The 232,230-nt window shown below is 42.0% G+C and overlaps 6 protein-coding genes and 1 long non-coding RNA gene across 16 annotated transcripts; 3 read left to right on the plus strand and 4 right to left on the minus strand.

Annotated features, from left to right (window-relative positions):
* Positions 1 to 2,491: 2,491 nt before the first annotated feature.
* Positions 2,492 to 86,643, minus strand: LOC139418740 (pleckstrin homology-like domain, family B, member 1a). Of its 8 annotated transcripts, none has more exons than XM_071168408.1 (24): positions 86,394 to 86,643; positions 71,016 to 71,126; positions 69,512 to 69,635; positions 67,536 to 67,706; positions 59,309 to 59,434; positions 44,713 to 45,938; positions 34,870 to 35,121; positions 33,333 to 33,515; positions 32,639 to 32,776; positions 32,092 to 32,220; positions 22,935 to 23,090; positions 20,040 to 20,240; positions 19,328 to 19,462; positions 18,047 to 18,172; positions 17,712 to 17,870; positions 17,127 to 17,273; positions 16,798 to 16,920; positions 16,519 to 16,609; positions 11,130 to 11,277; positions 10,502 to 10,592; positions 10,035 to 10,181; positions 9,062 to 9,281; positions 5,380 to 5,465; positions 2,492 to 4,872 (listed from the first exon to the last, which is right to left on the minus strand). In XM_071168408.1, the coding sequence occupies exons 2-24, from the start codon at positions 71,082 to 71,084 to the stop codon at positions 4,732 to 4,734; spliced, it is 4,389 nt and encodes a 1,462-aa protein (XP_071024509.1). In that variant the 5' UTR covers positions 71,085 to 71,126; positions 86,394 to 86,643; the 3' UTR covers positions 2,492 to 4,731. The 8 variants fall into 8 exon arrangements, with proteins under 8 accessions (XP_071024509.1, XP_071024508.1, XP_071024510.1 ...); XM_071168407.1 differs by lacking the exon at positions 86,394 to 86,643 and adding an exon at positions 80,043 to 80,156; XM_071168409.1 differs by lacking the exons at positions 32,092 to 32,220; positions 86,394 to 86,643 and adding an exon at positions 80,043 to 80,175.
* An 8,768-nt stretch (positions 86,644 to 95,411) lies between these two features.
* LOC139418742 (archain 1a) lies at positions 95,412 to 111,018 on the minus strand. The gene is made up of 10 exons (XM_071168415.1): positions 110,840 to 111,018; positions 106,287 to 106,550; positions 105,801 to 105,980; positions 105,373 to 105,575; positions 105,009 to 105,170; positions 104,600 to 104,765; positions 103,764 to 103,911; positions 97,485 to 97,593; positions 97,121 to 97,325; positions 95,412 to 96,932 (listed from the first exon to the last, which is right to left on the minus strand). The coding sequence occupies exons 1-10, from the start codon at positions 110,840 to 110,842 to the stop codon at positions 96,843 to 96,845; spliced, it is 1,530 nt and encodes a 509-aa protein (XP_071024516.1). The 5' UTR covers positions 110,843 to 111,018; the 3' UTR covers positions 95,412 to 96,842.
* Positions 111,019 to 123,974: 12,956 nt separating this feature from the next.
* Positions 123,975 to 147,669, plus strand: LOC139418743 (hydroxymethylbilane synthase a). Of its 2 annotated transcripts, none has more exons than XM_071168417.1 (14): positions 123,975 to 124,162; positions 136,689 to 136,742; positions 140,648 to 140,720; positions 141,058 to 141,107; positions 141,271 to 141,326; positions 142,134 to 142,211; positions 142,517 to 142,594; positions 142,951 to 143,026; positions 144,174 to 144,287; positions 144,548 to 144,586; positions 145,556 to 145,675; positions 145,924 to 145,977; positions 146,217 to 146,303; positions 146,545 to 147,669. In XM_071168417.1, exons 1-14 carry the CDS (start codon positions 124,136 to 124,138, stop codon positions 146,710 to 146,712), a joined length of 1,074 nt encoding a protein of 357 aa, XP_071024518.1. In that variant the 5' UTR covers positions 123,975 to 124,135; the 3' UTR covers positions 146,713 to 147,669. The 2 variants fall into 2 exon arrangements, with proteins under 2 accessions (XP_071024518.1, XP_071024517.1); XM_071168416.1 differs by lacking the exon at positions 123,975 to 124,162 and adding an exon at positions 136,392 to 136,586.
* Positions 147,670 to 148,154: 485 nt separating this feature from the next.
* On the minus strand, positions 148,155 to 148,809 carry LOC139418745 (H2A.X variant histone). Its single transcript, XM_071168418.1, has one exon. It carries the CDS (start codon positions 148,751 to 148,753, stop codon positions 148,325 to 148,327), a length of 429 nt encoding a protein of 142 aa, XP_071024519.1. The 5' UTR covers positions 148,754 to 148,809; the 3' UTR covers positions 148,155 to 148,324.
* A 2,838-nt stretch (positions 148,810 to 151,647) lies between these two features.
* LOC139419636 (uncharacterized) lies at positions 151,648 to 158,616 on the plus strand. The gene is made up of 3 exons (XR_011635423.1): positions 151,648 to 151,878; positions 152,195 to 152,291; positions 157,964 to 158,616. It is a non-coding gene; the product is annotated as an uncharacterized lncRNA (long non-coding RNA).
* Positions 158,617 to 163,615: 4,999 nt separating this feature from the next.
* LOC139418754 (c2cd2 like) lies at positions 163,616 to 210,745 on the minus strand. 2 transcript variants are annotated; one of them, XM_071168429.1, is made up of 15 exons: positions 210,435 to 210,745; positions 209,532 to 209,963; positions 180,349 to 180,444; positions 180,073 to 180,192; positions 179,229 to 179,336; positions 178,239 to 178,352; positions 177,760 to 177,871; positions 177,448 to 177,580; positions 177,153 to 177,217; positions 174,550 to 174,671; positions 174,132 to 174,300; positions 172,548 to 172,655; positions 168,218 to 168,351; positions 167,727 to 167,952; positions 163,616 to 167,408 (listed from the first exon to the last, which is right to left on the minus strand). In XM_071168429.1, the coding sequence occupies exons 2-15, from the start codon at positions 209,904 to 209,906 to the stop codon at positions 167,158 to 167,160; spliced, it is 2,133 nt and encodes a 710-aa protein (XP_071024530.1). In that variant the 5' UTR covers positions 209,907 to 209,963; positions 210,435 to 210,745; the 3' UTR covers positions 163,616 to 167,157. The 2 variants fall into 2 exon arrangements, with proteins under 2 accessions (XP_071024530.1, XP_071024529.1); XM_071168428.1 differs by having other exon boundaries at positions 174,117 to 174,300; positions 210,435 to 210,699.
* A 3,370-nt stretch (positions 210,746 to 214,115) lies between these two features.
* On the plus strand, positions 214,116 to 227,300 carry LOC139418746 (dolichyl-phosphate (UDP-N-acetylglucosamine) N-acetylglucosaminephosphotransferase 1 (GlcNAc-1-P transferase)). The gene is made up of 9 exons (XM_071168419.1): positions 214,116 to 215,055; positions 215,183 to 215,303; positions 217,857 to 218,070; positions 218,423 to 218,569; positions 218,735 to 218,819; positions 221,398 to 221,586; positions 221,763 to 221,850; positions 222,040 to 222,195; positions 225,914 to 227,300. The coding sequence occupies exons 1-9, from the start codon at positions 214,901 to 214,903 to the stop codon at positions 225,977 to 225,979; spliced, it is 1,221 nt and encodes a 406-aa protein (XP_071024520.1). The 5' UTR covers positions 214,116 to 214,900; the 3' UTR covers positions 225,980 to 227,300.
* Positions 227,301 to 232,230: the final 4,930 nt, after the last annotated feature.

The following is a 232,230-nucleotide window of genomic DNA, read 5'->3' on the forward strand; positions in this document are numbered from 1 at the left end:
GGCCTCTGTACGTCTATGTAGATATTCCATTTTAAAAAATCTGCCGTTTCCAGCTACAATAGTTATTTACAACATTAACAATGTCTTCGCTGTATTTCTGATCAATTTGATGTCATTTTATTGAACAAAAAATGTGCTTTTGAACAGTAGTGTATATACAGTGCCTTGCGAAAGTATTCGGCCCCCTTGAACTTTGCGACCTTTTGCCACATTTCAGGCTTCAAACATAAAGATATAAAACTGTATTTTTTTGTGAAGAATCAACAACAAGTGGGACACAATCATGAAGTGGAACAACATTTATTGGATATTTAAAACTTTTTTAACAAATCAAAAACTGAAAAATTGGGCGTGCAAAATTATTCAGCCCCCTTAAGTTAATACTTTGTAGCGCCACCTTTTGCTGCGATTACAGCTGTAAGTCGCTTGGGGTATGTCTCTATCCGTTTTGCACATCGAGAGACTGACATTTTTTCCCATTCCTCCTTGCAAAACAGCTCGAGCTCAGTGAGATTGGATGGAGAGCATTTGTGAACAGCAGTTTTCAGTTCTTTCCACAGATTCTCGATTGGATTCAGGTCTGGACTTTGACTTGGCCATTCTAACACCTGGATATGTTTATTTTTGAACCATTCCATTGTAGATTTTGCTTTATGTTTTGGATCATTGTCTTGTTGGAAGACAAATCTCCATCCCAGTCTCAGGTCTTTTGCAGACTCCATCAGGTTTTCTTCTAGAATGGTCCTGTATTTGGCTCCATCCATCTTCCCATCAATTTTAACCATCTTCCCTGTCTTCCCTGATGCTGCCACCACCATGGTTGACAGTGGGGATGGTGTGTTCAGCTGTGTTGCTTTTACGCCAAACATAACGTTTTGCATTGTTGCCAAAAAGTTCAATTTTGGTTTCATCTGACCAGAGCACCTTCTTTCACATGTTTGGTGTGTCTCCCAGGTGGCTTGTGGCAAACTTTAAACGACACTTTTTATGGATGTCTTTAAGAAATGGCTTTCTTCTTGCCACTCTTCCATAAAGGCCAGATTTGTGCAATATACGACTGATTGTTGTCCTATGGACAGAGTCTCCCACCTCAGCTGTAGATATCTGCAGTTCATCCAGAGTGATCATGGGCCTCTTGGCTGCATTTCTGATCAGTCTTCTCCTTGTATGAGCTGAAAGTTTAGAGGGACGGCCAGGTCTTGGTAGATTTGCAGTGGTCTGATACTCCTTCCATTTCAATATTATCGCTTGCACAGTGCTCCTTGGGATGTTTAAAGCTTGGGAAATCTTTTTGTATCCAAATCCGGCTTTAAACTTCTTCACAACAGTATCTCGGACCTGCCTGGTGTGTTCCTTGTTCTTCATGATGCTCTCTGCGCTTTTAACGGACCTCTGAGACTATCACAGTGCAGGTGCATTTATACGGAGACTTGATTACACACAGGTGGATTGTATTTATCATCATTAGTCATTTAGGTCAACATTGTATCATTCAGAGATCCTCACTGAACTTCTGGAGAGAGTTTGCTGCACTGAAAGTAAAGGGGCTGAATAATTTTGCATAATTTTGTGGAGCCCTCTGCCCAGACAAACTCAGACTGGTTGGGGGCTGTGCACCCGTGGCCCCGCGGGGGTCCTCCCTGACCCAGCCATTGACCCCTAGCCCACCCTCGTTAGCCTCAGGTCACTCCGCAGGACACTGTCTGTTGGCACTGGCATGCTGTCAGTCGACACCGGCCGGCTGACTGTCGACATTGGCTGGCTGTTGTTTGACAATAGCCATAGGGGGATCTCAGCCCCTGTTGAAAGAGGGTGCCAGCACAAAATCTAATATTTGGAAAAGCCAAGGACTGCAATAGCAGGAGTGGGAATGGGAGAATCCAATGGCCATTTTATTCAGACCATCCCATCACCCGCCCACCACTCATTCTGGTTAGTGCTGTGGCAATATTGAGGGAAAGCTGCTGAACGCTTTGTGTGTGTGTGGGTGTGTGTTGTGCATATGCATGTGTTTGAACTGTTGTTGTTGTATTACAAGGGATGAAACAAATAAAGTATAACATTGCAGGTAGAGAAAATCACTCTAATCCCATAGGTCCTGTGAAGGGAAGTGGGAGGGAGATAGATAGTTACATCCCTCTCTCTTGTCCTAGATTTATTGCATATGAATGATATTCTTAAAATGCACCTTCACCTATAAATGCCATCCAGAATAGTTGTCATGTTAATTTTTTTTAAATGTTGAACATGTTTTTTATTAAAATTATTTTAAAATAAATAAACCGTAAATTCACTGTTGTAGTTTCTTTTCATAAAAAATACAAAAAGGAAAGAAATAAGCTTTTCTTTGGAGAACTGCCTGGAATAAGCTATGTCTGCTTAAACAACAAGGCAAGTAACTATTGAACTTTGTTGTATCTATTTAGTACACATTGATTTACTGTTCTAGCTGCCTGAGTTGTCAGTGACAAAATTAAGATTACACAATTGGTAATTATGCATTTGCAAATTTTATTTAAAAGTGTTTATGTGGAGAAAGTGTCAACACTGTCAGTACCGCCCTGTTTGCGGTGTAGAAGACTGGTTTTAAATGTTGGTGTGCTTGTGTTATGTTATTTTCCATATGAAAAGTCTTTAAAATAATATAAAAAACTAATACAATTTTTCTGACAGTCTGACCAAACATACATAAAGCATACAATAGCTGGCACAAAGATTTAGATTTCATCAGAATGAGTGAAATCTAAATAATATGCCATTAATATGATGACTTATAGTTAATCAAATATTAGTCAAATTCAATAAAATAGGAATTATTTTCAGAGGCAATATAGTAGCACATACACTCTGTTAAAAACATTTGGCAACAAAAGGGAAACGATCCTTTACAAATGTTCATATTGTCTTTATAAAGTTCACTTTATAGATCCAGAGACAGTCAGGTAGTATAAACTCTCATTTAGCTAGTCTGGCTAAAATTCTACAATATAAATACAGCGCTTAGGGGCTCTATTCAATCTGTGTCGCTGAAGCGTTAGAAATATAAAAGTAATTTCAGACTGAGCCGACATACCATGAATGTAGTCTCCGCTAATGCAGGAACATTGCCTTTACATTTCAATCACCCTGTAATGCTGACCTTCTGCGATACGGATTGAATAGAGCCCTTAAACTGACTATTATATTAAACAGAGTGAGTAAAAACACATCCCTTTAAGTATCGTATGTAAAAACCTTTCTTCCTTTATGATCTTTACTGGTCTGAGACCCAGGGCTACCTCTGGAAAGCTACAGGTAACTGCCAAAATAAAGGAGACGCCAACATAAAGAGTCTTAATAGGGCATTGGGTCACCACGAGCCGCCAGAACAGCTTTAATGCACCTTGGCATATATTCTACAAGTGTCTGGAACTCTATTGGAGGGATGCAACACCATTCTTCCACGAGAAATTCCATCACTTGGTGTTTTGTTTATGGTGGTGGAAAACGCTGTCTCAGGCGCCGCTCCAGAATCTCCCATAAGTGTTCAATTGGGTTGAGATCTGGTGACTGAGATATATATATACATTTACATTTTAGTCATTGAGCAGACGCTCTTATCCAGAGCGACTTACACACACACACACCCTCTAAACCCCATATGCATCTTTATTTTCCCCCCCCTTTTTCTCCCCAATTTCATGGTATCCAATTGGTAGTTACAGTCTTGTCCCATCGCTGCAACTCCCGTACGGACTCGGGAGAGGCGAAAGTCGAGAGCTGTGCATCCTCCAAAACACGACCCCGCCAAGTCGCACTGCATGCGCCCAGCCCACCACAGGAGTTGCTAGAGAGCGAAGGGACAAGGACATCCCGGCCAGCCCAACCCTCCCCTAACCCAGACAACACTGAACCATGACGCTGGGTCATCCGGTCGCAGCCGGCTGCGACACAGCCTGGAATCAAACCAGGATCTGTAGTGACACAGCTAGTGCCTTAGACTGCTGTGCCCCTCGGGAGGCAGTGCTCCTTTGAGAGCCCTCTTTCAAAGTCACTGAGATCTCCTATTCTAGCCAACATAGCCAAAATTATCTGCAACCAGGCATTTTTATACTGTACATGACCCTAAGCATGATGGGATGTTAATTGCTTAATTATCCCTAATTTTCTCAAGTGTTTCCTTTAATTTATGCAGTTACCTGTATATTGGATAACTTCGCATCCTATCCATGTGAGTCCTATCCATGTGAGTTACAGAGATCTATACGTCTGAAAGGTACAGGGGTGGCAAGTAGGCCTAGTGGTGGGAGCGTTGGACTAGTAACCGAAAGGCTGCAAGATCGAATCCCCGAGCTGACAAAGTAAAAATCTGTCGTTCTTCCCTTGAACAAGGCAGTTAACCCACTGTTCCTAGGCCGTCACATTGAAAAAATAATTTGTTCTTATTAACTGACTTGCACAGTTAAATAAAGGCCAAATAAAAAAGGACTCAAAGAACAGCAGTAGTGGAGTGCAGCGCTGCAGACAGAAATCTGGGAGCAGCAAGCCCATGGTCTCTCTCTCTCCTGGGTCATGTTCATTAGGCACCAAACGGAAGAAGAAGGACTGAAACATAGAGGAACTACTAGGACTTGTCCAAAAATAAACTAACATTTTTGTTTTCTGTTGTAAATGGTTTAAAAATGTTTTCCATTACATGCCCTAACAAACACAACCCTGTCGGAAGGTCTGTCTCCCGGAGAGCTCAGTCCCTCAGGTCATGAACTGTGTGTATCCCTCCGCCCCGGTTACTATGACGTCCATCCAGATCCTCATGGCCTCTGGAGATGGGGCCACCATAAAGTAGAGCCGGTCGTGAGTCTTCACACAGAAGGTCAGCGACGGGTTAGGGCTCTGGAGAGAGAGCATGGGAGAGGGAGAGGGGAAGGAAAATAAAATAAAGTATTATCAAGGTGAAAAATACTTTGTGGAAAAGAGTATATTGTGAACACTCACTTCAACTTTATTTGACAGTGTGTTAATTATCACAAAATTACTAAGAATATAATTGGTAACTTGTCTTTGAATACATTTAGTTGACAAATAAGTTAATTACTGCAGCTCTCTCTTTGTCGAGAGCTCTTACACACACTCTTCTGTGATTTGAAAATTCACATATATCTCCAGTAAATAACATCTAGTAAGAGCATTCTTTGCAAAAATTCTTGTTAATTACCTTTAAAGTATTTATAATCAATTTCAAACCAAATATTAATATTGCAATAAAACAAAACAAAATATGTACATTAACTAGTAAAAAAGTGATCATACATTCAAAATAAATTCAAAAAGATGACTGAAGAATGTAATGACAATGTATTGAGTATTGAGCTGTAGCGGATAGAGTGAAGGGTTCTGTACCTTAGTGGCACTGCGCAGGTGATCGTAGTACACTTCCTCTATAGCCTGAAAGTAGATCAGTCCTTTCAGCTTGGACTCATGCTTATCTGAGAGAATAAGAGAAAAAAACAGTGTTTTAAGTTGTCTCAGAGGAGAGAAGGGAGAATCACAGTATTTCATAGTCTTATACTGATGCAATAACAGGCCTTTCGGTTTCAGTATGAACTCAGACAAAATAACACGGAATTTAATTGTGTCAAGCTTTCTTGCTGCTTCAAGGAAAAAACAAACATAAGAAATCGTGAAATTAAGATATTGTAGCCGGCTACTTTGTGAATCTACCCTATTTTTCATTGTACTGTATTGAATTGAATTGGAATTCAACAAGAATTTCTAAATGTTATTTTTTTCCTACATACTCAATGGTCAAGTGCAGTCCAAAATATAAACTGCAAATGAATTAATAAATATACTTAAAATAAGTCTTAGGATGGATGTGGAACTGTCTACAAATGCCCTTAATTAAGATAACTGAGTTTAATAGAGCCAACCTGATATTGGAGTTAATAATTAATTCTCCCTCCTGTGTGGCAAAATAAGGATTTTTATATACAGTACCAGTCAAAAGTTTACACACACTCTTTATTTTGACTATTTTCTACATTGTAGAATAATAGTGAAGACATCAAAACTATGAAATTACATATATCGAATCATGTAGTAACCAAAAAAGTGTTAACCTCTTTGAAGCTAATTTTTATGTTTGGAAAAATAACGTTCCCAAAGTAAATGGCCTATTTCTCAGGACCAGATGCTAGAATATGCATACATTTGACAGATTAGGAAACACTCTAAAGTTTCCAAAACTGTCAAAATATTGTCTGTGAGTATAACAGAACTGATATTGCAGGCGAAACCCTGAGAAAAATCAAACCAGGAAGTGGCTTCTATTTTGAAAACTCCATGTTCCATAGCCTCCCATTGCTCCATTTAAAGGGATATCAACCAGATTCCTTTTCCTATCGCTTCCTCAAGGTGTCAACAGTCTTCAGACATAGTTTCAGGCTTTTATTTTGAAAAATGAGCCAGAAAGATAACATCGCGTCAGGTGGTCATATGAGTTTTGCTCGCGCAACAGAGTATGGACAGCCATTTCCTTTCCCTCTCCTACTGAACAAGACCGTTGCGGTTGATATATTATCGATTATATATTTTAAAAAGAACCTGAGGATTGATTATAAAAAACGTTTGACACGTTTCTGTGGACATTACGGATATTATTTGGAATTTTCATCTGCTTGGTCATGACCGCTCTTTCCTGTGGATTTCTGAACATAACCCGACAAACAAACGGATGTGTTTTGGATGTAAAAATAATCTTTATGGAACAAAATGAACATTTGTTGTGTAACTGGGAGTCTCGTGAGTGAAAACATCCGAAGATCATCAAAGGTAAACGATTAATTTGATTGCTTTTATGATTTTCGTGACCAAGCTACCTGATGCTAAGTGTACTTAATGTTTTGTCATGCTATCGATAAACTTACACAAACGCTTGGATTGCTTTTGCTTCAAATCATAATTTCCAAATCTGAGATGACAGGTGGATTAACAAAAGGCTAAACTGTGTTTTGCAATATTGCACTTGTGATTTCATGAATATCAATATTTTTAGTAATATTATTTGACTGTATATTATATTTTTTGACTAATATTATTTGACAGCGGTTGCTGATGACAATTGTCCTGCTTAAGGGATGGGTAGCGTCAAGAAGTTAAACAAATCAAAATATAATTGAATATAATCAAAGTAGCCACCCTTTGCCTTGATGACCGCTTTGCACACTCTTGGCATTCTCTCAACCAGCTTCACCTGGAATACTTTTACAACATTCTTGAAGGGGTTCCCACATATGCTGAGCACTTGTTAGCTGCGTTTCCTTCACTCTGCGGTCCAACTCATCCCAAACCATCTCAATTGGGTTGAGGCCGGGTGATTGTGGAGGCCAGGTCATTTGATGCAGCACTCCATCACTCTCCTTCTTGGTCAAATAGCCCCTACACAACCTGGAGGTGTGTGGGGTCATTGAAAAACAAATGATAGTCCCACTAAGTGCAAACAAGATGGGATGGCGTATAGCTGCAGAATGCTGTGGTAGCCATGCTGGTTAAGTGTGCCTTGAATTCTAAATAAATCACTGACAGTGTCACCAGCAAAGCAACCCACACCATCACACCTCCTCCTCCATGCTTCCCGGTTGGAATCACACATGCGGAGATCATCCATTCACCTACTCTGCCTCTCACAAAGACACAGCGGTTGGAACCAAAAATCTTAAATTTGACTCAAATGAAACCAAAGGACAGATTTCCACTGGTCTAATGTCCATTGCTCGTGTTTCTTGGTCCAAGCAAGTCTCCTCTTCTTATTGGTGCCCTTGAGTAGTTGCTACTTTGCAGCAAGTCGACCATGAAGGCCTGATTCACACAATCTCCTCTGAACAGTCATGTTGAGATGTGTCTGTTACTTGAACTCTGTGAAGCATTTATTTGGGCTGCAATTTCTGAAGCTGGTAACTCTAATGAACTTATCCTCTGCAGCAGAGGTAACTGGGTCTTCCTTTCCTGTGTCAGTCCTCATGAGAGACAGTTTCTTCATAGTGCTGGATGGTTTTTGCGACTGCACTTGAATAAACTTTCAAAGTTCTTGAACATTTCAGGATTAACTGACCTTCATGTCTTAAAGTAATAATAGACTGTTTGCTTATTTGAGCTGTTCTTGCCACAATATGGACTTGGTCTTTTACCAAAAAGGGCTATCTTCTGTGTACCACCCCTACCTTGTCACATCACACCTGATTGGCTCAAATGCATTAAGAAGTAAAGAAATTCCACAAATTAACTTTTAACAAGGCACACTGCAAAGCTGTCCTCAATGCAAAGGGTGGCTACTTTGAAGAATCTCAAATATAAACTGTATATATTTGTTTAAAACTTTTTTGGTTAATACATGATTCAATTTCATAGTTTTGATGCCTTCACTATTATTCTACAATGTAGAAAATAGTAAAAATAAAGAAAAACCCTTGAATTAGTGGGTGTGTCCAAACTTTTGACAGTCCCACTGTGTATATATATATTTATTTATTTATCCATATTCAGCCAGCGAGGCGCTTTAGTGTACATGGAAAACAAAGAAAGCAGACCAATAGCTGACAACAATTAAAAAGCAAATCCTTTGAAACCCATCCCACTTTCTCTCTTGCCTTTTTTGATTAGCCAAATCTGCTTCGTAATGAGATAAATGTTTTTGAAGATGTTGTGAGTTTGGTTCTGTTAGTCACGACCAAGCCAGCCAGGAGCTAGCCTAGCCTCTTTGCCTCCCTTAGAAACGCACAGCACCAGAAAGTATTGCAGCTTATTTCATCACCATCATCATCGTCAGGAGTGAGGGGGTGAAAAGGCTAGGCGGAAGTGATCCGAGAGAGGGAGAAAGAGAGAGAGGAGTGGAGATTCGGAGAATAGGGCAGAAGTGGGCAAACCACACCATAGGGAATAGGGTGCCATATCTTATCTTCGGGGCTACATAACAGAAATATGTCATTAACCCACTAATAGAGTGGTTAGGCCATTGCCTCTTTCCTATGTGGTTCATAGAAATAAATGTTGTGATTACTAATTAAGGAATGGCTTCCTTCCTCACCAGCATAGTAGGAGAAGTTCCTCTTGAGGCGGTCGAAGACAAACCAGCGTTTCTTCCACGACTTGATCTTGCCACCCATCTTGACCAGGTGTCCCTTGCACATCTTCTCTGAGAGGATGACGTAGGGACAGGTGTCTACGTTGTGACCCGATGACTCCACGTGCGAACGCAAGTCAAACTCCTCCTTCCTGATGGGTAGGTAGCGTGTCATGGGGCGGGCCTGGGAAGAGGACAGACAGGGAGGTGAAGAACATTACTTTATTATCATAGAGACACTTACATGTGTCTGTTTCCTTAATCCAAACCCCCCCAGACACACTAAAACACACCCCACAAAGAGGCTTCACCATAAAATTAGAATGACTAGTATGGATATCCCGTTCAAATAAATGGTTTGTGATGGGTGGACTGACGGCCATGTTGAGTGTGCCCATGAGTATTCTATTTCAACTGTAGTGGTCTGAGGCTCGGCTATGTCCCTTTTAGTAATTCTATTTTTATGTCTATCACCGTGTGAATGAAAGTTCCATCCATATACTGCACAAGCTGAGGCAGCAGTGTAGTGGGGAGACTTAATATGTATGATAATATAAGTATTACTTAACTAGGCACACCAGGTGCACCGTCATCATCCCAGAGGATGTTTGTTTAGTTTCATTGTTCATGGCAGAAAATATAGACAATTAAACCCAATCAACTAAAAGCACGCGTGATATATATCATACTTCAGCGTGAACCCTCTCTCTCTCTCTCTCTTGCACTCTCTCCCTTCTCTCCCTCTGTCTTTCTCTCGCTCTTCTTCCTTCAAACTCTCCATTCCCCTCCCTCTCTTTTTATTTTCTCTCTTCACTCACCGTTTGATCTTTCCACCCTCACTCCCCATTTCTTGTCTTTCCTTCTCTCCACCCCCCTCTTTCTCCATCCTCCCTCCCCTCCATCCTGTCCTCCTCTCCTGCTGCGTTGTTACACTAACCTGAGAGAAGTGCTTCTCTCTCATCTTCACCTCCTCCTCCACCAGTCTCTGCCTGTGGGTCGTCTCGTCCTGCAACCTCCTCTCGGCCTCCTCGCGCCTCCTCCGCTCCTCCTCCAACATCTGCCTCCGCGCCTGCACCTCCCTCTCCTGGGGACAGGCGGGAGGAAAAGAGAGGAGAACAGATGGAGAGAAGAATGGAGGAAGGGAGAGTGGAGTAATAGAGATGAAAGAGACAGGAAGTATAGACATGTTAGTAGAGTGCAGGACGTAAACAATAACAAGGTTACAAGGTAGGGTCAGGGGAAATAAGGGTTAATGATTGAGAGTGAGACACATAGAAGAGAATAAGGGTGTTGAGACAACTAAAATTCAGTTGCACTGTAGTAGAAGGAATCTCCATTTGCCATAATTATCTGTAGGTTATATGCTCCATTGGTGTTGGTGGGAGACACGTTGTTTGTACACACTCTGCTCTCCACCAGCCTGGCTTTCTCCTGCTGAGCCTCCTTCAACATCTTCTCCATCTCCTCGATCCTCAGGGCCTCAAGCCCACTGCCACTACATGGAGAAAGAAATATGTTATGTTACTACTACACAAGGAGTGGGGGGGTGAATCTCAAATTAGATGTTTACTACAGTACTGCACTGGGAATGAGAAGTAAATAAAAACATGACTCCAAATCCAACATTCTACAAACAACAAAGCTCCAAAGCAGAACCAGTTACCAGAGTAGCACTCCTCTGTGGATAACATTCAAGAAGCTTTTGTACAACACTATGGAACTGCTATTATATCTGCCTCAGTTATATATGAAACAGTTTCTACTGTAGTATCTTCCCCGGGGGAACTCCATAAACAACTCAAACAGGTGAGGTTCTCCTTGCCTACCGCTTGAGTGGGTTGGCATAGCAACAAGCTAGAGTAAAACTTGTTGTCAAGGGAACAGACGTGTAACAAAACATGTTGTCAGGGGAACAAAAGTGAACACAGTGACCCCTTATCGTCAGGGACACAGAGAGGGCAGATTTGAGTGTTCCCATGGAAACAGACTGAGTTGCCGTGGTATCCCCGTCTCTCCCCTTCTCGTCTCTCACCTTTCTGGAGAACAGGCAGAGTTGTTGCCGGTGGAGACGGAGGTCTCGACGCTGTCAGAGCTCTCCAGGCTGAGGGTGTCGTACTGCGGGTCCCCTGAGGGGGGTGTCTGGTGGTGCAGGATGGAGTGGTGGACCATGGGAGAAGGGCCTATGGGTGGAGGTGAAAACAGGACAGTGAAATGGTTATCTAATGTCTGCAGCGCAAGCACCACCCAGTGGTACTGAGATGTCATAGCAGGACATTGTTTAGACCTGACAGAGGCCAGGATATTTGTAAAAATGTCAACAGTGAAGAGGCTACTCTAGGATGCTGGCCTTCAAGGCAGAGTTCCTCTGTCCAGTGTTTGTGTTATTTTGCCCAACTTAATATTTGATTTTTATTGGCCAGTCTCTTTGCAACTCTGCCTAGAAGGCCAGCATCCTGGAGTCGCCTCTTCACTGTTGACGTTGAGACTGTTGTTTTGCGGGAACTATTTAATGAAGCTGACAGTTGAGGACTTGTGAGGTGTCTGTTTCTCAAACTAGACACTATAATGTACTTGTCCTCTTGCTCAGTTGTGCACCGGGGCCTCCCACTCCTCTTTCTATTCTGATTAGAGAGAGTTTGCGCTGTTCTGTGAAGGGAGTAGTACACAGCATTGTACGAGAGCTTCAGTTTCTTGGCAGTTCCTCATATGGAATAGCCTTCATTTCTCAGAACAAGAATAAACTGATGAGTTTCAGAAAAAAGTTAGTTATTTCTCGCCATTTTGAGCCTGTAATCGAACCCACAAATACTGATGCTCCAGATACTCAACTAGTCTAAAGAAGGACAGTTTTATTGCTTCTTTAATCAGAACAACAGTTTTCAGCTCTGCTAACATAATTCCAAAAGGGTTTCTAATGATCAATTACCCTTTTAAAATAATAACTTGGATTAGCTAACACAACATGCCATTGTAACACAGGAGTGATGGATGCTGATAATGGGCCTCTGTACGCCTATGTAGATATTCCATAACAAATCAGCCGTTTCCAGCTACAGTAGTTATTTACAACATTAACAATGTCTACACTGTATTTCTGATCAATTTGATGTTATTTTAATGGACTAAAATGTGCTCTTCTTTCAAAAACAAGGACATTTCTAAGTGAACACAAACTTTTGAACGGTAGTGTATATATAATAATAATAATAATAATAATAAAAAATTAAATAATATATAATAGTAAAAACATGACATTTCACAACACATTAAGTGTGTTCCCTCAGACCACTACTCGATTACCACAAATCTACAACACAAAATCCATGTGGACGTGTTTGTATAATGCATATGTTATCGTGTGTGCATGCGTGTGTCTGTGACTGTCTCTTCACAGTCCCCGTTATTCCATAAGGTGTATTTTTACTTGTTTAAAAAAAAATCTTATTCTACTGCTTACATCAATTACCTGATGTGGAATAGAGTTCCATGTAGTCTTGGCTCTATGTAGTACTGTGCACCTCCCATAGTCTGTTCTGGACTTGGGGACTGTGAATAGACCTTTGGTGGCATGTCTTGTGGGTTATGCATGGGTGTCTGAGCTGTGTGCTAGTGTTTTAAACAGACAGCTTGGTGCATTCAACATGTCAATACTTCTCACAGATACAAGTAGTGATGAAGTCAATCTCTCCTCTACTTTGAGCCAGGAGAGATTGACAATTGTAATTTTCCTAAATCCCTCTTTGTGGCACCTGACCACATGACTGGACAGTAGTCCAGGTGCGACAAAACTACGGTGTGTAGGACCTGCCTTGTTGATAGCATTGTTAAGAAGGCAGAGCAGTCCTTTATTATGGACAAACTTCTCCACATCTTAGCTACAGTTGCATCAATATGTTTTGACCATGACAATGTACAATCCAGGGTTACACTCAACTTGCAAAATTTCCACATTATTAATTACAAGTTTTAGTTGAGGTTTAGGGTTTAGTGAATGATTTGTCCCAAATACTATGATTTTCAGTTTTTTTTATATTTAAGACTAACTTATTTCTAGCCACCCATTCTGAAACTGACTGCAGCTTTTTGTTAAGTGTTGCAGTTATTTCACTTGCTGTGGTAACTGATATGTATTGTGTTGAATCAGATGGAGTACAATAAATAATCTGCTTCTTTTTCAGATTTGCAACAGTGCATTAAGCTATTACTTAGATTTTTCCAGACCTTTAACTAAGGTCTGGAACATTGTCAAGAGCACCTACACATGCCAAACATCTGGGCAACTCTGAAACAACTATCTGTAAAGGACATATTAACAGCAGCGTCAGCTGAGAAAGCATGAAATACTCAGCAGAGGAAATATTTACATCTATATCATTCTTCTATCTACAGTGCATTGGATGCAGCAGTTAGCTAGAATGCTAACGCTCAATGATATACAGTGCATTCGGAATGTATTCAGACCCCTTGACTTTCTCTAAATTTTGTTACGTTATAGCCTTATTCTAAAATGTATTAAATTGTTGTTTTTCCTCATCAATCGACACACAATACCACATAATGACAAAGCAAAATGTGCCTTTTACTGAGGAGTGGCTTCCGTCTGGCCACTCTACCATAAAGGCCTGATTGGTGGAGTGCTGCAGAGATGGGAGAACCTTCCAGAAGGACAATCATCTCCACAGAGGAACTCTGGAGCTCTGTCAGAGTGATCATCAGGTTCTTGGTCACCTCCCTGACCAAGGGTCTTCTCTCCGATTGTTCAGTTTGGCCGGTCGGCCAGCTCAAGGAAGAGTATTGGTGGTTCCAAACTTCTTAAATTTTAGAATGATGAAGGCCACTCTGTTCTTGGGGACCTTCAATGCTGCAGAAATGTTTTGGTACCCGTCCCCAGACCTGTGCCTGGATGTACAATCCTGTCTCGGAACTCTACAGACAATTCCTTCGACCTCATGGCTTGGTTTTTGTCCTGACATGCACTGTCAACTGTGGGACCTTATAGAGACAGATGTGTGCCTTTCCAAATCATCTCCAACCAATTGAATTTATCACAGGTGGACTCCAATCCAGTTGTAGAAACATTGCAAGGATGATCAATGGAAACAGGATGCACCTGAGCTCAATTTTGAGTCTCATAGCAAAGGGTGTAAATAAGGTATTTCTGTTTTTTATTGTTATTACATTTGCAAGAATTTCTAAAATCCTGTTTTCGCTTTGTCGTTATGTGGTATTGTGTGTAGATTAATGAGGGAAAAAATGTATTTAATAGATTTTATAATAAGTCTGTAAGGTAACAAAATGTGGAAAAAGTAAAGTGGTCTGAATACTTTCTGAATGCACTGTATGGCTCTGTTGATGCCATATCATTGATCCAGACATTTTGGAGGGCTATATTTTTGCATCATAGCCATAGCTGGTCTGAATTCTGTGTTATAGGCTCGAATACAAAAAAAAACATACATTTTTTTCTAGAGCATAGGGGCCACGAGGAAGAAAATACCCACTACCTGTTGGACCGTCTACAACTGGGGAAGGTTCAGAGTTAGGTGGGAGGGACTCTGTGAAACCACAATGTAAGAACAATTTAAGTGAAGAACAACGGCACCCTTTTAAGTGCAGCATTCTACTATATGAGGCATTTTATCTGGTTTTGCATTTATTTTACTTAAACTTTATTTCAACAGTATTGAACAATATTGAGACCCAGGTCTCTTACAAATTAATCCTGCTGTATACATGCAATTCATCAAACAATTTCCCAACAGTTTCCCCCTACAGTTGATCTTTTCTCCAACAACATCATAGTTTTGGTTCTAGTCTCAGAGGTACGGTAACGTCCATGGTCTTTTGGCTATGATGGAATTATACTGTAGAAGTGGGAGAAGCAGTGATGTGTACTAGTAAACTCAACAAAAAAAGAAACGTCCTCTCACAGTCAACTGCGTTTATTTTCAGCAAACGTAACATGTGTAAATATTTGTATGAACATAACAAGATTCAAGACAACTGAATAAGTTCCACAGACATGTGACTAACAGAAATTGAATAATGTGTGCCTGTACAAAGTGCCGGGTCAAAATCAAAAGTAACAGTCAGTATCTGGTGTGGCCATCAGCTGCATTAAGTACTGCAGTGCATTTCCTCCTCATGGACTGCACCAGATTTGCCACTTCTTGCTGTGAGATGTTACTCCACTTTTCCACCAAGGCACCTGCAAGTTCCAGGACATTTCTGGGGGAATGGCCCTAGCCCTCAACCTCCGATCTAACAGGTCCCAGACGTGCTCAATGGGATTGAGATCCGGGCTCTTCGCTGGCCATGGCTGAACACTGACATTCCTGTCTTGCGGGAAATCCCGTACAGAACGAGCAGTATGGCTGGTGGCATTGTCATGCTGGAGGGTCATGTTAGGATGAGCCTGCCGGAAGGGTACCACATGAGGGAGAAGGATGTATTCCCTGTAACGCACAACGTTGAGATTGCCTGCAATGACAACAAGCTCAGTCCGATGATGCTGTGACACACCGCCCCAGACCATGACGGACCCTCCACCTCCAAATCGATCCCGCTCCAGAGTACAGGCCTCGGTGTAACGCTCATTCCTTTAACGATAAACGGGATTCCAACCATCACCCCTGGTGAGACAAAACCGTGACTTGTCAGTGAAGAGCACTTTTTGCCAGTCCTGTCTGGTCCAGCAACGGTGGGTTTGTGCCCATAGGCAACATTGCTGCCGATGATGTCTGGTGAGGACCTGCCTTACAACAGGCCTACAGCCCTCAGTCCAGCCTCTCTCAACCTATTGCGGACAGTCTGAGCACTGATGGAGGGATTGTGTGTTCCTGATGTAACTCGGCAGTTGTTGTTGCCATCCTGAACCTGTCCCGCAGATGTGATGTTCAGACGTACCGATCTTGTGCAGGTATTGTTACACGTGGTCTGCCACTGCGAGGACGATCAGCTGTCCGTCCTGTCTCCCTGTAGCACTGTCTTAGGCGTCTCACAGTACGGACATTGCAATTTATTAGCCTGGCCACATCTGCAGTCCTCATGTCTCCTTGCAGCATGCCTAAGGCACGTTCACGCAAATGAGCAGGAACCCTGGGCATCTTTCTTTTGGTGTTTTTCAGAGTCAGTAGAAAGGCCTCTTTAGTGTCCTAAGTTTTCACAACTGTGACCTTAATTGCCTACCGTCTGTAAGCTGTTAGTGTCTTAACGACCGTTCCACAGGTGCATGTTCATTAATTGTTTATGGTTCATTGAACAAGCATGGGAAACAGTGTTTAAACCCTTTACAATAAAGATATTTGAAGTTATTTAGATTTTACAAATTATCTTTGAAAGACAGGTCCTGAAAAAGGGATGTTTATTTTTTTGCTGAGTTTAGATGGAACCAGACAGGGGAAAGGGAGGGGCTCTGTTACCTTTGCTCTGCAGTGACAGCTGTCTCCTGGTATCCATCACCATGTCTGGAGGGCCTGATGCCGACAGCTCCCTGGACACCAGCTGGAGACCCTGGGAGGGGACAGAGAGAGTTGGGAGTTATGAAGAGGTATTACGTATACATGTAGAATATAATAGAGAATATCAGAATATAATATGGAATAGAATATAATAAAAGAGAAGGGAAGAGCATAGAGTATAATAAAATAGTTCCTACCACCATGATCTATGGGTAGAGGATGTATACGAGAGTCCGTTACCTTGATGGGTGTGCTTCGGCCCAGTGTAACCCCATTGGACTGTGGAGGGCTGGCAGTACCATTGACACTACTAGAGCGTGATGCTGTCTGACCTACATCACCATCTGGTTTTGACCGGTACACCTGAAGACAAGACCAGAGGAGTCAGACAGGTGACCAGAAAAGGTCTCAATGACACAACCGGAGACCAAGATGACTGATGTCAACAATCACCAACACTGGCCAGCAACCCAACCCTGATCAAAATGCCAAACATAATATCAGGAAATGAAATAAAGAATAGAACAAATAGCGTAGTAGATTAAAGCAAAGAGAGGCGAGAGGTTTACCTGGCTAGGTCTGCGTGAGGAGTGAGACTTAGCAGGGAGAGGGGGAGGGCATGACTGGTGGTGGGGCTCCCCTGCTGACATTATGTCCTGGTACCAGCGCTCTAAGTTAAGGGCCGGGTTGTGAGGTCTAATCCACTCAGGCTGGCTCTGAGAGGGGTGGGGTGGTGCAGAGAGTCCAGGCAGAGGAGAGCAAAGAAGGAGAGCAACAGAGACAGGATGAGAAGCATAAAAGAGGTAGGAGGCAGGAGAAATAAGAAGTAATAGAACAGAAATTACTTGATATGAGTAATATAAAGCTGATGGCGAATACTTTCTTTTACCCAGACAGTAATAGAAACCATTCATAACATAGTGAATAAAGTAAAGTAATTTCAGAATGCGCAAAAAGGTTGGTCCATTCACCAAAAACGACATTCTAACCACACTACATGAAAAAGGAGAAAGCTCAGTTTATCTATAGCAAATCCCAAGATAACTTCATCCACAATACATTTTATTCCATATCTCCATAAACCATATAAACATGGTCTACGTGTGACAGTCTGAAAGGTAAGAGGGGTTTAAAGCCAGGAGGGAGGCACACACCTCAACTGAGATAGTGGGGGAGGTGTCACATGGAGTTGTGTGGCAGGAGAAGGCAGCGTCAGCGAGCGCAAGCTGGAATGACTGGATAGAAAGTGCGGGGGAGGGGCCAAGTTTCTGCATCCCCAACATCTGGCTTAACTGACTAACTGTGACGTATTCCTTTACAAAGATAATCAACACACAAATGCGCACAGACACAAACACACACACACACAAGGCAAAGGTTGTAGATATTGGGAGAGAGCAGAGAGAGGTAGGAATGTTAACCAAGGGTATATGTCCAAGAAAGCCAACAGAAACAGAGGGAATAATAGAAAGTAGGTGGTATATTCTACCTCGCCGGGCAGAGCTGCTGCAGCAACAGTGAGAGAGAGGCAGTGAGGAGCAGGGGAGGTAGAGTAGGTCGGGAGAGGACCACCGCTCCCATACATCTTATAGACATCAGCGAGCCTGAGGTACTCCTGCATCAACACCAACACCCACAACACAAGCACACACAAGTTGAAATAAGGGATATATTGTATACCTAAAGACAAAATACCCTTACATTCCCATACATGTTTTTTTTTTTTTTACATTTTAGTTATTTAGCAGACGCTCTTACCCAGAGCTACTAACAGTAGAGAATGCATACATGTTTGTACTTTTTCGTACACCCCCCCCCCCACCCCCCCCACACACACACACACACACACTTTTCTATTGCTATCCTTGTAGGGACCAAATAATTGATCTAACCTTAACCTTTAACCTAACCATAACCCAAACTCTAACCCCTAACCCTAACCTTAATTCTAACCCTAACCCTAATTGTAACCCTAACCCCTAAGCCTAAAATTGCATTTTTCCTTGTGGGACTGGCAAAATGTCCACCCTGAATAATATCCCTTGTTTTACAATCCTTGTGAGGACTTATGGTACCCACAAGGATAGTTAAACAAACACACACACACACACACACACACACATACTCAGAGATTCCCACACACATGCACGAGTTCCTAAAATTAATTTTGTATTTGATCATTATCACACAAAAAATAACTCACCTCAAACTACAGTACAGGTACTCATCACAAAGGGTAAAGGTAAGCCAGCCAAGCCACAAAAAACAAACACACTGGATCCAACGTCACAAATTGAGACAACCCCAACACAAACGATACAAATGTAGATGCAGAAACATTCAGGCACAGGCCACCTTGTCATAAGACACACCTACAGACTAATACAAACAAGGGATTATTTTTCAAGCTTCTCAAAAACACATATTGGGGCGGCAGGTAGCCTAGTGGTTAGAGCGTTGGACTAGTAACCGAAAGGTTGCAAGATCAAATCCCCAAGCTGACAAGGTAAAAATCTGTCGTTATGCCCCTGAACAAGACAGTTAACCCACTGTTCCTAGGCCGTCATTGAAAATAAGAATTTGTTCTTAATTGACTTGCCTTGTTAATAAAGGTGAAATATTCCTCTCATGTCCATTTATATTAGTGGACACAAGACAAATGCAGAGCAAGCCAGGTAGGATACATCCCCAAAGGAAGGGGGATTGTGGGTAGTGTAGTCAGGCTGCATTATGGGTAGTTTAGTCAGTCCACATGCGTCAGTGTGTTTACCTCCTGTGGCCTGGTGGGACAGAGGTCAGGGGAGGAAGAAGAGAAGGAGGCAGGAGGAGGGCAGGGAGGATGTGGAGGAGGGACAACCTCCCCCTGTACCAGGTCAGGTTCGCTGATATGCAGCACTGGTACTTCCTGTTTTCAGTAAAAGTTTTCAGTCAAACGTGTACTCAAAAGTCTATGGTTTAACCTGTTCTATTGTAAATACACTGTAAACAATGACTATCCTCTATTCATTACAGCAACACAGCAGTAGAAAAGCCTTCACCTATATAATTTAGACTAAAGTCCAGCTTGACAAACATAGCTGATCTCCTCTCAGTAAGAGAGGCCAGCTCAGTGATGTCAGCAATTTACACTAACAAGAGTCCTCAGCATCTCTGAGGTACTGCGGCCTCACTTGTTAGTTGTCAGGCTTGTGGGTTGTTTTTTATAGATCCCATGACTCTCTAGGAAACAGTGACGGTTGCTGCTGAGTGGACTATTTATTATTATTATCAATATAAAGAGAGGTTTAAAGGCAAACAAAAAGAGCATGTGCCGAAGAGGTAAAACAAAAACTGAGGCTTGTAAAGGCACCTCCCCCTTTCAAATAATTCTAAAACAAAAACAAACAAAAAAGTATCTAGATTTTTAAGCCTAAGAAACAAATAATTAAATAGTATTTAAATACTATCTGGACAAATCAAGATGAATTCAATTCAATTCTCACCTCTTTCATGGTGCTGCAGAGCTTGGGGAAGCTCCGTCCTCCTGTCAGAGTGTGGTATCTCTTCTCCAGAGTAGACAGCCTGTCCTTTTCTTTATGAAGCAGCTGTAGGGCCAGGGTCCTGTCTTTAGCCATCCTCTCACAGTCCTGAGCTGCCTGCAGCCCTAACTGGTTGGCCTGCACCTCCAGAGCAGCCATCTTCTCCTAAAGAACAAGGTGCACTTCGCTTTACATCCCATCTTACAATGCAAGCTCAAAGGATTTTTTAATTCCATACTTTTTCCATGATGGTATGACTATTATCGCTCTCACACTATTGTCCCAACCTGAACCATACTGAACTAGTTTTGATATTTTATTTTCTCATTGTCCTTTTCAGTACGGTATTAGCAACTGTGGTGGATGCTTAAAAACCTCTTAAGAATCGTACCCTTTTTAAAAACAAATTGCCTAAAATGACACCCAAATCTAACTGCCTGTAGCTCAGGACCTGAAGCAAAGGATATGCATATTCTTGGTACCATTTGAAAGGAAACACGTTGAAGTTTGTGGAAATGTGAAATTAATGTAGGAGAATATACAGTGCCTTGCGAAAGTATTCGGCCCCCTTGAACTTTGCGACCTTTTGCCACATTTCAGGCTTCAAACATAAAGATATAAAACTGTATTTTTTTGTGAAGAATCAACAACAAGTGGGACACAATCATGAAGTGGAACGACATTTATTGGATATTTAAAACTTTTTTAACAAATCAAAAACTGAAAAATTGGGCGTGCAAAATTATTCAGCCCCCCCTAAGTTAATACTTTGTAGCGCCACCTTTTGCTGAGATTACAGCTGTAAGTCGCTTGGGGTATGTCTCTATCAGTTTTGCACATCGAGAGACTGAAATTTTTTCCCATTCCTCCTTGCAAAACAGCTCGAGCTCAGTGAGGTTGGATGGAGAGCATTTGTGAACAGCAGTTTTCAGTTCTTTCCACAGATTCTCGATTGGATTCAGGTCTGGACTTTGACTTGGCCATTCTAACACCTGGATATGATTATTTTTGAACCATTCCATTGTAGATTTTGCTTTATGTTTTGGATCATTGTCTTGTTGGAAGACAAATCTCTGTCCCAGTCTCAGGTCTTTTGCAGACTCCATCAGGTTTTCTTCCAGAATGGTCCTGTATTTGGCTCCATCCATCTTCCCATCAATTTTAACCATCTTCCCTGTCCCTGCTGAAGAAAAGCAGGCCCAAACCATGATGCTGCCACCACCATGTTTGATAGTGGGGATGGTGTGTTGTCCTATGGACAGAGTCTCCCACCTCAGCTGTAGATCTCTGCAGTTCATCCAGAGTGATCATGGGCCTCTTGGCTGCATTTCTGATCAGTCTTCTCCTTGTATGAGCTGAAAGTTTAGAGGGACGGCCAGGTCTTGGTAGATTTGCAGTGGTCTGATACTCCTTCCATTTCATTATTATCGCTTGCACAGTGCTCCTTGGGATGTTTAAAGCTTGGGAAATCTTTTTGTATCCAAATCCGGCTTTAAACTTCTTCACAACAGTATCTCGGACCTGCCTGGTGTGTTCCTTGTTCTTCATGATGCTCTCTGCGCTTTTAACGGACCTCTGAGACTATCACAGTGCAGGTGCATTTATACGGAGACTTGATTACACACAGGTGGATTGTATTTATCCTCATTAGTCATGTAGGTCAACGTTGGATCATTCAGAGATCCTCACTGAACTTCTGGAGAGAGTTTGCTGCACTGAAAGTAAAGGGGCTGAATAATTTTGCACGCCCAATTTTTCAGTTTTTGATTTGTTAAAAAAGTTTGAAATATCCAATAAATGTCGTTCCACTTCACTTCACTTCAAGTGTCCCACTTGTTGTTGATTCTTCACAAAAAAATACAGTTTTATATCTTTATGTTTGAAGCCTGAAATGTGGCAAAAGGTTGCAAAGTTCAAGGGGGCCGAATACTTTCGCAAGGCACTGTAACACATTAGATCTAGTAAAAGAAAATACAAACAAAAAAATGCGTTTTCTATATATTTTTTGTTCCATCATCTTTGAAATGCAAGAGAAATGCCATAATATAATATTGCTGTTTAGCCGCAATTTAGATGTTGGCCAACATCTAAATTGTGTGCAGTTTCAGATTGATCCAGTGAAGCATTGCAATACTGGACAATATTATGTCTGCCCAATGTGCCGAATTGGTCAATTGATACATTTTCAAGTACATAACTATAGAGAACATACAAAAATGATATGGTATGCTATGGTAATAAAGTATTTAAGTTTACACACTCCCAGGAATGTCATACATGATGGATCATTAGCTTAAACACTAACTTTCACACATCTAGATGGCCAGGCGGGGTGGGTGTGGAGCCAGAGAAAGCAGGGGTTCAAACTGTGGAACCCAGTTCCTACATTTTAATATAAAAATGTATTTAATATAAAAAAACATGCTACATTTTATCTCTGGGACCTTCGGATGACAAATCAGAGCAAGATTACTGAATATAAGTACATTATTTACCTTCAGAGGTGAATGTATCATGCCAGTTGCCATGATAAAAGTTTGTTGTTGTTGTGCACTCTCTTCAAACAATAGCATGGTATTTTTTCACTGTAATAGCTACTGAAATTGGACAGTGCCGTTAGATTAACAGGAATTTAAGCGTTCTGCCCATATAAGACATGTCTGTATCCTGGAAAGTTTGTTGTTACTTACAATGTCATGCTAATCACATTAGCGCAACTATCCCAGTATAGGGACACCAATCCCGTAGAGGCTAACAACTAACCAGGCCAGCGTATTACAGTTCAGCTCAGTAGTGTGAAAAGGGTTCATCATGACCAATATGGTGTAGACTACTGTGTAGCAGTGTGTCCTGTTCTACCTTTCTCTTGGCCACGCTGCGGTGGTACTCGGCCCTTTCCAGGAGTAGCTGTCTGCTGAGCGTCTCCTTCTCTTCCTCCAGACCGCTCTCTCTCTCCAGCTGACGGAACTCCAAGTCCTCAAACTGCTTGGTCCCCACCTCAAGCGCATCTGTCTCCTACAGGTAGACAGATAGACCAACAGACAGATCAAATCAAATGTTATTTGTCACATACACATATTTAGCAGATGTTATTGCGGGTGTAGCGAAATGCTTGTGTTCCTAGCTCCAACAGCGCAGTATCTAACAAAAAGAGCTGCGATGTCTGTCGGTGCCATCTTGCATCTTGCCAGAGACACAGACACAAACAGACGGACAGACAAGAGGCAAGACAGACACACAGACAGGTCACACCAATTCAAAATGGGGAGGTCTTATTCACTGACAAACAGAAGTAATAACAGCATGAAAACATGTTCTCGGATTTAAAAAAAATCCTATAGCATGCAGCTAGTTATTTCATTAGTAAAGTACATTTTTATATGGTATTGCAACATACATAGCAGAAAGGGCACAGTATACTTCTAGGCTACTTCACAATAATTTTTAAAAATACAACAAGCACATGCAAAGCGATACAACTTCCAAAGTCCTGAATGAAGTCCAGTGTCCAAATGTCCTTTCATTCACAGCTTTGATATGCTTGCTCTTTTCCAAGGCAATACATTTAAGCAGTTGCTGGGTACTTTCTGGGTCCCTTTGATATTTTAAGTAGCAATTGAGCACCAATATTGCATTTAAAAGCCTGTTATGTTCAATGAAGTGCCATTTAATATAGACCACATATACAATTATATAAACTTGTTCCAAGATTCAACATTTTGGCATGTCCCTCTGTGTACTCTGTGACTTCTAGGAAATTGATTGATTTAATGAATTGATTTAATGTTTCAATATGGTGAAATATTCATTTTAAAAAATCTAAAGAAACATTAAACATCTAATAGTAAAATCATAGTGGTTTTGGTTCTGCTCTTTTTGGCCATTTTCTGGTGTTTTTTGGTGGAAAACTGAAATGGGTCAATGTAAAAAATAGTTTTTTATTAAGTTGAACACATGCCCTTTCTGACAGAATGTTAAAGTTATGTGAATTAAAACGCCTTCTTTTCATGAAGTTACACTACCCAAAATGGACTCATTTCGTGGAAAGGCCCAGCTCTATTTGTTGAGGATGGGTGATGTTTTGTAAGGGGTTCTGACAGCATGACTGTATGATGTGTTATGATTGTATCTGCTGTACTTCAGGTGTTGCTGTCTGATTGTAGCCCATGGTTTGTTATGACTCTGGAGTCTGTTCTGTTTTGGGGCATCTAGTTCTAGTATTCAAGTTCTAGTGTTCTACAGTTTTCTAGTTGTAGTATTCTAATTCTAGTGGTCAAGTTCTAGTGTTAAATTTCTAGTGTTAAAGTTCTAGGGCTCTATTTTAACAAACCTATCCCAATGGTAAATCTTAGCGCTGGAGGTAGTGTTAGAGGTTCAGGGGGCTGTCAGAAATATTTTAGATATCTTCAGAACCGGAAATATGGGAGTGGTAGCTGGCAGTGGCGCGAAAGGGCTGGGTATTTTATGAATAAACAAGTTGTGGGTGAGTTGAGGCTTGGCCCCTCAACGGCCAATCAAAACGTGCTCCATGGCTAAATAAGTAGCTGCTTCAAGTTGTGTATTTACTGTATTTTATGTATTGCTTTGTCATCAACTCCAATTAAAATGTTAGTCCCATTATAGCCTAGTGGGTTAAATAGCCTGCCCATATTTGCAAAATATGTTGAACATGTTTTCAGTCCACATTGTTCTAATTGCATTTCTTCAATATGGAAATACATTGTTAAACATAGATTATAACATTTGCACTGATATAGTGGCTAGGTCTACTGTACATTGCAGTCTGACATGCCAAACATACTCAATAAGCAAGATTAAATTCACTAGGCTATTGATAAAGCCTAAAAAGACAACGTATAATTCAAAAAAACAAAACAATAACTTGTTTTAAATAGGCTAGGTCTAAATACAGTTACAGGCACCATAACTGCTCCCCATGGGTGTATAATACAGACAAGGCAACTGGATAAAGAGAAAGGCAAATATAGTGTTTTATAGCTATCATGGAACCATCTTACAGATCATATTTGCTCTTCTCCAGAAATAGCAGATGAAATTGCATTGTATTTCAGCCATAAACCCATAGACAGTGAATCGTTCTAATAAGTTTGGTTGTTAAAATCTCTTAGAGCGGAGATCCCGCTAGCGGGATAAAGTTCGACAGCATCCGGTGAAATCGGAGCGCGCCAAATTCAAAATACAAAATCGTAATATTAAACATTCATGACAATAAAAGTGTCATACATGATTCTTTAGCTTAGAATCTTGGTAATCTAACTGCGTTGTCAGATTTCAAAAAGGCTTCACGGCGAAAGCATAGCATTCGATTGACTGAGGACAGCGCCCCACAACAACATCCTTTTCACACCAGCACAGGTGACAAAAAAATCACAAAATAGCGATAAAATAAATCACTTACTTTGACTTACTTACTTTTCCTCTGTTTGCAATCCCAAGGGTCCCAGCTACACAATGAATGGTCGTTTTGTTCGATAAAGTCCTTCTTTATATCCCAAAAACGCTGTTTAGTTGGCGCCATTGAATTCAATAATCCAGTCCTTCAACATGCATACAAAAGATTCCAAAAAGATACCAGCAATTTTTGTCCAAAGTAGTCAAACAATGTTTTTTATTATTCCTCAGGTTGTCTAATATCTAAATTAACGATAATATTTCAGACGGAGATTACTATGTTCAATAGCAAAGGAAAATGTGTGCCCACGTTCACGCGCGCAAAAGACTACATTTGCCCTGGTGCTCAACTTGGAACGACTACAAACACTTCTTCATTTAAAAAAAACAAGCCTAAAACCTTGTATAAAGACTGTTGACATCTAGTGGAAGCCATAGTAACTGCAATCTGGGAGGTGGAAATTAGAATCTTTCAATAGCATTGCATTGGAAGTCATTGTGAGCTCCAAAACAAACAATTCCGGATCAATTCCTCTGGTTTTCGCCTGCTATATCAGTATTGTTATACTCACTGACATTATTGTAACAGTTTTGAAAACTTCAGAGTGTCTGCTATCCAATTCTACAAATTATATGCATATCCTAGCTTCTGGGCTTGAGTAACAGGCAGTTTACTTTGGGCACGTCAGACAGGCGGAAATTCAGGAAACTAGCCTTACTCGCAGAGAGGTTAATGAAATTAAACAAAAAACAATCAATCTGTTTTTAAAACCAACAACAATATTTCTAAATAGGGTAGGGTCAGAAGCATGGTATCATAAATTGCTTCTCTTGTTACATGGCACTGTGTGCACACGTAGGCCTAATGTCTTTATGCATTCATTCGCACAAAATACTAGGCTCCAGTTGTATCCTTGCCGATATGCAAGGCAGATTGTCACAGAAAACTGTCGTTGATATAACATTGTAGGATGACTGAATAGGGGCGTGTCTTTGGTAATCGGACGAGGGGCACTCTTTGAAAACACTAATTTGGCGTGTGCTAACATTTGTCCTATTTCACACATGTACAAGTGTGTATGTAAAGTATACGCATGTGTATGTTGGAAATGTTGTTTGCGTATCCAACATTCCCTGAGATACTCTCGGAGAATGGGGTCACGGCAAGAGTCTGCCATTATCAACGGCTGTCCTGGAACAATAAGGGTTAAGTGACTTACTCACGGTCACAGGGTCAAATTTTCCACAATGTCAGCTCTGGGATTCAAACTAGTGACGTTTCTGTTGCTGGCCGAATGCTCTAACCGCTAGGCTACCTGCTGCCCTAAATGGGGATGGATAGCCTACTTGAACAAGCAAATGCAGGTATGTGAATTGTGAATAATGAGGGCAAAAACTTTTCAAGGCACTCTAAGTACAGTCGTGGCCAAAAGTTTTGAGAATGACACAAATATTAATTTTCACAAAGTCTGCTGCCTCAGTTTGTATGATGGCAATTTGCATATCCTCCAGAATGTTATGAAGAGTGATCAGATGAATTGCAATTAATTGCAAAGTCCCTCTTTGTCATGCAAATGAACTGAATCCAAAAAAACATTTCCACATTTCTACATTTCAGCCTTGCCATAAAAGGACTAGCTGACATCATGTCAGTGATTCGCTCGTTAACACAGGTGTGAGTGTTGTCATGACGTTGGCCTGGGGGTAGGTTTATGACAGTCTAAATACCTCTTCACCCCTTTTTCCCCTCTCTACCCTACTGATGTTACATTTGCAAAACCCTTGGTTAACATAGAGATTCAGAAGGTGGGGGGAAATGAACTATATTCTGGTAATCTGACCAATTGAACATATGCCGTGGTACTTAAAACCTCTTAAGTCTACCCCCTCCTTTTTCGAACATTCTGTTAAAAATCGCGCAACTTTTCAGCGTCCTGCTACTCATGCCAGGAATATAGTATATGCATATGATTAGTATGTGTGGATAGAAAACACTCTGAAGTTTCTAAAACTGGTTAAATCACGGCTGTGACTATAACAGATTGTGTGTTTCATCGAAAAGCGCAAGAAAAACTGCTCTCTGAAAGCTAAAAATAATTTCCATGCGTCACTTTCATGGGTTGTTAAAAGGGCACAAAATTAATTATGGACCTGCATGCAAACCTGCATCCTACAGATTCCACACGATGTCGCCATTGTCGTCATTTTCCAGGGACTTTTTTGTTGGTAAATCCAACTAACTGGATTCAATTTCTTCTGGTCTCAGCCAGGATGTTGTGAGGTGCACATTTTCAGCCATTGATTTGAAGACGAGGAGCTATTGAATACACATCGCACTGTAATCATTTTGATAGATTATAAACGTTTACTAATACCTAAAGTTGGATTAGAAAAGTATTTCGAAGTGTTTTGTGAAAGTTTATCGTCGACTTTTTTAATTTTAAAAAATGACGCTGCGTTTTAAAACAATGTTTTTTTCTGAATCACACAGCTTCCATAGAAAGCTATTTTGGGTATATATGGACCGATTTAAACGAAAAAAAGACCCAATAGTGATGTTTATGGGGCATATAGGAGTGCCAAGAAAGAAGCTCGTCAAAGGTAATGAATGTTTTATATTTTATTTCTGCGTTTTGTGTAGCGCCGGCTTAGCTAAATCTTTGTTTACGTCGCATTCAGGCATTTTGGGGTGTTGCATGCTATCAGATAATAGCTTCTCATGCTTTCGCCGAAAAGCATTTTAAAAATCTGACTTGTTGGCTAGGTTCACAACGAGTGTAGCTTTAATTCAATACCCTGCATGTGCATTTTGATGAACGTTTGAGTTTTAACGAGTACATTTAGCATTTAGCGTAGCGCATTTGCATTTCCAGGTGTCTACTTGAGACATCTGCGTCTCAAGTAGGAGCAAGAAGTTAATGAATATGGTGTCAGTTCGGTGGTCATCGGAGACATTCTCATCAATGATAAGATAACAAACTCTACAGTGGAAAGTCTACACATCAGAGTTATCGGATTCACATGGAATTGTTGTTCAATTTAAATGTTTGAATATGAAATTATTCGTGATGGGATGAATTGTGATTTTAGCTTCTAAAATGTGAGATTTGGGTTTTCATATGGTAGGGCTCTGCTCAATCAGTGGCCCGCCCCTGTGAAGGGACATGGGCTATAAAACTTTTCAAACACGCCCTCCTCTCCCTTCCTATATAAAGCCTTGACGACAATATAACCTACTGTTCTGAGGATGTGAGGACGACGGTCCGATGTCAGAATGGTTCAGATAATAACTACAGAACGAAGCCAACATCAGCGTGAGCTTTGGTTGCAAATAGTATGAACTTTGAACTCTTATTCACTACAGAAGTGATACCTCCTAGCCGTTGAGTTAGCAACAGCAGATGCAAACGAGGGTTAGGAAGGAACAGACAGAGTATCCCGTCTACCACACAACGAAGTTACTACAACGTATACAATTGACCAGCAGAGACATTCTTCAAAGGACAAAGGACTCGGTTGGGCAACACGGCCTTCCATCTACCACCAACATACCGAAGCGCAGCTCAGAGTAAATATTTATTGCATTTTCCTTTTCCAAATGGGCGGTAATTTCGAATGCATAAGATACTGTATTTACGATAGCACAGCTTCTCCCTGTGTCCCTCAGTCTTCCCGCTCTTTCACTCAAACCCAGCCACTTTTCTTTTGTGTAACAAGCTGTCATATCTGTTCTGCCCGCTAGGGACGTTTTCCTTTATGACGTCATTTGTAATCAAGTTATGATTTAATTATGTGTATGTGTGATTAGTTATGTATTTAGTACATAAATAATTAAACGCTATTTTGTATCGCTGATTCAACTTGTTAGCCAGGGTTCGTGCAGATTACCAAGAATTTACAATTTTCAGATGAGACGGAATTAAGATGACGATAAATATTGACTGCTATTGATGTAAAATATTACTAGGTCTTTAAGAGTTTATTCGGAAGATAACAGCTCTATAAATGTTATTTTGTGGTTCCCCGACTATCTAGTTAATTACATTTACATGATTAGCTCAATCAGGTAAAATTTATTACGGATAAATTATTTTATAGAATAGCATGTCATATCACTTAATCTGGCATAGCCAAAGACACGACAGTGTTGACGAGGACAAGGCTGGAGATCACTCTGTCATGCTGATTGAGTTCGAATAACAGACTGGAAGCTTCAAAAGGAGGATGGTGCTTGAAATCATTGTTCTTCCTCTGTCAACCATGGTTACATGCAAGGAAACTATCATCATTGCTTTGCACAAAAAGGGCTTCACAGGCAAGGATATTGCTGCCAGTAAGATTGCACCTAAATCAACCATTTATCGGATCAACAAGAACTTCAAGGAGAGCAGTTCAATTGTTGTAAAGGTATGTAAAGAAGGCTTCAGGGCGCCCAAGAAAGTCCAGCAAGCGCCAGAACCGTCTCCTAAAGTTGATTCAGCTGCAGGATCGGGGCACCACCAGTACAGAGCTTGCTCAGGAATGGCAGCAGGCAGGTGTGAGTGCATCTGCATGCACAGTGAGGTGAAGACTTTTGGAGGATGGCCTGGTGTCAAGAAGGGCAGCAAAGAAGCCACTTCTCTCCAGGAAAAACATCAGGGACAGACTGATATTCTGCAAAAGGTACAGGGATTGGACTGCTGAGGACTGGGGTAAAGTCATTTTCTCTGATGAATCCCCTTTCCGATTGTTTGGGGCATCCAGAAAAAAGCTTGTCCGGAGAAGACAAGGTGAGCGCTACCATCATTCCTGTATCATGCCAACAGTAAAGCATCCTGAGACCATTCATGTGTGGGGTTGCTTCTCAGCCAAGGGAGTGGGCTCACTCACAATTTGGCCTAAGAACACAGGCATGAATAAAAAATGGTACCAACACATCCTTCGAGAGCAACTTATCCCAACCATCCAGGAACAGTTTGGTGACAAACAATGCTTTTTCCAGCATGATGGAGCACCTTGCCATAAGGCAAAAGTGATAACTAAGTGGCTTGGGGAACAAAACATCAATATTTTGGGTCCATGGCCAGGAAACTCCCCAGACCTTAATCCCATTGAGAACTTGTGGTCAATCCTCAAGAGGCGGTGGGCAAACAAAAACCCACAAATTCTGAACTCCAAACATTGATTATGCAAGAATGGGCTGCCATCAGTCAGGATGTGGCCCAGAAGTTAATTGACAGCATACCATGGCAGATTGCAGAGGTCTTGAAAACGAAGGGTCAACACTGCAAATATTGACTCTTTGCATCAACTTCATGTAATTGTCAATAAAAGCCTTTGACACTTATGAAATGCTTGTAATTATACTTCAGTATTCCATAGTAATCTGACAAACATATCTAAAGACACTGAAGCGGCAAACTTTGTGGAAATTAATATTTGTGTCATTCTCAAAACTTTTGGCCACGACAGTAGACCATTTAAAACCCCTTTATTCATAAGCTACTTTTGGCTAATGGCAAGGATAAAAATATGCACCTATGTGATGCTGCTAAACCGGCCTTGATTAAGGGTAGGCTTGGTTTTTAATCAAATTAAACAAAATGGTGGGAAACAAAAAAAAAATGTTTTATGTTTCTAAATACGAGATTCACTGGCGCAAAAAGGTACATCTCTCCTTCCATGGGCACTGTGCGTCATGGCTGGATATGCTGCGCTTCAGCTCTCAAAATCCATGCCATTATACACTGCGTAACCGTTAACAGCTGCTTTTTGTGGGTCTTAAAACTTACAATTAGCACTGCATGAAATGTACACTGTTGTGCTTGGACACACCTCAAAGAACACACCTCAAATATTGCCACCCCTCCCACCTCAGTGCAAGTGAGCTTATGTTAGACAGATAAATTGCCGAACCTGGCATTGTGCTGGAAAATGCCAGTGCGCCAATTTTTAAATGTGAAATTGCAAACTAACGTGCGTTTGACACAGCCAAAAATACAGCCCCTAGTCTTCTAATTCTAGCATTCTAGTTCTAGTGTTCAATTTCTAATGTTCAAGTTCCACTGTTCAAGTTCCACTGTTCAAGTTCCACTGTTCAAGTTCCACTGTTCAAGTTCCACTGTTCAAGTTCCTAGTGTTTTAGTTCCTAGTGTTCTAGTTCCTAGTGATCTATTTCTAGTGTTCTAGTTCTAGTGTTCTAATTCTAGTGGTCTAGTTCTAGTGATCTATTTCTAGTGTTCTAGTTCTAGTGTTCTAGTTCTAGTGTTCTAGTTCTAGTGTTCTAGTTCCAGTGATCTAGTTCCCAGTTTCTAGTTCCAGTGTTCTAGTTCTAGTGTTCTAATTCTAGTGTTCTAGTGATCTATTTCTAGTGTTCTAGTTCTAGTGTTCTAGTTCTAGTGTTCTAGTTCCAGTGATCTAGTTCCCAGTTTCTAGTTCTAGTGTTCTAGTTCTAGTGTTCTAATTCTAGTGTTCTAATTCTAGTGTTCTAATTCTAGTGTTCTAATTCTAGTGTTCAAGTTCTAGTGTTCTAGTTCTAGTGTTCTAGTTCTAGTGTTCTATTTCCTAGTGTTCTATTTCCTAGTGTTCTAGTTCTAGTGGACTAGGGTGTGTGAAGAGCACTGACCCTCCGTAGCTGCTCCTGTAACTGTTCCCTCAGAGATTCAGGACAGTTATGAACCTGGCTCTTCAGCTCACTGTACCCCTCATGAAGTCTCTCCAGCAGCTGCCGCTCAGTAGACACATTAGCCCTCCCCTAGAACACAAACCACATACACACACCATACACACACACCGTACACACACACGCACACACCGTACACACACACGCTCACACATCGTCCCAGGGAGAAACAAAACACACGGCTCAAAACCACGCCATGCAGCCAAGCAGCTTTAAAGAGAGGTCAAAGGCAGTAGGTGAGTGATGGGGTAGGAGGATTAGGGTGCCGGGGGTTAAGGTTGCTAGGCTTCAAGCATCTTTTTGTGTCAAAAGGAAAAAAATAAGCTGAAAAGTGTATAGCTATCAGTACTCAACACACTTGGCCATATAAATTAAGGTTGATCATTGATACTTTGATGTACAACTACTAGTACAAATTCTATGCACACTTGCATGCGTGCACGTGTAGGTAGCTGTGTAGCTGTGTGATCTGTTACTAGACCGGTCCTACCTTGTCTTTCTCCCTCTGGGTGGCCCTGTCCAGCTGGCTGAGTTTAGACTGGAGCTGAGAGATGATCTCTGTCTCTGCCTCGACCTGCTCCTGCTCAGCCTGCCTCTCCCCCTGCAGCAGAGCCCTCTCCATCTCCGCCTAGGAGGGACAGACAGGCAAACAAGACAACAGTGCTTAGTTTACAGTAACTCGGCCTAGACTCACAAAGAGCAAGTAGAAGCACAGCGGCAAGAAACCTGGAGAGGAACCAGACTCTAAAGTCCATCCTTAGCTGGCTGTATCAGGTAGAAGTTACTTCTCTTTTTCCTGTTACACACAAGTGACTTGCCTAATTAAATAAAGTAAAATATATATATATAAAGTTTGTAATAAAAAAGTGGGGTCACGGCCAGGGTCGTCATTGTATTGCACCCCTGAAGCAATTAAGGTTCAGCGCCTTGCTCAAAGGGCACAGCAAAATTATTATTTTTAAATGTTTGTTAGCTCCGGAATTCGAATCAGCCAACTTTTGGTTACCGACTCACAACGCTCTAACCTCCCGCAAAGTTAAGATTTAGTTTTGATTAAGTTGGTGGCAGCTCAGTTGCCACTAGTTTAAGTGTTACAAATCACTTTATTTTAACAGTGCACTTACAACTGGAGAGTAGTGCAGTGCTTACGGGAAATGGACAAGGGTTGCTGTTTGTTAACCTACCTCCTGTCTGGACTCCTGTAGCTGCTGCTCCAGCTCTGTGACTCTGTGTTTCAGCTTATCCACCCTGGACAGAACCCTGGTCCTCTCCTCCTCCAGGTACTGCTGCTCCTGACGCCCAGACACACCTGATCCTGATCCTAACCTTGACACACCCAGACCTAACCCTGACCCTGAGTCTTCCTGCTGGATAAAGCACACATGCACCAATGTGAGTACTTACATAATAAAAGAGAACATTCAGAGAACACTGAGCCGCCGACATGGGCCCATGCCACTCACGAGGAATCACGAGGACTCCTGATCGCTGTGGCCGACGTGAGTAAAACATTTAAGTGTGTTAATAACCCCTCGCAAGACTGCATCCCAAGCCACACCCTTAGAGCATATGCCAACCAGCTGGCTATATTGTTTACGGACATGTTCAATCTCTCCCTACCCCAGTCTGTTATCCCCACTTACTTCAAAATGTCCACCATTGTTCCTGTACCCAAGTTAACTGAGTGAGTGAGTATCCCCTCATAGCAGTCACTTATGTCATCATAAAGTGCTTTGATAGGCTAGTTAAGGATAATATCACCTCCACCTTACCCGACACCCTAAACCCACTACAATTTCCATACCGCCCAATTGTTAAACAGATTATGTAATCGCCATTGCACTGCACACTGCAATATCCCACCTGGAAGAAGGATTACCAATGTAAGAATGCTGTTCATCAACTACAGCTCACCCTTCAACACCATAGTGCCCTCCAAGCTCATCACCAAGCCTTGGGCCCTGGGTCTGAAACTCTTTCTGTGCAACTGGGTCTTAGACTTTCTGATGGGCCAACCCCAGGTGGTGAAGTTAGGCAACAACACCCCTGCCACACTGATCCTCAACACGGGGGTCCCACACGGGTGTGTGCTCAGCCCCCTCCTGTACTCCCTGTTCACCCATGACTGTGTGGCCACGCACGTCTTCAACTCAATCATCAAGTTTGCTGACGACACCACAGCCTTATTACCAACAACGACAAGACAGCCTACAGGAAGGAGGTGAGAGTCCTGGCAGCGTGGTACCATGAATATGACCTCTCCCTCAACGTCAACAAAATGAAGGTGCTGATCGTGGACTACAGGACACAGTAGAGAGAGCACGTTGGTGTGAAGGGATCCACAACGACAGGGCCGTAGTGGAGAGGGTCAAAAGCTTCAAGTCCATCGGCGTGCACATCACTGAGGACCTGAAATGGTCCCTTCACACCGACAGTGTGGTGAAGAAGGCGCAACAATGCCTCTTCAACTTCAGGAGGCTGAAGAAATTCTACTTGGCCCCTAAGACCTTCACAAACGTCTACAGATGCACCGTCAGGAGCATCCTGTCGGTCTGTATTACCACATGGTACGGCAATTGCACCGTCTGAGAATGAGTGTGTGCGTGTGTTTGTCTGCTTGAGCATGCATGTGTGCTTGTGTGTGTGAGTGCCTGCGTTGTGTGTGTGAGTGCCTGCGTCGCGTGTGTGTGTTTGTTTGTGCGTGCGTGTATTTTTTCTCACCTCCTGGTGAGTGCTCTCTGTGCTGCTGGACTCCTCTCTCTGGTTCTCCTCGTCACTCTCTCTCTGCCTCTGAGTCACTCCTCCTCGCTGAGTCGCCCCACCACCTGTCTCTGTACAGGGTCTCTCTCTAGAGCCCCCCTCCCCTGGTCCAGGGAAGTGCCCTGTTGTACTCCCTGTCTCACCACCCAGACACTGGGGAGAGTTGGTGTACTCCGCACACAGGCTAAGGATGGTCTCCAACCTCTGTCGCTCCTACACACACATCCACACGCACATGCGCGCACACACACACACACAGAGCAAAGTGGTAAGAAGGCCTATAAACCACACAATGACACAGCTCAGATTGCCTCTAAAATTGTCCTTGTGTGACATTGTCCCGTCCAGGCAGCTGTCTCAGAGCCATCGGCTGTTCCTATTGGCTGACTGTAACCAGACACCAGAAGTGACGGAACAGGCATGAGCATAACTGTCCCTTTACAGGGGTCCTCTAGCCATCATGCCAGACTCATACTGTATAGGCTAGGTCTGTATTTTGATATAGAACAGGGAAAGTGTTCAACTTTCTCTCTGGCCCCAACCAGGCTAGAGCTTTCTTCTTCTAAATCACATATATTTTAGACTTCCATAGAGCACTATTCTAGCTGCTTGACCACCTCTTAGGAAACAGATATGTTGAGAGCACCTAAGCTAAACCTAACTAACATTAACTCACATATACACCAACCAAATAAAGGTGTAAACCAATGCACCTACTTCCAGTACAAATATACAGATACGCACACACTCAATATAGACACATTAAGTAACACAAACAAAAACACAGCTATCACACACACACACACACACACACACACACACACACACACACACACACACACACACACACACGATGCTACCATCATTCCCTTAGTACCCCCTGCTGCTACCCATTTTGTGACCCCATCAGTGTCTTCAGCCGACCTTTCACCTCTGACCTCACCATCTGCTGCAGTCATTTACCCTCACATGTATCTCCACTCTGCCCCACTACACTGTGTACCACACACAGTACATATAGTCTGTATAGTTAAACAAACATCACTTGTTAGGGGGTGCTGAGCTTGCTGAAGAAAACTTTGATTCAAATGTTGTGTATTTACTAGACTGATTAAAGGTATCTAGTGAAGTAATCGTGTATGTAGGTCCTACTTCATTTCTACCATATACATATGGCCTCTAGTCTGCCTGTAGAGCAGCCAGGTTGGCAGTACCATTGGAAGGACATGCCACCCATGCCTCCCATTACTCCACACCATTCAGGCCAGAGAAGCTAGGCTAAATGATAATAGTGGAATGAGATGACAGACACCACAGCTCACCATGACCTGCAAACAGGTTGATGGAGTCATGCAATGTATTCACACGTACTGCTATGTATTGTCACTCTGCATATAACAAATTGAATCATACTGCACCTACAAAGTACAACTCGGTATAGGTACATTTGTAGATATTATGATTATTACGGTATATTATTTTGTCAAAACTCTTGGCAAACAGCTAAAATCATATGAACCCATGACCACTGTTGCCCAGACTGAAAAGGGATTTCAAATCAATACAGGCATATTGTAAAAGGCCAACTCTTGTGAAAAGAGGTGTCAGAATCAGCATTTAGAGCCATATACATAGCTGTGTCTTAAGTCTACAACATGAGGGTCAGAATAGGGTACTTAACGCTGTGTGTGTGTGTGTGTATGTGTGTGTGTGTGTGTGTGTGTGTGTGTGTGTGTGTGTGTGTGTGTGTGTGTGTAAACAACACTGTGACTGAAACAAAAGAACAAATGTCTCATGCCACCCACCCACTAATGACCCGTGTAACATGTTTGTGAAACCACCAGGGAGGAAATGCACAAGAGAGTGAGAGAAAAGCCTGTGAATGCCCAACTATAATATACTTTCTAAGTATCTACAAACATTCAGACATTCCTTATGGCTTAGCGTGGAACACTCAGCCTTTTTGTCAGGATATTACATATTTTGATTGCATTTACATAGGGTCCTACAGTCAAATTCCTTAAGACTGGATTCAGAGTTTAACAACAGCAACAAGACGCCCAAATGTTGTTCAGTGGAACAGTGAGAAAGGTAACTGCCAGTTTGTTCTTTGTGTCATTCATTCCAGTCTTGGAAGAAGGATCTGTTAATCCCAAAGTGAATATGATAAAAATTTAAAAAGGAGATGTCGGCAGTCAGTCTACCAAAGCACCACAGCATGACACAAAGAGAGCAGGCTGAACTGACATCACTATATCTAGTAACAGGTACAATTAATAACCTTCCTAGCACAAGTTAATCCTACTCTAAAAAATCCTCCACGTTTGTAGGTTCAAGGATATGGTACTTGGTTGCCCCCTGATGGTGAGTAGCCTAAACTACAAACAGTTCCAAAGGCAACAACAGTCAAACAGCCAGGGTAGGCCGGGGTAAACCAGGAACAGATACAGATACAGTACAAAGGTATGGGCCTCTGATAATGACCTAAATCTACAACGGAAACCAATCTCTATCTATGGCTCTGCTGGAAACTGGATATCTTTGAGTTAGTTAAAACTGTTGAGTGAGCGGACTTGTCTTTCAGACTGGCTCTATTTTCAGTCAGCGCTGTGACTGTACAGTCAAATTGCTGTGGTCTGAGGGTCTTTTTCCATTTTAGCAATTCAATTTCTATGGGCTGCTCTGCCCCTACTCTTTCTGGGAATTAGACCACAGATACACCATGACCCACATTACCTCACTGACAGCACATGACAGGAGAGAGGACAACATAAAAGCTCTCTCTCTCTCTCTCGCTCTGATCCTTTTAGCTTTGTTATCTTATCCTTCTCCCCGCATTTTTCTTTATCTCTCTTACTCATAAAATAACATTATGAGGATAAGTGTAATCCTGTGTAAAGAATTTGGATATCTGATCAACTCGCGATTACATACACATGCATGTACACACAGACACACACACAGACACAGAAACACAGATAGACAGTCCATCAGCACCGTAGCAGATGGGTATTGGCTAGCATGCTAGCAGAAACCTGTAAACTTCCAGTCATTGCGCTAACACTAGTTAGCAATTGCGCTAGTGCTAGTTAGCAACTCCCTTCACACAGCACGTAGAGACATACAAATGGCATTCCCGAGTTTATCTGACTCATTGCCAAAATCCGGAAGTATTCCTTTAAGATCTCCTGTTGCCTATTTTTTTTTATCATGCTCCGGATCGCATAGAGCAAAATACTTGAAATAGCTTATCTACTGTGAAGTAGTTCCAATTAAATGAGAGATGGGACGAATAGTATCCTTGTTGTATCAAATCAAACTTTATTTGTCACATGCGACGAATACAACAGGTGTAGTAGACCTTAGAGTGAAATGCTTACTTACAAGCCCTTAACCAACACTGCAAACAACACTGTTTAAAGAAAATATAGATAAGAAAATATTTACTAAATAAAGTAAAAAATGTAATTACATTTTTAAAAAGAACAATAGAATAACAATAATGAAGCTAAACTAAGCAAAAAAAGAAACGTCCTCTCCCTGTCCACTGCGTTTATTTTCAGCAAACTTGTGTAAATATTTGTATGAACATAACAAGATTCAAAAACTGAGACATAAACTGAACAAGATCCACAGACAATGTGACTAACAGAAATGGAATAATGTGTCCAATGGGGGAGTCAAAATCAAAAGTAACAGTCAGTATCTGGTGTGGCAACCGGCTGCATTATGTACTGCAGTGCATCTCCTCCTCATGGACTGTACCAGATTTGCCACTTCTTGCTGTGAGATGTTACCCCACTCTTCCACCAAGGCACCTGCAAGTTTCCAGACATTTCTGGGGGAATGGCCCTAGCCCTCACCCTCCGATCCAACAGGTCCCAGATGTGCTCAATGGGATTGAGATCTGGGCTCTTTGCTGGCAATGGCAGAACATTGACATTCCTGTCTTGCAGGAAATCACGCACAGAACGAGCAGTATGGCTGGTGGCATTGTCATGCTGGAGGGTCATGTTAGGATGAGCCTGCAGGAAGGGTACCACATGAGGAAGGAGGATGTCTTCCCTGTAACACACAGCATTGAGATTGCTTGCAATAACAACAAGCTCAGTCCGATGATGCTGTGACACACCGCCGCAGACCATGACGGACCCTCTACCTCCAAATCGATCCTGCTCCAGAGTACAGGCCTCGTTATAACACTCTTATAACATTCCTTTAATGATAAATGCGAATCCGACAATCACCCCTGGTGAGACAAAACCGCGACTCATCAGCACTTTTTGCCAGTCCTGTCTGGTCCAGCGACGGTAGGTTTGTGCCCATAGGCGACATTGTTGCCGGTGATGTCTGGTGAGGACCTGCCTTACAACAGGCCTACAAGCCCTCAGTCCAGCCTCTCTCAGCCTATTGCGGACAGTCTGAGCACTGATGGAGGGACGGTGCGTTCCTGATGTACCTCGGTCAGTTGTTGTTGCCATCCTGTACCTGTCCCGCAGGTGTGATATTCGGAAGTACCGATCCTGTGCAGGTATTGTTACACGTGGTCTGCCACTGCGAGGACGATCAGCTGTCCGTCCAGTCTCCCTGTACGGACATTGCAATTTATTGCCCTGGCCATATCTGCTGTCCTCATGCCTCCTTGCAGCATGCCTAAAGCACGTTCACGCAGATGAGCAGGGACCCTGGGCATCTTTCTTTTGGTGTTTTTCAGAGTCAGTAGAAAGGCCTCTTTATAGTGTCCTAAGTTTTCACAACTGTGACCTTAATTGCCTACCGTCTGTAAGCTGTTCGTGTCTTATCGACCGTTCCACAGATGCATGTTCATTAATTGTTTATGGTTCATTGAACAAGCATGGGAAACAGTGTTTAAACCCTTTACAATGAAGATCTGTGAAGTAATTTGGATTTTAAGAATTATCTTTGAAAGACAGGGCCGTTTCCTTTTCTGCTGAGTTTATATACATAGGGTACCGTTACCGAGTCAATTTGCGAGGGTACAGGTTAGTTGAGGTAATTTGTACATGTAGGTAGGGGTAAAGTGACTATGCATAGAGAGTAAACAGCTTGTAAATCTGAAAAAGCTGGCATTAACATTTCAGCCACAATATATTCAAATCAATAGCTGTTCGATTTTATATTTAATGTTTAATATCATTTATTTATATTTTTTTCCGCTCCTGGGAATGAATAAACAAAGGGGGAAAATGACCCAATTACGCCATTAAATCAAATGATTATTTTTTCATTCTTTCTCTCAGTGTAAAAAGAAGTGGGGGGGTGTCAGTGCAAATAGTCTGGGTGGCCATTTGATTAATTGTTCAGCAGTCTTACGGCTTGTGGTTAGAAGCTGTTAAGGAGCCTTTTGGACATAGACTTGGCGCTCCAGTACCGCTTGCCTTGCGGTAGCAAAGAACAGTCTATGACTTGGGTGACTGGAATCTTTGACAATTTTTTGTGCCTTCCTCTGACACCGCCTAATATATGCAGTAGGTCCTGGATAGCAGGAAGCTTGGCCCCAGTGATGTACTAGGCTGTACGCACTACCCTCTGTAGCGTCTTAAGGTCGGATGCCGAACAGTTTCTCTCAATGGTGCAGCTGTATAACTTTTTGAGGATCTGGGGACCCATGCCAAATATTTTCTGTCTCCTGAGGGGGAAAAGGCGACCCGCTCCACTACAACCCTGTCAATGTGAATTGGGTGTGTTCGGCCCTCCTTTTCCTGTAGTCCAAGATCATCTCCTTTGTCTTACTCACGTTGAGGGAGAGGTTGTTGTCCTGGCACCACACTGCCAGGTCTCTGACCTAATACCTATAGGCTATCTCATTGTTGTCAGTGATCAGGCTTACCACCTTTGTGTCTTCAGCAACTTAATGATGGTGTTGGAGTCATGCTTGGCCACACAGTCGTGGGTGAACAGGGAGTACAGGAGGGGACTAAGCACGCACCCCGGAGGGGACCCCGTGTTGAGGTTCACACTTCCCTCTGCAACTGGATCGTGGACTTCCTGAAAGCAGGTGGTGAGGATAGGCAACAACACCTCCGCCACGCTGACCATCAACACGGGGGTCCCTCAGGGGCGTGTGCTTAATCCCCTCATGAACTCCCTGTTCACCTACGACTGTGTGGCCACGCACGACTCCAACACCATCTTCAAGTTTGCTGACAACACAATATTGGTAGGACTGATAACCAATGGCAATGAGACAGCCTACAGGGTTGTAGAACAGATTTTTTTTTGCTGATTTATTAAAGTCTCTAACACCATTTTTACAACATTGTATGATGCAAGGATGCCACATTACAAAATAAAAAGCATTACTATCTTTTTTTACCATAGAGAACCAGACAAAAATTAGTATACACTCTGCCTATTGGCTTTTTTGCATATCTGAAAATACAACACTCCCCTTTTAAGGCTCTCCTGGAGGATTGTTGGCCACCCTTAGTAGCCTATAAAATATTGCAATATAACAATTAAAACCACATGCTTTTTATGTCTTTATAAAATAATTCCCTCCAGGGCTCGAAATTTTAAGAGCATCCTACTTCCCTGGGAAGATGAAAAATATGTCTACGGTACAAAACAGACTCGAACAGATCTGGGATGGCATACAACCACTGCACATAAACTATGAGCTATGAGGCTGACCATTTAGCTTACAATGTTGATAAAGTTGTATTTCCTTATATTATAAGCTCAACAATACGCACATTAAAAATCCTACAATGTGATTTCCTGGATTTTTTTTCTCATTTTGTCTGTCATAGTTGAAGTGTACCTATGATGAAAATTACAGGCCTCTCTCATCTTTTTAAGTGGGAGAACTTGCACAATTGGTGGCTGACTAAATACTTTTTTGCCCCACTGTATTATTTTATTTGAAACCATCACAGTCAGAAAAGGTGAGGAATTTATTCTGTAAATGTTAATGGAAATTAATATGGAATATATTCCTATTTGTAATTATTTTCGATTGCAAAGAAAAAAGAAAAAGATTTTAGCTCATTTCGCTAACGGCAAATGTTTGCATCTTGTTACTATATTTTCCTTTTTTATGCATAAGGGTGTCATCATATAACCTATTTTCACAAAATACATGCTTGTAATGCAAAACTTCAACCACTAGATATTGTGTGTAGGCATTGTCTAAAGTTTGTGGTAAGATAAGCACTTTCTCATGTCAAATTCCGTTTTTTATAAACGCCAACTTTTGCGTGAAAATTGACACACAAGTTTTGGGGTATATTTTGTACGTATGCAAAGTTTATAAATGAGGCCCCTGACACATTCCCTCCCAACTCACAGCTCTGACCAGACTGACCTTTCTTCCATACATGCTAACACTCTGCCCCCTCTCTGGCTCTCTCCCATGCTTATTGCAAAATGCTGTCAATAACTGTCCTGTTTGTTCCCAGAGACTTCTTGGCTCCAGAAATAGCCCCCCCCCCCCATGGTCTCATCAGCTGCTATCTGCCAGGAGCATGAACCCAGAGCTACTGGAGTGGTGTGTGTGTGTGTGTGTGTGTGTGGTGTGTGGTGTGTGGTGTGTGGTGTGTGTGTGTGTGTGTGTGTGTGTGTGTGTGTGTGTGTGTGTGTGTGTGTGTGTGTGTGTGTGTGTGTGGTGTGTGTGTGTGTGTGTGTGTGTGTGTGTGCGCGCGCATGTGTGCGTGTGTTTGCATGGTGACTGAGCCACCATGCCCCTGGGCTCAGTCAGAGGTGTGTGCCCCAAATGGCACCCTATTCCCTGAAAGTGAGCTACCTTTGACCAGGGCCCATAGAGCTCTGGTCCAAAGTAGTGCACTATATACAGTGGGCTCCAAAATTACTGGCACCCCTGACTGGCAATGCACAAACAATACTTCAAAAATATAAACAATATAATTATAGAGACTCAAAACTCAAAATATCAACATGTGAGAAATACTGTACTTTATACTGTACTTCATACATTTTTCAATGGAACCAACCAAAATCACACAATTATTTAATACAAAATCAATTTCACCAAAATCAAGGATTCATAATTATTGGCACTCCTCATTTAGTACTCAGTGCAACCACCTCTGGCAAGGATAAAGGTCTTTCCTGTAATGTTTGACAAGGTTAAGGAACACATTTGGAGGGGTTTTGGACCCTTTCTCTATTCAGATCCTTTCAAGATCCTTCCCATTTTGGGGTTTGCGCTTATTAACTGCCCTCTTCAAACCAGCCCACAGGTTTTCGATTGGATTGAGGTCCAGCGACTGAGATGGCCATGGCAGAACATAAATTTTGTTGACACAGAACCATTTCTGTGTGGATCTTGAGGTATGTTCGGGGTCATTGTCTTGTTGGAAAATCCACCTACGGCCAAGTCACAGCCTTCTGGCAGAGGCAACCTGACTGTCAGCCAAAATTGACTGGTACTTGGTGGTATTCATTATGCCATCAATCTTAATCAGTGCCCCTGGAGATCTGGAATTAAAACAGCCCCAAAACATATTTGATCCACCACCATATTTTATCGTGGGTATGAGGTGCCTCTCCTGGAATGCATCTCTGTTTCGATGCCAAACATGCCGATGCTGTATCTGACCAAAACGTTCAATTGTGGTCTCATCTGACCAGATCACCTTCTTCCAGTCATAATTTAAATGACGTTTAGGAAACTCCAAGCACTTGCATCTGTCTGTGTCTTGGGGTCAGAAAGGGCTTTCTTCTGGCAACCCTTCCAAAGAGCCTATCTGATGGTGCTTTTTTAAACCTGGTGACCCCAAGACGCCACCAAGGCCTGCAATTCTTTCACAGTGATTCTTGGGGATTTTGTTGCTTCTCTCACCATCCTCCTCCCTATCCTTGCGTCTTCTACCCGTGAGGTTCTCAACTGTTCCTTATCTTTTGATTTTTTTAAATAATTGCCCTGACAGTGCTCAGTGGTATATTCAATTGTTTGTGGATCTTCTTGTAGCCACTACCAGATTTATGAAGGTCTACGACCATCTGTCTCTTTTGAACTGCCAGTTCTTTTGTTTTCTTCATGGTGTTGGATGTTGAAGGGATATTGCATGCATGTTACCTCATTTGTATACCCTAGTGAAACAGGAAGGGATGTAATGGCTCAATATAGTTCCTTAAGACTAAGATAAACATAAATAAGTGGAATTTAATTCCTGGTGTAATTTTGGTAGATGTTTACAATTTACAATAATGTTGATAGATGTTTACAATAATCTTTAAGAGTGCCATTAATTGTGAAACCTTGATGTAGAGGATATAGATGTTTAATTAAATCAATAAATTATTTTGGTGGATTCCATTGAAACATCAATAAAGTACACTATTTCTCACATGTTGGTATTTTGAGTTTCTCTCTGTAATTATATTATTTATATTTTTTTTAAGTATTGTTTGTGCATTGCCAGTCAGGGGTGCCAGTAATTTTGGAGCCCACTGTAGGGAATAGGGTGTCATTTGGGATGCAATCAGAGTGACATGCTTGTGTAAATTCCTTAGGGAGTCTGAAAGTCCATGTGCTGAGGGCGTGGGTGTCTCCCTGACTGCTATATATATCCAACACAGGAGCGGGGGTGCAGCAGTCAATTTCAAGGCAAGCTTCCTCTAGACTGTAACACCCACCCAGCACATATAGACACCACCTCCTCTTTATAGAACTAGACTCCTCTGAGCACATATAGCCGCCCACCTCCACACACACACACACACACACACACACACACACACACACACACACACACACACACACACACACACACACACACACACACACACACACACACACACACACACCTGAATACTCACCAGCTTCTCCATCTCCTGCTCGCGGAGTCTCTCCTCTCTCTGCCAGCGGTGGTACTCCAGCAGCTCATCCTCGTTGTCACTGATCTCTGAGATGCTGTTCTTGCGTTCCCGGGTCCGGGGCCGTAAAGGCCCCTTGGGGTCCCTAGATGCTCCAGCTGGGTCCCTGGTGGCCCCAGCACTACCAGACTTCTTCCTCTGTCCCTGGGGGCTCGTGAGAGGAGAGGGCCCAGTTCCTGTCCCAGAACCAGACAGAGAGCCCAAGGCTGGGGTAATGGCGATACCCGGGCTGCCCTTCTGCTGCCTGCCTCCCCCGGAGGTGGGAGAGGGACTCCTGGCTCGCAGCCCCCTATCCTGGAGGGAGCCCTGTGCTGGAGAAGCCCCTCTACGAGACATGGAGGGGCTGGGAGGGGGTAGCTCCCTCAGGCTGGAGGGTCCAGAGGGCTCTGGGGTCCTACGTGTCTGCTGAGGGCTGTCTGTGTGGGACTGGGCCTGGAAGAGGTGCTGGGGGCTGGGAGGACGAGAGCCTAAGCCACCCACCCTCACCCTAGGGCTGGAGGGGGCCGTGGATGCCTGACATCCAGAGAACTTAGAGTTTAGTCTGGCGCTGGAGACTGGGATATGGGATGGTCCATGTACTGCTCTAGGAGTCTCTGAACTGCCTACTGGGCTGTCTTGACCCACACCTCTACGGGAAGCAGTGGGGCTTGGCAAGGACTCCGCTAGGGCCCTCCTCAGAGGCCTGGGGCTCTCCGGGACCCTCTGCACATCAGCAGGTCCACTGTAGCCCCCAGGAGGGGTGGTACGTGGCTGGGTGACAGGGGTCTGGGTGGTGAGGGTGTAGCTGGAGGAGCGGGCAGGCACTGGAGGAGTATCAGGCCCTGGAAAAGCATCACTACTGGCAGCCGACAGAGGAGAGGAGAGCGGGGAGAAGGGGCCGGGTGGGGAGGCGTTCTCATAGCTGGAGCCCATGGACATGGCCCCAGGGCTGGTGGGAGGGTAGAGCAGGTAACGTCCTCCCCCATTCAGCATGGGGGAGAGGGGGGACTGAGGGATGGGGTGGTGGGCCAGCTTCCCGGAGGACTGGGGGTCATCCATCACCAGAGAGTCCATGATGTCCTGGAGGTCCCTCTCTATGGTGCTGGTCAGGGGGCCTGGGTGTGGGCCAGAGCCGGAACGGGTCCTCTCATCCTCAGGCTGGTGGTTCCCATTCAGCACCATGTGGGAGTCTATGGTAAGACAGGAAAAGGAACCTGTCAGTGTTTTAAAGGTATATACTGTATGTTTCTAAAGTAGTCTACACACATCAACAATGACTGAGAGACAGACAGACGGACACACCCAAAAGTATTTTATAGCCTACTAAAACATCCAGTACTGTATATAGGCTACTGTGGCAACACCCTGTGTGTGTTGTAAGTTTTGTTTCTCAGCTGTGTGTGCTGTAATCCTATAGGGATCTGGGGCTGCTAAATTTAAACACTCTCTACTTCAATCTCACTGGGCCCAGACAGGAAAGTGTGGTTCTCACTCACACTCTCACACACACACACACACATACACACACACACGATCGGGTGTGGCTCTCAGACCAGCTGCAGCACTAAGGTCAGAGGAGAATGGACTCTCAGTCAGCACCACCCACAGCACAGGCCAAGAGACATCATCAGCACAGGGCCAGAATTAAGACACAATAAAGTGTATAGAGGCTACAAAAAGTCCCTATAGTATAAGTAAGGCATAAATGCCGACATTCTGTACATTACCTTAGGAATAATGGACAACACAGTGGGACAATTCGGAGTGGAGTCCCTCCGCAGAGTTCATTATTTCCAAGGTAATGTACAGTGTGGAGGGATTTATCCCGCTTATACGATTGCAAGGAGTCGCCAACAGAGATGGTCGCCTTGCTTCAGGTCCTTAGGAAACTATGCAGTGATTGTTTTTTTTATATATTATTTCTTACATTGTTAGCACCAGAAATCACCAGGAAATCTCAAGTGTTATTCCATACAGCCGAGAATAACTATTGGATATAAAAGTAATGACAACTTACCAACATTACAACCAAGAATATGTCTTTCCTGAAGCGGATCCTTTGTTAGGACCTCCACACTGGACATGAGATCTTATCCCGGAGGCCGACCCAAAACAGGAGAGGCAGCCGGAGCGGTGTACTGGTCACACTCAGAAGGAGAGCACACCATCCACCGCTCCCGAGCATGTCCAATCTCTAGATAACAAGGTGGACGAAATTAGGGCACGAGTTGCCTTCCAGAGAGACATGGCTCACTCGGGATATGTTGTCAGAGTTGTTACAGGCACCCGGTTTCTTCATGTATCAAGCCGACAGAAACAAATATCTCTCTGGTAAGAAGAAGGGAATCGGGTGTATGATTAACGACTCATGGTGTAATCACACCAACATACAGGAACTTAAGTCCGTTTGTTCACCTGACCTAGAACTCCTTACAATCAATGCCGACTGCATTATCTTCCAAGAGAATTATCTTCGATTATAGTCACAGCCGTATATATCCACCCCCCAAGCAGACACCTCGTCGGCCCTGAAAGAACTTCACTGGACTCTATGTAAACTGGAAACCATACATCCTGAGGCTGCATTTATTGTAGCCGGGATTTTAACAAAGCTAACCTGAGAACGAGACTTCCTAAATTCTATCACCATATCGAATGCGTGACACGTACTGCTAGCATTCTGGATCATTAATACTCTAACTTCCGCGATGCATACAAAGTCCTGCCCTGCCTTCGGCAAATCTGACCATGACTCCATTTTGTTGCTCCCAGCCTATAGACAGAAACTAAAACAGGAAACGCCCGTGCTCAGGTCCGTCCAACGCTGGTCTGACCAATCGGATTCCTTCGATCGCGTGGACTGGGATATGTTCTGGATAACCTCAGACAAAAACATTGATGCATACGCTGACTCGGTGCCCGAGTTTATTAGCAAGTGCATCGGAGATGTCGTACCCACTGTGACTTTTTAAAACATTTCCTAACCAGAAACCATGGATTGATGGCAGCATTCACGCAAAACTGAAAGAGCAAACCACCGCTTTCAAACATGGCAAGGCGACTAGAAACATGACCGAATACAAAGAGTGCAGCTATTCCTTCCGCAAGGCAATGAAACAAGCAAAGCGTTAGCATAGAGACAAAGTAGAGTCGCAATTCAATAGCTCAAACAGTGTATGTGGCAGGGTCTACAGTCAATCACGGATTACAAAAAGAAAACCAGCCCCGTCGCAGACATCGATGTCTTGCTTCCAGACAAATTAAACAACTTCTTTGCTCGCTTTGAGGACAATACAGTGCCACTGACATGGCCCGCTACCAAAGCCCATGGGATCTCCTTCTCCGTGGCCAACGTGAGTAAAACATTTCAAATGTGTTAACCCTCGCAAGGCTGCCGGCCCAGACAGCATCAATAGCCGCGTCCTCAGAGCATGCGCAGACCAGCTGCCTGGTGTGTTTACGGACATATTCAATCAATCCCTATCCAAGTCTGTTGTCCCCACATGCCTCAAGATGGCCACCATTGTTCCTGTTCCCAAGAAAGCTAAGGTAACTGAACTAAATGACTACTGCCCCGTTGCACTCACTTCTGTCATCATGAAGTGCTTTGAGAGACTAGTCAAGGAGCATATCACCTCCACCCTACCTGAGACACAGGCGTTTTAAAACAGAAAAGTCAAAGTTGGTACTTTTTACCTAGACACACTCCAATTTGCTTACCGCCCCAATAGGTCCACAGACGGCGAGGTCAGTACAGGTGCATCAAAGCTGGGACCGAGAGACTGAAAAACAGCTTCTCTCTCAAGGCCATCAGACTGTTAAACAGCCATCACTAACATAGAGAGGCTGCTGTCAACATACAGACTCAAATCTCTGGCCACTTTAATAAATGGACTTAATGAAGGTATCACTAGTCACCTTAAATATCCTACATTACTCATCTCATATGTATATACTGTTCTAAACCATCTACTGCATCTTGCCTATGCCTATCATTAGTCACATCATAACACCACTTTAATAATGTTTACATATCCGACATCACTCATCTCATATTTATATACTGCACTATACCATCTACTGCATCTTGCCTATGCCGCACAGCCATCGCTCATCCATATATTTATATGTACATATTCTTATTCATCCCTTACACTCGTTAGATATTACTGCCTTGTCGGAACTCGAAGCACAAGCATTTCGCTACACTCGCATTAACATCTGCCACCAATAAAATGTTATTTGATTATACCACAGCTGCCAAAGAAACAATACTAAAGCACACATTTACTGGAATAGAAATTACATATTTTCATTGATATTTTCATTTTGATAAGTAAATTCATACATGCCAGAGACGTGACCCAGTCTTTCATTATTTTTGTTCTATATCTATGGATCCAGTCGTTTGTTTCGAACACTATGCATGCTTGCTAAGGTTCTTCACTCATCAAAGTAGCACATCCCTTGATTGCACAAGTGGGACTATTTGACAGCACTAGCGCCAGCTAGTTTGTAGGCTTATAAGGCTTAGCTATTTACAGTGTAGATGATGGCATACAAAATGTATTGCATTAATATAACAAGAGCAGTGTGTTTGTTTCTCTTTTCTTTTAAGTTATTGCATTGTGTCCAACACACCTGCAACAAGATAACTCAGATCTGTGATAGTTTTTTTAAGACTAAGCCTATAATAATGGCATAAAAAATATGTTCCATCAATGTAAAACATTTGTTTTGTTTTTACAAAAACACAAGTAAAAAAAAGATGACAATAATTGAATTAGTTGTTAGTGATGTTAGTGAGTTAGCGCTTAACCAGTTTAGCTTGCTAGGTTCTTCAGAACTAGCTGTATTGCCAGCTACTTTTTGAAATTAAATTTGACGCTGCTGGTGAAGTAGGACATCCTCAAGCCGCTGAACGACTCATCTCTTGTCATGATGGTCCTGGCACTATTTCCATCCTTTTGTTATTGTTGGTTGTTGTTACTGCTGTTGCTGCTGCTATTGCTTCCGGCAGGAGCACTCCGTTCTGCCACCTCTAGTCTCTTGGCCCCCCCAACCCTACAGGAGGGCAGCTCCCCTCAGCCCAGTCCAAGCTCTTCTCTGTCCTGGCACCCCAATGGTTGAACCAGCTTCCCCTAAAGCTAGGACAGCAGCCCCCCCCTTCCCCACACTTTCCTGAACCAACACTTGCACTTGACTCCCCCCTTCCCCCTTTTCCTACTCTGATTTTGCTGATAGCTACTTTATTGAGGAAAAGTATACTTACTATGCCTGTGATATGTGGTTGTCCCACCGAGCTGTGCATTCATCTTCAGATGAATGCACAAACTAAGTTGCTCTGGGTAAGTGTGTCTGCTAAATTTGGGGAATTTCTTTCCTTCTTAACTTCTCTAGGGTAGGGGGCAGCATTTGGAATTTTGGATGAAAAGCGTGCCCAAATTAAAGAAAACACTCTAAAGTTTCCAAAAATGTTAAAATAATGTCTGTGAGTATAACAGAACTGATTTGGCAGGCGAAAACCTCCATTCAGGAAGTTAGATTTTTTTTCTATTCAATGCCATTGCAGTATCCATTGATTTAGGACTCAAATTGCAGTTCCTGTGCCTTCCACTAGATGCCAACAGTCTTTAGAAATTGTTTCAGGCTTGTACTCTGAAAAATGAGGGAGTAAGAGCAGTCTGAATGAGTGGACCCTGCCGTGTCACAGAGCTTTTTCATGCGCGCGACCGAGAGAGTGCCTTTCTTGTTTACCTTTTATATTGACTACGTTATTGTCCGGTTGAAATATTATCGATTATTTAGGCTAAAAAACACCTGAGGATTGAATATAAACATCGTTTGACATGCTTCTATGAACTTTACGGATACAATTTTTGTCTGCCTGTTGTGACTGCGTTTGAGCCTGTGGATTACTGAAGAAAACACGCAAACAAAACAGAGGTTTTCGGATATAAAGAGAGACTTTATCGAACAAAAGGAAAATTTATTGAATAAATGAATGTCTTCTGAGTGCAATCATATGAAGATCATCAAAGGTAAGTGATTCATTTTATCTCTATTTCTGACTTGTGTATAACTCTTCTACTTAGCTGGTTACTGTTTGTAATGATTTGTCTGCTGGGCTATGTTCTCAAATAATTGTAAGGTATGCTTTCGCCGTAAAGCATTTTTGAAATCTGACACCGTGGTTGGATTCACAAGAAGTTCATCTTTAAACGTATGTAAAATAGTTGTATCTTTTCTGAATTTTTATGATGAGTATTTCTGTATTTGAATTTGGCGCTCTGCAATCTCACTGGATGTTGGCCAGGTGTTGGCCACATACCCTAGAGAGGTTAATGCGTTTCAGCCAATCAGTTGTGTTGTGACAAGGTATTGGTGGTATACAGAAGATAGCCCTATTTGGTAAAATACCAAGTCCATATTATGGCAAGAACAGCTCTAATAATCAAGAGAAACGACAGTCCATCATTACTTTAAGACATGAAGGTCAGTCAATCCAGAAAATGTCAAGAACTTCAAAAGTTTCTTCAACTGATTTTTGGTTCCAACTACCTTGTCTTTGTGAGACGCAGAGTAGGTGAACGGATGATCTTCCCATGTGTGGTTCCCACCGTGAAGCATGGAGGAGGTGTGATGGTGTGAGGTGCTTTGCTGGTGACACTGTCAGTGATTTATTTAGAATTCAAGGCGCACTTAACCAGCATGGCTACCACAGCATTCTGCAGTGATACGTCATCCCATCTGCTTTAGGCTTAGTGGGACTATCATTTGTTTTTCAAGACAATGACAAAAAACACACCTCCAGGCTGTGTAAGGGCTATTTGACCAAGAAGGAGAGTGACAGAGTGCTGCATCAGATGACCTGGCCTCCACAATCACCCAACCTCAACCCAATTGAGATGGTTTGGGATGAGTTGGACCGCAGAGTGAAGAAAACGCAGCCAACAAGGGCTCAGCATATGTGGGAACTCCCTCAAGACTGTTGGAAAAGGATTCCTCATGAAGCTGGTTGAAAGAATGCCAAGAATGTGCAAAGCTGTCATCAAGGCGAAGGGTGGCTATTTGAAGAATCTCAAATATAAAATATATTTTGATTTGATGAACACTTTTTTGGTTACTACATGATTCCATATGTGTTATTTCATTGTTTTGATGTTTTTACTATTATTCTATAATGTAGAAATTGTAAAAATAAAGAAAAACCCTTCAATGAGTAGGTATTCTAAAACTTTTAACAGGTAGTCTATATACAGTGGGGCAAAAAATGATTTAGTCAGCCACCAATTGTGCAAGTTCTCCCTTCTTAAAAAGATGAGAGAGGCCTGTAATTTCATCATAGGTACACTTCAACTATGAAAGACAAAATTAGAAAAAATAATCCAGAAAATCACATTGTAGGATTTTTTATGAATTTATTTGCAAATTATGGTGGAAAATAAGTATTTGGTCAATAACAAAAGTTTATCTCAATACTTTGTTATATACCCTTTGTTGGCAATGACAGAAGTCAAACATTTTCTGTAAGTCTTCACAAGGTTTTCACACGCTGTTGCTGGTATTTTGGCCCATTCCTCCATGCAGATCTCCTCTAGAGCAATGATGTTTTGGGGCTGTTGCTGGGCAACACGGACTTTCAACTCCCTCCAAAGATTTTCTATGGGGTTGAGATCTGGAGACTGGCTAGGCCACTCCAGGACCTTGAAATGCTTCTTACGAAGCCACTCCTTCATTGCCCGGGCGGTGTGTTTGGGATCATTGTCATGCTGAAAGATCCAGCCACGTTTTATCTTCAATGCCCTTGCTGATGGAAGGAGGTTTTCACTCATAATCTCACGATACATGGCCCCATTCATTCTTTCCTTTACACGGATCAGTCGTCCTGGTCCCTTTGCAGAAAAACAGCCCCAATGTCATGTACTGTCATGTTGTGTCTTGTCTCTGTCCTTTCCCTTCACCCTGTCTCCCTCTGCTGGTCGTTGTTAGGTTACCTTTTCTCCCCCGCTTTCCCCCAGCTGTTCCTTGTCTCCTCTGACTACCCATTCACCCCGTTTCCCACCTGTTCCCTTTTTCCCTCTGATTAGGTCCCTATATCTCTCTCTGTTTCTGTTCCTGTCCTTGTCGGATTCTTGTTTGTTGTGTTTCATGCCTGAGCCAGACTATCGTCATGTTTGCTGTAACCTTGTCCTGTCCTGTCGGAATCTGCCGGTCTATCTGAGCCTACCTATGTTTGGTTATTAAAGAAGCTCTGTTTAAGTTAGTTCGCTTTTGGGTCCTCATTCACTCACCACAACAGAAGAATCCGACCAAGAATGGACCCAGCGACTTCGGATCCTCTCCACTCAGCCGTCGGGATCCAGGGAGCGATGCTAGGCAGACACGAGCAGGAAGTGTCTGCTGCTCGACATGCCGTTGAGACCCTGGCCACCCAAGTCTCCAACCTCACAGAACAGGTTCACCATCTCCGCCTCGATCCACCGGCCACTTCCAGGGCTTTCGAATCTCCGGAGCCCAGAATCAATAACCCGCCGTGTTACTCTGGGGAGCCCACTGAATGCCGCTCGTTCCTCACCCAGTGTGATATTGTGTTTTCTCTCCAGCCCAACACTTACTCCAGGAGCACTGCTCGTGTCGCCTACGTCATATCTCTCCTTATTGGACGGGCTCGTGAGTGGGGCACGGCAATCTGGGAGGCAAGGGCTGAGTGTACTAACCAGTATCAGGACTTTAAGGAGGAGATGATACGGGTTTTTGATCGATCTGTTTTTGGGGAGGAGGCTTCCAGGGCCCTGTCTTCCCTATGTCAAGGCAATCGATCCATAACAGACTACTCTATTGAGTTTCGCACTCTTGCTGTCTCCAGTGGCTGGAACGAGCCGGCCTTGCTCGCTCGTCTTCTGGAGGGTTTCCGCGCAGAGGTAAAGGATGAGATTCTCTCCCGGGAGGTTCCTTCCAGCGTGGATTCCTTGATTGAACTCGCTATTCGCATTGAGCGACGGGTTGATCTTCGTCACCGAGCTCGTGGAAAGGAGCTCGCGCTCTCCGTCGCCTCCCTCTCCGCATCACTACCATCTTCCTCTGCCGGCTCGGGTGCTGAGCCCATGCAGCTGGGAGGTATCCGCATCTCGACTAAGGAGAGGGAACGGAGAATCACCAACCGCCTCTGTCTCTATTGCGGTTCCGCTGGTCATTTTGTCACTTCATGTCCAGTAAAAGGCCAGAGCTCGTCAGTAAGCGGAGGGCTACTGGTGAGCGCTACTACTCCTGTCTCTCCTTCAAGATCCTGCACTACCTTGTCGGTCCATCTACGCTGGACCGGTTCGTCAGCTTCCTGCAGTGCCTTAATAGACTCTGGGGCGGAGGGCTGTTTTATGGATGAGACCTGGGCTCGAGAACATGACATTCCTCTCAGACAGTTAAAGGAGCCCACGGCCTTGTTCGCTCTGGATGGTAGTCCTCTCCCCAGGATTCAGCGTGAGACGCTACCTTTAACCCTCACTGTTTCTGGTAATCATAGTGAAACCATTTCTTTTTTAATTTTTCGTTCACCTTTTACACCTGTTGTTTTGGGCCATCCCTGGCTAGTTTGTCATAATCCTTCCATTAATTGGTCTAGTAATTCTATCCTCTCCTGGAACGTCTCTTGTCATGTGAAATGTTTAATGTCTGCTATCCCTCCTGTTTCCTCTGTCTCTTCTTCACAGGAGGAGCCTGGTGATTTGACAGGGGTGCCGGAGGAATATCACGATCTGCGCACGGTGTTCAGTCGGTCCAGGGCCACCTCTCTTCCTCCACACCGGTCGTATGATTGTAGTATTGATCTCCTTCCGGGAACCACCCCCCCCCGGGGTAGACTATACTCTCTGTCGGCTCCCGAACGTAAGGCTCTCGAAGATTATTTGTCTGTAGCTCTTGACGCCGGTACCATAGTCCCCTCCTCCTCTCCCGCCGGAGCGGGGGTTTTTTTTGTCAAGAAGAAGGACGGGTCTCTGCGCCCCTGCATAGATTATCGAGGGCTGAATGACATAACAGTGAAGAATCGTTATCCGCTTCCTCTTATGTCTTCAGCCTTCGAGATCCTGCAGGGAGCCAGGTTTTTCACTAAGTTGGACCTTCGTAACGCTTACCATCTCGTGCGCATCAGGGAGGGGGACGAGTGGAAGACGGCGTTTAACACTCCGTTAGGGCACTTTGAATACCGGGTTCTTCCTTTCGGCCTCGCTAACGCTCCAGCTGTCTTTCAGGCATTAGTCAATGATGTCCTGAGAGACATGCTGAACATCTTTGTTTTCGTTTACCTTGACGATATCCTGATTTTTTCACCGTCACTCCAGATTCATGTTCAGCACGTTCGACGTGTCCTCCAGCGCCTTTTAGAGAATTGTCTTTTTGTGAAGGCTGAGAAGTGCACTTTTCATGCCTCCTCCGTCACATTTCTCGGTTCTGTTATTTCCGCTGAAGGCATTAAGATGGATCCCGCTAAGGTCCAAGCTGTCATTGATTGGCCCGTCCCTAAGTCACGCGTCGAGCTGCAGCGCTTTCTCGGCTTCGCGAACTTCTATCGTCGTTTCATCCGTAATTTCGGTCAGGTGGCAGCTCCTCTCACAGCCCTTACTTCTGTCAAGACGTGCTTTAAGTGGTCCGTTTCCGCCCAGGGAGCTTTTGATCTCCTCAAGAATCGTTTTACATCCGCTCCTATCCTTGTTACACCTGACGTCTCTAGACAGTTCGTTGTCGAGGTTGACGCGTCAGAGGTGGGCGTGGGAGCCATCCTTTCTCAGCGCTCCCTCTCTGACGACAAGGTCCACCCATGCGCGTATTTTTCTCATCGCCTGTCGCCGTCGGAACGTAACTATGATGTGGGTAACCGCGAACTGCTCGCCATCCGGTTAGCCCTAGGCGAATGGCGACAGTGGTTGGAGGGGGCGACCGTTCCTTTTGTCGTTTGGACTGACCATAGGAACCTTGAGTACATCCGTTCTGCCAAACGACTTAATGCGCGTCAGGCGCGTTGGGCGCTGTTTTTCGCTCGTTTCGAGTTCGTGATTTCTTATCGTCCGGGCTCTAAGAACACCAAGCCTGATGCTTTGTCTCGTCTCTTCAGTTCTTCAGTAGCCTCCACTGACCCCGAGGGGATTCTCCCTGAGGGGCGTGTTGTCGGGTTGACTGTCTGGGGAATTGAGAGGCAGGTAAAACAAGCGCTCACTCACACTCCGTCGCCGCGCGCTTGTCCTAGGAACCTTCTTTTCGTTCCCGTTCCTACTCGTCTGGCCGTTCTTCAGTGGGCTCACTCTGCCAAGTTAGCCGGCCACCCTGGCGTTCGGGGTACGCTTGCTTCCATTCGCCAGCGTTTTTGGTGGCCCACCCGGGAGCATGACACGCGTCGTTTCGTGGCTGCTTGTTCGGTCTGCGCGCAGACTAAGTCCGGTAACTCTCCTCCTGCCGGCCGTCTCAGGCCGCTTCCTATTCCCTCTCGACCGTGGTCTCACATCGCCTTAGATTTTGTCACCGGACTGCCTTCGTCAGCGGGGAAGACTGTTATTCTTACGGTTGTCGATAGGTTCTCTAAGGCGGCTCATTTCATTCCCCTTGCTAAGCTTCCTTCTGCTAAAGAGACGGCACAAATCATCATCGAGAATGTTTTCAGAATTCATGGCCTTCCGTCAGACGTCGTTTCGGACAGAGGTCCGCAATTCACGTCTCAATTTTGGAGGGAGTTTTGCCGTTTGATTGGGGCTTCCGTCAGTCTCTCTTCCGGCTTTCACCCCCAGTCTAACGGTCAAGCAGAACGGGCCAATCAGACTATTGGTCGCATCTTACGCAGTCTTTCTTTTCGTAACCCTGCGTCTTGGTCAGAACAGCTCCCCTGGGCAGAATACGCCCACAACTCGCTTCCTTCGTCTGCGACCGGGCTATCTCCTTTTCAGAGTAGCCTCGGGTACCAGCCTCCGCTGTTCTCATCTCAGTTCGCCGAGTCCAGCGTCCCCTCCGCTCAGGCTTTTGTCCAACGTTGCGAGCGCACCTGGAAGAGGGTCAGGTCTGCACTTTGCCGTTATAGGACGCAGACTGTGAGGGCTGCTAATAAGCGTAGAACTAAGAGTCCTAGATATTGTCGCGGTCAGAGAGTTTGGCTCTCCACTCAGAACCTTCCCCTTAAGACGGCTTCTCGCAAGTTGACCCCGCGGTTCATTGGTCCGTTCCGTATTTCTCGGGTCATTAATCCTGTCGCAGTTCGACTTCTTCTTCCGCGATACCTTCGTCGCGTCCACCCGGTCTTCCATGTCTCCTGCATCAAGCCCGTCCTTCGCGCCCCCGCTCGTCTTCCCCCCCCCCCCCCCCCATCCTTGTCGAGGGCGCACCCATCTACAGGGTCCGTAGAATTTTGGACATGCGTCCTCGGGGCCGTGGTCACCAGTACCTCGTAGATTGGGAGGGGTACGGTCCTGAGGAGAGGAGTTGGGTTCCCTCTCGGGACGTGCTGGACCGTGCGCTGATCGAGGATTTCCTCCGTTGCCGCCAGGTTTCCTCCTCGAGTGCGCCAGGAGGCGCTCGGTGAGTGGGGGGGTACTGTCATGTACTGTCATGTTGTGTCTTGTCTCTGTCCTTTCCCTTCACCCTGTCTCCCTCTGCTGGTCGTTGTTAGGTTACCTTTTCTCCCCCGCTTTCCCCCAGCTGTTCCTTGTCTCCTCTGACTACCCATTCACCCCGTTTCCCACCTGTTCCCTTTTTCCCTCTGATTAGGTCCCTATATCTCTCTCTGTTTCTGTTCCTGTCCTTGTCGGATTCTTGTTTGTTGTGTTTCATGCCTGAGCCAGACTATCGTCATGTTTGCTGTAACCTTGTCCTGTCCTGTCGGAATCTGCCGGTCTATCTGAGCCTACCTATGTTTGGTTATTAAAGAAGCTCTGTTTAAGTTAGTTCGCTTTTGGGTCCTCATTCACTCACCACAACACCCAAAGCATGATGTTTCCACCCCCATGCTTCACAGTAGGTTTGGTGTTCTTTGGATGCAACTCAGCATTCTTTGTCCTCCAAACACGACGAGTTGAGTTTTTACCAAAAAGTTATATTTTGGTTTCATCTGACCATATGACATTCTCCCAATCTTCTTCTGGATCATCCAAATGCTCTCTAGCAAACTTCAAACGGGCCTGGACATGTACTGGCTTAAGCAGGGGGACACGTCTGGCACTGCAGGATTTGAGTCCCTGGCGGCGTAGTGTGTTTCTGATGGTAGGCTTTGTTACTTTGGTCCCAGCTCTCTGCAGGTCATTCACTAGGTCCCCCCGTGAGGTTCTGGGATTTTTGCTCACCGTTCTTGTGATCATTTTGACCCCACAGGGTGAGATCTTGCGTGGAGCCCTAGATCGAGGGAGATTATCAGTGGTCTTGTATGTCTTCCATTTCCTAATAATTGCTCCCACAGTTGATTTCTTCAAACCAAGCTGCTTACCTATTGCAGATTCAGTCTTCCCAGCCTGGTGCAGGTCTACAATTGTCTTTCTGGTGTCCTTTGACAGCTCTTTGGTCTTGGCCATAGTTGAGTTTGGAGTGTGACTGTTTGAGGTTGTGGACAGGTGTCTTTCATACTGATAACAAGTTCAAACAAGTGCCATTAATACAGGTAACGAATGGAGGACAGAGGAGCCTCTTAAAGAAGAAGTTACAGGTCTGTGAGAGCCAGAAATCTTGCTTGTTTGTAGGTGACCAAATACTTATTTACTTGTACTTATCCACCATAATTTGCAAATAAATTCATAAAAAATCCTACAATGTGATTTTCTGGATTTGTTTTCTCATTTTGTCTGTCATAGTTGAAGTGTACCTATGATGAAAATTACAGGCCTCTCTCATCTTTTTAAGTGGGAGAACTTGCACAATTGGTGGCTGACTAAATACTTTTTTGTCCCACTGAATGGCAATACCTCCTCCTCTACCCACTCTATCTGCTCTGTAGATATTGTAACCAGCTAACAGAACATCTGAGTCTGGTACAGTGACACTTGTTAGATAGCTTGTTAGCTTAATTTACCAATCTAAATCTTGTAGTTATCATGAACAGAATACGTGCCCAGGGGCCTCAACCCCCAGGGGACCACCATTTGATTTTGTTGAGTCACTCAGGTATCATATGAACACACATAAGCCATTGTATAATGTGTAGAATTGCAGCAAATTAGCTTAGAAAACTGAACAAAACTGTTCTTTCTGCTCCATGGCAAAATGTGTAGAATTGCAGGAACTGAGATTTAAAATGTCCAACAAGAGGGGTGTGAGCAGTTTGAACAGTTTGGGGTTGCATGGATTGCGAGTCGTTTTTTGTTACTATGCCAATAAATGAAAACATCCATCCGGATCTTTGCCACCTACTAAATGTGTTTTTACCGGACCTTCTCAAATAAGAGTTGAGTACACCTGCTCTATCATTACCTGTGTGGTTCCTATGTGATGGTTACCTGTGTGGTAGGTCTTGTAGGCACTGGGCCCCTGGCTCCCTCCAGGCAGCATACTGTGTAGTATAGTGTGATGTGAGTTGGTGTGGTGTGATGGTTACCTGTGTGATGGCTCTTGTAGGGGCTGGGCCCCTGGCTTCCTCCAGGCAGCATGCTCTTCATTCTGAGGGCCTCTTCTGGGTGGTTGAAGCGGAAAAAGGCTGACTGACCAAAACACAGCATGCACCCTGGAGGGACAAGAGAAGGACTACTGTAGGAGATGGAAGGTTAGGCTTCCAAGACTGTGTTAACATGCATTCCCAATGGTGGTGGAACCATAGAATTATGAATTTAATAGGATTTCTATGCGTGAAATGGAAATTTGTCACCTTTGAAACGCGTTTGCCAAAACGACAATGATCCGATCTATGCTTGCTTGCTAGGTATGTAAGTTTGATAGGGTCGCCCTACATGAAACATAGGCCCGACACCACAGTGGGTCAGGAGCACTCTGGAAACAAAGACTGCTGAAGGCAGATAAGAACATAAGATTGGGGGAGAAAATAATGAATAATTTTACATGAAAACTTGACAGCGGTGTTGTGAAAACAGCTATATTATGTCCCTTTGTTCACCTCTGCAGTCACTGGCCAGAGTGCCTGATACTTTCCCTGTTACCACAAACAGGAGCCTATCCTATACCACCTCTATTACATGTACTGTAAACAAAGTAACACCATGTTCTTCAGGGCAGGAGGGCATATTTCAGTGCTGTGCTTTTCAAACCACTTAGCACTGGACAAACTCCACAGCACCCAACATCAGCGTTGTAGCTTGATTGATATTTATAGGCCATTTTTCCCGCAATTGCAGAGACTTAATTCACGGTAAACGCTGCATAATAACACTGCATCATTTTCGGCTCAATCTAAAATTACTTTTACATTTCAACAGCGCAACACCGCTAAAGAGCTACGGATTTAATCCAGTCCTTAGTCTACAACTTCTCCTGGCTCTATACATCTGAGAGTCAAACTAGTACTTCCAGGTGTGGTTCACATCCATCATGATAGATATAGATAGCCAGCGCTGCATTTTTAAGCTTTCCACACATCTCACACACAAACCTATATCAAAACAGAATGACGAAGCTTAGTCCTTGTTTCTATTCATATTCTTCTCGTCATCTCCGACTCCTTCATACACAGTCATTGTCTCTGACTCACACCACTCAGACCACTCAGACCTCGGGGCTGGCTGGTGACATTGTAGTGAGTAAAGAGCTGATTAATCAATCTCAGCCAGGTGTGTTTCAGTGGAGGATAGACACCTCGTGGTGAGTTATGACTTCTAAAGGCCATTTAATTATGAAAATGTCCCTGGCTGTGTGAGCAGAACAATCAGTGAAAGAGAGAGTGAGAAAGAGAGAGTGAGAAAGAGAGAGAGAGAGAGAGAGAGAGAGAGAGAGAGAGAGAGAGAAAACAGAGAGAGAGAAACAGAGAGAGAGAAACAGAGAGCGAGAGAGTCGTAAATCTATAGACTGTCTGAGGTAACAAGTTAGGAGATGCTGTGTAGGACAAGTCTCAGCCAACACAAAATCACAGAGAGAGAAATGACATAATGTCATGTAGACCTAAGGGACTGTGCTTTATTTATAATAAGTGGTACATGGAGAAAATTGTACCACTAAAAAATGAAAATGGATGACTCCCCTAAGCAAAATATATTTTAGAAACAGAGCCTTAGATATGCCGTTTGAGAAACTCTTCCTCGTCTCAAAAGCATTACATGCAACGTAGCAATTTTGATGTTAAGAGCCTATCATATTTAGGAAATTGTCTTATAAATATAACTTTCCCATGTGCTTCTCCACTAATGCACTTCGTATACCCTATGGCTTACTTGATTGAGACCACACTAAATTATTAGGCGCACACACACTTGATATTGCGCACCCAGCAAAGGATCAGAAATGATGGGAGGCATTGAGCACACATTCAAGCAATTAATTCAGAAACACTGAGAAAAAAATACAATACTATAAAAAAAATACTAAACCCTTCCCGGGAAGGGTAGTATAGTATTGTACTGAAATTGAAAAAGTATAACTCTCCCACAAATTCATCTTAGTACCACGTCCTGTAAATTCTGAAAGGTCCCTAATCAATGTATTGGTTGAATGGTTAGGATTCCCTGTTACACTGCTCTTAGATTTACAAAAATAAATAAAAATACCTGAAAATACAATATGGCACAATAAATTTTTGTTAGCCAACATTTGGTTGGTCAGAGGATCCCGGCCAAAATGTTCCTTAGCGCTAGTGACAATCTACTGTATTGACACAACAACAGTGGAATGTGAACCACATTCCACTCTAGGACAGGTGTGAAGGGAGGGAGCTAGGGTGACAGCACGTGGTGGTCCAGATCCAGGGTGAAAGGGTCAGGAGGAGATGTTTTAACGGTAACAAGAACAGCACATACATTCTAGGAACAAGCCAGATGAATAGCAGGCAGAGAGAGAGCGATGAACAACAGGTGAGTAGCCTAAAGTATATTGTTAAATTTCACCCTTAGAATAGTTCACTCCCACACACATATAGAGTCTACCTCTGCAGAGCACATGTCCCTTTGCCTTCCCACTTGCCAAGTGCCCTTTTTAGGTGGTGGTATACAGTATATATATATACATTTGTTGTTATACAGTTTTTATGTTGTTTTTTTGAACCCACTGCCCGCAAGTTGTCTTGATGTCATCAAGATGTGGTGAAATGGCAAAACGGCAGCACACCCTGCAGAAGAGGTGTCAGAATTTGTGTTGTTGCACCAAAACATTTTTTTTACAAAAATGTCCATTGCATTATTGATATAAATTATAATGGGATTGGGGTAGGGGAGAGAAATATATATTTTTAATCAAATCTTTATACTGTAAGCTACAACCAATCACTGACAATGCACTACCGTGATGTTGAAGTTTTCCGGTTCATTCCTTCCTGTAGGCTAGCAGTTAGCATTTACAAGATCAAGGTCAATCAAAAATGTATCAGAAATAATTTCAGATTTCTTCAATCCTGGTACTAGCCAACCAAAAAAAACTGCCATCACAGCAGCCCTAACAGATGAAATCCCTGGGTCTGCTGCATCTAGTACCTGCAGCAGTAAGCCACCAGTAACGTGACTGGCACCAAAACCATAGCCTCCATGGAGCAAGATGCTAACTCCACCAACTGCAACAGCTCCACGTTAGCCCAACCCCAGGCAGAGGAGCATGCTAGGCCTACTGCATTCCGGCACCCAAGGCTAAGCTAGCTAATCAGCCATAACAGCTGAAGGATGACTGCCTTCCCCAGGGAGGCAATTTGGAACAGAAAACTTCTCCTGTGCTTTTAAGTCAGGTTGATTGGCAAAATGTCAGTGGCTGCATTATGTTTAGGAAGATGAATGAGTGCTTTGCTTCACATGCATTAAAACAGTGAAGAAAAATGTTATCAATGAGGAAAATGTTTGAGCGGATTACAGGTTTCAGATATGGCTGTTACAGAACAGTGCATTGCCAGGAACGAAGCTGTTGTTCCTTTCAGGGGTGACAAAACTCGTGACGGTGTGCTTTACAAGTTGATAATAGAGCCCATTTACAATCTACCAAAGGAACAGGAATGGGTTCTCAGGAGAGACAACTGAATGTGGGACACGATGCAGAATGAGATTATTCAACAACTGGCTCACGCCGTACAGAGGGTGATTGTGTCTTGCGTATCAGTGTCTCTTCTATGACCTGACTGATGGTGGCACCACTGACGCGTGCACTATGGAACAATCTCCAGTACGTCAACCAGAACCTGGTGTCAAACTGAGTTTTGGGGGTTTTACAAAGCCCCCGACTCCACGGCTGAAAATCTGTTCTTGTGTGTGAAGGGCATCTTTTTGCGTTGTTAAACATTCCCATGGAACGGTTCCAGGGATGTTGCTTTGATGGAGCAAGCATGTCAAACCAGTTTTCAGGTGTGCAGACTCGACTGAAAGTGGCATGTCCAGGGTCCATGTGCAGTATGTGCACTGTAGTAACCATTCACTGGATCTGGTTTTGCAAGACGTTTTGCGCAAGGTAAGCCTTGTGTCTGACACACTGAACTTTGTGCAGGGCGTGGCAGTCGTCATAAGGGAATCACACAAGCGTAAACAGTTGTGCAAGTCTCTTTTTGGTGTGGAAGAAGTAGTGACCAATATCCTAGGTCTGTGTCCAACCAGGAGGTGCATGCGCACAAAAGCCATCTCGCTTGTCTGCAGCACTCTCCTCTCCACACTCAACATACTGAAGGATGACAAGAGCGTCAAGGGGAAACGAGAGCAAAAATCGAGTGACTACACAAACAGGCGCTCAGCTGTGTAGTGAAGCACTGTTCGGGCCCTGTGAAGCAGTCGCCAGGACCCTACAGAGCACCAAGGCAAGTGCACTCGGCGCCCTCGAATGTGCCAATGTGCTGAGGGAACGAGTCAAGGCACAAAGATGATCGCGTCATGTAGGAGATGACAGCCAAGGTTTGTATTAAAATACAATTTAATTAAATGAATGACACACATAGACAACACAAGGTTAAAACATATGCAAGACATACTGTAAATAACAATGCACTAATATGACTTAATACATTGATAAAATGCTTGGCAACTTGCCTGCCGACCCCATCCCCTCCTCCCTTCTCCAGACCATCTCTTGAGACCTTCTCTCATTCCTCACTTCCCTCATCAACTCATCCCTGACCACTGGCTGCATCCCCTCTGACTTCAAAATGGACCGAGTCACTCCCCTCCTCAAAAAAACAACATTCGACTCCTCTGACGTAAAAAAAACTACAGACCAGTATCCTTTCTTTCTTTTCTTTCCAAAACTGTCTCTGACCAACTGTGGAGGGTGCTGTCTCTGACCAACTCTCTCACTATCTCTGAGAACGATTTTCTTTACCCTAAACAGTCAGGCTTCAAGATGAGTCACTCAACCGAGACTGCTATTCTCTGTGTCACGGATGCTCTCCGCACTGCCAAAGCTCTCTCCTCTGTTCTCATCCTCCCAGATCTATACACTGCCTTTGACACTGTGAACCATCAGATCCTACCCCTCTCAGAGATGGGCGTCTCAGGCTCAACACACTTACCAGGTGACGTGGCAAGGATCTGTGTCTTCACTATGTACTCTCACTACCGGTGTCCCCCAGGGCTCAGCTCTAGGCCCTCTCTTCTTCTCTCTGCACACCAAGTCACTCGGCTCTGTCATATCTTTACATGGTCTCTCCTATCATTGCTATGTAGATGACACTTAACTATTTTTAGCATTCCTCCCTTCTGACACCCAGGTGGTGACACACATCTCTGCGTGCCTGGCAGATATCTCATCTTAGATGTCTGGCAACCACATCAAACTCAACAAGACGGAGCTGCTCTTCCTCCCAGGGATGGCTGCCCGCTCCAAGACCTCTCCATCATGGTTGACAACTCCACGGTGTCCCCCTCCCAGAGTGCAAAGAACCTTGGTGTGACAACACCCTGTCGTTCTCTGCAACTGCAGGTTCATGCACTACAACACCCGTAGAGTATGGCCCTACCTCACAAAGGAAGCAGCACAGGTCATAATGCAAGCACTTGTCATCCACACTCGTCTGGAATACTGCAACTCGCTATAGGCTGTTTCCCCACTTGTGCCATCAAACCCCTGCAACTTATCCAGAACGCTGCAGCCTGTCTGGTGTTCAACCTTCCCAAGTTCTCCCATGTCATTCCGCTCCTCCGCACTAGCTTCCAGTCAAAGTTGGCATCCACTACAAGACCATGGTACTTGCTTGTGGAGCAGCAAGAGGAACTGCCCCTCCCTACCTTCAGGCTACACTCAAACCCTACACCCCATCCCGAGCACCCCGTTCTGCCACCTCTGGTCTATTGGCCAGTCCAAACTATTCTCTGTCCTTGCACCCCAATGGCAGGACCACCTTCCCCTTGAAGCTAGGACAGCAGAGTCCCTGCCCATCTTCCGAAAACATCTGAAACTCTTCCTTTCTAAGAGTATTTTAAATAATCCCTGTCACTACAATAACAGCTCATAAACTGTTTGAAAATAGTGTCTGTGTAATAAAGCATTGGTATTTTTGTATCAACAAAGCAATGACCACACACCCCAACATATCCAATCTTGGTGCTCAGCACACTTTATGAAAATGACTCTCACACAATTAGGAATCTGACAGACCTTTCGAAAAATAATGATTAACAGTCAATAGGGCAATTCCACCACTTTCCAACCTAATTTTAATTATCTCCAGCACAATACCAGTGTCTACATATGTGAAAACGGTGCATTTCTACTTTGCATAGAAAAAAAAACGTTAAAAAGTTAAAACATTTTAAAAACACTATGAGAATCACTGTTTTTCTTACTTTTAATCCTACGATGTGATGTCACAAAGAAGCATTTTTTAGGACCTTTCATATATTTTTAACCACAGATCATATAAACGCGTTTTTTATTTTTATGGAGATAATGAATATGAGGTTGAAAAGTGGAGGAATTGCTCTCTAATAATCAAATAGGTATATGCACTTACGTGTATCTGCAATTAATTTGATACATTCACTGGCATAATTGTCATTTAAAAGCAAGAGCTCAATTTCCTTTGAAATGTAATTTTAACGTGCATGTAGCGCGTGCGTCTGCAGCGTCTTTGTACGAATAAATACAATTCCGTGCGCTCCTTGACGTCCTGCTTCTTCAGCACAAAAATCGCTGATGTCCAGCGTCCGATTAAAGTGAATTAGAAGACCCTTTAGACTAAGCAGGCTTTTGTGATATGCTTCATCAATAGCATTTTGCTGGCCAATGATCCAAGTTCCAAAAATAACGCAGATAGCCAACAACGCTGAATCCGGAGTACCAATGCCTTATTGTCGGTGTCGTCCTAAGAGCTGTCTGTTGGCTCCGTGTCCCACACACCGGTTGTCCAGTCCACAAATGATATTATTGTCAAACTGCCTGCCCAACCCTGTCTGCATAACGCCGGAGGGGGGCGTGGAGTTTATTTATTATGCGACCATGTCCCAGTGAGCTGCGAGTTTTACAAATGGAATGCATAACCCGGGGCAGGATAAGAGATTGGTTTAGTTTTCTATTGTGTTATAACCTGCGCCTTACTCTTACTCACCACTTCTCTCATCAATACTGCAGCCCACCCAATTCCTAGCACTTTACACTACAACAAGTAATTAAGTGTTAAGGCTATGATATGCAAATAATGTTGGAAAAGGTAGACTAGAGTTAGGCCTATGTATATATTTGGTGGTTCAAAGACATTCAAAGATACACCCCTACTCCACTTAGCTATTTTATCTGAAAATATATTCATGATTCAGTAATAGCCGGCCCTTAAACATTTAGAGATTTTTTTAAATGCAAGTCTAATTGGGGTCATTTTAACAGTTTACATGGCATCTCTTTTGGTTGGAATGAAAGTCCACACGTTACTGAAGAGAGTATAGAGATTTTCTGTCTTACTCGTTGAGAGAAATCAGAATTAATATGCAGCACACCTAACTAAATCAATTGTGGAACTGCAGGGGAGGGAGGGAGGGAGGGAGGGACCCAGAAAGTTGTCATAAACAAATATGAGGTTGATAAACTCCCATATCTATTGGGTGAAATACCACAGTGTGCCATCACAGCAGCACGATTTGTGACCTGTTGCCACAAGAAAAGGGCAACCAGTGAAGAACAAACACCATTGTAAATATACAACCTATATTTATGTTTATTTATTTTCCCTTTTGTATATAGACATAATATGACATTTGAAATGTCTTTATTATTTTGGAACTTTTGTGAGTGCAATGTTTAACTGTACATTTTTTATTGTTTATTTCACTTTTGTTTATTATCTATTATTTCACTGGCTTTGGCAATGTAAACATGTGTTTCCCATGCCAATAAAGTCCTTTAAATTGACATTGAAATGTAATTGAAAATTGAGAGAGAGAGGCTGACTGTGTGAAGCAATTATTACAGCCTGTTTAATCAAGTTTCCCTTCCATCTAGGTCAAGGTCATGCATGAGCCATAAAGCATGGGCGGTTCTCTATGTCTTGCCTGTGTTTCTTATTAAAGGAGAAAAAGCTAGCTAGGTATTCAATTAATGAGCATGGTGATTTAGTGAAATGGAAACCTGGTTTCATTTTGAGATGACCAACTGGAGATATTAGGCTACATACAGGTACAGATATATGAAGACACTATGGCATGAAATGTCAGATAATAATCAAAATCACTCTTATAACATTGTACAAAATGTGTTATTAAACAGTTTAGTACCTTGTGAAAGGTGTACAGGCTTGGAGATGGGGATACCATCCATGGAGCAATGGTTCCCACAGGGGTTGAGGGTGATATTGCCTGCCCTATTGTCGATATAGCAGTGTTGATCAGTGATGCCTGGACCCTGCAGAGGGATGTCTGTGTTCCCACTGCCCAGGGTCGTCCTCCCTGCAACAACACAATGATGAGTTAGACATACATGTCAACATGAATCCTTTAAACATATCATCAGACATCATCAGAAAGAATATCCCATTGGGATATTAAACTATTCTATTCAATTGTATTATCTTCTGTTCTATTATTTCATGCCCACGTTTGGTAGTAAATTATTTTCGAGAAGGACTGGACTGTAGTTCAAAGCCACAGTCAGTCAGTGGAACACTGAACCCTCTGATGTCACAGTAAATGAATAGAGCCTGGGGTCAAGGCCATCACGGGTCCAAGCCACTTGTAGAGTGTAGATTCAAGCTCACAGCAGGTGCTAGCCCTGAGAGAGACAGACCACTGGCAGATGACAGACGAATGATGGTTAGAGCGAATGTATTAGAATAACCACTGTCTTCCTATTTTGAATACTTCAAATAGATAAATTGTCTGTCTGTCTGTCTGTCTGTCTTGTCTGTCTTGTCTGTCTTGTCTGTCTTGTCTGTCTGTCTGTCTGTCTGTCTGTCTTTCTTGTCTGTCTTGTCTGTCTTGTCTGTCTTGTCTGTCTGTCTGTCTGTCTGTCTGTCTGTCTGTCTGTCTGTCGGGATGAGACACAAGACAAGAAACAAGGAGTGGAGCACATTACTCCACCAGCCCAAGGGGGTGAAAAACTTTACCCCAAAAGCCCCCTCCCTCTCTTCATCTAACAAGCCCCTTGCCTTTCCCCTGGCCTCACCACACTGTTAAAATAGCCCTGGAACATAGGGGAGAGACACCACTGAGAATACCCCAGCAGGCTGCCTTAGATTCCTATTCTCTATCTCCATGTCCAGTGGGCTATTCCACTTCACCTCCTTCCAGCCTCCCAGCACTGCTCCTTTTGTTTTGGTGTCTGGGCCCTCCAGACGGACAGATGTGGATAAAGGAATAACAAGACGTTGGAGGAACTAACACACTGGCACTGGCAGAGTTACAATGCTGAGGGTGAGAAGGGCAGAGGGGGAGTGTGTGCAGAGAGAGAGAGCGAGAGAGCGAGAGAGAGAGAGAGAGAGAGAGAGAGAGAGAGAGAGAGAGAGAGAGAGAGAGAGAGAGAGAGAGAGAGAGAGAGAGAGAGCTTCAACTGTGTTTTTTTCAGGGGGTGAAGACAAGGTCAGGCTATGGTCCTATTTTTCCCTCTCAGTGTTATATGGTGTATCTCAAACCTTTAGAATGAATCCCTGTTTTCAGTTTCAGCTTCTCCATCCCCTCCGTATCACAAAGTCCTCTAGTTGTCATTCTTAGGATGATTAGATATGGCAGGGCTCTGAATACACTGGCTCCACTGTTCAGCTACAGCACGTCACTTTTATTTCATCCCTCTCTCCCTCCCTCTTTCCTCTTCCTCCTCCCCGATGCCTATGATATCATCCACCAGCTGGCTCTATGCCAGGGAATAAGTGAGTGCATGGATGGATGGATATTGCCATAAATAAATCAGTAGGGGATTTTTCTCTTCAGAAGTACCAGCTTTGGTCATTACTGTGTAAGAGTGTCCGGTATCATTCTCAATCAGCGTCTTATGGAAAGACTTGAATGCTTCTAGGAAACCAGTCTGGGATGATGTGTTTAATAGTTTTAATGGACATTTTGTCAGCTCATTTCCTGTAATGGACCTTTTGTCACTTATGGTCATAATATTTATTGGTGTAACCCTGTTAGGAGTTCTCTCTATTTATCAATATTTCTTCAAGCTTTCAGCACAAGGTCTTTTTTCAAGACCAGTCTGCATGAACAAAGCACTGAATAGAAGACCCCTTTTAATGTTTCTGAGATGCAGAAGTGCTTACCTTCCTGCAGGGGTAACAGGGTGACGGCTGTGCTGAGACGGCCACTACCCAGACTGACCAGGTGGGGGTGCTCTGCTTGGAACCTCAGTGACTTGCCCATCTCGATCAGGTCCAATGGAGTACTCTGGTAATGACACAAACAAGACAGAAGAAAACTGTCATGAGAACTCTTTTAGATGAGACCTCATTTTAGATGAGACTTATTTTAGAGGATACACCACTTATGATTGCTCAGTCCTAGCATTCCCTCATCTTTGCATTTCAGTGACTGCATACCCATGTCCACATTGCGATCTTCCTGAGAGCAGAGTCCCAGTGATCCCCCTTCTTCTTTACTCCTTGAAGCGTTACTGGAACAATAGGGCAGACTGGTCTGTGTGTGTCTGCCCAATCTAAGCTGTGTTATGTCTGCCCACGGCCCACACCCCACTGCTCCCCTTACAGGATTAATAAGAGGCTTTAGCTAGACAGGATAAGTGGGTTCACCCCCCCCCCCCCCCCCCCCACCCCCTCCAGGCAAGCGGGGAGAGACCAATCTGTTCAGCATTGAAGACAAAAGCACAAGACTGTCCATGCGTGTCAGTCAAATATGGACTGGTCTTACAGTACACTATCAGGACACTAAATCATGACATATGAAAGCATATTTAATAACTTCAAATGTAGGCCTATTTGACATGTTTTCTTGCATTTGATCCAAGTCTATGTACTCCATATGTAGCCTATAAAGCATAGAAAGAAAACAGAGTAGCTTTATGGCATCTAGATGACTCACCTTACATTAAATTAAGGTCTTGGCATCATGCCTTTGGAGTCGGTCTTTAAATAGTTACAATTTTCCCTGCTCTTTGAAGAAGGTATGAAGATAAAACTAGTGTTGCCCAGATCAAGCAGCCAATATGCCAGAAGGCACTGTTTCAGCCTTTCACCTGCAGTTTAACAAGCTAGGTAAGTATTTCCTGTGCGTGTGTGCGTGTGTGTGTAAATTACACAGACACTACTACTTTTATTGTAAGTACTTGATAAAGCAATTTTAGAAGCTTTACTTGTTACATTTTACATGATGAAATGCTTTTGCTATACCTTCATTTGCTCCCCCTGGATTTATTCATTAACCACTGATTTCACCTCTTGAGCCCAGACCTTTCGGGTTCTCCTGTCTGTCTAAAGTTAACCAACATTTCTCTCCTAGAATTCATAATGTCACAGAAGTTTATTTAAGCCATTTCTCCTCCCTGGCCACCTCCTGACCTTCGCTGTAAGCGCTGGTTTTATTGTTTGCTGACCTTTACTACGCTTTACCACACTGAACTACACTTTACTGTGCCTTACACATTGTTCCTTATGGGTCAGTCACTCTTCAATAGTTTTCTTTTGATTTCTCATGACAGCTAAGTTGAATAGATCTGCACTGCTTTCTGCATGTGAAAAATGACTCACACCCATGGCACCTGAGTTACCTGTAAGGCACGTGCACACACACACACACACACACAGGACTCACCTGTAAGACCTGGTGTTGGTGAGTCTGTCGTCCATTATGTTCCAATACGTTCCTTTTCAGGCTGTCCATGTTGTCTGGATTGTCAATCACACCTACTGGCACATGAAGATCCTGTCGGAAACACACACAGAGGAGAGGACACACATGAAGACATCCTGTTGTAACACACACACACACACACACACACACACACACACACACACACACACACACACACACACACACACACTCATTATAGAAACACTGCTCTCCTTAGAGATCCCTGCTGTCCCAGATAACAGTTCAACTAGAGAAATTAAGATCCTAAAATATATAGTAATCTCATTGATTTGTAACTTTGTAGGCTGTCTATTAGTGATATGAATGGATCCTATAGGCTCTATCGCCATCTCCTGACCATAAGACAGAAGCTGTATATATTTGTCCAGCTGATCATTTGTTAACGTAGGAAATATGCTGTCAGCTTTTTTGATGTTCAATATTAATGAACGTTGCCTACATGGACAACAGTAGAAGATTACACTAGCGCCATCCAAAATGTCACCCTATTCCCTTTATAGTGCTCTGGTCAAAAGGGAACATGGTGCCATATGGCACACACACATGATAACATACGTGGATCTAAATCCACATGGATACTGTAGATACAGTGGGGCAAAAAAGTATTTAGTCAGCCACCAATTGTGCAAGTTCTCCCACTTAAAAAGATGAGAGAGGTCTGTAATTTTCATCATAGGTATACTTCAACTATGACAGACAAAATGGAGAAAAAAAATTCAGAAAATCACATTGTAGGATTATTTATGAATTTATTTGCAAATTATGGTGGAAAATAGGTATTTGGTCACCTACAAACAAGCAAGATTTCTGACTCTCACAGACCTGTAACTTCTTCTTTAAGAGGCTCCTCTGTCCTCCACTCGTTACCTGTATTAATGGCACTTGTTTGAACTTGTTATCAGTATAAAAGACACCTGTCCACAACCTCAAACAGTCACACTCCAAACTCCACTATGGCCAAGACCAAAGAGCTGTCAAAGGACACCAGAAAGAAAATTGTAGACCTGCACCAGGCTGGGAAGACTGAATCTGCAATAGGTAAGCAGCTTGGTTTGAAGAAATCAACTGTGGGAGCAATTATTAGGAAATGGAAGACATACAAGACCACTGATAATCTCCCTCGATCTAGGGCTCCACGCAAGATCTCACCCTGTGGGGTCAAAATGATCACAAGAACGGTGAGCAAAAATCCCGGAACCACACAGGGGGACCTAGTGAATGACCTGCAGAGAGCTGGGACCAATGTAACAAAGCCTACCATCAGTAACACACTACGCCACCAGGGACTCAAATCCTGCAGTGCCAGACGTGTCCCCCTGCTTAAGCCAGTACATGTCCAGGCCCGTTTGAAGTTTGCTAGAGAGCATTTGGATTATCCAGAAGAAGATTGGGAGAATGTCATATGGTCAGATGAAACCAAAATATAACTTTTTGGTAAAAACTCAACTCGTCGTGTTTGGAGGACAAAGAATGCTGAGTTGCATCCAAAGAACACCATACCTACTGTGAAGCATGGGGGTGGAAACATCATGCTTTGGGGCTGTTTTTCTGCAAAGGGACCAGGACGACTGATCCGTGTAAAGGAAAGAATGAATGGGGCCATGTATCGTGAGATTTTGAGTGAAAACCTCCTTCCATCAGCAAGGGCATTGAAGATGAAACGTGGCTGGGTCTTTCAGCATGACAATGATCCCAAACACACCACCCGGGCAACGAAGGAGTGGCTTTGTAAGAACCATTTCAAGGTCCTGGAGTGGCCTAGCCAGTCTCCAGATCTCAACCCCATAGAAAATCTTTGGAGGGAGTTGAAAGTCTGTGTTGCCCAGCAACAGCCCCAAAACCACTGCTCTAGAGGAGATCTGCATGGAGGAATGGGCCAAAATACCAGCAACAGTGTGTGAAAACCTTGTGAAGACTTACAGAAAACGTTTGACCTCTGTCATTGCCAACAAAGGGTATATAAAAAGTATTGAGAAACTTTTGTTATTGACCAAATACTTATTTTCCATCATAATTTGCAAATAAATTCATTAAAAATCCTACAATGCGATTTTCTGGATTTTTTTTCTCATTTTGTCTGTCATGGTTGAAGTGTACCTATGATGAAAATTACAGGCCTCTCTCATCTTTTTAAGTGGGAGAACTTGCACAATTAGTGGCTAACTAAATACTTTTTTGCCCCACTGTATGTGGTAGTGGTGAAGTAGGGGCCTGAGGACACACATTGTGTTGTGAAATCTGTGAATGTATTGTAACGTTTTAAAATTGTATAACCTGCCTTAATTTTGCTGGACCCCAGGAAGAGTAGCTGCTGCTTTGGCAGCAACTAATGGGGATCCATAATAAATACAAATATGGGATCCACATACTGTCTATCAGGCATATGGCGAAAGGCAATTTCAGCAGGACAGGAAAATTGCCAAATTCACACATTTATCAAGAGAACACGCGGTCACGCCTACTGCCTCTGGCCTGGCGGACTCACTAAACACATATGCATCTTTCGTAAATGTCTACTGGCTTCCAGTCTAAGCTCGCATCCACCACAAGACCATCGTGCTTACATAAGGAACAGCATGAGGAACTGCCCCTACCTACCTTCAGGCTATGCTCAAACCCTACACCCCAACCCGAGCACTCCGTTCTGTTCTGCCACCTTAGGTCTCTTGGCCCTGCCACCCCAACAGGAGGGTAGCTCTCGCTCAGCCCAGTCCAACTTCTTCTCTGTCCTGGCACCCCAGCACATGCAGCACTTGACCCCCGCCCCCCTCCTAGCTCTGACTACTGACATCTATGTTATTGAGGAAAAATTACTTTGTGATGCCTGTGATATGTGGTTGTCCAACTTAGCTATCTTAAGATGAATGCACTAACTGTAAGTCACTCTGGATAAGAGCGTCTGCTAAATGACTCAAATGTAAATGTAAAAAATTATATATTTACCCTGGCTGCTTCCCCTCACCATGGGTCACTGTCTTTGACTCAGCCTCGCACAACACAGACACACACACACACAGACACACACACACACACACACACACACACACACAGAGATACTGTAGATAAGGCCCAGCTGTGGACACGTTCTCACCTCAGTGAAGAGGAAAAGCCTCTGAGGATCAGACGTCTACTGCAGTATACACAAACCATAGACGTTGTAGACACACAAATACAAACAATAGTCAACTCTGAAGAGTCATGTCTGTCTGGTCTGCTCTAGCTCAATAATCCTCCAACCATTCACTCACTCACTTTTAGTCTCACCAACATTCCATACCTCTGAGTTGATCTGAGCCCAAACAAAACTTAAATAAATATTGTTCCCTGAAGGAGGGAAACAAGGTACAACACAACTATGGGGAGTTGCACTGTCACCCACTTGGACTGAAAAACTTAAGAAAAAACTCAACTAATCCAGCTCGCCCTGCCGCAAGCTGGATAAGCAAAACAGACAAAAAGCTGGTCACATAAACTAATATCTTGGGTCTGCTCAATGTACTTATGCAAAGCTCGTATTGGACACAGGGCATGCAGCCTATGTTGCTCTTCAGAAGCAAAAGGAGAAGGCTCAAAGGGAATAGCTCAACGCCAAAGACTTTTCAGGGCGAAGGCCGCATTCGGAAGCAAAGTCACCTTAAGAGTCGCCAGAGACGGACTGAATAGTAGCAATCATGTTCAAAGGTAAACATCTAGCCATCAGACAGGGGCATTCTCAGGGGCCAGACCAACAGGAACCAAATCTCTGGCTTTGCATGTCAAAACTGCCCGTGCTCCTGGGACAACAGGTCCCTGCGCAACAGGAGTTGCCACGGGACCCAGCCCAACAGGCGAAACAAAGCTGCTTGGGTCAACGGGGAGCCACGTAAATCAACTATAAGTTGGTTAGCAGATCCACCACCAAGTTGAGGCAACTGGGGACATGCGTCGCCTGAAGAGAGAGCATGTGTGCACTGCTCCCCAGCAATAGGGAGAGAGACAAGGTAAGGAGGGGGAGAGACCTAGTCTCCTCCTGTTGGTTGATGTACGCCACCACTGACACACTGACATACACCCCCCCCCCCCCCCCTAGAGACTGAATACGGGACATTAGCATGGCTGTAGCAATCGGCTGTATTAGCTGGTGGCTTGTGAGCATTCTGAATTTGTCGACTCTGAAGTGCCTGTTGAAGGCACGTAGGTCTAGAATGGGACACAAAGTCCCTTTTCAGGACCAGAAAACACTGACTATACCAGCCGTCCTGGATCGCCGACATAGGAACCACTCGGATTGCCTGCTTCTGGAGAAGGGAGGATATTTCCTCCCCCAAAACGGCCGCTGAGAACTTGGAAACAGTCAAAGTTCCATGATCCAGTGCGACACATTGGTCGTGGCAGACAGTGAGCCTCGCGTGAAGTGCCATCTGAAGGGGCAAGATGCCACCTTGTGGACAGGGAGAGTGATTATTTTTTCAATTTCCACCACTCTTGACAACCGTCTGTCTGAATGTGGAGAAGGGACACCTTTCATTGAACTCACAACCCTTTTGACACCCATGAACACTTTGGAACTTGGGGTTGAAAATGTTTTGTTTATGTGCCAAGGTTTGCCTAAAGCCCCGGGCCACTCTGGGTACAAGGGCTCCTACGATCTGTGATGTACCCCGATTGGCAGTGCCCAGTGCTGAACACACACACACACACACATACAATTTCATTATCATGGAGGTTACCCTACTGGCCAGTCATAGGTACTGGTGACAAAGCGCCTAGTAACCTAGCTGGGAATGGGACAGACAGCTTCTGTGGTAACAGATAGGGGAGATTTGTAATTTAATCAATTTCCCAGGAATTAAAAGTATTGAGCTGGAGACAGACAGCTCATTACAGAGTTCATATGAACTACAGAGACTGTGTGTGGAATAATAGCAGAGTCATGTCCAACCTGCACGTTCCCTCGACTCCGCTACCAACATCCAATTGCCTATAGAGCCCATTACATGTATCACTAGACACCGCATAGGGACTAATGAGCCACAGGCACGAATCAGCAATGAATCTCAGTAATAACCCAACTATTGGGGAGGGGTACCTCCTTGTGGATAGAAAATGATTTGCCCAACTTATTACTCTCACCCAGGGGAGATTGATATACCCCTTGGACCCTGTAAACACCATGGAACACAGGGTAACAATGGGGGGCATTAAACTTGGACAAGCTTCCAACATACAGTACGTTGTGCTTCCATGAGACTGTATAGCCTAAATAAAGGCTGTCTCCCTTACAAGCATACAGGGCTCCAGTAATGGCTGACGTAGTACCCTGTTTGGCCGTAACCAAATATGGGGGCACTGTTGTCACAGTAATGCTTTTGTGGAGGGGCGCACCGGTCGCTCAGACCTGTGCTCAGTCCCGTGCCCCTTGCTCCGGAGGTTCACTTGGTGGCTGCTTCCTCACCTGAGGTGCACGCAAGCACCGCTTCCTCCACGCCCTCCAACTCCAGGATTTGGAAATAGGAATGGGGTTCCCATAACATCGTGGGAAAGTTAGTAAGTCAGGCATGTTAGCCGACATAAACCAGTAGACTTTTTAGTCTAAGCTAGGCTACCTAGTCTCGTTGACCGCAGTCTCAAAGAGCATAACAGTGCTTGCTTAGCTAACCTGGTCTCGAAAGTCTACGTAGGACTGGATCATGAATGTGGGACCGGACCCTTCATCAACAAGTCTGGGAAGAGAGGCAAGCGGTGCTTGTCCAAGGCAGACACAGGTTGCGGGTGTGTGCCCACTGAACCTGGCCGCCCTCTCTCTTCGAGTAGCCTCCCACAACCGGAGACAGAATGCACAGGAGCTGGGTTGAGCGAGGGCACCTACCAGCATAGCCCTCTCTAGAATGTTACAGGCTTGTCAAGAGAACCTGAGCCGTGGACTAGGGGAACAGAGCCAGCTGCGGACAAGTCACTGTTACTGGCACCATCTCCTAGTCTCTCACACAAACTGATTCAAGCGAGAGCAGCCAGAGCACGCACCGAGCCGAGACATACAAGACAACACACTTGAGTATCTTTTTATTCATTTGGGCATGGTCGCCAACCCAAACCCGGCTTGTTAGCCTTCATCGTTTCAGTCGCGTTAGCCATCTTACTCATTGCTACAGCCAGGCCGAACGATCAAAAAAATTATACATTGGTTTGTGGTTGGGAAACTAAGAGAACAAATACAAACTCCAGCACACAATGTCCAGGGGGTGAGCACGCGCTTCCACAAAGGGACAGTTTAGTTGGTGCAAAGTCAGATAGTCTCACGGAATGTTTGTTTTTAGTAGTGTGAATCATTCCTGCTCATATCGAGGTGAAGAGCGGAAGAATTGATGGAATTAATCCAAATCTCAGGCTTATCACCTGTGGAAGGCGGGACTTTCAGTCTAAGTCGCGAGAGTACAACTACCCACAGTTATGTTTTACCGAGAGTACTGACTGAAAGGGAACTACTGTATCTACAGAAAGACAGTTGATATGATCAGTTGATAGCTGATGTTGCACACACTGTTTTTAACTCTAAACCTTTTATGGCTACCTGGTCTACCATACACATAAAATGCTCTGTGTCACAGCAGTGACTGTGTGGACTGCTATGTAGACTCCACCTGCTCATCTCTACTCCACTCTAGTCTCTACACTTGAATTTAAGTAATTGTCTCCCATTACAAACATATCCAGTGAGCTGTCTCAACCACAAACGGAAGCAGACAAACATTTAGCATAACCCTCCATTACCACCTACTTCATCCATCTAGGATGTTGTTTTAGAAACCTAAACCATATCCTATGGTAAAGTTAAACAAGGCAACAGTAAACATGTCGTCCCCCACGAAGGATGCAGCATCCTTGGGCCAATCAGTGTAATCTTGTAAATGACAGATCTCTATGGCAAGATGCATCATTCACCCATGTTTCATCAGAATTGGTTTAATGGTGTCTGAGATATCACCTGGGTTAGCTAGATTCATATCCCTGAGCATGTGTGCCAAATTCCATCACTCAATCGAACAGATCAGGAGATATAAACATGTGCCTGTTATAGCACGACCGTGTGATCAATATGAATGTTCTTCAAAATATTGAGTCTTGGAGGTTTGATGTGTACCAAATTTTGTTACAATACCAATATCATTGGCTGATTTATAAGCACTTGTGTGCCAGACCTTGCCCATGTAAATGTTTATTGGTCAATAGCAGCCATGTTTTAGATTGTAGTCTGTAAAATATTGTATTAAGAGGCTAATTTGTTCCGCGTGAGGAGAGGGACCTATATAACGAATTGCATGACTTTAGGTTATATAGGGTGAGGGGTGTGACCTTTCAAATGACCTTTCATTTTCAATGATGTTATATAGCGCCACCATTTTTCCAGTCAGTCAGTGTAATTTTGTAAATGCGGATCTCTATCCAAGACGCATCATTCACCGAAGTTTAGTCTAAATCGAGCCAGTGCTGTCTGAGATATCGCGTGAGACTAACTTACGAACGCAGTAAAGTACTAACAGACAGAGACAGATCCACATTGTGGGGAACAACTCCTAAAGCAAACAATAAATGATGATTACTTTGTTCTGGTTATCTGGCAGTTTTATGGTTTCTATGGCTAAAGAGTAGATAAGGAACACACCTTAAAACGCCTTCTCTCCTTCCCCCTCAAAAATGCTATCTGAGGACAACAACTTTTCTAAAGCCTCTGTCTCTTTCTCTCCCTCTCATGCATGTTCTGCATTTTATCAGGGAGATTGCAAGAAAAGACAGAGCTAGTGTGAATTTCAGGAATCATTTCTCACAATACGATAGTTATTGGAGATAGTATGACAGAATCCTTGGTTATGCTCAGTTGATGAAAATAGTTGTTTTATCTTTACTTCATAATTTTTTTCTTTATTTAACTAGGGAACTCAGTTAAGAACAAATTCTTATTTACAATGACGGCCTAGGAAGAGTGGGTTAACTGCCTTGTTCAGGGGCAGAACAACAGTTTTTTCCTTGGCAGCTCAGGGATTCGATCTAGCAACCTTTCAGTTACTGGCTCTAACCACTAGGCTACCTGCCGCCCCGGTGATATTACTGTAGTAATACAGTGGTACTACCTGTTGCTTTCCCCCTTATAATCGTGTCCATAGAACTTTAGAGTAATTAAGCAAAATAGGCTAAAAGCATTTTTCTCCCACTGTGTCTCCCTCGGTCTCTCTGTGATGTCATATCAGCCTAGGCAGCTGGGTAATGCCACATGGGCATCTCTGACAATCCTCTCCAGTGTTGGATTCTCAGAGAGCCAATAGCATGGAGAACAGAGTATCCTCCTGTCCTGTTCACCACTGGCTCTGGCCACTGGCTCCTTAACCCTGTCTTACCCTGCCTTACCACCCAGCACACAACACAGTAACAGTAGTCAACAGACCCATCCACACAGAGGAATGGACTGAAGAACTCAGACACAGAGGGACAGGGAGCATTGGACAGTGTAATGTGTCACACAGATAGTCTCATACACACAGACACAGAAACACACACACACACTCCTACACAACACAGGCCACTCTGATCTCATACAGTGCACACACCCATGTGGGAGAGATGTCTCATGCTTGTAAACGCTGGGCCTTCCTCTGTAACGTGTGATTACGGGGGCAATTATGCCACGGGCTGCTAGAAATAGACCTAGCCAGCCACACAGTCTGGGCTCTGCTCTGGGCTGATCCCTGCTCAACCTTTCACAGTAAAGAGAAATGAAATTAAGAAAGAGAGAGACAAGGGGACATTGGAAAACGGAGAAAAACTTGGATACTGCACATCTAAAAAGCACATGTATGGAGTGGTGCTGTAATAGAAAATGTACAGGATTTAAATGAATTAACTGCTGAGTTATATCAATGATCCCCGATGTATAAAAGGCCAATACTGTTAACATGTCAAAAACTTCAGCGGGTATAGCACACAATCACTCACCATCTCCACTCGTAGGGAAGACAAGTTGCAGTAAAGTTTGTGTAATTTCTGTAATATATTCCACAGAGCAGTCGCAGCAGCGAAGCGGACACATGGTTGTTTACGTCTAACCTCTCGTTCACTTCAGTCACTCACTAAGCTGAACTCTAGGGGGCCCCAGGGTGCAACGTTACACCCTCGTCATTAATGACTGGGGGGCAACAACATCAGAGGTGTCCTCCGAAGTAGATATGCCGTCAGGTCAAAGGTTGTACCTCCCAGGACTTCCCTAAACTTCCTACTCAGACACCCTGAGTAACCCTCGGGTGTAATTTAAAGTTCAGTGCCAACATCTGTGGTCTAAACACACACAGAACAAATAGCCATGAGGTCAAGTCTAAAGGAGAGAGAGAGAGAGAGTGAACTTGACCTAACCCAATCTGTTCCTCATCCAGACAGTCCTACCATTGATCGGGGAGAGTTGAGGCAGGACAGATGAGCCCAGCTGGAGAGCCCAACAGCCCAACTCTGCTTTGCTATGGATACGAACCACTAATAACACTGAACGTTCAGTGTTTCCAGTGTTTTTATAAAAGCAGACATTGACAGTCACAGGAGGTCGGGGACCCACAGTGGAAATACGTGGAGTTGTAGCGTAGGCGCAGGAAGAGGAGGAGACAGAAAAGAGGGAAAAGACCTTGAGTCATAAGTGGAATTCCACCAGGCAGCTTCCTGCTGTTGGTCTCTGTATTGTTGGCAAAACAAAGGGGGGGGGGGTCCAAACTGGAAATGTGGTAATATTTGCAAATTTTCAGGACCATTTGGGAATTGTTTTATATGACATAGATGATCATTGTAGCTTTGATAATGACATACGTATAGAGATACAACTATCTTTCCATAGGATGTGAGAGAATGTATGAGCCTGTTGTTGTGATGTCCCTCAGGAACAATCAGAGAGAGAGAGAGAGTCCACTATCTCTGATCTCTCATGTCTTTTCCCATGGTCAAGCCCAAAGGAGTGATGTAACAAATGGAGTACAGATGATGGATCATAAAAACATAAACAAATAAAGGCAGACAACCAAGTAACCAGATGGAATGGATTCCTCCAGGATCCGGCCTAGAGAGCAGGGCTGTTTCCTGTGAGCCAACCCAGGGACGTGGAAGTCTCTTGGGAATGGTGAAGTGGATGCTCCAGCTGGACCTCGAGAAACATTTCACTAAACATCCACCTTCAGTCTGCAATTAACATCTATGGGGATTTTAATAGATATGTCTAGTATGTTAAATAGTGGGAGTACAGCTTAGCTATTAAAGAGGTGGAACTTAGAGATAGATATACAGTGGGGAGAACCAGTATTTGATACACTGCCGATTTTGCAGGTTTTCCTACTTACAAAGCATGAGAGTGGACAGTTATGATTTTCTGGATTTTTGTTTTAGATTCCGTCTCTCACAGTTGAAGTGTACCTATGATAAAAATGACAGACCTCTACATGCTTTGGAAGTAGGAAAACCTGCAAAATCGGCAGTGTATCAAATACGTGTTCTCCCCACTGTAAGTACTGTAGTAGGAGTACTATGTTAATTTGATACGGAACTTTCATAAGAGGTTCAAAGTCCCAAAAGAAGAATTCAAAGACATGTTATCAGGGCCAGATTACCGAACGGGCATGCAGGGCATGTGACCCATTCCCTCAGATTAGGGCTAGCACAATTATTGTCAAATAACTTTACAAATGCATTTTTATTACATTTTATTTGTTTGGTACTTTTAAACCCTTTTTCTCCACAATTTTGTGATATCCAAATTGGTAGTTACAGTCTTGTCCCATCGCTGCAACTCCCGTACGGACTCGGGAGAGGTGAAGGTTGGGAGCCATACATCCTCTGGAACACAACCCCGCCAAGCCACACTACTTCTTGACACACTGCTTGCTTAAACCGAAAACCAGCCGTTCCAATGTGTCGATGGAAACACCGTACAGCTGGTGACCGAAGTCAGCGCACATGCACCCGGCCGCCACAAGGATTCGCTAGAGAGCGAAGGGACAAGGAGATCCCAGCCTGCCAAATCCTCCCTTAACCTGGACGATGCTGGGCCTCCTCATGGGTCTCCCAGTCGCGGCCGGCGGCGATACGGGATCGAATCCGGATCTGTAGTGACGCCTCTAGCACTACGATGCAGTGCCTTATAGACCACTGCGCCACTCGGGAGATCATAAAATAATTTAACCAGCAATTATGGACAATAACTGTGAACCCCCCAAAAATCTACATAATCATCTTAATACATTCATTTTAGGAGAAGGGGGGATTCAATGTTATATTCAAGTAGATATACAGTAGTTTATCCAATAGCCAGGAAGTGGGAAATTGGTAATCATTTTAAGAGCAGAACGGCGCGGTTGGGAAGAAAGGTTTAATTTCCAAAAGTTCCAAGTGTTCAAAATCATTTGTTTTGGAGACAGGGGTGTCACCGAAGCAGTGTTGTATTCATTAAGTATGTCATAGCTCATTTTCAAAAGATGCATTATGATGCATTACAATCTTAAAATGTTTTTCAACAAAAATGTAAAAAATGACAAGAACCGAGGCCATTTGCATGACAATTAATCGTTACCCAAAATTCCATAATCGTCACAGCCCTACCCCAGACAGCATATGATAGCAAAATGTGTAGAATTGCAGGAAATTATTCTTGAAACTGCACATTTTTCTGTCAGCCTCATGGTATGTGTAGAATAGTAGGACATTATATTTTAAACTGCAAAATCTTATTTTAGCCTCTTAACAAAATAGGATTATAAAACTGCACATTTTTCCTCTCTGCAACGTTGCAAAAGTTGTTGAAATGCAGTAAATTAGCTGAGTCCCAAATGCGGTAGTCCAGCCCTATATTTTATAGTTCAAAGTTACCAATCAAAAATTCCAATCTATTATTACTGACTCCTTGGAGACCTCTGGATCTTAATTCAAAGTGTTGGGTATAAGATCAGTCTCTGAGATTCCAGCTTTTCCCACCACAAATGCTCACCATAAAGTCTGGGTCTGGGGCACATTATCAGTAGAGGATATAGCATGTCCTCGCGTGACCACACTTCTCCTCAGTTCAGACCTGGGTTCAAACACTATTTGAAACAATTCCCAACACTTGTTCGAGCTTGCCTGACTTAGTTGACCAATACAAGAGATCCAAAACTGTAAACCCAGACCATCTGCAGGCATTCCAGACCCGCTAGAGCAAACGCTCAAAGTATTTGAACGATTTCAAATAGAATTTGAACCCAGGTCTGCTTCCGTGAAAAAGTATGGTTGCCCCACTGCATGGTGGGCCAGTGTGTCTGAATACCATAGCCTCATAGCCTCGGGTCTGGAAGCTACACTTATACTGGGGATGAGTCAGTCTTTCTCTGGCAACACAACATGTTCTTCTCGGCCAGTGTGTGTGTGTCCATGTTTATGTGCAAGTATGTGAGAAGGCCAGTTGCCTCCCTGGCAATGGCGCATGATGGAATGTGTGTTTGTTCAAAGGAAGGCTTGGACAGGGGGAAATGGGATGGTAGAACATTGGGAACACATTATTCTACTGTTGCACATTTTTCGGTTCCAAATGTTTCGTTGTGTATTATGTTGTCACGCTTCGCTTTTCCTATCCACAGATTCAGAGGGCTCCACATGTTCCAGTCACTTTCCTTTGGCAGTGAGAGCTCTTTTCACTTTGGAGATTGTGAGGCATACTGTGAATAGAGTCAGCATTAAAGCACTTAAGCATGCACACTCTCACTGAGTCTGGGAAGGTAGGGGTCCGGGGAACACAGGTGGGATGGGAGTTGTGGTTGGATCAAGCGTAAACAGGGAACACATTCATGAACATTAACTCAGCTGTCTCCAGATAGCCATTGAGAAACAATGAAAAGAAAACCATTTAGAATCAATAAAAAAATATGCTGTTCACCGAGTATACCAAACATTAGGAACACCTTCCTAATAATGAGTTGCCCATTCACCCTCTGAATGACACACATACATTTCTCAATTGTCTCAAGACTTAAAATCCTTCTTTAACTTGTTTCCTCCACTTCATCTACACCATTTGAAGTGGATTTAAGAATTGACATCAATATGGGATCATTCACCTGATCAGTCTGTCATGGAAAGAGCATGTGTTCTTAATGTTTAGTATACTCAGTGTATTTTATATTCCCAACCCAACACAGCTACTATAAGGATTGCACACCTGGTTATATTTCTAGACAGCGGTGAGCAGTGACTTAGTGAGTACTAAATGGAGACAGACTTGGCCAAGAGAAGTTGTTATTTCCACCTAAACTGGAGCACATTCAGATGACTACAGTTCTCCTGCTTCGCCACTGAAACCCATAATCCAGCTGCTTCAATTCAATTAGCTTCAGGCAAGTTTCTATTCAGTGAATAAACAAGAAGTTGTGAGAAGTGGAAAAAATGTGTGAAAATGTATTTGTTTAAATTTCACCATCGCAACCACTGTGCCATCACTGAATAGGCAACATCATCTTACGAACTCGCTAGATGTCTTTACACTCTGCCAATTTATACCCAAGTTCAATGATCTACTACTACATGCAAAATAGCTCTCACAAAACAAGACACATCACATCACATTCACCCGGGTAAAGTAGGTGTAATGTTTCCAACAGTGACTCCAGCCCTCATCTCTCCTTCTCTTATGCTGTTTCTCTCTGGTGGAACTCATGAACACACACACAAAAAAATGAACAAACACACACTTCAACTTTTTACAATACATATGGCTTCTAATCCACACGTAGTGATTCTGTCCCAATGGTGGGAGCACAGCAGTTCAGAAAGACAAGTTCTTCTTTTTCAGCATTTTACTAAAATAACATTGCACACTCACTACACACTCAAATTTGCACTCTTCTACTGCAGTCTGAGAAACAATTGATTCAAGAATTTAAAGCTGCAGCAAATTACCGAAGTGCCAATGAAGCAGCTTGATCTCCCACACATGAAAGCCTCCATTCACTGAGCCTGCTGGGTTTGGCCCAGAATCACATTGGCTTACTTACACATACACGGAGGCACGCACACACACACACACCTGTGCTCTCTAGTCCTCCACCAATATCCGGCCATGAGAGTTCAACAGCTGTGTTTCTTGGCTATTATAGTGCACATGTGTAACTTGGACTAGCACAAACATGGCACTCATACTATAATCGCACCATACATCTGATCTGAGCATTCAGAGTTTCAGAAATGTCAATGCCACCAGACATTCCTGGTTGATCTTCCACAATTATAAATATGAGCGCTCAATTGGTGGAGCTCTGTGGTCTACTCCTACTGTGATGGTCAGCACACACACACACACACAGTGCAGGAATAAGTGGGCCATGTGAGACTAGGACCCCTGACACACACTGGTACAATAGATCCATTATCCTTCTGCTTGAGGTAAGACAAAGCCACCACTCTATCCCAGCTCTGCTCCCTCTGCATTACACACTGCAATATTAGTATAGCGTGCTGTCTAGTATCGCCATTTCTACCCTTTCCTCCATGTGTGACTAACCAAAAGTATGCATGATCTACTGCTTGTATCCAGTGATAAGTAAATATGACATTTCTCTCCTAAGTTTTTCCATTTCCCGACACTTTCTCTCTTTACATTTTTCCTAATTTTTTCCCCTCAATCTCAATCTCACTCATAAACTCATTCTGCTGTAGGATAGCAAACTAAGGGGAAAAATACCCTTTTGATGCTTACAAGCACTGAAAGACAGGTTGCACGGAGTGTACAAAACATTAGGACACCTGTTCTTTCCATTACATAGACTGACCAGGTGAAAGTGATGATCCCTTATTGGTGTCACCTGTTAAATCCACTTCAATCAGTGTAGATGAAGGGGAGGTGACAGGCTAAATAAGGATTGAGGCAATTGAGATATGGAATGTGTGTGTGCCATTCAGAGGGTGAATGGGCAAGACAAAGGATGCAAGTGCCTTTGAACAGGGTATGGTAGTAGGTGCATGCGCATCAGTTTGAGTGTGTCAAGAACTGCAACGCTAATGGGTTTTTCACGCTTGACAGTTTCCCGTGTCTATCAAGAATGGTCCACCACCCAAAGGTCATCCAGCCAACTTGACACAACTGTGGGAAGCATTGGAGTCAACATGGGCCAGCATCCCTGAGGAATGCTTTCGACACCTTGAAAAGTCCATGCCCTAACGAATGGAGGCTGTTCTGAGGGCAAAAGGGGGTGCAATACAATATTAGGAAGGTGTTCCTAATGTGCTGTACATTCAGTGTGCATTTAATACCTCCTTACACAAACACAGCAAATAGAATGAAAATATAATTACCTGGTCTCAGAAGAGTTTTGTCATAGAAATGGTCAAATCCAATAGTTTTCAGAGACAAGGCATGATTCCAACATTGCATGAGAGAGAGAGAGAGAAAGAGAGAGAGAAGATAAATGTCCTAGCTGGTGATATCCTTAGGAAGACGTATCCTGATTGTTTTTGTTATGCTGTCTCTCCAGTGAAGAGTTCACTTTAGTTTACACATTCTAAAAGTGGTTAGAGATTAACACATTGTACAGACTGTCAGACAGAGGATGGGAAAGAGACAGCCAGCCTCTTTACATATCTCTCCCTCCCTGCTCCCACCCTCTATCCCTCCCTTTTCTTACAACCACTCTTTCCCTCCCTCCCATCCCTCTTTTCTTTTTTTTACCATTTGCATCCACCCACCCTTTCTTTCTACTCCTTTTCTTGCTCTCTCTCTCTCTCTACCTTCTCTCTCTTTCCCACCTCCCTTCTCTCTCTCGCTCCCTCTCTGAGCTAACACAAGGCTGTTATTTATTCTCTAGCTGAGCGGTAGCCAACTTGTTCGGACCCCTGGACCAGAGAGAGAGAGAGAGAGAGAGACATTTAACTGAGGATGAGACAACACATTGACACACTCAGATAAGACAGTTTGATTTGTGCCGTCACAGGGTTCCAGAGTCATAAAGTCATGGGTTTCTCCTAATGACTATAACAATATAGCAATGTGCACCTCTTGTTTGACATAATCTGGGTTAATTTGAGCTGTTTGACAGATTCTCTCTCCTTCTGTCAGGAGAGTTCTCCATCCCTCTTTGTAATATCTAATTTAGGAAGGAATGTATATGGTAATATCGGAAAAGGAAACGTAATTTACAAAACACACCAACCATAACTAGCCTCGCGAGCCGCCTGATGCGGCAAGCTTACATTAATGGTTCGATATCCGTGTTGCGAACCATTAATGTAAGGTCGCGAGACCAGGCGGCTCCTGAGACTAAACCATGACCACAACACAACCAGAATAACCCCAAAAGATTATGAAAACAATTTTGGAATGGTTAACAAAGTAACTTTGTGACATATGTGAATGAGAAACGGTGTGCTCTTAAATGTAGACAGCCTTGGAGAGAACGACAGTACGGAAATAATAGTTAACGCAGCAGTGGAGATTTTCACATTTTTTCCCTCAGAGATGGAAATTGTAGACTCCTGTTTCTCTTGGACATGTTGCCTAGGACGCCGTAATTGGTTCCTGCTGTCCTGGGTTTGGTTCAGTTCTCTGTGGTGCGTCATGCTGGTTTTGCCACAAATAAAACACAAACATTCCCTCTACCCCTTCTACTGGGTTATGGGCCTTTCTCCCTCCTATGTCTGTAATGTGCGTGGAGTATACTACATTACTAAATCTGGGGGTGAATTGTAAATAAATTAACTTTATAAACATCTTCCACTCACAGACAGCAATTAATTACCCCAAATTATTGTTATTGGTGGCAGGGAAATGTACAGTGAATTCGGAAAGTATTCAGACCCATTCCCTTTTTCCACATTTTATTACGTTACAGCCTTATTCTGAAATGGATTAAATAAATAAAAATCCCTCATTAATCAAAACACAATACCCCATAATAACAAAGTGAAAACCGTTTAAACATTTTTGCAAATGTATTAAATATATAAAAAACAGAAATACCTTATTTACATAAGTATTCAGACCTTTTGCTATGAGACTTGAAATTGAGCTCAGTTGCATCCAGTTTCTATTGATCATCCTTGAGATGTTTCTACAACTTGATTGGAGTCCACCTGTGGAAAATTCAATTGACTGGACATGGTTTGGAAAGGCACGTCTTTATATGGTCCCACAGTCGATAGTGCATGTCAGAGAAAAAGCCAAGCCATGAGGTCGAAGGAATTGTCAGTAGAGCTCAGAGACAGGATTGTGTCGAGGCACAGATCTGGGAAAGGGTACCAAAACATTTCTGCAGTATTGAAGGTCCCCAAGAACACAGTGGCCTCCATCATTCTTAAATAGAAGAAGTTTGGAACCAACCAAGACTATTCCTAGACCTGGCCGCCCGGCCAAACTGAGCAACGGAGGAGAAGGGCCTTGGTCAGGGAGGTGACCAAGAACCCGATGGTCCCTCTAACAGAGCTCCAGAGTTCCTCTGTGGAGATGGGAGAACCTTCCCGTACGACAACCATCTCTGCAGCACTCAACCAAATCAGGCATTTATGATATTGGCCAGATGGAAGCCACTCCTCAGAAAAAGGCACATGATGCCCAATATTCTCTGGTCTGATGAAACCAAGATTGAACTATTTGGCTTGAATGCCAAACGTCACGTCTGGAGGAAACTTTGCACCATCCTTAAAGGTGAAGCATGGTTGAGGCAGCATCATGCCGTGGGGATATTTTTCAGTGGCAGGGACTGGGAGACAAGTCAGGATCGGGGGAAAGATGAACGGCGCAAAGTACAGAGAGATCCTTGATGAAAACCTGCTCCAGAGCACTCAGGACCTCAGACTGGGGCGAAGGTTAGCCTTCCAACAGGACAACAACCCTAAGCACACAGCCAAGACAACGCAGAAGTGGCTTCGGGACAAATCTCTGAATGTCCTTCAGTGGCCCAGCCAGAGCCTGGACTTGCTCCCGACAAAACATCTCTGGAGAGACCTGAAAATAGCTGTGCAGCAATGCTCCCCATCCAACCTGACAGAACTTGAGAGGATCTGCAGAGAAGAATGGGAGAAACTCCCTAAATACAGGTGTGCCAAGCTTTTAGCGTCATACCCAAGAAGACTCAGGGCAGTAATCGCTGCCGAAGGTGCTTCAACAAAGTACTAAGTTACGAGTCTAAATACTTATGTAAATGTGATGTTTAATTTTTTTTTATTTTTATAAATCCGCAAAAATAAATATAGGTTTTTGCTTTGTCATTTTCAGTTATTATGTGTAGCTTGATGGGAAAAAATCATTTTATCAATTTTATAATTAGGCTGTAACGTAACAGAATGTGGAAAAAGTCAAGGGGTCTGAATATTTTTATGAATGCACCGTAACTGACCATCAACACTCAATAACTATGTGGTTTATAACCCAGACAGACATGAGAGAAGTGCAACTTCGGATGTGTTACAACAAGTATCCCAGCACGTAGTCTGAAGTGTTTTTGAAATTGTCTGCATAGTTTATGTGAACGAGCTGTAGACAGTAGCAGTTAATCTAGTAGCCAGTAGTTCTAACAATATGTGGTCACTACTGCGTACCCAGCATGACACCCTGCATCCTAAATGGATACATAGCCCACCGGTTAACATCCAAAAACAAGGAATGGGAGAAAGTGTCTCAAAATGCACCATAGGAACTTCATTGTCTGTCTGATACCAAAACAATCACCATAACTAGCCACACATTACAATACTGCATTTCCCAGGAAACACTGCAGTCTCACCATGTCTTAACGGATGGGGTAAGGTCACAAATTGACAATAAAGTTCTACTGTATTATAAGAGCAGGAAGCCCTTTACCTCCTTTCCCATGCAGTCAAAGTTAAGCTCCCTAACTTCCAATGTACGGCCACAGGGAAGAATTAGATGAAAGCTCTCATTAAGAACATGAAAGGTAGGCAGGCTAATGGAGGGGGTAGTTGTTCTAAGATGATTGGAATTTTTTTATCAATTCACAAAGAGAGCTAATTAGCACTACATTGGGGGAGTGGGGTGGGGAGGGGATGAGGTCCAGTCCGTTCAGAGGAGTGGAATTTACCAACAGCATATGACCGGTATGAACCAACACACAAGGATTTATCAAAGATGTTACCCTTGGCGCCATTGTTCAGTGACTGAAGGAGCACACTCATTAATTCATCGATTTTAAAGCATAGGACTTATAAAAACCATCAATGCATCACAATATTTGTGTGACTGACATCTGACTGATTTCTTGATGGCCTTCAGAACGACACACAGGAGCGAGGGTATGCCTGGGAGGAATGTTATACTAGTGCCCCCTTGCGGCTAAAACAATGAAGTGCAGTCCCTCTGCCAATCCTGCTTCAAACGGAGAACAGGTTCAAGTTCACTAAGGATGCATTTACACAGGCAGCCCAATTCTGATCTATTGTTTAATTATTGGCAAAATATATGATCTATCAATCAATCAAATTTATTTATAAAGCCCTTTTAACATCAGCTGATGTCACAAAGTTCTGTACAGAAACCCAGCCTAAAATCCCAAACAGCAAGCAATGCAGATGTAGAAGCACGGTGGCTAGGAAAAACTCAGTAGAAAGTCCAGAACCTAGGAAGAAACCTAGAGAGGAACCAGGCTCTGAGGGGTGGCCAGTCCTCTGCTGGCTGTGCCGGGTGGAGATTATAAAAGAACATGGCCAAGATGTTCAAAATGTTCACAGATGACCAGCAGGGTCAAATAATCACCACAGTGGTTGTAGAGGGTGCAACAGGTCAGCATCTAATTGGTCAAAATACCAAATAGTAGCAGAAGATTAGAATTGGGCTGCCTGTGAAAACACACCCTAATATCCAAACTGCTCAAAATATACTCTCCCCCTTGCTGAACCATTGTGTAGCTATGCCTTATATATTGTATGCTTATTTCTCATCCCTGTGCCAATCTGCCAGAGTCTGTTATGTAGACTAGAGGGAGTGAGGGATGAACCCAGAGCCAGTGAAGGGGAAGAAAATACTTTATAAATGAGCTCTTTATGGACCTCTTGAACTTAATGGACTTTGCTCGCTCAAGAGAAGAACGTCACATCCGTGCCAGGAAAAATATCTCCCCTGTAAAACTAATTCATTCCTTATGGCTGGCTAAGGTTTCTAAGAAAGGCATTGTACATACCTGAGCTGAGAGGACTTGAGTACATGCTGGAAAGTACACCGTACAGGGCAGTGAAGGCAATGACAACAAAGACCTGTTATGGAGGGGACCCAGCTGATGCTGAACAGACTTATAATTATAATGCAACTCCTCATCATTACGGATGAAGACCAAGAGACTCAGGCAATGACGTTTGTAGCAGAACTTCGAGTTCTTCTGCCGCATCATTGGCACTCCCTACAACTCACTCCCATCTCTGTAGAGCAGACCACACAAGTCCAATGCACAAGTTTCCAACCCTTACACAGAGACAGTATGATCTGAGGAGTTCAAGGCAATCATCATATATTGTAACAAGCCACATCACACCAGAGGTATTTCTGGCTAGGGCTGTCAAACTATGCAAATTACACTCTCTATGACCTAAGACATTTGAAATGCATATTTAGGGGAAGGGGGATACCTAGTCCGTTGTTCAACAATGTATTCAACTGAAATGTGTCTTCCGCATTTAACTCAACCTATTGATTTACTGGTATGCTAATTTGTTGTTTATGACTTACTGATGATGCACTACCCTTAAAGTTAGGCTGAACATTTCTTTTTACTTGTGTTTTATATTTATGACATTGCATTTTATGTACAGTGCCTTCAGAATGTATTCATACCGCTTGACTTATTCGACATGTTTTACAGCTTGAATTCAAAACTGATAAATAAAAATAAAACATCTTACCCATCGACACACAACACCCCATAATGAATAAGTGAAAACATGTTCAGAGAAATGTTTGAAAATGTATTGGAAATGAAATACAGAAATATATCATTTATATAAGTACACCCTTGAGTCAATACTTTGTATAATAACTTTTGGCAGCAATTACAGCTGTGAGTCTCTCTCGGTAAGTCTAAGCGCTTAACACACCTGGATTGTGCAACATTTGCCCATTCTATTTTCAAAATTCTTCAAGCTCTCAAATTGGTTGTTTATCATTGCTAGACAACTATTTCCAGGTCTTGCCATAGATTTTCAAATAGATTTAAGTCAAAACTGTAGTCAAAACTACAACATTTACTGTCTTCTTGGTAAGCAACTCCAGAGTAGATTTGGCTTTGTGTTTAGGTGATTGTCCTGCTGAAAGGTGAATTCATTTCCCAGTGTCTGGTGGACAGCAGACTGATCCAGGTATTTCCATAGGATTTTGGCTGTGCTTAGCTCCATTCTGTTTCTTTCTTATCCTGAAAAACTCCCCAGTCCTTAACGATTACAAGCATACCCATAACATGATGCAGCCACCACTGTGCTTGAACATATGGAGAGCGGTACTCAGTAATGTGTTGTATTGAATTTGCCCTAAACATAACACTTTATATTCAGGACAAAAAGTTACATTTTGGGGGGCAGTATTACTTTAGTGCCTTGCTGCCAACAGAATGCATCTTTTGGAATATTTTAATTATGTACAAGCTTCCTGCTTTTCACTCTGTTAATTAAGTTAGTATTGTGGAGTAACTCATTCTATCACAGCCATTAAACTCTATAACTGTTTTAAAGTCACCATTGGCCTCATGGTGAAATCCCTGTATCTTTGTAGTGACTGGGTGTATTAATACAACATCCACCATGCTCAAAGGATATTCAATGTCCGCTTATTTAGTTTTACCCCTGTACCAATAGGTGCCCTTTGCGAGGTATTGGAAAACCTCCCTGGTCTTTGTGAATGAATCTGTTTGAAATTCACTGTTCGACTGAGGGACCTTACAGATAATTGTATGTTTGGGATACAAAGATCAGGTAGTCATTCAAAAATCACGAACACTATTATTGCACACAGAGTGAGTCCATACAACTTTAATGTGAATTGTGAAGCACATTTTTACTACTGAACTTATTTAGGCTTGCCATAACAAAGGGGTTGAATAATTATTGATACAAGACATGAGCTTTACATTTTTAAATTTGTAAAAGATGTTGAAAAACATAATTCCACTTTGACATCATGGGGTATTATGTGTAGGCCAATGACCATCAAATTATCCAATATAATCCATATGTTTTAAATTCAGTCTGTACCAGAAAAATGTGAAAAAAGTCAACGGGTGGGAATACTGTTAATGGCACTGTGTTTCTGCATATGTACCAAGATGTTGAAATAAACCTAAGCTAAATGAATAAAAATAAACTCAGGGAGAAATTATCAATGTGTTTTTAATTTTAAAGTATGCCTACTAGTACAGCTGCATCTGCACATCAGTGTATCTAGCATACAGAGGATCATATCTAAATTAAATATTTTACTGTATATACCCAATAAAACACAATATTTGTGTGATCAGTAACAAAATAAACTTGCATTGCGTAATGTGATGCCAAATAAAAAACAAATAACTTACCTTGAATCTGACCCTCTTGAGCTTTAGTCTGGGTGCTGGGTGTGAGGAGAAAGCCTCTCCTCTGTCACTGCAGTATCCTGGGATAATCATCATCCCTGTCTTTGTGCCATCATCCAACTGAGAATCACAATACATCCCCAGGTGTCTCCCCTTTAATTTTCCTTACAGGTTTACTCCACGACTGTCACATCCACAATAAGAAATACAGAGGAAGAACGCCAATAGTCCAAAAGAAAGAGCTTCTTCCTCAGAACTAATAACAGAGAACACTTTATTCCAGGAGAGCCCTAAGGTTGTGGCTACCATCCGACATACCTCTCTCTCTGAGACACTGTCCGTCACACACCAAACACTGAACTGTAGGTCCATTAATTTCCAAAAGGCGACACACCCGCTCTCTCGTCCCACGCACTCAAAGAAGGAAGTTGCTGCCTCTCTAACCTTCTCCAGATACTAATTCCATGCATTAGTGTGTGTGTGTGAGGCGCATGGAAAACACTCCCTAGCTATAAGAAGTCTGCCTTTCTCTCATTAGAGTTGTAATATCCTGCTTTGTTTTAGCTATATGCATTCAACTCAACTCACCCTCCAATCCTCCTGACTGTTTTCAGCTCTCTACGTATTCCTGATCGTGTGTCTCCATCACACACGCTACGAAAGCTGGTCAGGGAAGCCAAATCATTAATCCCTTACTTTCTCTCTCTCGAACACACACTCTCTCAAGTACAGAGCAGTAAACAGATCATTTCGACATTCATTCTCTGCCACTGAAATCCCTTTATAAAATGCACTTACGACAGAAAAGGGATGGAATAAAAGCAAAATAATGTATTTCCCCCCCAGATTCAATCAGAACTTGCCCTGTCCCTGTGGAGGGATCATCCTGTTGCTCTAGTGACCCGAATATCCTCTGTGGAGGCGGGTTGAGCTCATGGGACCGCCTGTTCAGTAGGGAGAAAATGTTTAGAAATTGAGTGAAACCGGGAGGTACTACCTGAACTTGCCCAATAGAATCACTTTCTTTTTCTTTTTGCAAAGCGTTCTGCTACGGTGTTGCCCTAGTGAACAGTAGACAGGGACAGGACAACTCCCTCCAAGCTTCACCTCAAAAAGGTTCAACACATACACCATGACTGGGATTATTTGAATCATTGTGTGTACTAACTCAATTGGCCTGACCAACCAGCCCGGTTAACCAATGGGCGGGGCACTATCTGCATTGTGTCCCGCCACCCACCACTCTTTTACGCTACAGCTACTCTGTTTATCATATATGCATAGTCACTTTAACCATATCTACATACTCCCACAATCGGCCAGACTAACCGGTGCTTGTACGTAGCCTCGCTACTGTTATTTTTCCACTGTCTTTTTATTTCTTTACTTACCCATTGTTCACCTAATACCTTTTTTGCACTGTTGGTTAGAGCCTGTAAGTAAGCATTTCACTGTAAGGTCTACCTACACCTGTTGTATTCGGCGCACGTGACAAATAAACTTTGATTTGAATGGAAGAAATCAGAACATCAGACATTTGGATCAAACCAACAGATTACGTTAAACTCTGGTCTTGAAGTTCACTTGCGCATCCATTCCATATCAAATCATGTAAAACTTTCCCCCCCGCGTGCTGTCACTACTCTAGTAGTCACAGAACATAGTACCACATCTATCACTACTCAAAACACACTTTGATTGTGGAAACCATTTTTTATATGCAGTCACTAGATAAGACTGATTATTGAAATGACGACAAGTAACCTTGGTAAAGCGCATGATTCTGAAAATACTTCATTATAAAAAGACCCTCTTCAGAGTTTATAATACACTTTAATCTTTTTCATGTTTACATTGGAATGTTAATTACCCATGATCATTATTCTATAGGGTTACAAAAGTATGATTCACTTATTTACCGCCAATCTGAATCCCATACAATTCAGAATTTCAAAAGAAAAAAAATCCAACAAAGACAAATATTATTTAACTTCTCCCTCTCTCAATTGTATTTCATAAGCAAAGTCAAGGTGAATATGGCCATCTATATAGATACACTCTGAAACAAGAAGAGCCCTGACATTCATTCATACATATATAATAACCATGGGGGCTTATTGTAACGGGGCTGGTTTGAGGTTGGACCGTGGGTGGTGTTGATGGACAGGGTTCTCCTGTGGCACAGTTGATAAGAGCATGTGTTGTGGGTTCGATTCCCATTGGGGTTACGTATGTTATAATATGTAAGCACTCACTGTACTCCAAGACGCTTAGGATAAAAGCATCTGATAATTGACATATAAAAAGGTTTGATGTTTGGAGTGTTAGAAGGTCATGGTTCTTGGATAGATCATTTCCATTTGATAAGTAGACTCAAAACAGATGAAATCTCAGACAGGACTTTTTCTTTGAATGACCTCCCGCCATTGCAAAAAGTACATACAACTACTGTGCTTGAGTTGTACTGGTCTGGTACAAAAACTTATTTCAGCATTGAATTACTCCATGCATTTGATTTGATAGCATATCACAAACAAAATATGCCATTACATTAACTAGCCTGTAGACAGATCAGTGTAATGAAAAATACATTATTTAATAATGAGGTCTTTCAATCTCGAGCGAAGCTAAACTATAAAACATGCAATCTTAATAATTTTAGCTAAGATTTAGCCTTGTGAGACAGGCAGTTCAGATCAGTTCAGTACCAATCACAAAATATGGTACTTCTTGCCAAAGCAAAGAGTGGTTGTAGTGTTATACCATGGACCGCAAGCCTGTTTGTATTGGAGTATGTGTAATGAAAGAGTATTTCCGTACATGATTACGACATATCTGTAAATCTATTAGCCAATAGTTCACAGAATCTGTCTGTCAATGGATTTGATACAAACTGGGCCAATGAGAGGGTCATTCACAAAGCCTACCCTAGATGTCATCACCCCCCAGGTCCACCCAACCTAACCCGGATACAGTTATCTAACGTTGTCCTGTTTGACTTTACCATTCCTTCTTGCAGGTGCATTGAGCGGTTCTTTATACATACAGCTATAGGCCGATCAGTTGATAGATTTCTGGTAAAAATGTACAAAGACACTAAATGCTGGCAAGCCAAGCCATGGTGGGAAGGGTTTTTCTTTTTGAAAAGGGTTTCAAGTCCACTTCTCACTTTCATTTTGTTTCATTTTTTCATATGTCAATCCACTGATCTTGATGTTTGTTGGTAATACTGTATGTGAATATATTACAGTATTTCATACTTGTCGACCAGGAACGATGTCTCTGAGGAGAACCTCACTGGAACCTCTCCATCTACCTGGGACACTTTGGCCACCTGGAGGCGGAACAGGAGTCATTACACATCGTCACAATGGAAATAAAACACAATAAATGGAGATGTACATGGTCTCGCAAACTGCTAAACAGACTTACAGGCTTGTCATTGTAAATAAGAATTTGTTTTTAATTGACTCACCTTGTGAAATAAAAGTGAAATATAATAAATAAATAAAAAACACTGACCGTTATGTCACAGTAGTTTCCTTTGGAGACGAAGGAGACGTTGACAGGGAAGAAATCATTGGGCTGGCCTGCCACGCTGAACTCCAGACTTCCTGTCTTGTTGTTGACGTCCACCACGGGTAAACACCACTCTAGAACGTTCCGCCGGCTGTCATGGCGATACTCTCCGTCCAGGTCACCAATCACAGGTGCACCCACACCTGACCTGCAGGGACAGATAAACATATGAAATTAAACTCCAATGACAGACTGCAACAGTGTCTAAGACCCTAGTACTGGAAATTAATACGGAATCCATTGTATAGAATGGAAAAGATAAAACGAGAAATGGGATCTCAGAGGTGCTTCAGAGCGATTTACTTACGGGATGGGAATAGAGATGACTACATCATTCAGTTCAAGTGCTTCTTCCTGAAGCTCGTACTCTATGTTGACATCACAGCCAGTGGCACTCTCAGAGGGCCAGCAGTTTACTGGGGAGAAGAACACAACAGATAGAATACTTAAAGCGGAACTGACAGCATTTTAGCTACATTCAATCTTATTAAAATCTATTCATATACACCCCTAGGAAGATATCATATTTATTTTTTTGACATTTTCTGACAAGTGAGCACTTAGAAATGGTCATTTTCACAAAATCATAGAATGTTTGGGAATGACATATAGTAAGGCATTTTGGAAAAGACATCAGTCAGGAAGTTAAAGCTTGGTCGCAAATGGGTCTTCCAAGTGGACAATGACCCCAAGCATAATTCCAAAGTTGTCGCAAAATGGCTTAAGGACAACAAAGTCAAGGTATTGGAGAGGCCATCACAAAGCCCCGACCTCAATCCTATAGAACATTTGTGGGCAGAACTGAAAAAGTGTGTGCAAGCAAGGAAGCCTACAAACCTGACTCAGTTACACCAGCTCTGTCAGGAAGAATGGGCCAAAATTCACCCAACTAATTTTGGGAAGCTTGTGGAAGGCTACCCGAAACATTTGACCAAAGTTAAACAATTTAAAGACAATGCTACCAAATACTAATTGAGTGTATGTAAACTTCTGGCCTACTGGGAATGTGATGAAAGAAATAAAAGCTGAAATATTATTCTGACATTTCACATTCTTAAAATAAAGTGGTGATCCTAACTGATCTAAGACAGGGAATTTTTTTCCAGGATTAAGTGTCAGGAATAGTGAAAAACTAGGTTTAAATGTATTTGGCTAAGGTGTATGTAAACTTCTGACTTCACAAGCCAGACATAGCCTATTTGATAAAAAAAAAAAAAAAAACATGCAACTGCGACCCAAACTGGCCATGGTTTTATTAGATAAAATATGGCCTTTTATAATGTCCACTAATGTACATAGGATGCCGTATGTAGCATTTTAACATTCAAACAAGAGATAAATAATATTTGTCCAGCCTTTGCTGCTATGCTTGCAGATGTGCATTATATGCTGTGATCCTAATCAAAAAGTAGTTAACTCCAGATAACAAAAACATAGCTGTAGGTTGTTGTTACATTTAAACTAGAGGTCGACCGATTTCAAGTTTTCCTAAAAATTGGTAATCGGCATTTTTGGACACCTATCATGGCCGATTACATTGCACTCCACGAGGAGACTCCGTGGCTAGCTGACTACCTGTTATGCGAGTGCAGCAAGGAGCCAAGGTAAGGTGCTAGCTAACATTAAACATATCTTATAAAAAAAATCTTAACATAAATCACTAGTTAACTACACATGGATGATGATATTACTAGTTTATCTAGCTTGTCCTGCGTTGCATATAATCGATTTATCATTGAGTCATAGCCTACTTCGCCAAACGGGTGATTTAACAAGCGCATTCGCGAAAAAAGCACTGTCGTTGCACCAATGTGTACCTAAACATCAACACCTTTTTAAAAATCAATAGAGAAGCATATCAATATAAACCTGCATATTTAGTTCATATTGCCTGCTAACATGAATTTATTTTAACTAGGGAAATTGTGTCACTTCTCTTGCGTTCTGTGCAACAGAGTCAGGGTATATGCAGCAGTTTGGGCTGCCTGGCTCGTTGCGAACTGTGTGAAGACTATTCCTTCCTAACAAAGACAGCCAACTTTGCCAAACTGGGGATGATTCAACAAAAGCGCATTCGTTGCACGAATGTACCTAACCATAAACATCAATGCCTTTCTTAAAATCAATACACAGAAGTATATTTTTTTAAGCCTGCATATTTAGTTAAAATAAATCCAGGTTAGAAGGCAATATTAAACTAGGGAAATTATGTCACTTCTCTTGCGTTCATTGCACGCAGAGTCAGGGTATATGCAGCAAATTTGCCAGAATTTTACGTAATTATGACATAACATTGAAGGTTGTACAATGTAACAGGAATATTTAGACTTATGGATGCCACCCGTTAGATAAAATACGGAAAGGTTCCGTATTTCACTGAAAGAATAAACATTTTGTTTTCGAAATGATAGTTTCCAGATTTGACCATATTAATGACCTAAGGCTCATATTTCTGTGTGTTATGTTATAATTAAGTCTATGATTTGATATTTGATAGAGCAGTCTGACTGAGCAGTGGAAGGCAGTAGCAGGCTCGTAAGCATTCATTCAAACAGCACTTACGTGCATTTGCCAGCCGCTTTTCGCTGTGATTCAAGCATTGAGCTGTTTATGACTTCAAGCCTATCAAGTCCCGAGATTAGGCTGGTGTAACCGATGTGAAATGGCTAGCTAGTTAGCGGGGTGCGCGCTAATAGCGTTTCGATCGGTGACGTCACTCGCTCTGAGGAAGTGAAGTAGTTGTTCCCCTTGCTCTGCAAGGGCCTAGGCTTTTGTGGAGCGATGGGTAACGATGCTTCGAGGGTGGCTGTTGTTGATGTGTTCCTGGTTCGAGCCCAGGTAGGGGCGAGGAGAGGGACGGAAGCTATACTGTTACACTGGCAATACTAAAGTGCCTATAAGAATATCCAATAGTCAAAGGTATATGAAATACAAATGGTAGAGAGAAATAGTCCTGTAATTTCCTATAACGTCTTACCATGAAATATTGAAGACTCATGTTAAAAGGAACCACCATCTTTCATATGTTCTCATGTTCTGAGCAAGGAACTTAAACGTAGCTTTTTTACATGGCACATATTGCACTTTTACTTTCTTCTCCAACACTTTGTTTTTGCATTATTTAAACCAAATTGAACATGCTTCATTATTTATTTTAGGCTAAATTGATTTCATTGATAAGTTCAAATAAAAGTGTTCATTCAGTATTGTTGTAATTGTCATTGTTACAAATAATAATTTTAAAAAAACGTTTTATTTTTTTTTATTTGTTTAAATCGTCCGATTAATCGGTATCGGCTTTTTTTAGTCCTCCAATAAATCGGTATCGGCGTTAAAATCTTAATCGGCCAACCTCTAATTTAAACTTAAAACATGTTTTTCCTTTTTTGCACTGCATGGATCACCAGTGCAGCTGAATGCAGCATTGCTGTACGGTGCACTCAAAATGTAGCCAGACTGCAACATTTTAGTAGCCTAGCTAGGACAGTGGCATGTGTCTGTACACTTTCCCTCGGGGGGTGCGCTGTAAATGGAACACAGGAAAGCAGCACAAGTGAAGCTGAATTCACATTCAAACTCAACTGTTGACTGATTAATACTTATTTGTGCGTCCCATTTGGCCAGCGGTCCTTGAGTTTGACACGTTGCCTAGCCTATTAGCCACATTATGATTGACTTGTGATCATTGCCCTTGCTAGTTTGATTGTATTGACATGCCCATACTTAGTTACAGTTGTACGTCTTTGTTCAAAATAGTGAATCATTGAAACTGAAACAGTGCATCCCGAATGGGTGGCAGCAGCAAACAATTTACCAGGCCAGCTGTGATTTACAACCTGAGAGCAGTATTTTTTTGACTACCACGAAATGTATTGATGAATTATATTAATTATGCATTAAACTGTATCCATCTATTCTGCCAGTAATGCCTTTCTGTACATCATGGATTTGAGTCAAATAGAACCTATTTTTTTTGTTAAACGTCTTATAAAGTTGGTTTTGAAGCATAAACTTGGAATTTCATATTTGTGACTCAAATGATTGTCTGTTTGTTTCATGTCTGTTTGTTTCATATCTGCAAAGTAGTTAACATGCTGTCATTTCCAATTTAAAAATAGAATGCTGACAATGCCTAGAACATAAGATTTAGAATGTTTTGAACACAAGAGGCCTTTATCAATAAACCGTCACAATACGGTGCAGACCCCCAGCTCCGCTAAACCCATTGACAACTAAGTGCCGTTTTCACAAGATTGTGAAATAAAATGTCATAACAATTTGGTTAACATAACCTCTTGAAGAGCATAGTCAGAACTACACATTTAACTATCAGAGTTTTATACAGCAAGAACTGCATGATTTTCATGATCAGTAAACATCAATTGATCATGTATTTTCATGATACACGAGGGTTGCCTATCCATTTGGCATGTAGTTATCTAGCTAGCTAAGCACACAACATGCGTCAGCTTGCTTCACCAGAGGTTAGGACTTTGAAAAGAGCTTCACTTCGGCAAGTCATTGTCCTAGTAAAGTTGGCAGTCGAACTACTGTCCTCACCACTATATATGGCAAGCAAATCACGCAATATTTGGATATAGCCATCTAGTTAATCCCCTGAAAGGTAACTTGTTAACTAGCCATATTGATGTGGTCCATGGTCTGTCAGCAGAACTCTTGATTAAACAACATTAAAAACAATGTTGAAAAGGGGATAATGTTAGCAAACTTCGCTAGGCCTATGTTAAGTTGGAGAAAAAAAGTACATCAGGTCTACTTACCACTATGTTTAGCCAACGGTACAAAGTTTCTACCGGTAACTGGCAAAGTACACATTATGAGATCGGCAAATGCTCCCTTCTGCTGCTTGACAGGCAGAGCCCACAAAGATTGGAAATTAACCGACACCACTCATACTCGTCAAGTACAGTTCTTTTTAAAATGTTCTATCACTCAAATATCCAGCTAATGGTGGAGAGCTGTCATGACTATACCCTCACGTATCTGAAATACATTATCAATTTGTATGTATTATGGATCCCCATTAGCTGCTGCCAAGGCAGGAAGCTACTCTTCCTGGGGTCCAGCAAAATGAAGGCAGTTCTTATAATTTTAAAAACATTACAATACATTCACAACACACCGTGTGCCCTCAGGCCCCTACTCCACCACTAAATCCATGTGTATGTATAGTGGGTATGTTATTTTGTGTGTGTATGCGCGCATGTGTCCATAAGGTGTTTTTTAAAATCTAATTGTATTGCTTGTGTCAGTTACTTGATGTGGAATAGAGTTCCATGTAGTCATGGCTCTGTAGTACTGTGTGCCTCCCATAGTCTGTTCTGGACTTGGGGACTGTGAAAAGACCTCTTGTGGCATGTCTTGTGGGATATGCATGGGTGTCTGAGCCGTGTGCCAGTAGTTTAGACAGACAGCTCGGTGCATTCAACTTGCCAATACCTCTCATAAATAAAAGTAGTGATGAAGTCAATCTATCCTCCACTTTGAGCCATGAGAGATTGACATGCATATTATTAATATTAGCTTTCTGTGTACATCCAGGGGCCAGCCGTGCTGCCCTGTTCTGAGCCATTTTCAATTTTCCTAAGTCCTTTTTTGTGGCACCTGACCACACGACTGATAGTGTTGTTAAGGCAGAGCATCACTTCACTATAGACAGACTTCTCCCCATTTTAGCTACTACTGCATCAATATGTTTCGACCATGACAGTTTACAATCTAGTGTTACTCCAAGCAGTTCAGTCATCTCAATTTCCACATGATTTATTACAAGATTTAGTTGAGGTTTAGGGTTTAGTGAGTGTTTTGTTCTAAATACAATGCTTTTAGTTTTAGAAATATTTAGGGCTAACATTCCTTGCCACCCACTCTGAATCTAACTGCAAGCTCTTTGTTGAGTGCTGCAGTCATTTCAGTCGCTGTCGTGTATATATAGAATACATAGAATCTCTGGCTTTACTCAAAGTCAGTGGCATGCCGTTAGTAAACATTTTTAAAACAAGGGGCCTAAACAGCTACCCTGGGGAATTCCTGATTCTTACTGGATTATATTTGATAGGCTTCCATTAAAGAACACCCTCTGTGTTCTGTTAGACAAGTAACTCTTTATCCACATTACAGCAGGGGGTGTAAAGCCAAAACACATACGTATTTCCAACAGCAGACTTTGATCAATAATGTAAAAAGCTGCACTGAAGTCTAATTGATGTTTACTGATCATGAAAAGCATGCAATTACTTGCTGTATAACTCTGATGACAGAGCTAAATGTGCATAATTGTTTCGCATGGAATAATCAGAAATCTGTAGTTGTGACTATGCTCCTCAAGAGGTGATGTTACAACCAAATAGTTAACATTTACATTTACTCCTTGCCCCCCAGCAGGCCAATTTAACGCACTACACCTTGTGATGCTATATTGATAACAACCTATTAGAATGCTTGGAACACAATAGTTGGAATGCTTGGAACATAATGGGTTCCAGCTCTCCAGAGAGAGAAACACTAAGGAAAAACAGTATACACTAGTATAGAAATACTTAAAACTCTAGTAAAGTGTACTGACTCGTTAGTGGTATGAGGGTCTCATCTGTGGTCTGTAGCCTCCACTTGAGCACGCCCACATCATTGTTCAGAGGGAAGGACTTGTCTGGGTTCTTCAGGCCCAGCACAGAGTCTGTGGTGAACAGCTTCTTATCCACGTTAGGGTGGGTCTGGACAGGGCAGGGAGGAAAAAATTGATAGAAACACATTGTTAATGGCTTGCAGTGCTAGCTGTGTCACCAGAGACTCTGGGTTCGAGCCCAGGTTCTGTCGCAGCCGGCCGAGACCGGGAGGTCCATGGGGCGACACACAATTGGCCTAGCGTCGCCCGGGTTAGGGAGAGTTTGGCCGGTAGGGATATCCTTGTCTCATCGCGCACTAGCGACTCCTGTGGCGGGCCGGGCGCAGTGCACGCTGACCAGGTCGCTAGGTGCACGGTGTTTCCTCCGACACATTGGTGCGGCTGGCTTCCGGGTTGGATGCGCGCTGTGTTAAGAAGCAGTGCGGCTTGGTTGGGTTGTGTTTCGGAGGACGCATGACTCTCGACCTTCGTCTCTCCCGAGCCTGTACGGGAGTTGTAGCGATGAGACAAGACAGTAACTACTAACAATTGGATACTACAAAATTGGGGAGAAAAGGGGGTAAAAAAATATATATAAAAAATATTTTCAAAACACATTGTTAAAATTCCCATGGCATCATGCTGCACCAAAAGCAAATACAACTGTGGTTGTGTGCCATTTTGAATCTTGATTTACACAGGCCAAATCCATGAATGCCTTGACATATATATCTGTTGTGTTGAGGTAGTGAACCTTTCCCCCTTTGGAATGAATGATGTATTTGTTTGGAACCTACCTGCAGCTGGACTCCCTTCTTGTCACCGTTGTTGATGGTGAGGCGAATGCGTCCGTTCTTGTCGTCGGCCACTCGGAGGGTGATCATACCCAGGACCTCCAGGTTCTGTAGCCCTCCATCTCTCCCACAGGTCAGGCTGATTTTCTCCTCACAACGCAGGTGCACACTGGGAACCAGGGGGCAGAGGTAAGATACAATTGAACATATCAACCTGCAGGTGTTTGAGTCCAACTACATTGCAGTCTGGACTGTGTAGAATCACTGATCTACAATCACTTTGCATCCCAAATAACTCTGCATTATGGGATCAAGATGAGCGATTCTGTGCCTCGCCTTGTGCAAACTGATTCCTCAAACACACTGCCTGTAATCAGTGGGATATATAAAATATAAAACCTGGTAAACCTACCTCTCTGTGTTAACTGGTGGAGGCAGGGCTTTGGATGCCTCGGAGGGCCTCTTCCCTGAGCTGGGCATGATGACTTGTCCCTCAGACTTGAGCTTGTCCACAAAGTCATCTACCTCCTTCCCTCTGGCACTCAGCTTCAGGGCCTTACTGGGACCACTAGCCCTACGGAGGAATACATAGCTCATGAGGCATAGGCCTAACTTTCTGCAATATTAAAAATACATGACAAAACAAGTTTCACAAATTCCATTGAGCATAACCAACCAAGAAATATACTAACAAATACGTCTTACACATAGAACACAGGATACATTTATCATAACAATCAAAACACCTCAAAATCCTAATATACCGAGGGTAGTACCTGGCAGGGACAGGTGAGGCCTTGGGTTTCTCTGGCTCCATGAGGGTGTCTGTGATGATGGTAGCGTTGCTGCTGCTGGACATGCTGCCGAACCCGCCGGAGAACCCTGGAGACTTCTTCCCTGAACGGTCCGCGTCCCGCCTGGCCTGTTGCAGCTCCTTCGCCTTTCTCCTCATTTCTGCCTTAGCCTCTCGCTCCTGGGTCTAAGATGGAGAGAGAACAAAGGAGACTTTCGGAATAAAACATGAATGTCTTTTGAACCAAAACCCCTTCATTCAGACTAGTGTTGGATTTAGCAATTCAACTACATTACAATAATAATGTAATGATGTTCAGTTCTGCTGCTCCCCTTCATTCAGACTGTTGTTAGAATCAGTAATAACGTAATGTAAATCTGTTCATTAGTTCTGCTGCTGCTCTCTTTTCACCTCTCGGACGGCGCGGAACACCTTCTCCTCGTGAGAGTCCATCTCTGTGAATGTTCTGATCTGGGCCAGGTTGACATTCTCCCTGTAGCCCAGCGCCACAATCTCATCAAAGGCAAAGATCAGGTCAAAACAGTGTTCCGAGACCTCCCCTTCCTCCAGCACCCGACAGTACTCTGGGATCTAAGGAAGAAATATATTTGGTCATTTAGTCATCCATGCTCAACTCATCACAAATTCCTACTGATACTTTTACTCAGCGGCAAACTTTGTATTGGCTCTACCAAACTGGGGGAAAAAAACTGTTTAGGCTACTTTAAACTTAGAAACAGTTTGTTTGGGCTACGCGTAACAAACACTGTTTACATAATGTGTGTCCTCTGCCCCTTCTAGAAGTGTGTGTGGGTGAGACCATGTGTGAGTCGGCGACTGAGGATATTTGTGAAGGTGCGTGCGTGTGAACAGGGCATCTGTGAGAGTATGTCATACCACGCGTGAGAAGAGGCGTAGTGTCTCCAGGTCCTCTAGGATGTTGCTGTTCTTGGTGGTGACCAGCACCATGTAGAGCTTCTCCAGGGGCTGGTAAACGTAGCGCACGCTCTCAGTCTCCACAAACGTGTGCTGCTTGCCTGTGTTCATCAGCTTGGGGAAGGCGGCCAGCAGGCCCTCCACGCGAGTCCGGGTCATCTCCACAAACTGCCGCGACACGATGGCCTTGCCCGCCTTGGTGCACACCGCTGCTGCCAACAGCACCTGGGACAAGAGGAAGAGGCCATAGTTACAGAATAGCAATGATTGAGTCCATGCATGGATAAGATTCAAGACGTGTAGACAAAATATTCAAGTGTTGCTCCTATTCAGCTAATATTACAATATACACTGAGTGTACAAAACATTAGGCACACCATATTGAGTTGTTCCCCCTTTTGCACGAGAACAGCCTCCATTCGTCAGGGCATGACTACAAGTTCCGCTAGTGTCCCACAGGGATGCTGGCCCATGTTGACTCCAATGCTTTCCACAGTTGTGTCAAGTTGGCTGGATGTCCTTTGGGTGGTGGACCATTCTTGATAGACACGGGAAACTGTTGAGCATGAAAACCCAGCAGCGTTGCAGTTCTTGACACAAACCGGTGCACCTGGCACCTACTACCTTATCCCGTTCAAAGGCACTTCAATATTTTGTCTTGCCCATTCACCCTCTGAATGGCACACATACATAATCCTCAATGTCACAAGTCTTCAAAATAATTTTTTTAACCTGTCTCCTTCCCTTAATCTACACTGATTGAAGTAGATTTCACAGGTGACATCAATAAGAGATCATAGCTTTCACCTTGTCAGTGTCATATTCCTAATGTTTAGTACACTCGGTGTACGGCTTTTGAAGTCAGCTATCACAGTGGTCACTTCTAACAAGACACATGAGATGTCTTGAATTAATGAACATCAACACCATAAGGGGCAAAAATATCCTGGTTAGGTAACATAGCAGTAGCTGCTCTTTAAGTCCTGAGAGAAAAACAAATGTTATTTTCATTCAACCTCAAAGGTTCAGTTAAATGAGCACATTGTGTTACCTTGGTTTTATGTTTTCAGTCATCTTTTTCAGAGGTAGGCTAATACTAACACAATGAACCACACGCGCAAATACAGTTGACCACACGCACAAACATCGTCTCAGTTTCCTTTAGTGTGACTGGAAACAGAACACCAAGAAGTTGACTTCAGGTTTTTGTTACTTGTAAAATAGCCTAAATTAATTCTGACAGTAAGTGTTTGTCTGTTGCCTGAATTTGATTTAATGTATTTAAATACATTTGGGAAAGTTCAGCCACACTACCAATTACTAGGCCTAATCTAAAAATCAACCAACCTGTCTCTCTCTTGTTATATAAGGAAGTCTATGACTCCATAACTGTTTGATCATGGAAAAGGTGTCAATGAGTGTCAACTCAAGTCTATTGCTCAATTCCAAACAGCCCCTACTAGACACTTCAGTTGGCCTGAAATGTTTGGATGTACAGTGCCTTCAGGAGGTATTCACAGCCCTTGACTTTTTCCACATTTTATTGTGTTACAAGGTGAATTTAAAAAATGGATAACATTGAGGTTTTTTGGTCAACAGCCACACACAATACACCCCATAATGTCAAAGTGGAATTCCGGGTTTTCAATTTTTTTGAGTCAATAAGTATTCAAACCCTTTGTAATAGCAAGCCTAAATAAGGAGTACAAATGTGCTTAACAAGTCACATAAGTTGCATGGACCTTGCATAATATTAGTGTTTAACATGATTTTTTAGGACTACCTCATCTCTGTACCCAACATTCAATTATCTATAAAAATGGTCCCTCAGTTGAGCAGTGAATTTCAAAACAGAGATTCAACCACAAAGACCAGGGAGGTTTTCCTTTGCCTCACAAATGTAGATGGCTACAAATTTTAAAAAAGCAGACATTGAAGTTATTAATTACACTTTGGATGGTGCATCAATACATCCAATCACTACAAAGATACAGGTGTCCTTCCTAATTCGGTTTCCGGAGAGGGAAAAAAATATGCTCAATGATTTCCCCATGAGGCTAATGGTGACTTTAAAACAGTTACAGGAGAAAACTCAAATGTACCAAATACTTACAAACCCTTAAGGCCTGATTCACACAGTCTCCTCTGAACAGCTGATGTTGAGATAGATGTGTCTGTTACTTTAACTCTGAAGCATTTATTTGGGTAAAAACTTCTGACGCTGGTAACTAATGAACTTATCCTCTGCAGCAGAGGTTATTCTGGGTCTTCCTTTCCTGTGGCGGTCCTCATGAGAGCCCGTTTCATCACAGTTCTTGACCGTTTTTGCGACTGCACTTGAAGAAATTTTCAAAGTTCTTGCAACTTTCCAGATTGACTGACCTTCATGTCTTAAAGTAATGATGACCGTCATTTCTCTTTGCATATTTGAGCGGTTCTTGCCATGATATGGACTATCTTCTATATACAACCCCTACCTTGTCAACACAACTGATTGTCTAAAAGCATTAAGAAATTCAACAAATTAACAAGGCACTCCTGTTAACTGAAATGCATTCCAAGTGAGTACCACATGAGAGAATTGAGAGAATGCCAAGAGTGTACAAAGCTGTCATCAAGGCAAAAGGTGGCTACTTTGTTGAATTGCAAATATATTTTGATTTGTTTAACATGTTTTTGGTTACTACATGATTCCATGTGTTATTTCATAGTTTTAATGTCTTCACTGTTATTCTACAATGTTGAAAATTGTAAAAAATAAAAACTCTGGAATAAGTATGTACACACATGCATACATACATACACAGTACCAGTCAAAAGTTAAAATATAAATAAATAAATATCTGCTACTGCTCGACTTTTAAAAAACCCGGTCGACCAACAGCCTATCGACCAAACAATAGACCAGTCAACTAATTGGGGTCAAGAGATTAATGATTTAAATAAAATTACCACCGACATTATGTAGTTAAGACTGGTAAATGTTGGTAAAAAAATTTTTATTAAAAATGTTCAAATTTAATGACAAAATATCATCCATCAACCTCCTTGGCGCCCAAATATCGGTAGCGGCCCTAAAACAATCTATATTGGTCGTTCTCTAGCTGATATCCTGTATCATGGGTGCACACTCCGTAGCAAACGCTGTACATTGAATATATGTACACCCCCAATGCAATTATGCAGTCTAATAAATCCAGCGGGACACGTTTTTTTAAATTGTTTGCGAAATTAATTAATTATTGTAATCCTTGTAAATGATCTAACATTCCAACCTTTTTTAGCATTATTTATTTTTTTTTAATGGGGGGGGGGGGGTGCTCCTGAGAGGTGCAGCGGTATAAGGCACTGCATCTCAGCGCTAGAGGCGTCACTACAGACCCTGGGTCGATTCCAGGCTGTATCACAACCGACCATGATGATTGGGAGTCCCATAGGGAGGCGCAAAATTGGCCCAGGGTCATCCGGGTTAGGCCGTCACTGTAAATAAGAATGTATTCTTAACTGACTTGCCTGGTTAAATAAAATAGCTTTAACCACCTTCGGCAGCGCTACAGTATCCCGAAAAATCATTGATTTTTATTTAGACCTTTTTTTGTACATACCGTTCATAACGGCAATAATTCGGGGCTGTGGGTAGTTTAGTAGTTAGAGGGTTGGGCCAGGTTGCTATAATCGAATCCCCGAGCCGACAAGGTAAAAATCTGTCGTTCTGCCACTGCACAAGGCAGCTAACCTACTGTTCCCAGGCCGTCATTGTAAATAAGAATGTGTTCTTAACTGACTTGTCTAGTTAAATAAAGGTTCAATTAAATATGTATAGTAAAGTACCGTTCGGTTTTTGACAACATTTGCAGAGCTGGCTAATGTTGGGAAGGACTTTGAATTTAAGGATCCTTGGCGTCAGAGATCGTCATTCATCGTCTCCTCAAGCTCAGGTACTGGTTACACATAACCCTTACCATTTTAACATGTCAACTTCAACGGGGTAGGCGTCCCAAGGATCCAGGATAGCATGGACTATTCCAATATTGTGGCTAGCTTCACACAGCTATCAACTTGGCAAGCTTGGTATAGAAGCTGGGATCCTCAATTTAAACTCGAGACATACTAGGGAATCTAGACTTTTCACCAGTCATTTACAGAGTGGCTATTTTGTAAACTCTGCCATCTAACCAATATCAGTTAAATGACTTACAATTAACAGCCAATATAACATTAGCTACCTAGGCCTGCTGATACAAAACAGACGCAAAGGCTAACTAGCTGACGTTAGCTGAGCTGGCGTTAATCGACGAGATGGCGCTTGAAAGCGCTATTGATAGCTTGCTAATGATATAAAGCCCAATATATATACACTAAAGGGGAGTATATTTGCCTGCATACGCAGCAAAATTAGCTATGTTAATTTGCTAGATTGTTAGCTATCAGCAAATGCAATGTTCACAGTCAAGCGGAACAAGACAGATAGCTAGAAGCTAAATACAGTAGATCAATTACATTTCATAGCTCACCATTTTGTTGTTATCCCTTGTGCTACAAATCCGTGTGCCGTTTCTGTAATGTAATACCACGTATTAGTGTCTAAACTATAATATTTATGCAGAGTGAAACTTGCGTCTGTTTGATTTACTGTCTCAATATGGAAGGACCTCTAGCCACGTCTCCACCGGAAAGAGCTCGTCAGCAAGGTAAAAGGGTTATCACTTAGTTACCACAGCCACAAAGACAAATGGGCTATGTCGTAAAGATTCATGATAACACTAAATCGCTTTTTGGTCTTACTTTAAGGTTAGACACGTGTAGCAGTGTGATTATGATCAAAGTTAGGTTTCAAATCGGATTTTAAGAATAGAAAGTGTATAAATGGGCCGGGTTTATGACTTTATGGCTGTGGTAACTAATGACGACCAGAAAAGGCAGCGACGAGAAAAGGAACATGTGGAAGATAGGGTCAATGATGGTGGATAAATGAAGATAGTCCTCTCAAGACGTTTACCATTGAAAAAAATGATCAGTTCCGGTCTACTTAACGGGGTGGGTCTCCCATAGACACCAATGTAGCTGGGTCTGGTCCACTGACGTATAATAGAGTTCGCCAGCATGTAGTCAAAAAACCCGGAAATTAGTTCTCTCTTAGTTCAGCCATGGCAATGGGGAAATAATAAAGTTTTGGGATTAACGCCGAAAATAAGATCTGAGGTTAACACAGATTTAAGGGATCCAATACGTTTAATTCTATGATTTATCAGTTAACATGACCTTCATACATTATACGCTTTTTATGATTACACAAATGCTTCAATATTCACAATAAGTGATGTTAGCTGAAGGTAATCTTTCATTGTAATTTTTTTGAACATTTATTTTTTATTAACAACAAATCAATACAGAAAGGGAATACAAATATATATATATAGATCATATACAATGGACAATTGAGCTAGGGGGTACAATATCACATTACACAAGGACCTTAAGGGACATACATATACTTATAATTCTAACAGCTTTTTTGTTAGTAGAGTATTTAATTGTCTTAAAATACAGTTCAATTTATTTTTGTAGGGTAAGAAAATGTTTCTTTTGTTTGTAAATTGACATTTGTGACTATGAAATTTGGCCAAAAGAATAATGAAATTAATTACATTATTCCTATCGTAGGTAAAGAATCCAAGCAGTACATCTCTCCACAATAGTGTTAAACCTTCATAAAATTGTTCAATTATAAATCTACTGATGTCTTGCCACAGTTTTCTTACATGAATACAATGCCAAAGAATATGCAACACTGTTTCTGGGTGGTCATTACAAAAAAAGCAATTTGAGTTGATGTTTTCCTTAAACTTCTTCATATCTTGGTTGGCAGGATAACATCCTGCTGAAACAAGGTTTGTATCTGTTGTTGAATGGGCCAAAAGAGAAACAAATCTTTCCTACTGATGAGTCAACAAGGTCTTGACACGTTCCTGAATAACAGAGCAACACCTGAGGGAATGGCATCTAAAACAATTGCAAAATCTTTAGGTGTTACAGGGACCTTGTAAAGTGATAAGAATTCCTTATAACTGAGTAAAAGACCCTCTGCATTTACAAGTTGGCTCACCAATAGGATATTATTTCGGAACCAATATTCTAAAAACAAATAAGTATTTTTATACAATATATCCCAATTATTCCATACATAATATCTGTGTGGAGAAAAATTGTGTTTATAAATTAAGGACCATGACAAGAAAACCTGCCGATGAAAAGCAGAAAGTTTCACTGGAACTTTGTCAATATTATAATTTCAAAACAACATGAAGTTAAGGCCACCAAAAGTAGAGAAGACTTGATGAGGAATACAATTCCAGATAGAAGTGGGTCTTCTTCGGAATTGTTTTATCCAATTGATCTTAAAAGTATTATTTAAGGTAGTAAAGTCCAGAAAATTCAGCCCACCATTTTCATCAGTGTTCATTACAGTTTTCATTTCATTACAGTTTTCCTAATGTAATGGGTACGGTTTCTCCACAGAAAGTTGAAAAGCATCTGGTCTATCTCCTTGCTTATTTTACAGTCAAGATATAAAGATAGAGCGCCATATGTTAGTCTAGAGATACCTTCAGCCTTGGTTATAAGGACTCTTCCTTTTAAAGATAAGTCCTTCTGTAGCCATTGATTTAGCTTCTTCTGGGGTTTTTTAATAAGAGGGTTAAAATTTAGTAAGCCTCGAGACTTCTGATCCTTAGTAATGGTTATGCCTAAATATGTAAGTTCTTCTTTTACTGGAATACCATAATATGAAGGTGTCACACAATCTTTGACAGCCATGAGATCACATTTATTAATATTAAGATATAGACCAGACGCTTTGGAAAAGGATTGTATTACATTGATCGATATGGGAATTTGGTTAGCATCTTTCTGAAAACGTGTAGTATCGTTAGCCAGCTGGCTTATAATAATTTCTTTACCAGCTATGGAAATACCTTGTACAGGACTATTATTTAAAGAATTTGCAAGAAGTTGGGTGATTAATAAAAACAGTTATGGAGAGATAGGACAACCTTGCCTAATTCCTCTCTTTAACTCAAATATAGGTGAGGTGCCATATTTCAATTTGATAGAGCTGTTACCATTTGCATAGACAGTCTTAATAGCATTACAGAAAAAAAACCAAAGCCAAGTCTCTCAAGGGAGTGGAAGAGGAACTGATGCTCCACTGTGTCAAATGCTTTATAAAAATCTAAAAATAATATGAAGCTATCCTCAGTTATTAGGTCTGAGTAGTCAAGTATGTCTAATACTAGTCTGACATTGTAAGAAAAATGTCTGTTCCTCATGAAGCCAGACTGTGTTTCATCAATGATTGCATCCAGGACTTCTTTAATTATTTTTGCAAGTAGTAAGGCTAATATCTTATAGTCATTATTAAGAAGACAAATTGGACGCCAGTTATCGATGAGCAGCACTTCTTTTTTAGGCTTAGGTATCAGTGTTATTAACCCCTTACTCACTTGTAGGAGGGCGAACATTGTTTTTAATTCTCTCTAAAAAAGACTTAAAATAGGAAGGGAGCTACTTGTTCAGAAAATAATTTGTAAAATTCTGATGTAATTCCATCAACACCTGGTGATTAATTGTTCCTTAGATGTTTGATAGACTCTATAATCTCTTCAAGTTTTATGAGTTCATCACACTGTTTAGATTCTATATCACTGATAGAGTGAACATTATTCAGTGAGTCAAAAAAACATATCTGTGGATTCCTGACAGTACGTAGAGCTTTACAATTTTCTGTATAAAATGCTACAGTATTTAGCGATTAATTTTTGGTCATCTGTAATAACACCATCAATGTTTAACTTATGGATAGTGTTATTTTCAGAGTGAATTTTTTTAAGTCTAAAGAAACAGGATGAATTATGTTCTCCCTCCTCAATCAATTTTTTCCTAGATCTAATAAAGGCTCCTTCTGCTTTTAATCTATATATATATATATATATATATATTATCCAGTTTATTTTGTAACTCAATTAGTTCCATCTTCTCCTCCCCCGAGAGGCCGGCTGGGGACCTCTGAGAAAGGGAAGTTATCTTAAAGATCACCTTTTCCTCCTCAGCTCTTCTGGTCTTAGCAAGATTACTACCATATTTTCTAAGGTATTTGGACACCTCAAATTTAAAGAGCTCCCAGTTCTTGCAATAAGATTTTTCTTCACAAGCCCTTTCCCAAACGTGTGAAAGCAGATCTTTAACCTCAAACTTAACTATATAATTTAATAATGAGCTATTTAGCTTCCAGTAAGATGCTCTACCAAGGTTAGTATCAGGGGTAAATATTTTGATATCAATGTAAATAACCCTATGGTCTGTGAGGGGAGCAGTACAAATATTTGTAGTAACACACTATCAATACATTTTGATATAAGCCAAAAATCTATTCTGGGTTGTCTGGAACCTGTTTTGTTACTCAAAGTGAATGATCTGTCAGCCAGAACCCTCTCTCTCTATATATCAGTAAGATCAAACTTTTTCCATAAAAAGTATAAAACCCCAATTCTATTTTTCATTGTAGTGACACCAGCGGAGCGTTCAGATCCATGGGAAAGCCAAATATCGTTGCCCCACTGTGACCTGAGGCCGAAATGGAGTGAGACTCTTGAAAAAAGAAAAAAGCTGTTCTAAATTATTTAGCAAATAAAAATAAGGCCTTGCGCTTCACATTATTTCGTAACCCCCTAGCATTAAGAGAAACTATAGACAAAGACAAAACAAAGATTATATAAAAATATTAACTGTAGTAGGATGAGTCAAAAACGTAGGAGCAGTGAACATAAATTACAAGGAACCGAGATCTGCACCATTTAAGTCAATTAAGGTGAAAATAGCTTATTCCATAAACTTTGAGGTAGACGTTATCCGGCTTTGAAATTCAAGTCAACTGAAAATTATGTTCAAGACCAAACCAAGGGTTATTGTAGTAAGAGAGACTAAAAAGTGTAATCAGGAACTATTCTGAAAAATAAAATACAAAATAATAACTTAAATAAAAGGGTATCTACTATTTTAAGTGCATATGAAAACTAATCATAAAAAAATATTTTACATATACATGTTCCTAAGACCTATTTCACTTGGAAATAAGTATTAATAACTAAATAGAACAATAACCGTGTAAAGTCAGAGCAGACCTGTATGCCCTTTAAAACAGTATCTTAGTTACTGTATACATAAAAAAATAAATGCAGCTTTCAGTCTTCTTCGTAAATTTGTAAACAAAATAGGTTTTCTGGTCATACAAGAACAAACGAATAAATTGAAGTACCTGAGTATTCCGAAAAATAGTAACTTGATGCTTGTTAGGTAAAGTTAAACAATAAAGGAAAATGAGAATACCATGGCTGAAACCATCAATCTGTTCCTTCTGGTGAGATTTTAGGGAGGAATATGAATTTCTTAAACGTTGATGAAGCCTCGTCCTCCGACGAAGTAAGTAGCCTTTCCCTCATTTCAAGGTAATCTACTATAACTTGTTTTCTCAATGCATGTTAGTTAGCAATTTTATGAATACAACTCCCATCTTTTTTCGACATCAGGATTTGAGAGCACTAGTTAGCTCCAAAAGTGGTTTTAGCTTTGACTGCATGCTGACAGTGAATTCAGAGCCATTCATGGCTAGCTATACTACAAACATAATTTTACCAGGTTCCTATGAAGCAATTGTATTGACAGTCCAGCACAACATACCCAAGAGTTTCCTGATTGTCAAGGGGTAGTTTGTATTTAATTATTTTTAATTGTGTATTAGAAACACAGTTTGAGATCATTGTGAGGGGATTTCGCCAGTGGTTGAATTGGGCTTCCCGGGAAAATGTTATCCGAGGTTGCAAGAGTAACCAAGGGTGACGGGGCTTAGCGAAGAGTACATTTTCTTCTTCACGATTGGCTGTTCCCTCCTGATGACCCAAATGGACATGACTTCAACAGGAGGGTTCAGCCAATGAAGTTGGAAGTCCCACCCATTTGACAACATTAAAAAGCCCTCAATGGCGCTGCCCATGCTAATGGCCTTTTGGCTACTAGAAGACTCTTATTCTCCATGATCTGGTCTACTTACTGTAGTTCATTGGGCTTGTTTTGAGTGGTAAGGCTGAAGCAACCGAGTGCAGACGAAAGTTGAGGAGTGAAGTCGGGGGAGGTGCATCTACAACAACCGAAAGTCAGACCATAACCACATTTCCCTCCACAGTTTTTATGCGAGTAAAGTCACACCGTATTTAAAAAATCACGACAGCTGTGATGGAAATGGGTAGTGTCAGTACAATTTTATATTTGCAGACAGATCATTTGTTCGTTTGACATGGTGGGCTCTTTTTGTCAGTAAAATGAATTAGGCTATGTGAGAAATGGTGGAGATGCCTTTATGCGCAAATATTGATATAAAGACCATACTATCGAAGTAAACTTTGTGAATTGCTATGGTATGGTGTGTGGTCCTCCCACTACGACTCGGTAAAGCATGCAGTTTATTAGGCTACAGATGAAATAAGTTATGATGACCTTCACAGGGTGGTGAAAGTGCACAGTGATTTTGATGCCTTTTTCCAATAGATATTGAGGGTCTTATTCTGGGGATGATGATCGATGCTTGACTGCCGTTTGACCCAGTCTTTTTGACGTCATGAAAAATGTCTTGTATTGGTTGTGATCTGGTTTTTGGTTGAAATCTGATTAAACTGCTGACCAGTTATCTGAATGTTACTCAATTAATAGACACCAATTTATTGTGCATACTCTTTGTGGGCACTAGAACCATTACAATTATTAAAATTGGGTAATGTTCTTTTTCAGCAGGGTTTGTATGCATGGTTCAGTTTAGCACAGTTGGCAAACAGCTGGCCAGGGCCAACGTTATGGGCGGGCCTTAGGGGGCCTGGCCCGCCCTACCATACCCCCTTGCCCATCCAGATAAAATATAAAAATATTGATCATTTATTTGACAGAGACGCACACCGACAGAAAGAAGCATCAATATCAGATAAAACATCCGATCGAGCGAAACAGCGCCCCTCTATCTCAGTATGTGTAGACCATGTATCTGATGCAGTCTGGACAAAAATAGTATGGCTGCTGCCCTATGTACATAAACATGGAATCACTGGTCACTTTAATAATGGAACACTGGTCACTTTAATAATGTTTACATACTATTTTACTCATTTCATATGTATATACTGTATTCTTGTCAATGCCATCCTATTCAGCTATTGCTGTGTATATATATATATATATATATATATATATATATATATATATATACATACACATGCTATTGTATCCTACATATTCTACAGATATACTAAATATTCTATCCACATACTGTCCATAATGTCTATACATCCCATGACACACATACATTCAGTGCCTTAGGAAAGTATTCAGAACCCTCGACTTTACACATTTTATGTTACAGCCTTCTTCTAAAATTGATTACATCATTTTTTCTCCCTCAATCTACATGCAATACCCCATAATGACACTGAAAAAACAGGTATTTAGAAAGTCTGTCATTTGGAAAGGAACACACCTGCCTATATAAGGTCCCACACTTGACAGTGCATGTCACCTAATTTACAATTGGCTCATTCATCCCCAGGTCGTTGCTGTAAATGAGAATGTGTTCTCTGTCAACTTACCTGGTAAAATAACAGAAAAAAATAATAATAATAATGTCAGAGCAAAAACCAAGTCGAAAGATTTATGTGTAGAGCTCAGAGACAGGATTGTGTCGAGGCACAGATCTGGGGAAGGGTACCTACAGTGCCTTGCGAAAGTATTCGGCCCCCTTGAACTTTGCGACCTTTTGCCAAATTTCAGGCTTCAAACAAAGATATAAAACTGTATTTTTTTGTGAAGAATCAACAACAAGTGGGACACAATCATGAAGTGGAACGACATTTATTGGATATTTCAAACTTTTAACAAATCAAAAACTGAAAAATTGGGCGTGCAAAATTATTCAGCCCCTTTACTTTCAGTGCAGCAAACTCTCTCCAGAAGTTCAGTGAGGATCTCTGAATGATCCAATGTTGACCTAAATGACTAATGATGATAAATACAATCCACCTGTGTGTAATCAAGACTCCGTATAAATGCACCTGCACTGTGATAGTCTCAGAGGTCCGTTAAAAGCGCAGAGAGCATCATGAAGAACAAGGAACACACCAGGCAGGTCCGAGATACTGTTGTGAAGAAGTTTAAAGCCGGATTTGGATACAAAAATATTTCCCAAGCTTTAAACATCCCAAGGAGCACTGTGCAAGCGATAATATTGAAAGGGAAGGAGTATCAGACCACTGCAAATCTACCAAGACCTGGCCGTCCCTCTAAACTTTCAGCTCATACAAGGAGAATACTGATCAGAGATGCAGCCAAGAGGCCCATGATCCCTCTGGATGAACTGCAGAGATCTACAGCTGAGGTGGGAGACTCTGTCCATAGGACAACAATCAGTGGTATATTGCACAAATCTGGCCTTTATGGAAGAGTGGCAAGAAGAAAGCCATTTCTTAAAGATATCCATAAAAAGTGTTGTTTAAAGTTTGCCACAAGCCACCTGGGAGACACACCAAACATGTGGAAGAAGGTGCTCTGGTCAGATGAAACCAAAATTGAACTTTTTGGCAACAATGCAAAACGTTATGCTTGGCGTAAAAGCAACACAGCTCATCACCCTGAACACACCATCCCCACTGTCAAACATGGTGGTGGCAGCATCATGGTTTGGGCCTGCTTTTCTTCAGCAGGGACAGGGAAGATGGTTAAAATTGATGGGAAGATGGATGGAGCCAAATACAGGACCATTCTGGAAGAACCTGATGGAGTCTGCAAAAGACCTGAGACTGGGACGGAGATTTGTCTTCCAACAAGACAATGATCCAAAACATAAAGCAAAATCTACAATGGAATGGTTAAAAAATAAACATATCCAGGTGTTAGAATGGCCAAGTCAAAGTCCAGACCTGAATCCAATCGAGAATCTGTGGAAAGAACTGAAAACTGCTGTTCACAAATGCTCTCCATCCAACCTCACTGAGCTCGAGCTGTTTTGCAAGTAGGAATGGGAAAAAATGTCAGTCTCTCGATGTGCAAAACTGATAGAGACATATACCAAGCGACTTACAGCTGTAATCGCAGCAAAAGGTGGCGCTACAAAGTATTAACTTAAGGGGGCTGAATAATTTTGCACGCCCAATTTTTCAGTTTTTGATTTGTTAAAAAAGTTTGAAAAATCCAATAAATGTCGTTCCACTTCATGATTGTATCCCACTTGTTGTTGATTCTTCACAAAAAAATACAGTTTTATATCTTTATGTTTGAAGCCTGAAATGTGGCAAAAGGTCGCAAAGTTCAAGGGGGCCGAATACTTTCGCAAGGCACTGTATATACATAGATATTTCTGCAGCATTGGAGGTCCCCAAGAACAGTGGCCTCCATCATTCTTAAATGGAAGAAGTTTGGAACCACGAAGACTCTTCCTAGAACTGTCCACCCGGCCAAACTGAGCATTCGGGGGAGAAGGGCTCTGGAACTCTGACAGAGTTCCAGAGTTCCTCTAAGGAGATGGGAGAACCTTCCAGAAGGACAACCATCTCTGCAGCACTCCAACAAATCAGGCCTTTATGGTAGAGTGGCAAGACCGAAGCCATTCGTCAGTAAATGACAGCCCGCTTGGAGTTTGCTCAAATCAAATGTTATTAGTCACATGCACTGAATACAACAGGTTTACAGTAAGTAAATGCGTACTTACAAGCCCCAACAATGCAGTCTAAATATGAATTATAAAAGGAAATAAAATAAGTAGTTAAAGAGCAGCAGTAAAATAACAATAGTGAGAATCCACTTCCGGAACCCCTCGTTGGAGCCCTATTCACCATCAACAGCAAGCAACACTCATTCAAAAGAATGCATTGAATCAAATATATTTACAACTAACCCAAGATGGTTAATCTGTGTCGTTTACAGTGGGAGCAAATTAAACATAGTGGGCAGAACATGCAAGGAGGTGGTTAAATCAAGAGCTAGCGAGATCCTATTGGCTCATTGTAGCTTGTATTTGCATATTTCCGTTAGGGAACGTCTCCTCTGTGAAGTCTGTGTGTGCACAAACTCAATTCGACCTTGCACTCCTTCTAAACAAATTTTTTTTTTTACACTTTGGCAAAGTGTCAAGTCTATAAGGCTTAGTGCAGTGTGTTTGTAACAGATTGTAGTTTTGGGAATAGAAAAATGTATTGAGATCAGATGTTTCATTGTTGACAAAATCTCCCACTACCTACGACTGAACTTCCTGCCACTACCATATTTGGTGGTAAGAAAACGTTATTCTTCTGCAGTGGGCTTTAATGGTGGTGGGCATCCAATATGGTGCATTATCGTCCGCAACTGGACAATAGTATAAATCCGTTACACTTTGTGATACAAAATGGAAGAAAAAAAATGTATAGAAAAAATATAAACACCCTTCCAACTAACCCTACAGTCATTAAAAAACCCACTACCCCATCCCACTACTTTGACCCTATCTGCTCCTGCACCACGCCAAAGGCCTGGGTGGACAGGACACCACCTCTCAACACACTCTGTAACTCTTCTGAAGTCAAATCTCGTACACCCAAGTACAGTTTGGTCTATCCCTCTGTGCTGGCACAGATCTACTACTCACAGGGTCCCTCTCAGGATCTCACCCTTGAGCCATCTTCCTCTACTTTCTTGACTGCCTCAGCATAAAACACCTTCTTCACTTCTGACCATGGCCATTTCAACCTGCCTCTCTCCTACCAGACACTTCCGATCCCTAGCAACATGGTTACCCCTTCAGATGACAACTTTTCCCACAGAAACTATGCAATCCTCTCTCCAATGCCCTCCTGCACACTTCCCACATTTTGGAATCTCTCTCCTACACACAATCGTGGCACCTGAAACACCGCAGTGGGATTTGGCACAAAAGCCAAAAGGTAAAGAATCAAAACTCAAAAGGACAGACTGACACCTCCGTTTCACCACGCTCCCCACCGAGTCTGTGTCGCACCAAATGATGGGCATTACAAATACCAGGAATCTTCAACTTCAGTTGCTCCACCTTCACACTTAACACTACCCCAGAAATCACTCCTTTCAATGACCTTTAGTCAAGTTGCTTGGCACAGAGTGAACCATCTCCCTTATTTGACACATCATCTCCCAAATTCAGATTCAACCGCTGCTTTCCTCATTCTCTTCTACCTCTTCTTCCTCTTTTTCCTCCTCCGAAATCAACCTTTCCGTCTCCCTGTTCCAATATTCCTCTTCTCCGGGCTTTGCTAGCAGTGACATACCGATGTAACTCCATCTTCAGCTCTGTGCTGAGAAAACATTCTAAACAGATGCATCAGCTTTATAGCCCCTGTGACGTTTCTGGGTTTCCCCTTCTGTATTTGATTGAATCTTCTTTGTTGGGGTTTTGCAGCGGACTACGTCCAAAAAGTTGTATTGCCGCCACCTACTGTGCAGCAAAAAAACATAATAAAATAAAATATTAAGAAAGAAAAAAAACTCATTAACTACCCCAAAATCACTCATCAAAATGCTCCCTCCATCTGTTAAAATTAATTATCCAGGAGCCTGGGAGGGCCATCACATTTTCCGTCGCCAATAACCCTTGCAGATTTGAATTCCTGAAGCCCGAGATATTTTTCCTCCGCATCCACAAAGATTTTGCTTCGTCTTCCTTTTTATTTGACCTGTGCAGTTTATCATAGTTGCAATGAATGCCACAAATCCACTTTCTTCACATGTAGCATATCCGGTGCTCTTGATTGATGGATATTCACTGTGGGCTCTGGTACAGCCACTACCATATCTTCAACACTAGTGTCACTAGCTCCCACAATTATTTTGATTGCCTACACATAGCAAATCTGATGGACCACCCTAACTTTTGTCACCTCAACCTCCTACTTTCTTTAGCCTGTCACATGCTTCCCAGTCTAAACAGTTTGCGCATATATTATGCCAATATTTTTTGAAGTTATTGTCCAAATTTTTGTCTATTCCCTGCACACACACTTTTTTCTTGACACAAGTTGAAGCTCGGTTGCCAAAGTCTACGCCCCTTCGGTCGGTGATTGGTCAACAGTACTACTCCTTGTAGGAATGAACTATGGAAGGGGATTCTTCAGTGAAGTGTTTGTTGTCATTCAACAAGAGACTACTAGTTTTCATGCAGATTTTTTCACTTGAGAAAAACTGCTCCAAACATCTTTGTTAGATTGAAAAATTCCTTGATTAAGACCTCTTTGGCAAAAATATACATTTATTACAGATAAGAAATCTGTAATAAATGTATGTTTTTGCCAAAGAGGTCTTAATCAAGGAATTTTTCAATTTATCTTAGATAAATTCAGATTATTTTGAGGAAGTGTTATGGCTATGTTGTTGCTACAGTAGCTCAAACAACAGTAATGTTGCTGTTTTTTTTTTTCATTTTTCAAGCGAAGGTCTTTAGGGAGATATTCGCTTCACTTAGCCAAGTTCTGCTAGAAGTAAACCAACCCTATGTATGAAGAAGCCTTTACAGGGCATTCCATGAACTCTGAGTCATGATCCCCACCACAATTTCATCACGGCCATGGGGGTTAGGCCCCCCAGATAGCATATAAACACGTCATAAGCCATGATAAAACATTTGTTTATTGGAAATTTGCTTTAAAACTGCAAAATGTTCACAATGTGTAAAATAGGGGGGGGGGGTGCCACACTAACCACACTGGGGATTCTTGTCGCAAGGGTACACGGGTTGAATCAACATTGTTTCCATGTCATTTCAATGAAATGGTGTTGAACCAATGTGGAATAGATGTTGAATTGATGTCTGTGCCCAGTGGTCACTGCCTTCTTCCTCTGTTCCTCAGACACACTATTAATCAGTCCACTCGTGGTCACACTGACTGATCCCACTTTTACCAGCACAAGATTCACCTTCTTCGAAACCCCCAAACTGATATCCCAGATAAACATTGTTATCCAAAAATCGCATCCAAACAAGAAACAACAACTTGTCTGACACACATTCATCATCCCCTTCAGTTTTCAACACTTTCTTATTTTCATTCCATTCTTCAACACTACTGTTTTCCATTCATCTTCTCCAACTCCACTCGACTCGCTTTTCGTTTCATTATCGACATCCAATTCCGCCATGATTCTCCGAAAGTGCATTGGATCCAAATGACAGACTTATTAACTAAGTGCACTGCAACCCATCAGCCATCATCTTATTTCCCAGGTTTACCCATTACAATAAACAAACAAAACAGTCATTATACAAATAAATGTGTTTACACAAGACTGTCAATTGAAATAAGTAGCTAATGTTCAATACAATATATTACTATTAGCAGAGAAACCATTGTCCGTGTATAAATATTATGGGAAAGATGCCTTTTATATAGCTACACTAGTTATGAACTACATGCCATGCTATCAGTAAGAAAAGTAGGCCTATGCCTTGGGTCTCTCAACTATGGTGAGCAAAGAATCACACGGACAGACAGGACAGCGCTGCCTACATAGTCAAACTCCCTTGAACGCGCCACATAACTACACTCGCCACGCCTCATTTTTACTCTGACGGAAATGACATAGTCGTCGAGGTCACTGATCCAAGGTGGATTGGAATTTGACATTCATTTACTATTTCGTTACGATAACAGCATATATATTTTAATGATTTTGAACACCATTTTGATAACATCTCTGGGCAGTTTGTTTGCGAGGAGATGTCTGGTGAAGTTCTAAACGCACAGGTAAGAATCTGAGAGTACGGTGCACGAGGAGTTTAGTTTTTGGGACAGCCTTCATTGAACATCGATTGGTGGAAAATTACATAACACGCGCTGCTATTGGCTAAACAAGTGAATGGGTATTTGTTATTGGCTCCTCGGGGAGGAAACGTTCAAGAAATACTCTAGCATGCGATTACGTACTGCCGAAAGATTTCAGAGTTATAAAAACATGTATTCCTCTGAAGTGGTTAGTTCTCGTTCAATTAATCACTCCAGATATATATCGCACATAGACTTGTTTCTGTGTAGCTAGCCAGTTAATATCCATATAAAAGACGCCGCCCATTGGCGTCCTGGGTGGTTAATATGCAGCGTCCGACAAATAACTGCCGAAATGTTTTTGGGGAGGGGTACTTGTTTATGAAAATCTAGTTATTTAAAGAATCCGTGATCCTATAATTGTATAATTTGTGGATACCTGTATAGAAACAGTCTGACCCGCATTTTTCTCCAAAACGTCACCTATAACTCTGATGTGGTAGAATACGCGTTTTTCGCTCCGTCTAGCACAGCAGCTAATTTGGAGAAGGATGCTATTCGGGGCGTTCCTGTATGTGGACGTTGCCGCATTTGCAGGAACCCTCCCTTTATACCTGTTATATATTGGTAAATGTTAAATTAGCGGGAGGCGTGGACGCTCCAATATACGTTAATGCAGAAATAATGTTTGATTCCAGCTGCGACAACGGTAGTAGGCTGGACACATTACATTTTTAACAACGCTTTTTTTCTGATAACTGATCATTTTTCTGATAAATGCATCCGCCATGGAGCTCAGTTTCATAATATTGCCATATGTCACAGCTACTTGCCATAGTTGAAGTAATCTTGAAAAAAGCTGATGTTATTTTAGGGCGTTAACCCTGTAGATTTACTTCGGGTAATTTATTATTAACACGGTTACGGCTACTTGGTGAGCAAGCTCACTTCTCCTGGGTATACACAATGCTAGCGATGGCTGGCGCATAGCCCTCAACCATTAAACATTTTCTGGTCAAGGTTAACCACTTTTTTTAAAGAAAAAGTTGTAAAACCTAAACAAAACGCATGTCCCTGTCCTCTTCTTAAATATGTGGCCGATTTTAAACAGACAGAGTAATAAAAAAAAATAAAAAAAACTTTTTTGGTGATTTGTTTCTAAATCGCTGCTGAGTAATTTTATATGCGTCAATCTGTTCATTCTTAGGAATCTAGAGGTCGAGCTCATTGATTTGTAAGATTTGACGCAATTAACTCGGATGATGAGTCTAGCAAGTGTGGCATGGCTATTTTGACAATTTTTCGGAATACTCAGGTCCTTCAATTTAGTTTGTTCTTGTATGACCAGAAAACCTATTTTGTTTACAAACTGACGAAGAAGACTGAAATCAGTATTTATATTTTATGTATACAGTAACTAAGATACTGTTTTAAAGGGCATACAGGTCTGCTCTGACTTTACACGGTTATTTTTCTATTTAGTTATTCATAATTATTTCCAAGTGAAAAAGGTCTTAGGAACATGTAATATATATACACAATGTAAAACATTTTTTATTAAAACATTTTTATGATCAGTTTTCATATGCACTTAAAGTAATAGGTACCCTTTTATTTAAAATATTATTTTGTATTTTATATCTCAGAATAGTTCCTGATTACACTAGAGGGTTTTTAGTCTCTCTTACAAGAACCCTTGTCTTGAACATAATTTTCAGTTGAGTTGAATTTCAAAAGCTGGATAGCTCAAAGTTTATGGAATAAACTATTTTCACTTTAAATTGACTTAAATGGTGCAGATCTCTGTTCCTTGTTGTTTACTGCTCCTACGTTTTTGACCTATCCTACTAAAGTTAATACTTTTATATAATCTTTGTTGTTTTGTCTTTGTCTATAGTTTCTCTTAATGCTAGGGGGTTACGAAACAAAGGGAAGCGCAAGGCCTTATTTTTATTTGCTAAACAATTTCAAACAGCTTTTTGTTTTTTTGCAAGAGTCTCACTCAATTTCGGCTGATGCAAATTCTGGAGGTCAAATCAAATTGATTTATATAGCCCTTCGTACATCAGCTGATATCTCAAAGTGCTGTACAGAAACCCAGCCTAAAACCCCAAACAGCAAGCAATGCAGGTGTAGAAGCACGGTGGCTAGGAAAAACTCCCTAGAAAGGCCAAAACCTAGGAAGAAACCTAGAGAGGAACCAGGCTATGTGGGGTGGCCAGTCCTCTTCTGGCTGTGCCGGGTGGAGATTATAACAGAACATGGCCAAGATGTTCAAATGTTCATAAATGACCAGCATGGTCGAATAATAATAGTAAGGCAGAACAGTTGCCCCCACAGTGGGGCAACAATATTTGGCACTCCCATGGATCTGAACGCTCCGCTGGTGTCACTACAATGAAAAATACCTTTGGTGGTTATATTCTACACTTGGAATATGACCCCTTTGGTCACTTTATTTGTCTTGTGATCAGTTACAATGACAGTACGCTCATTACTTTAAACTTCTACGGGTACAACACCAAACATGAGAATGATGAGTTGCTTGAATCTATAGGGAAACATATACTTCATTGGTTATCTAAATTTCCCAATTCGTTATTATTAATAGGAGGGGACTTTAACATTACTATAGATAATTCAACTGATAGATGGCCCCAAGGTAGGCCAACCAATCAGAATTTGGATTTAATACTTTTTATGGAAAGATTTGATCTTACTGATATATGGAGAGAGGTTTCTGGCTGACAGATCATTCACTTGGAGTAACAAAACAGGTTCCAGACAATCCAGAATAGATTTTTGGCTTTTATCCAAATGTATTGATAGTGTGTTACTACAAATATTTGTACTACTCCCCTCACAGACCACAGGGCCATTTACATTGATATCAAAATATTTACCCCTGATACTAACCTTGGTAGAGCATCCTACTGGAAGTTAAATAGCTCATTATTATATAATGATATAGTTAAGTTTGAGGTTAAAGATCTGCTTTCACACTTTTGGGAAAGGGCTTGTGAAGAAAAATCTTATTGCAAGAACTGGGAGCTCTTTAAATTTGAGGTGTCCAAATACCGTAGAAAATATGGTAGTAATCTTGCTAAGACCAGAAGAGCTGAGGAGGAAAAGGTGATCTTTAAGATAACTTCCCTTTCTCAGAGGTCCCCAGCCGGAGGAGAAGATGGAACTAATTGAGTTACAAAATAAACTGGATAATATATGTATATATAGATTAAAAGCAGAAGGAGCCTTTATTAGATCTAAGAAAAAATTGAGGAGAGAGAACATAATTCATCCTGTTTCTTTAGACTTGAGAAATTTCACTCTGAAAATAACACTATCCATAAGTTAAACATTGATGGTGTTATTACAGATGGCCAAAAATTAATCGCTAAATACTGTAGCAATTTTTACAGAATTGCATAGTTCTATGTACTGTCAGGAATCCACAGATATGTTTTTTTGACTCACTGAATAATGTTCACTCCATCAGTGATATAGAATATAAACAGTGTGATGAACCCATAAAACTTGGAGATTATATAAAACATCTAAGGAACAATAAATCACCAGGTGTTGATGGAATTACATCAGAATTTTACAAATTATTTTCTGAATAAGTAGCTCCCTTCCTATTTTAAGTCTTTTTTTTAGAGAGTATTAAAAACAATATTCACCCTCCTACAATGAGCCAGGGGTTAATAACACTGATACCTAAGCCTAAAAAAGAAGTGCTGCTTATCGATAACTGGCGTCCAATTTGTCTTCTTAATATTGACTATAAGACTACTTGCAAAAATAATTAAAGAAGTCCTGGATGCAATCATTGATGAAACACAGTCTGGCTTCATGAGGAACAGACATATTTCTTACAATGTCAGACTAGTATTAGACATACTTGACTACTCAGACCTAATAACCGAGGATAGCTTTATATTATTTTTAGATTTTTATAAAGCATTTGACACAGTAGAACATCAGTTCCTCTTCCACTCCCTTGAGAGACTTGGCTTTGGGGATTTTTTTCTGTAATGCTATTAAGACTCTCTATGCAAATGGTAACAGCTCTATCAAAAATATGGCATTTCACCTAGATTTGAGTGAAAGAGAGGAATTAGGCAAGGTTGTCCTATCTCTCCGTACCTGTTTTTATTAATCACCCAACTTTTTGCAAATTATTTAAATAGTCCTGTACAAGGTATTTCCATAGCAGGTAAAGAAATGATTATAAGCCAGCTGGCTGACGATACTACATTTTTTCGGAAAGATGCTAGCCAAATTCCCATATCGATCAATGTGATACAATCCTTTTCCAAAGCGTCTGGTCTATATCTTAACATTAATACCTAAGCCACTTGTGTGGGTTTTAGACTCCGTCTCATGCTACCACTAGAGTGAAAGCACCGCCATCTTTCAAAGTGACCAAAACATCAGCCAGGAAGCATAGGAACTGAGAAGTGGTCTGTGGTTATCACTGTGATTGACTTGGAGTTACATTGTGTTGTTTAATTGTTCCCTTTATTTTTTTGAGCAGTGTATTTATTATTGCAAGGCAGAACACTTGATAAACAAGCCACATTTTATGTTTTATATTTCAAATGTGGTTTGAACTGGGTGTGACCTAGTAACCTCTATGTAAAAGTCCAGCAATTAGGGTGAGATAGGTGGGGCAGGTTTGAGACTGATCTCAGGAATTAATAAGAAAAATACACTTTATTTCTCAGTCTTTATATGAATTAATAAATGAACTGCTAAATATTTCCAATAGATGGCAGCATAAGACCACTAAGCATCAGGTATAGGCTTCAGCAGCAATATGTTTGACATAAAGTAGCATGCAACCAAAGACTATATGTCCCATGATTTTCTAAAATGATTACTCATTACTTTTACAGTAATATTTATTTGTTTATTTATTTGGGCTCTCGAGTGGCGCAGCAGTCTAAGGTACTACATCGCTACAGACCCGGTTTCGACCCCGGGCTGTTTTGCAGCCGGCTGCAACCAGGAGACCCATGAGGCAGCGCACAATTGGCCTGGCATTGTCTGGGTTAGGGGAGGCTTTGGCCAGCCGGGATGTCCTTGTCCCATTGCGCTCTATCGACTTTGGGGGGGGGGGGGGGGGGGGGGGGGGGCAGGCGCATGCACGCTGACTTCAGATGCCAGCTGTATGGTGTTTCCTCTGCCACATTGGTGCAGCTGGCTTCTGGGTTAAGTGTGCAGTGTGTCAAGAAGCAGTGTGGCTTGGCAGTGTCGTGTTTCGGGGGACGCATGGCTCTCAACCTTCCCCTCTCCCGAGTCCGTACAGGAGTTGCAGCAATGGGACAAGACCTTAACTACCAATTGGGGAGAAAAATGGGTAAAAGTAATACAACTAACCTCAACCTAGTATACAGTACCTTTGGAAAGTTTTCAGATCCCTTGACTTTTTCCACATTTTGTTAGGTTACCGCCTTATTTATAAAAATGATAAAATAGTTATTTCCCCCTTATTCACACAATACCCCAGGTTTTTATAAATTTTTGCTAATTTATTAAACATCATAAATGGAAATATGACATTTACGTAAGTATTCAGACCCTTTTCCCTTGTACTTTGTTGAAGCACCTTTGGCAGAGATTATAGCCTCGAGTCGTCTTGGGTATGACGCTACAAGCTTGGCACACCTGTATTTGGGGAGTTTTTCCCATTCTTCTCTGCAGATTCTCTCAAGCTCAGGTTTGATGGGGAGCGTTGCTGCACAGCTATTTTCAGGTCTCTTCAGAGATGTTTGATCGGGTTCAAATCCGGGCTCTGCGTGGGCCACTCAAGGACATTCAGAGACTTGTCCTGAAGGCACTCTAGTGTTGTCTTGGCTGTGTGCTTATGCTCAATGTCCTGTTGGAAGGTGAACCTTCACCCCCGTCTGAGGTCCTGAGCGCTCTGGAGCAGGTTTTCATCAAGGATCTCTCTGTACTTTGCTCTGTTCATTTTACCCTCAATCCTGACAAGTCTCCCAGTCCCTACCGCTGAAAAACATCCTTACAGCATGATGCTGCCACCACCATGCTTCACTGTAGTGATGGTGCCATGTTTCCTCCAGATGTGACGCTTGGAAATCAGGCCAAAGAGTTCTATCTTGGTTTCATCAGACCAGGTTATCTTGTTTCTCATGGTCTGAGAGTCTTTAGGTGCCTTTTGGGAAAACTCCAACCGGGCTGTCATGTGCCTTTTATTGAGGAGTGGCTTCCGTCTGGCGACTCTACTATAAAGGCCTGATTGGTGGAGTGCTGCAGAGATGGTTGTTCTTCTGGAAGCTTCTCCCATCTCCACAGAGGAACTCTGGAGTTCTGTCAGAGTGACCATCGGGTTCTTGGTCACCTCTCTGTCTGCTACCTGACTGCTCAGTTTTGCCGGGCAGCCAGCTCTAGGAAGTGTCTTGGTGGTTCCAAACTTCTTCCGTTTAAGAATGATGGAGGTCACTGTGTTCTTGGCGACCTTCAATGCTGCAGACATTTTTTGGTTCTCTTCCCCAGATCTGTGTCTCGACACAATCCTGTCACAGAGCTCTAAGGACAATTCCTTTAACCTCGTGTCTTGGTTTTTGCTCTGACATGCTCTATCAACTGTGGTACCTTTTTATAGACAGGTATGTGCCTTTCCAAATCATGTCCAATCAATTGAATTTACCACAGGTCGACTTCAATCAAGTTGTAGAAACATCTCAAGGATGATCAATGGAAACAGAATGCACCTGCGCTCAGTTTTGAGTCTCATTTGCAAAAATGTCTTTAAAACTGTTTTTATTTTCATTATGGGATATTGTGTGTAGATTGCTGAGGATTTGTATTTTATGTTATCCATTTTAGAGAAATAGTCAAAGTTTTTTCTTTTTTTTAAAAACAATTCCTCATTATGCAGATGTAATCACAGTTGACACCATCGAGGTGCGGATGTTTATTTTCTACACAAGTTGTTCTTTTTCAGATTCATCCTAAGAACAGATTGTAGTGGTAAAATAAAAAGGGATACATTTTTTGTGACATTTAGGGTAAATGGAATTCTAAGCATCACTCTAATCAGAAGAGGCTCGGCAAAGTTTATTTTCTATGGCCTTGCTCTAGTGTTCCAGCTCAGCCAACGTTCCTTGGACATTTTTCAGCCTTGGGTGAATTTTGACTCATTCTATTGTCCAGCCTACCGGTAGCTAGTTATCCGTACACTGGTAGACTGTCCTTCACCCCCGCCTGTCGAGCACTGTTTTCTCGCAGTTCTGTTAAAGATGTCGTGGCCAGGTGTTCGGCAGGCGGGAGCAAAGGACTCAGTGGTAGCTTTGCCAGCTAGTCCTCAGGAGGACTCCAGGACACAGCAGGCTGGAGGCAGGGGCGACATTGTGTGCTAGCTAACTAGCAAGCCAGCTAATACACAGTGTTGCCTTCCGTCTGATGCTGTGCTAGCGGGAGGTGGGGACGACAGGTTGACGGTGTCCTTCACCCCCGCCTGTCGGGCACTGTTCTCCTGCAGCTCTGTTCTCCTGCAGCTCTGTTAATGACAGTGAGGGCAGGTGTTCGGCAGGCGGGAAGCGAAGGACACGGTCTAAAAACACTTTTAAACCTTTTTGACGCAAATTCAAAAGTGTCACACAAGCATGAAGATGAAGTAGTGCCGCTTCGTGGACAACGACTGCCATTGTTAGGGCGGAGAGACACTTTTCGTCATGTAGTGTACGTATGTGGACACCTGCTCGTCGAACATCTCATTCCAAAATCATTGGCATTAATATGGAGTTGGTTCCCCTTTGCTGCTATAACAGCCTCCACTTTTCTAGGAAGGCTTTCTACTAGCATAATATTGCCGCGGGGACTTGCTTCCATTCAGCCACAAGAGCATTAGTGAGGTCAGGCACTGATGTTGGGCGAAGTCAAGTTCTTCCACTCCGATCTCGATAAAACATTTTTGTATGGACCTCGCTTTGTGCATGGCAGCATTATCATGCTGAAACAGGAAAGGGCCTTCCCAAAACTGTTGCCACTAAGTTGGAACCACAGAATTGTCTAAAATGTCATTGTATGCTGCAGCGTTAAGATTTCCCTTCACTGGAACTAAGGGGCCTGGCCCAGACCATGAAAAACAACCCCAGACCCTTATTCTTACTCCACCAAACTTTACAGTTGGCTCTAAGCATTCGGGTGGGTAGCGTTCTCCTGGCACCCACCAAACTCAGATTTGTCCGTTAGACAGCCAGATGGTGAAGCGTGATTCATCACTCCAGAAAACGCGTTTCCACTGCTCCAGAGTCCAATGGCGGCGAGCTTTACACCTCTCCAGCCGACGCATGGCATTGCGCATGCTGGTCTTAGGCTTGTGTGCGGCTGTTCGGCCATGGAAACCCATTGAAGCTCCCGACTAACAGTTCTTGTGCTGACGTTGCTTCTAGAGGCAGTTTAGAAATCTGTAGTGAGTGTTGCAATCCACCAAGAACAGACCATTCTGTTCTACGATTCAGCCCTCGATGGTCCCGTTCTGTGAGTTTGTGTTGCCTACCACTTCGCGGCTGAGCTGTTGTTGCTCCTAGATGTTTCCACTTCACAATAACAGCACTTACAGTTGACCGGGGAAGCTCTAGCAGGGCAGACATTTGATTAACTGACTAGTTCTTATCACGGTGCCACGATAAAAGTCACTGAGCTATTCAGTAAGGCCATTTTACTACTAAAGTTTGTCTAGTGAGATTGCATGGCTTGGTGCTCGATTTTATATACCTGTCAGCAACGAATTTGGCTGAAATAAATAAATCCACTAATTTGAAGGGGTCTGTTGACACCTTGCCTACTTGCTAGCACCAACATAAGGTTGAAGCTAGCGTAGCCACAGATGGAACAATGAGCCAGATGTTTCACCGGATGTATAATTATCCAGTTGGCATTTCCACTCGCCACCAAATATGGTGATAAGAGGAAGCCTAGTGGGAGAAGAACGAGATAAATTTTAGCCAACATTCTGCAAATGTTCTGATCAATGAAACATTTGATCTCAATACGTTTTTCTTGTTCCCAAAATTACACTGAGCAAAAATATAAACACAACTTGTAAAGTGTTGGTCCGATGAAAAAATCCCAGACATGTTTGTATTTCTCTCAGATTTTGTGCACAAATTTGTTTATATCCCTGTTAGTGAGCATTTCTCCTTTGCCAAGATAATCCATCCACCTGACAGGTGTGGCATATCAAGAAGCTGATTAAACAGCATGATCATTACACAAGTGCACCTTGTGCTGGGGACAATAAAAGATAACTTTAAAATGTGCAGTTTTGTCACAACACAATGCCACCTGCACAGTCATGTGAAATCCATAGATTAGGGCATAATTCATTTATTTGACTGATTTCCTTATATGAACTGTAAATCAGTGTATTTTTCTTCAGTTTACCCACAGAGTGGAGTACGTTTTGTAGACTTTACCCTTTTGCCTAAATCAGGGCCTAAAATTAACAGCTGACACCTGGGGAGGTTCACAGTCAAGGCTCAACAGTGCAGCATTTCATACAAATAGTGCGAGTTGTGATTTGTGGCTAAATAAATGCTGCAATATCGGTTTTCAAAGTATTTCTGCCGTTTTGTTTCATATCTTGTAATGCACAAAGAAATCTGAATCGTAACGTTATCCCACCTTACGCAGCAACACTGCCTGTCTGGGGGGCTGTGAGCACTGCTAGTGAAGTGCTAAAATATATGTTTTTAGAAGCAATGCGCACAGGCATAAAAGTTGGTCTAATTTACTCAAGTCTACTAAAGTGTACCTTTGTCCTAGTGTATCTTGGATATTTACATTGTTTTGTTCACAAGCTAGCAGAAAGAGACATCGTCAGCCTCTACTAGTGAGATTCTCACAGGCAGACGTGATGACTCGAGTCATATATTTGTATAACTAACGCCAGATAGACCACATCCTGTCTTTTCCAATGGGAGCAAATTAATCACAGAACAAGCAAGGAGGTGAGAGCCTATTGGCGCACTCTAGCATGTATTTGCATATTTTCCTTAAGGAACGCCTACTCTGTGAAGTGCAATACCTCAATTCGCCCTTGAACTCCTAAACAACCCATTTAAAAAAAAAACTTTGGCAAAGGGTAAAGTTTACAAAAGGTAGTCCACTCTGTTAGTAACATATTCTAGTTTTGGAAACAGAACTGTATTGACATCAAATGCTTCATCGATGAGAGAATTTGCAGGACGTCGACCTAAATCCATTTCTCCCCACTGCCGGCCACTGGGCTTGTTCTCGCCACCATATTTTGTTAGTGAGTGGAAACCAACTGGATGCTTCACATTTATATATGAAGTATTCTAATTGTTCTATCTATGCTCAGTTGCCCTGTTACCAATTTAAAGGGGCAGCTGAACATTTTAGTCTCTGAAGACTCAGGTCACAGAATATTAAATCGAGCAATATACCACATTTACTTCTTAATAGTAAGGCATAATTAAGTATGCTCATCCATTTTTTTGTGTGTAATTATGGCGGATTTTTTTTTGTCTGGTAAAAAATCTGAGTGGCTGGTATATTAAAATAAATAAATCTAACTGCCACATTGGCTGGAATACAAAACAGTTTGTTTTATACGTTGTTTGGAGTGTAAGGGCGGATTGAGTTATTGCACACACGCACTTCAGAGCAGGCATTCCCTAACAGAAATATGCAAATACATGCTAGAGCGTGCCAATAGGATTTTGCTAGCTCGTGCTTGGCTCTGCCCACCTCCTTGCCTGTTGTGCCCACTTTGATTAATTTGCTCCCATTGGAAACGACAGGCTGTGGTCTATATTGGTTTAGTTATAAAAATCTTTGCCTTGGAAATCTGAATTAACGCGTTCAAAGTGTCTTGGCCGTGAGTATCTGTAATTCATCAGGGCCCAGTTTCCCAAAAGCATTTTAAGGCTAAGTTTAATTTATAGAACCTTCTTAGGAGCATTGTTAAATCGACAAGCTGTTTCCCAAAACCATCGTCACTAAAGTTGCTATTTATTTACTGATTGCCCCAGACTACTCCTAGAACAGCGTCGTAAGATGTTTTTTTTTCTCCAATTCCGCATCACTTTATACGCAGAAGATCTCTGCTCAACATAGAATCAAGCTGTTTGTTTGTCTCTCTGATAATTCGGAAACAAAGTTGACTACAATACAAAATTGGCAATGTCTTTGCAATTGAACAAGCAAAGGATACAAATATATTTCAAATGCAAACCGGTAGGCCAATAGGCTACATACAGTGCCTTCAGAAAGTATTCAGACCCCTTTTCTTCTACTATATTTTGTTACGTTACAGCCTTATTCTAATATTGATTTAAAAAAGAAAATCCTTATCAATATACACAGATTGCCCAACAATGACAAAGTGGAAACAGGTTTTTAGAAATGTTTGCACATTTAAAAAAAAACAAAAAAACAGATACCTTATTTACATAAGTATTCAGATATTTTGCCATGAGACTCGAAATTGAGCTCAGATGCATCCTGTTTCCATTGATCATCCTTGAGATTCTACAACTTGATTGGAGTCCACCTGTGGTAAATTCAATTGATTGGACATGATTTGGAAAGGCACACACCTGTCTACAGTGCATTCGGAAAGTATTCAGACCGCTTGACTTTTTCTGATTTTTGTCCCAGATGGGTCTATACCCATGCCCCCTGTCCAGTGGCTATGCAAGGTAGCCATCACAGGGGTTCGGGGTCTGGCAGGGAAGCTTAATCCTTCTTCTTTACGCAATCCATGCATTAGGCTAAATTCACAAGATAAGCATAGGCGACTTCATAGGAAGTGTACATAAAATGCCATTATGTGCAGATTTGTAAGTTAACCTTCCGTTTCGACATACAGGCTAGGCCTAGCTGTTACTCTACAAACGAAAAAAGATAAACTAGAAAATTGGAAAAACTATATCAATCTCAATTTTGCAGGGTTGAACATTTTCAATTTTATGAGTGGATCAGACATTTTTATTAAACATTTAAAATAATATAATGTAATTCAATTTGAATGATTGTATTATTATTGGATTGATAAGTGTTACATGCACTGACAATGACAAGAAAAAATGCGAAAAGAATAGCCTAAATTCTTAATTTGTCCCTAAATAATACAGTGTGAAGGCTATGTGTAGGCTTACCACACACCACCCAACAACTGACACAATGAATCTGCATTCTTAATTTATCAGCATATGCCAGGAGGGTGGAGGCTAGAGTCTAAGACACTACAGGGCAAGGACACTCATAGCAGTGCTCTTCACATACTCCTCACAGACACATCATTGTAGAGCCTGAGGAAGAGCTCTCGTCTTTTTTCACCCTTACCAGGAAGATCCCCCTTTTTAAGTCACCCGAAAGAATGGAGGAAGGACCTTATAAGTGTGTTAGAGTGAGTGATTTAAGGTTTAACCTGGTACTTGCCTAATAAGCTGGAGTTATTAGGAAGATGGCTTATAAGGAAGTTGATGTATTTTTGTTATTTTCTTAACAGGATGGAAACGGAACAGTGAATCGGGTCATTAGGATGGGGACCAGGAAGAGCCAGGTAAATTCATTCATTCATTTAGTTGTAAATGTATATCATTATAATAATTATTTTTATTCACACCTTGGCGCTCAGAGCTTAAGATTTTCACTGTACACAGCAACTACATCTGTGCATGTGACTAAATAAAAATGGAATCATTAATTGATTCACAAGCTTGTTCAGATGATCTACTGTAGGATATTTGATCACTTCATGTCATTAATATTACTGTTCACTACTTCTGGTCACCAAATGTTGACTTAAAATCATTCAGTCATCATAGTAAAATGTCCTCTCAAAAAGCCCCTGTATTAACCTCCATATTAGTAAGGATTTTTCAGTTGAGAGGTTAGGAAGGGAGGTCAACTTGAAAAGGGTGGGTCTGTGTGTACTCATCTGATAAGAGCTCATCCCTGATCTGTCACCATTGTGATAGTCACACAAGTGTCTGTGGCCATGTGTCACAGATACTGCACAGGCTATATAACTGATGACAATGCATACATTTGTGGTTAACTTGATGTTTATTCATATCCCAATTAGCTGTTGCACATGCAGCATTTACTCTTCCTTGGGTCCACATAAAACAGAAAATACATGAAAAGGTAAAGAACAGTTATAGATAAGAACGGCCTTAGATATTATTACATTAAAATTAAAAGTAATATATTGTCAAGGCACCAAGAGACAATTATTTAAAAACTATTTACACACTCTTCATGTATACATATTCACATACCTACAGTTCAAGTCGGAAGTTTACATACACCTTAGCCAAATACATTTAAACTCAGTTTTTCACAATTCCTGACATTTAATCCTAGTAAAAATTCCCTGTTTTAGGTCAATTAGGATCACCACTTTATTTTAAGAATGTGAAATGTCAAAATAATAGAAGAGTGATTTATTTCAACTTTTATTTATTTCATCACATCCCCCTGTTGGTCAGAATTGTACATACACTCAATTAGTATTTGGTAGCATTGCCTTAAAATTGTTTAACTTGGGTGAATCGCTTCGGGTAGCCTTCCACAAGCTTCCCACAATAAGTTGGGTGAATTTTGGCCCATTCCTCCTGACAGAGCTGGTGTAACTGAGTCAGGTTTGTAGCCTCCTTGCTCATACACTCTTTTTCAGTTCTGCCCAAAAATGTTCTATTGGATTGAGGTCAGGGCTTTGTGATGGCCACTCCAATACCTTGACTTTCTTGTCCTTAAGCCATTTTGTCACAACTTTGAAGTATGCTTGGGGTCATTGTCCATTTGGAAGACCCTTTTGCAACCAAGCTTTAACTTGAGATGTTGCATCAATATATCCACATAATTTTCCTACCTCATGATGCCATCTATTTTGTGAAGTGCACCAGTCCCTCCTGCAGCAAAGCACTCTCACAACATGATGCTGCCACCCCCGTGCTTCACGGTTGGCTGGTGTTCTTCGGCTTGCAAGCCTCCCCCTTTTTTCTCCAAACATAACAATGGTCATTATGACCAAACAGGGTAGGCACTGAGTTTGAAGGTCGGCCTTGAAATACATCCACAGGTACACCTCCAATAGGCTAATTGACATCATTTGAGTCAATCAGACGCTTCTAAAGTCATGACATCATTTTCTGGAATTTTCCAAGCTGTTTAAAGGCACATTCAACTTAGTGTATGTAAACTTCTGACCCACTGGAATTGTGATGCAGTGATTATAAGTGAAATAATCTGTCTGTAAACAATTGTTGGAAAAATTACTTGTGTCATGCACAAAGTAGATGTCCTAACCGACTTGCCAAAACTATAGTTTGTTAACAAGAAATTTGTGGAGTAGTTGAGAAACGAGTTTTAATGACTCCAACCTAAGTGTATGTAAACTTCCGACTTCAACTGTACATACAGTACAGTTCATTTAGATCTTTAGAAAGAGAAGAGGTGCAAGTTTTTACTGAACTTGCTTTTTGACACCTCTGGTGGCAGAACATTCCATGATGACATTGCTCTACATAACAGATTGACGCATTAAATCAGTTTTTTTTGTTTGGGTAGCGTGAAGAAACCCATAGTGGCGTGCCTAGTGGGATATGTATGTCTAACTGAAGTATATGCAAATATGGTGGTTTGGAATTTTCAATATACAAATGTTTTTAAAAAGACTAGAAGAGAAATAGTCAATCTCTCTTCAACCAGGAAAGACTATAATTGATGTTGTTGATATTAGTTCTGTGTGTGCAGTTAAGTGCAAGTTGTGCTGCTCTGTTTTGAGCCAGCTGCAGCTTTACTAGGTCATTCTTTGCTGCAGCTGACCATATTACTGCACAGTAATCAAGATCGGACAAGACCAGCGCCTGAACAACTAGTACAGTCAAGTTTAGTCAAAAACACAAACTTTTTGTAACAGACATACCTCACCCCTTCTTTAATGCAACCTAGTCAATATGACTTACTTGACCATGATAACTGACCATCCAATGTTACTCCTAGGAGCTCAGCTTCCTCAACTTGCTCAATGGTCACACTCGTTATGCACAGCTCCATTGACCCATTTACTGTGTTGGTGTTGCTCATAAAATGTATCATCACTTCAGAATTAGCAGAGAGCCTACTCTAGAAATGTGACATGTTTAAAGAGTATATTGTTCCAAATACTGTCTATTAAGGCAAAATACGAAAGTGTATTTTTTGAGATATTAATATTTTTTATGTTCAATGTGAATTTTTTTTCTTTCAGAATCTAGATATACTCCATATGTTAGACCACACTATAAGGAGGATAATGACACCAAGATGTTGTCTGTCTTATGTACGATTCACATATCATAACATCTTACAGGAGTCATGTATAGGTCTAAAAAAGGACCTGAAATGGTCACTTTCATGATGATAAAAAAAAATATGTTTGTCAAGCATCCTTCCTCCCAATTAAGTTTATATGTGAAAATTGCCAGAACAATCCGTGATACCAAAATATTTTCTGCCTACTGTGTGGACTCCCCCTTGTACTGTACTGATTCAGATGACTGATGATTGGCTAAAGGAAATGTATAATAAGATGATAGTTGGAGCTGTTTTGTTAGATTTCAGTGCAGCCTTTAATGTTATTGATCCTCATTTGTTATTGAAAAAACATCACCTTTACATCACATGGTTGGAGAGTTACAGCTTGCTGCCTAAATAATGCAAACATTTGAGTAAATGAGGGATACAAAGTATATTGAATGCAGGTGCTTCCACACAGGCATGGTTCCTGAGTTAATTAAGCAATTAACATCGCATCACGCTTATCATGTATAAAAATGTTGGGCAGGCCATTATTTTCGCTACCATGGCTATGCCCTCATAGGATGACATAGCCCCCATCCACAGGACACGAGTGGTCACTGAATGGTCAGTAGTTAACTTGTTATTTAGAAAAATAGCATTTACTAAGAAAAGGCAGCAAACAAATTGGATGGCTGTTAGAGACAGCAAATGGTGCTTTACAATTGTATGTAGTGGAATTACTTTAGCTTCCTTCCACACCTGTGGGGACACACTCCTTTTAGGCTTTGGTTAAAGACATGACAAATAGGGGTGGCAATACAGTCTGCTACCATTCTCAATAGTTTCCCATCTAGGTTGTCAATACCAATAAATGGTGGCTTATCATTATTGATGGATAACAATAGTTCTTCAACCTCTCCCACACTAACTTGACCAAATGCAAAACCCGCTATTGTTTCTCTCATTATTAGATCTTTTATACAAAAATACGATGGTTCACTGTTCAATGTTCACTATTTTTATTTTTTCACATTAATGTCCATGTCGTAGCCTTTATCAAGGAAATTGCCCACATTTGCTCTAAGCAATGATTATAAATCAGTTTCACCTGGCACATCATTCCTTTCATATCTACATAATGTATGTAATAATATAAAATTATGTATTTTTATATTTCAGTTGGCTCGCATCCAGACTGATTATGTGGCAGAGAAACTGAAGACACTTTATCCAGATGTCCATCTTGAAATAGGTGAGAAAAGTAGAGATGCGTAATACAAGAACACTCATACAGCCATACTCTCTCTCGCTCTCTCACTTTTCCTCCCGCTCTCTCTTTCCCTCCCTGACTCTCTCTCTGTATTTCTTTCCTCTGTTTGTCAGCCTTTCAGTTACTGAACAAATAGTAGATTGTGTTTGGGAGAAGATGGTGTAAAGCATACAACTGTACTGACACACAGTTTACTGTCTTTCGGCTTTGTTGCTCTGACTGTCTTTTAAAGAGAATCTGCTGAAATGGAACTGATGACCTCACTACCACTGTCATTCATAGTCATGATTGTAATACACTACTTTTTCATTCATTCCAGTTGCCATGTCCACAATTGGTGACAAAATCTTGGACACTGCATTATCAAAGGTTAGTTCAGAATAAATAATGCTTGAATTGTATTTGTAGGTTTGAGATCATTGTCAATCCATTGCAGGATGCTATTTTTATTAACTTTATCAGTGCTGTTGGTATGGCAACGTGGCTGGTATGTCTGTATTTAGCGTCTCAAAATGTGTCTTGGTTGTTTCAGATAGGTGAGAAAAGTCTTTTCACAAAGGAGCTCGAGAATGCTCTGGAGAGGAATGAGTAAGTATGGACAATGTTAATGAAAGTATTGATTTGAGTGACACTCTCCTGGTGACAAGTAGCAAGTCTGATAAATAGCTCCCTCTGTTGACACAACTCTGAACTTTATCAGATTTCATTGCATAAGAACACGTACAGGTAACTGCCAAAATAAAAGATACAAAGAATACAAAGAATATTGAAAGCAAGTGCTTCCGTACATGTGTGGTTCCTGAGTTAATTAAGCAATTAACATCATTGCATCATGCTTAAGGTCATGTATAAAAATGGTGGGCAGGCCATTATTTTGGCTACCATGGCTATGCCCCCAAAGGATGACAAAGCCCCCATCCCATCATGCTTAGAGTCATGTGTAAAAATGCTCAGTTGCCCATTATTTTGACTACCATGGCTAGACCACCAGATCTCAACCAACTTGAACACTTAAGGAAGATTCTGAAGCGTTTTCTATCACCATCAACAAAACACCAAATGATGTAATTTCTCGTTGAAGAATTGTGTTGCATCCCTCCAATAGAGTTCAAGACACTTGTAGAACCAATGCCAAGGTACATTGAAGCTGTTCTGGCGGCTCGTGGTGGCCCAACATCGTATTAAGACACTATGTTGGTGTTTCCTTTATTTTGTCAGTAACTTGTAGATGAGTGCGTTAGAGGTTGGAAAATAAAGAGCAGTTCTTTATTATAGTATTAACTATATTGTGAAATGGGGGTTTATTTTGGTGTTTGGAAATGACAAGGCTGTGGAGTTAATGAAAAAACTTGGAGTGTACAACTATTCTATAACCAGCATCTCTCTTTCTAACAGGGTAGACCTAGTAGTGCACTCTCTCAAAGACCTCCCTACAACTCTGCCCAATGGCTTCACTATAGGAGCAGTGCTTCAGTGAGTACAAACCCTACTTAGTACATCATCAGCACTGTCCATTGTCATCCACACTCTTCTTATAGTTGGACTAAGCAGTGACAGTGTTGTGGGATGGATAGTACCAACAACAACAGCCGGAAGCTGATGTCTTCCAATAAATGTCCATTCATACAAATCAATTGTGAACTGATCTATGGAAATTTGTTTTAGTTTTCACATTCATTGAGTCTGGGCCTATGTCTTTTTTGCTAAATAAGTTTCCCTTTTGAATACTAAGATTCTCTGTGTATATGTTTTCTCTTCCTTTCCAATGTTTCTCAAAGGCGTGAAAGCCCACATGATGCAGTGGTGCTACATCCAAAGAACAGTGGACTGACCCTGGACACTTTGCCAGATGGCAGGTAGGTGTGCCACTATGCCAGGGAGAATAGTGAATGAAAGATACCAATTCTCAGTGTTCTGTGATAAACTTGACACACATCACACAGCCTATAATGTCTTCATCAAGCTTTAAGACTAGGACATGGCATATCCTATGATATTCAGTTGGAGCAATTGCAAAACTGCACCTGCAAAAAAAGACAAAACTTAGTTGTTTTTTTGTTTTGTTTTTTTGCGACCATGTCCTTTTGAATTATTGACTGTTACAATGCAATGGTCAATGTGTGTGATATATATATGTGATCCTTTTGAGAACTTCAATGGATGATTTTCAGACCAAACTCCACTGACGTCTGTGTCTGTTCTGTTCTCACAGTGTGATTGGTACTAGCTCTCTGCGTCGAGCTGCTCAGCTGAAGAAGAGGTTTCCTCATCTGGAGTTTAAAGACATTGTATCGTTTTCTAATGCAGAACTGATATGATTTACTGTCTATCCATCTGTGTGTCTTATTGCTGTCAGTATTCATGCATGTAGCTATTGTAGGGGAGACTGGAGGCAATTATACGTTTTTGTCCTCCTCTATTGCTCAGAGAAGACTTGAACTAGGCCAGTCATTCAAGTGTCTTATATATCTGTCACCTAATCATTCATACCTGTCGGATCACAATATTGATTTTAATCCGAAAAGTCATGCAGGGGCAATTGTAATAGTAGCTGGGGTCAAATGTAACACCTACAAAATCAACCAAATACATGTATTAAAATGAAAAAAGTAATGTTTATGAATAATCATATCATAGACGTATGTAATGATTTTGCAAGAAATATGACCATTTCTACGTACGTAACCAATAATTACATGGCCATTTGGTTCCTCTCAAAACATGTGAATAGTCGATGGTACCGAGATTATATCCGTTTACAACTTATTTGGCACTTTACAGGACCCCAAGGCTATTTACAGTTATTATATGTATAATTCATACAATCTTAAAGTTAAATTCACTTGTTTTCATCATTTGGCTGCTTGGCTCAGGGTCATTTTAACACTGTGTTACGAATGCCCCCAACCCAGCAGCCATGTCACAACCTCATGTGCCTAGCAAGAGACAACAAATTAAATCAAATTTTATTGGTCACATACACAAATCTCGCAGATGTTATTGCAGTGTAGTGAAACGCTTGTGAACATTTTCATGTAAGAAATAACACACAAAAAACCCTGAATACTGCAAAGTTGCTTAGGCGCTAGAAGCAGAGCGGCCATATCTGTCGTGCCATCTTGAATAGTGACCACATCATTCATGTAAATATTTAGAGAACAAATTATGCTAGTTGGATTTATTAGACATTAGTGCTCAGCGCAATATAAGAAAAATACAGCCAATTTTTTTAAATACACAAAACTACTTTCACCCCTAACAAAATTGCCCATAAAATGTGAGATATTTGGCTGTAACTTTTCAAGCAGGAAAAAAACTAAATGGGCATGTTCTGTGTGTTTCATCACTCTAGCTAGCTTCTGTTTGGCAAAATTCAAGGTGTTACAATTGCCCCCAGTCTCCCCTAGTAATTGTTCCTTAACATGAGCGCTATAGCGAGGTAACCTAAACACTCGTCTGAAGAAGCTGGATGAAAAGGAGGACTATGCTGCCATCATCCTGGCGGCAGCAGGGCTGAAGAGGATGGGGTGGGAGGCACGAGTCAGCCAGGTACAATGCAACCAGCCTCCCCAAACATCTCTGGTGTGCCTGGCCCTCAAGGCAAATGTCATGGCATAACACAAGACACAAAATGTTTCACCAAACAATACAATTTCAGAGTGCATACCTATAAATTGACTAGGTATCCCCCTTTCCTTAAGTTGATAAATATGCTAGGAAAATGTATTTGATAATGTTGTGTTGTATGTCTCTTGGTAGCTATAGAAGCTGCTGTAGAAATGAAATGTTTGTTGGGTTTGTCTCTACAGGTTCTTGGCCCTGAGGACTGTATGTATGCTGTTGGCCAGGTGGGTACAGTTTTTAGCTATTGTTGTTGTTTACAGGAAGCACCTGGGGTGCCAGCCGTTATAACCGTTACACCACGAGTGCCACACCGTGCACATCTATTCTGAAAACTAGCTATTATTGGCAGACAACTTTCGATCTCTTTCTTGTTGGTTTATTAACTAATTTACTAAAAGGGCATTATCATTTTCACAATTTCACAGTATTATTCAAACATCAATGTGGAAATATACACTCAGTGGACAGTTTATTAGGTACATCCATCTAGTATCGGGTCGGACCACTCTTTTCCTCCAGAACAGCCTGAATTCTTTGGGGCATGTGCCAAGAAAACATTCCCCACACCATTACATCACTGCCAGCAGCCTGTACTGTTGACAACAGGTAGGATGGGGCCATGGACTTATGCTGCTTTAATTCGTTTAAATTAACAGGTGTGCCTTGTTAAAGGTACATTTGTGGAATTTATTTTCTTCTTAATGCGTTTGAGACAATTAATTGTGTTGTGACATGGTAGGGGTGGTATACAGAATATAGCCCTATTTGTTAGGGCAAGAACAGTTCAAATAAGCAAAGAGAAATGACAGTCCATCATTAATTTAAGACGTGAAGGTCAGTCAATCCAGAAAATGTCAAGAACTTTGAAAGTTTCTTCAAGTGCAGTTGCAAAAACCATCAAGCGCTATGATGAAACTGGCTCTCATGAGGACCACCATAGGAAAGGATGGCCCAGAGTTACCTCTGCTGCAGAGGATAAGTTCATTAGTTACCAGCCTCAGAAATTGCAGCCCAAATAAATAAATGCTTCAGAGTTCAAGTAACAGACATCTCAACATCAGCTGTTCGGAGGACGCATGAATCAGGCCTTCATGTTCGATTTGCTGCAAAGAAACTACTACTAAAGGACACCAATGTGTCACAGGGAAATCACATTTTTGACTGCACTGAGACTTTGAGTCTGTATCCCCCAGGGTGCCCTTGCCGTGGAGGTGCGGGCGCGAGACTGTGACATCTTGGAGATGGTGTCTACCCTGCACCACTCAGAGACTGTGCTGCGCTGCATAGCAGAGAGGGCCTTTCTCAGACGCCTGGCAAGTTAACCATGCGTTTCCCCATACACACGCCTGACAAAAACATAAACAAGACACTAGCTGGCAGCTGCACCTGCTGATGCCGAATAGTTGCGGTTCAAAAGCTGCAGCTTATAGAACTGAATGTGTATTTTTCTTGCCTCACACAATCAATTTGTTGCATGGATCATAATTTGTGTGCATCAATATTACAAAGCCTTCTATATTATCACTCTGACCCTTGCTGCTTTGATACTTTTTGTACACAGGAGGGAGGTTGCAGTGTACCAGTTGCTGTGAACACAGAAGTGAAGGACTCGGTGGTAAGGAAATAGTTAGACATCTAATCAGAATCGGGAATAGATGCAGAAACCACCAACCTTAGAGCTGAGCAGAATTACCTCTAAGCATATTGCTGTACTGTACTGATTTTATTCAGTCACTTCCAATGGCCTATTTAAAATAATCAGTAGACTGTCGAAATTATCTGCAGATGGAAGTTTTCTGTAATTGATGAGAGTGGGTGTGCTCATGAGTTTAACGCTCTTCTCTCCTGTTCCAGCTCTCTCTGACTGGTGCTGTGTACAGCCTGGATGGAGCTGACAGCTTGAAGGAGGCCATGGAAATCAGTGTAGACCCAGGAAATAAGGTTGGGGACAGGACCTATTTTTATATGGCCGTCATGCCATATTCTTAATGTATTATTTACTGTATGTGATATTTTCTGTTTTTGTATGGTCGTCATGCTTACGATTATCCTGGAATCTAAACTGATATGCTCAGTTTCAACATTGTGGTGAAAGTTTGGATTTATGGCTAGTTTCATTTTGTTCCTAGAAAGTGAATGTGATATTTTAGCTAATTGATTGTCTCCATTTTCCTCTTCTCAGTTAGAGTCGGCGGCAGACATCCAGCATGTTGGGGTTACAGCCCACAATGTGCCTCAGTGTGCCCAGGTAGCAGCTGAGAAGCTGGGGGTGGACCTGGCCGATCTCCTGCTCAGCAAAGGAGCCATGGAGATCCTGACCACTGCTCGGAAACTCAACGACGCACGCTAAGGCCCTCTCTCCACTCCTACAGCGGGTCCCAATTTGCTCCCTACCCCTTCCTTTGGCTCTCTAACCTTTCGGCCAAGGGGAACAAGTAGGGAGCGGATTGGGACTGGCTGCCTAACACTGTGCAAGCCATCGTCAGCATCCAAGACCAGCAGAAGTCGGCAGGGTCTTGATAATGTTTACTCTGAATATGTACAGATTCACCTCAGTTGTATTGTATAAGCTAAATGTATATGATCCAATTTATGTATGAGCTACTACTCTGGGTAAATACTAGGTGAAAATTTGTATAGATGCTGAGGGTTAAGAATGTACCAAACAAAGATTTCTGTGAGTATGACTGACCAACTCCACACACAGTATTACAACTGAACCGTATGACACATCTCAGGCAAGGCCCCTGGCCTTTTTTTAATCACTTTTCTAAGCAAGAACAAAATGATGTTCAAACCTGGAATATATTGACAGCAAGAGAATGTTGTCACAAGTGAATATATAACTATCAACTCTTACTGGAAAATGTATCATACCGATAGTGCCATGTTTGTATACATTATGTGCTTTCTATGAAGCCTTCATATCTGCTTCAGCTCTATAAATACCGACCAGTTGTACGAAGTGATTAGTGCTTTTTGAGGTCGTTTCAATTATTTAAAAGTTATGCATTAAATGCAGTAACAGACTAGAACAAAAGTCCCATGATGGTGACTGCCCATCAGTTTACCAAATGCCATGTGCCTATTACTTGTTTGATATTTCATTTGCTGAGCTGCTATTTTAGTTACTGAAGTGCATACTTTTGTCTGAATACCAACTATCAGGTAGAGCTCATGTATCCCTCTTGAATTATGTCTGTAGCAGGAGTAAAAGAGAAACAGACCGCGTATGCGCTCAATGGATAATGGTCATTGTAGTTAATTACCTTCTGCGTTAAACTGAATAAAACTACAACTCCCTAAATCGCTGTTTGGGTTTGATCTGATTTCCCTAGAGAAACTGCGCACAGGAAGAACGAAATGGAATTCAAATTGAACCGATGTAGGTCAGTTTTTCGTTTAATTGCTCAGCACTTCCAACAAGGTTGTTAGATAATTCAGCTGCAGGAGTGCGGCTCCTGAACACTTCATTGGGTACAAACTACACATCGCCTTTGTTTCATCAGATTGTCTGGAGTCCACGCGAACCTGTCAAATCGAGATGTGAGACATCGTACACATTATCTAGTTAATTTGTGGTCTGGACAAACTAGGCAAAGGTAATCGCCATGGCATGTCCTTTGAGAACTACGGTTGGTATATTGGTTAGCCAAGTTCCCCCAACAGTAGTGTAATGGCTATTGTTAGCATGCTCAACCCTGTCGCAAACACTTAGGTTAGCTTTCTCAAACAAACATTGATTTTACTCACTTGTTTAACCTTCGAATGGATACAAAACGTGACAAGATGTATCAAAAGAACATTTATTGCAACCTAAAGAATTTTAAGCGCGAAAAAAACAGCACATTTTCAACAAAGGAAAATAGGAATGGAAATTTAACAATTTTCAGAATGTGTGGGTGGCCCTTAAAAGGGCCTTTTGGTTGAAGAGTTCGGTGGAGGTTTATTTAAATCGCCAACTAATATTCTTGGGACTGTGAGGAAGCCTTCTTTCCCGCCTTCCCGCTTGGTGCAGCGGCCGCCCCTGTCTTCTTTGGTAGCAAAACAGCCTGGATGTTGGGCAACACACCTCCCTGGGCGATGGTTACACCGCCGAGTAGTTTGTTTAACTCCTCGTCGTTACGAACGGCCAGCTGTAGATGGCGGGGGATGATACGGGACTTCTTGTTGTCCCGAGCGGCATTGCCAGCCAACTCCAGGATCTCAGCCGTCAGGTACTCGAGGACAGCAGCCATGTACACGGGAGCACCAGCACCTACTCTATGAGCGTAGTTGCCCTTCCTCAGCAGACGATGGACACGACCTACGGGGAACTGAAGACCAGCGCGGGAGCTGCGGGACTTTGCCTTAGCGCGGGCCTTTCCTCCGGTTTTGCCTCTTCCAGACATGATGCAGATTTTCAAGACTCAAGTATTACAGAGATCAAACAGGCTGTGGTTCAAGGAAATAATGAACGCTAAAGGAACTACTGCGGAATATAAACACTGCAATTTAATCCCGCCTTCAAATCCTATTGGATATTGAAATGACAAGGCGCATATAATTGGCTTTGAGAGATGACTGCTAGAAAGAGATGAACCCTCATTGGCCTTAATTTTCTGTGCATATCAGAGTAGTTGAGGACCGTGTTTGATTGGTTTGTTGTGTTTATCGCTGTTGTCATTGGATCACATTGCTCTCAAATTTGGGGGGAAATGTCACGCCAATCAAATACCCCCCCCTCCCTATTTTATTTTTTGGTGGAAAGCCAGCAGTCTATGAAGACGAAACAATTATTTGTTACATGAATCAGCGTGTTTGTATCAAGGTATAACATAGATGAATAGGGCAAAGTATATTTTGGTAAACAACGAATTGTTGGGGAACGAGGATAGAGCTACTGCTACCAACGATAGAGAGAAATATTAATGGCGTCTTTTTGTAGGCAATGAATGGTTCGTTGGACAAAGCCTATGAGGAAAATGGATGGTGTTTTTGGATGAACGCCGTTCGGTCTATGGTTAACACAGGTTTAGGCATCTTATATGTTTTGTTCTATGAGGTAATCTTCATCTAACCTCACTTTTTTGAATTTTAAAGAATTTAGAATATGTAATAATACAAACAAATCACAAATGCTTCATAATTCGTAAAGGTCATGTTAACTGACTGCCATTATATCATAGATCAAAACAAAGAAGATCTCATAAGCACGGTGGGAAATTTAACTTATTCTTTCAACAGCCAATGTGGTAGGTAACGTTAGATACAAAAAAATCTAGCAACCACTCAGATTTTTACCTATCCAAATAATATTTTGCTCCATAATTACGCAAAGAAAATACATAAACAACGGCGAGCATGCTTTCTAATGTTTAAAAGATGAGATGTATTACTATTAATAGGGTATAATGTTTAATAACATTTTTGTGACCTGCCTCAATTTGTGTTTAAAATAAATAATTTCGATCCAATAATAAAAAGATAAACATCAAGAATCAACAAAGTGCATGCCCTTCCACAAAATGCTGAGTGATACAGCTTATTCATTATTATTATCAATGATGTTGCTCTTGCTGCGGGCGATTCCCTGATCCACCTCTACGCAGACGACACCATTCTGTATACTTCTGGCCCTTCCTTGGACACTGCTATCTAACCTCCAAACCAGCTTCAATGCCATACAACACACCTTCCGTGGCCTCCAACTGCTCTTAAACGCTAGTAAAACCAAATGCATGCTTTTCAACCGTTCGCTGCCTGCACTCGCACGCCCGACCTAGAATATGTGGACATCTATAAGTACCTAGGTGTCTGGCTAGACTGCAAACTCTCCTTCCAGACTCATATCAAACATCTCCAATCCAAAATCAAATCTAGAGTCGGCTTTCTATTTCGCAACAAAGCCTCCTTCACTCACGCCGCAAAACTTACCCTTGTAAAACTATCCTACCGATTCTCGACTTCGGCAATGTCATCTACAAAATAGCTTCCAATACTCTACTCAGCAAACTGGATGCAGTTTATCACAGTGCCATCCGTTTTGTTACTAAAGCACCTTATACCACCCACCACTGCGACCTGTATGCTCTAGTCGGCTGGCCCTCGCTACATGTTCGTCGCCAGACCCACTGGCTCCAGGTCATCTACAAGTCTATGCTAGGTAAAGCTCCGCCTTATCTCAGTTCACTGGTCACGATGGCAACACCCACCCGTAGCACGCAGCAGGTGAATCTCACTGATCATCCCTAAAGCCAAAACCTCTTTTGGCCGCCTTTCCTTCCAGTTCTCTGCTGTCTGCGACTGGAACGAATTGCAAAAATCTTTGAAGTTGGAGACTTTTATCTCCCTCACCAACTTTACACATCTGCTATCTGAGCAGCTAACCGATCGCTGCAGCTGTACATAGTCCATCGGTATATAGCCCACCCAATTTACCTACCTCATCCCCATACTGTTTTTATTTTATTTACTTTTCTGCTCTTTTGCACACCAGTATCTCTACCTGCACATGTTCATCTGATCATGTATCACTCCAGTGTTAATCTGCTAAATTGTAATTATTCACTCCTATGGCCTATTTATTGCCTACCTCCTCATGCCTTTTGCACACAATGTATATAGATTATTTTTTCCCCCCACTATGTTATTGACTTGTTTATTGTTTACTCCATGTGTAACTCTGTGTTGTTGTCTGTTCACACTGCTATGCTTTATCTTGGCCAGGTCGCAGTTGCAAATGAGAACTTGTTCTCAACTAGCCTACCTGGTTAAATAAAGGTGAAATAAAATTAATACAAAAAAATGATAGTTTAGTGGTCTATGATGATTTTATTTTTTACAAGGATAGGGCCTACGTGATGTGCTCCTAATTAGAAAGGTAGAAGCACACAAATAAATCTAGGAGAACAATGACAATGACTAAAACTTAATGAATAAACATTTTGGGGAGTGATCCATAATCGAGCACAATCATTAGGTGAGCCAAAAACATTTAATGTGGCCCGTGGTAACGACAGTTAATGAAATTGTAACTCCAGTTCTATGAGTGGCAGGGAGCCCCATAATGCAGCTCTGCTCTTGTTGGTTTACCCTGCTGCTGAGGCAGTGAGTAGCCTGAGAAATGTATTATGCACACACCTGCAGCCAATGGGAGTACAGGTGTCCCTGTATATGGGGATTGCCTCCCCACAATCAGCCTCCTGAAAATGATCTTCAGCGAGACTGTGGGTTGGCAAGGCCTTAAGGCCCATGGGGCTCTGCTCCACATATAGAGCTGGAGTTACAACTTCAATAACTATCGTTCTATATCGTGGAGCTCCGCCTCTGCTCCTATTGGTTTAAGGCGGAGCGAAACGTTCCCTAATGTACTCCCTGCCGAGCCTAACACTTCCCACGTAATGACAAGGTTGGGCCTAGCAATAGCTGTGACCGAGTCCAATGGCGCACTGGCCGTCAGGAGCACCGGGACATTTCCCGGTGGCCTGAGGGTCGTTTTGGCCTGCGGGGAATAGTCAACTTGACCAGCGAACAGGTCAGTCAAAACCACTAGCTAAAACACACTCACACGACACCCAGCATGGCTAGCTAAGTAGCCTAGCTAATAATGGTGACATAACGGCCGGTAGGCTAAACAGTTTGCCCGTCTTCGTGGAGTAATTATATCATAGCAATGAGTGCAACATAGCGATCATAATATGACATTTGAAGGCAATATGTTAAACTAGTAAAAAATAGTAAACCTAGACTATGGACTTGCCAGCATTCGGTCATGACTCATGCCACATGAGCTAGGGAAAGTGCACATACACTGTACAGAGAAACAGGCTACAGTAATTTTCTTTGCAAAGGTGAAGAAGGAAGCAGCAGCAGCACTAGAGCTTCAGGTGCTCCTGCAGAACTGGAGATGGTGGTCAGTTCAGAGTCAGACTCAGCAGGAACCTTCAGGTACAACTTAAAGGCACAAACCTAAACATGTAGGCTATGATCTTAGATTAATATGTGCTGTATTTATGAGATTATCAGTAGGACTGTAATCGGGGGCATACCGTGTACATTTGTATGTGCTATGATTGGTGTATTCCTAGTGAGTTTTTGAGGGTGCACCCATAGCCATAGCATACCTTGAAAACTCAGTTTTCAGATAGGCTACTTGTTGGTCAGTCCCAATTGTTTGTATTTTGTAATGTGGATAACTTTCTTCCCAGATGAACATAGTGGCCAAATGTATAACTAGTTTGGTACCCGTTGCATCAACAAATAGGGTTAGCCTACAAAATTAGCGGTTTGGTAGTTTGCATGAACAGGTTGGCCTGGGATGGAGTCAAATTCCAGGCCTGAATTATTGTTTCAGTCCGCCCCTGACCGAGTCCCACAGTACAGTAACACACGGTCTCACAATATACTGTGTCCTCTGTAAATCTGCAACACTCAGTCTAAGGCAAAGCCAATGACTAGTGAACAGACAACTAGAATATGAGACAAAGCTAATCTGAACAAGCAGATAGATAGTGCTCCAATATCCTGTCAAGAAAAACAGACCCACCAGAGAAGTGACACAAAGTGTCACCCTACACTGTGTTTTCGGTAACCCACCACACTCAATTTGAGGAACACAAAGACTGGTGGGTAGAGATGCAGGACATGAGTTGAAATTAACTGAACCAAGCAGACGTTAATTAATGCTCTAATATCCCTATAACAACTGGTACTACAGTGTTTGCAACACAAGGTGTCGCCCTACAGTGTGCTTCTAGTAATCCGCCTCCCCTAGTCTTAAGGAAACCGAAGACTAGTGGGCTGAAAAGTAATTACACAAGCCCAACTGAACTGAACAAGCTGACAGTTACCTCTCCAATATTCCTTCAATAACTGACACTCAACAGTGATGCAACTCAAGGTGTCGTCCTTCACCGTGTCATCAGTAAATCCACCGCACCTAGTCTGAGGAATAATCCACAGACTAGCGGGCAAAGAAAAGGACGACCTGAACCATCAGGCAGTTTGCATTCCAATATTCCCGCACAACTGATATTACAGTGAATCGTCACAAGGTGTCACCCTAGACCGTATTATCAGTAAATCCGCTTCACTCAAAAAACATCAACCCAGAAACTGTACTGCACATGCAGACAGTAAAAGAGTATATAAAACATGGGCAAATACTGAACTGAACGCTCAGACAGTAATAATGCTCCAATGTAATTTCAAAGATTGGTATAATAGTAATGTAATACAAGGTTACAAATACTATTTCCCTCATCATTCTGCCCCAACACAGTCTTAAACTGTTGGCATGTAAAAAAATATAAAAAAACATGAACTCTACTGCACTGAACGTCAGTCAGGAGACAAGTCTCATATGTCACTAGCGGGCCTCTTGGGAACATGCCCATTGACACAGCATCTTTCTCCTTTAGTTCAAGTCCTCCCATCAGCAACACTGAGTATGGACTGAGCCAGAGAGTTGGAAGACATATCTGAAAGATAGAAACTGATAAAAGGGGACTGTGACGACCAGGATGCCGCCGCGCAAATATCCTCTATCCCTGTTCCTCTGAAAAGAGCAGCAGAAGCCACAACTCCATGCGTGGAGTGGGCTCTTCTACCCAGATGCAATGGACGCTTTGCAGCCTCATAAGCCATCTCAATGCTTTCACAAAGCCAATGAAACTGACGCTGTTTAGAGAGTGGTCTACCGAGTGCCGCAGCACCGTGACACACAAACAGCTGAGGCGATGACCTAATGGCCGCCGTGCGCTCCAAGTAGTACGCCAAGGCACAGGCGATGGAGCCGTTCCTCTCCTATCAACATGCGGAGGGGTAGAGAAGGCCCACAAATATACAATCTGTTATCTGTATGAAATCTTAATAAATTTAAGAGGTTAGGACGTAACACCGCCCTGCTCTGATTGCCATTAATGGCAAGGCGGTCGGGCCTCATCTAAAGAGCGCACAAATCACTGACACGCTTAGCAGTGGTCAGAGTGAGTAACAGTGCCATCTTCAAAGATTACATTTTGAAGGGGATTTGGTTCAATGGATCGAACGGAGGCTTACAAAGCGCTTGGAGTACCAAAGTCTTATCCCACTGAGGGAGCGTGGCTCTAGGCATTGGCCGAAGCGTTCCCAATAGGATGCATTTCACTAGTGGGTGACTGAAGACGGTGTCTCTGCCAAAATCCTCATGACAAGCTGAAATCGCCACAGCGAACACCTTAATAGTGACGGGTGAGCACTGCTTATCAAATATACACTGTAGGAATGAGAGGACGCTCTCAACTTGACAGCACACGGGTCAACGTTCTTTGTGACGCACCACTGTGAAAACACGTTCCTGGATGTGGAACTGGCACGTGAGCCCTGTATAGTTCTGATCACTGCATCAGATAACCCACAGCACTCTAACCTGTTCCTCTCAGGAACCAGACCATCAGACCACTCAGCCTCCTGCCTGAAACAACGTGTCCCATCGATGTGGAATGGGACGAGGCGGCGAAATCAGCATCTGAATCATCTCCGCAAACTATGGAGCCCCTGAGCGACCGGGAGCTATCAATATGATTGACAACCCGCCTGAACTCACCGGAGCTAGTAGCAGGAGAATGGAGGACAGTGGTGGAAATGTTTACAGGAGAACAGATCTTACATTACTCATCTCATATGTATATACTGTATTCTATACCATCTATTGCATCTTGCCTATGCCGCTCGGTCATCGCTAATCCATATATTTATATGTACATATACTTATTCCATCCCTTTACTTAGATTTGTGTGTATTAGGTAGTTGTTGTGGAATTGTTAGATATTACTGCAAGGTCGGAACTAGAAGCGCAAGCATTTTGCTACACTCACATTAACATCTGCTAACCATGTGTATGTCACCAATAAAATAGTATTTTATTTGTCTAGCTGTATACACAGGTAGACAATCCTGTTGACTGGGCCAAGGTGCGCTCTTCACAATTCACATGAACCCCAAATGTGTGAGATGAATCACCATCTGTGTTGTGTGTGCGATCGGCATCTCTGCTGACGGGGCATGCACCAGTAGGTCGTCCAGGTAATCCAAATCCCTTATCTCCTGGCAATGCAATGGTTCTATTGCCACCTCCACGCATTTGGAAAAGGTGCCAGGTACCGGGGCGTACCCAAACAGCATCCTTGTGTATTCGTATGCCACCCATTGAAAGGCAAAACGGATGCACCGGCACATGAATGCATGCGTCCTTCAGGTCTATGCAAAAGTCTTTCGCATGGACACATTCCAGCAGACATTTTGTCGTGAGCATTCCGAGCATTCATTTGGCTACGCTCTTGTTGCGAATGCGTCGATCCAGTATCGGCCTCACCCCCCCCCCCCCCCCCCCCCCCCCCCATCTTTTTTCGACACTAGGAAGTAGAGCGAATATAGCCCGCTGCTCCTTTGCTCTCAGGAAACCACTGTGACCGCATCCTTCGCCAAAAGTTCTGTAATCTCTGCAACGAGAGCGGCGACTTTTTGGTGCGATTTCATTACCGTTTACACGAACCCCGTAAATGGGGAGGGGTCCGGCAAAATTCGATGGTATAACCCTTCTCCAGCGTCCGGTCCAATAATAATGACAAAGCGGGAGAGTGCGAAGCTGTGGTGCATTCAGTAGGAATTGCCTGTAATCCCTTATAGCCCTTGCTGCCGCTGTCCGCCGACAATAAAGCGGCGACAATAAAGCGGCGGTACTGCCCAAGGCGGGCCTCCCATGAAAGGGAGAGGAAACAATAGCGCATTCTGTGAGAAACGGGGGCGATGACAGATTGGTTATACTTGTAACCTTGCTGTCCAAGCCCTCCGTGATTGCAGCACGGGTCTGTACTGCACTGACAGAGGTGCTCGCTTGAGTCAGAGCGCCGTCCCCCAACAGGGATTGCGTCACATGCCCAGAAACGAGCTGTGTATGCAGGCTGTTATGTGAAACCCGAGCCACCTTGCTCATAGGAGACTGGTGTGAGGTTTTTATGAAGTGTAGCGCGGGGGCTCATTAAAGGTGTCTGCCCTGCTACCTTGTCATTAGCCCTACTCAAACCAACCTTGTGCGAGTGCTAAACTACGCACCCGTGGTGGGCAGTCCTACAACCAGAGGGGTGTGTGTGTGTGTGTGTGTGTGTGAGAGAGAGAGAGAGAGGTTCTCTTGTGACAAAGTCATCTCTTTATGGACCCTTTAAAAAAAATTGCCTAAAATGACATACCCAAATCTTATTGTCTGTAGCCGAGGACATGAAACTAAGGATATGCATATTCTTGATACTGAGAGTACGTCCTCTTGAGGGATATCTTCCTGAAAAAAAAGGATCCGTGAGGCCACTCCTGGCATGCTGTGGTCCCAAACCCAAGAAACATAGGTCGCGTGAGTCCACAAACACTGCCATTGAAGCGCAGCGACACTGAGCTCTGATTTAGCTTTTGGGGTGTTAATTTCCAACCCTGCTCCTACAGTTGTGTTAACTTCAGACTTTATTTTCGCCGTTTTTTTTAAACAGAAAAATACAAGGTCGAATCATGACATCAGTGATCTTCAGGTCGGAAAGTCAGAGCTCTAGAAAGAGGCCTGAGTTCCCGAGTTGGATCACCTTTCTTTGAAAACAATTTTTTCCAGTCCGAGCAATTTTTTTTCCTTAGTTCCCAGTTGTCTTGAACGCACTGAAGTCTGAGATTTCCAAGTTCCCAGTTGTTTTGAACATGGCACCAGTTGTCTTGAAAGCACCACAAATCCGCAAAGTAGGCTTAGTCTTGCTATGCTTTCAAACCTGCAGTAAACATGCACGAGAGAAACAAACCATTTTAGCTTCTCATGCATTGAAAAATGCATCCTTTCATTGTATGCCCCCTCCTCAACAAAAACAGAAGAATTTAAAAAATGTATAGGCCTACAGAAGTAAGAATGTGTGCAACACCCTTGCGGATATGATACACTAGCACAGGATGCAGCACTGTGAAACACAGCTTCCCATTCATGTCAATGGAAGGAAAGTGGAGAGGGCAGGGGACCTTTGGGCGGTGTGAAGGTAATGAAATATATACACTTTTCCTAACATTATGCAAATCACCAGCGGCGACTTCTGGGCGATGACCAATCATATTTATTTTATTTTATTTATTTAACCTTTATTTAACCAGGCAAGTCAGTTAAGAACAAATTCTTATTTTCAATGACGGCCTAGGAACAGTGGGTTAACTGCCTGTTCAGGGGCAGAACGACAGATTTGTACCTTGTCAGCTTGGGGGTTTGAACTTGCAACCTTCCGGTAACTAGTCCAACGCTCTAACCACTAGGCTACCCTAGCCATGACAAATTTGATGCTCTGCGACCCAAGGCCGGAGACTTTCTTCAGCAAAAATGGCAGACAAAAATACTAGAATGGAAGCAATGATGAATCATGCAAAAAATGTGCAGTTGACAGGAATATGTTAGTTAATGTAGAGACAAACAATTATGCATATTTTTTTTATCATAAACTTCATTTATGAAAATCGCAATTTAGTAAACTACCTTACATTAACATTAGCCAGCTGGTTGGCTAGCTTTATGGGTGTTGTGACATGAGTATGAAATTGCAATTCTGGTTGTTTCATGTTTTAGGGACTCCTGAAACAACCAGCAAACCAGGCTGTCATCTTGTGAAACAGTGGATCTAAAGAATCTTGCTAGCTAAAGCATTTACTGCAAATTGAATGTACAAGTTTGTAAGCTTTCCTTGCTGATATTTGCTATTCAATGCAGATAGATTAAATAACGTTGCTAGCTATGTTCTTGCTTATTGTGCAGTGGAAGATTTAAAAAAAAATACCTGTATGCCTATGGATGTGTAGCTAGCTGTCTTGCCGACCTGTGTTTAGACCCAAACGTTCGGGTTACATATTAGTTCCGAGCCTAGCTATGAACCTCAGTCTTCCAGTCTTTGTATGATGCATGTATGTATTACAATTATACACTTCAACAGTGTTTACCAATTTGGTCCTGGGACATCAATGGTTACACATTCTAACTAATAGACTAGAAACAGGATATTACTAGTTAATGTCTTTGTAATTCATATATACAGAAATATAATTTTAAAAAAACAGTACACTACACTATGCATCATGTAAATACTCTAAAACTAGTTCATCTCAATATCTAATGCCCTTCATCTGCATTGATCTGATAAACAGGATAGGTGTAGTATTTCATCAAATTAGACAATTTCAACCAGTAGAGAATGTGAAACTCCTTATTGGAAGTTCATTATTCAAGTGTTATGAATACATGCATTATAAATATTATAATTGTAATATTATAAATACATGTTCAATCTGTACTTCTGTTGTGCATTATAAAATCCTGAAGAAAGAGGTGGCGAGAGAGGTGTAAAAGACAGACAGGGAAAGAGGTAAGAACATAGGAGCAGGGAAGGCAGCATATGATTAATGAATCACAGGGGTTGGCATCCTCTCACATCAAAACATATTCTGCAGACGAGAGAGATGGAGAGAGAGCGAGCATGTTTAAGCCTTGTTTTTATTTTTTATTTTAACATTGTTAGTCATCATAATAATCAGGAGGTGAGATGCAAAACTGACCTTGGATCATTGATTCTGGGACTACTGCATCTATCTGTATTTCAATGTAAAGCATCTCTAACAATACTTCCTGTTGACCTGACCAATTGACCTCTCACCTCTGATCATGCTGTGCCCTCTATGTAGATAGTTCAGATGTGGGAGGGGTTCACCGACACAGCTGATAACCTAGAGGAGAGAGGGATGAAGTGAAGGAGATAGACTTATTGAGAAAATAAGGTAGTTAAAGAGACAGTGTTCAACAGGAATCTGGTAATGTGGAATAGTGTGGAATCTGGAATAGTGTGGTCTATGGTGTTGCCAGGGAACAGCACCCTCTTCGAAGAAGTAGGAGGTGAAGATATCCTGCACACGGATTGCCTCTCTTGCTGCGTTGTTGGACCCCATCCTTGAAACATCCTGCAGAGCAGCAGACTTCTCCTCTGGCACACATGAAGTTATGCAGGACACAGGTAGCCTTCACACATCTGAATTTCTCCAGGAGGCAGTCCCAGATAGCCCTGGTCACCCAACATTGCAGTGCCCTACACAGTAACTGTAGGCAATCGTTTTGAAGGAATCTCCAGTTACAAGGTATCTAGGAATATGGAAGACAATGTAATTATTTGACTTTTACATCACCAGGTCATTGTGGAATACTAAAGTATAATATCCCTGATAACAAATCATGATAACATTGGATTGATAGATGCATGGGCACACATATGTGCATATGATAATAACAGGATCCTATCAAGGATAGCATCACAAATTAATACATAAATACCACTTGAAGCTGGATGATAAGTTGATCATTTGAATCAGCTGTGCAGTGCTAATGCAAAAACAAAAATGTGTACCCCTTTGAGTCCCCAGGACCAGGACTGAGAACCACTGCTCTTCATTGGGACCTCTTCATATGTAGACAGGCTTTCATAGCTCTCTTTATCTGAGGACAGAAAACCTCAAGAAACAGACTTCATTATAGCCAAATTACACCGCACTGAATATTATGTTACTATTATCTCTGTCCTCACTTTTAGGGACAGGAACTACACAAAAGTAACGTTACCTGCCCTATCCAAAATAGCCTACTCTTCTCACTTTGACAGTTGGGGCTGCTATCCTTTCACCCTCCTCCATGGCTGTTAGCTAGCTACCTACAAATGCATTTGGAGTTTGTTTTTTATAGTGATAAATACAGACAGCTAGCTAATATGAAGTTATGTAGCTGGTGATATTTAATACACTTAGCTAGCTATCTATACAGTCTGTGAAGTTGGCTAGATAGCTAATGTAAACTCACTCACTTTTGTACATTGCCTTGGCTTTATTTTAGCGCCCCAAAAACGTAATACTTCCAGATCAACTGTAATGTCAATACCATTGTAAAGCACAATTTCTCCCCTTTCCAACAGAATCAATTAAATGACCCCCACGCTGCCCGTTTCTGCATGATTCAAGAAAACAATGAGCCCCGTCAGGTCTTTTTAAAAATGGGGGGTGGGGAAGCGAAACTAATGCGTGATAGTGAGAAGGAGAGATGTTGTGTGGGAAAATTGCTTTTTTTCACTCGATCTGTCCAACTTATCATCTTATCGCCTCTAAAATGTAAGTAAAACACTATAAAGAGTTTATATTATTTTAAGGTTTGTGTCGAATTTGAATCAGGTTTTTAGGGCGGTGCTAAAGTGATCTTAGAAGTAAACAGTGGCTTTGAGAATGATGATCGCATGCAATGATGAAACAAAAAATGACTAGGTATCCCCCCCATCACTGTCCATTTCTTGTTTTTAAAGGATGAGAGAAGTGCTACACCTGGTGGAGAGAGATTGTAAGACAGAAATAGTTGCTTTATGCGTGCTGTACGTTACGACATGACACGTCACGAAGTAACGGAGGGTCCGTTTTTTCAACTTTTCTCCAATACTATAGAGCCATTACCATGTCGATCAACACTTGAATAGAAACGTAGTTCACACCCCCGATTTTGAATTCAACACAGTCGCTACAGTCCCATTTCTTTGTAGCCTCGTGTGAATGTTACGGTTGCGCACATTTGTACGGAATGGGGTGAGTTTACGTTAGCTAGCCAACCAGCTAGCTCATTTGAGCTAGCCTGCACTGTAGCTAGTTAGCTAATGATACCTATTTTTTTTAAAACATTTTCGAAAAGTATTTACTTACTTGAATAGGTTCTCCCAGCCATGTGGACAATTGGAAACAGGCAGCAAAGTGTTTATCACCATAGTGTTTTAGAGGATTTTACTATTGAACTATGTACCCATTTAATAACCAGACCTTCATACACACTTGCTATGTTGAATTCTTGACGCACAATCGATCATGCTGCCAGCAAGCGAGTCACAATGGGCGGCCTAAACGGCACGCGGCAATTTACCGCAATCTAGTGTACATTCACCGTTTACAGGTTGGGTTAACAATTCAAGCAAAGTAGTTTTGTCTTTTCATTGCTTGTGAGTCATAGATTTGCTGCCACCTAGGGGCTACTCCTGAGGTAGCTGGGTATATAGGGTAGGTCAGATCTGGTTGTGAAAATTAAAATGCATGATTTATTTTCCATAAAAAAAGATGATTATGTCTGCACAGCCATGTTGTTAGTTTGGAATCTGTTTTGGAATACAATCTGCTCACCCCGCCTGCAAAAAAAGTATCCCTCAAAGAAAAAAAGGTAATGTGTCCCTTGATTAGATGGTTAAATGGGCTAGGTATGGGCCATCGCCTGCCTCCATCACTTATGGAAATTGTAGTCTCTCTGTAGACATTCACAGGAGACGACATCACAGGAGGTTGGTGACACCTTAATTGTGGATGACTGGCTCATGGTAATGGCTGGAGCAGCATCAGTGGAATGGTATCAAATACATCTAACACATGGTTTCCAAATGTTTGATGCCATTCCATTTGCTCTGTTCCAGTCATTATTAGGAGCTGTCCTCCCCTAAGCAGCCTCCACTGGTCGGCATGTTCACTGGGCAATCTCCTCCGTCTCTGTCATTCTACCCCCAAGCGAAAGTGAAACTTTGGGGCTCCTTTCTCAGTCACACATTTAGCCTAGTGTGGTAGTGGTACACATGTCTATGAGATTATTAACAAGGCATCAGTCCTGTATTGGACAAAAATAGTATTCTAAGAAGATGTGGTTTATGAGATATTTTAGGAATAACTCTTAAGACTAAAATAGGAACAATAGTAATAGTTGATTTATCTGAAGGTATTAATTATTTTGAGAATCAATTGAGAGTTCTTTACCAGAATAACAAAACAAACAATGTATTTATACAATCAACATTTAATAACACTAATCTAAATATTTACAAACATAATGAGAATGATCATGAAAAGTTAGGAAATAGAATGAAAGACAAGAATTGAAGAGCTTGAGATCCTGAACATTAAATGATGTTATTCTCAGTCTGTGATCAAAGTCCATTGTGGCTTCTTGATTGTTCAGGCTGCATGTGAAGAACAAAGGAAGAAGATGTCCTTTCTTCTTGAGTTGGGGTTCCTCCTTTGGTCCGGAGTTGATGTCCTTATGCTTGTTGCTTTTCTCTGTTGACTCCTTGCTTGAGTTGCAGTGGCTGTGCTCTAATAGTCTTCTCCTTCTTTCCTTGAAGAAGGTTAGCTCAAGTGTGCCGTTCAGGCTACACTAGCTCTTTTAACTCTCGTCTTCTTCTGAGCCTTTTTAGTGCGTGGGCACTTCCGTCCCAATTTCAAGTACAATTCCCTAAAAAGGTACTTTCCCCCTAATTTATCAGTTACCAGTTCTGGCCATTAAAGGCAAAGACCAGGGCCTGTCGTCAGCTTGCTGGAGCTCGAGGGGCTTATTCCTCCTTTGGGTCCAGAGTTAAGAGAATGAGAGAAAGGGGAGCATTACTTTTCTAGTCCTGCCAGGTCACATGGTATCACACCTAGGCATCTAAGAGCCATTATTACAACCCATGGTCTTGGAGGTAGAGAAACTATTTTGGGGAGGAAACCTAAAGTTGGTAAATTCAACATAATGTTCAGTATTGGTAAACATACAGTGTGTCATTCAAGCAACACATCCCTACACTAGAGATGTGACAAATGATGAGTATCAGTGTTTTTAAAAATAAATGTATTTCAAATAAATTAAACATTTAAAATGATCACATCATACTTTATAGGCCTCAAATAGAAAGGATCTAGCTCCCCCCTTCTTGCTGGTTCTGCCCACTGACGAATTTGTTCCCATTGGAAACGACAGGCTGTGGTCTAGTTTGGGTTAGTTAAACTTTTTTTTTTTGTTATGGGTCCTTAATGCACATTTGTTCCTTGTAAGGAGAGGGACCTATGTACTGAATTTATGACGCTACATCACACTGCCCGTGTGGCGTGAGCTTTCAAAGTTTCCATTTTCAATTGTTTATTATAGCACCAAGTTTGCAATTGGCATGGCATGAGACGGTGTGGCCCATGGCCCTTTACCATCCTAAAATGTTGCTTGTGGCTTACCGTTTCACAGGAATTTGATTTTTTTCCACCAAATTGCTTGAACCCCTAAAAAAACATATAGCTCCTTCAGAAAGTATTCACATCCCTTGACTTTTTCAAAATGTTGTTGTGTTACAGCCTCAATTTAAAATGTATTATATTGAGGTTATCTGCCACTGATCTACACACAATACCGTACAATGTCAATGTGGAATTTAGTTTTCAGCTTTAGATTTTATTTTGTAAAAGAATTCTAAAATTTAGTCAATATGTATTCAACCCCTTTGTATGTTCAGGAGTAAAAATTTACCCCACAGCCAACCGAATGGCGCAGTAGTCTAAGGCACTGCATCGCAGTGCTAGCTGTACCACTAAAGATCCTGATTCGTGTCCAGGCTCTGTCGCAGCTGGCCGCGACCGGAGACCCATGGGGCTGCGCACAATTGGCCCAGCATCGTCCGGGTTAGAGGGTTTGGCCGGCAGGGATGTTCTTGTTCCATCACACTATAGCAACTCCTGTGGCGGGCTGGGCACAATGCACGCTGACGTCAGGTGTACGGTGTTTCCTCCGACACATTGGTGCGGATGGCTTTTGGATTAAGCGGGCATTGTGTCAAGAAGCAGTGCGGCTTGGCTGGGTTGTGTTTCGGAGGACGCACCTTCGCCTCTCCCGAGTCCGTATGGGAGTTGCAGCGATGGGACAAGACTAACTACCAATTAGATACCACAAAATTGGGGAGAAATAGGGGTAATAAATTAAATTAACCCCACACACAGATAATTGTAAGGTCCCGCAGTGCATCGCATGAAGGGTACCTATTGGTAGATGGGTAAAAAAAATGTTTAAAGCAGACACTAAATATCCCTTTAAGCATGGCAAAGTTAATAATTTCACTTTGGATGGTGTATCAATACATCCAGGCGTCCTTCCTAATTCAGTTGCTGGAGAGGAAAGAAACCTCTCAGGGATTTCACCATGAGGCCAATAGTGATTTTAACTGTTACAGGCCTCCCGAGTGGTGCATCGCAGTGCTAGAGACCCGGGTTCAAACCCGGGCTGTATCACAACCGGCCCGTGATTGGGAGTCCCATAGGACAGCGCACAATTGTCCCAGCGTCGTCCGGGATAGGGGAGGGTTTGGGCTTTACAAGTCGGCCATCATTGTAAATAATAATTTGTTCTTAACGGACTTGCCTAGTTAAATAAATCCAATCAACTAAATAGAGTTTAATGGCTGTGATAGGAGAAAACTGAGGATGGATCAATAATGTTGTAGTTACTCCACAATACTAACCTAAATGACAGAGTGAAAAGAAGGAAGTCTGTACAGAATACAAATATTCCAAAACATGCATCCTGTTTGCAGGCGCTAAAGTAATATTTCCCAAAAAGTTGGCAAAGAAATGAACTTTTTGTCCTAAATTCAAAGCATTATGTCCAACAAAACAGATCACTAAGTACCACTCTTCATATTTTCAAGCATGGTGGGGGCTGCATCATGTTATGAATATGCTCGTCATCTGCAAGGACTAGGGATTTTATTTTTTCAATAAAAAGAAACGGAATAGAGCTAAGCGCAGGGAAAATCATTGAGGAAAACCTGGTTCATTCTGCTTTCCAACAGACACTGGGAAACAAATTCACATTTCAGCAGGACAATAACCTAAGACACAAGGCCAAATATACACAGGAGTTGCTTACCAAGACGACATTGAATGTAATTACAGTTTTGACTTAAAACGGCTTAAATCTATGGCAACACTTGAAAATGGCTATCTAGCAATGATCAACAACCAACTTCCTAGAGCTTGAAGAGTTTAAAAAATTATAAATATTGTACAATCCAGATGTACAAAGCTCCTAAGAGACTTAACCCAAAAGACTCACAGCTGTAAATCGCTACCAAAGGTGATTCTAACATGTATTGACTCAGGGGGTTGAACACTTGTCGAATCAAGATATATTAGTGTTTGATTTTTTATTAAGCTTTGAACAATTTAGATTTTTTTCCCCCCGCACTTAAATCAATTTGAATCCCAATGTGTAGGGGTGTGAATACTTTCTGAAGGCACTGTATGCTGTTATACATTGTCTTCAGACAAGCTGTAACTTCAAGCAGTAATGTTTATGGGTTTCAACCAACAAAAAAGTGATGTTACCTAAGTGACAATTTCATAAAGAAAACTTAATTATGTGTGTGACTTTACTTGGCAAACAGTACTATGTGATGATGATTATGGGAGTCTGTCTTAAAGAGTAGAGGTGGGGCAGGAGTAACAATATTTCCTTGTCTATTACTACTGAACCACATTCCCTTACTATAACATCAAATATACTTTAGGGATACACAATACAAATTCTGAGAGGATGGCAAAATAATTCTTACAAAACGCATATGCCAATACTGTACAAGATTACTTTTATGTACATCTTTACACTACCCTATGTTCTGTGCGTGACAACGCATGTCCTGGAGGACTGTGACATCTTATAAGCTCAACTTGAATTAAGGAGCAACAATCTTGCATTACAGGGGAGAAGTCATAATAACCATCTGACCATCTTTTTTTATTACCTCAACCATGATAATTCCCTGATATTAATATTAAGAGGACTCAATCTGTATATCATTTACCATTCAACTATTAAAGATATTTATGGCATATCCTCCATCAATAATTCTGACCCAGAGAATGTGTAACGTTAGTACTCAGGCGATTGAGGTATTTCAACTTGCCTAGTAGATACAAATTAAAAAGGGTCTGAGCTGATAATTTAAAACAGTTTGCCTTGAAGATTTCCCTTTCTAAAAAAACAAAATACGAAACACAAACATAAGTATGCCTGCATTTGTTTTTTGTACAACTTACAATTATGAACAACATTGTTAAAACATAATGTATAAGCCACTATGAATGTCAACATTACCACCAACTTAAGACCTATGCGAGGGGTTGATATTTGTTCTTCAACTAAGTTTGTTATTTAAGATTACATTTACAACTAAGCAGGAAAGAAAGATAAAGTCATGTCTCTACTAGGCCTACATAATGCAAACCACCAAACGTGACCCAATATTTTTGGGGGAAACAGAAGGATAATCATGTGAATCAGAGAGCAAACAATACAAATACCAATAAAATTAACACCAGAAGAAGCTGTCAAGTGCTGTAAACAATCCGATAAAGTGCAACCAAGAAAATCATATTTTTAAATAAATTGATTTGGAAGAGGCCACACTCACTCTACCTACTGCCTCTTTAGTGTTGAATTGCAACATCTTCAAGTTTATTCCTACTTTCGTTATCCCCCTTTACCCCCTTTAAATCCACCAGAGCAGCAGAGGCTCCTTCTGAAAAGAAATGGCTTTGATAATAAGAAAACAGTCCCTGGATCCATCCATCTGTCCCTGACGTGTGCGTTTCTCATCCAGAGGAAAAGGAGTCCTATCAGAGGTAAGAGATGCAGGATAGGTAACCACCAACCAACATGTTCTGCCTGCAAAAACTAGATAAAAGTGGCAAATTTGGGTTCCTCATCTGATGGTGAAAAGAGGAAGAAATGGTGGGACAGGATGACCAATGCTAAGCATCCTCCAACCATTTCAAGCAGTCCTACGATCCTACCCAACCCAATACCATTGACCCAGAAAAGCCAGGGCGATTTCTGGGTCCACGGCAACAGTAGCCTACTTCTAAGTCTCAGGAAGGCGGTAGCAATGCCATTAGCCATCCGCTACACCATTCAGTTGTCTATCAGTTGTCTGCTGTGCTCGGCCCTCCATTGGTGGCACTGGCTTTGTCCTTCGACTTCGACTTGAAGGAGAAGCGCTTGATGAGTCGTCGGGAGAAGCTGCCAGACTTCTTACGCACAATGGTGCCAGAGGCAGAAGAGGCAGAGACACTGGCCAGGTTGGAGAGGTCCTCGTGGGATTGGCTGAAGGTTGGGTCCTTCTTTCGGTGTCTTGTACGGAATAGTAGCTTGGTTCCGCTGCGGAGGAAGCCCACTAGAAGAGCGTAATAGAGACAGGAGTTACATCATGGTGTATTATGGTGATTTGGAAAATACAATATTGATATTGCAGTTTACATAAATACCATAAATTTATATCAAAACATTTACATATTAATTTACATCCATATCTAATTATCCTCGTAAGATGATGCAAACCACAACACAATTTCCTCTTATTGTATTTTCTTGATTCTATAAAATACTGTACATTTCCAGAGAGAAGTACTCGGGACAGCCAGAGTATCTCTCCATAGAGATTGAGTAGAATTGGTCTGAAGCAGGCCCAGCCAGGGCTCTGGCAGCCTGGTACCTTTATGGTCTTTGAGGCTGCGTGTCTCCAGGGCCCCAGTGGAGCCCGTTTCTGACTCCACGTCATCGACAGACGGCCGCTCAGACACATCCGAGGGCGTGGTCTCGTCTGCTTCCTGATGTTGCCCCGCCCCATAGTAGTTGGAGGCTCCTCCTCCCTGCAGGGCAGCATCCATGGCTGCAGCGTAGCCACAAGACAGGCCACAGTCATCCTCCGAGATGGGAACCTGAGGTATTAAATTAATTTAAATTTCACCCACAGGAGACAACAGACACTGAGGCCCAAACTACAGTACTTCTATTTGAGCCTAATGAAACTAATGTCCTACATGATTACAAAACCTAAATGTAACAATATGTATACAATTTATGTATTCCGAGCTACTCCAGCACCAGACCCATCAGCACAGTGTGTTGTGAGATTGGCAGAGAACAGCTCTAGATGCTCTAGATTCTATTTCTATGGTTTGGACACCACTGTTTGTTTCTAACCTTTGACACGCCAGAGATGATGAGCGTGCTCCGTTTAGTGGGAGTCTTCTTGGACACCTTGCTGGCGTTCTCCGTCAGCTGTCTTATAGCCGTGTCAGCCACCGGGTCCAGCCCATTGGACAGGGGACTATCAGCTAGACACAAACAGTCACAAACACACAGTCACAAAACACTAGTCATACACAGTTGTTCCTCAATTAAAAGTTGAAGTTATGCCGCAGCACATTTGCGGTAAACTGTGGCAGGTCGTGGTAGACTGCGTCACACCATCGCAAGGGGGAATGCTGATTTGCCTTTGGTTTCTCTCCCTCTCCTCTCTCTTTTAAAACAAACAGACAAATTAAATAGTGCAGTCAGATTTAACATGTTAAATTCATAAGCACGAATAAGAATAAATGGAGAACGTTTCTATTGTGACAATAAGATGTGGGCAGTAGACAAAAGAAAAACAGAAATCATTCTAAAATAACAAACTGGCTTTAATTACCACAGTGTGGAAAGGGTAATAGTTCTAGTCTACATAAAGTGAGTTTCTTAAGGACTAGAGTCATTATTTTCTGATGTGAAGAAGAAACTGAATGAAAGAGTACAGGGAGGAAAAACTGACAGGCAAGTCGTCTGTATGGGCCTCATTTATGCACACTGGCAATTACAAAAGGCAATTACACTGAACAAAAATATAAACGCATCATGTAAAGTGTTGGTCACATGTTTTTAATGAGCTCAAATAAAAGTTCCCAGATATGTTATTAACAAATTTGTTTACACCAGTTAGTGAGCATTTCTACCAAGATAATCCATCCACCTGACAGGTGTGGCATATCAAGAAGCTGATTAAATAGCATTACACAGGTGCACCTTGTACTGGGGCAAATAAAGGTCACTCTACAATGTGCAGTTTTGTTACACAACACATTGCCACAGAGGTCTCAAGTTGAGGGAGCGTGCAGTTGACATGCTGACAGCAGGAATGTCCAACACAGCTGTTACCAGAGAATTGAATGTTAATTTCTCCACCATGTGCCGCCTCCAACGTCGTTTTAGAGAATTTGGCAGTACGTTCACTCGGTCCCACAACTGCTGACCACGTGCAGCCCAGGACCTCCACATCCAACTTCTTTACCTGTGGGATCGTCTGAGACCTGCCACTTGGACAGCTGATGAATCTGTGGGTTTGCACAACCGAAGAATTTCTGCAAAACTCTCAGAAATCGTCTCAGGGAAGCTCATCTGCGTGCTCATCGTCCTCACCATGGTCTAGAGCTGACTGCAGCTTGGCGTCGTAATCAACTTCAGCGGGAAAATGCTCACCTTTGATGGCCACTGGCTGGAGACGTGTGCTCTTCACGGATGAATACCGGTTTCAACTGTACCGGCCAGATGGTATGACGTCTTGTGGGCGAGCGGTTTGCTGATGGCAACATTGTGAACAGAGTGCCGCATGGTGGCGGTGGGGTTATGGTATGGGCAGGCATAAGCTATGGACATTGAACACAATTGCATTTTATCTATGGCAATTTGAATGCACAGAGATACCGTGACGAGATCCTAAGACCCATTGCCGTGCCATTCATCTGCCACCATCTTCTAATGTTTCAGCATGATAATGTCTCAAGGATTTGTACACAATTCCTGGATGCTGAAAATGTCCCAATTCTTCCATGGCCTGAATACTGTGACAACCCTCCCACTCTGTCTGCCGAATTCTTTCTCTTTGCTCTTGCTTTCCTTAACAGGATGTCGGTTGGTGGAGCTGGGAGGGTGGTGAGCGACATGGGACACACCTGGGCCCGGGTGTGTCCTGGGATAAATCCACCTCTTCCCCATTCATTGAGGAGACTTTCTCCATGCAGACACACTGTTTTGTTTGTCTGCTTTGGCACCTTTCAACACTCCTCATTATCACATTTATGGATGCAACCACTCACTTACACAACTGATTACTGACTACACACACACACCATTGTTAATTGTATTTACGTTACTTCAGTTAATAAATATATTTTTGTTATTCCTAATCTCCACGTTGTCTCCTCTTGCTACGGACTTCAAGTCGGTTCGTGACAATACTCACCAGACATGTCACCCATTGAGCATGTTTGGGATGCTCTGGATCAACGTGTACGACAGCGTGATCCAGTTCCCGTTAATATCTAGCAACTTCACAGCCATTGAAGAGGAGTGGGACAACATTCCACAATCAACATCCTCATCAACTCTATGCAAAGGAGATGTGTGGCGCTGCATGAGGCAAATGTTAGTTATGCCAGATATTGACTGGTTTTCTGATCCACGCCCCTACTTTAAAAAAAAAGGTATCTTTGACCAACAGCTTAATATCTGTATTCAGATTTGAAGGATGGCGCTAAATACAGGGAAATTCTTGAGGGAAACCTGTTTCAGTCTTGCAGAGATTTGAGACTAGGACGGACAATGACCCTAAGCATACTGGTAAAGCAACACTCGAGTGGTTTAAGGGGAAACATTTAAATGTCTTGGAATGGCCTAGTCAAAGCCCAGACCTCAATCCAATTGAGAATCTGTGGTATGACTTAAAGATTGCTGTACACCAGTGGAACCCATCCAACTTGAAGGAGCTGGAGCAGTTTTGCCTTGAAGAATGGGCAAAGATCCCAGTGGCCAGATGTGCCAAGCTTATAGAGACATACCCCAAGAGACTTGCAGCTGTAATTGCTGCAAAAGGTGGCTCTACAAACTATTGACTTTGACATAATATATTTTTTTTCTTGTTTGATTCACAATAAAAAATATTTTGCATCTTCAAAGTGGTAGGCATGTTGTGTAAATCAAATGATACAAACCCACCCAAAAAAATATATTTTAATTCCAGGATGTAGGGCAACAAAATAGGAAAAATGCCAAGGGGGGTGAATACTTTCGCAAGCCACTGTAGTAATCAAACATATCCGGTGCTGCAGCAAGAGCTCATTCGCTGTCATGCTCTGTTGTGGTATAAAAAAATATAGATATATTCTGCCTGTCTCCAGTTATGTAAAATGATGCAGAATTGCATGAAATGCATTTATGAAAAGCAATTTTTTCCTCGGACCGCAAATAACATGATAGATTCATGCAGTGCTTTTATTATAATGGATATCATTTCACCCCTACCCTTGTCCACAGTGGTCTGTGAATCCACAACCTTCTGGCTACTTTGCTATGTAATGCTTACAAAATGAAGAGCAGTTTCTAAAACTGCATATCTAAGGCTCTGGTCTATCAAAGTGCTATCCCATTTATGTTTTAATTATTACACTGACTGTAGGTCTATAACCTCTCACATAGTCTTACTATTAACTCCTGCAGAATTAAGCATTTCTTGCAGTAAAATAATACACAAATTGTACATTTTCACTCGGGAACAAGAGTGGAGATATATGATTTCTTTCTTTAAGCATTTAAGCTTGAGAGAATGTGAATGCACAATTAGGGACCGCCTGTGCTGTCTTTATCAGCATCATAAAAGCTGATAGTATTTCAACCACATAATATATCGTTTTCACAGCTTTCTATTTCCTTACCACCGGTCAAATTTTTTGGGGCTGAGTTATTGTTAAACATCTTTGCACCACGAAAGAAGCAGAGATGACAGAAAACTTTACTGATGTCAACTAGATTGAAGCATTCATTTGATCATTTATGACATTCTGGTGAGCAAGGGTTTCTGAAGTCTACTAGGGAAACATGTAATGACAGAAGAGAAGATGCATGTATCTAATTATAGACAAGTTGACTAACAAATAGCCTACCAAAATGTTGGAAATTATAAGCAGAAACATATATAAAATTAGGCAACAACAAAAAATCCTGCACCCCTTGTCAAGAAATCTTTCTGGTGTCTCTAACTGTAGCCTACAGCACATTTTCTATATTTGAGGGTTAGGGTCGGGTGCGGGCCTAAGATTTTCACATATATCATGTGTTGCAGATGGGTTATTAGCAATTGCGGGTGCGGGTGAACAAATAGCTGACCCACGCACCACTACTGCTCACCACAGTATTTATTTAACTCAGGCTGGAGTAGATGTGCTCAAAGATGCCCTCTGGTGCCTTGAATGAGCCATAACGGCAAGCGCTGTAATGCACCATAACGTGACACAACTACTAAATGAGGACCCACTGGATGTATCATGTTGAAAAATACTAGAATAAATATCTGTGGAAGAAAGTGTTGAGGAGTGTGGAGCCATTAGCCTGGCCCCAGATCTGTTTGTGATAATAATGACTATAACAATGACCATAGGAGTTGGCAAGACAGCACAAACAGATCTGAGACCAGGCTATGAAACGATGGAGGAACATAACTCACTGCTTAGAGTAGGGCTGGAGCTGGTCCTGCTATGGCAGCCATCAGTGAGGAATATGGTCCCTTTCTCTGTCACCTCCACTTTGGACGGGGACCGCGAGGGAGAGTCACCTGAGTAAACGCAGAGACAGAGGATGTGAGGGTCAATAGAAGCAACAGAGCAGTGGTCACCAACTCGTCGATCTCCAACGCATTCCTTGTCGATTACCAAACATTTTGATAAAAACCCCGATGATAAAGCCTTGTGTTCCTATTTTGTATTTTTTTTCCCATGCTGTTGGCCGTAGGTGCACTTGATTCAGCAGCCCTAGCACCGGGAAGGCAAAGTGTTCCCATTTTGAACCATTTCATGTGTCTGAAGTTAGAACTCCACCTACCCGGCAGGCCCAGAGAGCAAATTAAGTGCACCTATGGGCCTACCGCTGGCCAATCAGATTTCCTCAAGCCATAGACTGTAAAAAGAAGCCTAAAATGCACAGCAAAGTTGATACTATGAGATTTAAAAACCATGACTAGAGAGCGACTCAACGAATACAGCAAAGAGCTGATGTTTTTATGAGTAGATTTATGATTTAGTTTAAGATTTAGTTTATGATTTAGTCAACACTTTGTTCAACACTTTATAAGCCATAAAATACACATTCTCCCTATTCCATATGTTTAGAGGTTAATGTTGCATAGGCGTACGTTCTGAGTACTCATTACATTTTGACAGGAAAATGGTCAAATTCACACAAATTCACACACCCATCTTTTTGGGTGTAAGGAGTAAAAAGTACATTATTTTCTTTAGGAATGTAGTGAAGTAAAAGTTAACCAAAATATAAAAAGTAAAGTACAGATACCCCAAAAAACAACTTAAGAAGTACTTTAAAGTATTTTTACTTAAGTACTTTACACCACTGCTCTATTGCAGTGGTCACCAACCTTTTCTGAGTCAAGATCACTTTCTGAGTCAAAATGCAAGCCGAGATCTACCGCTCAGAATGTACGACTATGCAACATTAACCTCTAAACATATGGAATAGGGAGAATGTGTATTTTATGGCTTATAAAGTGTTGAACAAAGTGTTGACAGTTCCCTTGATAAGTATCAAGGGAACATCCCTACTGCCTCTGATCTGGTGTTGGAGTGTTGGAGTGTGTCCCTGGCTATTCGTCAATAAAAAAATATATATACATTTATGCAGTCTGGTTTGCTTCATATATGGAATTTGAAATGGTTTATACCTTTACTTTTGATACTTAAGTACATTTTAGAGATTGCATTTAATTTTGATAGTTAAGTATATTTAAAACCAAATACTTTTAGACTTTTACTCAAGTAGTATTTTACTGGGTGACTTTCACTTGAGTCACTTTCTATTAAGGTATCTTTACTTTTACTTAAGTATGACAATTGAGTACTTTTCCACCATTGCAATAGAGTATAGTAAAATGAAGAATTGGCATGCAGGGTGCAGGGTTGCAATCCTCTTTTTTTCATAGAATCAGTACTATCAAGAAATCAATATCATATGTCATTATGATTAGCTACAGTCCACTCTCCGGCCCCTCCATATGCTAACTCACCCAGACCTACTGTACCTAGTTTTCCCGGTCTGGGTCGTGACTGTATGGTGGTGACGGTGGTGACGATGGTGCCGTCTGGCATGATGGTCCGGTCCACATCCACCTTCTTGGTCGGGGTGATGGAGGTGCGGAGGGGCGTGGTGTAGTGAGCTCCAAGGGGGTCCACTACCTCCAGGTACACCAGCTACAGGTGGAGAGGGACCCAGATTACCATTAATGTTATGGACTGTGTTGGAAGTATTGTTATGTACTATGTTTTACCCTCTAGGATTATCATGTGGAGTGCTCCACAATACATTGATATGATAAGAGAGAACACTCTCCATTCAAATCAATGTTCTGTAATTGTATTTCTATGTCATCTATGTTGTAACACACCAACTTATTATCTACACACTTTGGAACAGCATTCCACGTATCACATGCCATTCACCTCAAAGGTGACCGTAGCATTGGGTGCCAGGCCGTGCCCTGGGCTGACTGACAGCACATGCTGACCAGTAGGAGCTCTGCGGGTGAGGTCCAAGGGTAGCGAGGCAAAGCCAGACAAGAATTCTGCCAAAAGAGAAAGACTAAGCATAGAAATACAGAGAAGACAACATCACAGTGTTTGCTTACTTAGAGTATAACATGACATTTGAAAAATGGTTTGAATATTGGAAATCCCAAACTAGGGCAACAGCCCTACTTCTGGGAATCACAAAGGATTCTCTTGGACAAATCTCCCAACAAATCAAAAGTTCGGATTATAATGCAGGCAGGAATTGTGCTCATGGGTACGCGCAATGCCGTCGGGGGTACGCCAAATAAAAATTTGATTCACATAAGATTTTTTTATATTTTTAAACAGGGCTATACATTTGGGTGATTTTTTTCTCTCGCCTGAATAGTCTCGTTTCACTGCCAAAATAAAATTAAACCATCCAGTGCTCAGCAAAATAACAACACAATGTCAAATACAGGTAGCCTAGTCAAATAATTAACATCCATTACTCCGTTACTCTCTCGCGGGAAACCTTTACTCTTTCACAGACATTTAGAAACAAAACATGCCAATTTGAAGAAAAAAAACAGGAGTTTTTTGAGCGAGAATTAAGACTGTCAGACTGTTTCACCTGTACTTGTGATTGACTCCACCCCCTCTAGGTGTCGCTTATTATCCCCAGTGTATATATCCCTGTTTCCTGTCTCTGTGCCAGTTTGCCTTGTTTGCTAAGTCAACCAGCGGTTTTCCTTGCTCCTATTTTTTTTCCCCAGTCTCTTTTGGTTCTAGTCCTCCTGGTTTCGACCCTTGCCTGTCCTGACTCTGAACCCACCTGCCTGACCACTCTGCCTGTTCTGTCTTCAACCCTGCCTATCCCCTTGTACTGTTTGGACTCGGATCTGGTTATTGAACTCTTGCCTGTCCCCGACCTACCTTTTACCTACCCCTTGGATTAATAAATATCGGAGCTCAACCATCTGCTTCCTGTGTCTGCATTTGGGTCTCTCCTTATAAAGACGCAACAGTGCCTGCCTGTCCTACCGAGTGGCTAGGACAGGCAAGCCCCATACTATTGTGGAGGACTTAATTCTCCCTGCTGCCGCGGATATGGTTGGGACAATGCTATCATCATACCACACCATTTCACGACGCATCAGTGACATGGCAGGAGATGTTTTGAAAAAATTACTGCTTCACATACAACCCAGTGAATTCTATGCGTTACAGCTGGATGAGTCAACAGACGTGGCAGGCCTGGCACAGCTCCTGGTATATGTCCGTTTCCAGTGGTTTGCAGAAGAGGAAGACATCATCTTGTGTATTTTCTGCATTATGCAATGATATGGGCAGTGACCATGTAATGCTTTTACAACATACAGAAGTGCGCTGGTTATCAAGGGGCAAAGTATTGACATGTTTTTTGGAATTGAGAGACGAGATTAAAGTTTTCACTGACCATCATTTTTCACTTGTCTGACCACTTGCATGATGACGAGTTTCTCACACGACTGGCATATCAGGGTGATGTTTTTTCCTGCCTGAATGATCTGAATCTAGGATTACAGGGACTCTCCGTAACTATATTTAATGTGTGGAACAAAATTGAGGCTATGATTAAGAAGTTGGAGCTCTTATCTGTCTGCATTAACAAGGACAACACACAGGTCTTTCCATCATTGCATCATTTTTTGTGTGCAAATGAACTCAAGCTTACGGACAATGTCAAATGTGATATAGCGAAGCACCTGAGTGAGTTGGGTGCGCAATTACGCAGGTACTTTCCCGAAACAGATGACACAAACAACTGGATTCATTATCCCTTTCATGCCCTGCCTCAAAATCCAAATTGCAAAAGGGGTTCTGTGAAAATTTAATTTAATCAAAAGCTACTGTCAGATTTCTGGATTGGGCTGCTCTCAAGGTATCCTGCCTTGGCAAATTGCACTGTTAAGACACTGATGCCCTTTGCAACCACGTACCTATGTGAGAGTGGATTCTCGGCCCTCACTAGCATGAAAACGAAATACAGGCACAGACTGTGTGTGGAAAAGGATTTAAGACTGAGACTCTCTCCAATATAACCCAACACTGCAGAGTTATGTGCATCCTTTCAAGCACACCCTTCTCATTAACCTGTGGTGTGTTATTCACAATTTTTGATGAACAAATAAGGTTTTATATGTAAGATGGCTAAATAAAGAGAAAAATGATTGATTATTATTATATTATTATTTGTGCCCTGTTCCTATAAAAGCTCTTTGTCACTTCCCACGAAGCGGGTTGTGACACACTCATTCTTATGTTTAATAAATGTATCGCATAGTGTGCGTGGCAGACTTACAATACTGGCAACAAAAAAAACAACATTTGAGAGTACGCTGACCCTGGCGCTAGTAGAGGGGTTACGCAGCTGGAGGTTGAAGGGGTACTGGACTATAAAACGTTTGGGAACCACTGGTGTAGAGGGTCTATAGTCTTTACAAAAGTAGATAGGCAATTTCTCATTAATCTATGACCTTTAATAATAAGTATCTAATTGAGAGGAGCCTTACGTTCCCCCTTGGTGGTCTTCTCCAGCATTCTCACTCTCAGCTCTTTGGTTTCTGGAGCCAGATCCCTGCAGAACACAATCACAGATAATCAAAGATTGTATGTTAGACTCACAGTAGGCATAACAGTGTCAAACAATGAGTGCATTCTATTTAGAGTTTTCACTTGATGGTAAAATCATTGTTGAATAATTATTGTAGTTTGTTTCTGTTGTAAAATATCAATAATTCATATCTATAATCAGGTCGTATGTGTGTGACTGCCAGCGGCTGGCTGGGCTATAGCTAGCTGTCTTACAGTGAGATGTCCTCACTCCAGTCCAGTGAGGTGTCAGGGCTGGGGGTTGCAGGCAGGAAGCAGGTCCTCCTTTCTGTTGATGGCTGATCCAGGCTCACGGTACAGCACAGCTCCCCTGAACTGCATGACTTGGCTACACACACACACACACACACACACACACACACACACACACACACACACACACACACACACACACACACACACACACACACACACACACACACACACACACACACACACACACACACAGTAATCGACTCTGGTTTTTGGGAGAAGATGGTGGGTCGTGGCTGATGTGATATAGCTGACCTGCTCTGAGGCAGGTTCCCCTGAGCTGGCGAAGCAGGAGCCTTCGTATGGGGGGTAAACTCTGGGACGGGGGGGTCAGACCTGTCGGGGTTAGGCCTGTTGCCCTGGGGAACTGTAAGTCATAAAGAGAGAAATGGAATTAAAGACCAGAGAGTCAAATCACTAGAACATAAAACATTTAGTCATAGCTCTTGGTTCATCCTATTGGGAAGGTTTTACCAGTGGTAATGGTAATTATACTGCATGTTTCGCATGTTGGTTTTTCCCATGCCTACTAGCCGCAGTTGACTACATTTGGGTGCGTTTCAATGAGACACGCTATTCCGTATGCAGAAGCATCAAGTCAGTGATGTGATGTGAGCTCTCGCTGCTTTTGATTTCTGCCTCAGTTTTGATGCTTCTAGTCTGATGTAGCAGGCTAAAAACAACTCTAATGGAAGGAAAACACTTGCAGCGTAGTTGTAGTGCAATGTTCTTACCATAGTGCTGGACACACAGGCCCTGAGGTTGAGGATCATGGCTGGCTGTGTGCTAAACAGAGTATCCTTCACCAGCTCCCGAATCATGTCCGGGTCTATCTCTGCATCACTCTCCTGAGCACAAAACACCACTAAAGTAAGCTACCTGCCACCAAGAAGTACACCAAACAGACTAAAATATATTAGATAATAAACAGATTAGGTGTATGGTGACCTGGACTGAAAAAAAAAGTGGTATCTAGAACCTAAAAGGGTTCTTTGGCTGTCCCCATAGGATAACCTTTTGAATAACCCTTTTTGGTTCCCGGTAGAACCCTTTTGCTTTTGGGTTCCATGTAGAACCTTTTCCATAGAGGGTTCCAATCAAATCAAAGTTTATTGGTCATGTATACTGATTTGCAGATGTTATCGCAGGTGCAGCGAAAGGCTTGTGTTTCTAGCTCCAACAGTGCAGTAGTAATACCTTGCAATACAAAACAATATGCACAAGATTTAAAAAATAATAAAAGAATGTACCTTTCTAATAGTATAGTATCGACAGATTGTGAGCTAAAGATGAAAACCTTTCCTACGAGTATTATTATATTATTTATTGGGCGGCAGGTTTGAGCGTTGGACTAGTAACCAAAAGGTTGCAAGATCGAATCCCCGAGCTGACAAGGTACAAATCTGTCGTTCTGCCCCTGAACAAGGCAGTTAACCCACTGTTCCTAGGCCGTCATTGAAAATAAGAATTTGTTCTTAACTGACTTGCCTAGTTAAATAAAGGTAAAATAAATAAAGAATAAAAATAGGACCATCGTAATTTGCTAGTGTCATAGGAGGCCAAACCGATGAGACCATCAGATTCTCCATAAGGGGGAAATTTTCAACCAACGGCCTCCAACACATTCCCAACATGCTCCGAATTGAATTCACATATAAGCGACGGTACTTCATTCTTTAGACTTGGCAAGATATAAATGGACCTTTAGTGTGACTGTTTCTCACCTCTCTCTGGATCCTGCGTGGGGCCACGGTGAGGGAGATCGGCTGCTGGGAGAAAGTCCAGGACACCAGCAGACCCTCTTCTTCTACTTCCTCCAGACGCACCACCAACTGATTGGGGGGGAGAGGGGGACAGGCATGTTACAGGCAGTCAGTCGCAAGCTGGTTTAAAGGGATAGTTCACCCAAATTACAAAAGGACAAATTGCTTTCTTTACACTGAAAGCAGTCTATGGATAAGGTATGACAGCAATCCATGCTTTGGTTGTGTTTACTTGGCCACTGTTTCAAATGCTAACATTTTAGCATTTGTGGCACAACTCCAATGCAAGTCAATGGTATCTATATTAGCATTTTGTCACTTCATGTCCAAGCCATCTTAAAGTAACTTCATTAAGTTACACAATACATATTTGGATACTTTAGGATGATTTGGACATGAAGCGCAAAAGGTGCAAATTGACCTGTACTGGATTATTGCCACAAATGCTAAAAAGTTAGCATTTTAAACAGTGGCCAGGTAAACAAAACCAAAGCATGGATTGCTTTCATACCTTGTCCATTGACTGCTTACAGTGTAAGGAAACCAATGTAATTTTGTAATTTGAGTGAACTATCCCTACTTAGTATAGCTCAACTCAATGGAATAGTCATGAAGCGTGGGAGAGTTCATTTTAATGAAAGTGATTTTACATATGCATACGTAAGCCTATGAGGTTTCATCCAACGCAGGTACACCATTCCATTTGAGGACAATTCAATGAAGTGAAAGCTCAACAGGGTTAACTTTTTTTGAGAGGCACACACATGCAAACATACAAATGCAAAACCATGGTGATGTGTCATACCTGGGCCAGCATTGGCTTTATGGTGATCTGGTAGGTATCCATGGAAACAGCTGCAGGTGACTGCTGGGTGACAGTCACAGGGAACGTTACAGTGTCAACCGCACACTTACACTGTAAGACCTGGAGCAGGGAGAGGGAAGAGACCACCATTATAATCCATAATGTACTAGAAGAAATGGATCTATGAGAAGTCTTGTCATGATAAAAAACAACACATCATGGGTTCTATATCATGTTAACCTCTAGAAAAGGCATGCATGTTTAGTTGATACTCACCATAGTGGTAGGTGATTGGTCTGTGCAGGTCACACTGTCTACAATAGCAGAGGCAGGGAGCTGGAGACTGTTGTCAAAGGTGATCTGGATGGAGCTCTGAGCAAGAGAGAGCAAAAAGCAAAAACATCAGACATTGTACATCAGTCTAATCTAGAGGGCTTAAACACACAAGGAGGAAGTATTTAAGCAGATTTTTGTAGCAATGATACAGATTATAATAGAGTTGGCCTTGCATGGCCTTGCCTGCTCAGGCTTAAACTCCAACAGCTGCTAAGAGACCTCACTATGACTTGACTTCATTGAAATGCAAATACATCAGATTCTGAGCTTTTCCTGCAGTGAAAAGTACCTCTAGTAACACTCCTCTTGAAACAAATTGCATATGCTTCCCATCAATTAAACAACTCCCAGCACTTCGTACCACCCGATACAGAGAGATACAATGCCTATGCAAAGCATGTGGCTGACACAAATCCATTGCTTGTATGTGAAAAATGCAAATGCTTCCTTGCAATACCAACAGAATATATTTATTGTAAGGATAGGGACCCATTCTCTGTCATAGTACATTAGTTCAAGACCCATGACTTCATGTCCCCATTGAATCCATTCTGTGGCATAATACTACACAGGTTCTCCCATACGTCTGTCTGTCTGCTACCACCATCTGTTCCATGTGAGAATGACAGAGCAAAGACTGCAGTCACTTCAGTAAAAAGGAAAATACAGTTAGATTCTCTGTGCTGTTGGCAAGTGCATAGGAATTGGCAAGGAGATGAAAAATATACTCTGAATGCTCCAGTAGCCCGGCTGCCATGGCACGCTCATTGAAAAGGCTTATTTTAATGAACTGCCATGATACATTCACATGTTCATTTCCCTGTTGTGTTGTGGGCAGGGCCATCATCACAGACCAGGTGCACCTGGTTGACAGCAGCAATCGCATCCTAGTCTCTGGTCTCCATGATGAAAACCAAATCCCACAGTCGGAGAGTTGTCAGTTCGTGTTGATCAAATTCTGCTAGATATTTTGCCAATTTGTAATACATAACCCAGTCAACTAGATTCAGAGCAGAGGTCTGATATTTCAATTTTTTATTTATTTAACCTTTATTTAATTAGGCAAGTCAGTTAAGAACAAATTCTTATTTCAAATGATGGCCTACCAGGGAACAATGGGTTAACAGCCTTGTTTAGGGGCAGAATGACAGACGTTTACCTTGTCAGCTCAGGGATTCGATCCAGCAACCTTTCGGTCACTGGCCCACCACTATGCTACCTGCCGCCCCCCCAATATGACTTGAGATTGGAGACCCCTTTGTGAATCTCTGTGTACCGGTGACAGAGGATTAGAAGTTAAGTTTCAATGGGTAGCTTTAACTGGCTTAGGAGGAGAGAGCTGGGAGGGGGAAACAAATCCCCTATTGTCAGAGCATGTGTTGCTCATCGTCTTACTGAAATCGCCATCAAATGGAACTGCAGGGAAGCAAGAGGTGGCTGGTGTGACGCGGCCAGGTTGTGTGTGTGTCTGTCTGTGTGTCTCTAAGTACACATGTGCTTGTGTGCATGTTTGTGCATGTGTGGTGAGAGAGGTTCGGAAGGAGATATTGTGCCAACATAAATGGCTGGAGACAAAAATAGATGCAGCATGAGGTGCATGGAAGGGAAAAACAAGGTACTGTCAGCTCAATCATTCTAACCTACTGTGTACCTCAGTTTTTGCCTGGCCACATTTCTCCTGCCAAATGCCCAGCCACTCCCCCCAAATGTTTCTTCTCCGATATGAGTCTGGATGTGACCCCTTCTAAAATGTGAACACATTCTAGACTGTCTGACTGGTCACAGAAACCGATGGGTTGGGCCAGAGCAGGCCTACTTGATGACTTTATCAACATGCGTGGAAGTTAAGCAAACAACAATGGCGGCGGCTACTGGAGAAAAAATGTGTTGCTATCAAAGCAATTTTACAAAGACTGGAGGAGATACATGCTCTGAAAGAAGAACAGTTTTCAGTGTTGAAGACCTTCCTTCGAGAAGAAGACGTTGTCAGGATTCATCCCACAGGGTTTGGGAAGAGTTAAATTTTCCAGCAGACCCTGCTGGTACTCAAAGAAATGGATTGTCAAAGGCCCATAATCATTGTCATATTCCCATTGATCGCACTGATGGAGGACCAGGTAAATGAAGCTGAAAAAATAAAATAATAATTGGGGTCAAGGCGATGACACTGACTAGGGCTGGGAATGGCCAGGGACATAGAAACTAAAGGTCACGAGAAACTTTGTCAAAAAGAATGTCACTGATTGGCCTACAGGTGGCGCAGTAACAAGCAGTCTCACTTAAACCCTCATATCCGCCACCTCGTTTGACCTACAAAATTTAAACTTTGTATGTAGTCGTCTTTCCTCATGCTGAACAAATTTGCATGAGGACCCATAAGGTCCATCAGGATAGATTTTCCTTTCTGAAAACCTTTGAAAAACGTCCAAAAGTTTGGGGTCACTTAAAAATGTCCTTGTTTTTGAAATATATATATTTTTAACTTCTTGATTCTACTTGAGACGCATATGTCTCAAGTAGGCACCTGGAAATGCAAATGCGCTACGCTAAATGCTAAATGTACTCGTTAAAACTCAAACCTTGATCAAAATTCACAAGCAGGGTATTGAATTAAAGCTACACTCGTTGTGAACCTAGCCAACAAGTCAGATTTTTAAAATGCTTTTCGGCGAAAGCATGAGAAGCTATTATCTGATAGCATGCAACACCTCAAAATGCCTGAATGCGACGTAAACAAAGACTTTGCTTATCCGGCGCAACACAAAACGCAGAAATAAAATATAAAACATTCATTACCTTTGACGAGCTTCTTTCTTGGCACTCCTATATGCCCCATAAACATCACTATTGGGTCTTTTTTTCGTTTAAATCGGTCCATATATACCCAAAATAGCTTTCTATGGAAGCTGTGTCATTCAGAAAAAAACATCGTTTTTAAACGCTGCGTCATTTTTTTAAATTAAAAAAGTAGACGATAAACTTTCACAAAACACTTCGAAATCCTTTTGTAATCCAACTTTAGGTATTAGTAAACGTTTATAATCTATCAAAATGATTACAGGGCGATGTATATTCAATAGCTCCTCGTCTGCAAATCAATGGCTGCCATTGTCCACATTCACAGCATCCTGGTGGAGACTGGAAGAAACGGAATCCAGATAGTTGGATTTTCCAACAAAAAATTCAATTGAAAATGACGACAATGGCGACACCGTGTGGAATTTGTATGAATTGCATGCAGGTCGATATTAAATTTTGTCCTCTTTTAACAACCCATGAAAGTGACTTATGGAAATTATTTTTAGCTTTCAGAGAGCAGTTTTTCTTGCGTTTTTCAATGAAACACACGATCTGTTATAGTCACAGCCGTGATTTAACCAGTTTTAGAAACTTCAGAGTGTTTTCTATCCACACATACTAATCATATGCATATACTATATTCCTGGCATGAGTAGCAGGACGCTGAAAAGTTGCGCGATTTTTAACAGAATGTTCGAAAAAGGAGGGGGTAGAAGTTTAATGTCCATTAAAATAACATCACATTGGTCAGAAATACAGTGTAGACATTTAACATTGTAAATGACTATTGTAGCTGGAAACGGATGATTTGTTATGGAATATCTACATAGGCGTACAGAGGCCCATTATCAGCAACCATCACTCCTGTGTTCCAATTACACATTGTGTTAGCCAATCCAAGTTCATCATTTAAAAGGCTAATTGATCATTAGAAAACCCTTTTGCAATTATGTTAGCACAGCTGAAAACTGTTGTTCTGATTAAAGAAGCAAAAAACTGTCCTTCTTTAGACTAGTTGAGTATCTGGAGCATCAGCATTTGTGGTTTTGATTACAGGCTCAAAATGGCCAGAAACAAAGTACTTTCTTCTGAAACTCTATTCTCGTTCTGAGAAATGAAGGCTATTCCATGCGAGAAATTGCCAAGAAACTGAAGATCTCGTACAACGCTGTGTATTTAAGGGCCTCCCTTCACAGAACAGTGCAAACTGGCTCTAACCAGAATAGAAAAGGGAGTGGGAGGCCCTGGTACAAAACTGAGCAAGAGGACAAGTATATTAGAGTGTCTAGTTTGAGAAACAGACGCCACACAAGTCCTCAACTGGCAGCTTCATTAAACAGTACCCGCAAAACATCAGTCTCAATGTCAACAGTGAAGAGGCGACTCCGGGATGCTGGCCTTTTAGACAGAGTTGCAAAGAAAAAGCCATATCCCAGACTGGCCAATAAACATAAAATATTAAGATGGGCAAAAGAACACTGGACAGAGGAACTCTGCCTAGAATGCCAGCATCCCGGAGTCACCTCTTCACTGTTGATGTTGAGACTGGTGTTTTGTGGGTACTACTTAATGAAGCTGAAAGACATATGGGAGTCCCTAAAGAGTTTGAGAAAATAACGTTGATGTATTCAAAGATGGCCACCAGTAGATGGGTGGAATGTTATTCATATTTTTTATTATTATTAATCATTATTTCAAAAAGCCCTATAATTAATAAATATTACTTTTAAAAACCTGCCGAAAATCTGGTGTTTCTAAGTTAAAGGGTTTTGTTATATTTCAGTCTTCTGTGATGTATATTAAGTGTAATATTTGGATGTAATTTATTTCTATATCTAACACGGTACATGGTCTTCCTTTTTTAAGCCCATAACCATGTGTGAGGTGTCAACTTTTGTTTCAACGTAGTTTTGTTTAAGACTTCCAAGAAACACTCTGTGTGACCCTGATTTGCCAACTGCTGTAAAAGGTATACTTAGTTTGAGAAAAGCTAAGCAATTGGTCAAAAGATGCCGGAGTAAAAAAAAAGTATTCTGATTTTACGTGTCCATTTAAGCTACTGTAAATCCACTCCACAGTGGCCTATCAAGTTTGTCATCGCTATCATGGACGTATTGATATTTCAAAAAACAAGGAAACTATTAACAACTCATTCTTTGCATGTCTAACACTAATGCTCAAAGATCATCTGCAATCATCTTATTCTCATGAAACATGTCAGATTCACTCCAGATTTTGTATTTAGACTCATTAAAACAGTTTAATGGTCTTCAATAGATGCTGCATTCAAATATGGTCGCAGAAAATACTTTAAAATCTTCTCATGAACCAAAAGTCACATTGTCTCCAGATGTGGTATTCAAAAAGTATTCAAAAAGTGATGAGCGGTGCCTGGTTTCTCCGGACGTGACGCTTGTCATTCAGGCCAAAGAGTTCAATCTCGGTTTCATTAGACCAGATAATCATTTTTCTCATGGTCTGATAGTCCATCAGGTGCCTTTTGTTTATTCATTCAATATTTTATACTTTCACATTTATTTGATAAGAAAAAATATATATAAAATGCAACATGCAATAATTTCAAAGATTTTACTGAATTACAGTTCATAATAAGGAAAACAGTCCATTTAAATAAATTCATTAGGCCCTAATCTCTGGATTTCACATGACTGGGAATAAAGATATGTGACTCGTTTTAGGAAACTAGGCGTATGTTGCAGGTGAGCCATTTGAACGTAAACTTTTTTTATTATCAAAATGCGTTTTTGGCAGAAATGCCTTCTGGAGCACACTTTCAACAGACTTGCATGCCATCTATAAATATGAATACAATTGTTAAATTACGAGCCTAGTTGGTTTAGCCACAGAAAAAAGACAGCAACCTTCCCTGCTAGCCATGATTGTCTGAGATAATGAGTGGGCTGGACATGCCGAGAGATGAGTTCGGATTGGTCTGCCATATAGAACGCGTCTGTCTATTTGAGCTGGTCAGTATGTGTAGGTAATCCTGTCTAATGCAGCTTTTTTTAAATCATCACTTAGTAGAACTGCATACGTGTTGCTCTCCAACACTTATGCAGAGGACCTTATGCAGGTCCTCTCTTTCTGGAAGACCAAGTTTTGAAATCAGTAAAATTAGAGTATGATAGCTAAGGAGATGGAGAAAACCCCTGTCTCCGGATTACATCTTCAATCTAAGGGCAACCATGGCATCTGTGACAGGGAGAGGAGTCCATCCATGATGTATACGTGTAAGATAGCTACATTTTTAGACATTACACATTTCTAATTTTGACAAAGTTGTTTTCATTTCAAGTTAGTGTACTGTTAGCTAGCTAGCTAACATTATATGTCTGATCTAACTATTTGTATCTCAGAGCCATTTGCTTTGCTAGTTATAGCCTAATGTCAGCTAGTTAACGTTGAACCTGGTTGGTTAGCTACCTGTAGATAAATGCAGGGTAGTATTGTCATGAGTTAGGATTATGGTTCATTGTTTACCTAGATAGGTAGCTACATGTCTTAACAAAAGATTACCATTTAAATAGAATATCACTGTGACAACTGTTGATAGACGTAGCTGGTAAATTCACTCTGGCTATCTACGCCGATCTCAGAGCACTCTTGTTTGAGTGTGCCAGAGCGCAGAATAACTGACGAATTTACAAATGCTCAACACCCGTTGCCAGCAGCACAGTTGCACTCACCAATGCTCTGGATAACATAAAAACAGCCTAAACATCTCTGCTAGGGCGAGTAAAATGGTCAGTGAATGGTTCTCTTACGCTAGCCAGTTAGCTTGAGTGCCTGACTGTTGTTGTTAGGACAGAACAGAACACTCAATCAACCCTTAAAGAGAAGGGTGGTGCTAAAGATTAAGAGGGTGTGAACAATGCTGAATGGGTGTAGACAAAGAAGAGCTCTCCAATAGGTACCAAAACACTCAAAGGCCATTTTCTCAAAAGTGAAGTTACAAGTTTATCAACTTTCAAAGCAGGATTACTTTCCCGTTGTTCCTCAACTGCAGTGTATGGCATACCATTTTGTAGCTCTGTGTGTCTGCTTTTATTCAATGTAAGAAAAAAAAAACATTTCACATATGCATCTGTTGGTCACAGATACCTTAATAAAAGGTAGGGGCGTGGATCAGAAAACCCGTCGGTATCTGGGGTGACCACCATTTTCCTCATGCAACGCGACACATCTCCTTCGCATAGAGTTGATCAGGATGATTGTGGCCTGTGGTATACACTGACTGAACCACCGGATTCATCAATACATACATAGATGATGTGATACCGATGGTGTCTTTCAAAACTTACTGAATTAAAAACCTTAGATTGATTGCAGCCTTGTCAGGAAACTGAAGTAGAGAGATGCTGCTTATAAACACGTCAAGGTGACCAGGGAGAACTGTATGGTTAAACAGTACAAATACGACCTACGCAGATTGCTCAAGATTGCAAGACACAGGTATAGACACAGAAGACACCGGACACGAGGCGTGTGTGGCTTCTAAAGATCACGGATTACAAAAAGAAAGCCAGTCACGTCGCATCCTACCGGACGAGCTAAACACCTTTTGTTTTCACGCTTCGAGCGTAAAACCTCTGAGCTGCAGAGGAGAGCCCCATAGGATAACAAGGGCTACGTGCTTATGGTCTCCGCAGAGGACATACAGTGGGGAGAACAAGTATTTGATAACCTGCAAAATCGGCAGTGTTTCTTACTTACAAAGCATGTAGAGGTCTGTAATTTTTATTATAGGTACACTTCAACTGTGAGAGACGGAATCTAAAACAAAAATTCAGAAAATCACATTGTATGATTTTTAAGTAATTAATTAGCATTTTATTGCATGACATAAGTATTTGATACATCAGAAAAGCAGAACTTTATATTTGGTATAGAAACCTTTCTATTGGGTTCAGGTCTGGAGACTGGCTAGGCCACTCCAGGACCTTGAGATGCTTCTTACGGAGCCACTCCTTAGTTGTGATTTTCTGGATTTTTGTTTCAGATTCTGTCTCTCACAGTTGAAGTGTACCTATGATAAAAATTACAGACCTCTACATGCTTTGTAAGTAGGAAAACCTGCAGAATCGGCAGTGTATCAAATACTTGTTCTCCCCACTGTATGTAAGTCATTCAAGCGTGTTGACCCTCGCAAGGCTGCCGGCCCAGACGGCATCCGTAGCCGCACCCCTCATAGCATTTGCAGACCGGCTGGCTGTTTTGTTTTTGAACATTTTCAATCTCAGGCCGTTATCCTCACCTACTTCATGATGTCCACTATCATCTCCGTGCCCAAGAAAGGTAAAGTTACTGAACTGAATTGACTACCGACCGGTAGCACTCCCTTCATCATGTAGTGCTTTGAGAGATTAGTAAAAGACCACATCACCTCTTCCCTCCCCAACACACTCAACCCTCTCCAATTTGCTTACCACACCAACATATCCACAACGCAATTGCCATTGCACTGCCCTCACCCACCTGGACAAAATGAATGCATATGTGAGGACGTTGTTTGATTACAGCTCAGCCTTCAATACCATAGTGCCCTCTAAGCTAACAACAAAGTCCACGGCCCTGGAACTGAACTCCTCCCTATGCCACTAAGTCCTGGACTTCCTGATGGGTCATCCATCCCCAGGTGGTGATGGTAGGCAACATTACCTCCTCAACACCGATCCTCAACACGGGGACCCCACAAGGGTGCGTCTTGGTGAAGAAGGCCCAACAGCGACTCCTCAACCTCAGGAAGCTGTAGAAATTTGGCCTGTCACCGAGAGCCGACAGTGTTCTACAGGAGCACCATCATGACAGCCTGGTAGGGCAACTCCATCACTGCTGACCGCAAGGCTCTACAGAGGGTGGTACGCTCAGCCGAACGCAACATTTGGTGCACACCGCCTGCCCTTCAGGACACTGACATCACTAGTGTTACAGGAAGGCCAAAAAGAGCATAAAGTACCCGAGCCACAGCCTGTTCTTCCCGCTTCCATCACTCAGACGCATACAGTATATGAGCATCATAAATAAATAATAAAAGGTAAAAAATAATAATAATCATCATGGCAAAAACTGTCAGACTGGCCAATAGCTTCTACCCCCAGACCATCAGGCTGCTGAATACTAGGCAGCTACCTACCCCTCCTGCTGCACCTTGTATGGACATATACCCTGCGCACATGGACATTTATCATTGTTACAGTTGTAAATATGTATATGTCATTATTTTTATTACTCGATTGGTTAGACGAGCCAATTGCTGAGGACTTTGTTTTGTACAACGCCCCTCATTTTGACATCACCACAAACGACTTCAATGACGACAGTCTCAGACAGAAATATGTAGCGATCATTGAGCAGCAGAATAACTCAGTTTGAGTCATGAGGCAACATCCGTTTGCCCTGGCATATGGAGTGCTTACTCAACCCCCCCCATAGCTACGCGGTGTGCAGTGAAGGATTTTGATTAGACAGTGACTCGACCCTCCAGTTTATATAACTTTGCATAGCTCTCGGATTTCACTTTGCCTTCAATAATAGCTATGACCATATAATTTCAATAAATCAAAAACATGGCATGACAAATATTTACCCTCACCATGAGGTTAAGCTAGTGTAGAGCAGCATCTACTGTACTTTCCCCCCACTATTATCAATCACTTTGAATCCCAACACTGTGCACAAAAAAACATTGAAAAGGTCAATACTATCATCCTCAGTCATTTGTTTAATACAATGAGACTACATTCATATATCCTGAGTCATTACAATGAAACTTTTCTTATTTAAATCATCTAAAATCCATTATTACCGCACCTGATGCTATATGGTTGAACAACCGAGTCATTAAAGATTGGCCTACTCCTCATGTGAGAGAAGTGACAGTCACAGTTACAGCTTTGTTCTTGAGAGAGTGGGAGTCTCTACAGGGGGAATTTATAGAGCGAGATCCTTCCTGAGGATGTCCAGGGTGTCACTTTGTGTTTGCGTCCCTGTCCTAAGGCCCACGGGTCTCTGGGTAACTACAGTGCCTTCAGAAAGTATTCACACCCTGTGACGGTTCTCATTTCCGTCACCATCTATTTGAGATTTTCACGAATTACAAGTTACTATTTATTTGTTTATTGAGCAACGGTGTGTGTAATGTGCAACAGAGTGCCATATGAGGGAGGTGTTGGGAGCCGGGGGAAGACAAAACAGTGGGCACACAGCAAGCTGTAACATAAACAAACAAACAAACACCACATTTTAGTGATCTCTGGTCCATTGTTAAAATGATCCCCTTATATTGTTAAGAGTCGTTATGTTGTGCTCTTTCTGTATTTGAATGTCTGTTAGCTAACTGCATTTGTTTTCAGAACCTGAGCCGTGTACTTAGCTTGATGTGCATTCCATTTGCTTCGTCTCATCCTGGGTGTTGTAAAGGAAGTGATGGCACATTCAGCCCCTTTTTATGAAAGGGTTCCCACCACTGTTGATCATGTGAATTTCTAGAAGTAATTGATAGTCATGACGTTTGATATTATTTGGCAAAGTTCTATAACTGTTAATTAATTAAGGATAATGAGGTAACATGTAAATTGGTGAATATTGAAGTTAATGGATATGTTGGCTTGTTCCACAGTCATGGTATAAAGAACCTGGCAGACACTTAAGAAATCCTGCTACGCCCTCCGATGGACCATCAAACCAGCAAAGCATCAATACAGGATTAAGATTGAATCCTACTACTCCGGCTCTATCACGGATTACAAAGGGAAACCCAGCCACAAGATGCCCAATGACACAAGCCTACCAGATGAGCTAAATGCCTTCTATGATCACTTTGAGGCAAGCAACACTGAACCATGTGTGAGAGCACCGGCTGTTCCAGATGACTGTGTGATCACACTCTCCATAGCCGAAGAAAGACATTTAAAACAGGTTAACAGTCACAAGACGGAATACCAGGATGCGTACTTAGAGAATGCGCTGACCAGATGGAAAGTGGTGTCACTGACATTTTCAACCTCGCCCTGTAGCACTCACATCTGTAGCCATGAAATACTTTGAAAGGCTGGTCATGGCTCACATCAGCACCATCATCCCAAACAACCTGTAACTACTTCAATTTGCATATCGCCCCAATAGATCCACAGATGACGCAATCTCTATTGCATTCCACACTTCCCTTTCCCACTTGGAAAAAAGGAACACCTTCGTGAGAATGCTGTTCTTTAACTACAGTTCAGCGTTCAACGCCACAGTGCCCTCAAAGCTCAACACTAAGCTAAGGTCCCTGGGACTGAACACCTCCCTCTGAAACTGAATCCTGGACTTCCTGATGGCCCGCCCCCAGGTGGTGAGGGAAGGCAACAACACATCCACCACGCTGACCCTCAACACGGGGGCCCCTCAGGGGTGCTTGCTTAGTCCCCTCTTGTACTCCATGTTCACAACACGACGCCAACACCAACATTAACTTTGTCAACAACACAACGCAGGTAGGCCTGATCACCGACACCAATGAGACAGCCTATAGGGAGGAGGTCCTGGCAGTGTGGTGCTAGGACAACAAAAACTCTCCCTCAACGTCAGTAAGACAAAGGAGCTGATCACCGAGCACACCTCCATTCACATTGATGGGGCTGTATTAGAGTGGGTTGAGCGCTTCAAGTTCCTCAGTGTCCACATCACCAAGGATCTATCATGGTCCAAACACACCAACACAGTCATGAAGAGGGCACGACAATGCCTCACCCCCCTCAGGAGGTTGAAAAGATTTGGCATGGGTCCTCAGATTCTCATAAAGCTCTGCAGATGCACCCCCGAGAGCATCTTTACTGGCTACATCACCGCTTGGTATGGCAACTGCTTGGCATCTGACCGCAAGGCACTACAGAGCGTAGTGAGTACGGCCCAGTACATCACTGGGGCTGGGCTCCCTGCCATCCATTACCTCTATACCAGGCGGTGTCAGAGGAAGACTCCAGCCACGCAAGCCACAGACTGTTTTCTCTGCTACTGCACGGCAAGCGGTACCAAGTCTGGAACCAACAGGACCCTGAATAGCTTCTACACCTAAGCCATAAGACTTCTAAACAAGACTGCTAAATAGCTATTCAAATGGATACCTACATTTACCCATTTTTTTAAACTAACTCTGTTGCACTGACTCTATGTACACACACTGGACTCTACCCACACACACTTAAATGACAGCCAAACACACATAACATGAACACACATGTATACTGACGCCACACACACACACACACATTTTCACACACGCTGCTGCTAGTCACTTTACCCATACCTACAGTGGGGCAAAAAAGTATTTAGTCAGCCACCAATTGTGCAAGCTCTCCCACTTAAAAAGATGAGAGAGGCCTGTAAAAAAATTCAGAAAATCACATTGTAGGATTTTTAATTAATTTATTTGCAAATTATGGTGGAAAATAAGTATTTGGGCAATAACAAAAGTTTCTCAATACTTTGTTATATACCCTTTGTTGGCAATGACAGAGGTCAAACGTTTTCTGTAAGTCTTCACAAGGTTTTCACACACTGTTGCTGGTATTTTGGCCCATTCCTCCATGCAGATCTCCTCTAGAGCAGTGATGTTTTGGGGCTGTTGCTGGGCAACACGGATTTTCAACTCCCTCCGAAGATTTTCTATGGGGTTGAGATCTGGAGACTGGCTAGGCCACTCCAGGACCTTGAAATGCTTCTTACGAAGCCACTCCTTCGTTGCCCGGGCGGTGTGTTTGGGATCATTGTCATGCTGAAAGACCCAGCCACGTTTCATATTCAATGCCCTTGCTGATGGAAGGAGGTTTTCACTCAAAATCTCACGATACATGGCCCCATTCATTCTTTCCTTTACACGGATCAGTCGTCCTGGTCCCTTTGCAGAAAAACAGCCCCAAAGCATGATGTTTCCACCCCCATGTTTCACAGTAGGTATGGTGTTCTTTGGATGCAACTCAGCATTCTTTGTCCTCCAAACACGACGAGTTAAGTTTTTACCAAAAAGTTATATTTTGGTTTCATCTGACCATATGACATTCTCCCAATCTTATGACATTCTAGCAAACTTCAGACGGGCCTGGACATGTACTGGCTTAAGCGGAGGGACACGTCTAGCACTGCAGGATTTGAGTCCCTGGCGGCGTAGTGTGTTACTGATGGTAGGTTTTGTTACTTTGGTCTCAGCTCTCTGCAGGTCATTCACTAGGTCCCCCCGTGTGGTTCTGGGATTTTTGCTCACCGCTCTTGTGATCATTTTGACCCCACGGGGTGAGATCTTGCGTGGAGCCCCAGATCGAGGGAGATTATCAGTGGTCTTGTATGTCTTCCATTTCCTAATAAATTGCTCCCACCGTTGATTTCTTCAAACCAAGCTGCTTACCTATTGCAGATTCACTCTTTCCAGCCTGGTGCAGGTCTTCAATTTTGTTTCTGGTGGCCTTTGACAGCTCGTTGGTCTTGGCCATAGTGGAGTTTGGAATGTGACTGTTTGAGGTTGTGGACAGGTGTCTTTTATACTGATAACAAGTTCAATCAGGTGCCATTAATACAGGTAACAAGTGGAGGACAGAGGAGCCTCTTGAAGAAGAAGTTACAGGTCTGTGAGAGCCAGAAATCTTGCTTGTTTGTAGGTGACCAAATACTTATTTTCCACCATAATTTGCAAATAAATTCATTAAAAATCCTACAATGTGATTTTCTGGATTTTTTTGCCTCATTTTGTCTGTCATAGTTGAAGTGTACCTATGATGAAAATTACAGGCCTCTCTCATCTTTTTAAGTGGGATAACTTGCACAATTGGTGGCTGACTAAATACTTTTTTGCCCCACTGTATGTCAAGGGGTATGAATACTTTGTGAAAGCACTAAATTATTCTACTATGGGGTTGTTAGATTTTTCTATTCATTACTCGTTTTGTTTGCAGAGTAAATTTAAATATGGACTGTTCTAGCATCTTTAAAAAATGCACCTAGGCAGACATATTTCTTCATGCTCTATATTTTTTTGTGATGGCATAATGATTTTTGCTGAGGTGCAGCGCCAAAGCTAAATGACTGCAATGGAAACACAATCTGGCATACAACAACATATTTCCCGCTCCCGCTGGAGTGGAATTGCCCACATGGCATACTGCAGTCGGCAAATCACATGTTTCAATGGATACGCTACTACCCATGACTCATACTGCGTGTTTTACATGTTAAATTAAGTTATATTTTTGTGCAGCATTAAATCCGAGAGGATTCCCAGATCTCCCACACAAAACCATCTACTGGTGTTGGAAAATGAAGATAAATGTTTTTGAAGGAAGCTTTTTGAAGGACGCCATTTGTTGTCCAACAAAGCCCCGGTCACAGAAAGAGAGAGAGAACCTTGGTCTTGAGATAATCATCAGGCTATTTATAATTGCAGATCCCCCCCCAGCCACCCATCAGCAGACAGTCTTCTTTCCTTTCCTCCAGATGCACAGTGATGCACACAGTGAGGCTGTAACCTGCTCTTCCCAAACTGACCCACCACCTGTAGTGTAGAGACCACTCAGACAATGGGATGACATTACTGATGATGCAGATGCCAACCAAGCCTTCTCCTACAGCAGTGTCACACCAGCTTGCTCCGAGTACCTTCTTGGCCCTGCTCAGCATAAAGCCTTGCTATATAAAACTCAAGTCTTTCTTCAAATAGGGTTACTATTTTATACTCGTTCTTACTATTCAAATGACGTCACCATTTTGTTTGTCAACATGTCACTAAATGTTTCGGAACCCGGCAATAACACTTCTTCTACTCATAGGCCTTAATCTCTGGCTGAGTAACATCACACAGACAATGCCACAGCTCCTCAATCTCTCATCAAAGGACTTCCAAAATTCTCTCCCAAGGTGGAAGCAGTGAAGCTGTTGCATCACACACTAGTAAACAACTACATCAGAAGAGAGGACCCTCATGTGCATTTTCTACATACGCAGTATCAAAGAGGTCAGTGTGTGTTTGTGTGTGTGTGTGTGCTTAATTGCTTTAGCATTCTCATGTATAAGTGAAGCTGGAGCCACTATGTTAGTGTTTGTAAGCATCTGCTCTCTCTCTCTGTGTGCATTAGTCTGGAGCATTACGCTGTGGAATGAGTTCGCCGGTCAGAGCTGTGTCTGTCTGATGTGCGTTGTGTTTTAAATTAAAATCTATATGACCCGCCATCATATGGGCTACCCACCATGTGGATAGGAGCATGTGTTGGTACATTAGCCAGAGGCGTGTACTTATGTTTTTGTACAGTACTAGTCAATAGAGGTGATTATAATTGTAATTACACAGCACCATGTGTAATTGTGTGTGTGTGCGTCCTCCCAGAGGACGTCCTTCTGTTGACATCCGAGTCACACGTAACCAGCTGTGCTGAGGCCTTATGCCAAATCCCTGGATTACAGAGCACGAGAGAGACGGGAAAGCTTCTTAGTTTACCCTGTTGATCATCATCATTTAACTGGACACACACACACACTTCTGCATTCCTCCTCTCCAGTCTTTCTCCCATTCACATAGGCATATGCACTCCTGTGATCCGTCTCCATCAGCAGCACACCAGTGGTAATCGGACTAAAATGGCACTGTGGAATTGTGTTTGCAGAACCAATTAACACGAATGACAATATCCTGATCCAGCATCTTCAGGAGAGTGGGGGTACACCCGTGTCCGTCACACCAAATTTTGTGTGGGTATCGACGCCAAAGTCTGTGTGTGGAAATGGAACACATCCATCACATAGTATCAGACACTTGGATGCCCAGACCCGCACGGCGCAGACATACACACACTCGTGTGTCCCTGGCTTCCTCACCTACAGTGCATTTAGAAAGTATTCAGACCCCTTGATTTTTTTCCCACGTTGTTCCATTACAGCCTTATTCTAAAATTATTTAAAATTCATTGTTTTCCTCATCGATCTACACACAATACCCCATAATGACACAGTGAAAACAGGTAAAAAACAGAAATACCTTATTTACATAAGTATTCAGACCCTTCGCTATGAGACGTAAAATTGAGCTCAGGTGCATCCTGTTTCCATTGATCATCATTGAGATGTTTCTACAACTTGATTGGAGTCCACCTGTAAATCCACCTGGTAAATTCAATTGATTGTACATGATTTGGAAAGGCACACCTGTTTATATAAGATCCCACAGTTGACAGTGTACTGCATGTCAGCGCAAAAACCAAGCAGTGATGTCGAAGGAATTGTCCAAGGAGCTCAGAGACAGGATTGTGTCGAGGCACAGATCTGGGGAAGGGTACCAAAACATGTCTGCAGCATTGAAGGTCCCCAAGAACACAGTGGCCCCCATCATTCTTAAATGGAAGAAGTTTGGAACCCCCAAGACTCTTCCTAGAGCTGGCCGCCCGGCCATACTGTACAATCGGAAGAGAAGGCCCTTGGTCAGGGAGTTGACCAAGAACCCGATGGTCACTCTGACAGAGCTCCAGAGTTCCTCTGTGGAGATGGGATAACTTTCCAGAAGGACAACCATCTCAACCATCAACCATCTCAAATAAATCAGGCCTTTATGGTAGTGGCCAGAAGGAAGCCACTTCTCAGTAAAAAAAACTTGACTTCAGAAATAGGTTCAGACTGAACATTACTCACTCAGTTTTGAGTAAGATAGTATTTCCAGGTTCTGCTGTGTTTCTTATGCAGGTTTTGTTTGTTAGAAGTTTTTTTCTTGATAATCCTTGGTAGTAAGGATTCCCCACAGATCTGGGGAAGGGTACCAAAACATTAATGCAGCATTTTTTAATTTTATTTTAACCTTTATTTAACTAGTCAAGTCAGTTAAGAACAAATTCTTATTTACAATGACGGCCTAGGAACAGTAGGTTAACTGCCTTGTTCGAACGACCGATTTTTACCTTGTCAGCTCAGGGATTCGATCTAGCAACTTTTCAGTTACTGGCCCAATGCTCTAACCACTAGGCTACCTGCCGCCCACTTGGAATTTGCCAAAAGTCACCTAAAGGACTCTGACCATGAGAAATAAGATTCTCTGGTCTGATGAAACCAAGATTGAACTCTTTGACCTGAATGCCAAGCGTCAAACCTGGTACCATCCCTACAGTGAAGCATGGCGGTGCAGCATCATGCTGTGGGATGTTTTTCAGAGGCAGGGACTGGGAGACTAGTCAGGATCGAAGGAAAGATGAACGGAGCAAAGTACTGAGAGATCCTTTTATTTATTTTAATTTTTACCCCTTTGTCTCCACAATTTAGTGATATTCAATTGGTAGTTACAGTATTGTCCCATCATTGCAACACCCGTACAAACTCGGGAGAGGCGAAGGTCGAGAGTCATGTGTCCTCCGAAACACAACCCTGACAAGACGCACTGCTTCTTGACACACTCTCGTTCAACCCGGAAGCCAGCCGCACCAATGTGTTGGAAGAAACACTGTACAACTGGCAACCGAAGTCAGTGTGCATCCGCTCCGGCCCACCACAAGGAGTCGTTAGAGGGCGATGGGACAAGGACATCCCGGCCAGCCAAACCCTCCCCTAACCCGGATGACGCTGGGAAAATTGTGCGCTGCCTCATGGGTCTCCCGGTCGCGGCTGGCTGCGACACAGCCTGGGATCAAACCCGGGTCTGTAGTGACAGCTCAAGCATTGGGATGCAGTGCCTTAGACCGTTGCGCCACTCGGGAGGCCTACAGAGAGATCCTTGATGAAAACCTGCTCCAGAGAGCTCAGGACCTCAGACTGAGGTGAAGGTTAACCTTCCAACGGGACAATGACCCTAAGCACACAGCCAAGACAACGCAGGAGTGGCTTCGGGACAAGTCTCTGAATGTCCTTGAGTGGCCCAGCCAGAGCCCAAACATCTCTGGAGAAACGTGAAAATAGCTGTGCAGCGACGCTCTCCATTCAACCTGACAGAGCTTGAGAGGATCTGTGGCGAAGAATGGGAGAAACTCCCCAAATACAGGTGTGCCAAGCTTTTACCATCATACCCAAGAAGACGAGGCTGTAATCGCTGCCAAAGGTGCTTCAACAAAGTACTGAGTAAAGGGTCTGAATACTTATAGAAATGTTATATTTCAGTGTTTTATTTTTAATACATTTGCAAAAAATTCGAAAAAAATGTTTTTGCTTTGTCATTATGAGGTATTGTGTGTGGATTAATGAGAAATAAACAACAATTTAATCCATTTTAGAATAAGAATGTAATGTAAAAAATGTGGAAAAAGTCCAGATGTATGAATACTTTCCGAATGCAAGCTCTTAGCCTCAAAGTGGCTGCGTGTTTGGGCCATGGTTTCAGCATGACAGCCTAGTTCCAAGCAAAGACGGACTTGGGTGTACACTCAGGATAAGGCTATGGTAGCCTCAGTTGATTCCATGCTCCCTGCACGACACGTGGGAATGAGACCTGGGAGTTTGGTAATGCAAGACTAATAAGGCCATGGGACTCTACCGTGTGATGTCAGGTGGTGACATACTGTATGCCTAGAGTGTAAGGATTTAAGTGTATCAGAAGGCAAAGACAGACATGACATACTCATAAATAAGTAAGATACAACTTTTCTAATTTCTATTACAAAATATAGCCTTTAGTGGATTATCACATATCTGATGATGCTGTGTAGGATATGGTAATGGTAATCTTGGTGGTAATTTTAAACTTGAATAGCCATGTCTTCATAGCACAACAAGTATTCTATAACAACATCAGTGGATGGTGCCAGAGCAGCACTTTAGGATAATGTAATAAAATTACTCAGGTTTCTCCATCCCGACGTAACGACCATGTCATGACACTGATGCCTCTATTCCTCCTGCATATTTTGCCCGATGCAGAAACATAATCGTGACAGTGCACAGGTCAGTGTGAACGTGAGTCACAGTCGCAGACACCATGGTTTGGGACTGTTGCCAAGGTATCTGTTACTGAGTGTCCAGGGCAACATGCCTGGCAGGTGCCTGTGTGTGAGGAGCGGAGAGCTTGATGACGGTGACATGGCTCGCCCCTTGGTTAAGGCTGTTACGGTGACCATTTTACCGCCACGAGTCATGAAGGCAGTCAAATTCCATGTGAGCGTTTAGTCATGGTAATTAGGCTTCTCCAAGCTCTGATGCTGCTGATGGTCATTAGTAGCCTACCAAACCTGCTAACTGCCTGGTACTCCGTGTAATCGGTGCTGTACCGCTGTAACTCTGCGTGATTGATTTAGACTATAGACATGTACTACGGAGATCTTGAGAAAAAAAACAATACACTAATATTGCAGGTAGCCATGACAGCCTTTATAATAGAACGCTTGTGACCACACACACACTAGAGGTTGACCGATTAATCGGAATGGCCGATTTCAAGTTTTCATAACAATCGGAAATCGGTATTTTTGGGCGCAGATTTAAAAAAAAAATGTTTTTACACCTTTATTTAATCTTTATTTAGCTAGGCAAGTCAGTTAAGAACACATTCTTATTTTAGGAACGGTGGGTTAACTGCCTCGTTCAGGGGCAGAAAGAGATGTTCACCTTTTCAGCTCGGGGGATCCAATCTTGCAACCTTACAGTGAACTAGTCCAACGCAATAACGACCTGCCTCTTTCTCGTTGCACTCCACAAGGAGACTGCCTGTTACGCAAATGCAGTAAGCCAAGGTAAGTTGCCAGCTAGCATTAAACTTATCTTATAAAAATCAATCAATCATAATCACTAGTTAACTACACATGGTTGATGATATTACTAGATATTATCTAGCGTGTCCTGTGTTGCATATAATCTGACTGTGCATACAAGCATACAAGTATCTAAGTATCTGACTGAGCGTTGGTAGGCAGAAGCAGGTGCGTAAACATTCATTCAAACAGCACTTGTGTGTGTTTTGCCAGCAGTTCTTCGTTGTGAGTCAAGCATTGCGCTGTTTATGATTTCAAACCTATCAACTCCCGAGATGAGGCTGGTGTGACCGAAGTGAAATGGCTGGCTAGTTAGCGCGCGCTAATAGCTTTTCAAACATCACTCGCTCTGAGCCTTAGAGTGGTTGTTCCCCTTGCTCTGCATGGGTAACGCTGCTTCGATGTGGTGGCTGTTGTCGTTGTGTTGCTGGTTCGAGCGAGGAGAGGGACGGAGGCTACACTGTTACTGGCAATACTAAAGTGCCTATAAGAACATCCAATAGTCAAAGGTTAATGAAATACAAATGGTATAGAGGGAAATAGTCCTATAATAACTACAACCTAAAACTTCTTACCTGGGAATATTGAAGACTTATGATAAAAGGAACCACCAGCTTTCATATGTTCTCATGTTCTGAGCAAGGAACTGAAATGTTAGCTTTCTTACATAGCACATATTGCACTTTTACGTTCTTCTCCAACACTTTGTTTTTGCATTATTTAAACCAAATTGAAGATGTTTCATTATCTACTTGAGGCTAAATTGATTGTATTGATGTATTATATTAAGTTAAAATAAGTGTTCATTCAGTATTGTTGTAATTGTCATTATTACAAATACATTTTTGTATATATATATATATATATATATATATATATATATACAGTGCCTTGCGAAAGTATTCGGCCCCCTTGAACTTTGCGACCTTTTGCCACATTTCAGGCTTCAAACAAAGATATAAAACTGTATTTTTTGTGAAGAATCAACAACAAGTGGGACACAATCATGAAGTGGAACGACATTTATTGGATATTTCAAACTTTTTTAACAAATCAAAACTGAAAAATTGGGCGTGTAAAATTATTCAGCCCCTTTACTTTCAGTGCAGCAAACTCTCTCCAGAAGTTCAGTGAGGATCTCTGAATGATCCAATGTTGACCTAAATGACTAATGATGATAAATACAATCCACCTGTGTGTAATCAAGTCTCCGTATAAATGCACCTGCACTGTGATAGTCTCAGAGGTCCGTTAAAAGCGCAGAGAGCATCATGAAGAACAAGGAACACACCAGGCAGGTCCGAGATACTGTTGTGAAGAAGTTTAAAGCCGGATTTGGATACAAAAATATTTCCCAAGCTTTAAACATCCCAAGGAGCACTGTGCAAGCGATAATATTGAAATGGAAGGAGTATCAGACCACTGCAAATCTACCACGACCTGGCCGTCCCTCTAAACTTTCAGCTCATACAAGGAGAAGACTGATCAGAGATGCAGCCAAGAGGCCCATGATCACTCTGGATGAACTGCAGAGATCTACAGCTGAGGTGGGAGACTCTGTCCATAGGACAACAATCAGTCGTATATTGCACAAATCTGGCCTTTATGGAAGAGTGGCAAGAAGAAAGCCATTTCTTAAAGATATCCATAAAAAGTGTTGTTTAAAGTTTGCCACAAGCCACCTGGGAGACACACCAAACATGTGGAAGAAGGTGCTCTGGTCAGATGAAACCAAAATTTAACTTTTTGGCAACAATGCAAAACGTTATGTTTGGCGTAAAAGCAACACAGCTCATCACTCTGAACACACCATCCCCACTGTCAAACATGGTGGTGGCAGCATCATGGTTTGGGCCTGCTTTTCTTCAGCAGGGACAGGGAAGATGGTTAAAATTGATGGGAAGATGGATGGAGCCAAATACAGGACCATTCTGGAAGAAAACCTGATGGAGTCTGCAAAAGACCTGAGACTGGGACGGAGATTTGTCTTCCAACAAGACAATGATCCAAAACATAAAGCAAAATCTACAATGGAATGGTTCAAAAATAAACATCCAGGTGTTAGAATGGCCAAGTCAAAGTCCAGACCTGAATCCAATCGAGAATCTGTGGAAAGAACTGAAAACTGCTGTTCACAAATGCTCTCCATCCAACCTCACTGAGCTCGAGCTGTTTTGCAAGGAGGAATGGGAAAAAATTTCAGTCTCTCGATGTGCAAAACTGATAGAGACATACCCCAAGCGACTTACAGCTGTAATCGCAGCAAAAGGTGGCACAACAAAGTATTAACTTAAGGGGGCTGAATAATTTTGCACGCCCAATTTTTCAGTTTTTGATTTGTTAAAAAAGTTTGAAATATCCAATAAATGTCATTCCACTTCATGATTGTGTCCCACTTGTTGTTGATTCTTCACAAAAAAAATACAGTTTTATATCTTTATGTTTGAAGCCTGAAATGTGGCAAAAGGTCGCAAAGTTCAAGGGGGCTGAATACTTTCGCAAGGCACTGTGTATATATATATATACATATATATACATATATATATATATATATATATATATATATATATATATATATATACACACACACACACACACAGTGGGGCAAAAAAGTATTTAGTCAGCCACCAATTGTGCAAGTTCTCCCACTTAAAAAGATGAGACCTGTAATTTTCATCATAGGTACACTTCAACTATGACAGACAAAATGAGAAGAAAAAAAATCCAGAAAATCACATTGTAGGATTTTTTATGAATTTATTTGCAAATTATGGTGGAAAAATAAGTATTTGGTCACCTATAAACAAGCAAGATTTCTGGCTCTCACAGACCTGTAACTTCTTCTTTAAGAGGCTCCTCTGTCCTCCACTCGTTCGTTACCTGTATTAATGGCACCTGTTTGAACTTGTTATCAGTATAAAAGACACCTGTCCACAACCTCAAACAGTCACACTCCAAACTCCACTATGGCCAAGACCAAAGAACTGTCAAAGGACACCAGAAACAAAATTGTAGACCTGCATCAGGCTGGGAAGACTGAATCTGCAATAGGTAAGCAGCTTGGTTTGAAGAAATCAACTGTGGGAGCAATTATTAGGAAATGGAAGACATACAAGACCACTGATAATCTCCCTCGATCTGGGGCTCCACGCAAGATCTCACCCCGTGGGGTCAAAATGATCACAAGAGCGGTGAGCAAAAATCCCAGAACCACACGGGGGGACCTAGTGAATGACCTGCAGAGAGCTAGGACCCAAGTAACAAAACCTACCATCAGTAACACACTACGCCACCAGGGACTCAAATCCTGCAGTGCCAGACGTGTCCCCCTGCTTAAGCCAGTACATGTCCAGGCCCATCTGAAGTTTGCTAGAGAGCATTTGGATGATCAAGAAGAAGATTGGGAGAATGTCATATGGTCAGATGAAACCAAAATATAACTTTTTGGTAAAAACTCAACTTGTCGTGTTTGGAGGACAAAGAATGTTGAGTTGCATCCACAGAACACCATACCTACTGTGAAGCATGGTGGTGGAAACATCATGCTTTGGGGCTGTTTTTCTGCAAAGGGACCAGGATGACTGATCCGTGATCCGTTTTGAGCGAAAACCTCCTTCCATCAGCAAGGGCATTGAAGATGAAACGTGGCTGGGTCTTTCAGCATGACAATGATCCCAAACACACTGCCCGGGCAATGAATGAGTGGCTTCGTAAGAAGCATTTCAAGGTCCTGGAGTGGCCTAGCCAGTCTCCAGATCTCAACCCCATAGAAAATCTTTGGAGGGAGTTGAAAGTCCATGTTGCCCAGCAACAGCCCCAAAACATCACTGCTCTAGAGGAGATCTGCATGGAGGAATGGACCAAAATACCAGCAACAGTGTGTGAAAACCTTGTGAAGACTAACAGAAAACGTTTGACCTCTGTCATTGCCAACAAAGGGTATATAACAAAGTATTGAAATAAACTTTTGTTATTGACCAAATACTTATTTTCCATCATCGTTTGCAAATAAATTCATAAAATATCCTACAATGTGATTTTCTGGATTTTTTTCTGTAGTGTACCTATGATGAAAATTACAGGCCTCTCTCATCTTTTTAAGTGGGAGAACTTGCACAATTGGTAGCTGACTAAATACTTTTTTGCCCCACTGTGTGTGTGTGTGTGTGTATATGTGTATATATATATATATATTATTATTTAAATAAAATTATAAATCGGCATCGGCTTTTTTGGTCCTCCAATAATCGGTATCGGTGTTGAAAAATCATAATCGGTCGACCTCTAACACACACGTCTAAATATTTCACTTTGGAAAAAAACATCTTAATTAAGTAGAAATAGAATGAAACAAACAGGTATTCTATTTTTGCTCTATTATAGTGGCCACTATAGCAGACATCGATCAAGTGCACAAGGCTACATGTGTGCAAAAATAACGTTCACTGAGTCAAAAAATGCAATAATCCCCCAAGACTCACATGTGTTACTGTCAAGTTCAAAACAACAAAAGCAATATCTTTGGGCAAACCTGCACATTATTACATTGTACACTTTTTGCCTGTGGAATCTGTTCTACAATGTGCCAGCAGAGCATTATACCCTTTGTTGGAATAATTGATCTCTTTCAGGCAGAGAGTACACCTGGCATACCCCTTTTTATCCACTGTATTGAAAAAGTGAGAAAGATGGAAAGTGGCATCCAGCCTATTTTGGATTCAAAACAACACATTTTCGCCGAAAGGTGACTAGTTTGCATCCCTGGGACATTCGCACTTATTGCTGTGTGCACATTGCTGCGCTTATAATGTGAAGAAATAGCCTAATAGTTTATGAACATTTTAAGCTAAACGTTCTCACTTGTTGAGTCAGGCTCATTGCTTAAAATAGTTTTTTTTTATTGCTAGTGTTGTATTAATTTGGGATCTATCGCATCCTACAACAGTTCCGGACTATGTTTGGAATATTTATTTTTCCCACAGAATAGGTCAACTTTTGTACTATGGGGGATAGTAGATTGACATAAACTAGTGCTTTTGCTGTTTGTTAGGCCTACTCATCTTCTTGGCTGACGAAAAGTAAATGTGGACAGTTCTTCCAATATCTTCAATATGCGTCTTGGAATTGGATAAGGATAATCAAGATTTCATAATTATTGGCACTCCTCATTTAGTACTTAGTGCAACCACCTCTGGCAAGGATAACGGCATGGAGTCAGGTTTAATGTTTGACAAGGAACACATTTGGAGGGATTTTGGATCATTCCTCTATGCAGATCCTTTCAAGACCTTCACATTCTTGGGTTTGCGCTTATCAACTGCCCTCTTCAAGTCAGCCCACAGGTTTAGGATTGGATTGAGGTCCGGCGACTAAGATGACCATGGCAGAACATTGGTTCTGTGACAACAAAATCATTTCTGTGTGGATCTTGAGGTATGTTTTGGGTCATTGTCTTGTTGGAAAGTCCACCTACGGCCAAGTCACAGCCTTCTGGCAGAGGCAACCTGATTGTCAGCCAAAATTGCCTGATACTTGGTGGAATTCATTATGCCATTAATCTTAACCAGTGCCCATGGACCTCTGGAATTAAAACAGCCCCAAAACATCACTGACCCAACACCATATTTCACCGTGGGTATGGGATGCCTCTCCTTGTATGCATCTGTTTCAATGCCAAACATTCCAATGCTGTATCTGACCAAAACGTTCAATTTTGGAGAGCACCTTCTTCTAGTCATAATTTAAATGACGTCTGGCAAACTCCAAGCGCTTGCGTCTGTGTCTTGGGGTCAGAAAGGGCTTTCTTCTGGCAACCCTTCCAAAGAGCCTGTGGTTGTGGAGGTGGCATCTGATGGTGCTTTTTGAAACCTGGTGACCCCAAGACGCCACCAAGGCCTGCAATTATTTCACAGTGATTCTTGGGGATTTTGTTGCTTCTTTTACCATCCTCCTCCCTATCCTCGGGGGCAAAATGCATTTCAGTCCTCTACCCGTGAGGTTTTCAACTGTTCCGTATCTTTTGAATTTTTTTATAATTGCTCTGACAGTGCTCAGTGGTATATTCAATTGTTTGTGGATATTCTTGTAGCCACTACCAGATTACTAAAGGTATATGACCATCTGTATCTTTTGAACTGCCATTTGTTTTCTTCATGGTGTTGGATGACAAAGGGATATTTGTATTTTGTATTTATTATGGATCCCTATTAGATCAGGGCCTAACATACTTTTCCTGGGGTCTAGCAAAATTAAGGCAGTTTATACAATTTTAATAACATTACAATACATTCACAGATGTCATAACATACTGTGTGTGCCCTCAGGCCCCTACTCCACCACTACCACATATCTACAGTACTAAATCCATGTGTATGTATAATGCGTATGTCATTGTGTGTGTGTATGCATGTGTCTGTGTTTGTGTTGCTTCACAGTCCCCGCTGTTCTATAAGGCGTTTTTTAAATCTGTTTTTTAAAATCAAATTTTACTGCTTGCGTCAGTTACTTGATGTGGAATAGAGTTACATGTAGTCATGGCTGTGTGCCAGTAGTTTAGACAGACAGCTCGGTGCATTCAACACCTCTCATAAATAAAAGTAGTGATGAAGTCAATCTCTCCTCCACTTTCAGCCAGGAGAGATTGACACGCATATTATTAATATTAGCCAGCGTGTTACCTCATTTTTATACACTAGTGAAACAGGAAGTGATGTAACGGCTCAATATAGTTCCTTAAGACTTAGATAAACTTAAATAAGTGGAATTTAATTCCTGATTTAATTTTGGTAGTTGTTATTTACAATAATCTTTAAGGATGCCATTAATTGTGAAACCTTGATTTGGAGGACATTGATTTTTTATTAAATCAATAAATAATTTTGGTGGGTTCCATTGAAACATTAATAAAGTACAGTATTTCTCACATGTTAGTATTTTGAGTTTCTCTATAATTATATGGTTTATATTTTGTGCATTGCCAGTCAGGGGTGCCAGTAATTTGAGCCCACTGTCGCATAGCCAGATCAGGGCCTAACATAAGGACAACTAAGAGTATGCTATTCTGTTCTTCTGAAATAGACTACATTTTCTTAATATCATGTTTCTTTAGACCCGTCTAAAATAAATGATGGATTTATTGTGATGGTATAGGCTACATTACATGGATTTATTTGACTTTTTAAAATGTAGATGTTCCAAAGGTCTGCATCAGTGGCTTGTAGGCTATGCATAGAAGACAGGAGATGCTAAATGTTTTTATGTTAATCAATTACTGCGAGACTAGCAGATATTTGCTTGACAATCACCGGCTGACAAAATGGCATGACCGCAACAGCCCTACCATTGGTTATCTAACACTTGTCATACTGTAGCAGCACAACCCTTCCGGCTAGTTTTTCAGGTCAGGTGTATTTGAAGATGAGGGGAGCTGGTAAGGAGGAACCAAAGACCTCTTACTAAGACACAGGCATGTGACCACCTCATGCTAAACACCACAGGTTCATTGTGGAGCTGTGTTTTGCCTTCAAATACAGTAGGTTATAGGTTAAAATGTAGGTTAATGTACATACAGTCCATTAAGTCGAGTAAGAGTCTGTTGTTGGGCCTAGCAAAATGAGGGGGGTGAACACTGTTATTGGATGATTGTGTGAGGTCGACATAAGGCTTTAGTCGGTGAAGGATACAATGACATTCCTTCTACAACCAACCTACTCACAGATGTAAAATTTACCAGAGACTTTGATGTGCTTGGGGTGCCCAGTTGCCCACACAAAATACTTGTTGGCCTAATCCAAGATACCACACAGATTACACCAATGAGAGTTGATTGCGGGTTTTTTCGTAACGCAGAGGAAATAGCAACATTAGGTGCCTCTATCAGCTTTGGCAGTTAGCCAGAGTACAAATTAAACACCACATGGGTAAACAGCTTTTTTCTGATGCGGTCTTGTCTTTGTCTTCTCCTGGCGCATTTATTTGCAGACTGACTGAAATGTAAGCAAAAAATGATGTAACCGTGTTCTTAACCCCCTGACAACGGGGAGGCTATATCTGGGTTGCTGAACAAGCACTAGTATTTAATTCGCTAGGCAGAGGGGTGGAAACGGTGTGCAAAAGCATTTAACTTAACAAGCCTTCTGTTCTCTATAAAACACCCATTTGACCCTCTTTGATTAGAAAGAGAGCTTGTTGAAGGAATATAGCAGTGTGGAATATATGAAGTGATACATTCTACAAGAATGCTGTTGGACCATGCCTCAACATTATAATTGCATCTGATCAATTGCACCAGGATGTTATTGTTGGCTGCATTGACGTAACACACAAACTGGATTTTCCTCTATGTCTTCCTGGACTAGACTTACAGGGTTTTGTTGACGCTCTGGTCTTTGTACAGTACCATCTTTGGGTCTACAATAGCCTTTGTAGGTCAGAACAAGAGGATAGCTCTGAGCAGTGTCCCCTTTCACCCTAGGGAGTTGCAGTTCGACTACCTTTAAACTAACACACATACACACACAAAAACGCGCATGGAAGCACGTACATAGGCGCACGCACACGGCACACACATTTTGAGCTGACTGGTGGTAGTTTGAGCCCCTTTAAACTTTAACACGCACACAGTCTTACACATGCACTCACCCACACACATACAGATCGTGGTCGAAGGTGCCCACTAGGGCTGTAGACGGAGCAGTGGGATTTGATACAGGCACATCAAACGTAGAGTTTGAATAAAGTAAGTACATTAACAGTCTGGTGTCCACCGCAAACACAGGACTTACAACAGTAGGAGGTAGACTGTCTCTTTGTGACTGGCAGCATGACAGGGAGAAATGAAAGGGTTTTCTAGGCTCGGACTTTGTACTGAAAGTGGATGTGCATTACCCAGTAATAGAGAAGATAGAGTTTGTGTATTGGCATCCATTTGAGTGCATACATTCATCAGAGAGAGTGGCTGCTTATTTCAGCCCTTTCCTTGATACCACCATCTCTATGTTGCCATACAGGTGAAAAGGGATAGTTATTGATTATATAACACATGGTCGGCATTCCAAATGGCACCCTATTCACTACATAGTGCACTACTTTTGACCTGAGCGCTATGGGCCCCGGACAAAAATAGTGCACCATGTAGGGAATATGGTGCCATTTGGGACACAGATGAACGTTCATACTTTGGGCTTTGTGGGATTGTCTCAAACCCACAGAAATAAGTTGAACATATTATAACACATCTCTATGGTCTCACCACTCACATGTGGATTGATTCAGTGTGGTTACACAATAACTGATCTCTCTTGCCTGCTTATCGTGACACTCAAACTCCCACACAAAACTCCAACAATGAGAAGCACTGCCCGCCTCCCTGCCTGCTGCCTGGAATGATGGAGATACCACTGCCTACACATACTTACAGCACACAGACACACATTATGGCACAATGTTTTCAGATTTCAACATTGCAACTGCTGCTGTGTTGCTTGACAGTTAATGTCAAAACAAGCAATCTGTAACAGGCTAATTATATATTGGGTTTTGATGCTCAATGCTCTTATCGACACGTCTAATGAATTAGTCAATCCTGCCATAGAACGGCCAGGAGCAACAACAAAAATAACTTACCCCATGTCGGCAGGCTTGTTCATTGAGAACTTTGACCCAAGCCCTCTGCCAATGTTCCCGGAAAGACTTGAAGGAGAACAGTGATGTGAGCAGACCCTTCACCCCGGCCTCGGACGCTGCTCCTCCTCGATCCCGTCCGAGCCAGAGCTTGAGCAGGGTGCCCCACACACCCCCAGCCTGAGTCCGGTGGGAGAGGGTGATAGGTGAAAGTAGCCTGGATGTGGCACCCCAGCCCTGGGTGAGTGACTTGAGGCTCGTCGGGTGTAGTACATCCAGGGAGTACTGGACAAGCCAGGCCAACACGATGAGTAGGGAGGCCAGGAAAAGACCCATCAGGCACAGCCAGTTTATGTACCAGAGCATCTCCATCATCATCTAGGGCTTCTCATATCATCAGACTGGAGGATTAAGTTTGGGTCTTCTTTTGTATGCCTATAGGGGTGGAGGGCCAGAGAACAGTCATTCATGAGTCATTTAGGTTTACATATTTCAAGAGCATATTTATTAATAATGTATTAAGAAATATTCAAGAAAGATTGGACGAATTTGGTTGGTTATTTGAAATTAACCTGAATAGATCTAGCCATGACAAGAATCACAAGTTAGATTTGTAAATTAATGACAACTGTAATTACAACTGTGTGTTACTAAAATGCTGTGCACTTATGGCAGTATAGGCTGTAGTCACATGCAAAACGCTGCATGTGTGTTTGCAGGCACATTGCGTCGTCATATCAAAAGGTTGCCATATTTAGTAGCACAACATGCATTACGTAACTCTACAGTAGAATAAACCATGCACAAATAAAACAAATGCTGGTGCTATATTGTTGCTCTTGATTGAAGAGTGAGTGTATCCTATTGCAATAGCCTTTAAAATAGTAAAACACGGAATTAGCCTACAGTGTAATTCACGAAAGGTCGGATCTGACAGCGCCACCATTTAAGTCAGTGGAGGCATCGACAGCAAGAAATCAGTAACCGCGGGATACATTGTGTCCGTCATCCGAATGTGCTTCTGTTGTCATGATCAGCGGTTGTGCCGTTTCCCGATCAATGTGCAACTGCTATTTATATCCTCAATAAGTTGCATGATTGGATATCAACTATTTTATAGCCTGCATGCCTCCGATCATCCGATCCAGTACAAATTCGGCAATGGTACGCTATTGCGCAGTAACTGATGAACTGTCAAGTCGCACAAACAGCGCGTGCACAACCACTCTGAACCATACATTTAAAGGGCCACGCAACATTTTATTTTTCGGCAAATCCTCCTTGGACGCGCACCAATGATGTATATCAACCCTGGATTGCTTTTGTTACTATTGGCCATTTCAAGGCATTTCAAAGCTGCCGGTAGGCCATATTGGCACTTCCCAGTAGACGCAGGCCTCTATATGGAATGAATGGAATTCTACAGTATTTCAATTACATGTTTCAAGGACGTGTATTTGTGTATTTTTTGTTGTTGTAGTGGGGACAGTAACATTAGTCATCTCAAAAAATGATACTCCAAGGAAAATGTTTTTATATATATTTGTTGGTGTATGTTTAGCTCACATTGTATACCTTAAAAGTGTCTATACATTAAGTTGTTTGTAAGATAATAAATATGGCAAAAATGAATGTAGACATTAATAAATGCATTTCTATAACTTCCAAAATATTTTTTACAATGGGGGAGTGCCAAGATGAAGTAAATTACTGTAAAAATTCAGGACAAAATGAGAACTGGTCTTTTATTGGTCCATGTTATGTCCATAAAATTAGAATGCTTCATCTTCAGAGCAGCGTGCCTTGACCTGAACCTGCACTGTTTTACGGTTGTCCTGGCAGCGACAGTCAAAAGCCCCAACACCGAGAGACATTGACGAAATAGGATAGCCTACTGACATGGTTACTGGCACAGGATAACGTGATACATTATCACATTTTCTTCCTGGTGGACAGTGGCATGTATTCATGGTTGACAAGGGAAGCCAGGCTTCCACAAAAAAATGACCAAGAAAAAACATTAATATATATATATATATATATATATACAGTTGAAGTCGGAAGTTTACATACACCTTAGCCAAATACATGGAAACTCAGTTTTTCACCATTCCTGACATTTCATCCTAGTAAAAATTCCCTGTCTTAGGTCAGTTAGGATCACCACTTTATTTTAAGAATGTGAAATGTCAGAATAATGGTAGAGAGAATGATTCATTTCAGCTTTTATTTATTTCATCACATTCCTAGTGGGTCAGGAGTTTACATACACTCAATTAGTATTTGGTAGCATTGCCTTTAAATAGTTTAACTTGGGTCAAACGTTTCGGGTTGCCTTCCACAAGCTTCCCACAATAAGGTGGGTGAATTTTGGCCCATTCCTCCTGACAGAGCTGTTGTAACTGAGTCAGGTTTGTAGGCCTCCTTGCTCGCACACGCTTTTTTATGGCCAAACAGTTCTATTTTGTTTCATCAGACCAGGGATCAATTTCTCCAAAAAGTATGATCTTTGTCCCCATGTGCAGTTGCTTTTTTATGGTAGTTTTGGAGCGGTGGCTTCTTCCTTGCTGAGCGGCCTTTCAGGTTATGTCGAAATAGGACTCGTTTTACTGTGGATATAGATCATTTTGTACCTGTTTCCTCCAGCATCTTCACAAGGTCCTTTGCTGTTGTTCTGGGATTGATTTGCACATTTCGCACCAAAGTACGTTCATCTCTAGGAGACAGAACGCGTCTCCTTCCTGAGCGGTATGACGGCTGCATGTGTAACGGATGTGAAACGGCTAGCTTAGTTAGCGGTGGTACACGCTAAATAGCGTTTCAATTGGTGACGTCACTTGCTCTGAGACCTTGAAGTAGTGGTTCCCCTTGCTCTGCAAGGGCCGAGGCTTTTGTGGAGCGATGGGTAACGATGCTTCGTGGGTGACTGTTGTTGATGTGTGCAGAGGGTCCCTGGTGGGCGAGGGGACGGTCTAAAGTTATACTGTTACACATGATCGCATGGTGTTTATACTTGCGTACTATTGTTTGTACAGATGAACGTGGTACCTTCAGGTGTTTGGAAATTGCTCCCAAGGATGAACCAGACTTGTGGAGGTCTCCAATTCTATTTCTGAGGTCTTGGCTGATTTCTTTTGATTTTCCCATGATGTCAAGCAAAGAGGCACTGAAGGTTTTTGAAGGTAGGCCTTGAAATACATCCACAGGTACACCTCCAATTGACTCAAATGATGTCAATTAATCTATCAGAAGTTCTAAAGTCATGACATAATTTTCTGCAATTTTCCACAGTCAATTTAGTGTATGTAAACTTCTGACCCACTGGAATTGTGATACAGTGAATTCTTAGTGAAATAATCTGTCTGTAAACAATTGTTGGAAAAATTACTTGTGTCATGCACAAAGTAGATGTTCTAACCAACTTGCCAAAACTATAGTTTGTTAACAAGACATTTGTGGAGTGGTTGATAAACGAGTTTTAATGACTCCAATCTAAGTGTATGTAAACGCCCGACTTCCGGCTTTTTTCAGCAGCTACTGCTGGTGGAAGGATTGGAACTTTCCATGGCATTCAGCCATTGTCAGGCATATGCACACATTTTATAGAAATTAAGGCTTGTACAAGAATATGTGTAACATGTTTTAATAGAGCAGAATATTGCGATCCTGTTATGCCAGTCATAAATTGGCAACACAACAGCCTGATAATAATGCAAACTAACTAAAGTATTACCAAAGGAGAGGAAAAAGTTTAACCTACCGCTGCCCATTCAGTCCAACAGTAAGTGCAGTCAGTGGCAGATTTAGGCATAGGCGGCATGTTGCCGGGGCGGCATGGGGCACCCACACAAAATAAATAAATAAACACATTAAATAAATATTCCGAAAGGTGACATTTGCGTGATCCGTTTTCTATCGCTCATTTGCACGTCACGTCAATGATATCATGTCACCGTGTGGGACTGTGGGTCAATTAACCTTGTCGGAGTGGGCGCCCTGATTTTAGTTTGTGAGCTAGGCAGGCTACTGCCTGGAAAGGTCTCCCACTCAGTAAAAGATGGGGAGGGGCGGGGGTAGGTTGACCTCAGGTTTCCCCACTGGAAGCCCGAGGTAGGGGGAGCGCTATGACAAAGGTGCGCTAACAAATAGCGCACCTCTGACTTTGTACAGTACTGATGCAATTAGTAATTCAATTAGTTGTGCAATTTAGTTTGTGTGTTTCTTGTTTGAAGTGCAATAGTGTAATAATCAGGTTCTCTTCTTTGTGTGTTATTCTATCTGTGTGATATAGGATTTGTGCAATTTAGTTTTCGCCCAGGGAGCCATACAAGCTAGAACCGCCACTGAGTAAGTGTCATTGTATACAATGACATCGGATTTACGATACATTCAGAAACTAAGAAGAAGAGTTACAGCAAACTTCCGTGTTACCCTGTAATGCGTCCGTCTGAAACTGATTAAAACCCATTTTCGATCTAAATGAAGAGGTCTAATTTTGATAGATAGTGAAACCAATTACGCGAGAAATAATTGTGAAGAGAGTTGTTGTCACATGAATAATAACCTTACCAGGGTTCACATAACCGGAAGTAGACGTGGAACTTCGGTTGTCCCCATAGAGAATGATAAAGGCTTCTAGTAGTTAAAAGGTTATTTCCACCATTTTAATGTAGTCAACTGGGTGGTATTTCCAACTTCATTGGCTGGTCCTTTCTGATGACCATGTTGAGGTCACGTCCAACCGGGTCATCAGGAGGGATCAGCCAAATGTGAAGAAAAAACATTGACTACTTCAAAATAGAGATTGCCTCAATAGCGTTGCTCGTGCGCTCACAGACGCCATAATGGATAGTACATAGCGATGCACTCTCTAGCATTCTCTATGGTTGTCCCACCTTTCGACTAGGAACTACTGAGCTAAACCTAGGAAAGAACAAGAACTGATAATATAGGGATTGTCGTTTTAGCAAGCTGTATTTTTCTGATAATATGCATGTCATTTCGCGATTCCAATTATTTAACACATGCTTCGGTAGAGGATTCTGCGAATGCTGATGATGCAAAGAGAGACAGTCTGTACCAGCTAGCTAGCTACCTGTCATATCATTTAGCTTGCTTGTTAACTAGCTTGCCAGATAAACACAACTTTAGTTTCTAGCTACTATTGTTAAATTGTTAAAGCTCATTCGCTCAATATGAAGACACATTATGTGGGGTTGTTGACAGTGTAAGCTAGCTTGCTCAAAGTTTGAGGGTCGGCTTGAGCTAGTTAGTTAACTTACTATCGCATATCTCTAGCTATCTAACACAGGTAGTTAGATAGGTATCAGATATAACCTCATCCAGGCAAGTCTTAAGAATATCCAGAAAACATGTCGCCAATTCCTGTCCTACCCCTTGTTATCAATGGGTGCATGTCTGCACTTGGGTCCTTGGCCACATTAAAGCTAATTCCAGCCTTCAAAGACCACTTCATCTCAGCCAGACTCTATGGGATGGATCTCAACAAAACGAACAAGAAGGAAGTGTACGTTTATCAATATAAATTGTTTACCAATGATCTACTATCCAATAGCCTATGTTAATCTATTTTACATTGGCTCGTTGTTTGTTGTGGTTTTGTCCTGACTTATTTTAATTTCTCCTCTTTGCAGGCCAGAGTCTCAGGGCGTCATCAGTGGGACGGTGTTCCTCATTATCATGTTCTGCTTCATCCCCGTGCCTTTCCTCAGCTGCTTTGTAGAAGAGCAGTGCACTGGCTTCCCACACAATGAGGTGGGTTAGGGAACTGGGGGAGTTAACTATACTGTACCTATTATTCTGTCTGTTATTTGTTTATTTGTATCCCCATTAGCTGTTGCAATAGACGGTTTGGTTGTTTAGCGATGTGATTGAGAAGCTTAATATCAAAGATGTTTAAAGTTAAACCACACCCTTACTGTACCCACATGACCTGTCACTATAAAAGTGGTGTGGCGTGACATACTGTCTGTTACTTCACTTGAACCCCACAGAGGTGGAGGAATGACATGAAAGCTTGGCGACCCGTTACTCTACTTAGAGAATCAAGGTTACATCCATAACCCAACGTTCTCTTTCGTTTTTTGTACTGGGTAGCCAAACAACCTATGGGAGATGCTATTCCAAAGAGGGGGATAACTCACCTTTTAACTTAGTCCCTGGGATGTCCTTGCATCCACCACAGGATGCAATAGAATATAATTACCCAACAGGGTACCACAGAATTTCAACGGTGGTATACAACTGTATAAGCAAGCTGAAAGTTTCATTACAAAATGAGGTTCAAGGTTCACATTATGCTCACTTATCTGGGTTGAGAGAGCATGCCGTGTCCAAAACTACAGACCCCACTGATGGTGATTCTGTAGTACCTCATGAAAGTCATCGGTGTTGCTCAACTTGCAGCAGCGAAGATAAGAGTCCAGGGAGGCCCTTCTCAACAGGGCCCATGAAGTGGCCATACCCCTGGTGTGCTTCCTGGGTTGGTCTACCTGCTGCAGCGTAACCCAATGTGCTTTGAGAGAGCGTGCCTTTGGTGTTCTCCTCAACACACAAAAAGCTGTTCTGTTTGATGAACAGTTCTTTTTGCAGCAAGATAGGCACTCAATGCCCTAACCGGACAAAGTGTATGCAATTCATGACTCTCCTGTGGAGAGGCGGGTGAAATGTCGCTATGATTAAGGGCTGTTTAGTATGTGATCATGAAAGCACCTTAGGTAAGACTGCTTGATTTGGCCGAAGCACTGCCTTAGATCCATCTTCTGCTAATGTGAGGCATGAAGGATGGGTATTAAGCACATGTAATTCTTTAACACGCTTGGCTGAAACAATAGCCAATAGAAAGGCATTCTTGACTGAGAGCTCACATAGCTCTAGTGAAAACCGTGGCTCAAATGATGATCTCAGACGTGATCGTAGGACAACATCTAGCTCCCAAATTAAATGTTATTGGTCACGTACACATATTTTGCAGAAGTTATCCCAGGTGCAGAGAAATGCTTATGTTTCTAGCTCCAACGGTGCAGTAATACCTAACAATACACACAAATCCAAAACATAAAAATAAAGGAATTTAGAATTATCAGAACGAGCAATGACAGTCCAGAATATAAATGTGTATGATGGTGTGTATAGACATGGACAGTATATAAATAGAAAATGTGTTAGTTATAGGATGAGACTTGACTAGAATAGAGAATATAGTGCACTTGGAAAGTATTCAGACCCATTCACTTTTAAAAAATGTTGTTACGTTACAGCCTTATTCTAAAATAGATTCAATATTTTTTTCCCCTCATCAATCTACACACAATACCGCATAATGACTGGGGCAGGTAGCGTTCTCCTGGCATCCGCCAAACCCAGATTCGTCCATCGGACTGCCAGATGGTGAAGCGTGATTCGTCAATCCAAAAAATGCATTTCCACTGCTCCTGAATCCAATGGCTCAGTAGTGAGTGTTGCCACAGAGGACAGGTGATTTTTACGCGCTTCAGCACTCTGCAGTCCCATTCTGTGAGCTTGTGTAGCCTACCACTTAGCGGCTGAGCCGTTGTTGCTCCTAGACGTATCCACTTCACAATAACAGCACCTACAGTTGACCAGGACAACCCTAGCAGGGCAGAAATTTGACAAACTGTCTTATTGAAAAGGCGGCATGTTGAAAGTCACTCTTCAGTAAGGCCATTCTACTGCAAGTGTTTGTCTATGGAGATCGCATGGCTGTGTGCTCGATTTGATACACCTTTCAGCAACGGGTGTGGCTGAAATAGTTGAATCCACTAATTTGAAGGTGTGTCCACATACATTTGTATATATAGTGTAAACATGAGTGAAAACAATACACACTGCCTTTTATAGTGACAGGTCATGTGGGTACAGTAAGGTAATTTTTGCCATATTTTTGCCAAATTAGCATAGACATCAGTCAAAACACCTTAAAACAAGAGATGGTATCAAGAACAAGATAAAACTAACTAAAACAAGCCCCCTATGGTACCCACATGGCAGCTTATTGTCATTGTTGCTAGCTATCTGACCATCCAGAATCACAACAACACATGGACTTCTGCCCCATTGAAGCGTGCTAATTGTTTTTAGTGGCGTTGTCAGCTAACCCATCTATAGCAACAGGTACTCTTCTTGCGGACCACACAAAACACGATACACAAAAATCAGAGACTGCAAGACAAAAAATACCAGACAAAGTATCTCTGGCCTGTTTTCAGGATTTGTAGCACACAACATTCGTAATGTGACAGGCTGACATTGCTCAACATTTCTGCCTGCTTGTCCTGTCCTGACCAGTTTGTCCAGCTAATTGGCGCTCTACTCGCCATCTGCTGTATGATCTTCCTGGGTTTCGCTGATGACGTGTTGAACCTGCGCTGGAGACACAAGCTCCTGCTGCCCACCATAGCCTCCCTGCCGCTGCTCATGGTCTACTTCACCAACTTCGGCAACACTGTCATTGTGGTGCCCAAACCCTTCAGGCTCTTACTGGGGATGCACTTGGATCTGGGTGAGTGAATGTCACAATAAAAATGACAGACAGGCAAACACAACGTCATCTGTATCACATATTTTGTTTGGGCACAATGCAAATTTCTCTTGAAGTTCCACTTAGTTTGCAAACAGCCACAGGAGAGCTGGATTATAAATATCCATAGTGTTTCTTCAGGCAAAGCTGGTTGAAATTATATAAATTCCAACTACTTTACAAACAGTATATCTGTTTGTTATCTGGTTGTAGTGACGTCATTTCAATCAGTTTTACCCGCTGGCAGTGTTGTATCAATTTCACTAACATTGTAAGTCATCCTCCATGCTTTGTTGTACATCTTATGCTGATTGATGTTCTCTCTTCTCTGTAGGTATTCTCTACTATGTCTACATGGGCATGCTGGCAGTTTTCTGTACTAATGCCATCAACATCCTGGCAGGCATCAACGGTATCGAGTCAGGACAGGCACTCTTCATCTCTGGCTCCATCATCATCTTCAACCTGCTTGAGCTTGGTGGTAAGTGGCGGTTTTCTATCTTTCATCAACATCCCCTGTTCTCAGTGCTTCAATTATGTGTCTACACATCCTACCAAATGTTTTTTTTTTAAATCAAGGAACCTTTCCTGGTCTAATATATAGAAATGTGGATGTAATTGTGCACACTCTTTTTGACTTTTGCAGGAGACTACAGAGACGACCACATTTTCTCCCTTTACTTCATGCTCCCGTTCTTCTTCACAACTTTAGCACTTTTCTACCACAACTGGTGAGTTGGAGGTGCTGGCCGTGTCTGAAATCTGTCTTGTCGACTACTTACTAAAACGACATACTCTGTACTAATTGTACTACATACTATTTAGCACGCACTGTTTAGTAAAAATGAATGCAGTAAGCAACAAATATCAAAATACAGTACCTTCAGAAAGTATCTATACTCTTTGATGTATTCCACATTTTATTGTGTTACAGCCTGAATGCAAATTTGATTAAATACATTTAAAAAATCTTACCCATCTACACACAATACCCCATAATGACAAATTGAAAAGATGTTTTAAGAAATGTTAGCAAATTTATTGGAAATGAAATGCAGATATCTCATTTACATAATTATTTACACCCCTGAGTCAATACATGTTAGAATCACCATTGGCAGCAATTACAGTCGTGAGCCTTTCTGGGTAAGTCTCTAAGAGCTTTGCACACCTGGATCGTACAATATTTCACATTCTTTTAAAAATTCTTTAAGCTGCAAGTTGGCTTTTGATCATTGCTAGACAGCTATTTTTAAGTTTTGCCATAGATTTTCAAGCCGATTTAAGTCAAAACTAACTAGGCCACTCAGGAACATTCAATGTCATCTTCGTAAGAAACTCCAGGGTATATCTGGCCTCATGTTTTAGGTTATTGCCCTGCTGAAAGGTGAATTTGTCTCCCAGTGTCTGTTGGAAAGCAGACAACCAGGTTTTCCTCTGGGATTTTGCCTCTGCTTAGCTCTATTCCCTTTCTTTTTATCCTAAAATACTCCCTAGTCCTTGCCGATGTCAAGCATACCCATAATGTCACGCCCTGACCATAGAGAGCCCACGGGTTCTCTATGGTGTTCTAGGTCAGGGCGTGACTAGGGGGGTGTTCTAGTTTTCATATTTCCATGTTTGTTTTATTGTATTGTTCCCAATTAGAGGCAGCTGATTGTCGTTGTCTCAAATTAGGGATCATACTTAAGTTCTCCATTGTTCCCACCTGGGTTGTGGGATATTGTTTGTGTATGTGCTTGTTGCACCACGTAAGTTTTTTTTTTTTTTTTAATTGTTTTGTTGGAAGTTTCACTGTGAAATAAGATGTGGAACTCAAATCATGCTGCGCCTTGGTCCGTCCATTCTAACAACCGTGACGCATAACATGATTTCATCATGCTCAATGTCTGCTTATTTTATTTTTACCCATGTACCAATAGGTGGCCTTTGCGAAGCATTGGAAAACGTCTCTGGTCTTTGTGGTTGAATCTGTGTTTGAAATTCACTGCTCGATTGAGGGACCTTACAATTAGCTGTATGTGTGGGGTACAGAGATGAGTCATTTGAAAATCATGTTAACCTCTAAAAGTCTAAGCCGTTGGGGAGGGGGGGGGGGTCCTATTAAGCTAACATATGGAATTGTTTTAAGATGGTCATACCATGGCTCATTTAGCTATTTGATTTAGAATTGTAGGACCCCTTTAAGTATCAAAACAAATATTTTAAGAACATGTTTTGATAAAATATAGAATTTGGCTTTTACTACTATAGCCCATAGAAACATATTGAATAACACATTCATAAATGGCAAAAAAGAAAGTCACAAAATAAGTAATTCGGTTTTGAAGTGTCTCTCCTGTATTTAGGATATATAAGAAAGCTCAGGAAATATATATATATTTTTTGACACATATTTAACCCCTTATTTTTGGGGGCACAAAACTACCTTCATATTTCCATTCATGTGTATTAGTTACCTTCAGACGAGTCCACTGAGACTTGTTGGGGTAGTAGCGCAAAACAGAGAACACCATGGTGTTCATGAGTCTCCTCTTTTTGTAGGCCAAACCGTTCGGACGCTACAGACGATTTTCGGTATCTCTAATGGTCTGACAAACACCGCTGTACCTTGGCCCCTTTCCACTGCAGATGCGGAAGGCCTACATAGGCAGATGTGGTGGATTGAGACTGAGCCCATGCAAAAAAAACATATCTCTAGCTTAAACTGACAGATTTTGATGGGGATTTCTTTATTATGTTATTTAGATTGACACACATTGCCTATTTATTGACCCTATTTATTCACTCAAGACATTTCAGCTTTTCATTTTTTATTAATTTGTAAACATTTTTAAAAACAGTTCCACTTTGACATTATGGGTTATTGTGTGTAGGCCGTGACACAAAATCTCAATTTAATCCATTTTACATTCAGGCTGTAACACAACAAAATGTGGAAAAAGTCTAGGGGTGTGAATACTTTCTGAAGGCACTGTACTAGGCTCACCCATCCTAAGAGTGTGTCATCTAATGTGCATTACCGCCATTTGTTCATTTGGGTACAGTGCGTCTCTTATCTCATTATCAGCTGATGTCAAAAGACAATTCTCTTCCTCAAAAGTGTGCAGTTAATTCTGCTAAATGAAAAACCGAAATGAGTTTAACAGCCTGGCATTTAAGCAAACTAAAAAAAATTTAAACTATAAAACATTATTTTTTGCATACCTAAAATGCCTACTATTTAGAATGGTAGGTATTCAAGACACGGCTATTGTTTATGGTGTTGCTGTTATAAAAGCATGTTGTAAATTATTGCCTTTACTACAGGTACCCTTCATCTGTGTTTGTGGGAGACACCTTTTGCTACTTTGCGGGGATGACCTTTGCAGTGGTAGGAATCCTGGGGCACTTCAGCAAAACCATGCTGCTCTTCTTCATTCCTCAAGTGGTCAACTTTGTCTACTCACTACCCCAGCTATTCCATGTAGTACCCTGTCCCAGGCACCGCCTCCCCAGGTAACACTACAGCTCTTTCTCCCTTACTTCTATGATAGCATTGATATAGTATACATATCGTATAGTACTTTTGATACAATTCCATTATCTTTTCTTTTCAGATAATCCCTTGTTTATAAATGTGATCCTCATTGTGTGTTTTTTTTTTTCCTACTAAATGTGCCTGATGCATGAAGACTGAACCCAGACACAGGAAAACTAGGAATGAGTTGGTCTAAATTCAAAAGGAGGGACCTCTCCAAATTGGGAAATCTTATTTTACAGGTAATCAATATGTACACATGTTGGGGTATGAATTTGACATTTATTTGGTTGTTCAACAGAGTGGAATCAGTGCAAATGTTTGACTTGGGTCAGGTAGATTGATATGAATGAAAGAAAGCTTTGACTTGAGTGGATAATGAATGACAGTGTGTTTATCATTTGTGCTGTTGTGTATTTTTCACCCATCAGGTGGCAGAGATGCTGCGGGTGCTGGAAGTGAAGCGTGGACAGGAGGGCGATGATGAGTTTGTGGAGTGCAACAACATGACCTTAATAAACCTGGTGCTGAACGTACTGGGACCCACACACGAGAGAGATCTTACCACCATCATGCTACTCATACAGGTATCGACACCGGGTCTAATTTCTGAGTCAAATCAAATTGTATTAGTCACATGCGCCGAATACAGGTGTAGACTTTACAGTGAAATGCTTACTTACTAGCCCCTAACCAACAATGCAGTTTAAAAAGAATAAGAAATAAAAGTAACAAGTAATTAAAGAGTAGCTGTGAAATAACAATAGTGAGACTGTATACAGGGGGGTACCGGTACAGAGTGGGGGCACCGGTTAGTTGAGGTAATATGTACATGTAGGTAGAGTTATTAGTGACGATGCATAGATGATAACAACAGAGAGTAGCAGCGGTGTAAAAGGGGGGGGGGGGACAATGCAAATAGTCTGGGTAGCCATTTGTTTAGATGTTCAGGAGTCTTATGGCTTGGGGGTAGAAGCTGTTTAGAAGCCTCTTGTACCTAGCTCCGGTACCACTTGCCATGCGGTAGCAGAGAGAACAGTCTATGACTAGGGTGGCTGGAGTCTTCGACAATTTTTAGGGCTTTCCTCTGACCCCACCTGGTATAGAGGTCCTGGGTGGCAGGAAGCTTGGCCCCAGTGATGTACTGGGCCGTACGCATTACCCTTTGTAGTGTCTTGTGGTCGGAGGCCGAGCAGTTGCTATAACAGGCAGTAACAGGATGCTCTCAATGGTGCAGCTGTAAAACCTTTTGAGGATCTGAGGACCCATGACACATCTTTTCAGTCTCCTGAGGGGGAATAGGTTTTGTCGTGCCCTCTTCACGACTGTCTTGGTGTGCTTGGACCATGTTAGTTTGTTGGTGGAACTTGAAGCTCTCAACCTGCTCCACTTCAGCCCTGTAAATGAGAATGGGGTGTGCTTGGTCCTCTTTTTCCTGTAGTCCACAATCATCTCCTGTGTCTTGATCAGTCATGAGTGAACAGGGAGTACAGGAGGAGACTGAGCACGCAACCCTGAGGGGCCGCTGTGTTGAGGATCCATGAGGCGGATTGTTACCTACCCTTATCACCTGGGGGCAGCCCGTCAGGAAGTCCAGGATCCAGTTGCAGAGGGAGGTGTTTAGTCCTAGGGTCCTTAGCTTATTGATGAGCTTTGGGGGCACGATGGTGTTGAACACTGAGCTGTAGTCAATGAATAAGTTAAGGTACATTTATTTATATATATATATATATATATATATATATATATATATATATATATATATATATATATATATATATATATATACATACACACACACACACAGTGCCTTGCGAAAGTATTCGGCCCCCTTGAACTTTGCGACCTTTTGCCACATTTCAGGCTTCAAACATAAAGATATAAAACTGTATTTTTTTGTGAAGAATCAACAACAAGTGGGACACAATCATGAAGTGGAACGACATTTATTGGATATTTAAAACTTTTTTAACAAATCAAAAACTGAAAAATTGGCCGTGCAAAATTATTCAGCCCCTTTACTTTCAGTGCAGCAAACTCTCTCCAGAAGTTCAGTGAGGATCTCTGAATGATCCAATGTTGACCTAAATGACTAATGATGATAAATACCATCCACCTGTGTGTAATCAAGTCTTCGTATAAATGCACCTGCACTGTGATAGTCTCAGAGGTCCGTTAAAAGCGCAGAGAGCATCATGAAGAACAAGGAACACACCAGGCAGGTCCGAGATACTGTTGTGAAGAAGTTTAAAGCCGGATTTGGATACAAAAAGATTTCCCAAGCTTTAAACATCCCAAGGAGCACTGTGCAAGCGATAATATTGAAATGGAAGGAGTATCAGACCACTGCAAATCTACCAAGACCTGGCCGTCCCTCTAAACTTTCAGCTCATACAAGGAGAAGACTGATCAGAGATGCAGCCAAGAGGCCCATGATCACTCTGGATGAACTGCAGAGATCTACAGCTGAGGTGGGAGACTCTGTCCATAGGACAACAATCAGTCGTATATTGCACAAATCTGGCCTTTATGGAAGAGTGGCAAGAAGAAAACCATTTCTTAAAGATATCCATAAAAAGTGTTGTTTAAAGTTTGCCACTAGCCACCTGGGAGACACACCAAACATGTGGAAGAAGGTGCTCTGGTCAGATGAAACCAAAATTGAACTTTTTGGCAACAATGCAAAACGTTATGTTTGGCGTAAAAGCAACACAGCTGAACACACCATCCCCACTGTCAAACATGGTGGTGGCAGCATCATGGTTTGGGCCTGCTTTTCTTCAGCAGGGACAGGGAAGATGGTTAAAATTGATGGGAAGATGGATGGAGCCAAATACAGGACCATTCTGGAAGAAAACCTGATGGAGTCTGCAAAAGACCTGAGACTGGGACAGAGATTTGTCTTCCATCAAGACAATGATCCAAAACATAAAGCAAAATCTACAATGGAATGGTTCAAAAATAAACATATCCAGGTGTTAGAATGGCCAAGTCAAAGTCCAGACCTGAATCCATTCGAGAATCTGTGGAAAGAACTGAAAACTGCTGTTCACAAATGCTCTCCATCCAACCTCACTGAGCTCGAGCTGTTTTGCAAGGAGGAATGGGAAAAAAATTCAGTCTCTCGATGTGCTAAACTGATAGAGACATACCCCAAGCGACTTACAGCTGTAATCGCAGCAAAAGGTGGCGCTACAAATTATTAACTTAAGGGGGCTGAATAATTTTGCACGCCCAATTTTTCAGTTTTTGATTTGTTAAAAAAGTTTGAAATATCCAATAAATGTCGTTCCACTTCATGATTGTCTCCCACTTGTTGTTGATTCTTCACAAAAAAATACAGTTTTATATCTTTATGTTTGAAGCCTGAAATGTGGCAAAAGGTCGCAAAGTTCAAGGGGGCCGAATACTTTCGCAAGGCACTGTGTATATATATATATATACAAAATTATCTGAACACCCCTTTAAATTAGTGGATTCGGCTATTTCAGCCACACCTATTTGCTGACAGGGTGTATAAAATCGAGGACACAGCCATGCAATCTCCAGAGATTGCATTAAAATGGCCTTACTGAAGAGCTCAGTGACTTTCAATGTTGCACCGTCATAGGATGCCACCTTTCCAACAAGTCAGTTCGTAAAATGTCTGCCCTGCTAGAGCTGCCCCGGTCAATTATAAGTGCTGTTATTGTGAAGTGGAAACGTCTAGGAGCAACAACGGCTCAGCCGGGAAGTGGTCGGCCACACAAGCTCACAGAACGGGACGGGTTCCAAACTGAGTTCACTACCGAGTTCCAAACTGCCCCTGGAAGCAACGTCAACACAATAACTGTTCGTTGGGAGCTTCATGAAATGGGTTTCCATGGCCGAGCAGCCGCACACAAGCCTTGGATTACCATGCACAATGCCAATCATCGGCTGGAGTGGTTTAAAGCTCGCCGCCATTGGACTCTGGAGCAGTGGAAACACATTCTCTGGAGTAATGAATCACGCTTCACCATCTGGCAGTCCAAAGGACTAATCTGGGTTTGGCAGATGCCAGGAGAACGCTACCTGCCCCAATGCATAGTGCCAACTGTAAAGTTTGGTGGAGGAGGAATAATGGTCTGGGGCTGTTTTTAAAGGTTCTGGCCTGGCCCCTTTGTTCCAGAGAAAGGAAATCTTAATGCTACATTATAGACGATTCTTTGCTTCCGACTTTGTGGCAACAGTTTGGTAATGTAGTGTATATGAAGCCCCTTTGTGAGCATTTCTAAGATATCTTTGACTAACCTTTAACGCATAATTCATTTGTCTCTGTCTCAGGTACTGGGGAGTGCGTTGGCTTTCGGGATCCGCTATCACCTGGTTCGCCTCTTCTACGACGTCTAGAGATGCCACAGCTACAGAGAGAAAGCTGAGAGACTACAGGGAGGGATGTCCAACTATGCTGGACCAACCACGTCTGATCCATGATGATGATTTTGACTATTGATTCCTTGATTATTGCTTCACCTATCCTTCTCTACTTTAAAATGGGTCTGTTTATAACAAGACTGACAGCTGAGGATGACCTCAGTTCTTCATTGGAAAAAGAACAGGTGAAAAAGCATGCCACTCAAAGGCATCACAATTGATAGAATTGAGGATCTGCTAAATTTACTATTTCAGGATGAGCAATTAAGCACTAAATTAATGGCAATCATACTGTTGTGAAAAGAAAGGCAAGAGGTCCACGTACAGGTCAAAACCCAGTCTATATTGAGGATGGCTACTCTTTGTGACAGACACATTGCATATGGAGGGATTGGGAGGATAGTTTTGAGTTATTCTCTGAGGGGTTTAAAGTGTTTCTTTAGTCCTAGAGGAGTTGAGGGTGGAGGGAACTCCAGAGCAGTAGTGGTGAGATTACAAGGGCTACATGAAGGTATTATCAATTAGGAGGTGAATTTTTATGAACAAGAAGGACATGGAATGTGAACTTTTCTCAATGTATAATGTATTTGTAAGCTTTGCCTTTGTAATGCTAATTTGTTTTGACACTGGACAAATCTGCTGGTTGTAGGAATGTAAATACAAGTGTAAAAAACTTGAGTGACGTTTTACTCTTGCAATGGAATACTCCAACCAGGAAGTGCTCAGAACAAATAATTTCCTTTCTGAAATGGTTATTTAATAATTTGAGACACTGAAATAATGCTGAATACAGTCACTACTGCTATTTCTAACCAGAAGGTTTGAAACGTTCCTGTTTTTTGAGGACAATATTCTAGGTGTACAGAACCACCTTACAGTACATGATTGGCCAAGACAGAACATGGGGCTGACTCAGACAGTACAGTATGAATGAAGACAGTACAGCAGAGAGGAAGAGGTGAAGCTAGAGGTTTTAGTCCGGCCAAAATATGTCCACAAACATGGTTTTTATTGCTAATTTGCTACCTGAGGCTTATAGACGGGTATGCTGACATCACTAAAAAGATGCGCACGATTCAATGGAGTAGAAGTCCGTGGCCTTGTTTGAGTGGTAAGCCTGAAGCAACCAACTGCAGATGAAAGGCAAGGAGTGAAGTCGGTGGAGATGCATCTACCACAGCCAAAAGTCATACACTGTGGTTTTCCAACAGCAAGGCTCAGTGCAACATGGGAGTGTTGCTATTGTTTATACAAGTTTTTCTTTGTAATGTCTAAATAAACAAGTCTCCAACCCCCATATCACACAGTCATAAACTGTAAATATACACTGCATTAGGAAAGTGTTCAGACACCTTGACTTTTTCCACATTTTCTTATGTTACGCCTTATTCTAAAATGGATTAAAATGTTATTTTTCCCCCTCATCAATCTACACACAATACCCCATAATGACAAAGAAAAAATAATACATTTTTGCACACTTGTTAAAAAATATATGTATATAATTAATCACATTTACATAAGTATTCAGATGCTTTACTCAATACTTTGTTGAGACACCTTTGGCAGTGATTACAGCCTCAAAGTCTTCTTGGGTATGACGCTCTAGCTCTGTCAGGTTGGATGGGGAGCGTCGCTACAGAACTATTTTCAGGTCTTTCCATGTTCAATCCGGTTCAAGTCCGGGCTCTGGGTGGGCCACTCAAGGACGTTTGTAGACTTGTCCTGAAACCACTTCTGTGTTCTGCGTTTCTCATGGTCTGAGAGTCCTTTATTGATTGATGGAGTGCTGCAGAGATGGTTGAAGGCTCTGTCATCTCCACAGATGAATTAATGAGCTCTGTCAGAGGGACCATCGGTTTTGATCATCTCCCTGACCAAATCAAATTTTATTGGTCACATACACATGGTTAGCAAATGTTATTACGAGAGTACCAGAGTCGGCCCTAAGCAAAATTCTACTAAGAGGCCCTCCTACCTGACCCGTGAGCCATGTAAACAATTTGCCATTGCCACACAGTCACACCTGACACCCCAGTGCTCCCACTACAATCCTCCCTCCTTTAAAACAGTTTGCTCCATCTGTCGGTCTAAGAATAAGTAGACCTATACAGAACGAGTTATAAACAAACAATATTTATTGAATAGAACATTTTCTATACTATCTTAAGATGCCAGCAGCATACCACCCTGCATACCACTGCTGGCTTGCTTCTGAAGCTAAGAAGGGTTGGTCCTGGTAAGTCCCTGGATGGGAGACCAGGTGGTGTTGGAGGGCCAGTAGGAGGCACTCTTTCCTCTGGTCTAAATTTTTTGATCCCAATGCCCCAGGGCAGTGATTGGGGATGCTGTCCTGTGTAGGGTGCAGTCTTTCAGATGGGATGTTAAAACGGGTGTCCTGACTCTCTGAGGTCATTAAAGATCCCATGGCACTTATCGTAGGGGTGTTAACCCCGGTGTTCTGGCTAAATTCCCAATCTGGCCCTCAAACCATCATGGTCACCTAATAATCTCCAGTTTACAATTGGCTCGTTCATCCCCCTCCTCTCCCCTGTAACTATTCCCTAGGTCGTTGCTGTAAATGAGAACGTGTTCTCAGTCAACTTACCTGGTAAAAAAATAGAGATAAGTGAATTTTAACATAAATAAGAAATTGTAGAAAATGTAGGAAATAATTAAATGTACCACTGAGCTTTGGCTCTGCTGCCTGGTAATTAGTCCAGTCCTCATAATATTAGCTTTGACTATACAATGTAAAGATAAGCCTATAGGCTATGGCTGCAGCTAAATGTCTCAAAATAGTCAAATAAAACCCATACAGCTGTGTGATTAACTTTGGTTCCCTCTACAGCCTGGGCATGTTCAGCATCAGCACGGGCACCAGTCTATCTGGACTGTCTGGAAGAAATTGAGAAAGTATGTCACATAGTTAAGCAGTCATTTACACAAATGCACTTCTGACATACAATCTTAAAATGTTACTAAGTGTGTAAACATTTGAATGTTTGAATTAAAATCTTACTATCAAAATATTTATCTTCTGCACTTTCTTGAGGTAAAATCATCAATGAAGTCATCATAGGACATGTGTTTCCCCACGTTCCTGTGACATGGAAGACCTCAGGTAGCTTTTGATGAGCTTTCATTTGGAAAAGCTCCTCTCTGCCGATGCTACTGTTACTGGTAGGGTGACTGCAATTCTTAGGGCCCTCCAAAGGTTAGGATAGAGTTCCTCCAGGTTTTTCTCACATAGAAAAGAAAGCAGCTCAAAGGCAGTCATCTTATCTGAAGGCAGATCAGGTCAATTCTGAATCTCGTGTGCCAGATCCATTCCACTGATGTCACAGTCATTTCTGAAGGTTAGAGTGTTTTCAACTTCCATGCAGTGAGCCTTTAAAGATTCACTGGACATCTGAAGCAGTGCTGATGTTCAGCAGCACTCCGTATTTGGTTTTCACCTGGTTGAATGTTTCAAATCTCTCATCCATGGATGTCACAGCAGAGTCGACCACAATGTTGAAGTACTTGACTTAATAAACGTTTTTCAGTGCGTCAGTCACTGGTTCATCATGAGCCTCTTGCTGTTTCTCAGTCTCTTCTCTTTCAGAACAGCCTCCACATTAATTTCTTCACAAATGCTTTTGGCTGTTGTCTGGGCCACCAGTTTCCCGGTACGTATGTAGTGAGGGAGACCTTTGCATTTGAGATTAAATTCACTATGATATCCAACTGCATTGAGGCGGATTGGAGGAGCATGTACACCTTGTTTGTCATTGTCAGTATCTCACACCATACGACACAGCAAATCAAGAAGCGGTAGGACCCAACTTCCTCTGCAAGTGCTTGTGCCTCCACTTTGGCCACAGGATCGTTGATCGTCTGTCTGGCTTCCAGTAATGCCTCCCGAATGTCAGAAGCCTGATACCTGATTGCATGAACACTTTGGAGCCTACTCTCCCATCTTGTGTCACTCCATGAATTCACGGTTATGTTCAAGAGTTTCTTCAAAACACTCCATCTTTGTGTGCCAGCTGAAAATAAGGCGAAGTGCTTTGCACATGCCCAAAAAACCCAACTGCATCTTTTGAAGATTTGGCAGCATCTGCAATGACAAGGTTTAGAGTATACACTCCACATGGGATGAACACAGCTCTGGGATTTTTTTTTCAGCAGTCTGGCTTGTACTCCTTGTGCTTGCCATTCATGCTGGCCCCATTATCATAAGCTTGCCCTCTGCAATCTTCAAATGGAATCTTCAGCTCGTTCAGCTTATCTAAGATGACAGTGAACAGATTCAGGCCTGTTGTAACCTCAACATTCACAAAGCCAAGGAAGTGCTCCTTGATCTCTGGCTTTCCCTTAAAAACCACGCTTCTCAGAATAATGGACATTTGCTCCTGGTGACTAATGTTAGGTGTACAGTCCAAGATAATGGAGAAAAACTTTTAGTCACTATTGCTTCCAGAATCTTGTCACTCACAATCAGCTCATTCTGTGCACACTTCCCAAAGTAATGAGCATGTTTCTCACCATCTTTAATTTTGCTGAGATGATTTTCCATAACGGGGTAAAATTTTGCCAGTAATTCAACCACTTTTAGTTAGTTTCCATGATCTGGTTGGAAGAGTTTGTCTGATGAACCCCTGAATGCTAGGTTTCTTTCAGCCAGAGACTGGGTGATACTTATTAAACGTATTAAACATCCCGCCATCTCTTTCTTTCAGCCTCCAAAATTGTCATTTGTATCTGGTCAAGAGCCTGTCCCCGACTTAGACTTCTCCGCTTAATCATATTGTTTGTGTCTTCAGGACTACCCTCATGGTGTTTCAGAATGCAGTTGATATTTGACCAGTCATTCACACCTTCCTTTATTATTTTGTGGTCTTTTGTAGAAAAGAGCTTACAGCAAAAACGATACTCAGCGTTGTTTTAGATTGAGTATGAAAGCCAGCTCCTGGTAATCTTTGCCCCATTTGACACCTGTCTCTGTAATAAGCCTGAAGGAAACCTCTTCTAGACTTGTCTTTCAGGTAAGAAAAATCCAGTCCTGGTTTGAATGGACCTCTGCGCACTAACTCAGTCCTCATAAAGTCTGTTAACACTGGGGGCCAATCTGCTGAGTCATTTGGTGGAGCAGCAACTGTTATATTAGGATCTGATCTACTTGTATCTGATGCTGACTGTACACCTCTGGTTGTGCTAGTACTGGCTGAGGCTGCCTGTACTTCACCTGGGTCTGTGTTAGTACTTGCTGAAGCCAGCTATACTGGGTCTATGTTGGTACCTGCTGAAGCGGCCAGTACTGGGTCTGTGTTAGTATTTGCTGAAGCCGGCTGTACTTTGTTTGTGTTAGTACTGGATGAGGCTGATTGTGGAATAACTGAGTCTGTTCTTGTACTGGCTGATGATCCAGCATCTCCTCTACTGACAAACTTAAGTATAGCACCTGTAAATTATAGACAACAATAATACTATTCATTTAATCAGCTGCATCAGACCCATTCAAACTGGCTCCACCAGATTTCCTTCTATACATTTTCAAATATAAAATACTATTTACACTATGGCTTAGCTGAATACTTGATGGTTATTATTTACTGATAAATGTGCATCCATATTGCCCAGTATTCCCAGCTAATCAACATTTTGAATTCAATGTATAAATCAATAGTCAATGTCAATCCATTGCTTTCCATCTTGCATTAGTCCAGAGCTGTAACTAAACCTTGACTGAGAGACAAGATAATCATTGTCATGTTTTAAAATGATGTGGAGTGCCATCACGCCCATATATTGTCTGGAATGGTCCACCACAGAGGTTGCTGCTGGAAAGCGTGAGTTTCATTTCGTGCACACGCATATGAACGCATGTTCACGCGCTACACGGTTATCTTTTCCGGAGCTGCAGTTTATAAAACACTGTTATCAAATGTAATAAATAGTTGTATTTCACTCTCACTTTTGTCAGGCACAAAGTCACAGAACACAGCCCTGGAAGTGGCTGGCAAGCAAGACAGACAGACCAAGAGATGCACTGCAAGCTAGCACATCAACTTAACGTTACTATTATTTGCTGATATCAACCTTGGAGAGGAGAGAACACAAGTTTAACTGAGTGCTGTTCCCGCAATTCACTCATGTTTTTTTTCTCACTTTTTGTGACCAGAAGGATAGCTCCGCTTCATCCTCTCATCGAAGTTGTAAACATTGACACCTGCTTTGACACG

Source organism: Oncorhynchus clarkii, chromosome 10 (assembly GCF_045791955.1).
Source record: "Oncorhynchus clarkii lewisi isolate Uvic-CL-2024 chromosome 10, UVic_Ocla_1.0, whole genome shotgun sequence".
Classification (NCBI taxonomy): Eukaryota; Metazoa; Chordata; class Actinopteri; order Salmoniformes; family Salmonidae; genus Oncorhynchus; species Oncorhynchus clarkii.

Excerpts from the sequence above, each read along its gene's own strand:
- LOC139418740 (XM_071168407.1), bottom strand. Across the intron at positions 32,221-32,638 it reads CCCAGAGGGAGAAAGACAAG|GGGAGGGCTAATGTGTCTAC; the intron begins GTAGGACCGGTC and ends TTTGTGTTCTAG. Across the intron at positions 23,091-32,091 it reads TACAGGAGCAGCTACGGAGG|GAGACAGATGCGCTTGAGGT; the intron begins GTCAGTGCTCTT and ends GTCTACCTGTAG.
- LOC139418742 (XM_071168415.1), bottom strand. Across the intron at positions 104,766-105,008 it reads CCACCAGTTAACACAGAGAG|TGTGCACCTGCGTTGTGAGG; the intron begins GTAGGTTTACCA and ends CCTGGTTCCCAG. Across the intron at positions 97,326-97,484 it reads GTCATCTCTATTCCCATCCC|GTCAGGTGTGGGTGCACCTG; the intron begins GTAAGTAAATCG and ends CTGTCCCTGCAG.
- LOC139418743 (XM_071168416.1), top strand. The coding sequence starts at position 136,557 with ATGGAGGAAGGACCTTATAAGTGTGTTAGA. Across the intron at positions 142,212-142,516 it reads ACTATAGGAGCAGTGCTTCA|GCGTGAAAGCCCACATGATG; the intron begins GTGAGTACAAAC and ends TGTTTCTCAAAG. Across the intron at positions 146,304-146,544 it reads GTGTAGACCCAGGAAATAAG|TTAGAGTCGGCGGCAGACAT; the intron begins GTTGGGGACAGG and ends TCCTCTTCTCAG.
- LOC139418745 (XM_071168418.1), bottom strand. The coding sequence starts at position 148,753 with ATGTCTGGAAGAGGCAAAACCGGAGGAAAGGCCCGCGCTAAGGCAAAG.
- LOC139418754 (XM_071168428.1), bottom strand. The coding sequence starts at position 209,906 with ATGATGATGGAGATGCTCTGGTACATAAACTGGCTGTGCCTGATGGGT. Across the intron at positions 179,337-180,072 it reads TAAAGCCAATGCTGGCCCAG|TTGGTGGTGCGTCTGGAGGA; the intron begins GTATGACACATC and ends CCCCCCAATCAG. Across the intron at positions 177,581-177,759 it reads GGGAACCTGCCTCAGAGCAG|CCAAGTCATGCAGTTCAGGG; the intron begins GTCAGCTATATC and ends GTGTGTGTGTAG.
- LOC139418746 (XM_071168419.1), top strand. The coding sequence starts at position 214,901 with ATGTCGCCAATTCCTGTCCTACCCCTTGTTATCAATGGGTGCATGTCT. Across the intron at positions 215,056-215,182 it reads AAAACGAACAAGAAGGAAGT|GCCAGAGTCTCAGGGCGTCA; the intron begins GTACGTTTATCA and ends TCCTCTTTGCAG. Across the intron at positions 221,587-221,762 it reads CCCAGGCACCGCCTCCCCAG|ACTGAACCCAGACACAGGAA; the intron begins GTAACACTACAG and ends TGATGCATGAAG.